The 231,217-nt window shown below is 38.7% G+C and overlaps 2 protein-coding genes across 10 annotated transcripts; both read right to left on the bottom strand.

Annotated features, from left to right (window-relative positions):
• Window positions 1–56,576: 56,576 nt before the first annotated feature.
• Window positions 56,577–188,505, bottom strand: LDB3 (LIM domain binding 3). 9 transcript variants are annotated; one of them, XM_059821501.1, is made up of 18 exons: window positions 188,454–188,505; window positions 181,596–181,721; window positions 148,457–148,608; window positions 130,228–130,303; window positions 122,375–122,781; window positions 107,271–107,440; window positions 106,253–106,289; window positions 91,691–91,726; window positions 89,749–89,955; window positions 85,297–85,476; window positions 83,529–83,636; window positions 77,983–78,030; window positions 75,191–75,318; window positions 68,600–68,900; window positions 67,196–67,376; window positions 64,821–64,941; window positions 63,253–63,368; window positions 56,577–61,268 (listed from the first exon to the last, which is right to left on the bottom strand). In XM_059821501.1, exons 2-18 carry the CDS (start codon window positions 181,686–181,688, stop codon window positions 61,179–61,181), a joined length of 2,451 nt encoding a protein of 816 aa, XP_059677484.1. In that variant the 5' UTR covers window positions 181,689–181,721; window positions 188,454–188,505; the 3' UTR covers window positions 56,577–61,178. The 9 variants fall into 9 exon arrangements, with proteins under 9 accessions (XP_059677484.1, XP_059677486.1, XP_059677488.1 ...); XM_059821503.1 differs by lacking the exons at window positions 122,375–122,781; window positions 188,454–188,505 and adding exons at window positions 113,996–114,199; window positions 117,611–117,633 and having other exon boundaries at window positions 181,596–181,812; XM_059821505.1 differs by lacking the exons at window positions 122,375–122,781; window positions 188,454–188,505 and adding an exon at window positions 117,611–117,633 and having other exon boundaries at window positions 181,596–181,812.
• Window positions 188,506–206,497: 17,992 nt separating this feature from the next.
• Window positions 206,498–230,867, bottom strand: OPN4 (opsin 4). The gene is given in 12 exon segments (XM_009807781.2): window positions 206,498–206,689; window positions 207,552–207,590; window positions 208,045–208,113; window positions 208,650–208,796; window positions 211,920–212,100; window positions 213,254–213,361; window positions 216,501–216,665; window positions 217,552–217,723; window positions 219,597–219,800; window positions 220,948–221,081; window positions 223,022–223,164; window positions 230,841–230,867. Coding segments are annotated over 12 exon segments (1,581 nt in total).
• Window positions 230,868–231,217: the final 350 nt, after the last annotated feature.

The raw sequence follows: 231,217 nt of genomic DNA, 5'->3' as shown, positions 1-231,217 counted from the left end.
GATTTGTGCATTCACAGAGTTGCAGAAGATAGGACATCCATTTCATTACCTTTATGCATGTATTGCAGGTGCTAATAACTACGTTCACGAGAACAGATGGGTAACACTCAGGTTCTAGCAGGTCTCTACTAAGATGCCACGGTCTCTCAGAGCTTTCCAGATACAGGTATGCCATCGTGTTTCTAAATCTTCACAGTAATGTCTACTCCTCTATTTCTTATCTATTATAATGTTTTAATATTTTACAACTAGTTGCCTTACTACTTTAACTAAAGAACTGTCTACTGTGGGAAAACCGAAATGCTTGTTCTGGTGGAGATAGCAGCAAGGCTCCCCTTTTCTCTCCTAAAGCAAATACTTGATCACAGCTCATCCTACCTAAATAGTTGTATTTTCCTTACCCTAAATTCATACGAAATAGCTCAAATAACTTTTTCCTTCATCATCCTTGCTTCATTAGTCATTCTAGAGCTGTATACTTCCTTTATTTTTCCCCAAGCTATATTATCTTATCTTTCTTCCTGTTAGCTTGCTCTTCAGAATATTAGTAAATACAACTAAAGTATTACTGTTTTTTGGCATATAGCCGCCTCACCTGCCTCTTTTTTCTTTTTCAAACCATTCTGTTGTGAAACCAGAATATCATTACTCTGTTTTCTTACTCATTTTCTAAGCAAATTCTGCTTATTTCTAACTATAACTAGAAACATCACTAGCAGCCTAAGACTTTAAATGGTGCATCCACTTTTATGACTGTGTACTTGCACATAGTAGCTGAACCAGTGTTTTACATCTGTTCTTCCCTATACATATAAGGCATACCATCCTAATATTTGGATTACATTATTAGAAATAACTAGTGCCATTATCACAACAAGTTCATGCATATGGAAGAAAAAAATACTTTTTTTTTTTAAATTAACTCGTACCATCAACAGGTTATCTTCCATTCTACAGTACGAACAGATTTCCCTGTTTTCCAAAAAAGGCAAAATATTTAAATTAAGTGTCATATGACTACCCAATTCATTAATATTTACCTCCTAATTATTCAGATTATTTTTTACCCTAGGTATTTTAACAAAGAAAAGTTTCAGAACAGAATATTTAAGTTTTAAAAGATTCAAATTATTACTCAAGTTCCTGAAATTCCTGTACTGTGTTGTAAACTCAAAGCATACATATTTTAAGGACACGATAAAAGTATGCCTTCTTTACCTAGACTTGGCTATGGTATGCATTTAACTTTTTAAAAGGATATTACATATCTGGATTAGAAATAGAAAACTAGCAAGTTTCTATCACATTGTTTTTTATGAAGATTAGGGATCTTATACAAGGACCCTTATCTAAATCAATCTTAGATTTCAGTAAGTTAACAGGCAGCTGTTTATTATTTTAAAATACATTTTAACTGGATGCCTACATTTATTTCCATGCAATTCCATATCAACTACAACACTTCAGAAACCCTTCACCAAACATTTCATGAAACTTATCATAACATCATAAGCTTGGAACCTCTGGAGAAGAACATTCTTGACTTTTAAACCTAGCTCAGGGGAACCTAGTCCCTAATTGACTTTTTAGGACTGCTTCAAAATAGTACCATGAGAAAGAAATGTTTATCTGCTTCGTTTTGCCTCAAGGAAAAAAAAAAAAAGGGGAAGAAAGGGGGAAAAGAAAAGCAATTCTTGAAATGAAAACAAAAACAGTCCCTGTATTAATGTTTAGTAGGTAACCACATCTTACCATTCTTAATCTAAACATTAAGTCAACAAATAAGCAAAAAAGAAAATCTGGTATGTTTCTAATTACATATCCATGTTACAGCAATCTGATTGTAAAACACATTCCTATCAATACAAACATCTTCAGACTGTACTGTGAATGCATTCCCTGTATACTTTTCTCACCATACGTTCTTGAATTAGTTCTCTATCGTACCCCACAGAATTCCCATCCTCAGATACGGAAACAAGATAGAAAATTTAGCCTCCTCTTACTACATAGGAACTTTCCTGGATTTCTTTGAGATATGTTAACCACTACACTTTCAACAGGAGCTTCTGAGCCAGACAGAGCCAACATAAAAACTGTAAAAATGAAGGGATTCTTGGACAGCTTAACTCGACCTTCCTGAACCTGACAGTCTTGGCCTAGCAACAGGGAAGGCTCTTGTTTTACACCATCTGAGATTGAGATGGCCACACTACTGGAACAACCTGGGCTAAGCCAGGACAAATGGAAGTAAGGAAAGCACTGTCAGGAGGATACTGGTCAAAGGACCAGCAAAACGTGTGACAGCACGCCGCAGAACAGAGTAGCTCCAGAGTGGAATCACTGGCACTTCCTGTTTTGATCAACTGATTCAAGAGAAGACACGGTCTTCTGGTTACTCCACTCCTGGAAAATGCTTTGAGCACACTGACCTGCATTTCCCATTTGTGGTTTGAGCCTGAAGTGGCTCAGCCTGTTTGTTATGGAAGTAACTCCTAGCAAATAGTTTGCCGCCAAGGAAATTCAGTGGCAGCTAACCCAGCTTTACAGAGTAATTGCTTCCTAACTGAATGAAGGAGATTTTACGCAGTCTTGATGGATAATAAAGAAAACCATTGCAGGAACACCATCTCATCACTGGCAGATTTTTTTCTGTAACACTTGGCATGTGTTCCTGACTACTGAACGAACAAGCTCCATCACATGAGAAGAGATGGTTCTACCACCGCTGGTTTGGGAGGAGACAGAAAGATGACAACTCTATGGACAGTAGAAGCTGAGAAGTAGGAAGTTAGTCCTGAACTGTCAACTGAAGTTATTGGTTCAGCAGTTGTACATTAGAGGTCTTTTATCTCCTTCTAGTTGATGCCTTGCTGCAGGCAAGTCAAACTAAGGGAGTATTTTACATTTCAATTCGGGGTGGGGGGGTGGAATTAAGTCATCCAAGTCCAGTTTTCAATACCCCAAAGAACACAAAGTAATCATACAACCAAAATTTTTATCTTAAATAAAGAGACAACATGATACAGGAGACCAGTTGCAGAAGGTAATTAAGCATACATAGCCATACTGATTAAGTATAATATACTAAGCTGTATTTCTCCAGTACATCACACCGGAAATGCTGAAGACTTGCACAAATTCACAGTTGCAATTACAAGACAGACGTTTACTCTACTAAGTGAGACCTAAGAAAATTTTATGCTGTCTTAAAAAATAGAGTAAAACTAGCAAAAGTACAGTGAAGGGCCGTATTACAGAGAGATGCCATATTAATGAAAGATTAAAATAAACCTTCTTGAGAGCTGTGAGATATGTATGATACTCTTCATTGAACCTTAACATGGAGGAGGTAACTAGAGAGATTTAATTACAATTTCTCTCTGTACACCACCTAGGAACTAACAAATTATCAGGCAGCAGTTTTAGATGCAAACAAAATGCACCTTTTGTATATAACAAACATTTAAAACTAAAGCACTCACGTTCACAGGGTTTTGTGGGTGTCAAAATCAAAAACGGACTCAAAAAATACACCTGAAAGCAGGTCAGACTGGGAAATACAATACCACCCATTTCTCACTCAGGAAGTACATAAAATGTCTGATCAACACCTGGGACAATGTACTCTGTCAACATCTGGTATTTATAGTTTTTCCCCTCTTTTGACCTTGGTAACCTTACCTTTTGTCTTTGTTACCTTGTACCTTACTTGAATTGAAATTCAAGTATAAAGGTATGAAAACAGGGAGGTAGAACAAACACAGGAACAGAAATGATTAGCAAAAGGACTTGTTTTTATTTGGTTCTGACAAGCTCCCTTCTTCTTGCCATTTGTGTGCTTGTTGACTTACAAGCCCATAATACTTAGTAAAAACAGGACAAGCTGTGTCAAGATAGGGAAATTTTGTGGTGGAGTGGTGTTCCCATTTTATTTTTTGCCAGATCAGCTATTTACATACAGGGAAAGCACAAAACAACCTCCCTCCCTCAATTCTTGCTAATACTATTACTATTTTAAAGGACAGTGGACAAGAGGGGAAAAAAGGTAACTTGTGCAGGTGGTTTGGGTGTATGTGTGTGGTGGGTCTGTTTTGTTTTTCCCTTTTTAAAATAATATTGAATCCAGAGTTTTCAACCCAACTGTATATGCTTATGCTCTGCCACTTGACACCGGAAAGCTTTTGCCCAGCCATATCAGCAAAATAATAAGTGTCAGCAAAAAAAGCCCTTCTCTGTGTAACAGAAGGGCACCCACCCATTTTTCAGCTCATTTCAATTCAAGGTAGCATCTGAAAGACACTTAAGAGGGAAATACAGATGATATCTCGAAGACATACTGATCAGCATTTACTGGTACTCTTTATTCAGAGAGCTGACCTATACATGGAGTCTCCAAGCATTACCTTTCCCTCAAATCTCTTATACGAAAGGAATGAAATTTTTCATTAATAAAGTTTGCAGTATTTAGAGAATTAGTGCTGTATCAGCTCTGAATGCTTTGGGAGTGGGATCATCGAGAACAGAGGGCAGAGTGATGAAGAACTGTTTTATGATGACCCTCTACCATTCTCTAATCCTACAAAACCCTGAGATTTACGCACAGACAATCTTTTCATTTCAGCATATCGATTGCTCTTCTAAATGGCTGATGTGGTTCTAGTGTCCACAGCAGACCCTCTAGGTTAATGAAGCTATTTAACGCTACAAATAGCTCTTAAAGTACACAGTCTTCTATTAGTATGCATATGTTGCCCAAACACTTAATCTCAATTTTGAAATTTGCTTGTAATTACAAGCCCAAGAATAGAAACTGTTCTTTCTGGTAGACAAAAGAGTGATCTTCCAAGACAGTGCCTCATCTGCAGAGTCCTCTACTGATTAACAATTTGAGAACTGTTATTTATTGTTCGACTGTCTCCCTCATTGGAGGAGAAATTATCTGCTCTCCTCCCCAGGGAGAAAAAGGGAGGAAATTAGTTCCTGGTTTTGTGTCAGTGCAAAGTCCATAATTTTCAGCACTGACTCCAGAAGACCATTATTTTTGAGTAGAACGCAAGTATGTTAAATCTATGCTAGTTGTTGCTTTGTTTGCAAGTTGTATAGTACAACTGGCCTTTGAATCATCCAACATATTTTTAGGAATATGTGATTGAATGAGACGAAATAGTACTTGCCTGTCTTCTTGTCTCGTCAGGCATAAAATAACCTGAGTAAAATAGGAAGGTGAAAGAAGCTAACATACATCATCATGACATGCTTTCAGCATACAGACCAGATCACCTCAAGTACTGTAGATTGACTACAAATTTTGCACTTGTCACCACGAATTCCAACTTCATAGCTTTGTGAATTTGCTTATAGTGTGCAGGAGGTTTCAGGTTTTGAGCAGCAAGTCAGCTAAAGATAAAATACGGGTTAGCTGAATTCAATGCTGATCTTTCCCTTGAAGCTGTTTCTCTAAAATTTGACCTCCAAAAGAGGATACATGCTTCTCTCTGTCAGTCAAATGTATGAATGTCAAATGTACGTTAAGATTCTTTGGCTGATCTCCATAAGTGAAAGAGGCAAAATCCTGTTGGAAGTAAAGTTTGTTTTCTTGAAAAGCGGCTCAACATCTGTTTGTAACAGTGGACAAAATCTGCAAGATAACATAATCCGAGATGAAAACTTCCTTTGAGAACAAGCAGATGCCGACTGGTGAAACCTGCTAGTGTAAGCTACTGAAGCTGTCCCACCTGTTACAGAGACCCCATTTCTACCCAAATGGGAAAAAATGAGAAGGACCAACAGCATCACAGCTTAAAAAAACACTCTTATGTGGGCATTGCCTCAGCTCTAGTTACGCAAAACTGGAACAGTGAGAAGCTAGATGTAGGAGGGCCAGTGCTCACTGTCTGTTTTTTAAACAGATTTAATATTGCAGAAGAAAATTCTGAAATACGTCAGAAATCTGACATTTCAGGATTATTCTACTCAGCTTCTTAAGTTACATAAAGGCAAAAAAGCAGTAAGCTATAAACCAAACACCCCCATCACTCATAATCAATCACAGGAATGCCTTCAAGATATTGAGGCAGTGGAATTTAGTACAAAAAACCCCATAATGTTAGTATTACTGCTATTAATAAAAAAACCCCAGCATAATAACATTTTGTACCAATCAAACACTATGCCAGAAGACAAGATGCCCAACAAGCATGTTACTTAATTGTGTTACCAGTCCTTTATTTCAACTAAAGCATTAGTAATAACCATGACCAGACAGATTGTACCAGATAAAATTTGTCTAATATGGTAACTTTTTTTCAATGTATCCTTCTATAACAGATGTCTCTATAGTTCATGCTGTTTTGTCTTTTTTCGTAACTGAAACATGGACAAAGTAGATCAAACAGCTGTTTCAGTATTGTATTAAAGACTGTCACTAGCATAAAAAAAGAAGGCTCAGAAATTTTTATAAGAAAAATATGGTGGCTGCTTATCGTATGCTTTTTACCCCTGAAATACTCGAAATAAAATTCTGTATGCATTAACCTTACCTCAGAATTAGGAAACTGAATTAAACTGTATTGTACTTCAAGCTTCCTCCAGACTGTTTTCATCTGTACTTCCACTTCATTAGTTCAAAGGTGATATTATGGAAATGCATATTTCTATTAATCTGTAAAACAGGGAGAGAATTTGACTTAAGTATCCGAAGGAATTGTATTGACAGTTTATAGTACATTATGTGAACTGCACATTGCAGATACTGGTATCTGGAATTGGGGAAGCCATCTGCTATTGTGAAGTGCTCCTAGCTAGAAAAAACTTCTTAGACTCCTGCATTTCTAATAGTTGTATGGTTGCAGTATAGGTGTAAAATACTAACACTAAAAAGCATTTAAAATTAATTTTATTTATATTATATCATTATTCACTCATGAATGGTGATGTCAGGGAGAAGGGTGTTAAAAATCTCTGTAGATAGTTTTCCTATGAAAATAAGCCTTTCTGATCTCTCCCAATAACTCTTGGATTCACCTGGTCTATACCAGCTGGGTTTGCAAGCCTCCAGATAGCAGGTTTCTCCAATTTTTTTTTTTTTTTTTTTTTTTTTGAACAGGCAGCAGACTAGAGGAAGGACACATTGTTGGACACCAATGGAAAAACCAAAGAAACAATGCACAAGTCAATCTTTACTAAACACCAGAGAATCTGTAAGACTGAAGCTTCACAACAAAAATCCACCGGTGTCACCCTATTCGTTCCAGTATGCAAGGAACTGCAATATACTGAGAAATAATCAATAGGTTTATTGTAGCTTCACAGGCATGATTACTCCTGGGAAGAAAAAGCAAGGCAAGAATTTGGAAAAAAGTACTGGCGTGGGTTTGATTTTTTTATTTGTGTTTTTGAACTGGCGTACATCCAAGCATTAGAGGAAGGCACGGCGCAGGCTCTTAACCTGGTAATCTAACAATTGTGAGCAAGCCTGACTTGTGTCAAGTCCCAAGGTTTTCAAATGCATTGTGGATAGCAGCTTTACTACTTAGAGTCCATCTTGAGCATATGCTACCTATTGCCAACTCTTCCCATTTTATCACAGTGTCACCATATTTTAATGTTTCCATCATCCAGAGCTTTCAAAAAGATCATACAAGAATTTTATCATTTAGAAGTCCCAGTCTCATGACTGCAAACATAACCTTGAAAGTAACACAAAGGCTCAAACACCGGTAATCCAGCATACTGTTAAAAAACATACAATCAGTCTTACAGTGTAGAGATTTAATGACTGATTTTTGAAGGCCAACACCAACAGTACTGGGAATAGGGATGGACAAACCGTGTGCCTGCATAATTTCCAGCAGAGGAGGAGTTTCAGCGTCCACTTTCCTTCTCTTTTCCTTTCTAAGCACCATAAAGACCTTTACCATTAGAAGAAGGCTGGAATACTTCTGTCTCCATGTCAATTTATAAGCAGTGTTCTTCACACACTAAGGTTTAATAGTCTTGGTAATAAATAATAAATTTGTGTAAAATGGTAACCTGAAACCATCCTGAGTATCAGATGGCACCAGTTCTTAAAGACAACTGTCTCCACTGAGCAGACAGGCTGACACTTGACTGCTATTTCTTCCATGGTAAAACTGAAAAAAAACATTCTTGCCATGCAAAAGTGTTTGTGGAGATTGTTTTCGCTTTTTTAAAGCAAGCTTGTAAAGAATCTGCACAATATATCCACCTCTTTCTCTCTATAATCAAGGAACTTGAGTTCATCTTCTGTTGGACTCCAAAAGAAAAAACTATAAATAAAAAACTGAAAGCACACCAACCTTTTTTACACCTCCTCCAATCCTCCTGTATCTAATATCTGATTTATACAAAGGCCACTTTGTATTATTTAAAAAGGTTGCTTTGTAAGAGTAAAGACATTTCTGAACAATGCTGATTTTTTTTTGTTTTTAAAATGATGTTGTCTTGATATTTTTTCCAAACTCCCAAATTGATGAAATTCTTCGTAACTGTTAATTTCTGTAAGCATTCATTGCATTTCCTGACCCCACTCCCAAGTATCACATATCCAAGCTCTCTTACCAAACAAAATTATTTTAGTGAACTTCCTGATCTGCATGACTCTAGGTATGTCTACATTAGCATTTTAATTCAAATTAGGACTGCGCTTTTGAAGTCAATCTCCCAAACAACCCTATTTTCCTTGCTTTGCTTTACATTGCAAAGCAGTCTCCAAGTACATGAACCAGATTTCTTTTGAATAAAACTAGATTCGAGAATGAGATTCAGGTGTGCATTGTACACACTCCAACCACTAACGGGAATTCAGCTGCAGAATCAGACCAGGACCAGCTTGAAATAAAACCCTCACAACCTGTATAGCGTGGATGCCAGGTTTTCAGCACCTAACAGATCTGATTCTATTACACCACATTGCTTGGTAATGTGGACACAGCCTCTTTCATGACTTACTGAATTTTTGTGTCAGTTCCAAATTAATCTCTGCCTTTTTTAAAAGGCAAACTACAAAACCTCTATCAGAGATGTGAGAGAAGTTAATGATAATTATTAATTTATTTGAGTGACCTCACTGTGTTACTATTTCTTCCATTTCTTCATCAGCATGAGATGCTACTCAAGAACATACTTAATTTTATAAAAATCAATTTACTTAAATATTTTATACAGTTATCCAAAATGCTCAATTATTAATGGATTAGTTTTTCAAAATGTTTAGTGTCTTTCTTGATCTTCCAGAGAAATGCTATCAAGAACAAAACTATTGAATATATTATTTGCACAACTCCACCTTCACTTTATTAGAACTTCATCTGCTACAATGACTACAAGAAGCATGAACAAATTCAAAAGTACAGAGCCTCACAGTGCTTGTCACTGGTTACATATTAAATCCAGATTTACCTAGGAATTTTTCTAAGTGCTAAGATTAAATTCAGGAGCTTCATATACTATTAACTCAAGAATATCAGCACCCAGTCTGGGGGGAAAAAAAAAAATCCGAATTACATGAATACACTAATTACCTAGCGAACTCAGAACTGTAAATTTTCTGCCATAGGGAGGTCCCAGGGAACAGTCAGAATATCTAAGCTGAGCTGATTTAAGCCTCATCCTGTGTACGTGGGGTAAAGGGCTACGCTGCTAGTGCGGGGCAGAGGGCAGGAACCAACAGCCACGAGCAGGACAGACAGACAGGAGGGACTTGCATTGGCAAAGTGCAAATCAGACTGACTGACTTCAAGGAGGAAACCATACTCAGGCTGTGGATTCCTTTTTCTTGTCTTCCCACTTATCTCTAGATCCTGATTCCCTTCTCAGTAGGTCCAGTTCCTCCAGCTCCAGGGCCACATCCAACTCATTCCCTCACCTGTCTCCTCTTCTGAAGCAAAAAACTTTCCAAGCACTTGACTCTCCCTGCGCTCTATTCCTCCAGTTCATTCCCCCTTTGCCCCACCTGCCTCCCCAGTTTTCAGCTCAATTACTTTACTTATCTTAAATTATCTCTTCCTCCTGAAAGCACCTTGTTACTTGTTACAGTTGGCGAAATATGCCAAAATTTGAAAATTGCCCTTTATTTTGAGGAGGGAAAAAAAAAAAAGGAACTTTCAGCCCTTCAGTGTGAATTAGAAACTTTACAGCAGAGTAAGAGAACAAAGGCAGACGAATGGCATTCCTGATGTGGCCATAAACATCCCGTACCCTGACAAATCTATAGCTGAATAAGTGCTGCCGCTTTCAGCCCAGAAACAGACAGGAAAGGTTGGCACGTGGGAAATCTCCAAATGCAGGAAGACATGATGCTCAGAAAGTCTTTACCTTTAATGAAAATTGACTTCCTACCGTTTTTAGAAACAGAAGGGTGCAAGTGGAAAATCTTTGTGCTATTAGACATCTCTAACTCAGGCACGCATTTTAAATGCAAAATTATATGTATTTAAGGAACATAAGTTTGTAAAGTAACTTTAATTAAAGTAATGTAACAGTTAAAGTAATTCAATTGCAATTAAGTACATGATCATACAAGGACTCATGGGTTAAATACTTCTCCACTCACTCCAGCTTCCAGTTACTTCTTTCCTGCTCTTTTACTTCCTCCAGCCACTTCTGCAGGGTTAACTGTTCAGCTAATCATACCTTTACACCAGTTTATGAAACAGAACTTGTTTTACAGTTCCTGTAAATTCAGATCATGCCACAGACATGGGCTAGGGTGATAACAGACAAACAGTTAAATCAGGAAAAAAACCCAGGGTCAATAACCTTCAGCATCTGATTTGGGGCAGGAGCAAAGGAGAGAAAGAGAAAAGCAGGTTGTGCTAGCAACATGTCTCTGTGCGCAGTGTCAGAGAGTTCACAGCCAGCTGATGGCTCTGTTAACCATAGATGGGAGAGGTTTCAGAAGCAGAATTATTAATTTTTGGGTAAACTACAGTGCTAAAGAAAAGGCTTTTTGTTAGAAATCTATGCACACAAAAAATACACTGCAGGCCCAGACGGCAGCCTAGAAGATACTTCAGTTAAGTCTCATCACTGCCACTAGAAAATTTAGCCAGAGTTGCTGTAAGCTAGAAAGAATTAGAAAAACAGTGAGTATATTGCTTTTAGAAGTCTACTAGAGCTGTGAAATTTGAGTGGAATTTTAAAGGGAAAGCAGCCATACCAGATTTCCAAATCCTACTTCAAAGTTCACGTTCAAGGATATTAATTTCTTAAGGAAAACCTCTTCAACAAATCTACATGTGAGAAAAAACCCATAGCATGCTGGAAAGTGCAAGCATCGTACCGCCTGTAGCACATTTGGGGCTTGCTGGTTTTGTCTGTGGAACAGTGCAACTTTCTTCGTACTGAGACAGAGTTTTTCCTTATTTCAAGAACATTATTAGTCAGAAGTTACGTCAATGGACTAGGCTTACCACATGGACATAATTTTTTTGCAGAACAGAGACAGCTGCTCATCCAAGTCCTTAAAAAACTTGTCCACTCGGAATGTGTCAGCAGATACTTCGTATGTCACAACATTTGGTCCCTTTAGATAGTAGGGGAGAATCTGTGCCCTAGAACAACCTGAGCTTTTTCTTTTGAGGCCTTACAACCATGCACACTCACACAGGCAGATAATATCTGAAGGATCGACACACTCCTCCACAGCTAGGCACTCTCCCTGCCCTTGTTACACATTTCTGTTTTCATCATCTGAGTTTCCTGCTGAGATGCAAGACAAAGTCTTCTACTCAATCAAGCTCCTGAAAAGTCATTGCCACAGGGCATATCTAGAAGTATTAGAACACAAATAGATTCCTGAGTAAGGCGGGACTGTGCAGTACCAGACAGATAGACAGGATGCATTTTCCAGAATGACACGAATCTGCATAAATCACAATGCACCGTACTCTCCACAGCATCTAGTGACACAATGAATTCATTATTGGGGCCATGAGAATCTAGACATAAACCTCCCTAGATCCATAATTTAAGTCTGCCTCGGCAATAGGGCCAGAAAATTCCACCAGGCTTTTACTTTGTCCTGGCAGATGTAATTTCCTACAGTAGAAAGAGTTTAAGCCTCCTGATTTCTTAGAGGATATCTTGAATATTTTATTTTGGCATACCTAGCTACATCATCTGGAGCCATCTGAAGGACTCCACAGCCTGCTGCGCTGTGAGAGCAGGCTCTGCACTCCTAGTGAAGTCGCAGTATTCCTCTCAGTCGTCTTAAATGACTTTGTCCAATGAGCCAGTAGAAGCTGAAAAATCATCTGACTCTCCATACTTTGAGGCTAAAAGGAATCTGACAAGAGCCCACTGTTAAAACAAAAGCGGTTATATAGTAGGCCACCCTCAAAGGCAACCCCATCAGCCTGCAGCACTGGTGACGCATCAAAGCCAGACAGTTCATTCAGCGCGGAGAGGTCAAGTCAGAATCTGACTTGCCAAGCTTTGTCAAAAAACAACTGGGCTAAAGCCTTTGCTGTGCAACTCCTTCTTTCTTTGTATCCCAAAGCTCTCCAAGTATCCAAACCAGTTCTCTAACAAGTACTTTTGCTTCTCAAGAGAGATCTAAAACTCAACTGTTTTACCTCAACTTTGGAGGTACTCAACCCAAAGCTCCCCCATCCACAGTTTGAACTTCCTCTCAGGATACTGAAGACAGATTGGCCCCACGATTAACAGTCTTCTGCTGCATTTGACATCCCTGAAAACATAAGGCTAGTTGTGATTCCGTGGACTTCACAAGCCTTCCCAAGTTTCAAAAATCTATCAAAAAATACCTAGGCTCCATGCTGTTCAGCGATCAAGCAAATTTCATAGTCAACTTTCCCAGCATGCTTCAGACTCTTGCTGGGCCCTACTTGCCACCTGGCTAATACATTGCCTTGCATGGATAGAAGCAACAATAAAATTTGATCACTTGGCACACAGACCTAGAGGCACGCATTCTTATCATAATACTGATCCTGGGAATGCTGCCCAGACTTTAGTTTCTCTCTGACAAGAGAGCCAATGAAATCTCGCGTCTGCCTGTGCCGCAGGACATATTAGACCACATTTTGATAGGTGATCCTCTTCTCCCTCGCCCTAAGATTCCTGCAAAAGGTCAAGTATTTCTTCAATTTGCCTTTTTAGAGAGTAATTCAAACAATGAGAAACATTTTCAAGAATGCTTTGATTTTAAAAAAAGGAAAAAAAAAGTTCTGCCACAACTTTAAAATCCCATGGTCTTGAGCACTATGAAAATACTATAGAGCAAACAAGATCCCAAAGCTGCACTAATGTTCTATCACACTGACTTATACCTTGCATGTGTAGGATTAATGTTTGGTTTCTTTCATTTTTAAATTGAACCATAGGGTTGACCTTGGCTGGACACCAAGTGCCCACCAAAGCCACTCTATCACTCCCCTTCCTCAGCTGGACAGGGGAGAGAAAATATAATGAAAGGCTCATGGGTCAAGATAAGGACAGGGAGATCACTCACCATTACAATTACGGGCAAAACAGACTCGACTTGGGGAAATTAGTTCAATTTATTACCAATCAAAATCAGAGTAGGATAATGAGAAATACAACCAAATCCTAAAAACACCTTCCCCCCACCCTTCCCTTCTTCCTGGGCTCAACTTCCCTCCCAATTTTCTCTAACTCCTCCCCATGAGTGGCATAGGAGGATGGGGAATGGGGGTTGCAGTCAGTTCATCACACATAGTTTCTGCCACTCCTTCCTCCCTAGGGGGAGGACTCCTCACACTCTTTCCCTGCTCCAGTGTGGGGTCCCTCCCACAGGAGACAGATCTCCACAAACTTCTCCAACATGAGTCCTTCCCACAGGCTGCAGTTCTTCATGAACTGCTCCAGCATGGGTCCCTTCCACGGGGTGCAGTCCTTCAGGAACAGACTGCTCCAGTGTGGGTCCCCTGTGGGGTCACAAGTCCTGCCAGCAAACCTGCTCCAGCGTGGGCTCCTCTCTCCACGGGTCCGCAGGTCCTGCCAGGAGCCTGCTCCAGCACGGGCCTCCCATGGGGTCACAGCCTCCTTCGGGCGCATCCACCTGCTCCAGCGTGGGGTCCTCCACGGGCTGCGGGTGGGTATCTGCTCCACCGTGGACCTCCATGGGCTGCAAGGACACAGCCTGCCTCACCATGGTCTTCACCACGGGCTCAGGGGAATCTCTGCTCTGGCACCTGGAGCACCTCCTCCCCCTCCTTCTTCACGGACCTTGGTGTCTGCAGGGTTGTTTCTCTCACATACTCTCACTCCTCTCTCCGGCTGAAGTTGCTGTTGCACAGCAACTTCTTCCACCTTCTTAAATCTGTTATCCCAGAGGCGCTACCACTGCCGCTGATTGGCTCAGCCTTGGCCAGCGGCGGGTCCGTCTGGGAGCCGGCTGGCATTGGCTCTGTTGGACACAGGAGAAGCTTCTAGTGACTTCTCACAGAAGCCACCCCTGCAGCCCCTCAGCTACCAAAACCTCACCATGCAAACCCAATACACATGGCCACAAAGAACCCCATTAAGCACAGCTTGTGGGGTTGGTAGCTTCTGACAAGGAACACAGGTGACATAGTTGGGAATGAGAACACGTTTCCAAGGAGATCACTGCCTTCAGCAAACCACTTGGAGCTATCATCTCAACAGCTCTGAACATATGGAAGCATGACAGCATCTTTAAGGAAATCAGGAGACACCTCAGACACCTCACCTCCCCAAATGGTTAAAGGCCTTCACCATGAGCAGACTTATCATAAACATTAAGTTTTCCTACAGAAAATGACGTGGACTACACTCTAACGTTCAAGAGAGTAAAATAACACTCCTGGGGGAACCAGTGCAATATATGTTGGAGCGCAAAAAAATCACCTTTTCATTCAGATATGAGAATACAAACATATCTAGACATTTTTGGCAGTTTAAACAGACTTTAAATACTAAGAGTCCTTACAATTAACGTTCTTCTAAAAATCAGAAAAACACTTCTTCATGAGCTCAAAATTGTTCCTCCACAAAAGCAAAATAAACACCTATGTCTCTGTCATAACTTGGTCTTTCACAACAGAGCACTCAAAAGTATGAATGCTTTCCCCTATTGGATCTGACAGATAGAAAACAGTTGAAGGTCAGTCATCATGCATTTTAGTTGCCAACGATGAGAACTATTTAAAAAGAACATGGAAACCTTAAGGTCCACAAGTTAGCAGCTGGCACAGAGACAGAGTTGAAAATTTATTTTTTTTCCCTCTGCAGCTATAAAACTGCACACATTCTATTCAATGGCCTGTACTGAAACAAGAATCCTATTGGCATTAGAGGCACAAAAGCACAGAATTCTTGCCTCGCTCAATAAAATCTGTTTAAGTTCTGCTAAAACATATAAACCTTAAAATTTGCATTTGTTTCCACCATTGTAAAGTAAAATGAAAGAATCAGTCAACTATCATTAAATCTTAAAACTGGCAGTGACTACAAAAGCAACGGAAGTACATTTAGATGAAATTCATGCACTGTGCATCATATCAACAGAGAAGTGTTCATATTTATATACTAAACCCTAAATTTAGGCTCCTATTGATGTAATCCCTAGTGATAAAAAACCCACAATGCATACTTTATTTTCTGTAACTGATTAGTCATACTTTAATCACCACTAGAATTCTATTAAAGGGTATTGCAAAGTGTTTTCCTTCAGACTAGTTATGACTTATCAATACTGCTTTGGGAAAAACTGACTACAAAAGGATGCTCAAAGAGGAAGCAGATGGGGTGGCTTAGAACACTGCAAGAGATCTGTGCCTCCTTTGGAGATCCCAGCTGTTGACAATCATCTATATAAGGATATATAAGTATACATATATAAAGTTTGGTTCCCAGTAGGCCCATTCATATTCCCCAGAATACAGTCTCATTTCTGTGAAATAGTGATAGGATATTTGGAGAATAACCAAACTCCCCAAAAAAGTCTTTAGAGGAGACAACCAAGCACAGGAGCCTTTTGCAGACAACAGCTTTTAGCTAAAGATAAAAGCCATTACATCCAGTCTCCTGCTCTCTTTAAAGTCACTAACTATACAATACTGTGTAACAAAACAAAAAGAAAGGCATATAAAAATACTTCAAATTATTCTAGACAACTTCAGAATTCATTTGGTCCAAGTATAGTTATCTAAAATGTAGGTGTTTCCGTTGTCTATACATGAGATCCTTTTGGATAAAACTTCAGAAAGTCATAATCCGATAGTCTTCTAATGCACAACGTTTCACATAGCTATCTAAAGGGAAGTTCCGGCTTTCCACAATTAACTGATGTTACAGAAACAACTGTAAGTCTTTGGCAGAGAAGATACAGAACTAAAAAAGTTTTACCATTTTTTATAATTCAATGGTATCAAAAACCCCTTCTATATATAAGGAAAAGTGAAAGAGTGCTTTATAATCCAGAAAACCGTATGAAATTACCTTGGTATCTGATCTCTGGTGGACTGAACTTTCCTTCATCTGTTTAAAAAAACAAGGTAGTGCTCTTCCTGATACAGAAAGGCTGATTTGTTATTCAGACAACTACTAGTCCCATCCCCACAAAACACAAGTTGTCTTTTGAAAAAAAAGACGTTACACATTAGGAAAAATATATGTAACAACTCAAAAGAAAGCTGTAATTATGGAATCAGAAGTCTTTTATTAAGAAGTTTGCACTAGGGACTTATTCCTGAATACTTGGTCCCTGAAATTTCTTCAAACATTGTTATTTCAGAAAAAAATTAATTCAGGGAATTAGAATAAAAATCCCAAGTAATAAACCAAACTGGATACTGCTGAAGTACCCTTTTACTCATTAAGATCTTAGAAGATATGCCCATAAAAAGAATTACCATCCTTACCACTTGCACGATGATACAGAACTTTATTTGCAACTCTAAACTCAGGCCACCACGGTCTCAACTTCTGCTCCAGCTGAGGTGAAGAGGTTAAAGTAAGGCAATGCTGCATCATGCAGGAAGTAATACACATGGGTAATTCAGTGTAGAGACTAAGCTGCTCAAAAATCCTCAGCCATTTCAGCTATTAAGTCTAATAATTATACACTCAGAATGCTGGAATGTTATACTGCCTGTAGTTCTTTGGCCACCAAATCATTGACCCTTTCAACCTGACCTAAAATTTCTAATGACAGATTTGTGAAAAAAATACTACATACAGAATAGACCTGAAGGGCACAGATAAACACAAGGCAGGAAAACTCAACACCAAGTTCTTGGACATGCTGTATAGTTATCCAAATATCTAATCTGGCCTTTCGCGCTTCCTACCAATTTATATATTCAGAAGTAACGGTAAAGAATTCCAGTTCATCTCATCTAAAATTCTCTTCTCCAAATGCACAGGACCACTGGTGCCCTCATCAAGGATCTCGAAGAAAACTAAGCTGCTTTTTATTATTATTTTCTTTTAGAAAACCCACAATGAAAAAAATTGTGGTAAATACTGGTGACAGGCCACTTACAGAGAACAATACAGATCTCTTCTGGTTAACTGCCTGGGAACAGGTTCATTTTATATAGCAAAACCACCTTCTATGAACAAATACTGTAAGAGATGGGCTGTATCCTGAAAAAAAGGACTTCATAAAGAATGGCTAAATTAAATCGATAGCTTCTCCAGCCAGGGAGAGGTTTTTGTCAATAAAGCTCTACAGGCACCAGAGGTGTGCTACCACCCGACCTAAAAAGCACCCATCTGCTTAAGCCTGCTGAGAACTCTTACACGCTTGATATTCTGCACATACCTTCAACCGCTCTGACTATGCTGACGCATGGTAGCAAACTTAACTGACAGACACTTTCCTTCAGACACATTTTAATACACTAATAGAGATGTTAAAGCATCATCCTACAAATTGTGGATGAACAGAGTGTTCCAAGATAGACCTGATGAGTACAAGTGATCATTCTCTGCTGTACTTGTTAAAGACATGTCACTTTACAGAGATGAGCATAAAGCGCATGGACGAAGGGGCAAAAAGGAGAAAACAGGCATAAATTATTTTGTAGCCAATTAAGCATACTTGGGGTGGGAGAAGACTCCTGAAATATGACTACATATTTTAATACATGCTTTATAGCAAAATACACTCCAAACGAGAAGTTATTTTATTCTTAGGAGGTAGAAAAAGTAGGTTACACATCACTGTGTTCCAGAGTGGCATAAACATTGTTTATGTTCCACCAACATTGTTCCACCAACATTGTTCCACCAACATTGAGAGAGACCATCAGGGAAGTACGTACATTTGTGATAGTTACATTGTTCAGTAACTTTTTTGAAAATTTCATGTTTATTTTAGTTCTGGAAAGCTTGCCCTGCTGCAAGAAACTTAAGATACTTGATGTTGTTGCTTTAATGTGACTTCTAACAAAAAAAGAAAAAGAAAAAAAAAACCACACGCCAAACCCTCTGACACTAGCAGCTTCTTCTGCTTAATGAGGCACAAGAACCAGCAGCTGACATTTTAATTTTGTCTAAATTCAAGCAGGAAATACAGTTTCAAGAGTTATCAATTATAGACTGATTCACCCATGACTGCAGTGGATTCTCCATTGTGAGAAGGCTGCTAAAGGCATCCTGGATATATTACAGTTAAGTGCATTTATGGCACACTGGGGTAGGCATTTATGTGGGTTTCCTTTTGCCCTGAAGTCCATGAACAGAGAACAATTTCAAGTAAAATTCCTCAAACCTGAAAATAATACACACACCTCTGCTCAGACTAACCAAGCAGAGCTTCCCATGTACAGGACCACTTTGAATTTAGTGGAGAGAAAGTTCCATTGCTTGGAGCACGGACCATCACAGGAAGATCTTTTATCTTTCCAGCACTGTCCCATTTGTTGCTAATTAATAATATTTAAACTTTAAAAAAAAATCTTTGAAAAAAGATGGGAGTAGAACTATTTCAGATGTATACATTATTACACGCTGTAACATATATCTTTTAACAAAAAAGCTAAAATAAATTTTTACAGATACACTTTAAATTATTAGTTACCCTAAGTATTGCTGCTCCATTATTTTCTGCAATATTCAAGACAAAGGAAAACAGAGCATCTTTGCATGTTCCCTTAACTTAGGTATTTCATTTCCTACCCAAATAAGTGAATAAAATTCTTATTTTAACCAAGGAAAAATGCAAAAAGGCGTTCAAATATACAGGTAACCTCTGTCCCTCTCTACACTGAGAATCATCTGGATTCTATTAAACTGTCAAGCAAGTACCAGGGTTAATAGAGAAATAAAAAAAAACCAGCAAAATGTTCTACATTGGTAGCTTCTTTATAGGCTACGCTAAAGCTCTATATGAACCTCAGCTGATTTAACACTTCAGATGCATGACATCTATTTTATAAAATTATACAGGCAAAACTGCAGCTAAAGATTTCTACCTACTGTCCTAGTCTATGGAGCAGTTGCTACCTCCTCCTAAGCAACTTACAGAACTATTTATAAAATAGCAATCAATACTGTGAAATTTAGAGGAAGGCAACAAAGACTTCCATGTAAGGTTGTCAGATTATCTTATCTCATATGTTTCTGTGTTTCATCTTCTATAACTCAGAATACAGACTATACATAGCACTACTCAAAGATTCAAGAAAAGTGCTCAACTGCAGACGAATACCTCTTGGGCTTAAAGAAATTCAGCCTCATCTAGGTGAATGCTCAAGTGACAAAATTGCATATAACTTACAAACCTCACCAACAGGAGCATTCCTTGGAATACTTTCATACTTTAAAATAGACAATAACAATATAACTGAAGCATCAGTTGTCAGGTAGGCCTTTTCAGCATAACATCATTCCCACCGAACCAGAAAGCCATTGAATTTCCTTACTCCTTACGGAAACAAATTTCAGCCCACTAATGACTTACTGGAACTTCAGCATTCCCTGTTTGACAGGAATGCAAGACACTTGGGAGTGCTGATAGATTTCAACACTGGATAGTTTCCAAGAGTATTCATTGAAATAGAAAAGAATCCCAGTTCACGCTAGCAGCTTCTTTATTCAGGTGAAGAAAGGTGAAAGGCTGTCCAAGACCAAATTGAAAGTAAACAACAACAAAAAAATCAGTTTTTCCTGAAGTGTTTTATAAAGGATTGATTGTTTACATTTTGCCTCTGTTTTCTTTTTACAGCAAGGTACCTCAAATAAAACTCCCATATGTATACCATATAATTAAACAAGATTATACAAGGAAGAGAGACATACACACTATCATGACCACTTGTGCTTGTTCAAATCTGAAATGCAATTGTTGGAACAATCAATTGCAGGAAAAATGTACAGGTTATGGATTTAAAATCTGTAAGATTACATGTCTTACAAAGCCAAGAAGGAACAAGTTCGATATTGCAATGTTTTTAAAATGTAAAAGAACACAAAGAAAAGTTATTTATAGATCCCCTTCCTTATAAACCACAGAACGTTAGGAAGGATGAAACAACCTTCCACCTTTTTTTAAGTAGCTTTGAAAATTACTAAAATTGACACAGAATTACATAGCCATGCAGCCGTAGGCTCCATTTATAGGAGTATCTTTCACATTGTCCCATCAAAGTACACAGCTTTCCTAACTATCAGCCCTACCAACTCAACCCATGGTCAAAAACGGGTTACTTTCTTGGGATTGCATTAACAGTGGAAGACTCTGCAAAAGAAAGTATGTACCCCAGATATGTCCCTGCATTTACTTCAAGTGATTTATTGAAGTATACATGACTGCAAGTCAGGAAACAGCTTTCGAGCACACGAGGAAGATTAGAAAGTCTGACTTGGTTCTGCTGGCTCTAGAAGAGTCACAAGATAAAACAGTAAAAGTTACTGAAGTGAGCAGAAATAAATGAGTATGTTTAAACAGACATTCTGCTGAATAGAAGCAATACTCTTGCACATTCCTTCTCATATTAGTATATTCTCAAAACTAAAATAGAACAAATATTTGAGTACGTTTAAACAGAACCACACAACAACTCAGTAACAAGCTTACAGCTCTTTATATTTAAAAAGAAAACAGAACTTGAAAGATCTAAGCAATGCAACTAAATCTTGATCAAAGAAGCACGCAATCATATTCTGGCAGTCACTAGAGCAGATGCCTGCCATTAGTGTAATATAAGCATCTCCATAACCTAACTCATCCTTCTTTAGAAAGAAAAAGAGTATCTAGGGTAAGAACAACAACAACAAAAAAAGTTTGAAGTTACAGGAAACCCAGGAAAGTGTGAGCTCAAGATGCTGTAACATATTTTGCTTGTGCATCTATGTCTGAAAGTCAGGTGAGACCCAGAAATTCTTAAGTTCTTTAAAATACAGGATGCCTGTCTGTAATAAACCAGAATGTTATGTGATAATTCAGTGATTTGATTAAATGAGTTTTAAACCGTCAAATTGCCAAAACCCCATGTAGGTCAGACTACATGGGTCTTGGCCTTTGCTAAAATTGGAGAAGGGAGTGGGGAACATAAGGAGGAAACAATGATGGTATGGGACACAGATACGCATGACCCAGAACAAAAAGTCCTAACAGTGTCCTTGAACAGGACTGCTAACTCTTGCCAAGGCTTGCAAAGGCATAAAATGGCCTCAGGTTATTTTGTGTTTCCTGAGCCAACCTGGGATGGAAAGGAGGCAACCCCCCAATACATATTCTTCAAGATACAGCCCAAAAAGCTTGAAGATTCAAGCATTCAAGAATTCTTCTGATGAATGAAGAGCTTGTGGGCTTTCCTTGTCTACATGCTCACTCAGGGGTAAGGTTTACCGTTTTGTCAACAGAACCTAATGCCTGCAATTTGTACAATGACAGTATCAGTTCTTCTATGCACAGTCCAGCAAAATGGTTTGAGGGAGATGGGGTCTTCTTGGCTGGTTGTGGGGGGTGTGTGTTCTTTTGATAAATAAGCTGAGACCTCCTCATAGTTCCTCCTTGTTAAAAGTAGCAAAAATATTTATAAGTCACCTCAAGAGGAACATTCTTAGATACTGAAAAATAGCAGCAGTTTGGACATGTGATTCTTATCACACTACTTGTAACTTGATCCTAGAATTGACAAACTGAAAAGCAGCTTCAGAACCCTATTACCTGCCTCTGGGGGAAAACAATAATTAAAAAAAAAAGATGACACCTGATCTTTTGAAAACTGCATGATCAAGACGCTCTTAAAGATACAGAATATGTTACACCAAGTACAGGAAAAACACTAGCAGGATGAAGCAATACCCTTCTGTTTGAGTTGACAGATGAGACTTTCAAAGATGATAGGAGGAGGAACAAGATTTCACCTTCCATCAGCTTCAAAGGTCATAACAAAGAGAAGTTTAGCAGTAATGTATATAGGAATGTATCTTAAATAATTGAACAACTGAAAATATTTATACTTTGAATGGGATGAAGAGGAGGGAGACTGTTCAGGATAATGAAAGAGGTAAGGAAAAGACGTCGAGAAAGAACAGCTTTGTTTTAGTTACTGCTTCTCTCCAGACAGAGGTAAAATACTCTAGAATTCAACCTAGCCATACAGCAAGGGAAATACTCGCCCCAAAGCTCCTCAGCCCTGCCATGCTGCTTCAGGTGCACTGACTCTATAAAGCAGCATCCGAAAAAGCAAATTATTTACTGTACATGAAGTAATGACAAACAACTTTTCCATTACTGCACAGTAATAGTACATTATTTTTCTACACGCCTTTCAGCATCTCGATTATTTTAAAAAATATTTTCTACATTTTTTAAAAATAATAATTTTAGACTTTTGAATTCTTATACTCTTTAGTCAACTGCTCTTTCCTTCATGTGGTGGTGAATGTTAGAAGTTTTCACAGCGTAATCTCTAAAGTTGGATGTATTTTGATGAGCTACAAGGGCTGCATTTTGCTTAAAAGCATGACAGGATATGACACTGAATGAACAGAAAAGCCCACTTAATAGTTTAGACTGTTCTGATGCTATGTTTTTAGGACAAATAATTGTGTGAAATACCAATTATACAGCACCTCCAGAATACGCAGCTACCACTGAAAAGCAGATAAAGAGGTTTCCAAGCCACTGTCAGAAACAGTGAAACTAAAATAGTTTACGGAGAATTTAAGAACTACTGAAATCATGATTTCTGCTACTGCAGTACTAAGAAACACGGCACAACAATTATAATGGGAAGTTGCGTATAATCTGGTCTTATCTTTATTACCTTTATCTTACTATCTTTATTTCATCCTCCTTAAAAAGGCTTCCTCTGATGCTGTACAGTTTATGTGCTACTAAAAAATAATCAAAAAAGCCACTTCTTACATGAGAAAGTTTTCAAATACAGCTGTTAGAAAGAATGTATCAAGGGAGGAACAATTTTCACTTGTTTCATCAGCTAATCCTCTGCAAGAGCACCTCTACTTTCTGACAGTAATGGTATTTAAATTGATCATTCAAATTTAAATGATACACACAAAAACGAAGAAAACCAAAAGGCAGGGAAGAAAGCCCAAATTTCCAAGGAATTCCAAGGAAATGGACTGGTTTTTAAAGGCCGGGTTAATGCAAGAGGAAAACACAACAAAACAAAACAAAAAAACTACCTAATAAAAAAGCATAGTTGTATTTGCCTGACATTTTCTTGAGCTCTCTGATAAAGCTACAGCCATATTTGAGAAAGCTTTCCAGTTCACAGATCCATTCTATTTCTTGTTGATGTTGCAATAACTTTTAATTAAAAACAGTAACAAAAAGGAAATCATCAAATGCAGTTTTAAGTAAAAGCGAAGAAAGATGCTAAACGCTTATACTTCCACCTTCTAATGATGTTTGGGGGGAAAAAAAAAACAGGCTATAGAAAAGGAGTAACAGTTGCACAATTGCTATCAGTGCACAATGTAAACAAAGGAACATGGGGAACTTTTTAGTAGGGCCTGTTGTGACAGGACAGGGGGTAATAGTTTTAAACTAAAAGAGGGTAGATTTAGACTAGATATAAGGAAGAAATTTTTTACAGTGAGGGTGGTGAAACACTGGAACAGGCTGCCCAGAGAGGTGGTAGATGTCCCGTCCCTGGAAACATTCCAGGGCAGGTTAGATGGGGCTCTGAGCAACCTGATCTAGTTGAAGATGTCCCTGCTCATTGCAGGGGCGGGGGTTGGACTAGATGACCTTTAAAGGTACCTTCCAACCCAAACTATTCTATGATTCTATGAATAGTCTGTTTTCGGGCTTAACTCATACGTACCATCTTACAAGTAAACATCACTTGCAAGCTAACACTGGTCCTTTGAACTTCTCTTCATACATTTCTATATGTGCAGTATAGAAACTGTCATTTTCAAACAGTCAAAATTGAAAGAAGTAGTAATGAGGGGATAGGCTAAGAGATCTTACTTAATGCCAGTACACAGTTGATTTTTGGAAAATATACAAAGAACAGGTAAAAAAGATTCTTGCCTTTAGTATTTGCGGAATTTTCTCCAGTTTAGAAATCTGCCTTACATTCTGGTCCTCCACCAAGTTCCAACATGGTTTCTTTAACAATTTCATTTAAAAAATTAAAATAAAAAGCATTCTGTGGGGTTGAGTGATAACATTCACATTTGATAACATAGCCAAGAAAAATCCAACTGGAAAAAAATGTAATGATTTACTCGTGTAAGACTTGCAGATAGCCAGAACACCAATTCAAAACCTGTTGGAGTTTATTACATATTATTACAGAAATTATACCATTACCCTTTCTTGAGTTTGAAAACACAACGTGCATAAACTTATGCTGAAAAAAATTTGTTTTTGATTATATCTATACAAAAATAATTGCTTACAGGCCAACAGATCAACCTATAGCCATTTCATATCCCACCCCACAAAAGGAAGGAAGAAAACTATTTTTAGTTCACTTAGAAGTAAACTCCCCCCTTCGAAGTCCTACAATAGGATTTTAACATTTGCAGAAAAATCATGGGACTCAAGAAGTACGTTAAGAGTTACTCCTTTTCTGGCAAATTGTTTCTCGTGTTTGTGAACCACTGCCAAATCTAACACTGACAGAAGAAACACTTCAGAACTTCAACATTTTTTAAAGTCTTTCCATTGTTTCAAATACGCTTTTAGAAACAAACAACATTTAACATCCATCGTATTATGTTATCTTTCCCAGGTCACAAACACCCATAATTTTTAAAAATGTAAGCAGTAACTGCTGTAGCACAAGACTACATACAATTACTTTTGCTAATACAAATGCTAAGATTTAAAATAAAACAGGAGCCCAAATCTATTTGGACAACTAAATGGTCAGACTAAAAAAAAAAAAAAAAAAAAAATCTAGGCATCCACCCAATCCACCCAATAGCTCCCACTGACAAAATATTCAGAAATATTCAGATTGAGATTTTCGGATAGCTTCTAGCACTAAACCATTTGGCAGCTCTCTTGCCTCAGTTCTCTGTATGAAGACAGACTTAAATCAGGGAATAGAAAACTACCACAAATGGGGGATAAACAGCAAGAAATAGTCTACATAGTTCTTCATGCCCCAACCTAGACCTTTAGAAAGCTAGAACTCAGGCCATCTGAAATACGCAAACCTTAGTTATAAGCAACTACTTTTAGAAATGAATAAAAAAAAAAAAATAATTCTGTGAAGTCTCCTTCTAAAGAAAGATCTACTAGAAAAGCCCACCAATCTGACCCTAAAAAGGGCTATCACTCAGTGCCACATCTATTAGCTGAGTTCTTCTCTCAACTGTGAAACAAAAGGAAGATGGTGGTACACTTGCAAACTATACACTGAAGTTCCAGTTTTCTTTTTAACCCCCTGATGCACAATACAAATCAAATTTAACCACTGCAGCCAGATAAACTAACATGGCTGGTGTTGAACAAGGTTAAGCAATTTTTGCTCCTGTCCTCCATTCATTAACTCAGTCGAGTAAAATGATGCCAATTAAAAAGGATCAACCAAGCAATCTATTAGGCTGGGTTAGAAATCAGATGAGAGACAAACTGTCAGAGCTCCAGAGGAAGACAAGGTGACCACTTCACACGAACTGGCAACCCCACACATCCAAGTTGCTGTCAGAACCATCAACTCGCAGAGGTTGGAAGAGACCTCTAGATGTCACTTAGTCCAACGTCCTGCCCAACACAAAGCCAAATTCAAAGTTAGGTTAAGTTGCTCAGGGCTTTGTCCAGTAATATCTTGAACACGTCCAAGAATGGCAGTTCTGCAGCCTCTCTCAGCAACCTGCCCCCGTACCTCACCATTCTAATTTTTTTTTTTTTTTAATCCTGTAAGAAATTACCTTGCTGTAACTTGTAACCACTAATTTATCATCCTTTCAACATGCACTCCTGGAAAGACTCTAGCTCCACCTTCTCTAAAACACCCATCGGGTAGCTGAAGACAACAAACAAATCATTCCTCAGCCTTCTGCAGGCTGAACAAAAACACGCCTGGTGCTCGGCAGCCCCTCTGCTTCAGGCCACACCATTGCATCAGTCTCTCTCTTCTGCCGGGGAACTCAGACCTGGAAGACCGAGCCTGCAGCCTGCTGGCTATATCTGTTCTAATTCAGCAGAACAGTGAGCCAAAACCAAAAGGTTTAGTCTTGATCCCACTATTCTCCCCCTAGTTGCAGACCGGAGCTAGTACCCCATGTAACCAAAGGATGAGGTTCTTCAAATAACTGATGCGACGGCTTTGGTGTTGGGTTTTTTGTTTGTTTTGGTTTTGTTTTTTGATAGGTTGGATTTCTGACAGATCAGGGCAATGAAATGACTTAATCTGGTCACCACAATTGCTACATGGAATATAACAAAAGAAGTGAAAGGCAGAGAACCACCTATTATCTCACGGCCGTATCAGATAGGTGAACAAATAACTGAGAGTTTTACAGTGAAAGCAACACTAGAAACATACAGCATATCCTCCATTTGCAAGGTTGTTAGCATAAATACCATGTTATTTTAGTGCCAAAATAGTTTTGTTGCTTGCCATGGCAGATTAAGGGAAGTGTTTTTATGAAGATCTGTGCAAACATTTTGCAAGGTAGCATGAGTGGACAGAAGCAACATAATTTAGCTATGTTGGTTGCTAACTTACAGGGTGACTGCAGCAGCTACACTTTATTTCAACTAAGGCAGAAGTTGGGTGTTGGTGATACAATTTTACCCAGAGCTCTGCATCTGCTCATTTACCCTGGATCTCAGCACAGGGGCTTCACCGTGACAGTTAAACAGGTACTTGTGCCAGTTCAGAAACTTCAGGCTAAGTAAAATACATTGTATGTGCACTTATAGTCCTTTTCTCACTTCTAGGCATTATACACACTGAGATCTCAATTTGAAAATTATGAAACTATCTGAACTGCACTGAAACGCATTATAGATGTACACACCGGAAGAGAAACAAAAAGGTGGTTTTGGATTGTTTTGTGGTTTTTTTTTAATCAGTTACCTTTATATATTCTCAACAGCAGCTGCATCCACTGCATACTGCTTTTTGGGAATAAACATATTTTTTAACCAACACTACACACATTTTGAAATACAGCATGGGAAACAATAAGTTGAGAAAACACTGAGTAGAATTTGGCTAAAGAGTACATGAGGTGATCAAGTTGTTTATTTTCAGTACATACAGTCTTACTACGAAAATGAGATACAGCGTCCATTTTCATTTTTGCTCTTAACGTCAAATTTTATTGACCTTAGGGTAAACTCAATCTTCCCAAAAATTTTATGTTCAGATTTTAAACTTTTGGCATGGACAGTAACCAGTCGAGACTAGATTTCTCACGTTCAGGCTGAGGAGAAGAAAAATTCTGAACCCATACCAGAGACACTTCTGCTGGGAGAGGTAAAAGACACAAAAGACTCCCTGCAGTGGAACAGAAAGAATCAGTTTGATCCCTTTGGTTTGGGGGAGCTCAGAGATGAAGCAGCAGCAACTCTCAGGAAGAATTTTCATCCGAAAAAGATACTCTCTGCGAGTGCTTCGTTCTAACTAAAACAACTGCAGAATTTTGACATAGGACTCCTCATTTCAGTGGGTGATTGCTTTCATTTGTGGAGGAGGGAGAGGAATAAAAGGAATTCCTTTGACAAGAGAGCTGCATTGCTAACCACAACCAGGATCATTTTACCTCTCTTGCTACAAGGAGGTTACATGCCATGAAGAAAAATCCCATGATCTAACAGCTTCATATTATTTCACAAATAATACAACTCCAACCAGTTGCTGGATAAGATATTTTGCAGTTAATTTGCTTTGTACATTTCACAGCACTTGGCACACAGTATTCACCATTTAGGCTCCCATAAATGTGGTGTATGATGCCCTTGCTGAGCCTTCCCATGAACAAAGCTGTACTTAGCTCTTGAAGGAAATCTAGAGTCATTATTTATCTCATTTTTATGATATCATACAGAAGGTAGAGGGGAAAAATGTCAACAGTTATGGACACCTGATTGGCAGAATGATTTACAACCTGAATTAAAACGGCGAGGGGGAGGGGGGACGCACACCAAAAAACACAACACGGTCAAAGTTTCAAACTAAGATTTCCTCCTTAAGTTTCTTTTACCTGGAAATATTTATGCAGTCTCAGAGAGGTACACAAGACGTGTTAATGACCCTACAGGAAGAGTAGATACAAGCTGACATTGCTGTATCTTTGCACTGCAACAACTACAATAAATATTCCACATAGCATTCTGTTCCAAAGTCAACTTGAAACTTTACATACAAACACAGTCCTATTATAAAAAGCCTTAATGATATTATCCTGCAGGTTTGTTTTTTTTTTTAATGGTGAAAGCTTTAAAAAGCGTGCACTAAGTACATGACCATTGTTCTGCCAAGGAACAACTGAGTACTGCTGCAGTGCAAACATTAAATGGAAATTATATGATCTTTAAAACACATTACTTCAAATTGCTATTTTGTATCCATGGGAAGAGATGGGAAAACAAGCAAAATACACAAACCTACAACTCCATGCAAAAGTAAATATTTACCTAGAATTTACATAATACTGCGAATGTAGTAGCACCGTGAAAAATGAGAAGGCAATAAGTGCATCAGATAATTAACTTTCTAGCTTGCAAAGAAATATTTTAAGCACAATAATGTTTCCAGAAAGTCCTTATAAACACTGTTACACCTAAGCAAAACTGAACAGAGCCACAGGGATTTCTGATATCTAAGAATACTTCAGACCCAAGTTCTTTCCTAGGAAGTTCTTATGCTTCCTCGGAGCCAACCCAACCCCCCGAAATCCTCGGGAAATGAAAGACACCAGGCGAGACGGTGTCTCTCTCACATCTAGAGTTCCTGCAACGGTAAGAACAGCCCCAAACCGGAGCGGCCGCGAAAGGCGCTTGAGGCGGAGAGCCGCGCTCCCTTTCGCAGGCCCCTTTAAAGAGCACCTCCCCGGGTCTCGCCCCGCCGAGCGGGGCAGGGGCAGGGCCAGGGCCAGCGGGGACGGGGACGGGCCCGGCCCCGGCGCGCAGCGGCGGCGCTGGAATGCGGAGCCAGTAACCCGATCTCCGCCCGCCCCTCCTCCCGCACCGCAGCGGTTAGAAAGTCATTTAACCGCTCAAAATGGCATCTCGGCGCTGCCTAGCAGGCAACAGAGCTGCCCGTGCCCTCTCCTGGAACAGGAAAGAAAACTTCACTCTTCGTTGACTGTTTCTCCCCGGAGGTAAGGCGGGGGAGCCGCCCGCCGCGCGCTCGGCGCCGCCAGTGCCGCCCGACCCTTCCCCTTCCCCTTCCCCTTCCCCTTCCCCTTCCCCTTCCCCAGCGGCGTGCTGCCCGCCGCCAGCGGCCCGGCCCCGGGAACGGCCGCCGCTCAGTTCGGCCGCGAAGGTCTCGCTTCCTCGGCTCACCGCTGCCCGGGCTCAGCGTTCACCTGACTTTCACTAACCTTAGAAACGAGCAGATCCTACTCGGAAGCAAGGAATTCGTAAGAATGGGGAATAGCACTTCCTCACCTAAAAAGCCTTGCATCTCAGAACCAACACGTTCACGTACGTCAAATAAGGCAATTTCATTCAGAACGCCACTTCATAAACCCAAATGAAGGGGACAGCTTTGTCAAGAATTCACTTAATTTTTCAAACCATACGCATACAGTTTGTTCAGGACACAAGGACACTACAGCCTCTTAAGTTTTCGGGTCAGCTACACACACGCACAGAAATACCAATAAACACAATGAAGTTACCCCTCAAGAGAACATATGAGCTGATCTTACAGATACACAAACTGCCTCCATCTATTTTCTCTAAAAGGTATTCCTGTAGCATGAAAAAAAGGCTGTTGCAATTCGGAATAAGTATTTTGCTGTAAACAAAATACCCAAGATTTTTACCATTCTGAACATACCGAAATTACTAAGATACCATTATCCTACTAGATAAGAGACAAAAGACTTGAAAAAGTTATCAATCATTCTAGTGATAGCACAGTGTAAGACGAGAGAAAGAATAACTTGAAAAACATTTTTCCAGCAGTAGTGATTTTACTTATTAAACACACTACCAAATGTTACTCTATCAGGAACAGAAAAAAAGCCCTCAAGTTATCTGGGGAGGGTGCAAGTCTTCAGGGCATCAGTGTGGCAATGAGGAGCTCACAGTGACTGCCTCTTGTATGATTTCCACAGCAGGTGGTTTATACTTTTGTTGGCTTAACTAAATACGACACCGCAGAACACTGGTAAGGGTGGCAATTCTTCTGCAACTCTACCAAGAAGAGACCTTTGGCTGGTGTACGCTGTAGCTGTAGAATTACTCTGTGTAAAAAACATCTCACCAGCAACAGAGGCTGCCAGAAACTCTTCACTGTCAAGTTTTGGGCCTGGATTTTTAAATATATTTAAGAAGTCAAAAACAGAAATTCAGAGCTGAGGGTCCTTTAGATATAGGATCCTTCACCCACACAGTTCCTCCTGTATTGGTTCCCGACTACAAAATACGAACAAATTCCAAACGTTAAGAGATGTTGAACTGAAGCAATGTTTTCATGCTAAAACCCCAGAATCTAGTGAGGAAGGTCAAACATGACTATGATGGGGGCTTCCAGAAGACTTTAAATCTGGGAAAAAATCAGAGTAGGCAGGATGATTAAAATAATCATCCTTATGAATATACGAATACATTTACAGAAAAACCCACTATGAGCATTTCTTAACCTTCGTTATTGCAGGTCAAGGATCAGAAGCACTAATAGCTGGCTACTTTACCCTTAGATTCTAGGCAAAGTAAATGGAGGGTTGCCTTTTGTTGTGTATCAGAACAAAAATCCTACTCAAATGCCTTTGTTACTTACAAAATACAAGCACTTTAGATACGTATTTTTATTTACTGCAAATGTTGACTTACATTTGCAAGACCTCTTGTTACTTTACAGAAGGCAAAATACAGTCATTTTGCTTGTATGCATCATATATAGTACGTTTCATCTTTCAGATTATGCAAAACTCTCAATCTTTTAAATCTTTCCCTGAAGGAACCTCTCTTATCTCTTACTCATCTACAGAATTTCTTTCTGGATCATTTATTTCCAATTTAAATTTTGTATCAGATAACCAAAATTCAAAGTAGGATCACAATTTCTAACCGACAGTATTTTCTGTTTTACTCAGTATTTCTATATTAACCTCAAGGTAACAAAAAATGCTCCAAATAGTCTAACAAATCACCAGTTATTTTTCTTTCAAAATATATTTAATAACGCTTACTCAGTTGGAATAAAATTTATTCACATTGTTGGTTAGAAGTGGAAGAGCAAGTCTGTTTACACATTAAAACTGAAGCTCAAAACACCATAACATGATTACCTGACAGCTATTAAATGGCTTGCAAGAAGTTACTAGTGTCGATTCTCTTTCAGAAGTCATATATAACAGTTCTACCGTGAGCATCCTCCCCGTAGTTGCACATTGTTGTTTGGGTTTTTTCTGGTTTTTTTTGTTTTTTTTTTTAAACATAAACTTCCCCCTCACTCCCACAGGTCGTGTTTGGGTCTCAAGACCTATTATTGGAATATTTCACACAAGCTCTGTATATAAAGAAAATTAAGATAGCCCTAAAAATACAAAGTAATCCCAAAGGCTTCAACAGGGGTCAAAACCACTGTGCTAAAAATAAAAGAATGTATACATATTTTACTGAGGATTCTCTGCTAATGCACTGTTGTCCAAAAGAGCAGACAGAAAACACGACTGTGATGTTTTATGAGGACATTCACAAATGCCTTTAGTACTTCAGTTCAGCACAAGTACGATGCCATCAGAGATTACAACCAGTCACTGGAGGGGTGGGGGGGGGGGGGGGGGGGGGGGGGGGGGGGGGGGGCGGGGGGGGGGTGGGGGGAACCAGCAAGAAAAAACCCAAACCAAACCCAACAACCCTAAACTCACATCGTCAATGGAAATTAATTATAACAAATGAAAAGTAGTGTCAGGAAATAGACCTGCTTATAACAATTTTTGTATTTTCACGATCACAACCTTCTCTGAAAGCTACAGACTACGTATCACAGAAGAAAACATACATAGTGAAATAATCATTATCTGCAGAAAAGACACAAACTAGTTTGCATAAAGTACTGTTAAAAAGGAGTATTGAAGGGGAAAACATCCTCTAACTTCTTTTAATTGTACTACTCTTGGGTGCATGAGCAATAGAGAGCCTGACAGGTGTAATCCTAAATGAACCATCCTTCTGAACACACTTCATTTCATACGAGAAATGTGACTCTGAACATTACTAACTGTTGTCACAAGTGCTGCTTTAGACACTGATCTCTAGCATAACTGTGCACAAGCAGCCCCATTGAGCTGTAAGTGAACTCTGTGAGTCTAGCCAAATGAAGTTATGCCTATGTGTTACTGCTTTCAAGAGCAGAGAAACAATCTTCTGACAGACGTATCAAATTTACTGCTTTCAATAAAGTTATTTTTGAAGTATACTTTTAGAAACTTGCATTCTAAATTAAAATTAAAAACTCAACAGTATTGGGAAATTTGTTTGCATGAGGACAAAATATTTCCTAATATACCTTCCAAAAGCACAAGTTCTAGATGATAACGCTTCCTGCTGAAAAGAAAATTCAGTGCAAAAGATTAGCATTAGGCAAATCCAGCATTTTAAAAAACAAGTGAATTTGCAACAAGCAGTTTATACAGAATCTGTTTTCTATTACAGTATAATGGGTTCAGTAGGTGGAGGAGTGTGGACTGCATACATACTAATACATGAACATATGGCTGCATTGGTACTCCTATGACCTTGTCAGACATTTCAACACTATTTTTAGATCATTCTCTCATACCAACTGCACTGTTAAGATGGCATTTAATTCCATTATGTTAATTGCCAAAAAGCTAGTCTTCTGCTTCAACTGCAGCAGTTCTTTGAAAAATACATTTTAAAAAACCTGTATTTAATTCTCAAATATATTTCCCCATTCATAGCTATGAGCCAGCTTTGTGTAATACACAGAAAGGAGCATCCACATTTCACTTGCTAGATGCTATGTCACTTTAAGTTCCTTTTGACCGACTCCTTGGATTTGGGAATAGCATACACGTTGTTATATCTGTCCCTGCTATATAAAGATTTTATTGTGCCTTCTCTCTGTTCTACTGAAACCTAGGTTACATGAGGAAAACAGAAGAAAAAACTTAGCTGAATTGATCCCTTCTGCCCTGGCAGTGATGCCAAACAAACACCTACGGTATTTCTGGTTCTTATACCTCAAGTGATTCTTTCATCTCAAATTTTCCTCTTCATTCAGGAAAAAAAAGTCATCACACATCAAACAAATTGCACTACGAGCAACAGACCTAGGAAGGCCCAGTTTCCTACAGATTTATGTTCTATTTTTGTATGTATCTTTTCCCAACATATTTACCCCAGCTCTCTCCCTGTATCCTGTATGATTTCACTCTCTCTGTCCTTTGCAATACATCCATTTCCCCACTCGCATGCATATTCCTCTAACCACAGTTCTCTCTCCCTTTCCCTCCCACATCCTCTGGTGCAAACAACGTGTCTCACTGGCTGGACAGTATGTGCATATTGACTTTCCCCTTATCAGGCATAACAAGTTTACTGAACACTTCTGATCGTAACATCCTTCACCTCTGGGGATATTAACACAGCTCAAGACCTTTGAAACTGAAAAAGTGCGACATCCACTCCATAATCTTACCAAACACCCGATCTTCAAGACTGCTGATACACGCAGCTTGTCTTTGAAGTTTTAGGTATTAGAAATTTTCCAAAACCCAAAACTTCACATGCTACATGAGACAGAAACACTTAACAAAACTACAAAACAAAGGACACAACTGCAAAAGGAGAAGAGCAAAGAGGAATGAGGGGATGGGAAAGTAAAGATTCTACTCAACCCATTTTTGCTTTGGGGAGGGGGGATATACTCAATACACACTAAGAAGTTACATGGGATCACTATTATTCAAGCTAATGTAAAAAAGTGTTCCAAAATGGGTAACACTCCCAAACAGCAGCCTTACCCACAAACACACCACATTACAACTCAGCTGCATCTGGAAGGGGCACTCTTGTTCTGTATGCCAACACGGGCACTTGGTCTGCCCCCACAACCACAGCTGGACTGGGAAGAAGTGAAGCCTATTAAAAAAAAAAAAAAAGGCAAGAAAGGTAATTGGCTTTCAGCCAGTTTAAATTCCTACAGCATCAGAGGAGTGCCAGCCAGTGCTGCTGTAAAGGAAAAGGCAAGGACGCACAAGGGTGGCGTTAACAGGGAGTAGAACTGGCCCTTCGAGTGTACCCAGCTGCTAGGCTTGCTTATCTGTAGCACAGAACTGCCCTCTTCATCTGCTAGTTAGTTATTCATCTAGCAGATTTTTTCATTCCAGACATTAAATATTATCGGTCTTCCCACACTAAGCAAAATAAAGTACCTGAACAGAAAATGTTCAAGATAAGGTAGACACTAAAAGCATGTTACTTCATGTTTGATGGCAGTATCACTAAACCAAACCCAACGAGTATGTCAATGAAGGCAGCTAGCTGCCAGTGCAATATAAAAAAAAAGCTGTAGGCATTACAGACACTACTGAATGCAACAGCAGAGGAGCTGATGTGCCTGGGTGCAATAAAAGGCATATGAATTAGCCTACTGCACTGTAGCAGATGTCTAGCTGAGCACTCTTTGACAGTGCCTGCTACCAGACCAGTCAGGAAAGAAGGAGGATTAGAGTCCTCCCTTGCTCTATCCAGAAGCCTGTGTAGCTCCTGACCTAAAACTGGATGCAAGCGACTGTGCTATTGCCATCAATGGACACATCCTTCAACAAATCTGTGGGACTGCAAACCTGCACAATACTTTCATCCCCAGCCACATATTCTGGCACAGACTCTTCAACTAAAGCATTTGCTGCGAGGAAGGAAAGAAACACCACATTTTACCATGCTTGTAATCTGCCATCACCTTGTACTGTGGAGAAAAAAAAAATAGTGGTGAAAAATTACTCCCTATCAGTTACTTAATTTCATTTAAGGTTTGATAGATTACCATCACCATTTCCCTCTCCACTCTTTCTCTTTCCCTGACTCAAGAAGCCCAAGTCTATTTAGTACTGCATACCATTTGTACTGCTGGGGAAGAAAAAAAACCAAACAAAAGAAAAAGAAATTACCTTCTAGTTTTAACGGGATTGTTGAAATTGTGTTACCAGAACTACATAACATGCATGTCCATATATAATGAATGTGTACCGCTGCATAATCACATTTTTAAAAAAATTACTCTATAGAACACTGCTTCAAAATTGGCTTAAACATATTTAAGACTGTGCTGATTGTATGAAGGGAAGTGCTGCTCCTCCTCTCCCCTTACTCCTCATATAGTCTCATGGTGAGCTGGAACTACTGAAAATCCAGGTGTTTTGGTTTTGGTTTTTTTTTTTTTTTTTTTTTTTTTTTTTTTTTTTTTTTACAAGCTTAGTTTTCAGCCAGATGAGCAAACAAATCCAACCTTCCCCTTGGCCACAATTACACAAATACAAAAGTGACAGTGGAAACACACAACCAATGGGAAGAAAGAGAGAAAAAAAGAGTTTTAAACACCATAAGCAGATAGGTGCAATCTAAAGTTGGAGCTTCACAGCAAAAAGCTGTTTGGAAAACTATCCAAGATCTCCCCAAGTGTTAGTATCTAATGCAAAGCCTACTACTGTTTTCCCTCTGTCTGAATTAAATTACATTGCACTTACTATACATCATCTGATATTTTATCATCCAGGCATTCAGTACTGCTACAGCCAGTTTACAACCCAAGTATCAGCTACAAGTTCCACCACCTCACCATCCAATCCCCTTTCCACAGAGAACGGGTCCTGTCACTTGCTTCCAGCAAAGCTGTTAGCACCTCTCTGCCACAGGGGTACCTGCTGATTTCTTCCTGGGAGCCCAGAACTGGCCAGGGCCTTCCAGATGTGACTCACCTGTGCCAAGCTGAAGGGCATCATCACCTCCCTCAACCTGCCCGTAACACTCTCCCTACCACAGCCCAGGAGGCTGCTGGCCTTCTTTGCCCCAAGGGTGCGTTTACTGGCTCATGTTCAACTTGTTGTCCAGTATGACCCCCAGATCCTTTTCTGCAAAGCTGCTTTCCAGGCAGTCAGTCCCCAGTCTGTACCAGTACATGGGGTTATTCCTCCCCAGGTGCAGGGCTTTGCATTTCCCTTTGTTGAGCTTCATGAGGCTCCTCTCTGCTCACTTCTCCGGTCCCTCCAGGTCCCTCTGAGCAGCTGCACAACCACCTGGCCCTACCAAACACTCCTCCCAGTTCTGTATCACCTACAAACTTGCTAAAAGCACACTCTGTCCCATCATCTGGGTCATTTATGAAGGTGTCACGCTGTACTGGAACCCGGCATTGACCCCTGGAGCGCACTGCTAGTGACTGGTCTCCAGCTGGACTTCATCACAACTCTGAACCAGGCAGCTCATCCAGTTTTCAATCTACCTCACTGTCCATTTGTCTAGTCTGTACTTCCATCAGTTTGTTGATGAGGATGTTACAAGAGACACTGTCAAAAGCCTTATGGAAATCAAGACAAATGATACCCGCTGCTCTCCACTCATTCATTGAGCTAGTCATTTCATCGCAGAAGGCTATCAGACACCCACCAACATCACCCAGGCTGACCTGCTGCTAATCCTAACCCGTAAGCTCTCAATTGACTCCTCATCCACCCAAAGTGCAGAGCTCCATGAATTCCCACAGCGCTCTCACAAAAAAACCCACAACACCCTGCACCCCTCACCACCCCCAGCCTGTCCTTCCTGGAGAGCCCATCACCAATCCTCACAGCACTCCAGCCACGTCAGCTGTCCCACCACATTTCTGATCTCAACAAGATCGCAGGAATGTGACTGCACGCAGACCTCTGATCTCTGCTGTTTATGCCCAGTCTTTTCCACAACGTACGGCAAACAGAGTCAAATCCAAATAAATAAAGTATTAAACTTAGTCTGTGCCGAGGGAAACTTCGTATTGGCTACACTTTAATAGCCTGAAACCTTATTTCACACTATGACAAAGTCACAGACTCTGGAGGGAAAAATCAAAAGTGACAATGGAACAATAACTACTTGTGGAAAGGAAACGTATGGATAGATATGGAAAGAGGTGCTACGCAGTTATATACAGAGAAAGGAGATACACAGTTCTGTTGCTCCTACCCCCCAGTAAGAAACGCTGCTAGAGGAGGGCTCTGGTGAAGGACAAGTCTCACCTCTGCCCACCTCACCCTCCCTGCTGCACTCCAGGGCTCAAACCCAGCAAGCCTTTCTCATCACACTGCTGCTCCTCTGCCCACACCCCCTGTTACCTGAGCCCACCCACTAGCTTGCCCCAAACCCCATTTCTGCTCTTTCAAATCCCCAGGAGACCCTACCATCTGTATTTGCAGCACACCCACAGCTTCTCTTCTCATTGAAAGTAACCTGAAGGAGAATTATTTTACCTTCAGTTCTTCCAAGTACACACAGTAAAAAATATCTTCCTGTAAACAATGACTTCTTCCAAAACCAGACAGACTTTGAAAATGATATTCAACATTTCTGAAAACTATGACATTTATCTTACAGAACCTCAAACTTCAAAATTTTGGCTAAAATTCTTTGAAGCAAGGGTCACCTTGGTTGTTATCCTTTTACAGAGCAAAAATCATCATTGGCTCTTACACTAGCTAAATCACTGTTTACATCAGCACTCAAACCAACCCCTGCTCAAAGACCTGCTCTAACATATGTAAACGTCAGTACCAACAGGTAACTCTGATGAACACCAACATGGTCAAAACAGCACAAAGAAAAAAAGAACACAAAGGGAAAAGTAAGATTACACATTTTTATAACTTGCTTAATAGCTTATAGAGACCTTTTCCAACTAAAATGGTTTAACATTTTAAGATACTGTAGAAAATCATGCTGTGGCTATATACTTAAACATATTTAATGTGCATTACAGTCTCAACTAGCTCCTGGTTATTGAGATGTAAGAAGAAGCTTCCACAGAGCAGTGTTGCCTACTGCAGACTGTCTTGTGCTTTCCTCTGGAGCAATACCGCTGGCCATTGTTGGGAGCAAGACACTTGAGGCAGGTTTCTTCATTTGTAACATTCTTTTCTCACTAGCGCACCCTAATTTCAAATATTTTTATTTGTTTTTTTTCCTGTAACCAACCTCACCTCTCAAATTAAGTCAGCAGAAATTAAAAGATACTCATAAAGAACTATCAGGAAAGAAAATCACAGAATTTCAGTGCAGCAAACAACCATACATGATACAAATGTTTAAGGACAAAGAAGGAAATTCTTACATCAGCTCACCAGCTCTTCCCTCCACCTCTGTTCTCCCCCCTCCCCGGTTCCTAAGACTATTACTGCAAGTATTACAGAGAGATGTAAATATTATACAACAGCATTTGAAACTTTGAGAAAAAGTTGACTAATGCCATTTCTGCAGCAGAACCTCTGGCTAAGGAATGCACAGCTGCTGAGCAGATGTATAATTTCAGCATTTAGCTTCCATTATTTCAAGGGTGATTTTTTTTTACTAGATGTTTTCAGATTTTCTATTTCCATCTGTTTTTTGACCTCCCTCAGTTTAGTCCCCTCCTTTCTGTTTTAGTTCATTATGCCAAAATAATTTTCTAAATTAGAAACATCTCTACGTTTAAAAACTTGTGAATTTGAAGAGAGATGGGGGAGTGAAGCAGGGCCAGGGGTGGAACAAAAACAGACAGTTCAACAGAGGCTTGGGTTTGAATAAAAACTGTCCTGTCTGCGTCGGGTTTTATTTCACAGTTCCTGGTTTAACCCAAATTGGCGAGTCTCTAACTGCATTCCTTCCATGAAATTTTAAGAGCAGGAAACTGAAGAATATCAGCTATATGGGAATGTTCCTACACTTCACCAGAGGCCTCTGCCCTAACTTCTGAGTAGGTAAACATTCCAGGTTTTGATTCTTTTTTTTTTAGAGTCATATTAAACTATAATTGTAAGCTTAAAAAAAAAAATTAACTCACCACGTACCAAGAGCGCTCTACAAAACTTATAAAGATTAGTGTAAACCAGCATCAGTGGTTGTCAATGTAAATCAATTTAGTAAAGAATAGATTAATGCAAAAGTAAAAAAAAAAAAAAAATTAACGGAGTTAGCATTGTTCAAAAAAAATTTCCGTTCACCTAACCAAAGTAGAAGACTAGGTCATACAATTCTGTCCATCTTAGACTTTGGTCCACAGCATGAGTTTTAAAGAAGAATTATCACTAGTAGTATCACAGGTTCAGCTCAGCAAATGTGACTGCAAGACTGGCTGCAAAACCTATTGAATTATTATTTTAATTTTAAGCTTCCAATAATAATTTGCCTGGGTAAGGAAGGGCACAATCTTCAATCCTAATGAATGGCATACACTTCAGAACACTCCTACAGAAAATTTTCTACAGGATATTTTCACAAAAAAAGATTAAATGGTTGTGAACTAGTAAATATAGAAGATAAAACTAGAAAAATACATCAATACATAAAACTAAAAAAAAGCACTTTTTTGTTCTGTGAGATTTATTGTTTGCTTTGTCTCTGAGAGAGGAGACACTCAAAACAAGTTTTAAAAAATACTTTAAAACAATACAAAGCATCCCTAATAAAACCTCCCGTATCCTCTATCATCAGGGACATTTCTGCTTAACACTCAGTACCACTACTGAATTTTTGATTATCGCTAAAATCCCTTCAATAATCTGAAGAGAAGATAGTCCATCTTTTGGGTGTTGAGTCTAAGAAGAATGGCTGCACCTCAGCGGCCGGCAGTGCCTTCCTGTGCCCCGTCCCAATCCCACCTTGTAATGAACTCTCAGTTGTCCAGACCAGTGTGTGACAACTGCAAGGCTTGTCCCTCAGACAACACAGAGGTACAGGAGGTTTCCGAAACCTTCTCCAAGCCATTCTGTAAAAGATTAATTTCTCTTCAACGAAGAAGGATATGCAGCAAGAAGGAGCTCATTTTATGCAGCTTTCTGGTTTTGTCATTCACATTTCCAGTCACTGAGGTTCACTATGTCTGCCGATAAGCCACTCTTGTTCTCAGACTACTCTCCAAGTTCTTTCATTCCCAAGCACAGAGGACAATGGGATGACACAGTATTTCCTATTTCCAGTATCCATTCTTCCTGCTGAAGAATTCCTCACAACTTACCTGTTCATGCTTCCTTTTCAAACCCTCTATACCCCTGCACAACAACATGGGACAGTGCCTATGCCTCTGCATCACCACCGCACTGTGAATTTCCAACTGATCAAAGAATAGGAAAAAGATTTAATTTAGAAAATTATGTTTGAGCTTATTCCCCACTTCTATATCCCTGAAATTCTGACTTTGAGCATATGATCTACTCATTTGCACAACAAATCTTTCATGAGCGTAATATTAATTCTCTGCAGAAGTGAAATCTCTGATGACTTCAGTCCTCCAGAAGTCATTTGGGCTCTGCCCACTGACTTCTAGTCAAATTTGGGATCAGGCTGTCACAGAGGAAGTGTGAAGGCCTATGAACATTTTTAGGTTTTTTTCAAATCAAGAAAAAGTTGTTAATAATTAACACTATAAAGACAAGAGCAAATTTAGACCATTTCAACAGCTGCAGCAGTGAAAAGGAAATTGCTTCCATGAACCAGGTCTGTATCTTCTGAGACTTTCTTTGATATTTCTCCGACTTATGCCTGCTACATCTGCTTGTATTTTTATCAGCCAAAACATGGCAAGATTGACAGTCTTCTCTTTAAGATGGTGAATTGACGGAATAGAGACACAAAGAATTGCTAGTTGCTTCCATGTTTTATGCTACTAAAGTTGACTGAAGCCATCATGTAAAGCAATTATCTGAGGAGACACTGAGAAAATTTAAGTGATTTCAAATTTTTGTAAAAAGCATTGCTGCTCTTATAACATATGATGCAAATTAAGCTACAGTACCGCAGAGCTGAGTTAGTAATACTGAATTTTTTACCCTTTTAACACACAGCCAACTCGTTGCATATTAAAATTACATTTAAACCTACTATATTTTCCTCTTTCTTTGGGAAATTCTATTTTGGGGAAAAAATGAGCATCAGAGCATGAATTCAGTACAGGTAGCAGACTTGGCTGATGACTCGCAGGAAGAGCCCCATCATGCCCCTCACTTTCACTGTAACAACACATGTCACTGCAGAAGTTCTGAGGTGGTAACACACTGGACCTTAAATAAGGCTTAGCTGTTGCTTCTCCTTTCATCATGTATATACAATATATGAATATTATCACAATCATGAACTAGAGTTTATTTTCCCACTTCAATACTTATTTTGAATTTTATTAACCAGACCATCATAAAACAGTAAACCTAACTGAAATGCACAGAATTTAAATGAAATGGGAAGGCAACTACAAGACACCCATTAGAAAAATGGCAAGAAATAAAACTATCTGGATTATAAATCTGAAACAGAATGACTGTATTTTTTATACCGTTTATGTACAGCTGAAACAACAGGGTCATAACAAGAAGCTCATGTATCTTATCCCTACCACAACATGAATGAAGTTCTCCGTCTTCTCAATATTTCAAATATATGATGACCTAAAATGCTTCAGTGTCATAAACCTACTACAATGAATTTTAAAATATATATTGAAGATATATTGAAGACTAGTAGAATAACTTCTTTGCTTTGCTTTTGGGGGAGAGTGGGCATAAAATATACCCAATAGGCTCTGTGAACGCACCCGGTGAGGTGCTGGGAAGCCAATTCACAACAGAGACCATTCTGGCAAGTTAGCAGCTTGTCCCCTAGTTGATTGCCTGGTCAGCAGTGGGCCAGCTATTTGTTTGAATCAAACTAAACCTCCTGAGGATTACATACCCAGAGTACAAAGTACTGAGCAGATGTTTTTGGACTGAATCCCTCACAAAACCGCTATTCCATATATCTTCTCAATAAGAGCATTCAGAATGCTAAAACGATGTTTTCTGCACAATGAAGACAAATGAGGTGACTATTTCAACTTTTTGTCCAATTTCAAGGATCACCTATTCCAGTCTCCTTGTTATTTTTAAAGGACACAGCATAGCAGGTTAAATTTTATGTTTGTTTTAAACATTTTTCAGAATAAGTAAAACTACATTATGTCAGAGAATATCAAACCCTCAACAGACTTTACAGCAACTTTTAAGGGATGGCAAGAAAACCAGGCAGAAAGAAATTCCTTGCTTTCCCTTTAAAGCACTAACCATCGTGGAAGACACAGAAGACATCATTGCGACTGGGGACCATTAGCACAAGTGTGGTGTGGCGACTGCAGAGGGTTCTGCAGATCTTGTCCAAGAAAGGGAAAAGTGGAACCACTAAATCAGCAACAGTGAAAGGAAAAGTTTGCTGTCGGGCCACCAAGCACATGCACTCTACACCCGCCTCCAAGCCCTGCATTTTGGGATTATTAACAACTGAAACAAGGTTCCAAATACTCCATCTGCACCCACGTATAACAACTCTAACGTGATATATCTTTAAATTACTATGTTGTTTCTGTCATTTATGTACAGATGACTGTACCGCAAGTGAAGAAAATCCCAGGCACTAAGATATGCTCTCTTTTTACTGAGGAACCGAGAAATACGAGACACTTTCCCAGATACCCAGATAGAAAGGGCAGATCTTCAACGGATGCTTGACATAAGCAAGGGAGAAACATACGCATTTGTAACACATTCCCTGCCATACTGTCTGGTGTCTTTCATCCATCTACACTTTTCAGCAATTTACCAGAGTTTTTACTGCAGCTCCATGTGTCAGACCTTTACTTGCTCTCGGAAAGAGATACTGTCCCCATCATAAAAGTTACCAGCCACAATGATGAACACAAAAGGAAAAGGAAGGGTGGGTTTTTTCTTTGGTTTGTTTGCATTTAAGGTCTTTGGAGAAGGTGGGTTTGTTTCTCTTGGAATGCCTGGCTGTACCAAAATTAGTGCAAGCACTAATATCCGTTCTTTGATCCCTTCTGTGAAGGGGATGTACTCAGATCCTCCTATCTACACGTTTGTGCCCCATTATGCCTTGGAAAGCTGTAGAGTTCTTAGTTACACTGACTGACGTACAATTTAAGAGAGATGTCAATTAATTCAGAGTTATTTAATATCACTATTTTCAAAACACTTTTTTCTTTTAAAATATTAATATAGCCTGCACTGATTTCTCATTATAAAAATATAATTTATTGAGTACTTAGCAAGTCCTTTCTTATTTTTTTTTTTTAATATTACATAGCCACAGAATCTGTGTACTGCTTCTTGGAGAACAAATAAAACGTTATCATCATTCCTAATTTTAAAATCAAGAAGAAAATAATAAGAAGATAATAAATAAATTTTTAAAAAATCAATTTATCCATCAATTGCTTGCCTTTCAGGACTCTGAGAAGTAGACAAAGCTATCTATTGCTTCTTCAAAGTCCTCTTCTCTTTGCAATACAATACTCCATGACATTTCATACAACAGTCATGCTCATCTATGGCAAACACATGTCCATTTTGAAAGAAGTTCACAGACATTGTTTACTGTGTATCTGAAGAAGCACCATATTCAGTCCCAAACGTGATCAAAATTTTGTTAGCCCTGACTTGAAGTAGTTCAATAAATATACCAACTACTATAAAAAATAAAGTTAATTACTCTGGTTACATCATTTATACTTTAGATTCTCAATTCCTGAATGTTGGCATCCAGAAAAAGCACATGTATCATTCTCATAACAAAGCAATTCTCACTGCGAGGATCTTGCAGAGCAGTGTCAAAAACATGAGGATCTGGGTCCCATACACTGGCTTTAAGAAACTCTACGCGCTACCTACATACTGTTTCAGTGAACACATATTTGATCAGTGAATTCCAAGTAACATGCTATTTCAGGCTTGCAATTTACCAGCAGCTTTCTTCCCTTAATTTGAACAGGGGCTGGACCAAATAACATCCAGAGGTCCCTTTTAAACCTAAATTACTTCACAGTTAAACAACAAAACAAAACAAAAAAAAAAAAAACAAAGAAAAGATTGAGATCCAGGCACATATATTCGTTGTCCCTGGAACAGAGCAGTCAGTGGGACATAGTGAAGACTGGCAGCTGAATCTTGCAGCTGTGCGAGAAGATCCTCCACAAAATCTCAGACTAGAACTCAAAGCCTACCAGGTTGTATGACTTTATATAAATACATGTAAAATACACACATTCTCACATAACAAATGAAATGTGGTGAATAACCTAAGGAAAATGTTACAAAAGGAACAGAAGTACAAGAACAAAGGACAAATACATTGCCAGCAAGAATTTTATCCAGACTGCTACAAATGCCACAACATGGGGTATTTCTGGCTATGGACTTTAGATAAAGTATCTGAATATAAATTGCTCTCATGTAACTTTTTTATTCCAGGACTAGGTTCTACTACAAATCAGACAACTTTTTCAATCCAACAGAGTCTTCCAAGTCTACAAAAGTAGCTTCTCTATTCCTACAGATAACAGGCCTGAACAATCCCTAGGACACTAACTTGATAAAAGAACTCAAAAATAATTACCTGTCCACAGAGAACAAAAAATAAATTGGAACCGCAATCAGTTTACACAGCGAAGAATCATCATACAACCTTTGACACAAAGTGACAGGTGACTGCTGAATGGAAGTACCACAACCTACCATTCCCTGCCGCTGAACTCACTCCTTCTTTTACAAAAACAAAAATAAAAAATCAGAGGGTGGTTGACTGAAGGGTGGTAAAGAGCCGTTCATGTTTTTAAACCCTCTTCAATAGATTTTGCAATCAGTTACGAAAACACTGTACGTAATCGGTAAGCTCTTTTACTACTAAGGTAGACGCGACGATTTGGGTTTATTGTTTCTTCAGAGTTTTTCTTTCACACACCGCCAAACGGCAGAAGGTTTGCAAAGCCGGCGCGCAGCTTTGTGTAACGCTCGCGCCGAAGAAAGACGAAGCACCTTATCCCTCGCACCCTTCCCACGACAGGCGCTGCCGCTCGCTCCGGCTGGGGCTGCTCGGCACCGAGCCCGGGATTACAACACCGGGGGCGCAGACGCGGGGGGAGGGAGCGCACGGCGAGAGAACGCAACGCGGGCTGCCAGGCGGCCCGGCCCCGCCAGCGCCGTGCCGGCGGCCCCCGTGCCCACGCAGGAAACCGCCGGCCCCGAGGAGCCCCTGCGCCGGCGCGGCGGCCACCCAGCCTCCCGCGGGCCGCGGCCTGACCCCCGCCCGCGGCCCCGGCCCCGGCCCGGCCCGGGGAGCGGCGGGGCAGCGCCCCCAGCGCCGCGGCGGGGCAGGGCGGCGCGGGCAGCCGCGGCGGGCGGGGGGCGCTCCCCGGCCCCCAGAGGAGAAAGGTCGGGGCGGGAGAACGGCTGCCGGACGGGGAAGCCGCAGTGGGCGTCCGCGCTCGACGGCGCTGCCCGGGGCCGGGCCGCGGAGAGCGAGCCCGGGGGCGGGAGGGGGGCGCAGACCCCGCCGGGGGAGGGACGGCCGACAGCGGGGCGAGACAGCGCCGAGGAGCGCCCCGCGCCCCCCGGCCGGGGGAGGAAGGGCTGCGGCGGCGCGGCGCAGCGCGGCGCTGCCCGGGGCGCCCCGACGCTCCTCAGCCGCACGCACGCACGGCCGGGGCCTCCGCGGCGCGGCCCGGCCCGGCCCGGCGCGGCGCGGTCCCGCACTCACCGGCGGTGGGGGCTCCTCATCCTCCGCAGCGGGAGGGAAGGCGAAGGGGGAGGGGGGCCCGCTCCCCGCCGCGCTCCGCAGGCCGTTCCCGGGGCCCCGACGGCTCCGGTGAGACGGGGGCGAAGGCGGGTGCGTGTCGGGCGGGGGAGGGCGAGGGCGGGACGGCGCAGCCCGGGCTCGGCGCAGGCTCCGTCCCGGCAGGCGCTCCCGGCGCGGCGCGGCCCGTCCCTGCGGCGCGCGGGCGGGGGCGGGGGCGGGAGGGAGCCGGATTCCAATCACTGCAGCCGGCGGCTCCGGCTGCGCGCGCGGCGGGGGCTGAGGGGAGGCGGGAGCGCGCGCGCGCGCGCGCGCAGCAGCAGCAACGGCCACCGGCGGGCGTCCTCGCGCGGCCCCCCGCGGCGCGCGGCGGCCCCTCGGGTGCGCCGGGCGCGCTCCCGCCCCCGCCTCCCTGGCGGCGGGGAGCGCGCGCCGGCCGTTGGCGCAGGGGCTACCGTTGGCGCAGGGGCGGCCGCCCCTCGGAACGGCCGGGCGGGGGCCGCGCCGCGGGCCCCCCGGCGGCGCCCGCCTCCTCCGCCCTTCCATCAACACGTGCCGTGGGCGGGAGGGCTGGCGGGGCACCCCGGGAAAAAGTTGGCCGGGAGGAACTAGCCGGGCCTGCTTTTCCTCCCCCGTAGTCCCTCCTCGGGCGGGAGCGCAGGCCGCAGCCAGCCGCCGCCTGAGCGAGCTTGTCGCTGGGCTCCCTGCCCTGCGCGGGCACCCGCCCACGGCCCCCAGCCCCGGGACCGAGGCGTTCCCGTGCCCCGCCGCCGAGGAGGGCTTTCCCAGTGAAGAGGGTGCGGGAGCTCCTCTAGGAAAGGGCGGGAAGGTGTGAGGGCAAAAAGTGGCCGAGTAGGTGTCCCGGAGGCGCGGCTGGCCGAGGAGAGGGATCCAGCGGCAAAGGCTGGATATGGCTGCCAGGCCGGGAAGCTCCATCCAGATGCTGGTGGAGTTGGTGCCCTGGAAAATGGACGTGCTGCCAGGACTGCCGGAGTAGGTGGGGTGGAGGATTACTGTAGCAGCTTTGATGTGAATTAAAGGGGGCCTGTGCGTGAGCTGGGGTGGGCAACGAGCAGGCAATGGTGGCAGCAGCAGCATAGGGAAAAGTGAGGGCCTCAAACGGGCCTTTTAGCTTTGTGGAAAAATAGTTCCGAAAAGGTTGACGTCGCAGTGCCGTATGAGGGTTGGAGTTCCATTGCAAAGGACAGAATTGTTTGTTTGCTCTTTTCCATTTCCTGTATCTCTAAATAAATACATTATAACTTCTGCAACGAGCTGCTTTGCTCACTGATAAGGTTGCTGAAGGCCATGATTTGCGTTGCATTTCCAAGCTCCTCGTCATTAGGACAAATTAGCAAAGTAATACTTTGTCTGTCTGTCTTCAAGTGATGTCTCCCAGCAGCAGAGCAGAAGGAGCTTTGATGACAGTATGTCATATGACAAGGAGACCGCACAGTTCCCACCTGGGCTGCTTTTTTTGATCCTTCACTCAACAAAGTGGCAGCAGTTGTGTTGTTGACGTGCTCTTCCCTTTCACTTGTCCTGTCACTTGGCTATTCTGCATCAAGAACTTTGTACACAAAGCCAGCTATGGGGAGAGACGAAGATCATATGGCTCATATAAACCTACTCAGTTTCCCTTCGCTGCAGACCAAAACACCCTTTAGGCCTTCAGGACACACCAGCAATTGCTAGTGTCAAGATGCCTGCCCGGATAAACTGTTTCTAGAGAGTAACGAGCTGGGAAGCAATCTCACTTATCGGTGCTAAACAGCCACATGTGCATATATTGTGGGAAACGTGGGCTTGCTTATTTTGTTGACCTCTCCACAGTCTAGCTCCATTTTTGCGTGCTGGTATCAGACAGGACTCATAAATGTTGTGTACTCCACTCCAGAGTTGTCACCTCTGAATGTAAGTAGAGAGCACTGGCTCTGCAATATCGTTGACAAGTGTTATACCCACAGATTGTTAGGCGAGTGCTTAGCTTGCATACTATCCTATGCAGCAAAACAAAAGAGGAAGTATAATTTCAAACCTATCAACTTCACAGACTCCTTTAAAATGCAGGCAGTTAAAGGCACACCTACTAAGTGTAGGTGGCCAGATACTACGGTGATAGGCATTTAAAAATACAGTTCTTGTCTTACTAGACTTTTAGAAAATTTTTTCCGATGACCATCATCCAGAAAAATCTGTCAGCGTCCAAAACAAAGACAGCCTGCAAGAAAGACAAAATCACAGCTTTCATGCCAAGCAATACAGAACTTGTATGCTTATGTTTATAATTTCAAAGGAAAATATGAGTCTGCTGTTCTTCCACTCTGTCTACTATCAGATTATAGCAACAGAATAGACACTCAATATGGAAGAAGAATGCAACATGCGCGTGTGTGCTCCCAAGCAGAACCAAAGCTGTTAGAGCTAGCACCTCTTTAAGTAATAATCTGTGTGGTAATACACTCCTGTGGTTTTCAGACGTTGGATATTGATTTATTGCATCCAGTATGCATGAATTTAGCAAAAGCCACCAGCCTTGAAATTTATTTGATCCCTTGTGTGAAATGGATCAAGTATTTTCATCCAATTTCTGATGAGTAAATTTGCACATCGCACAAATTGCCATCTCAGCTAGTGCTTTTCAAAGCACTCAGGCAATGAAGATTTCGCAAGTGATAGTCCCCGACCTGTCAGAAATAGCGTTGCTGAGAATGAAGTTTGCATTGCCGTGGCCAATATGCCTATACTCTACATAAATGAGTAAATACTTGTCTTCATCACAGATTAAAGTCAGTAAAAGTAAACTACATTATAATAATATTAGGGCTGCAGGAGACAGAACTGAATCTTGATCAAAAATGATGAATAATAACAACCTTAAAAAGTATTTGGATTGTGATGGATGTCTGATGAAACGTCACATGGAAAGTACTTGTGTCTTTCAAAACAGTGCAGTACTTACAATGTGTTTCCAATTTCATACAGGTATAAACTGTCATTTTGGAAACATACGGATTTACAACAGAAGTATGAAAACAATCTGAGTACACTAAAATTCCTTATTTATAATCATACGTCAGTCTGTGTGTGAGAAGGGGATTGTGTGAGAAGGGGATTGTTGATCAATCCTGACATGCGAGATGTTCGACCTGATGGTGGAAGAGTTTTCTTTATGCGTCGCCTGAAGAACCCAATTGTATTTCCCCAAAGGAAAGTAACTGTGGAAATCTAAGCTGAGATTTTTGTCAAGTAAACCATGAAGAATCAAACCTGATTTGTTTTGCTTTGTCTACCTTGCAGGATAGGTAGAGATACCTATTTAAACCAGAAGATGAACGCTTTGGGTGGTAGGCAATCAGAAAGACACAGGGTTCCAGTGAGCTAGTTATCAGTACCAGACATCTCACCTGCTGAAGGTTTTAGGAATCTGCAAAAACTTGTACACATCAGGTTTTGGTAACATGAAGTATTTGTTTTGCTAATCGAGCAACACTCAGAGATTCTGTAGTCTGAAAATAAACGTGTTCATTTGGCATTTGACCAGGATGGGATGTGGAAGTCTAACATGAAATACAGAAGAAGCAGTTCAAGATTGACTGTCATGATGAGGAGAGCTGTATTTAAAAAAATTAAATCATAAATGGTCATTTCCTCTCCAGGAATTTCTTATTAGTTCTTGGAATCGCTTGGGAACTGCGAATCTTAAATATCAAAAGATCTTTAAGAACAAAGATGTGTATATATATATAGGGGGAGAAGGTCATCCATATGATAGGACTTCATCTTTGTAGATCCTTCTTCCTTTCAGTCTCTGGAATTCATATGTCTTAAATCTGTGGTCCAAATATATTTTTGAAAACTGTTTGCAATTAGATGAGTACTTCTCTGTTACTGTTACCAAAATAAATATTCTATGTTACATATTAAAAGAATATTACCCTTCTGCCAGGGACACAATTTTTTCACTTAAAATGACAAGAATTTGGCTTTGTCTTTTTTCAGAATTCTTTTACTGGAAAGCACATTCTTTGGATTATAAATTTATTCAGCTGTCTGTTACTTAGAAATGTTATGGATTTTATTAAGTGTTTTAAATGTAAGCATAATTAATTCAATAAGGCAGAATCAAATTTTTGAAGAAAGGTGTTTTTTAAAAATTTCTGCTAGTGAAGCACTGATAGTAAAAAGGCAAAAATATTCAGCAGCACTGCAAGCCCCGGCCAACCTTCAGTCCAACAAGCATGATGTGGAACTGAGCACAGTGCAGCACTGGAGAGCACAGTGGAGGTACTCCAAAGAGTAACAGGTCAATGTGCAGAGCGCTGGCACAAGGAAACAGGAAACTGTTCCCACAGCTTAAGCACTTGGTGTATTTTGGGGTTACTTCTGGGTTTCTGCAGACTGGATTCTTCTTTAGCCTTGTGCAGGTGGACAAGGAGGAAGGAGAACATAAAGGCTAGACCTGTCATGTGCCTTAGGCAGCTGCTGCAGGAGGTGAACTGATTCCTTCCTGAGCTGCGTACTAGGGAGCGCAATTGCATCTTGCAAAGGGCTGTAGTAATGGGAGCACTTTGCCTGATGTTACAAGTGCTATAGGAGACATTTTGCCGGTCAAGAACTAAGCTTTCTGTTGCTTTTTCTGTTCTTCCTATGCGTAGTTGAGCTGTATGTTTCCGTTGTATGAACTCCTAGGTACAAAAAACATATTCCAGTCTTTTCACCAGGCCCTGAGACAGCTCTCCTTATAAATACAAAAAAACCCATTTCAAATTATTTTGTTTTTCTTAAAGCCAATGTTGGGTAGTAAGAACATTAAAAGTCTTACACAGAAAAAGAAAATGTTTGTAGGCTCAGCAGAGGCTTCACCTGGGTGCTTCACTCACATCAGTTTGTTTGGAGAATTAGTAATATGTTTTCCCCTAGATGCATGCAAAAAAACCCCTTAAAGTCTTCATTTGCTCTGAGAAGATTAAGTATGTAGAGTTAGACTCTAGTGCTGATTTTAAAATTTATATTCTGAATTAACTATCAGCCTGCAGTGCCAGATGATCTACCGGGAAGCTTTAATTATTAGCTTCTCTCTGAGAATAACTAAGATATGTTTGTGTTCCTCCACCTCTTACTATAAGAGGTATTTGTTAGTTTCTTTTACAAGTTTGAATAATCCTTAGATCCAAACCCACATTGTATTAACATTTCTCCTACTGATGCTGAGGCTTCATCCCCTCAAGCCTTTATAACAAAAAATTCACATCTTGATAACGATCCTTTTCAGCAACAGAAACTGAACCAATGCTGAAAGATAAAATGTTTTTAAATCTGCTGTTAAACAAGGAGAATTCTTGTCAGTACAAAAAATTTCTGTGTTGGTGTGTATAACAGCTTTGGCCTCAAGAGGCGTGGATTCAAATGGATGTGTTTCTGGCAGCTATAGTGGGTAGTGTAGAGATTTACAAAGGTGGACATTTATGAGACTGAAAATGCTATTTACTTCCAAGCTTGTTAGAATGTAACAGATCTGAATCCTAGTAATTACAACTGAACAAATGAACCAAATAATTTCAATTAATCAAATCTTTGGTTTTTTTCTCAGTCTAAACATATCTTTACCCATGAATGCATTGCTGTTAAATAAGAACAAATGCAGCAAAATACTCTCATTCTCCTCTTTTTTCATATTCTAGCAAAACCAAAATAATATAGGTCTACTAAATTAATAATAAGAAAAGGATATGCTTGTATTTCAGTCCCCGCAGTCAGCTAATATGTCTGAAAATAAGGCTTTTCTCCCTTAGTCTGTAAGATACTTGAATATGTACTGGAACTTGAACAAGTTAAAGAAACACACACAACTAAAAGCAAATCCTGACACATAGTCTATAACTTCCTTTGCATCAAATGAGAAATTGGCCTGTGTCTGCAAAGCTCCAGATTTGGCAGCTATACCTAATTCAGTTTGAACTCCCACTGGCATCAGCAAAAATTACCTGATTAGGGATGCAGGATTGGATCTAAGATAATAGCATATTAAAATTCCACTATAAATTCAAAAGCTACTAATGGAAATTAAATCTCCAAGATATAAAATGTTCAAAGCAGTTGAACAGTTTTCAGTGTACATGCTCAAAATGCTAAACAATAGTAGCTATTGCATGTGCGACCATCAGGAAACACAGCTGTGCTTCTTTGTGTTACAATTAATTACTTCCGTTGTATATAAAATTGAAAGTATTGGTACTCTGGGGCGGAAAAAGGATATCCTGATACACTGCTCCTATTTCCTTACCAAGGCCTATTACTGAATGTTTCACCATTAATTCAGTTACAATGAATTATCCTGCGATGAATAAAGGAAGGGTGGTTAATTGTTATGCTAAAAGCTACTTTTTCTTTGCAGTTTCACTCTCCTACATTTTTATCTCATTTTACTACTTTCACATCTGCCCTCTTTGATAGCAATTGTTCACTTTTAAGTAATTGCACTTAATAATGAAAGTATAACATAAACATTTACTTAACTATCCTTTGATTTAAATATTGTTCTATTAATTTTTTTAATGCTATGAGATCAGAGAAAGCAGAAGACTTTGTCACTGTCCTTTAAAGGAATGAGTAAAATCTCAGCTTAAGTATTTGTGGCCAGGTTTTCTGAACCGATCTAATTTATACCTTTCTGTGCCAGTCAATGTCCCTAAGCTGGAGGGGGATGAGAATTCTCACCCAGAGTTAGGGAGGAGTAGTAACAGCCCAGCATTTCTCTGTTTTGTATTCTTTAATTTTTTTGGTGGGAATTGCATAGGAGCAAAAACTGTTTGAGGTTCTACTAAATAGTGCAAATCTGGACCCTAAAGATACATGCTGCCCCCAGACTTTAATATCTGCTTTTTAATAACACTCACTCTTTGTTTTTAGAGAACTTCTGAACAGAGAGCAGCTTCTGTGACTGCTTAGGAAATCAATGAAGTCTCCACCAGCCACGTAAGTCTTTAAAAGGTGGATAATGTGTTACATATTTGCTACTAAGAATTTAATCTCTCAGGATGCCTCTCCTAACCTGAAAGTCCGTGGTTGTGTGCCTAGGTGTAATTGACACCACCAGACTCTTTCCAATCCATTATAAGATGTGTAACACAAAGCTGAGTAAGTGACATGGAGGAAATGTGGAGTCCTTCAATGTGGACACAAATAAATTCTGCCAAATGAACTAAAATCTTCGCACGTTTGACTTCAGTCTAGTGGGTGTCACAACAAAGTAACAGAAAAATGGCAACTCAGAAAAGCTCCCATTTCAGAAACTGGTTTACATAATACAGATGGCAGAAAATCATCATCCACATAAAATACATCCCTATTTTCCTTTTGCTGCAGCAGCTTGCACTGGGAATACAGTCTCAAAGGATAACTATGCTCTGTCATTATTTCATAACAACACAGTTTAGATTCAGGTATGCTAAATTTGATGCGATAACTAGAACCTAAATCTCCCTGGCTAGCACTCTCACATTTCTTGCAAGGATTTTTTGGCCAGAAGTATGTGCAGTGTGGCATAGGTACTGTGTAGCGTACATGCAGTAAAGCAGAAACTTCCAATTAGTGTTGTATATATTGTGTATCCACAATAAATCCTAGTAAATCTGGTATTTCCAGGATACAGTAGGCTAACTGAATACACTCACACTAGCAACACAGCACATCATTATATTACTCTTTACCCCACATTGTTACACAGTTTACAAGCATGTGTAACAGTAACTCTGGTCAGGCTTCCACAGGTGCAGAAATCATAGGGAAATTTATGATGTCCTCAGAATCAGTACAGGGAAAAATTTCCAGGAAGAAAATGGGTCAGGGAACATGCAGGCCTACCAGTGGCATTGGGTACTGCAGAAGAACATTTGGTTGTGAAAGAGTATATTTGGTCTTTATAAAGCACAAATAAAATTTTTATTCATCAATTCATATTCTTTATATGAAGCCAAATTTTGGAAAGTGTGCCCTTCCTTCCTTCTGCTCCCACATCTCCCATGGTATCAAAAGTCTAGAGATGTTACCTCATAAAGCGCAAATACCTAAGTGACAACAAAAACTAGGTCTCTAGGTGCATTCAGTTTAATGCACTATAATTATGCTATGTATAGTAAATGGACTATATGAGAACAATTTAGGCTCAAATACCACAGGTATGAAACACATCCACTTAAAGGAAATCAGAGCCTCAGTTCTGAGTGTTTTAATCCACATACATGTTCCATCTGTGCATATAGGAATGCTTGCATTCATCAACATTAAGATTTCTTTAAATCAAACTAAACCTTGATCCCAACATTATTTTCCAGTCTACATACGATTAGATCTTAAAATAATTAAAATCCTGTAAATCATTCGTTTGTTCTGAAATTAGATCCTTAATTATGGCTATAGATATTTATTAAGCTTCCTAAAAATGGAAACCATCCTCTTTAATGCACCATAAGAACAAAACATTCTAGAAGAACAGCAAGTTTCCTAGCTTTCTTGTAGCAAGCAGTATCCATTCCACAAGCACTGGAAGGACCATCACCTTTATTCAATTCAAAGTTGTATTTTTATCTATATCTTCTAATTAAAAGAAAAATAAATAATTCATTCAGTTTCAGGAAGGCCTCAACACTTTTTCAGTAACACTACCCATAGTAAAACTAAGCAGAAGCAGAAGAATTTCCATAACATCTTTGTCATTCATGAAAATAATCTGAATTCTAATGTAGTAAGATTAGAAAATACTTTTGTAGTGGAGGCAGATTTATTAATTATACTTCATGCATACTAACTTATTATTCCCTAACAATTAAAATCTGGAGACTTTTAAAGGAAAAAGATGGTTTGTTCAAAAGCTTAGCTTTGTTCAAGAAAAATTAATTCTGCTTGTCTTTATTACATAGAAAAGTCTTGTGACTCAGTCTGACAGTCCTTATTAGTACAACACATTTGTTACTGTTTTCTTTTGATGTAATCTTCCCAAGAGCAGGAGGAACTGTATTTTTAACAGCTATCTAAGGGCATGTTTTATAGGCATACAGCACAGAATTTATGCCTGAATATAATATGAATCTCGTCCATCACTCTCTGATTTGGCTGGAAGAACAAAGCATTTCATTGTGTATTCAATAACGGTTTCAGCAATCTTATTCACACATTCCTTCCTTTCTTAATCAACAGAAACTGGCTGAATTTAAGATTCATGATTGGGGGGGGGAACAATGCCAAAGCCTATAGTTTTGAAATCACCATTTTCTTCTGAGCAAATCGTAATCTCTCTTCTATTAAGAATCTCTTAATGCAACACTTGTCAAGCTATTTTGCACCACGTCCTTTTCTAATGAGCTTTGCTCTATTCACTTTTTGCACCCTATTAGCTGGCACAGTGCTATGCTTACACCTCTATTGCTTCCATTTCCAACAGCTGAACTCTCCAGGGATCACAGTACACAGTTTAGGAACCACTGTCTTGTGCAAAGGTTAAAGGTCAGAACAGACAATCTGAAAAACAGCAATTTTGAACTGACAGAAAATTGTGTTATGTTCTGTTCATTCTTTTAAATAGTGTTTTTCCTTATGCACTTTGTAATCAGAGATTAGGGCTGTAAAATAAAATCAAAGCGCACAAAGTTATAATTCCTGATGCTGTACTTTGTAATGTCATCTAAAAGCAAGTCCATTTAGCATGTAACTTCTTAATTTGGTTTAGTATAATTAGTTGTATCTTTAAAAATCCTGCATTCCTGAGGGGTTTGGATGAGGAATGCACAAAATGGCTGTTTTTATAAGCCACACTGTTATTTGAAGATATCCTTTCATATGGAAGTATTTCTTGGCACTAGAGCTCAACGAGGACGTTTAAAACGTTTTGTGTATTATTTAAAGTCACTTCTGCTAAGAAATGGAAGAATACCCACTTGAACTTATGCAATCAAACTTTGTTCTCAGATGCATTGATGTAACCTAAGACAGAATTTACCCGTTCATTACGAAGTTACTATATACAGTATTTGTTGACACAATAAGGTCTGTGACTATACAAGTCTTGCTAAGTTACAACATGTACTGTTAGCACACAGCATCTTTTAAGCATACTAACATTTGTTTGTTTAAAACAGCGTTATTTGGTTAATAAAACATTAAGACTGATATACAATGAAGTTGAAACCAATGCTTTTAATTTTTATTTTCAGGTTTGAAGTAGGGAGTACAAGCTTGTGTATGCTTTCTTATCAGTATTACATGGCTGAAAGCTGTCAGCTGTTCACGTGCCATATTAATAAATATGCCCAAATCATAAAGCTTTAACTGTGTTTGCACATTCCTTTTATTACTAGACTGTTTCATTCACATTGGCACAGATAATCCATGCAAGGTAGTTACTCACACCTCATAAACCACACTACATTCTGTTTCTGAAGTAACTAGGAGCTTAAGAAAAAATATATATCTAAAAGCAAGGGCACTTGTGGCATCAAGTCAACATGTCAATATATTATAAAACCTAGACTTCTAATATGATCACTGCAGACAAGAAATCACTCAGTTTCAAATTCTGATATTTATAAATACTAAACAAATTAATATCTGCTACCAGGAGACAAGTATTGCAAATAAACATAAGCGTGCCCAGCATTAGACACTAGTGTGTGTGTGTTCAGTGCTGTAGACATTCACATTATTAAACATAAATACAAATAATCTTTAACAAAACATTTCACCCAAAGTACTGACCACTGAAGGACCAAAGTAAAATATTTTTCCTTGTTTTGAATTGATTTTAGAAATGTGCAATATGTAAATCAAATATAGTAAAAATTAACTTCTAAAAAAAGAAGTTATGAGAGTGTATTTTTTCCAGATAAAAAAAGCAGTCGTCTTTGGAAACAGTTTACCCTGTTCTGCAAAAAGAACAGAAGAAGATAAAAAGCATTAAGATAATTTTTGAAACCTTTGACTGAAAAGTTATTGAACACTTTTTAATTAGATAAAAGACTGGTCTTTTTATTTGATCATTCAGAGGTACAGTATCTTTGTTTTATTATGTAAAAACCCATGTTAATTAGAATGAAAAGAAATATTTAGAGGAACTTAGGACTTGTCCCAGGCATCTATTACAAAACATAAAACATAAACATTATTCATCTTGCATATTTTTGTACAGCGTTTATGTTCAGTGATAGTTGAAGGGCCCTATTCTGAATTTTTTATATATATATATATCTCTATGCATCTTTCCCCCTTCCATATCACAAAGGTGACATGTGGCAGAAGAGTATCAGCAGTTATGTGGTTTTCTACCCCTGTGAAAGTTTAAATACTACATTATTATTCACAAATTTCTGGTTCAGATATGTGCAAAAATTGTATCTTAATATAGATATCAAGGGCGGGTAAGTGGATTGCCTATTTTTGGACCACATTATGAAGCAGCACAAGTCAAAACAGGAAATTTATTACATGATAATCCTCAGGGTATCTCTGTTCTTCATTCAGAGATATCACTACCTCATATAGTGATATGTAAACTAGCTTTAATCTCACTTGCTCAGACACCAGCTGGAGTCAGGGCATGTGTTACAATGCAGGTAATCTGTCCAAGGAAATTTTCAGGACTCTCAAGTTAGTATGGCTCCCACTGAAAAGGAAATTTTCAGGACTCTCTCAAGCTAGTACGGCTCCCACTGCAGTCTGTGCTGCTGCATTTTCACTGTTGCCGCTCCGCAAGCTAGCTCAGCTATGCTTACATAAATTGCATTCACCTTTCTGCAGTAATGCCTTCAAATTTACTAGATTGGATCCTGTGTCCCCCTTGCTCACCCCTTTTATACATATTCATACTATCTATCTGGACTATTGTGAGCCCCTTGTACCCTAATTTCTTGCTTCAAGTCCTTTCCCTGACTGTAGTGAGTCATACTGACTATTCGCCCCTCCGCCCCACCTCAGTTATCTAACACGTCAACTTAGTGAAACTGGCCTTACCTAGCTATTCCCCCTCCTCTAACCCCAGCTGCAGTAAGGGCTTCCCATCTCCTCAATGCCTTATCTTTTCACACTCAACTAGAGGCCCCCAGAGCCCCTACATTTTGGCTGCCACAGGTGCTCTCCCTTCTCTGATCCAAACCCCCCTTCCCCTGCCCACACTGGGACCCCTGTCTCCCACACCCCTGTCCACCCCAGCAACTCGAAGGCTCACCTGGGCCACTTCAGCTGGCAATCCGGGCTCCCCTGTGAATGTGAAGAAGAGACAGCCCCAGCTGTGCTGCCTACCACCATCTCTGCACAGACTGTACCCCTCCCTAAGCTGCAGCCTTCCATCTCTGACCATCTTCTAAAATGCTTTATCCTTCACACTGACAGTGAAGAGGGAGCTTTTGGGGACACTGAGGGGGAAGGTGCACACATGCAGGTTAGAGGCGAAAGACCTCATGAAATTCTCCTGAGGCATCACAAGCCCTAGCATTTTGTGTCCTCCCAAGGAGTCTGACTCCCTGTTTCGATGTTGATAGAAAGAGACTAGTTCCAGTCAGTGGGTAACACAGAAATCTGCCTAAAGAATATCTTCAATGCAGTCTTAGTATATAATATACAGATATGAATTCTCTTAAGTAACAGAGAATAATAAACACCATTTTGTTGAATGACATTAAAAAATTAAAAGGAAATCTAGAATTGTCTCACTGTTATGAAAAGGTAGTTAATGAAGTAAAATATGAGTGAAAAAATATTTAACTTCCATGATTACAACTTATTCCTCTAGAGAATATTATGAGCCAGATCTTTGGATTTTGTCATCAATGGAACCATATTCACACCAGCTCAGCACCGACTGAAAACAGAAAATTTGTTTGCTATAGGAAAAAAGGGCTTTGCACATAATGTACTAGTGTTTTAGAATAATTCATGCATACAAAAATCTGATCCTGTAGCACTCAGATCAGATCACTGCTAAGATCAGTGGCAACTAAGATACTTACTGAATAAAAACGAGTCATACATGTCAAAACTGCCACAGGCAGTCCAGGTTGTTATTTTCTGTCCAAGACGTGGACTGCCTGCAGCTAACTTAACTCTCATATTAGAACTCCAAGTTTCTTTTATTCCTCCCCCAAGTTTTGATAGTTTTTCATCCCTGAAAAGACACACCAATTTTCTTAAAATGGGCATTACCCATAGGAGGGAACAGGCAGACAATGCTATGTCATTCCTTGTTACTCAAAACACAAGGTAAAATAGGGTCCAGATAGCACCAGAATGTGGCCCACAGAATGCAACCTCAGCCTCAGAAATACTAATTCAAAACTGTCAGTACTGCAAACTGTCAATACGCACATCATAATTCTCACTTAAACAAATCAATAAAACTTGAATAGTGATCAGACTTTCCATTTTAACTCTATTTTCTATCAGACAGAATTGCTGTCTCCAATACAAAACTCATTGATATTTAAAATTAAAAATTCAAAAGTATTATCAGTACTACAAGTATTGCTCTTTTGCAAAAAAAAAAGTTTTATAAATAACTGTTTACAACTTGAAAGTTATTCTTAAAATATTAGAAAAGGTCACTGTATGGTTATCCTAATTGTTGGAGTCTATCTGCTGTTTTACAATGGCAAATACTACTACAATTCAAGATGTGTTGCGTTTAAACCAACAAAAGTAATAAAGCGTATGTGCCTGTGGTGTTATGTTGCCTTACGGATTTTTAATCAATGTTAGTTTACTAACTAAAAAAAAAAAAGCTCTTTTCCTAAATACGTGGGATAGAGCAGGGAACTCTATCTCCCACTTCCTAGCTCTGCTAGATGGATGTGTGTCTTCTGTGTTCACCAATGTGAAGGTTCAGATGTAGATTCCTACCTCCCACTGATAACCAAAGCAACTTTGAGTATTTTTTTCCCACAAGAGGAAAGGAAAACTGGTTTCGAATTAAAAGCTGGCCTTTCCAGCCGGCTCTATTCCATTAATTGTAAGAGCAATTTGGAGAAAGCCAGTTGTCCTTTTCCATTATGATTTGAAAACGAACTAATCTATTGTGCATGTATAAGCCAAGTGCACTAGCAAGGTTGACCCAACATGCTTTTCTCAATCTTACTAGGTTATGGAAGGAGTTAATTCTGTTTCCACTTTATTTTCAAACTAAGTTACAGATTGCCTCCTAGGCTTCCCAACTACATATGGATTAAAGGCAGACTTCTTATTTGAAAAGAATCTAAAATATTTGATGCTATGAGGTAGCACCACAACATAATGGAATAGCACTCACTTTTGATAGAGGAGACCTGAATCTATTTATTTCCCTTTGAAAGCTATGGCCTTTGGTTCTACATATTTTTGTACGTGGCACTTACTCATTCTTGTTATGAAAGAAAATTACTTATTACAAAAGGACTTTTCCAGTTGTTCTTAAACACTAGTGTGTGGTCTAAGTAGTAAAACTGCTGTGGGTAGTTAATTTGAAACTGTATTTGTGCATTACTTTTTATATAACAGTTTTTAGTTAATTTCAATATTTCCCCCAACTGTTGCTCTAATAATGGACCAGTTCATTTGTTTTTGACTGTTCATTCAGTAGGTTTTTGTATGAACCTTGCAAAAGCATGTTCTGCATTTACGAAAGAGGTTAAACTTCAGAAGTATCAACTTCCTAGCTTTTACCAAAAGAAATGCTAGCTAGCCATGGTTATGAACTTTATAATTGCCCAGTTAGTCATCTGCTTTTCCCCAGCATTACTGACTACCAACTCTTCTTTTAAACATTGATGGCATGGGCATGCTTCTTGCACAGTGGCTTATCCTTCTTGGAGTAGAATGGCTGACCTTCCAAATTCACGTGGCATACCTAGAATTAATAATAAATACAATCAGGAATCATTAAAAAAAAAAGAGAGAGAGAAAGATATGATTATCAATTTCAACTGTATTTCTCTTCTGCCCACACATTTCTTTGGGAGAAAGGCATCTGATTTCCTGGATCAAAGTGCATGCCTTGGTAGTTTTCCTACTCCGTGTTGAGGTTAGGCTCTGGTTTGCGTCAGCTCTCCTTTCTGTACTTTCCTGCCACCACTACCCGCTAAGTTCACTAGTTTCCATTAAAATGAAGTCTAAGTGCACGATTCCCTAGGCAGCTTTGGCATGTCCCAGGAGTGCTTGTGTAGGCCGTCAAAGGACAGTGGCATGCTCGAGCACATGCAGCTAGCTCAGACTTCAAGACCTAGATTCTGATCCTTGTAACTTACGATTTTACAAAAGTTCTGGTTAGGTGCCATGGTACCATTAGATACTCATTCCTATTATTGCTTTGTCTTGGTACGGGGGCTTATGTGATCAAGGAGTGAGTCATTCAGACAGCCGGTATCATTGAAAACTAATTACTTATTCTTACCAGGTTATTCTTCAACCCATAGAGTTCTCTGCCTGCTGCGTAACTGCTGGTGTAACAAAGCATGTGAGAATGCACGGCTGAGGCAGGGCAGCCTAGGTTTAGATCAGCTTAAACTGCCCTGGAATTGTACAGATATCTATGCAGGGTAGTGCAACACCACTTGCAAGGTCAGAGTTGACCAGAACCACTTAAGGAAGTCAACACATCAGAATCTAGGCATAAGAATAAGTGTTGTCCCTAATGCTTATGGCAGGCTGAAGACCAGTGAGTGATAACATCAGTGATGTGCTACTGCAAGTGGAAGGAAAGTCATGTGAAAGGATATGAAGGTAGCATATTAGAAATTAAGAGACGTGTTTATTTTACTTAACTCACTGAAAGAAAGTTAGCTCCTAACAAAAAACGCTCTAAGAACTGCATTAGTAAAACTGTCACCTCCACAGAAAATTGGGTTGCTAATTTACATAAATACATAAGAATGCAGTTAAATGAACAAGTAAAAAAGAACACGAAATATTCAGAGAAAGTGTCTTTTAAAAAAAGTGACTAATAGCTGTTAGTTGGTGAAGGAAACTCGCTGTCTTAGTATTCCTTTATGTTAGAATTTCAAAAAGACTTCAATTTTCACAGGACACTTTGTCACTCACTTCCATGTACTCTTGAAAGACCAGTAGCTAGTTTAGCTATAGATATTTATAAACATGTCTATACTCTCTGCTCTTCAACCTAAATTTTAGAGTTCAACAACCATTAGAAATTGTCACTGTCATTTTTGGTGTGGCCAACATACTATTTTTAGCTAGTTAGAGGTTCTAGGTATTATTACATTAGGAATAATATGTTGTAGAGCAGCACAGTTATATTAGAACCATATGAAAAGTACTGTTTATCATACAGATTTTACTACTTTGTGTACAGAGTGTGGGAATATGGCCACACTATATAGCTGTATGCACACCACAGATTGATGAGTTTGACCAACTTCTATGCTAATTACCATTCATTCTCTCTAAACAGACTCCTTTTTGCAAGTTTCAACAAGTGTTCTGCACGGAAATACGAACTGCACTGCTTTGTAAGTAAGATTATGGCTATACTGTTCAGTATGGTGTTAATTTATTTTAAATCCTGCTTTATCTTTATTTGGTAAACACTGGAAAGAGTACCAGCAATAGTGCTATGTATTACTGTATGTACTCTCTAAAACTGGATGTTTTATTAGAAAGCACTCACTTGCGATGGTCAAATTTAATAATTCTAGTAAAAGTTTATGGAGGAGAAGAGAAATGACTCCCCTCCTTCTCCATCTGCAAGTAAAAGATGGAATTCAGTCTCTCTGCATCCTTAGGCATATGTTCATCATTCCTGCTTTCAGGTCTTCTAATGTTGCTTCTCAATTTATGAGTATAAAAAAATAGATAGTATTTGGTATAGAACCTACAGCACAAATGAAGCAGGTATCATGCCAAGTGTGTCCAAGAGCTTCAATGAATTTATCTCCAGCTTCAACAGGAAAATCACAGCCATGGCACTTGGTGCTGAACAAAGCAATATAATCTAAAATAAAACAAAAAGCAAACTTAGAACAAACTCTTAACATGATCATATTAAATCCAAGAGAAATAGAAAGTTTCCAGAGGATGGATTTTTGGATTGTTTTTGCTCAGTTTCCTACTACATTCACTGAAACACACTGAAATTTGCTTCTTTTCTTTCATTATTTAAATATAAACCAAGTGCAAAACCCCACGTCAGCATGACAGTTGTAATCACAAACATAGAAAACAAACAAAAAATTAATGAACTTTGAAGTTATGTTTCTCACATTAGTTTTAAATTAGCTTTAATGTATGTGGAAGCTATTTATAAAGACAAATACGATCATACAAAACACAATCTAATGGCCAGTGAGTGTTACCTTAAGGGTGACGTAGAAGCATAGTTTACATTTCCATGACTGGATTTATGGTCTCTCTGCATTAGGAGAGAGTATTATGGAAATCCCATACTGGCCAGTTAACATATCTTTACTTTGAATATCAAGTGCAATTTGGAAAGACTTGACATTGAAAAAGTTTAGCAGAAATTCTAAGGGTATATGGAATTTGTGAGAGTCATTAGAGGTTATGGCAAAACCTCCAGTTTTAAAGGGTAGGTGCCAAGTCAGTCATGCTGTATGGTTTTCATTCTTCATTAAGAGTTACTCTGATTTGTAAAATTTGATTTGCGCAACCATAAGGAAGGAATCTCCAGAGATAAGTAGGCCAGAAGCTCATTAAATGGACAAGGCAGGGCTTACAAAGGGAATACCACTTACACCTTAACCTGCTTCCTGATCATGTCAGGCAACTCATTTGCATGGCAAGCACCATTTATTAAACCATATTACCCTTTCCATAGCTTGGGAAAACCTGGCCTTTTTCTTTCTTAGTTGGCAAGAAGCAGTTCATTTGTTGCAGCACTCAGAAAACAAATTCTGCACTACCATGTGTTGCACATCTGAGCAGAGCTATATTTTCATATATGTTGGTTGATCAGTTTTAGGGTGAGGTAGCAGTATCAGAGTTCATAATTCAAGCAACTTAGTAGAGAGAATCTGGGCAGCAACCCACACGTACTGTATAGAAGTGCTACCAAAACCCTAAAAGAAGTATTTTACACCCCATAACATGTAGATTTCCAGTGAGCAGAATCTACCAGGGAAGGGAGGGGGACAGGGAAAAAAGTGTAGGGAGAGAAATGGAAGGTAAGTATCATAATACATAAGGGAGAGAAATGAGGTAAGGCATTCTGGGACATAGAGGCAAAAGACCGGTGCTCTGCCAATCTATCATATAAAGTGGAGAAAAATACAGAGAGGGAAACACTTGTATATGTGAAGAGTGGAAACAAAATCCATGCTGGATGGGTAACTGATTTTATTTTGTTCATCAGCTGCTTTATTCTTATGTTGCTTCCATACAACACGAAGCACATGATTACTTAGCAGAACTGTCCAGTTTGCCATACCTTTCTCACAGTAGGGTTCCCCATCCTCCATGTGAAAGAGGCTATTCCCAAATGGCATCTTACAAGCAGCACAGACAAAGCAACTTGTGTGCCAAGTCTGTCTTAGGGCATGCATCACTTCCTGTAAAACAAACAAACAAAAATCTCCGGCAGAATAGCATGCCCTGCAACTACCTACTAGAGAAAAATACAAGGTAGAGATGCTCTAATTTTTTCCCTTCTGTATCAGCCAATTCCCCCCCTCAAAAGAAAGAGGTGTGACAGAAATTGGGCTCCTTTGGAAAGAAAGAGGAAGTAGGACTCCAAACTTTCTAGAACAATGTATTTGCCAAAATGAAACAACATAATTCAGCCAGCTGTTTGTATCAACATGCCCAGTCGCTGTTGCAGGAAAGATTCTGCACAAAGATTCTGATTATTTTCTCCTCTGTTTTGACACGACTAGTATGAACTCTTCAATGCAATAGTATGATTTGTTAAATAAATTTTAAAGAGTAATTTTCTGTCTAAGACCAAGAAATGCATGCAGGGGATAAGTGATTTAAGTGTGATGTTTCAAAGCAACTTAGATTATGTACTAACTTACTTAAGCTTCTCACAAGAATGCTTCATGAACTAATGTGAAAATCTAAAAAAAAAATTTAAAAAATAGGTTCTTAGATTTTAACTTATGTGATTAGTGAAAATGAATCTGTGTGTCTGTTCCTAGGCCATGTGTTCATCACAAAAAAACCAAATTCTGTGCAGCTGATGTTCTCTTGAACTGAGTATCCAGATTTTATCGGCTTCTTTCTTCTATTCAGTATGGAGCAATCTCTATTGCTGCTTCACTCTTATCTTGTCGTACAGAAGTCCTCCAAGTCCAAAAGCTGCTGTACCGAGCTCTGATGCATGGTTACCTGCTAATTTGTCAATCTTACTTGTGCTCAAGGCAATGTTTGACAGTGTATCTTTGTTAAACAGTCCAGATTTCAAAGGGCCAGCTGTGTAACTGGTGTAAATTACTGGTGTAAACATTGTTAACTTCAGTAAAACAGGAATGATTTATACCAGCTGAGAATCTAGATTCTATTTTATGTTGCTTCCAATTATATACGTAGACTCTGATTCTTTTTTAAAGATTATTTTTAATCTCCATTGACCATGAGAAAAGGTATTGAAGTCCTCTTCCATGCTTTCAATCCCGTGAATAGACAAAATAGTCTAATTTATGTTTGCCATATATCTCATTAGAGAATCACCATTTGAGAGTCATTAACTTCTGTTACTGTTTGCAAAACAAGTATCACTGATAAATAGGTTTAGATCCGTTTATGAACCTCACTGAGCTAAGAAGCAAAAAACAGATTGAGAAATCTTATTAATATAAATAGAGGCAGCTGGCATCTTTGCTATTTTCCTGATGAAAATCCATAATGGGGAACTGATTTGTGCCAGCATTAATTAGGTAACTTAAGTCAGTACTCTGCTGTAAAATTAATCCTACTGCCGCAGTAGCAAACAAGACTTGGTTGGAGCCAGAGCTTCACCATAGATGTCTGATGCTGCCATCCCTAATTGGCAATTGCAGAGAAAAGCACCTAGTCTGTCAACTCCAACATTTAGACAGAAGTCAAAAGGGGACAGCTAAGCAGTGAAAAAACTGTGTGGTACTCCTTGCTTCCTCATTTAAGAGAATCATGTCATATGTTCACTATAACTGCATGCGTAAATACACTGATAAAACTATCTTACAGTATTCCAACCTCATCAGCATCTAAGGTATATGTAAAACAAAATTACTTGTACCTAAGCATGAGTACATTAAGACAAAAGTGGCACCTATTTTTGCCTTTCTGGAATTCAGATCTTTGTATTTACTCTGTATTTTCTTAACTCTAAGAAGTCAGCAGAATTTCTCTTGGCAGCTGTGTTGCTAGCTACCAGTGAGGTGCAGCAAGAGCAATGGGCCGCTTCCCAAGATCACAGACTTCTCCACTGAAATTTAGACTAAGTGCTGTATAAGAAAAGAAAAAACCCAGTTCAAGTCTTTTACTATAAATATAAGGAAAAGATAGATAAAAGTAACATGGAGTGTATTGGATAGCAAAGAACTATCCAGAAAGTGTGACTTACTTTACACTCAGTGAGATGGTAATGAGATTACATATTCTGTCTATGAGTTGAGTAAGGTATAGAAATATCCAAGATTTCAAATAGATAAACATTATTATAAAACAGTATGTTTCTATTCTGAAATAAGCAACAGGCTGGGAAATTATTATTAAAAAGGGGGGGAAACAATTAAACATCTATACTCATTGCTTACAGTCTAAACTATTTCACTATTTCAGTGAAGCACACAGTTGGAGAAAGGGTTAAGCTTGTTCTCTTACCCCCATGATCTTAGCGTGGCATCTGGCACAGATTGGTGCAAAGAACTGTTCATAACAGCGCTCACAGTACACACTATTCTGCTCTTCCACAAAGCATGTATCAGCCAAGGATGTCTTGCAGTAAGCACAATTGAATTCTTCTGGGTGCCAAGAGCGACCCATGGCTACCAGGAAAGGACCCCTGTAAACAATCGTAAATATCTTATTTGTATTGCAAAAAGATTGAATGACCCTGATTACAAACCCACTTTGTTAGGCACCGCATGCATGTATAACAAGCATTCTACTTGAACCATGAAGATGCGTATTAAAATAAGATCTGGAAGCCTGAACAGAAATGGTCTTTTTCAAGATCATTGAACAATAATGAAATATTTTAACCAATTGGCAAAGTGTTTGAGTAGTCATATACATTGGGTTTACAGACAACTGTTGAAAAAAATTGTCAATTGTTATCATATCAGCACAGCTATACGTGGTCTTCATAAACAGCTGCAAAGACAACAGGAAAAGGCCAAGGGTTGTAACATAGAAGACAATGCCACAATTTGAAAGCATGAAAAAGCAGGCAAATACCCAAACCTACACAACCCACACCTCACAATAGCTCCTAAAGTCTCCCGCCTTCTTTTAATCTGAGAGCACACTGCATGTGGCATGTTCTAGAAATGTCAGACTACCAGATGACAGCTTGCTGTCTTATTATATGGAAGACACATTAAATTCATTTTGGTGATTTACTCTTGATTGTAATTAGATATAGTGATTATTACTGGAGTCTTTCCATTTCAGAATATATAAAGGGAAATAATCAGCAGTTCCACATCACTGAACTAGCTCCTTTTAGTGAGGGAGACTGCCATTAAACATGGGTTAAAGTTGGTTAGCTGTCCACAGGGTAACAATGGGCACTGGTCCAGCAGAAGGAATTGGGAGAGGAGAAGGGAGAGGCATGCTATGAATCACTGGTAATAGAGTATAGGCATTATCTTTCTCCAGACACAAAAGCAACAATTACATTTGGCTGCTGTTCCAAAATGATGTATCGTTCCTTTTCTCTCCATAGTCCTCCCCGCCCTCCCCCCAACTCTCCCAATGTAGTTGTACTTACCTCCTTCAAGGGGTACCTTAGGACCAGAAACTTGTTTAAAAAACAAACAGTGATTTGCCACAGCATCCATGAAGCAAACAATTGGCATGTACAACTTTGCAGTGATAAAAAGTGAACCGCACAATAGCAAAATGAGCTCTGGAAATGTTAAATTAATGAAGCAGACAACAGACATCCCTGCTGGGTAATTTAACTGAGTCTTAGGCTCTGGTACTGTATATTAATGTACAATAACCAGTCTCTCTGATATTTCTTTTTCTGCTTCATCCCTCTTCAAAACCTCATGACCTTACCGAATTATGCTGTTACAGTGCCCACAGAGAGGAGTTCGGCTGCTGGCTGGAAAACGCTCAGCCCTCTGAAATGTTCCGCGGGCTATTGCAGGAGCCTGGGAAGAAGTTGACACTGGAGATGGGTAAGCAGAAGTTGAGGCAGGAGATGGTACTGGAGCACCCCTTGGTAGGATGTGCTTTGTGACAGTGGTGGTGGTTTTTCCAGGTGCAAATTTCTGGGAAAAGGAGTCATCTGTTACCCAGGGAGGGCGACTTGCAGGCTCAGCGTTGGCAGGGGTGTAGGAATGAACAGGTGCTGGTGCTGTTTTAAGTATCCCAAAAGAAATCAAGAAGTATTTTAAAGTCTTTTCTTCTGTTGGCAAAACAGCAACACTTAACCAAAAGGTACTCCACGACTCACAAAACATAAAAGTTTTGGATGACACTTAATTATGGTCTGTCCGATTATTGCTTATTAACTCTGGACTGAAGCCAAGGATATCAGCACAATCACTGACTTTTAATCCACATGCATTACAGAAGTCATTGCCTACTGGCTTTTACAGATTTTATGGAGATCATTTCCAAGGACATCTCTTCATTTTCTAGTAGGAATGGATATGACAATTCTGTGATAATTTCAAAGACTGCCATATAAGCTGTTTACGACAGGTTAAAAATAGGAAGGCCAGATCACGTAATAAAGTTTTAGTTGGAATTCCCCATCATTTCAGTAAGAAGTTATGCTTAAATTTTGATCTCATTATATTCATTAAAATGCAGCGTTTTCCATAGATGTCACTGTTATCTATCATTTGTAGGTTTTACTCCTAGGTTTCTGAAGAAAAACAGGCTCACACAGGGAACACAGAGATAGAGAGCACTGGAAGCAATATTGAGGGAGCCAATTCAGCTCACATGACCAGCAAGACAAAGCCAACAGCACTTAGAGGAAGGCCAGACTTGCGGTTATGGCTGATCTCAGTTCAGTTCTTGGCTCTGCCACAGACTTCCTGTGTAACTTCGAGCAAAGCATAGTAACTCTGTGCCTCAGTTTCCATGTATAGAATAGAAATCTTATACTTCCTTTCTTCCACCCTTTGACTATCGCATAAAATCTTCAGTGCAGACTGCCTCTGTGTTTGTATGCACCAGGCTCTAATCTTGGGTGGAGCTTTATCACACAAAAATAAGCAGAAGCTAGAGCCTGCACATACCGACAAGTTTTCCCATTGCCCTGCTCTTTTCAAAACATCAGATCTTGCATTGTGTAGGACTGAAGTCACTGCCTAAGAAACTGCCTCGCGTTGCCAAGTACAGGAGCACTAAAAGCAGTTTTTCCTTTGCAAGGAAAACAAAGAAGTGAATGATCGTTGGTTTGTGTGAGGAGGAACAGAAGCTCCAAGAGTTGAAGTATTTTGCCCAAATGAGAGAGCACGGATTTGGGAACAGAAGTCAGTTCTCCTGCAGTCTAAGCAAACACTCTGGATAGTAGATCCCAGTGCCAGTAAAATGATGACCAAATACAACATTTACAGTTTTAAGGGGCTTGTACATAGAAAAGTTTTTCAACCAAGAAGAGGGTTCCAAATGTAACATAGATCTTTCTGGATAATTAAGTGGTGAGAAGATTATGTTCTACTTAACACTCCTCCCTTAGACCACACCCTGCCACATAGAATAACATACACTGATTATTGGCAATTGCAGGTGCTTAAATTGCGTATATATCAATCCACTGTGATCACCCAGTGATCTCTGATTTTCTTTTTATTGACTTCAGAGCTGAAACCAAGGCATATTCTTGATAAAACTTTTTTATGCTACAGCATCAACAAAGTTTCTGCTTCGTAAAACTGTATCCCACCTTCGCTTGAGGCTTTTTTTTTTTTAACTTGGGAATGGTAAACAATGTTTAAAGATTTCAGAACAGAGAGTTTATATGCAATCTCTTTAAACCCCGGGGCTGTTGCTATTTATGTATTACGGTATTAAGCTAGGCAAAATTAGATGGCAATATTTAATCTCTAATTGGTGAGCTCAATATGCTCCCACCTATGAGGCTCTCTAATTAAATAAGGTGACTTCTAGCTTGCTCAGTTTTGTGAAAGGATTCTCCCTCCCCCAAGAGCCAATAATTTGTTCATGCAAAGCACGGCAGTGTATCCCACAGAGGGCCTAACAAAATGGTCAGATATTCAAACCCAGAGCTCCAGAAGTGAAGAACAAATGCAATCCAGGTACCATTTTTAGGATGCCTTTTTCTATGATTGTCTTTAGAAAATTCAGCTTACAACCTCGTAAATTTTCTTTTTCTTCCTTAATCTGACCATGTCAGTGTTTTATTTTTCCAGTTCGTTTATTGCAACCAATGTAGACAGCATATGATTTATCTGGGTTCAGATTAATCTAGACTCCTTTGAAGGATAAACACTGGGGAAGGGTCTTTGTCTTTCATTCTCTCTACCTTCTATTTCTTTTTGCTCTATCTACCTTTTCTACTTGCCACGGTAAAATAAAGCAGCAAAGTAATTTTTTTTTCCAGTTGCCAAAAGAAGATACCAGGGGAATTATTGCAAAATGACAAATGTTGGGTGTTTGCAACTGCTCCGAGTTCTCTTTTCAGCCATTATAATTTAATTTTAGAGGTTGGATTTATTGCAACATATTTCCCCCCTGTGAACAGGCTGGAATTGCTGTTGATTTAAAATAGTGTCATTGCAATGTATTAGAATGGTTTTACTAACTTTGAGGTTTTAGCTGTTGTTATTAAGAGGGAATTATTATCTTGTTATCTTATAGCTATATCCCTAGGCTTATATGAACAACTCTCTTGTCTTAGTAGCTACTGCCATACAAATTCATCTTGCATCTTTATGTATTTCAAAGTCTTCCAGCATATATGCAGCAGATAAAAGGTGCTGTTTGCTGGTAAATGTACTAAAATTCAGTATATCAGAGAATAGAGTCTCAAAATATTAGTATTGTATGAGCTGACCCTTAACTGTTCAAAAATGAATACTTTAAATAATTCAGTAACCCAGACTCCAACACCTTGTTTCTCTCAGCCCTCAGACTCTCTTATAGTATGAGAGAAAGAATGGGACTACTGTTACCCTGTTGTCTCTCAACAGCCATAGGAACAAGCCAATTCCTTGCTTCTGGGGAATTTGGAATTCTCTCTGTCAGCTCTTCATTTATGGTCAGTGGATATTTTCCCTCCAGAAAAAAAAGGCGTGTTACCAAACATTTGTTTAGTAAAGTGAAGATTCGTATAGTCTCAAATGCTTTAGTTTTTTCATATTAGCTTGCACTGTGAGAACAATTTCCTTTTTTTAATTTTTATTTGTTAGTAGAACACATAATTGTTATTCTTAGTAATAATTTTCCAATAACAAATGTAATTCATAGTTACAACTGATTTGGCTTGTTCTACACTTAGTGGCTGCATCATTGAAGCCCAAAATTTTCCTATATACTGTTCCAGTATATAGTAGATGACAGACAAAGCAGCTAATGCAACAAGTCCTTTGTAAGATGACACCATTCTTATTTACAGGAATTTAAAATGAAAGGTGGTACGTAACCTGCTGGTTTAGTCTTGAAGGTGCTTAGGATTCAGTGAAAAGTTCATTGAGGTCTGTGGGAATCTTTCTACCAATTTCTAAAAGAGCAGATCAGGTCTTTACACTTGAGCGCTTTTACATACATGAGTAGTCCTATTTGGACTTACGGATTTAAAAGGAAAGATCGGTTTTCTTACTTTCAAGTATCATGTTACCTCATAGCATAAAACTGGCATTTGGGTTGCTTGGAATATATGAAAGCACTAGTCTAGTCTGGGAAAACCTATACGAAAGGAATATACAAGTATTTTCTGCCATCTAGTGGACCTTGTTCAGAAAAGAAATCTATGCTCCTTTTAAAAACGGGTTATGAAATTTACAGGACAGAGAAGGGAAAAGATTACGGAGTTCACAGGTTTCCCTATAGGAAGAAAACAAAGCAGCAGAAAATTCCCACAAGAGTTAGGTTAGTCAAAGTAGTACTCTTTCTTTGCTTTAAAGTGTAGACTTACTGATTACTTTTGTCCGAAACAGATACTCAATGATGCAGTTTCATTTTGAGATTGGTTTCAGTTTAACCAAATTTAGTCCCATTATTTTTTTCAGTCTGAGACAGATTAAAATAGTCTTGTAAACCTTCTCAGTGATTGATTCAGGTTTCTGGATATTACATATATGAGGCTGTGGGGTGTTTTAATCTGGAAGTTGCTGGCCCACATTTTTAAGGGAAGCAAGTCACCTCATTCCCATTAACACTGAGGACTAGCATAAAGGCATTCCTCTTCTAAATTCTACATTGCAAATCTTTATAGTAATCTCCACTATTTTGGCCTTTTCACATAGTGGATTTACAAAAATAGAAGTCTCAGAAATTATTTGCTAAAGTGAGAATTATTAGTTATTGCAAAAGCCTGAGGTTGCACTTAGATTGGAAGAAAAAGACGGATTTTGTGGTATCATATATCATCATTTGAGAACAGCTAGTCCTCTCAGATTGAGGCTGCATTTTACATTGCAGGACAGAATTTATATGCATTGTCAAAGTTGGGGGAGGAAGTTTTCTAACTGTCTTGATGATTTGTTTCAAAGTACTATTCATCTTTCCCATCTGTCACAGGTTTCCTCCATTACTTCCCAAGTGACAATTTCCTGTTTGCTCAGGAAATCAACTGCAACCATCTTCAAGGCCGGCTCATGTTCCAAAACCAAAATGAACTGCTACTACATCAAATATATAAAACTTTAAAAAGTTACCAAAACAAAACCCAAACATCTTCAATAAAATATCTTTCTTTAATCTCTTTTGTACCTGAGTCACTTTGGGAGTCAATTACAAAGGTATTTTAGAATCCTTTGTTGTATATCTCAAACTCCTAAACAATACAGGGAGACTTACTGTTTCTTTCTCTGACAAATTTAATGCTATTTGAATTTTGTCTTTGTAATATATCACATAACATATTAGTTTGAATTTTCTCCTGTCCTCTACATTATATCCTTGCAGTGCCTGCAAAATAAGGATTTTCCACACATAGGCAGACAATATATACAAGCCAAAGTAAGTTCGTTGTATACATAGTGACACAGAACATAGTTTCCATACTCTGTATTTTAAGCCTTTATTGGGAGGCAATGGGGCTCAAAACCAGCAATACAGAAGAATTGCAAAGAAGATGCCCATCACAGGAGAAAACAAAAGCAGTGCTTCTCATTCTGAATCTAATTCAACAGCCAGCTTTTTCTTTAACAGATACAGCTACTAATTGGAAATAGCTACTGATTTATTTCTGCGGCAGGTTTGTATATTGAGAACTGGAGTTTATACTTCCCCCAAATGAGCATGGGGCTTAGTATCAATCAGTGTATTTAGGAGATATTTTGACTTGCCACAGTTTGCTCTGTTCTGCATTATGGAAATAAATCCTCTGTCTTCATCTTTCCTTTTTTTTGCAAGACAAAAATAGTAACATTTGCCTTCAGTGAGAACATGGTATATGCTGACACACTTAACCAAAAGCAAATGAGGAGAAGCTGAAACCTGTATTGACTTTGAGACCCTTAAATAGCTCATGATAGTTCTGAACTGGCTTTTTCCACCTTTATATCTGGAATACAAAGATCGATCAACTGATCTGTCTGTCTGCTTTATGTCTACGTTTGAACTGGTTTCACTTCAGTAGATCCAGAGATAGAGCATTACAGGACAGAGTTTAAGATTGTTAGAATTCTTGGCCTTTTCATATTTACTTGACTGTCAAGATATAAATCAACTTTTTAATTCTCTTGCTAAGACCAGAACAAGCTTAATTTGAAACAGAACTGCATTTAGACTTACATTGCTGCCTCATTTAATTTGTTCATTTTGAAGGTTCACATTTTGGTCATCAATGGTTTTAGAAGTTCACTCCATTTGTAACACATTAATACAAAGGGAATTTAAATAACATCAAGGAGCATATTTTCCACATGAATGAATAATCAAATATATTTCTTCAGTAACTGGAGCCGTGGGAAGTGGAAGCATAGCATTACAAAGTACTATAATAGGTCATTCTTTATTTCAAATATAAGCCTGAGTTTGAGAAGTTCAATATAGGGCCTTATCTATTTTGCAAAAATATCCTGCTCTAGCTACCTTCACTTATTTTATCTCCTTCCCGAGCTGTGCATTCTTAAGCTATTTTATCAATGCTGAAGTGTTGTTGGGCTCCTAATTGGGCACGCTGGGCTATTTTCCAAATGTATTTCTTCTGAAAAGTCAGACTACACATTTTTTTTTATTACAGTTTTTTACCTTGCTTTTATTCTTCCTCCTTTTGTTCCACATTTTCACTCTAAAGCAGAATACAAGTAGAACATAATCCTTGATCTTCAGATAATCTGAAGCAAAACTAGCAACTAGCAGCATTTGGTTCCACATACATAAATCTTTCCTGATATGTGTGTGTCCTATTGCAAAATGCACATTCTTTGCATTTTCTTTTTCTAGAAGAAATGCATGTGCATTTCTTTTCTGAATCCTTTCAGTACTTTGAAGTCATCTTACCTGGCTGGTAGACAGAGGGCTTTATGCTGGCAGTAGTAACAACTCTCGGTTTTGAAGTAGCAGAAGCAGCAGGACTTTCACCGTAGCTTCCAGAAACTGGTGTTGGTGTATATGACTGGCTTGTATTTCTAAAACAAAATGAAGGTATGAGCAACTTTATAAATGGCAAAAGTTATTGATTATGAAATAACAGATCTGCCAGCTTCCAAAGCACTCCAAGAGGAACTGTCCTTGAGAGCTACAGAGAGAATACTGTGAGATTCATTAGTCTTTATCATTGCTAAGAAAGGCTTGGACAATTCTTTGGAAAGAAAATCAGCCAAATAAGGATTTTAAATAATGCCAGGTTGCTCTTGTTGTCATAGAAAATAGCTTACTGAACAAATATGACAAATTTATTAAAGGAACTCTCAGTTTAACAAGGGATCAGACTTCAGGAACATACACACAAAGTTTGGGTTTTCTGCCCCTCTACAAACAAACAGGCTGGTTCTTGTCTAAGATGAGATAATGAGGGATATCTCGTTGACTGGCTCAGCACAATTACTGCTATACTACTACTATGACTACAAATACTAACTACTATTTAGACTGAAACCACAATTTACATTAATTTTTCTAATGTTCAGATTCAGCTAACACAAAAGCATGTGGTATGCAATATTATGATGCAATTTCTGCATTCCTAGGTTAAAATCATTTTCTCAAGATTCCAAACATCAATAAGAAATTGCTTTTCTCTATTTTATGGCTTGGATGGTGATTGTCAGTTTGATTATAGTAACGTGTCGAAATATACACTCTGTGCGTATTACTTAGGATGAATCTATTTTTAGTGACTTTGCTTCTTAGACCACTAGAAGAGCTTTACAAACAAAGCAAGCAAGAGAGAATAAAAGAAGTACAAGGAAGGGAAGCAACAGATACCGAAATGCACGCAGTAATAAAAACTATTCACTATTGCACATCATTCTTACTCTGATAACATAGTTTTAGTTTCTTTTTCCCTTCAGTTTCACTATCTGTATGAACCAGATCCCTATCCATTTGTGCTGACAGTTCAGGAGTTATTTCCATAGTGGTTTTGTTTATAGGAAAACATTTGTCAGCATAAGAAAAGAAGCGTCCAGCTGTGCCAGACCATTGGTCCATCTTGACTTGTACTTTCTTTAATAGTGGAAATAGATGCTATTTGGAGAGAACGTGTTATAATTTTTACATATGGCAAACCCAGCAAATTCCTTCCAATACAGGTAAAAAGCATCCTGACGAATTTTGATTTTTAATTTTGAACAAGATAATCCTATCCTCACAACATAGCTTTTTGCTACTCTGACAGTGCTTATACTATAGATCTAGTTTGCGTAGCATTGCTGCCTCAGGCTAATTTATTTTGTCTGTTTAGTTAGACTTAGAAACATAGCTATTGCTACAATGACTATAGCTAATTATTTCTGTACTTAGTCTAGGACTTAGGGCTGGATTTGGGTCCTCTATACCATGAGTGAACAGGACTGTCCGAGATACAGATAAACTATTTTAGTGGGCTTGTATTCACTGTAAATTCTGTTGTGAACTGTGTTGTGATTTTGTAACTACCAAAGCTGTTCTACGCACAGTAAGACTTTTTACTTTCCATTCTTACCATCTATTTCCTGTTGATACCTCATCATCTGTACTGCCTAAGAGTACACTGTACTTGGGGTCACTGCACAGAGGATCATTGCTCTTACCATAGCACAGACAGGAAGATGTACGCTTCAGGTACACTGGCTTCACATACAGCTTTCAAAATGCCTTTAGCTAAATATACACTATCAAAAGACTTTTCCTTGTTTTAAAATCTACTATACAAGGTAAATTAGACAGAAAACCAGTAAAATATACTTACCTTTACAGGATCAGTGATCAATATTTACAATGTGGATTAAAAGATTTTAAATTATGTGTCATACAGCCTTAATCTGAAAATGGCATACACTCAGGAAGTCTACTCCCAGCAATATAAGGAAACTCCCAGATGTGCAGGTCCATTGGTAGAAAGACTCATTTGAAGCTCTCTTAATGCACAAAATATGGAAAGAAGTTCTGAGACAGATTAGTGATACTTAAACTGCCATGAAGACAAATGATTATTCAAAATTCAAGTGTTTCCCAAAGTTAATAGAATGATAAAACCATGCCACTAGATTTCCTTGTATGTTCAGGGAAATTAAGTTGAAAAAACCAAAAACAACAAACATAAAAATATGGTATTCATAGTACCAAAATCATGGCAAAATTGAAAGTAGTCAACTACTCAACTCTTTTACAAGTGTATGATGCATATTAAATACAGTAAGGAAGATAAAAAGGCTTGTCAAAGAGAAATAGTGTTACATTACATCATTAAGGGTTTTAGTGAAGTTAAAAGATTTATCAGAATTTCTGCTGAAGAAAAGGAAATAGTGTGTGATTAAAAGAAAGAAAAAAGAAAAAAAGAAAGAAAGAAAGAGAGAAAGAATAAAAAGATGTCCTAAAGATCAAAGATGCTTTAATGGAACAGGAAGCAATGGCATCTCGAAAAGCAGTGAAAGCACCCTTACTGAATTTATCTGTAGCAGCCAATGGCATGTGACAGGCAGCGAATTAAATACTGGCTCTGAAAACTATTAGTTGTCAGAAAAAGAAAGAGTAAATGTTTCTAAGCAGATCATTTTTATGTTAATACTTCACTAGATGCCTACTAGCAGCAATAAACTGGTTTGTTAAGTGCTTTTAAGGTAGAGTAGCTGCACAAAACATTTTTATACCTCTTCTTTGACTGGTAGCTGATGGAGGTGGAAGAGTGCCGGTTGAAACTAAAATGAGACAAAAGTTGTATTTGAGAAAAAAATACCAAGAAATTTGGGATACACTGAATTTCCTTATGAATAAGAGGTGCTCTTAAGTGCTAAAGTGAACAACATGTACATATTTATAATCATGTAAGATCAGTATTACATTACATTTTGCATATCTTATTTAAGCTAGGAATCATAGTGAAACCTGAATAATGGTAACATAAGTAAATGAGCTGAGTATATTGTTCCATAAGTCACTCTCATCCAGTTGTGCTCGTTCTTTAGTTGTGGAAATCTAATTCAACCACTGGGCTGTTTGCTTTGACGTTCACCATTTATTTGTATTAGCACAGAAAAATAAGTTTGAGTTTCTTTTTGTCAATCTCATAAGCTTAAGTCGCATCAAATCTTAAAAGGAAACCTTGAATGAACCGAAGTCCAAAGATCAGCTAAGTTTCCTAACTTATGAGGCAACTAGGACAACCCCACAGAAAGGACAGGCTGGAAGTAGTTGAAGCAACAACATCAAGCCATCGCGTTCAACTTTTCCCTTGCCAGTACCATTCTACTGTTCATTTCAGAGTCTTAGGTAAACAGGTAGATTTTTTTTTCTTGGGGAAACAGCATCATTTCAGAACATAAATGATTCATTTATGTAAATGCAGAAAGTACTTAAAAGTCTGCACAACGTATGATCTAAGAAACAAGAGAATTCAGAATGAACACAGCTCCTGTCTAAATGCTGAGCAGTGCTGGGCTGCATGGCAACAGTCACACCCCACAGGAGCACAGCCCACATTTGCCAGAAATACCAGAAGCCTATCATATGCCAGTTATTTTCCCAGCTTCTGGAGAAGAGTTTTTCTTCCCTTCACCACAGACACAGTGCTTGGTTTAAAATTGTAGGCTCACAGAAGCTACACCTTCTTTTTAGAACCATAATCGTAACTCTTTCTATTGTTTCTCCCGTTCTTGTATTCCTAGAGTACTGTCTCACTGATTGCTCTGCTTTTACCCTCCAGATGGAATAACCAATTGTCTAAAGAGCTTTGTAGCTTACTTAAAACACTCCTGATATGCTTTCTTCTTTGTAAGTAAGATCGTTAAGTGAAAAAGTAAGATTAATAGTGCAGGTTTAAAAATAAGAGTAACATGATCAATTAAAGATTAATGACTTACTTCAAACATTCCTCTTTAGGAACATTATAAAGATTTTACTCATGTTAGGTGTTATGCATACGGCCTTTGCTCACAAAAGCAAAATCACTATAGAACCGATCTACCAAAGTTTAAAATCAGATTTAAATAGTTAAGGACATTGAGCAAGAAATCCTTCTGTATTTTCTTGGTAGACTTTTTTAAGGTATCTAGAAGGAAAAAAAAAAAAACCCCCAACAAACATTGAAACAATGATGGTAAAATCTCAGCCTTATTCTACCTAAGCATGTTTTACAGGATGGAGATATTTTTTTAACTAAGGTCATCCATATTTTATTTTGGACTAAAATTAGATGAAAAGCTGCAGTGCTCAAATGATATACGTCAAGCTGAAACTGGATTTTTAAGTCCGTATTTTGGCATGTTAATGCATTGCGTGATTTCTAAATGAAAACTATCAGATGCTCAAAAATTTGAATTATAAATGAATTTAGAAGCCAGTTTTAGTCCCTTATGTTTGAATACACTAGCTATAATACATGACAGTTTTTAAAACAAACATGGAGGTAGTGCACAAAGATAAAGAACCTATTTCAGCTGCAACACAACCCTCTAAAAAAACCAAACAAACCAAAAAAAACCCAAAAAAGGCTTCTTGTACCAGGGAACCAATTTTTTACAGGTCCTACAAGTTTCTGCTTTACCTTTATGTCCCAAGGCTCGCTGAATTACGAAACTTCCAAGAGAGGTATTAGCTAAGACAATAACATTTGCCTGCTGATAACAGCTTGAAGTGTATGTCAGCATACCTGTGTTGTCCATTGGCAAGTAAGATTTTAGGGCAGTAGCGTATAAAGCTGATATGCTGTACATCTTGTATCTTTGACTTAAATAATTGTCAGGTATGAGCAACAGTTTTTAGGAGCCCGATTAAAGCATTACTTTCCGAAACGGGCAGTTGTTTTTCATATTTTCACAGAATCTTTCAGGTGGGAAGAAACCTCAGGAGGTCTCTCATCTGACCTCCTCCTCAAAGCAAGACCAGCTCTGAGGTCAGACCAGGTTGCTCAGTGTTTTATCCCATGGTGTCTTGAAAACCTTCAAGAATGGAAACGCATAGCCTCCCCAGGCAACCTGCGTCCTTTCGAAGGGGCAGGAAAGGGCAAAATGGTCCATGCCAGTATAATGCAGGAGATAAAAGACATTTGAATTGGAAGCAAATTGTAATATCTCAAGGTGATCTTTTTTTCCTCGTTACTCATTAAAATTGTGATTCACACTGATTAGTCCATATTGATACATAACTAGAAATGAATTTATAACTTGAAGGCCTCACACTGCTTCCCCTCTCCCCGTGAAATGAATGTGACATTAAAGTGAAATGGATAAAGATTCAATCAAGAAATAGTATTATGTTAGCTCTGAGATAGCCATGTAAGTAGTGTCAGCAAATAATGGCTATCCTTATACTAATGTATTAGCTGTTTATATGCAAATTATACATAATTGTTGCTTAACTGTCATTTCCAAGACAGCAATGAAAACATAGCTCTTTTGTGGAAGAGTAGATTTATCCCAGAAGAATACAAAAGATATCTGCATCTAATTCTTATACCAAAAGCTAGCATGGAAAATGAAAACTATGCCAGCAGTTGTCAATCTGTCCCAAGTAACTGTTACACTCTATTCCTGACCAACATAGCTACCATACTTTAATGTGAAGAGTGCCTGTTCTGGGATTCAGAAGGTCTATCCATAGTTCTGTGATTAATAAAGAAAGGAACTACAGCTTCTTAAATGAATAGCCTTCAGTTAAAAAAAGTATGCATGTATTAACCATTTTGTGAAAACATGCCTTCTGCCTGCTTGGGAGGCCTTATTTTAAGGATTGTCTATGATTATAAACTATCTGTCTCTGAAAGGTTTCTAGAGATCTACGCCTTTTATAACTGATTTAAAAGATCACGATGCTATGATTCACATATTCATAAGGGTTTCTGAAGTTTTTAGATGACTCAGTACAGTCTTACAACTCAATAGTCCAATTTTAGAATGGCCCCCTGACTAGCCGCATTCTCAGTGTTCAAATCTATGTCTGTCTTCACCTAATCAGACAGCTTCACAGAATAATAAAAACAAATTCAAAGGAAATTTTATTTCTGAAATAAAACCTTTTCTTAAAACTGGAAAATTTGTAGTTTTGACATTTTAAAAATGTGGCGTGTTCTTTAGCCCTCCCCTTGTATCCTCCTATTCAAGAGAGGAATTCAGAAATTGTCAATGAGTAGAATTTTTTCACTCAAGTGTAAAAATGCCCTTCTAATCCTGGGTGGGCAATGAAATAAACCTGATTAAGATTTTACTCATGGAGTCCTGAAAGTGATATATGCAACACATCTGTGATTTTATCTTTCTGCATTCCTCCAAAATTGTTCATTAAATGAAAGTCTTTCATTATGTGATTGTTTTTCTTGAAGGGGAAAAACTAGGGCCTTTTGTGACATCAATGCTAATCTCAATGAAATATGCATATATTCAGAAATAAAAGGTATTACATGCAGTACTACTACTACATGCAGGCTTCAGAGACCTATTATTAGCTATTATGTACAATTCTTACTGAAGCTAGTAGAATACCAAGGAAATCTCTTATGCAGGTATATAAAAATATACCTCTCATAGCAAGATTTATATGGGTCCTAAAATATAGACTGATGAAACATGAATAGATGTCCTTTGTCTGGCCAGAGTAGTCACCAAGGCTTCAATTCAATTTCATGTTCTGACTGATGGATACATTTCGGTCCTCAACTGAGAGAAATACTAAAACTGAGCCTTTTCTGTAGCTCAGAAGAAATAAATACCTTTTGCATGCCAGTGTTATAAACAAGCTCAGATATGCACAGTTATTGTTGCTTAGGAAGCAAGGGACTTCCCCTGGTTATGAGAGGCTTTTAACTGTCTGCTACAACAACTATGTAGGACCCTCTTCTCTTAGAGTTATATGATCATTCCAACTGACTAAAAGAGATTTGTTAGTAAAGGAAACAGTGGATGAAATGGTTCTGGTGACATTTAAGAGCCTAATCATACCACAGGATTGAATGAAAAAGCAGTGTAAGAATTACTTCTGAAATGTACTAAGTACTCATAATGTGAAAATTAGGTCCTTTTAAGGTATTTTATGATGGACACCCACAAATAATGAATTCCCTAAATAACTCATCACTTAGGAATTTTGAAAGTTCATCCATAAAACTAGATGTCAATGGCAGTAAACACCTTTGCATCTGTTCTTACCTTCTATTCTTCGTAACATTCTGGTGACATTCACCAACTTCACAGTTTAATTGAAATTAAAGTTATGGTAGTGTACTTCCACTCAAATAAATAGAATTAGACAGCAGTTAATTTTACTTCTAATGTTTTATCAACTCCGTATGGGAATTACATCCCCTATGTAATTCCCATGGCTGTAAACAGCCATGTTTACATCCTAAAACTCAGAACTCTTCTGATCTGTTCTGTAGCTATTTCATTTTTGCATTGGTTTCAGTGATGTGAAGCCAACCAAAATGCTTTCAAGTATGTACCCATGCATAGCACTTAGCTGCTGTTCTCTACGATACTCTTGAGAAAGATAGTTATGATTCTTGATGTGTAGCCTTCAAACTTGAGCGCTTTGTTAATTTCAAACATCACCTTTGCATGATTCCTAACTACCTTTTTATATCAAGATAAGAGAGACATGGATAATTCTAATCTCAAATGTATTGCTGATTTAGTTTTCCATTATTTCTGAAGATGATGTTCAAATAATGAATCTTAAAATCCTCTGCTTTCTCCTCTGTTAGTCTTGACAAAGTGTTAAATCAATGAAAAGGCTCAGCAGTGAGGCAGTAAAGCAGCATTCTCTTTCTAGTGATAGATGCTACTTTTTGCTGTCAGTGGTCTTTCATTAGTCATGATTAAGAGCATAATAAAACAAGGTCTGTGATTCTTGTGATCCTGTGTTTTCATCAGGAAAAAAAAAAATCTTTCATTCTCACCTGGTGTCACTAGACAAATATTTTCATTTTAAGATGGCAAAACCAGGACAAACCAACCAACTGAAATACATTTGTTCCAAAAGGATCTTTTGGTCACATATCCTAAATCTAGAACTTAGGCGTTTCCTAGGTTGATTTTAAAGTGAAACATAAGCAAGAAGGCTATTCCTTTAAACACATCATGCTTTTCAATAGTCTCTGCCAAGCCAATCTCTTAAGAAGCTGAAAACCTTATATCGGAGAGAGTAATATAGAATAAAACCAAATTAAGTTAAAAAAAAAAAAAAGAAGAGAGCTTTACAGATATACCTAGACTGAGATGAGATAGCAGATGAAATAGTGGAAGCTGCTAATGACATGTTCTTGGACCCATGGAAAGGCTTAGGCTGTGAAAGATTGCTGGCGCCTGCAAGCACTCTGCAGAAGACACATGAAAGCATGTACAAAATAATTTAACAGGGGCAAAAATAGTGACATCAGAATCAAGCTTTGTCCGAGTTCCGATACAAGAGTACTGCTGCATAGTCACCAGGAACAGGTTTTCTGTAGCATACATCTGCAGACTTACAGAATAGCACAACCAAGCACATTCCTACAGAACACAAGACAAAATGCACACATTATGTAAAAAATCTTAAAATCCAAGTCTATTGATAACTAAGAAAGACAATATTTCAAGACAGGACTTTTGTCAACAATACATGTTTTTATCTGCAAGATCTGAAGATGTTTGAGTCTGAATTCAAGTGAAACTTTTTAATATGCAAGCAGTACCAGACAAAAGATTCCCCTATTTAAAACACAAGTCATTGGCATGATTAGTTTAGTAGAGGCATTTATTTTTGAAGCATATATTAGATAATCCATTTTCTTCATATCACAGTTTCAACTGAGGGATAAAAATTACTTAAACCATATCATTATTTCATGTGAAAGTGCCTTACAGCACAGTTCTGAATTACAGAATAATACCTTATTCAAACCTCCTTTGCTGGCTGGATGATTGATTTTCTTGCACTGGAATAAAAACACTGAGGTCCAGTAGGTCACGTTTAGGTAAAAACTGACTAAAGTGAGAAACTAGGTAGTTGTTATACATAAATAATTTAAGTCAACTAGCAAAAATTGAACAAGAAATAGAGCCAAGAGAACACTTCCAATTCCATTTGCACACATCCAAGATATGACAGTCTACATCTTAGGTCTCAATTATTTAAAGTAGTTTACATTACTGGAAGTGTGTTTTTCATTAGATTTTTAAAGCATGCTAAAATATACATCTTTTAGGAATATTCATGTAGAAAAAACCTTAGAGAAAAAAATAATATGCACCAAAGGAATTCACTGTTACTACCCCCAAAATTACTATAATGTAAGTGACAGCAGTAGAAATCCCATGTGTTTTTTCACAGACTGTTGGGCAACTTTTAATATACAACTGTGACTCCTACTGAACTACAAGTGTTATGAATGCATACTTCCTTGAAACTCACTTTATGTCTATAGCTAAATCTCATTAGAGACAAGAGAGTAGATAAATCTAACAGAAATTAATTGACTTAATACCTTACAGAGCAAGTCAATCATCAAATGCATGGTTTTATTGACATATTGCTCATTGTCCACCATGTTCTACTGACATCTGCTACAATATGGTAAGCTCAATCACGTGAGTAAATGACATTTTCTAATTTTCCATTTCATGTCATGCTGCAGAAACACTATTAAAAGAACCTTCATTCAACCACTGTAACTATTATGAGGAGTTGTTTTGGTTTTACTACAAGTGGTGAAAAAACTTTTCTAGTTTTAACCCTAGACTTGATTTCTGAAAACGTTAACTGTATTGCAGACTTAAAGCTAATTTTTGTTACTTTTTAGGGCAGTTTTATTTTGCAAATTCTTTGCAAACATGAACAACGTGTTTCAAAATAAGAACACACACCCAAATATTTAAGAGCATATAAAATAGGCTACAGCTTTTACATACTACATTCTTAAGATAAGAATGCGTATGCGGCATTTCCAGAGCCATACAGGGGTGTATCTGCAAAAGGACAAAACAATGAAGCATTACCTTTGGAAGGAGGATGAGAAAGACTCTTGCACTACTGAGGTGGTTGCTGGCGGTGTCATCAGACTGGCTGTATTTTGAGCAGCGGTAGCAGGCTGATGTGCTGAAGCATGTGGTGCAGGAGCAGAGGCAGAACTGGTAGACACCGGAGCATGCTCAACAGGGGTACTAATTAGAGTTAAACTAAATAAAACAAGAAGCATCTTAAGAAGGCGCGTATTTAAATGTAGAGCATAAAACCTACTATGTTTGAACCTGAAGCTGCAAACATAGTAGCAGGCTGCGTTACTGAGGGAAAAGCACAATTATGCAAAGGAAAAAAGACATTTCTTAGGCCTTTTCAGATCTGCAGTTAAGACTGTAATGCAGTTTTGGTCCTGCTTGACTGAAATTTATCTCCGGTGTTATACAGCACTCAAGTCCTGCTCCCACTGAAGCCAGTGGTAGGAAACATGGCATGCAGTACTTAAATGGTTGCAAAGAGCCTGTCACAAACTCTTTGAGCTAGGATAAGTTTCACCCAATATTTACTCCTGGAGCTGAAGTTCATGTTAGGAGCAAACTTTTTAATTAGGTGAAGAAAAGCGATTTAAAGGATATTACCATAGTCTTGTATCGGCAGGTTTCCTGCAAGTTCTCATAGTCTAGAAATTCAGTCAGCACAGTTTTATGTTGGGTTTAATCAGTTTTGTGCAATACAGGTAGTGGAAAGATGTTTAAAAGGAGTCCATTGATAGTCAGTTCATGTCTGACCTAAATTACCTTGCATTATACTGGCCAATCCATCAAACAATAAGATGCCTTTTTACACATAGTAACAGTATGCAAAATACAAGGGGAAGATGTAGCATAAATTTTTACTACACCAGTTTTAAAACCACTTGGGTGATGAGCATGAGTTGTTATCCTTGTGGCCCTCTTGTGCTACTGTGGCACAGATAACATGGAGCAGTGAAATATTAATGTTTAATTTATTTTCTCTTTATTTGATTGCAAAATAGATTAATTGAAATGAATAATAATAAAAATCTAGTCTCGTAGCCTGTGTCCATTTTAGTAACCTACTGAACTACTAGCGTCTTTCATCACCTGCTATCAGAGCACCCAGTGCTCATTAATATATTTTAGCCTTGCAGCCTCACTCAGATTTAGAAAGTATTACTCATCTCTTACAGATAGACAAATGCGGGCAGTTATCTATTAGACAGCTTTGCAAGACAGTGTGGTCAAAGCCATCCATTGCTAAGAAATGAACTAATCTTTTGGAAGGTTCAGTTTATTGTCTTCCACTAGCTCTTGACATCAAATGAAAAAAATAAATATAAATCATGAAGTGGACTTACAAGATTCATATTCTTTGCTGCCTGTTTCAATGAACTTAATATAAAAAAAATGTACATTCATTATTCACTTGTCAATAAATCTAACAAAAATTACTAGGTCATTTAAAATTAAAAGTGGGGGCGGGGGAGGGAAGAGAGAAAAAAAGCTTAGTTTTCTGTTTAGGCAGATTTTACGGTGGGTTTTATTAATTATTATCCACAGAACAAATAAGCCACTGAAAAATAACAATTTTTCAGATTATTATACTATTCTGGGGCACAAACTTCAGTGATAATATAAGCATATGTCCCCCAGGCATAAGGGACATTTTTCTTGATGCCATATTATTGTGCTGTAGATTAATTTTCTTTAGTAGTTATCCTACTACATCTATTTTTTTTTTTTTTTTAAATTGGGGCATTACTGTGCATGACACTGTTGTCTTGTCCACAAACAGTGGTATAAGAACATAATGGATATCTTTTTACTTCTTTTGACCTAACTCATAAGTATATTGCCACATCTCTGGGTTCTTACAAATGACTTCTATCAGGGTGATGTAATTTGGTGATTCTTTTGTGCAATGTACAAAGAATGCCCCAAATATTCTTTCCTGAGCACAGTAACTATCAAATAACAAAAGAAACCTTACAGTTCCACGACTGTTTTTCAGATAAACCTTAGCCCTCAAACGTTCTTTCTCTCAGCTTTTGTTCCTATGTGAATTTACCATTGTGCAAATATTTTCTCTGTCTTCCAGCCAGTGCTTCTCTCAGAAGCACTGGTTCAACAAGTTATACTCCTCAGGATCTAGAATGAGTGCTTGGTACTTCAGAATTCATGATACCACTTGCTCTGCAAGCGACTGTCCTATTTCCCCTGTCCTCCTCCTCTTCTCCACCTTCTTGTATGGTTTAGTAGTCTAAATGATGATGTCTTATTTCAGCTAAATATTTTACTGTTTGATTAGCTGAAACAGAAGTGTGGTTGTTATGCCCACCAATTTCAAAGTTGAATGCAACCCACGACAAAAGCCGAAAATCTGTATTTTCTCCCTTACGAGTTTCATCTGCAATTATACACATAACAAGTGAGCTCCTGAAAATACCTTGTTTGCAATTGTGGTTTTCAAATCATTACACCAAAAGTTTTGCAACAGTTTTGCAAAAGTTTGTTCATCATAATATGCATTTGAAATTCAGATCAGTTCTTCCATCTTGATGCATTTGCATTATGATGTAAATTCTTTGCTTAACTAACACAGTATCAATTACATAGACTATGTAGCAGAGTAGCTGTATATTGTACATCACAGCTACGGATCATGGGCTAGTCTGTTAACCAAGTTTTAATACTCGCAGGATTTTTTCACCCTTTGCAAGAGTGGGTACTAGAATTGTCACATTAAAAGGTGTTGAGTCAAAATTTAGTACTTGCACATCTTTGATTTGGCAAACAGGAGAGGACTGAAACAATACTGCACATAAAAGTGGACCTTAATGCATGTCCTAAAAACAAATACAAACTAGGATTTCACCTATTTTTGTCTTCCTATTTTCACTTAAGTGAATTTGCTATAGATTTCAAAAGAATCAAGACTTTATACCTTGAATAGGAGAAAACAGTGAAGTTACTTAATTGTTGTAATGATCTCCAAAATGTTAACCAAAACACATACTCAGTGATACATACTTAAAAGAAAGAAAAAAAAAAAAGATAAGAATATATGTGGACATGGACCTGTGTGGAGATAGATCTGAACTGGACAAACACATATAAATAAAATAAATGCAAATATACTGGAATACCTTATAAACTTTAAAAGAAAAACAAACAAATTTTATCTTGCCTGCTGTTTGTAATAGCTCTTTTTATGGATTGATCACCTTCCTGCAGGGTAGAATATATTAATTAATAGAACAAGGAATTCGAATAAATATAAATGAAGTAGATCTAAACCTTAAAAATTAGGGTGATCTGTTTACATACAATATATGCAGTTGTTAACTAATTCTCTACTCAGTTTTATAGAAAGAACTTAGACTAACTTGACTGGTTTTAGTTTAACCACTATAAATTTTAAATAATTTTATTTAGATATTCAAATAAAATAACATCACTTTTTTTCCCCCCTCAAGATTGCCTCCTTTCTAGATTTTTCAATCTGAAAGAGTGCAGAAGAATTTTAAGAACTGATAAATGTGAATGCTGCTTTATAAAATAGATCATCTATTATAACAGCTTCATTATTACGTATGTTACAGAGTTTTTTTGTTGGACTTTTTAATACAGTCATTCTGTACACTTTTAATCTTTACAGTATTTTGCATTTTAAAGAAAATCAAAGGAAATGGATGTTCTCAAACATCTCCATATTTGTGGTAACAAATAAACATAAAATGCACAATATGAGTAAGTTACATGGATGAAAACAAACACACTCATATCTTCTCGGCTGATCTTCACGCATGAAAAGGAACACAGATCAGTAGAGGTTAAGGGGATAATAATGGTTAACAACCACAATGAGAAAACACAGCAACAAACTCACTCTAACATTTAAAAAATAAGTGCAGATTACACTTCTTTCTCTCAGTAAAGTCCTAAGTTCTGAGTCTTTCTGTCCAAATAACAATCGAGTGGATTATTAAAGCCAATAGTCTCCTTTATGCAATGCATGAAGTTCTTTTTGTTTCAAATCCTCCAACAGATCTCTTGTAAAGAATTGAAAACACAGGAAACAAAATTGAAAATGAATAGGCAAAAATTATCTCTTATGGTAGCATTTGTAGAAAAAAGTGCTGGAGAAGGTGTTTAGAGAAAGACATAACATGGAAGAGTTTTGCATTTGATTATGGGAATGTTTGTAGAAATATAGTGAATAATATCAGCTGCTGTTTCTCTGCAGAAGGTGCTTAATGACTGTTGTCTTTGTGTTGTAGGTGAGATCCTTAGGAGTGCCACTTAAAACGTAAAATCCATGTGAACTAGAAGTTGCTGGAATTTGTAGAACTTAGACATCTGCCTTTTAGGCAATGGGCATTTCCGTTTGAAGGGGTTAGAGGTTGTTATTACCAAACCATTCCAAAGCTCCAAACCAGGTCAGTTATGCAGTTACACATCACAGTGTACCTTTGATTACTGGATGAAGTAAGAGGGACTTTCTGGCCAGTAGTGATGAAACTGGCCTCCCTCTGACTTGTACCCGCTCCAAGCCTCACAGACCCCTTGGAGGCCACTGGCTTGGCATTGTCAGTGTTGGCATCCATGGTGCATGATTTAGGAGGATGCCAAATACTTGAGGTCACATATTGTGGCGCATGTGTAGTTGCTGTCGGCCTGGGTAACAAAGATTACAAGGGGATTTGTAAATGAGATATTTATTGTCATGTCACCAATTTCCTACATAATAGCAGGTATTTCAGGGAGGGACAGAATTCCAGCCACAGAAGCAGCTGATGGTTTAATAGAAGAAGGTTTGTTCAAGTTTTTAGTTTTCAGAGAGACATGTGCTTACTGTCTGCCATGCCAAGTAAAGCAGCATTTTAGAATGCTAATACCTGGCCCTTTAAGACAGTAGTTATTATTTATATGCAGTAAAGCCTTCAGAAAAAAAAAACAAAACCAAAAAGTTAAGTCTAGGTTTAATAATGAAGGCTTTATTTTTCTCTCTTTTCTTTTTCCTGGAAGAAGATTTATATCTGTAAATATCCAGCCTCCTCTTTTTGTATGCCCAAATTCCTTATACCATAGGAGATCATCATGATATTGCAGATAAAGTCACGACAAATCTTGACAGTTTATTACTGCTTAAGACCAGGAAAGCCTTTTAGAATTGAAACAGGTGCCTTGTGTTAAATCTGGAAACCATATTGCTAGGAATATCAAAATAAGACACATAGCAGAGCTGTGATGATAATGGAGGTGGAGAAAAGCTATGGTATGACAAACCATGCAAGATTAAGGCAATGTCGTATGATACTAACACCAGTCATACATCAGAAATTGTTCCTGGTTAAAAAAAAAAAATTAAAAAAAGATGTTTCAGTGGGGCAGCTGCATAGTCCTGTAGATGATTTACACAAATGAAACTGCTTGTGAAATGCTAACATGTGTTAGTTGTTTTTTTGATTTAATTTATATACAGTTGATATACAGGAATCAAGTTTTTTATTTCATTCTGTTGACATAATTAATTTTAAAATAAAAATCAATTTTCCCTACTGTTCCAAGTGCCAGTTGCCATTGGTTGTGTCACTAGTAATGATAATGCTTGCACTTGGATTTTAACTCCATGCAACCTTTGTTCAAATGTGAGCAGTCTTATAAAACACAAAAATAAAAAGTGTTTGCACATTGTTTAGCCAGGAATCAACAAGACAGAGGAAAGCAGTGAGATAGAATTCTTTTAATGAAAAACTAATAAGGGGCATTTCTTTGCTCCATTAAATAATTGGTCAGATTCACTCAAGAAGTACCTGTGCTTCAGTACTTGTGTGTTTTAGTATATGAACTAATAAAAAACAATACATTTCTATATGCAACTGCAAATTGTGCTGAGATTCTTTGGGAGAAAACAACTTTTGAAATGAAAGAACGAACTTACAGAGAATGAACTTAGAGAGATACTATGTTTTGAACCTCATAACCCATTGAGGATCAATCAAGATACGCAAGAATCTGGTATATAAATGTTATTAAAATACCAAAAAGATAATCTTATTTCGCTTTTAAAAACATCTTGAACAGTCTAGACAAAGTTTAAAATGGAAATTGCTCTTAAAATGCCATCACAAACTGACAAAACTCCATTTCAAGAACATTTGATAAAAGCTGCCTATTTTTCAGGTTTATAAGTTCTGAGAAACATGAGCCCCACCTGCCCCATCTCACAGAGCTTTTTGAAGTCTACATTAGAAAGAAATGCCTAACAAACCCACTTAGTTGAAACCTCTACCTTCATCATCTGCTCAAACAGTGTAAAAATTTCATGGTTTTGAGCTAAGAACAATATGGGGAAAGTGGAGGTAAACTCTGAATATGAGCGAAGCAAAACACACAAAGCAAACATTACCTGTTTTCTGATGCTGCTGCAACATTTTCCTTGTCTCTGTGAAAGGAGGGGATAGAGTATGAATAAAGTAAATGCAATTGCCAGTGGTGGCAAAAAAAAAAAAAAACAAACCACAAACCCAACAGGGAGAACGAAGATGGGTTGAGGAGAAATGTTTGGTTGCAAAAAGCATCCTAGAGTGGTTGCTCATAAATACAGTTGTGAGAAACCTCTTCAGCTCTCCAAGTGAAACCCACCAAATATGCAAGTTTACTGTATGCTGCTTCTCAACTGCAAACAACTTTGTTTCTAATATTAAAGTAAAATGAAGGAAAATTAACAGTTACAAATTAGACATTGTATGTGTGTATCCCCTCTTAAAAGAAAATTTCAATAATATTCCAGTGGAACATATTCTGATGCCAACTCCAAGCGGTTAAAATAATCAGATTTGGGCAGTCCTCAAGGATCCAATATCCTGAAGTGATAAGCAGTTAAATGGTTAACAAAGACTCATACAAGATGGATTATGTATGTCTGGCATCACTTAAAAATTCTCTGTCCTACCCAAGTAAGTGCTAGTTTTCCTAAGTTGGATTAGAAACAAGTGAAATCATTCCTCCACTGAGGTGAGGAGTATGTCAGCCTCAATTTCAGTGATACAGAATTAGGCTGTTATTCTGTAAACACACACACACTTACAAAAATAACAGATCAGTTTAAGTGCAAGCAACTGTATATCTATGTAAGAAGTTAAGACATAGGTATTTTCATAAAGAATAGAATCCTTTAGCCTTAGACTCCTAAGTTTGAAATCCAATTAAGTAATTGAGATAGTTTTCAATTACTTACCCATTTAGTGGCTGGTTGTGTCCTTTCCTATTTAAGGAATCGTGCTGGAATTTCAACACGTTTAAAGTTGAAATATGCCAAATGAGAACATTTTTCATAACTGGGATCTAAAATTACCACAAAGCAAATGTCCTCATTTACCCAGCTGAACCTTCTTTCTGAAAGGTCCTTCAGAAAGAAGGAATACATGTATTTATTTATGTGGATTTGTTGAGCTCCAGTCATTGTCTCACATTATGTTTGGGAGGCTGTTCTTAGTATTTTCCACATTATTAGTAGTATTTCCTATATTTCTCTCTGTGCTTATGTATGTACATGTACGTATATACATACAGTCACATAGTCTTTCCTTAGTTTAGGTCCAATAAAGTTATAAAAACCAGTCCAGTTTACATCAGCAAAGGTTTGGGCATAGGTGTTCTCTACCAATTTTTAAAACATCTAACTAAAATGTAACCCTTAAAATATATGAATTGAAGCCAGATTTTCAAACCCAGAAGGAGATCTGAAAGGACTCTCAGATGTGGCTGTCTGACTATTATGGTCAGAACGGAAGAACCTGTTCTGAAAGTAAATACCCCAATAAGATCAATTGGTTCACCACTCTAAAGCAATGAGAAACCAAACACTATCTTTATGGTAACCAAGCCATGAGTTCACTGGAATGTCAGGTGTAGGAAAGATTAGAAACTGTGCATGTGTTGGGGGAAATGTTAGTATACCAAGAGCCATAATCATGCGAGAACGTTAAAAAACACAGTCACAGCCTGAAAAGAATAAAGCATTGTTTATTTCCAGTGTTACCAAATATTCTGTGAGAAATTATAGTCAACACCAAAAGGCAGGCAGTTAGGGTCAGGCAGAAGCAGCATTAAGCCTCTGTTTGTACTATTAATCTGATCCAAACTTTTCTGCTCCACTAGCTGTGGCTATACTGAAGAATGCAGAAAAACATCACTTGACTTTGAGGTCAGGACTTTTTCATGAAAACTTCTTCCATGAGTATACAAGTATAGGACAATGTTGAGTGACAATGGCAGGGAAGTTGTGAAGGTTAAAAGAGAGAGAGAAGTATTGTAAACATACTTCCACAGAATAAAGCAAAGGAAAAGGCAGAGAGTAAAGGGAAGGATGAGCTGAAAGGCACACAATACTTCCTCACAGTTTTGCTTCCAGGAACTATTTCTCTTCCTAGTCAACAGGACTAATTCCTGTTTGGCTAACAGTGAGAAAGGCTCAAGATCAGACGTGTCTCTTATTGGCAAGGCTTGCATTTTGAAGAACAGACTATTGGATTTCCAGCCTCTACAATCAAACATTTTTTGCTAACTAAATGCAGAATTAATTTAACTTTTGAGTCAACTACATCCCTGGGGCAGGCTCAGGGAAGCTGATACCTTCACAACATGAAAGAATTTGGCTCAGAATATTTTGAGCAGTTTGTATCTCTGTGGCTACTCAGGCTGCTCAAATACCTGACAGTAGAGAATAGTAGTTTTGAGCTCTCTGGGAGAGATTTAATATTAATGTTTTTTTGCCTGCAGCCCTTTTACTCCCCAGCTGAAATGGCTTTTGATAGGAGGGCCTTAGTCAACAACTGTTCTGGGAGAACAACTCCCACAGATTTTATTAAATACTGGACATATATCTCAAACAAGATTTATTTATGCAATATACTGTCTTCCAATTACACAGTATATTATACAATGGAAATTATGAAATGTTTCCTTCTCATAAAAATATGCTACATGATATGGTCATAAAGACAGAGTGAACGAAATGATAGAAATAGGCTTTCCTTCCCACACACTAGCAAGAATTATAATAGTTTGAGTAACAAAATGTAAAATTCATTTGCAAGCCAAGCTTGTGTGTGCTATTGGATCCTAAAAAGAGCCTGAAGAAACTTCAGAGAGTTTCCAGTAAATGAGTCTGTTGAATCCAAACTGTATGTACTGGACATTGGAATACTTCCCCATTCTATTTTATTTTTGGAAACCAAATGTGAAAGATTCCCAAACAAACATGTACATGTAAAAAGCAACCTAAGATGTGGAGCTTGTGCACCTTCCATCTACCTTCTCCTTAGAGAATAACAGATCTAGACTCTCTCTCTTGAATAGCTCCTCTCTGTTCCATTAAAATGGTGTAGACACAGAATCATTTAATTTATAATGAAGATCTGATGACATAAGAAACATCAGGCACCCAGAGACCACATGGTCCTTTAACTCTTCTCTGTCTTTCAGTACTGAAACAATCAGTGAATATTATAATTGATTTTTTCCTCCATATACTCATGGAGCAACACAATATTTTTCTCATTTTACAAACGAGGAACTAAAACTTAATAGAATTGCTCATCGTCAAAAAGAAGGTCCACAGCAGGGCAAAGAGCTGAAATAAGCTCTCCTGAATCCCAACCGAGTGTTTAAAATATCAGCTCACCCTCTTTAATATGAGATTATGGATTTTTAAAATAAATATTACTATGCAGTTTATCAGTATCTTCCTGTATTGATCATCCAATAGTCTTCTATCGAACCTGACAGATATATACGAGCCTTTTTTCAAAGAGGAAATAATTATTAAGACTTACAGCTTATTAGGGTCTATATCTATTGAAATTAAAAATTCTGTTTTTCTAGTAGAGTATTGTGGATTTGCAGGACTTGTCCTTATTAGACTTATAATAGCTTTCATCCTAACATGTACGTATATTTACATAAGCATATTTGCCTACAAATAAAATTCCTTTTAAGAAGTAGAAGTCACAAAATTTAAAAAAAATTCTTACAGTGTGTCTGGTAGTACAGTTGTGTGAAAGCTATTTCATTATTGCCTTCCAAACATTTTGTCTCAAAGGCACGAGATACTGACACTGTTGGAAACTGGACGCTGAGCTAGATTAACTGCTGTTCTGATCCAGTGAGGCTATTTCTACCCTTCTGTGTTTGCAGCTGAGAATTTTTCCATGGTCAGATGAATATGAAACTATTGAGATTGTTTGTCTTTTTTTCCCTAAGCTATATTTTTGTTATCTTAACAAAGACACCATAAGACACAGAAAGAAATCATAGGCAGTTAACTGGAGAGGACAGAAGACAACTATCATGCTGATTTAGTTAAAACTTTAGCTTGGGATCAGAAAAAAAGGGGTAGAAGAAGAGCTAGTCTCTCTTTTTCAGCCACTGTAGTTAAGAATGTGAGCAGCCCACACCAAAACGATTGCAATATATCCTGCTAGTATGTCTGCTTTCCAAAACAGGGAAATACATTTCTTCCGGAAGGTATCCTGGTTTGTGCAGACAGTGCCACAGAATAGGAAAAGCATTATCATGTATTCAGTGGAAGAAAAAACAACCAGCAACTCATTCTCAACAAGTAGTATGGAACTCAATCAAAGCAGCTCACTGAAATCAAAGCAAATACCTCCTGTGGATGCATTGTAGTGGCAGCTACTAGTATGCTGTTATATTTAACAGTCAAATAATAAATGCAGCTGGAACTAAAGCAGCATCAGTGTTGGTGAAAGTTAACTCCTTTCCAAGATTTACATAGTGATATTTGGCATGAAGGTATATGTATTCCAATGCATCTTATTGGTAAACACATCACTTTACAAGAACAAAGACTGCTCCACATACTCAGAATTTTGCAATTTGAACTGGGATATATTTCAGATAATTATCTGAACAGGATCAGGACTTCCAGCTTGTATTTGTGGCCATTATAGACAAAACCAATGCACAAAGTTTAGGTATTGTACACCAGGAAATTGTTCCCTGTTCACTGAACTGTTCTTTCTCATCATGACTTCACTTTTCTCCAGGGAAGCTGAGAGAAGAACAAGAACCCATAGATCTCAATTTCGTCTGGTAGTTTTTTAGAGCTACTTTTTAATTTGTGCACATTGATGGTAAGAAAATTCATACTTTCTCTACATGATATTATCCTAAGTTTGAAGCTGCATCTGAAATATATTAATGTGTCTTTTCTATTCAGTTCCTGAACAAAATCAGTAAGTAGTGTGAATTACAGCAGTTGTCATTCTTTCAGAATGTGGATTACATTTCAGTTCATAAATTCTCTTAAGGATTTTCTTACTTTTCCTCTCTCTCTCATTTGTAATCATATAACGTTCCAGGTCAACTACAACAAATGATTACGTGGAAATGAACTATTAGGAAGTTATTAGTATTTAGCGTAATTTTGCTGACATTAATACAATTTAGAACCAGAATAAAAGGAAGCAGTGCCAGTGCTATGCTATCAGCCAGTTCTCCAGCTCACCCTAAACAAAGGTCTGTGAGCCAGTCTGATGATCCACAGACCACAGCCGAGTACCTCTGGGTTACACGTGCTTGTTGGAAAGCCTGCTACATGCAGGAACTGCTTTTTCCTTGTTGGACTGAAGGCAATGCAAGCGAGCAGTCAGCGAGAAAGGTAGCATTGTGCACTGGTTTCTTGGTTAGCTATCTACATCAGCAGAAGGATGCATATGAGAATCTTAAAGTCTGCACAGTAGGAATGAAAGTGATGTTAATTTCTGCCCATGCAAAAGTTAATTAAGTGCTGGACAGGAACATGCAGAAGACCGAGATGGTAAAGACAAGACGTTAAATATAAGTCAGTACACACACCGCACCGCCCCCCCCGCCCCCAATTGAATCTTGGGCTTTAACAAGCTCTGTTAGTTTATGCATTACTTTCTCTATGAACTACTTTGAGAAAAGCTTCATGGTATTTGCTAATTTCATTTGGAGGCTTCACTCTTTCAATTTTAAGTGAGTATATTCAAGTGGATACACCATACCTTATGGTCACCATCTTTGATCAATTGGTTCTACAGAGAACTGGCTTGAAAACAGTTTTCCCTTTCAGTTTCACTCAGAATTCCATAAAGCCAATTGAGTTAATTCACTATTCCTATGTTTTTGTCACTCTTTAGGTGCTAAAAGTTAAGTAGAGATCAGAAGATATTAAAATGATGTGCTTATTGTTCTTTATTGCAGTTATGTTCCTTAAATGAGAAAGCTACCTATAGAAGTCTTGCTTTATTCCATGGGCTGTTGTGGAAAAATAAGGTATGTCTTTCAAAAGGATTTTGGTAATCCGATTAGCATACAGATAGGAAGTTTTTGGCAATTGGGCAGGTCAGCAATGCTAATCATTGGAAATTCTGGCGAAAGAAGCAAGGGGATCAAGGTGCCTTAGCTTGGCTTGGTGGTGTCAGGTAGCTTTGATAAGCAGCAGTAGAACAAAGAATGTTATTGTGCTTGGGAGCAAATTTTAGTCAATTCATTTTCATGTATATTGCAAAAAGCTGTTGATTAAAGAAAGTCATTATCTGCTACTACCATGTACTATACCAAAATTCTAGCTTTTCAACTTTGCAAACTAGAATTTGTGCAGATATCCATGTATTTTCTGATAAATGTAATGATAGTCCCAGTCACTGAAACTCCTGGTAGACACTGCTAAAGAAGCCACAGCATCAACTTAGTCCCTATGGGAGCCTGAGTGCACAAGTGAAAAATTGGTGTCACCTCTTCTGCCCCTGAAGAAGGCTTCAGACAGCTCAGTGATACACAAGAGTTGGACTTTTCAAAAGTGATAAAGTAGTCCCTAAAATAGTTGTTCTTCGCTACTGAAGATATACTCCACACAGTTGTGCATAATGAGAGAGAAACTGCAATGAAAAGAAAGCGACCTCTATATTTATTACATAGCGAAAACTTACTCTCCTTCCCATGCAGGCAGGCATGAGAAGAGGTAGGCAAGGGAAGGAGCCACAGAACCATTCTCCTTTTGTAATTTCTTCTTGCATGAAAGGAAGAGAGGTCAAGTTCTCATGCCTGCTTTCCTAAAGTCACACTCTAGCCACGTCCCATCAGCACACACTGCATGCAGTCAGTATTCCTGCTGCAAACTAAGCGCCATAGGAAGTGAGGAGGAGACCATTTGAGTAGAAGGCAAGGCAGCAGTATTCAGGAAACGGGTTAGTTTAGATCAAACGGTCTTATACCACAGCAGAAAATGAGCATTTCCCTGTGTCATAACCAGACAAGCAGATTTACCTGGAAGGCCTTTTGGTTTTGATTTCCTACTGGCATCAGCTTTGCTGTATCTTCATTAAATGCTTAAAACACTATGCTTTACTGGCAATACTGGGAAGGGCAGGGGGTTAATATCACTATCCACATACTGTGTTTGACTTTATTTTTGGTACAGTGGCTCTTTAGATGACAGTATTGCCACCAACCATTGTCCTTTGCTCAGCAGAACAGTCATGGTTCAAAATATATTCAGCATGGGACAGATATACCTGCCTATCATCAGTGCTATTTTAAAGACTTAAATGACTCATCGAGTCTTCAATCAGGAACCTATTTTAAGCCTCACTGTCATTAACTGAGACTAATTTTCCTAGGCAAACCAGCAGACTTCTGCAAATGGTCAAGAAACACTGCAAGATGGGATTGGTCAATCAGAAGCAACGTACAGTGAGATAAGCCTGGACATATTAAAAATAGGGCATAACTAAGCCAGACTTGACCGTTTGCTAGAACAAAGCTAGTGGTTTCTTAAAGCTGTTAATGATTCCTTATCAGGCCTAAGTTTTACAGTCCCTAGCAATGAGATGTAGTGGAATGACAAATCCAGCCCAATTTCTGCACCTTACAGAAAAAGTCTGCCTCCTCCTCAGGAGGGAAAACCAAGACCTCTTAATAAAGAAAGATCTGTAACATTCATTTCCTGGGCTTGAAGATCACCATGACGACATAAAGGCAGATTTTTGAGGAGTAAGAGTTAAGGAATGACTGGTCTAAATATAAACAAGAAACTGGATAGAAAAATTTGACTGACATTTTAATTAACAAAGCCCATTGCTTGGGAGATTTTTTGAGAGGGGCTGGACTAAGCAGTAGAAATATGCTGTTGTAAACAGGCTTGCCTTAGGGATTAACGACAGCACCTTCACAAAAGGTCTTTAGCATTGCAAAAGTTCCAAAAGTTACCAACTATTGAAGATATTTTCTATTGCTTTTTTTCTGTAATTACATAAAGAATTGAAATTACACAAGCTTGGAGAGTGTTTAGATTCTATTTTGTATCCTCCAGGAAAAAGGATTACAACTATTTGTCTATCTGATTACATGGTTTATATGCACTGAATTTTTATCTTTAAATCCACTGAAGCAGAGCTAAGGGGAAGGGGTTTCTTAATTACATCTGCATTAATTTCATATCTGATCAAACGATGCTCTTCTAATTACTAAAAAAACCCATTAAAAATAACATTAAGTGTAAACATTGAGATATAATCTAGAAATTTTCTTTTCCATTATAGTACATGCACTAGGACTATTTGAAATAAATAGTATCTGTATTATGTTCATAAAATGTTAATGATACACAACTCCTATTTAAGTGAAAACACTGTAGTATTACTTATTCAGAAAACCATTTAATTTTGTTGAAAATTAGAACTGGAAGATTTTTTACTTAGGTGGATTTGATGTTTATGAAAAAATAGTTAATTGCCTATTGGTATTTTAAATTCTATCAAAATTTCCCATATATAAATAAAATTCACCCACTCTGAACCAAAGTTTGATCTTAGCAACATTCAGGAAAAGTTAAAATGTTGCTCTTATTTCATGCAGTTATGCTGATTTCCACAGGCACTAATAAGATGGTATGGTCAGAATCTGTTTGTGTTCCCATAAGGAAAATACAAGTGAATGTTGTGTATTAAATGGCATGCTTACTGAATTGCTGTGGTACTTATCTAAGAAAAGTGAAGTGCATTTTAAAAGGAACTAGTGCTCATGTACTCTTAAATAATACTGAAAAATTACTAGTTTTTCTTGAAGTGTGATAGCTAGATTTTTTTTTTTTTTCCTTTAAACACTCCAGTATTTGGTTGATTCATGCAAAATTGTCCATGAACAGTAGCTTTTCCTTCTTTCTATAAAACAGAAAAACAATGGGAATTTGAGTGAACTGATATAAATTCCAGATGTTTGGAAGCAGCAAAAAGTGTAAGAGTTTCAATCTAATCTCATGCAGTAATCTCTTTGATCAGAATTACTGTTACCAGATAAAGGTACCTAACTTGCAGTTTATAGAAGTTAATGAAAAAAAAAAAATATTGAGGGCTGCAGGCAGGGCTGCTACAGAGTCAGCCTTCCATTGCAGAGACCAGTGTTTTATCACCAGAAACTTTTTCTTCAACCAGTGCTAAGGACTCCTAATGCAGATTGTTGAGGGCCCACATCAACTGTTTCTATAGAAACCACAAACAGTTTAATTTAGTTGCATTTTTTGTTCCATTTAATGATCAAAGCATAAACTAGAAAGGGAAGTGACATTGCCTTTGGTGTACTTCAAACAGAAAACAGAATTATTTGGAGGCCTTTGGTATAGGTTTGCCATCTCTTGACTGACACAGCTTAAAAGCAAAGCATTGTTGTAATGTTGAAACAAAAAGATCCCATTCTAAGCACCAGCAATGTCTCAAGTGCCTTCACCATGGGCTCAAATTACTACATTATTGCCAGAGAATGCATATTATTCAAATGGAAATGCTAAATTATATTATCAGTAGGTTGTCATCTAACATCTACTAATTATGCTTTGTTTTCGTTCACATCTAATACAATATTTGTTAATTTCTGTTGTTTTTCTTTCTACTGATTTGTCAGATTTATTCTAATTCAGATAACTTAAAGGTCAGTAGAAATTATAGGTAATAGGGGAAAACTTTTTGACCAAATTTTCTATTGTGGAAAGAAAAGTTCTTCTTTCAATAATCAGTTGAAGCAGTTATTGTTTTAAAACAGAATAAAGTACTGTGTAAAACAGGCACATAATTATTTTAGTTTTAAAACCTTTTATTTCAGATAAAGCATGCTGCTATATACAGAAAAAAATGTGGGTCAAAGCAAGAGCAATACAGAATGGGCAACATATTCCTTAAAACTTACATATTCCTTAAAACTTACAAGATGCCTTTAAAAACTTCAGTGCACCAGTAGTACTATATATTCTTCTCACTCCTAAATCACCTCTAGCAAATGTCATTTCCTCACAGATCCTGAGCAACCACAGCTATCTCTAGCTTTCATATAATGACAAATTCAGGTTTCCAGCAGAAAACTTACAGCAAGTGACTTCTACCAGTATAACATATTGAAGAAATACAACTTCACATTGCTAATATCTTATTTCAAACGGCATCATTCAACTATGCAAACTAAGTATGTTGTACATTTAGCAAAGTCTACGCCAGGCTCATTCAGTTTTCCTTTCCATCTTTCTTTCTCCCTCTTAATTATCTTTACAGCGGTAAAACTCAGTAAAAGTCTCATTCCCCTTCCTCCTGAAGAAATACTGTCAATACCTTCTCTCTCATTTTCTTCTAGAATTAAAAAGTCAAGAGAGTACAATAGTGATGTTTTCCTGTATATTGAACTTACATTTGATATAGTAAAGGACAAAAGCTAATCTACTGTGTAATGAAGAACATGAACTGGGTTGTATCATTATTTTTACTTTTGGTGACAGTGAATAGATACCAGGCTAACAACAGAAATCTACCGAAGACAGGCACTCAGAGAAAGGCCCTAGCAGTAAGTCTTTACTGTGTGTGTGACACTCTTAGGCTCTAACTCAGGACAGCAGTTAATTTTTTACTGTAATTCTCTGTCTCATGTATTTGCCTGCTAAATGTGGGCTTTTAACTTTTAACATTAAGGATTTGCGCTGATAGGCCGTGATGCCAGTTGCGCAATTTGGCAAAGCGTGGGCTGTTACGTTCCGTTTCAAACCTTTCCCTGTGGCATGAAGAAAGAGAGAGAGAGAGAGAGAGAGAGAGAGAGAGAGAAAGACAGAGACAGAGACACACACAGAGAAGAAAGAAGGAGGGAGAAAGAAAGGGGTTAGGGACCATGGCCACCACTCCCCTGCCTTATAACTAGGGCAATGGCAATTTATTTGGATTTTTCCCCTCAGCTTTCAAATCAGTGCAAAGAAGGCTGGGTGATCCTTTTTGGACCATGTATGAAAGGTTTTGCAGTTGTTAATTTCTGAGAAGTTACTTGATATAACTTCATATTCTTTGACTTGTTCTTGGTATTACAGGGCTGCTTTTGCTAGAAATGCAGTGTAATCCCACTGTTTTCCTGCCAGCAGATTGTCTTGGCTTTTCCCTCCCTCCCCCGTGCTGAGCAGTCAGTGAATGTTAACTCCATACAAGAGCAAAATTAATGCAAATATTTTCCATTCTGTAATACCTGGGTCAGCCTTCCTGTAAGGACCATCAGCCACAGGTTTCAGCAGTACTTTTCTATAGCTTTTCTCAGCATGAGTATAAGCGTTGACATTTGCATAAATATTTCTCATCATTTGTGTCAAAAAGCAGAATAACATGGGATTTTGAAAGCATAGTCCTGTGAAGTACTGGCCACCTCCTGCGAACACCCCTAGCTGGCTTTGACTGCAGACTGGGGTGCTTGAGCAAGTTGTAAGCAATGTTCAGCACCTCTCAGGATTTAGTCTTTTCTAGATGTTCTACAGTTCGAGTTCAGGTTTTGTAAATAAAAAGGGGAAGGAGGAGGATGTGGGATGAGAGCACAGTCAAGGAGAAGTATATCAAACAGAATGGAAAATAAAATGTTCTTGTTATTTGCTAAACATATTTGATTCATTGAACACAAGGTAACGTTCCCCTCATTATTTACACCCAAAACACAAGACGATTGTGTTAATGCAGAGGAACTTGAGAGCGAAAGCAGCCAAACAGAAGTTAACAGACTGGGCTGGTTTTACCCCTCAGGATGAAGAAAGCACAAAACAATAAACAGAGTAAATGCCAGCAAATTCACTGATATTTCTAAATCTTCTGTTCCTAATAACAGTGTCATACAAGTGACACACCTAAAGGAGTCTTGATGTACGACTTCTCAAACTATCTTTTATGCTTTTAAGTAATTAAAATATGTAAAGTATACCTAGCTGAAACGCTGAAACTTCATGATAGCATTTTTTCAAGTTACATTGGAGCATACTAGCTACAGTGGGTCTTACATGAAATTTAAGAACTTAAGAATTCCCTTACTGCTTTAAAGATATACCCCTCCATTCAAGGAAAAGGTATTCAGCAACATCTGTTTGGCTTGGAATGGATACCATCTTTCTGGAAAATACTCCGTAACAATCATTACAACAGCAATGGAAAGTTTTCATAGCAAGTTATAATCTTATGTGTGCCTTCAAAATAGTGGTGGCATGAGCAAAGGGCAGTTATGCAATACACTCATTAATATTAACTGAAAGGAATATTCTGCCACCTGAAAATTCCCAAGCTTTATGGCTTCTGTTCAGACAATATGTCATAAAGTTAGAAGCAGCAATCTAGAGGTGACTATATTTATGTAAAACAGGTCTGTCAAAAATAAGCTACATTTTTTTTTTTTTTCATTTTTTTTCCCCCCAAGCGTTTGGAAGAAATCACTATTTCACGCAGTTCTTGCTGACTACACAGAAAAGCTGACACAAAGAGACAAGAGAAAGCACCAGAGAGAGATTGCTCACGGCATGGCCCGAGACCAAAATTCCCCACACTGTGAAATCCCTGGCAGGTTAAGTTTTGGAACACGAAGGATTTTTCCAGAATGTCAGCACAGCATGGGATTAATGCAGCACTCAATCTGGCAAGACTCAGGTTCCACAGTTCCATGGAAACCTTTTGCTTTCAGGAGCCCAGGAAACCTTCCAGGTGATCCCAAACTGTGGGCATAGGGAAAGGTGTGGTTGTACAGGCTCTCTGGACTAGATGCTGAAGAGGAGTTTCTACTCCATTATTGTGCTGGAAGAGTGGAGTTAAAGTATGGATTCTGTGCATCTGACATAGGTCCTTCCATCCTTTACAAAATCAACAGTGGCAGAGGCCTTGCCAAAAGATTAAACAGAAGGGGTCCGATAGACCCAAAAGAGTAGTATATGATGGATGCACGCATAACCAGGGCTGTTGCTACCAAATCTGCAGTGGAGTATGTGCAACGTTTGAGGTAGGTGCCAAGCCACCAAGATGGGGCAAGCACTATCAGTTAGGCAGGAAGGAGACCCCATTTAATTCCTTGCGCCAGAGCTCATGCCAATTGCACTGTGCCCATCTAACTACCTAGTATATATTCCCTTCTGCCTCTACTACCAATGAATGCCCTTAAACCTCTTGAGGTAGTACAGCTGTGCCTAAATATACTCATAACCATAACTGTCCTTGTGAAAAAAAGGATAACACAGTGATACCTCAAAACTGCAGAAACTGTGCAAAGCACAGTGGATATAGTCATGTACTTCAAGTTACATTGAATAGAACATGCAATTTACACATGTTGATGTGTTACTAGATAATTATTTTCAACATATCTGATGCCATGTTAAGTTTCCAATACCTTGTATTTTCCAAAGCCACAGACTACAGCTAGGAAGAACATTATTACTCTCAGATGTGTATGGTGGACTTTTAAGTTCAGCACAATGCTTTAAATCCCATCAAAATAAGGAATTGGATGTATGCTATTACATCAAAACAGATAATGCACAATACATTTAATAAGAATTAGGCTTGCACATTTGATGGAAGAAGTAAATCTGTGAGGGATGTAATGTCAAGCCTGATGTTCAGGCACCTAGCTGTGAACTTTGGTGAACTACAATGGAAGGTTCATAGCAAACATAAACTGAAAGTATACTTATTTTATTTTCACAGGGAAGACGAAAGACATCTTTCTCACTGATTCAACATTTGTAACTTGCACTGTGATCAAAAGCTCAAAACCTTTATAGAAGCCACATGGCAGTAAAAAGAAAAAAAATAGAAAAAAGAAAAAGATGACAATGTGGATTGAGTATCAAACACATCACAAACTCAGCCAACGGCTTAGAGTAGCTAACATGATATAGGGGTTTGAAGTATGCAAACAGAAAATCAGGCTCGCATGCAGGATGCTCTGATTCAGCTGCAGTTTTTAAGTTCAACATAAGAATCTCTAATAAATCTATTTCCTGGCTGTGCAGTACAACATAAGATGATGATAAATCTTTAATTCCTTATTATATCTCTGAACATATCCACTTTTTCAGTGTTTTTGGTAGATCATACAAAACAAATACATTCAGCTACTAGCAAAAGCAGTCCTGTGCTTCCATGTTCTACAAATTTGGGTTGTATTTATTCCAAACAAAACATAAGCAAAGGATTATGGATATCGATAGAAACAACTTCTTTACTGTATCATTTCAGGAGAATCAAATGTCAGTCACAGGGTTGTCCAAATAAATTGCTCACAAATTTCAGTGCTATCACAACACTATATATTTTCATCTAGTTACACAATCAAGTAGTTACACAAGGCTTGGTCTTAGGAACTCATTGCATTCACACACCCAGTAAAGTACACAGAAGTTGCATGTGCAGATAGCTTTCAGATTTAAACACACACTTCAGGGATTTTGCACTGTCTTTCCTAAAAACATGCTAATTTGTTATCCTTTTTCATTCAAATGTCTCTCACTGATAGCATTTAATTTTAGTGATTTTTAAGTAAATGTATTAGAAAATTTTAAGACAAAAAGATAATAATGTACATTCATATTAATACTGTTTAAAAACATTATTTGGTTATCAGTAAGCCATATTTTTCACAGGGACTTGCCTACCTTGACCTCCTCAGGGCTTCTTCATCTGGATCTTGCACTGCAGGCAAAAAAATGTTTCCATTAAAAAAGAAAAAAAAGAAAGGAATTGGCTTTATGATGAAAATTACAAGTTCTTCACAAACATATCAAAAGCCTATCTAAAGGTGCATTCATGCTGACTTTGCAGCACTGGATTTTGTCAGAACAGCACGAAGAGGAGCAGTTCCCTAGAGCTAGGAAGAAGGGTGTCAGTAGGAAAGTAGCCATTACAACTACTTTCTCATTCATTTATTAGCAATGTTTCACAGCTGTAGGCAATGATTCTACAGAGAGGGCCTGTGTTTTGTAGGAAAGCATGAGAGGCAGCAGTGGATTCATGTGAGGAGGAAATACTAAATATTTCCCCCTGATGTGGGAAAAGTCCCTGAACTTCCTTCTCTCTAGATCAGAAACAAGATCTGAGTTAGTATTAGGTGGTCAGAAAAACATTTCCATAGGCAACAGGCAACAAAGTTCAAGCTCCCATGATGTTCATAGCAGATCTAGGTTTAGATAACAGGGCTGACAGAGAACCATAGGTTCAATATAAATGGTGATCCGTGATTTTTTTGACCTCCGGAAATCACTTCTATAAAAGACTGTTACAAAAGGCATAAGTTGTTTATCTTTTTTTCTAATGAATGGATGGCTTTGTCTAGGCTGCTAGAAAATGGAAGATTAAACTGCACAGATTTGATTTGTAAGTAAGAAGAACTATGGGGTCACAAATGCTCTTTTACTGTATAGTCTATTATAATTTTATGGTGAGACCCCTGGCAGATCAAAGGATTTTCTTCATAAAGCATAAGGTGAGATTGAACACTTCGATTTCATAGTTCCCTCAAGTTACATCCAGGGTTCTTCGATCTTAGCCCTCACTGACAATGACTACAAGCTGGACGTGAGTCTTCCCTGCGTATCAGTTGCTAATACTGGTGTAAGAAAATAAAGACATGAATCTAACATCAGGATGAGAGGGATGTTTTGTTATTCGACTTACTGTACTCCGTTCCAGTCATCTGGGCAAGGATGCGGAAAGACCTAGACTGCAGATTGGCAGAACGGCGACTCCAGTCTTCGGTTTCATCTTCAGGCTTATTCTGAGTTTTAAGCACAGCCTGGTACACTGGAGAGGCACTGTCTACGTGAGGATCTTTAATAGGAAGGGTACTGCAATTCAGAAAGTGAAACGTTGTGAAACAGCACACGGTAGCTTTCATCCCAACCTCTCTCTCTGGTCTTACTTCTCATCCAGAGTAACAGCAATCCAAAACACGTCTTTGAAAATACAAATTTTTTTTAAAAAAGTATAGATAAATTTTATGCGAATTAAGAATGTTATGGCTCATTCTGTCTTTGAAATGGCCTGTTATCATTCAGATCTGCATATTCAAAAGAGTGTGAAGATGCTTGGAAATGTCTGTTCATGATTCCTCAGCCAATGCAGCCACAAGCTCACTGTGGTTAGAGTAACATGTGGTGATAAAGGAGAGTATGCCAGGGAAAAACATTCATTTCTCCGAGCATTCTTGTCCCATATTATTTCTTATAAAAACGGCTTCATATTGATACTGTTTTATGTTATGTCTTATTACAGTTTTGAGCCAGTGTATTTTAAAGTTGCAATTAGAAATAAAAACCATATTTCATTGTAAAAACAATGTGATAGGCTTTTATAGTCTTTTCTACAGATGAGTATTCTTTGCCAAACTCTGAATTAAACTTCCAGCTGCCATAACTCTGGATTCATTGTCTACTAAACACGTGAAGCATAAGAAGTCTAGACTTGCACTCAAGACTTGCATACATATTTCCACAGCAGAATGTATCTCAGAGTCTTACAACATCTCTAATCACCTTGCAAAGTGATATATCCAGGAAGAAACTTCCAATTTTGCACACCTAAAGTCAAAGCTATGAAGTGCTGTAGCACAAGTGAGGTAACCTCTCTTTGATTTATGATACAAGCTTGAAACAGACTTAGTAACTTAATAGCTTTTTTTTTTCCCCATGCAAAAATAACTTCTGCATAGCATACAGTTAAAATTAAATATTAACAGAGCTGCAGAAATACACACTGAGGGGATGATGTGTGCTTGGAGTAACTTGGCTCCATGACTTCTCTAAATACAAGGTCTATTTTTGAAGCAAGTGATTTATTGTCACAGATTTTACATGCTATTCCACAGAGAGCTTTGCTAGCAGCATGCTCAACTTCATGAAAATTGAGAAATGGCCCTGTTTGTTAAAAGTTAAGGGCCATTTGGTCCAACTAAATCACTGCTATAAAGTTCCAGGAGCAGTCACCTGCTATAGAAGTTGCTTCCTTGGTTCAGGCTCAAAATTAGTGTTCTTTAAGATACCGTTGTGCAGAGAAAATCTACACAGAAGTTGGGTTTGTGATTGGAAAGCCTGAGAGGAATCATGAAATAACCAAGAAGCATGTCTGATATCCTACATATAGCAATAACATACACTGTAATAAAAAATATAACAGGTAATGCCTTAAATATCAGTATCTTCCAGCTGACACACTCGTCTTCTTCAGCACTGCATAATATATGCTGTTTTAATGGATTTGCACCTAACAATAGTATGGGATGTGTTCTTCAAGTAAGATGCGTGCTTATATATGCTACGGACCTGAAAGCACCCCATCTCTTTAGGATTTTTTTTATTAGGGGAGTATTTATATTCCTCATAACCCCCAGTATATGCAACTTCTCTCTTTCTAGAGGACCCAGCAGGGTACAGAACCCAGTTATTTTTCTTTTATATGTTTCAGTACAATCACCTATGTGATGGAGCACAGCTTAGGAAAAAAATGGACTTTTCAGCTTAAGCTCTGCCACAAAACGTTGAAGTCTTTCAGCGTAGAAGATACCCTGTAGGAGGAAGCAGCATTTTCCAGCTCCTTTTTTAGCTCATGTTTCCTAGAGCACTCTCTTTACAATATCTAAACACTAGCAGGAATGGAAGGCATAATGTGGACTTGTTTATTTTGTGAAGGCTGCGCCATCAGCGGCTTCCACTAGTGTTGCTCTTATGTGTACTGATGGACAAATTAGTGCCATAACCTGCTTCAGATGGAAGATGGGAGAGACAGCAGTAGTCTTCCTCTTCTGGCCCTTCATACACAGCAAAAGGGCTTGCTGAGGCAGGGAAGTTAGTGCAGTAGTGAGTTCTGCCTTCTGCTGACTTCATGCAGAAGTAATCTTTCTATGTAACAGAGATACTCTGTAATACCAAAAGGTCAGCCAGCAACCCCCTTGTGACCATTCTGCTACTGCTTCTCACTCTTGGCTATGCTGGAAAGTTCTGTCACTGTAAAGGGTCCAGTTAAAATTCCCCAAGAGGTGACCCAGTTTTTAAGTTCCCCAAGGCACTTCAGGCCTATGTCTTAGTACTGACGAAGCACGCGGTATCTTGCTTTCTATTACTGTCATAGGTGATGGCCTGGATTTGGCCAACAGTTAACTTTATATCCCCAGACTTACTTTTTAATCCTGCTGAAGCTTAAAAAACTGCTGTATGTGATGATAGCAAATTTCACAGCTGCAGACAGTTGTACTGTGACTAATAAACCACTGGATAGATAGCACTGCTGATTTCAACCACGGACTACAGTGGTGTGCAAGTCATGGACAGTTCAAATTCCTTTGTTTAAATCCCCTAGCTGAAATGCTTTGTTCTTATATTGTGACCAATATACAAAAAAACAGTTTAAAACTGTATGTAGAGATACGCCATTTGCTCAAAGGTTGTTAAAAAACGCTAGAGGCTGGACCACAAATTTCACCGTAGCAATGCGTGGCATTAATATGACATATTAATATCCTTATGGTAGATGATTAAGGCAGGAAATGGAGCTTGGTGAATTAACCTTCCCTAGCAGAGTGAAACATGCTCATATAAATTGAAGTAAATTAATGCAAGACATTGGAATATTTCCAACTCTGTCTTTAATGCAACAGGCCTTTTTCTTTTTTTAATTTCGTAATTATATTGTAGATGAGTAACTAGGACATATGAGCCACTCAGCATGGAAGTGTAAAATAGAGCGCATCACTGATTATGAGCATTTCATAAACCTAAATGTGACAGCTGATTCTTACAGCCAGCCTAAAGATGCACATAACCATGTTAATACCTCTATTATACCTCTTCTTAATTTAATTTTTTTCCATCTGGGTGTGTATGTGCAGAAATATCATGCATCTTTAAGCATATTACTTTGAATTGATGTTACTGAAAAAAAATTCTTCCCAAATGGGTTAGAGCATTTGAGGGCTTTGCATATTGCAGCCTAAGGTATTTTAGTAGGATTCAATAAAAAATTGTCCCCCTTTTTCACATCATCATACAAGTCACACATTATTAACATTAAAACAAGCTTTAAAGACAGTCAAATCTCTTTGAATAAGTAGCCATGTGATTTTTTTCCTTGGAGTTCATTATAAACTATGGTTGACCATGTGAATCACTCCCTGGAGTCATTATTTAGATTTAATTTAAGTAGATAATAAGTAAAAACTTAGGAACACTGCGGTGTTCTACCCCTGATGTAGACATACAATGAAATATTGTAACTTCGGATATTAGACTGATTCCAACTATTTAAAAAAAGCTCTAAGAGGTAAAAAACCCCCAACCCAACAAGCAAACAGTTCATGCAGATTGGTAAATTATTCAGCCAAGTTGACTTACTGTAGAGGATACATGAGACTTAGTTTGTACAATCACATTATTGATTCTGCTACTAGAACTGTTAGGTCTTAATCCTGATAACGTTGTTGGATTTACGTCTGCTTACATGACATGTGAATTTGGCTAGAACTGTATAATGGAATTCAGAAGAGGTTTGATAGAAATGTACTTGAAATGTACTGTCCACATGGTTTTACTGCAACCAACTCTTGGTGCTTGGTATAGCAAAATCAATTAAAACAAAGCAACATAGAGTGAGAAAACTTATAAAGTCAGGGCATTCAAATTTTTCTACCTTTAAGTTCCAGCATGAGGTCTGATTAACTGCAGTGTAAATAATTTATATGCTTTCCATTGTGATTTCCATGGTGATCCAGTACATGTGGGTTGCTTTCTAAGTGACATGAGGCTGATTGTGATCTTGCTGACTTAAGTTAAAACATCACTGATTTCAAATGGTCAAACTAGAAAATGAATTCTTATCTTAAGCCTGTCTATTCTTCATCACTGATAAAAGAAGTAAGCAGTGTTTCCAGCTATTGTCTGCTAAAAAGAACAGAAGCACTTTAGAGTATGCTTACCATCTTACATACACCTTGTGGCTTTGGGGCTTATCTCTAATGTAAAATGAAAAGCCCAAAGAAGAGGAATTAAGTGCTGAGACCAAATTATAGGCGGAGAATTGATACAACATGAATCAGTAGACAATTTGGTCTGATTTTATATGAAAAGCTTCTCATACAAATATTTCTGCATTAAGCATAATCTTATCTCAGACTTGATCAACTAAGCAGGCTAGAGAACATCCTCAGTTTCCACTGCAAATCAAGGTTCAGAACACCACAAAGGTCAAAGCAACACCTGAAGGAAATGACTTACAGGTTTTATGGAATGAATATCAGTCAATGGGTAGGCCGTTGTTATATCAGCACAAACCTTGCCTTTATATCTAGATTAAAAGTGCTGCGTTAATCGTAATAAAACAATCTACAAACAAAATTGTTTAGTCGCTAAGTGTTACGAGTTTAAAAAAAAGAAGTGACAAAACAGGCTGTAGCTCATGGCACAGTAGATTTAGAGAGACCCTGCACCTGACCGCACACAGGAATGAAAACATTAGTTTCTTCCGGGGCCAGGTGAATGTCAGACTTAGGTGTCATATTCCAAAATGAAGGAAAAGCTTAAACGGTAGTTTATATAGTGTATCTTGCAGAAAAAAAACCTTTTTTTGCAACATTACAGGGGAGAACATAGTCATGGAGTTGTCTGCAAAGAATAATATTCCACTAGAACTGTCTGATACAAAAGGATTAAAGGAAATAATAATCTCATTTCAAAAACACCTGTGCAATAGGTGGATCCCATGTTCAAAATGAGAAAAAAAGTAAGAACAGAGCTTTTGCTAGTGGCATTTAACACAGCTCTTCCTGCTACTGGTGCAACGACTCAACAGTCCACGAAAATCTATTTTTTATCTATGTAGCCATTCATTTGGCTCTTTTCAAGATATATATATATACTAATATAATTCATTACCACCTTATGGTTTATGATTCAAGCCTCTCTAATTATTCAGGTTCTTTACTTCACAATTCTACAAGTTAAGACAAATCCCTAACCCCCCTGGAAAGTGTGCTGATCTTCCAATTCTAGTTGCACTCTTTGGACTTCTCTCACCCTATCTGGGATTCTTCCAGACAGGGCATTTTCCTCTCACTGCAACACAACACTGTGTTTTGATCTCTTCCACAGGTGGGAAAAGACGATGGTGTTTTCCAGTCCAGCAGAGCTGCTCCTGTGATTGGAACTGCATTTGAGACATTCTTTTAATGTACTGTTTATAAAATGAAAAGGATCCACGTGCTCAGCAGTTCAACTTTATAATCACCTGATCATTTAAATAGGTAAAATTTAAAACATTACTATTTGCATTATATAATGTTACAGCATTTAGTAGAAAATGCCGATTTATCATAAAATGACTCATATAATCCATGCCTATGAAAGAGGTGAACCATTATAAAGAACACAGATAGGATGAACTTCTTTCATTGTACTTTGCTAATTGGAAATATGAGTCTACTTGCACCTGTGGAGATTCACTGAGTCATGGTCAAAACCAACTAAAGGTATTGTTAGGGATTCAACATTAGGGAGAGTTGTGATGAACAACAGAATAATATTGGTGCAAAAAATTAGGGGGAAAAAAAAAAGAATTAAAAAAAGAGAAAAGAAATGGCCAGTAAAAGGGAGCACAAGCAAATACATAAAACACCTACATTTTGAATAAGCTTGCAGCTAACATATGTGAAGTGTGTTGCTATACTTACATTTTGGTGACACATGAAAAGAAGGTAAGTTCTATTTTGGGCAGAAAGATACCCAGTAAGAGAGAAACCTGGCTACATTCATTGCAGATGTAATTTCAGTTAAGTCATAACAATTGTGGATAAGTTTATCAGATAAGATTACCAGAAACATGCATTGGAAAAGCAGAATTATTAAAGATCAATGGATTTTGCCATTGTCCAAAGGATATGCGTAAGACACATGTACAGTATGTAAACTAGGGATAGGGATAATACAGCACAACACTCCATTCTGAAGAATAAAACAGTAGCCAGTACTAAATAAATATTTTGCTTTCTTCACGTATCAAGAAGAATTCCGCCCCCCCTTTCCTGTTCTGAGTTACGCATATAATATAGTGGTTATTACAGAGCATGGTCATCATAAATGAAAAGCTATCCAATGTCATATACAGAGAACTAGGTATATTTTTGTGGGGTTTACCAGTTCTAGGAAGAATACCAAAAAAGAAATGTTACATTTTCTAACTATCTATCCTTTTAACTTCAAAAAGATGAAGTGGTTTCAAACACTAGGATTGATTTGTATTTTTCACGTGTAAGATACTCCAGAAAAAAGAGTCCAGGAAGAGCTGCCGTGTCATGCACGTAGGGACTGTTAGATGTATCATGCAGAGAAAGAGCATTCCACACAAGGAAATAACCTTACCTAGCAAATTCGCCACCCTGGGCTTGTGCCTGGCCAGCAATTGCATCCATGATAGCATCTTGGGAATACATGCTGATTGGGGTGTTATACTGGGCGTGAATTATAGTAGCCTTGCCGCCTAGGCCTTTCACCTCAATGGGCTTGTGTGTAGACAGGGCAGAGTCCTTCAGGACATTGGGGTTGAAACGCTCCGTGAACTCCGTGCTGGGTTATGCAAGAGTGAGGTTCAACAGGGAAGGGAGGGGAAGAAAGGAGAAAGGCGTGACAGTTAAGTGAGAGAAAAAGCACCAACAGAAGAGTGTACATGTCTGTTCATGGCATCTCACCACAAAAGCTTCTGGTCAGAAGATAAGAGACTACATAAGTAACAAGTAACCACTAAAAGCTGGCTGTGCTCACAGACGGCATTTTTGTGTTGGCTCACAGATGTATAAAGAGAAAAAAAGGTGAAACAGTTGTCATTGTATAAAAATCATGACAAACCCCTAAGTATTTATATCATACATACATATATTAAAATTCTGTTCTTACATGCATATATACATATAAATGTATACAACCATATACACACACATATATATGCATGCCCATGGATGTACATACATACTGCAGAGAATTCCCAGTTTACTCATGGCATCCATTCATTCTTTCAGAAGGGTCTTACAAAGTGCTAGAAAGTGCAATGGGGTGAACAGATGTCAGGTCCTCTATTATTTAGAAGGTTCCAGTACTTTCTGTCTGGATTATTAATCATAGTGAAATTTAGTACTTGCACCTTTTAATCTTCCCAAAATCTCTGTAAAGCCAGCCATAAGTGTTGCTATAGCATGATAAATGCTCAGTCTCAGATCAAAATATCCTACATTGCAATCAATGGGACAACTGCAGTTGGAAGAGTAGCTACCATATTTTCCAGTGGCTCCATTTATAAGGAAGGATTTTTATTTGAGAAATTGAGCCGTGAGCAAGTTAACTGAAGCTCCCATTGCAACAGAACAAGTCAGTTTAATGTCAGACTTCAGCTAAAGAGCATCTGGCTTCCTTGTAGTGCCTAGCTGTACATTGTTCTAGTCCTAGAGTTAGGACGGAGTATTGCCTGGAGTTTCAGGCAGCAAGCTAAACCTCAGCTGTCAGTCACTGAAGTAGCTGCTCTTCTCTAACCTACAGGAGATCAGATGAATCTCGAGTCTCCTGTTCCTGTCCTGCCAGCAGCAGGGCGATGCCAGCAGTATAGATTCTGTATGCTCACGAAACTGGGCAAAACTGAGAATTCTGTCCTTTGGGCATTAATGGATATTTCACAAAGGTTTCATTTTGAACTGAGCCCAAAAGCTGGAAATGGGTATATCTGCCCCCAAAAGAAATTCTAAAAAATGTAATCCCGTTTGATTGGAACAATTTTCCTTTTCAGTTTAAAACCATTACACCATAAGTTTATCAGCTACTATTAAGTCTTTTGCTGAATTTGTTCATGTGACTCAACAACAGCTTCTCTGGTTGGCAAGGAAACAACAGTGTGCCTGTCTGCTGCAGGTTAGCCCCACCCAGAGGGTGGGTGTTAAAACCAAACACTTAACCCAGCATGGAGGAAAAAGAAAATCAAGTAAAGCTGGCAGCCATCTGACTTCATCTTCCAGAGATTAGCAAAGGTGATGTGCCACCTCTGAACCCAGCCAGGGAATTCCACTATGTTTTCAGCCTTTTGTTTGGTGGGATGCCCTGACTGAAGATGGACAGTAAGAGAGATACAGCCACACATCATTCAAAGTACTTGACAGAACATTAACAGCCACATGCTCAAGGAACAGAGACATAAATAAGCACATGCTGTATTACAGCCACAGCCTTTAGGTACACACATTTTAAGGGAGGGAACTGGGAAGCTGCATTATGCCTTCAAAAAGTGAAAATCATATTTTTACAAAGACATTTTCACATTTAAAATATCTCTCCATTAACTATTCATCAACTATGACAGTACTATTATTACACTGACATCATCTGTTGAAGGGTGATGTGCAGAGACGTGCAGGTTGTTATACTCTTGACTTTTCAGCATGCACATGCCTTACTTTAACAATGGTATCTCTTTTCTTTGTAATAACCTAAACAATCACACAATAATTAGGAACACACAGGTCCTCGAGATCTTGAGTTTAGTGTTGTCTTTCTCCAGTGCTGTTAGAAGTATTGAAGAGATTCTAAACCCAAGATCTGAGAGATTGTGTGAAGGAAAAGACAGAGGTTAAATTTGCCACTTTTAAAGAATAAAGTTCAAAGCAATTAGTTTCCACAATCGATTACAAAAATAAAAGCAACTAATCTTAGAACAGCCTAAACTTCCCTAACAGTAGCAGCAGTAGTCATTTAGGCTTTCACTTGTGGTATTTAAACAGTTTCAGTGACGTCTTTCAAGAGGTTTTAATCACATTACATATACCAAGGCAAAACTTCCACTGAATTTAACAGGATTCCCATAAAAATAAAAGAGTACAGATTTTCAGCTGCAGAGTTTTCATTATAACTCTGGAGGTAACCAGAAGATATTAGTGCTTGTAAGGGGTGCTGTGCTCTAGGACAAAGTGGCAGGGATAAGCCCCTAGAGACAGCTGGAGCACCTCCCAAAGCAATAAAGATTAAAAACACCCCTGTAATGTGACTTTTGCTTTCTAAGACAATTGTAACGGAAAAATTATCAATGTAAATTGGCTAGAGTTTCATTGCTCCAAAGTAGTTACATCATTTGCATCACATCATACCCACACCTCATTGAAATCAACAGAGAATGCTAGATCAGTGTAAATTATATGCATTAAATATTATTTCAACTTTATGTATTCTACTACTTCTAACCTTCTCTTCTCAGTTTAAATTTGACATTTAACTAATATAGTTATTTATTTTATGCTGAATTTAACCCAGTCTCTCCAGCAATTTCTGGACAACACTCGGTTCAGAGACAGAAAGTAGGAATTTAGAGACAATCCTTTGCCCTTTAGAAAACTAAAGATCAAAAGTGAGGACTCTGTGAACGTCCCTAAATGAAGCAGATCAATGACGTTTTCAAATCAACAGTTGCTGCTTCTTGTTTGGGCAATATGCTTACTAAGGTAAATTACTTTTTAGATCTTTTCCATATCTGTAGCTCATACTAACCTAAATTTGAATTTTAGTGGAGTGGGACTTCGCAAATTAATTTAATGTTGAGGCTAAAAATACATCACTAATAATACACCAAAAAATGCTCAGATAAGGCTCCGCAAATCCTGAAGGCATGAAGACTACTTAAAGAGTTAGGAGGAATTAAACCCCGACTACAGAGAAGAAAACATCTGAACGCATTTACAAGAACTGAGCAAGCTCAGATGCTAACTCCATTTGCAGCATTAGAACATCACCAAGAAATGCCGAACATGTGGCATGCTTAGAACGGAGCACCACTGGACACCAATGGCAGCCTGTGGCGCTTGCCATACCAATAAGGTTTTTTAAAAAAATATTTCCACTTGCAAGCAGACACAGCAGGAGCACAAGGGATCATGCTGCCCCAGAAAACAAATCTTCACACATACAGTGTACCACAAATACTTGGCACTATATAGAAGTGATACTAACTTGGCAGCGGTGTTGGTTATGACCTAAAAGAAGAGAAAGAGAACAAACAACATCAAAACCAACCAAACAGAAAAAGTCAATAGTTTTTAGAGTGCAAAGGGCAAAAGGTATTTACAAAAGCTTACTAAAGCTTTTTTCAGACCGTCTACAAATAAGAACAAAAAGTAAATGTATGCCTGAAAACCCCAACATGATTCAGAAAGGAAAAAACATAGGGATTATAGTTGATCCACTAGGACTTAGTAGGCTACCATGGCATTTTGGCTGACCATTGAACATGATTTTATTGCTGTGCATCCCTAAAAGTACAATTATCAAAGTGTATGGGGGGAGGGAGCGGAGGGAAGAAAGAAGCATCTGCAGAGTATATTCTCATCGGAAAATAGCAAATGAGTAGTGGAGATTATATTCTTCCCTCAGACACTAAGTATTCAGGGATGAAGTCTGTTCTCCTCAGGCCGCCCTCAGAGTTAGTATTGCAAAATTGATTTTTTGGTCTTTTACATGCTGGAGAATATCCAAAGAATATATTGGTAGATGTTTTAAATCTAAAACTAAGGAAAATGCCTTTGTATTTAACAAACTATTGGCCTGAATCTGAGTCCACCTAAATTATGCCAACAGTGGTGTAAGCCAACTAATTTCAGAATAGTCATTCCTAATTTATTCCATGTGAAATAAAGCAACTCCATGCATTATGTGTTTTTTTTGGATATCCGTATCAGGATATTTTATTCCATCTGGTATGTACACAGTATGAAAAAACATATGTTCATGCTACATCCTGCTTCGCTGCCTAAACAAGAAGTGATGGTGGCTTGCACGGTAATTCCAAAGAAACACAATACAAAACTCAACGTAGGCCTTATGGGGGCCAAAGCTGGGAGCGATGAACAGGTAGTGTGCTCAGACTGTAATATTATATTATTTGCTAATAACTCTTTCTGTTAGTTGCACGAATAGCATTAATGGGCTATGACATTTATTTTAACTTAGTTTTTTCAAAGATTAGAATACCCATATTTTGTTCTTATATTCTTGGGTGAAGAGTAATTAATCATGTTTCGCACAAAATAAAGAGGAAGAGAGTCCAGGATCAGTTAATTAACATTTCTTCTCATTTAGCTGCACAGAATGCTGTTGACAGAAGTGGGCACTGAAACTTCCAGCTTGCTGCTGTAACATTTCTGGATCTGGGATTGATACAAAATACTGGACAGCAATGTTACACTGTTAGAGTGACATTCAAAGTGGATTTATCTCTTCTGCTTTTGCCTTGTAGAACCTTTGATGTTACTGCTTCTTTTTACATACAGTCCTTTTGCGTTGGCTCATCCAGCTGCCTTTTTCATGATCAAACACACTCTAATGAGCCAAAGCTGCAGTAAAGGCTTTGCACTTCTGCATTTCCATGGAAAAGCAATCACAGATCACCTTCTGCAGTTACTGTTCTTTAGACTCTCGGATTCGAGAATATTCTTCTAACTTTATAAACCCTACATTAAGCCAAATATATCAGTCTGTTACAGGAACCAGTAGATATATTAGGAACAAGCTGTAGCCTGTAAGCACATCAGTGATCCTATTTCCATTTTAGGTATGTGCAGGACAGCTGGGCACTCATTTACAATGAAACATAGTGTAATAGTATCATTTTCTGAAGTGGACTCTGATGCTTGCTTTAATCTTCTAATCCAGGCCTCTGTCTTACACATAAAATAGTATTTTAAAGGCAGAACTACTGCCCCTAAAATATACCTTAACTAGAGGAACCACTTGTTTGCATATAAAAATATGTTCAAAGATAAAAATCATTACGTGCACGCACTAAGAACAGCTCAACAGCCACATGTCTCAGTAAAGATTTTTTAGATGTGAAGAGGCTACTATAGCTTCCTTCAAAAAGAGTAAAGCTTTACTTCTTACGTTTAGCATGTGATGAGAAAATTCTCTCCAGTTCAGAGCCACACATTATTTTAGCTTGATTCTAAATACGGACATGTATGAAACACCCAACTTGCTGCTCACAGAGGTCACACAGTAAGAAGCTAGTAACCCAAGCCACCTGGCACGTACTTGTGGGACAGGTATTTACTGCCCTTGACCTACAATGTGAAAAATAACTTACATTGGAATGAAAAAGAACCACATGTTACAAGCTATGACTCACTCTTCATATTTATTAATACCCCCCTTTCCAGAGCTTTCAGCACATCGAGTTCCACACTCTTAACAGGCCACCTCTATTTTTCACCCTGGGCCAGGGTGATAAAGCTTTAATGTAAAAGTGTATCAGAGAAACAGATGCTTTGCAATTCTTCGCAGATCAAGGAAATAATCTCAAAATTAATTTTAGCTTTCTGATAGGATTTTCCAAAGGCTTTAGCTAAATCTCTAACAGCAGTTCACACAATTAAGTTTAAATGATTTGGTGAAAAGGACACCAAATTGAAATATGAAATATACCTTAAGATCAACCCCCAAACCTGAATTTTCTTATAGCTTTTACCATACTGCTAAGTGCAGGTTCATGAATGCATAATAAATTCACAGGTTTGGAGCACGATAGTTTCACAATCTTTACACAGCATCTCATGTGATACCATACGACAAGAATGTCCACAAAGCTGATTTTGGAGAACTCACGGTGCTTTCCTTGTGCACTCTTTCACTTATATCCACAATGAGATCGAGGCTATCATGGATGTTACCAAGTCCCAAGGTAATTACGGGTTCCATGTTACTCTCCACCGAGCAGTGGGAAAGATGCCTCTCACTTCGTGGGTAACACTCAAGTGGGAGTGGGAATGACAGGATTATTGAACTCTCAATTTTCTCTGCATGTAAACAGAGATGTAAAATTTGCTAAATCTCAGAGCTATTACCTGAAAAGACACGTGTACTTAGTAGCTCTGGGCTCTTTCACCTTTTCAGATTGTTCCTTGGGCTGCAGGATAAAGGCTGAATTTTTTTAACAGAACATTCAGATGATTTCTCATAAATTTTCTTGTTTGTTCATCAGTGCTGCAGATATTACAGGCAGATAGATAGCAATTCCCTAAAATTTTGTTCAAAAAACCAAACAAACAAAAAAAATCTCAGATGGTTGTTCTAAGGTAGAACCTTCCTTTGTAATTCAGTGTACTGCCACAGGCGTGCACTAACGTGTACATCTGAAGGAGATATAAAGCATGGAAAAGCAGCAGAGTGAAGACAGTGAAGTGTTTTCTGCAGGTACACTTTTTTTGCACCCCAGCAATCACTGTCTTATTATGTAGTCCTATCGCAATGCCCTCTGGAATCAATAGAATGGTTCACATCATTGACTTCAGTGAGTGATGGATGCAGCTGTGTTGCAATTCTGGTAACAAAGAAATAGTCAAAATGCTGAGCCATCCAAAACACAGCCCCTTTACCCTCACCCTCACAGATGTTAAGGAGGGTTGTGAACATAGTGGGAGAAAGATAGTGAGATATACTGCCGGGAAATTGCATATTGAAATAAGATAAAGATTAGTTTTCCTCAAGAAAACTGTAAATTAAGAGAGAAGCATTCTGACATTTATTTTGCTGATCTTGCTTACTAACTGAAATTATTTTCTTTTAAACACTAATTGCCTTTCCTAATTATCCAGTAGGAGAAGGGAGGGTAGGATTTTTTCAGATAAGTTAATAAGGATTGTTAATGCTGAGTGCTCAAGAGTTACAATGAATCATCTAAACTGCTTGAATCATCTAGAACATGTATATATGGCTCTTATATAAGGATAAAATATCCTTACTTGCTACAACTTAAACCCCCTTAGTTTTACTCTTGCAAAGAGCTTCTGCAATGGGGTAAAAAGTACTTGAAAACATGCATTTGCTATCAGACCTCAAGTAGATTGTCTGAATTTTCTGGTTTTCCTTATATAGCCAAGTCCCTAATGTCAAAGGTACACTTTTTCCCATATTCATAATAAGAAATGTATCTTCATTTTAAATAAACACAAATAAACAAATTACAGATTTGTTTGCAAGTTAAAACATGAAAGCAGAAAAATTAGGAAAACCTGTTTCACATTGCTTTTTCTCATGTATTGTAGTCCAAGCTTCTCACTTCACAAACCTAATAAAACAGTTTATCTGCAATACAGTAACACTGAAAACCTTGACAGCATGGGATCAAACTATCTGGGTAGTATCCAGAGATCATTGTTATATACAAGTTAAGAACAAAGCAAACAGCTGTGAGACAGACAATGTTCAAAGCAGAGGATTCAAAATATTGCAATTTTGACTCATTTTGCACAGGAAAGCCAATACATTAAGGCAGGACTTATAGTGGGACACTCCAGTAGACTAGCATGTCAGATTTGCTGGTCAAAGCAATTTCTCTTTAGGAAAGTACCAAAGATCAGGTCTGCTTTATAGCAGCTTCTAGAATGGCTGACAGTGATACTTGGTTCTATGAGAATACATGCACCAGTTTAAATCGCTAAATGCCAGAACCCTAAGATAATCTCAGTTACTTCAGTCATAGTGTTCCTCCTCATGCTCTGGTGACTATTGCCAATCCATATTGCAATTCAGATACCAAAGACCAAGAGTTATTCTGTAATGGTACTGTGTATGTGTTTTGGAGGGTACTGGAAAATTTAATGATTGTTCCAGACCTTAATCATGATTACTAGACAAAAGCACAATAGGGTAGGTACTATTACCTTCATTTTTCAGCAAACTCATTACTTATTGAAATATTAAATATTTTACCATGTTACCTACCCTCTAGGAAGTCCACCTTCCGAAGCCCTTCGGTTGAGACTTAATTTATGCATCTCAGCCATTTCCCTTAGAGTCTCTGCTGAGTAAAGGCCAATAGGGTTGTTATACTGCCTTGCAGGGCTCAGCTGGTGTATAGGACTATTGCCATCAGTCAATACAGGGCTTAGTTTTGAACCTAGATTACTCTTTGCAGGTGAAATATCAGGAGTCACAGACTGAGAGGACATGGAAGATCTAACTGTGGTAGTCTTTAAGTAGGAAGAGCTATTTGAAAAGCTGATCTCTTGCTTGTTGAGGTAGCCTGAAAACGTTCCATTGGTTGCTAAAATACTACCCATAGGCCCAGTCGCCGTGTTAGTTACAGGACTGAAGGTTGTTCTGTTGCCATTGATTTCCCAAGCAGGTTCCTGTAGTAGCAAACATGCAGGCCAAGAAAAGAAAAAAAGAAAAGAGCAATCATAGAACACATGCAAAAATAACATTTCTGCAATTACTGCTTTCTAAACATGTTGGTAAATTTGCAATAAATAGATTGGGGCCAAAGCATCCAAACTTTCAGGGAAGATTTTCAATAAAGATGCATTGTTTCAAAATAAGGGAAGCAAAACATACTCAGGCATTTTTTAACTGGGTTTTAGTTGAAATCAATAAATAAAGCTTAACATTAAAAGAGCATTTGCTACTAGTCAACCTCATAGCAATAATTTTATATAAAGACAACATTGTCCATTAATTTCTAGGACAATTAATCTTTAAAAAAGGCCTTGAGGTCAGAATCATTTGAGATAATATAAAAACATAAAAGTCAATGCCATTATTATAAAATTATAATGATTCTAAACCACACCATTCTATTTTCCATGAGTACACTTCAAGTTATTGAAGCCCAAACATTGCATTGCTTTCATAGGCTCCGGTTCATGCTAATTAGGCCATGCAGCATGGTTAGCAGATAGACCAACAGAACTCGAAAACAGATACTGCTCAACAGATAGGATGCTTCTATTCTGATCATTTCTGCATCATTTCCACTTGAAGGAATGTGTGCATGAGTATGTAGATGATGAGTGTATGATCCTACAGTCATGTCACAGATAATATTCCTAACTAGGACAGCAGGATATATTGTCTTAGTCGAAGTCACAGGAATCTCTCCTATAATAGCTATACAGCTAAAAAGTCTGTGCTGGTGCTCAAAGTAGAAACATTCTACCAAAACTTCATCCTGGAAAAATGCAGTACTATGCTTCAGTTTCATAAATGATTTGCTATTAATGCAGCTTAGTGAAACCAAAATAAAAAGTAATATAAAAAACCCAAAATATTGCTTTTTCAGCAACACAATGCAGGAAATAAGTTGTTCCATGAGTTCAGAGGAATTTTCGTGTAAAAGTGCTGTGCTTATGTTGCTTAAAACACCCTATCACTGCTTCAAGCTCATTCTGGTGCAATACCATCTAAATCCCCAGGACTAGAGGGTACTCTGTGAAGCACAGAGCACCCTTAGGTTCAACCCTTAGGGTTGAAATGCCTCATTTCCTTCCAGCTACTGGCAGCATGTAGTGACCACAGCTCTACACTTTTTGGAAGTCTGCATACCTGCAGCATGGGCAATTTTATCAAAGAGGAATACAAACTTCACTTTCAGGAGGGTATTTTATACCTTTACTCTCAGCTTTCTTATTCTTTAACTTCTAAAGGCTCAGTGACCAGAACATGAACAGCAAGATTCTAATATTGATTATTTGTAACATCTCTTTAACGTTTGCCTTTTGAACCTAGCATCCTGAGTGCTGGAACTCATCAGCATATGTTTTAAAATAACGATCTATATAGTTTCAAAAGTTGTTTTACTCTTCACTTTTGTTTCACTGTAATTATGCGCTTTGGATAAAAAAAATCTATAGCTGAAGTACCCAATAAACTATTTCAATGCTTGGCAATTTACATATTTCTCTAGAGCCATAATATCAATTTGTAGTTTATCTCAGAAGCTCCTGGCTCCAGCCTAACTTGGGCTACATTGCTTTTGCTACAGGAGAAGGATCACTTCAACCTCTCCCTCTGGACCTAGGTGCGCTGCAGCCATAACTGGTACCCAGATGCCGTGATGCTCACAATTTAGAGGCTCACCGGTAATGCTGGCAGCATGCTGCAGTCCAGCTCTGGGGGACAGGGACAGGCAGGGGACATTATCCTGAAGAAGGGATGGAGCCCACAATCTGCCCTCAATGAAAGCCAGTAGAAGAGCAGGTGGTGGGCTGCAGTGATGTTTTGCCTCATTTGGGCTGGCACTGCTTGAATTGCCATCTTTAACATCTTACACGCATCTCCCCCATAGCCTTGCATGAAACATAGGCCTGAGAATAACATGGCCTCTGATTTTCTACTTTTGCTAGTATTGGTTATCATTAATGTAATTTACTGAGTTTGATACTAATGTTCACTAGAAACAAATATTTTATATTCTCCTCTTGGATTTTTCTATATTGCATATTTAAGTTTAGGGAGATTACATTTGAAAAATCAAGATAATATGGCCTGATTAAAATTAATTACAAAAAACCCTCTAAAGGTCTAAGGAAATAATTAATCATAACATTAAATACATTTAAGATGTTTTGAGTCTAAAATGTAAGGCAGATCAAATGAACTGAGAACATTTTTCTTAGTAATAAACAGGAAGAGATTTTAGCTGGCATTAATAGCTGCCTGAGGCTGTAGAAATAGATAATCCTAAAAGCATTTTTCAGACTGTGCCTTTTTAAATAAATACATTTGAATTACATACTTCAGTCATTATACCCTGACACAGAAAACAGCAAACAACCGACCTTTAAGTGGCCTACTGAAAGTTTCCAAGTATCATTAAACAAACCGAAAACAGGGATTCTCTTTAAAAATGTGTTGTAAGAGAGGCACAAACGCACAAGGCCATGTTCATAAATTAAGTCACCACTTGTGCAAATGAGTTTTACGTGCTACCAGAGAGGGACAAAACAATTAAAAAAAAAATACAGAGGCAACAGAAGAAAAAGGATATGCCAGTTATATTTGTTTGTTACCCTGGAAACTGTGGCTTTTATCTAAGTTAACTGTGGGTTTCCTTTCTAAACCCCATAATAAAAGGACATGCAAGGAGATCTGATTATAAAGTACCAGTTTAAACTGCTAATGAAAGAAATGCCAGATATTTCCTTTATCCTAATGCACCTAGTTTTGGTGTTACTGGACACTAAGAGTAGGCAAAGGGAAAATTACAGGACCATCATAAAAAATGGTTGATGATTTTGCTCACCTTTATGACATGAACGGGGTTTTGGTTTCACTCCTCAAACAATTTCTAGCTGGAATAGCAGCATGCTGGTAACCCAACACTAGAATTCCTACAAGCCCAGCAGTGCCAGGTTAGCATTCTCCATTTTGAGTTAATATTCATGGTAGTTTTAAGGCAGTTGTTTTCCCTGTGTTCGGGGGAAAAGGGATGAAACAGGAAGTGTCTAAGAGAGCAGCTGTGTAACTTCTTCTAAAGAATTACCGCCCAATAATCAGCCTATTTAGCTCTTTCCATTTGTGATTGACAAAGAATCTCTCATTCAGTTTATTCCCAGTAGGATATTTTAGAACTTTTTTTTCTCCAGTTCCGTGGCAAAACCAGATCAATGCAGCATTTCTGAAACGATTTCTGAATGTGAAGGTCAAATTTCTAATACTGAGCAGCAGCACGGCTTTTAGCATTACATCACATGAAATGCAGCCAACAGTAACAAACGTTCCCCTGTTTCCCATCTCTCTCATCCCATTCTGTTTCAGTCTCTGTGGCTGGAAAAGCAAGCTAAGAATTCAAACTACGCAAGTCTGATGCTACCCTTCAGTCGACCAGAAGAGGAGGCTCTGACACTGAGCAATGGGCTTCTTCCCTCGAGAAAGGTGCTGTGATCCTGCAGCAATCCCTCACTAGGAGGGGAAAACTCCGTTTTAATTTCCCAATGTAATGTCAGCGAATGAGCTTAAAACTGATAAATGTAGAGGAGTCTCAAACATTTGGGAATAGAAGGAAGCTACGAATCAGCTCAATTTCCATTCTGAAATATTATTATTCTTTTCTTCATAAATATTCAATTTCTATGAAAGGCAAATGCTCCTTCTTATGTATCAGAGAAGTGAGAAACAAATTTATATTGGAAGACACAATACCAGTTTTTCAGGTCCTCTTCCTTTGACAGCCCATGTTCTATTTATCTATTGCCATGACCATACAGTCTTTATTCACCTTTTGCACTTCTGGGAGAACAATTTTAAGGCTATACTAATGAATTTGACCTCCCAACATGCCCAAGAAGCAGTTGTTCCTTTCAACTTTTTATAGAAAGAAGGAAATGGAGGCACCATGGCATTAAATGACTCTGCTCAAAGACAACCAACAAACAGCTTTTGGGTCAGCCAGCTCTTCCATCCTATGCCTTACTTAAGAAGTCAATCATCTCTTCATCTATTTTCTCTTAGCTGTATAGGTTCCCAAATTTGGCAAGAAACAAATCATAAGCATTACGAGATCCTCACTGGGACTCTGAAATAAGTGTGTTCAGTACTGTTTCATAAACAGGAGAACACATAGTCATATTATTAAAATTAAAGCTGTCTTAATACCTTTATGCAAAAGTACAAATGTTAAAGCCATGCTTAGCCTTAAAGCTTCAGCTTCAACATTTCGAACTGCACTGAGCTGAATCTTCACCTGTGTTGTGACCCCCCTGAAAAGCTGCAGGAACTCACTGACTGATGATGGCTTAGTTTCAATCCTTGGATTCGTGCTTACTCTTCTTGTTATTTGAATGCTTTCAGCATTAGTTACGCCCTTTCTTCCAGCTATGCTACACCTGTACAAAAGACTTGGCTGAATCAAAAATATTTGACTAAACTAAATGAAGATTGTTTTAAGTTTGAGATTAGTGTCAGGTAAGGAAATAGTGAAACTGCAAATCAGTCAAACTTTTATTTCCAGTAATAGCCCTACAGCTCAGCTGATGCCATACTTATGGTTGCAGAACCTGTATCATCCATAACACTGATCAGCTCAAGAAAGTAAGGAGAGAATGTATGTTACTTGTGGAATGTAGAAAAATCTCTGTCATGGTGAAGAACTCTGGGGTTTTTATACCTTCCTCACACCTTTGTAAAAGAATGTATGCTTATTTTTGTAAAACACAAAAAACCATGACCAAGGCAGTCAAAGAAATACATGCTTGAAAATTAGTGGAAGCTGCAATCAGATCAGCAATAATGTACAAGAGAATTTATGGTTTAAACTAGACAACTTGCACATGCAGATTTTTTAGGTAACGTTACCATGCCTTAACCTTGACTTGGAAAAAGGTGAGAAGAACTGCTCTCGATGTTTGAGGACAACACTGTCATAACTGTCTTGTAGTTTTTTGCTGTTTTTTGAAATGCAATCAAATTAATTGTATGTGAACCATCAGAGTCTAAACACTGTCAAGCAGTGATGTGGAGGTGACAGCTTCTGCCTATGTGTCACGGCAGTCATACTGTTACTAAAAATAGCAAAGGAACAAGCAAAGAAACCTTGATTTTTAAAGTGTATTTACTGTAACATACCTTATTGCAACATCCCCATACCACTGTTTGTATCATTAAAGACTTTATTCTGGATTTTGAGATCCAGATGGTTCCAATGGTTCAGTGCCTTCATTCCCTTCCAAACCACTCTCAGAGAAGAATTTTTCTTCAGTTCAAAATTAGTGTTGTCTACTAGTGTATACTAGTGACACAAACGTCACACCTCTTGACGTGCAAAAGGCCCTCCACTCCAGCACTCTACTGCTACCTCTTCCCCCTGGGCCAAAGACACTACACCTAAGACAACGTTTCTGAAATCTACTAGGCACCCTGTTTCCCACCATACCTTCTCTTAGATGCCTTTTCCTCCAGAAATGTTCAAGTAAATCTTTTTTGCAGCTGCAAGTGCTGCCTGTAGCCCATTCAGAATAGGCTGCTTCCAACAGCTCCTATAAACCTTGCCTAAGCACTGATGCACAGAATGCTCAAGTGTGAGACAACATGCTTCTGAAAAAGGGTTGAGTCCTTTGATCCTCATCTCTCTCTGAAGGGTTAAAATAGGAAACGTAAAGTGACTTTATAGCTTTCATGCCAAAGGCATCAGGACCTTTAAAAAAACCTACAGTGTGTGGAGTTAACTTTTCTATAGGGTAGATAAGGGAGAAAAATTATTTGTGTGGTAAACAGCTTTGAATACCTATGGCAGTAATTTTAAAATTGACACTTGCCAGGGAAGAAATGCACTGAATACACAGTCATGAAAATCTGATGTATAAAAGCTTTTAAGTGCCTGTGGTGGAAGTAGGCAAATTTGTCACACCTGCACAAGTGCTATTGAGGGTCCCAAAAGATAGTTGTCAGTCTTGTGTTGGTGAATAACTCTGAAGAGACATGTCTACTTGGTGCCTTGAAAACTAATAGCATTCTGTGTAGTCCTTGAGGGAAAATAAGTACTCTCCCCTCCTTCCTGTCCCTATTACTGTGCTGGTGCAGTCGATCAGCAGTCTAACTAAAAGAATGATCCATCATTTTTGTTCTAGGAATTTCACAGTACTCTTTGGTGACTCTTCCAATAACTTTCTCCAGGATAACTTTTATAAAATAATGATGTAAGCAGAAAAAACTCTGAGCAAGATACATTCCTAATTTCATCCTCCCTTGCCAAAAAGTCTACAAGATCCGGAGCAAATTAACATGATTTCTGTCTCAACTAATAAATGGTCAGACAGGTTCCATTCAAATTTCACAAAATAAAATTGAATCAAATAATTCTCCCCAAATGCATTCTCTTCTGTTAATTTGAACATATTTGCAGAGGTTACAGGGATGATTTTATCTCCTGAGCTCTGAATTTGGAAAGCATGGTGTTTATAAAAATTACTTAAAATTGATCTATGGAAGTCAGAACTGCCAAAAACAGTAGAACATCACCTAATTCCCCATGTATTTTTATCCTCAGTGTTTCTTATTTATACTACATGCTAGGGATGAAACTGGCACTCACAGAAGGGGTAAAGTTGCAGTAATGGAGATTTCCCCCCCTCTCCATTTATCTAATCAAATGCGTCAGCAATACAAATGTCCTACCCAGTGCTTGAGCCTAAGGATATATACCATCTTTCAGGTATTCTTGCTCCTCAGTGCCTCCAAAGATACAGATGATGAGTTGCCAGGTACAGTCAATGAATGCTGTTTATTCTAATATGAACATTTATTTTATGGAAGATGACGAGTTTTGACAACAGAAACCAAGCCATCCATTTCCTCTGCCACTTGCTGTTATTCATTAAATTGACTTACCCTCTTTATTTTTTTATTCTCATGTCTTTTGAATAATGTGACAAGAATGTAATATGATGCAATCTTTCAAATGCCCTAATGTCCTTTTTTCAAATCAGTGTCTTTTCAGTTGTAGTCAGGATTTGGATACATTGAGACACAGTCTAATGGTTTTTCCCCGAGGATCTACAAAAGCAGATGTATATTTTGAGAAGCTTTGGTAGCCTCTTGCAGCCTAGATGAAAACAAACTGCTCAGAATGGGTTAGACCAGATCCCATCAGAGGATAGCTGGATGCTTTGGTCCTGCTAATCAGAAATTAGCAAAATACAGATTGCTAATACATTGCATTGTGGCAGTTTTGCTGCCTGGCCATTCATGCAATGTTCACTTATTTGGGGTGGGCAAAAGCTATTTCCTGTAGAAGGTATTTACTTTCACCACCGTAGATAAAAATGGTATTAACTTTGGCTGAGGAGAAATGTGTCACATACCTTCTGGTGGGGAATTACAGCCCTGGGAGAGTCAATTCTGGGTGCTGTGGTTGAAACTGGCACTGGACGTTTAGATCTGGGGACCCAAAAAAAGAAGAAAAGAAGAAAAAAGATTAGCAATCTGGACTCCTATTTTTCAGCTCTAATTTAATACAAAAATGCTGCTTCATCAGGAGTGAAAGTTAAGCATAGCCTAGACTTTTTGTAGCGATCATCATGCTTTTTCTACATCCTCATTTACAAAAGACTTAAATGTGACAAAAAGTTTGATACAGTTTTTCTGAATGATGAAAAGCCACCAGTTATGGAAGCAGCCTCTGACTTGGGAGGATCATCCGTTTTCCAGTACCTTGCGACAAACTGCATTTTCATAGATGACAATCAGCCACAACTAGATAAATTCAGGTTTGGTCAGCACTCTGGAAAAAGGGACTTAGAAGTTTCTTAAAATGCAGAGACTAAACTTCAGTACTGAGGCATCTCAAGATCAACTCCTCAAAAGATTATTATTTAATAGCTTAAACTGTATAACAACTGCCATAATTTAAACCTCTCTGCAGGAAGAAACATGGGCTTCATTTCAGACAATTTAGTTTCAAATGGAGCAGATCACTGCTGAATTAACCACTCCAAATGCCTGCCTTTCACCTGTATTTGACAAATACACATGTTCATTTAAAAAACAAAACTAAACCCCACTAAAATGCTTTCAAAATACACAGTTTGCCCTTTCATTGGAACATAAGAAAGCACAGTGACAAATGCTAACTGAAGCACTCTAGGATGCTCAAGTAAGTGAAGATGTATTTGTGGGATGTGTTGCGAGAACCTGCATAGCACTGAACACCCCCCTGAAATCTTGCCAGTACACATGGGATCACCAGAGAAAATGAAATTAAAAATGTAAAAATAGTCAAAAGAATCAGAATTAGTCAAGTAATATCCTATTGCCAACCTACAGATCAGGATTGTGCCTGGAATTCTCATCTTTAAAAAGTACATTTCAAAATTAGGACAGGTACAAAAATGAAATAAAAATACTTAAAAGCATACAAATGAATAAGAAGTGACTGAGACATTGAGAATTGTTTGCTTTAGACAGGAGATGAATAAAGGAAGACATTACAGAGGCTTAGAAAATAATGAATGGTAGAAAAAGGGAAATAAAGCTATGTTCCTGGACATTAAGTGAAATTGAAAAGACAACACATACAAAATTGATAAAAGCAAACATTTTTTCCTGGAGTACTTGATTAACCTGAAGTGAAACTCATTGTTACAAGACAATGAGAATAGCAGGGTATCAGAAAGGGTTAGATATCTATACTTACAACAAAACCCCCCAACAGCTGCTTATATTGGGTAAAAATAAGTATCCATACAGATTCTCATTTTTCATGGCACCACTTAAAAGACTGATAGTGGAAGACCTGTGTAGGTTCATTATTTCCTTCCTGAAGGCTGTATTGCACTTTCCTCTGAAATACTTATCCGTGGCATCTATCAGAGACAGAAAGCTGAGCTAGACAAAAACTGGGCTCATCCATAAAGGCAGTCCCTGCATTAATACCTAGCCTCCTATTGAGCTGTGTATTTAGCTTTAGCTGCCACACATAAAATATTTCCATAAGCAGGAGTAAACACACACAAAAACCTAGGAAAAAGAAGTAATCCTTACAGGAACTGGAAGATTTCCATATAGAAGATATGGAAATTATGCTACTTCGAGAGCTGAAAACAGACAATGTAATAGATGCCTACCTCACAATGAGATACTATGAAAATGAACACAGTTCGAGGAGACAATGAAAACTGGCATTTTGTTACACAGCAGGTAATTAAAGTGTGAAATTCACTGACAAAGTATTCCTGGAACAAGAGGCTAGAAAATTGTAAAAGGCACTAACATTGATACTCACAGTTGGAATATATCACAGTATACTCCCTAAGACATAATTATCTAAGAAATATATACCTTCAAGTTCTAATAACAGGAGCTAATCACTAACTGCCTCAGATAAGTTACTAACTGATCTTCCCTTCGGAGTGAGTTCCATACCCTTCCTCCCACCATTTTAGTTTAAAAAGAGAAACAATAAAACATATTCATGAGACATGCACATGTATCATGAAAGACAGCAAAAAAGAGGAAAAAACCCCATAAGCTGCAGCCCAGAACACAGTCAGAGTTGCTGAAAATTGACTGTGACAATTTATGAACAGACAAAGATTTAGAGGGAGATTCTGATCCTCCTTACATTGGTGTCATTTCTGGGTACACCCAGTTAATTCTATGAAATTACGTGGGGGGACCTGGGCATATTCAAGACCACAGACACTAACTGTCCCCTCTGCTCTGTTCACTGATCATGAATTTTAGTGCTAAATTTGCTCAGCACTGTAAATGTTGTTTGTCACGTACAGAGGTATAGCAAACAACCACATACTGCATGTTTGATGCATAACTGGAAAATATTTGTATTGCAGCAAAGCAATTTATTTACCAGACTACTCCATCGCTTCTGTTGTTTATTATATGTCTATTTTTCCTCATTACGTGACCACAGAAGATGATGTTAAAAAGCTGTATTTCTTCCACGTTACTGATAAGCTACATCTGTCATTCACAGTGCTATTCAACCAAGATTTTTTTATTCCACACCGACTTTGAGGTTTCAAGATGTTACTTTAAAACAATGAGGTTCCTACATAAGTCTGCCCTGGCTGTTTACAGCTTAGATATTTAAAACCAGAATGATGAGGCTTGCTAGATTTAGCAGAGGCCTGCACCAGAGAAAAGGGCAGAAGAGGTGAAGTCAATTTGAGGAATGAAAGTGGATGCACTTACAGAATAAAGTGATTATTTACACAAGAGTCATTACTCCTCTGGGAAAAACATCTGCAAGTTCAGGACATTTTTTCCTCCCTCTTTGCTAAATGAATCAAATCCTGCAGCAACACAAGTTTATTTTTCAAGTGATGATGGTGCTGTTGTGAATGTGTGTGTCCAGGTTTACATTTTAATCCATCGATTGCAAAATTATTTTATTCCAAACACTCAGGGAGTGTACTTGCTTAGTAGGGCTATGAGGAGGATGAAAGTCCAAATTTAACAAATGACTTGTGATAATTTTAAATTTGATGTTGAAATGTTCCATCAAGAGAGTTTTTCTGAAGCAATTAATTTGATTTCAACTTCTAGACATTTTCTTCTATATTTTCAAAGTTAAAAATGGAAACAAAAACCTCATTTCAAAATGAAAACTCAAAACAGTTTTAATGATGACCAAATACATCATTCTGGTATTTTTTTTAATTGTCCTCCTTTCCACAGATACACCTCCCCTCTCCTTTAATACTGGTTCGCTTTCTTAATGAAGTTCAAAACCAAGATATATGGCTGTCAAAATTTCTACTTGTTCCCACCTACCTAAATGCGTCTTTAATTGAAGAGCACTTGACTTCAATTCTGGTATCTGCACTCACAACAAAGGTTCGTTAGGAGTCAACTGCATTAAGAGGAGCTGCTTGCCTAAGGAAGGGTTGCAAAAGAGTTCTGTAATGTGCTATCAGTTTAACCCCTGTCCTTAGGGGAGCACAATACTGTACTTGCAGAGAGGTGACATGCTCTAAGAGATAATAGCTCTTTTTAATTTTCATGTGGCTTTTTTGTATTTCATATCTTCACTGTCTTATCTTTTCTAATTCTCAGGACAGCTAACATCAACATTTCTTTCTTACAGTAAGCTTTCACTTTCATTTTATTACACTTATTTATACCTTGTTGAGCATCTTAACAATTGTATCTTAAAATTTCAACCACTAGAAAATGAAAAGGGGTCACGTGCATGGAAAGGTAATAAACCAGATTAGACTAGGGTTAGAAATGCTTAGAAAACATTCTACATACTTTACTTATCACCTAACTGAAATGGAGTAATTCTGGAGTGGAACGAGTGAGCACATAGCAGGATGCAAAACAAGAGAGCATGTAGAATTGGGCTTCTGAAATGCAATAATATTCCTGACAATTTGGCGGGTGTGGGGGGAAGAGACATAAAAAGGGACAGACTAAATATTAGTCATGGTTATCAATTTGAGGTGTCCATTTAATAAGTGCTAAGATCAGTAATGTGTCAGTTAAATCTTCAGCTAAACAGTGAATTAAGTAGCCAAACAGAAGCTGCTTCTTGTTTTAAGTCTTGCACAGAAAATCTTGAGTCTCGTGGTACCACAGTTTAGTTCTTTAAGCCCTGCCTGGGACATCAGCAAACAGTCTTAGTGACTCCAATGAGAATCACAAAGACAAAACCTTGAACATTTCACAGTACTTCAAATATAACTGCGATCACTTTGGGGCTAGGATGAGACCTACTTTCCTTCTCTCAGGATATCATTTGTGCTTGCAATAAAATTCAAAACTATTTCCATCAGCAGTTTTGCTCTCTATATATCAATGGCAAATGCAAATATTAGCATTTGGTTGGATGACTGATTTGTTAATTATTTCCCTGCATTGTGCTGCACTCGGATTGCAAGACAGGCAATTATGCTTTCCAGACCTAATATTCATACCCACAGCAACATATAGACAAAAACTTCTTATGCACAAATGACACCAACCTAAAGGGAATCACAGAATCACATAATCACTACAGTTGGAAAAGACCTGTAAGATCATCAAGTCCAACCCAACACCACCATGCCCATTAAACTATGTCCTACAATGCCACGTCCACATGTTCCTTAAACACCTCCAGGGATGGCGACTCCACCACCTCCCTGGGCAGCTTATTCCAGTGCTTCACCACTCTCTCAGTAAAGAAATTTTTCCTAATATCCAGCCTGAACCTCCCCTGGTGCAACTTGAGGCCATTTCCTCTTGTCCTGTCGCGAGTCACTTGGGAGAAGAGACCAACACCCACCTCTCTGCAACCCCCTTTCAGGTAGTTGTAGAGAGCGATAAGGTCTCCCCTCAGCCTCCTCTTCTCCAGACTGAACAACACCAGTTCCCTCAGCCGCTCCTCATCAGACTTGTGCTCCAGACCCCTCACCAGCTTCGTCGCCCTTCTCTGGACACGCTCCAGCACCTCAATGTCCTTCTTGTAGTGAGGGGCCCAAAACTGAACACAGGATTCGAGGTGCGGCCTCACCAGCACCGAGTACAGGGGCACGATCACCTCCCTGCTCCTGCTGGCCACACTGTTTCTGATACAGGCCAGGATGCCGTTGGCCTTCTTGGCCACCTGGGCACACTGCTGGCTCATCTTCAGTCGGCTGTCAACCAGCACCCCCAGGTCCTTTTCTGCGGGGGAGCTTTCCAGCCACTCATCCCCAAGCCTGTAGCATTGCATGGGGTTGCTGTGACCCAAGTGCAGGACCTGGCACTTGGCCTTGTTGAACATCATACAATTGGCCTCGGCCCATCTATCCAGCCTGTCCAGATCCCTCTGCAGAGCCTTCCTACTCTCCAGCAGATCAACACTCCCGCCCAACTTGGTGTCGTCTGCAGACTTGCTGAGGGAGCACTCAATCCCCTCATCCAGATCATCAATAAAGATATTAAACAAGACCAGTCCCAAAACTGAGCCCTGGGGGACTCCCCTTGTGACCAGCCGCCAACTGGATTTGACTCCATTCACTACGACTCTCTGGGCTTGGCCATCCAGCCAGTTTTTTACCCAACAAAAAGTATACCTGCCTAAGCCACGAGCCGCCAGCTTCTCCAGGAGAATACTGTGGGAGACAGTGTCAAAGGCTTTAGGTAGACAACATCCACTAGGCAGGTCACCTGGTCATAGAAAGAGATCAGGTTGGTCAAGCAGGACCTGCCTCTCATGAACGTGTGCTGACTGGGCCTGATCCCTTGGTTGTCCTGCACGTGCCCTGTGAGCACCCTCAGGATGAACCTCTCCATAATCTTCCCTGGCACTGAGATCAGGCTGACAGGCCTGTAGTTCACCGGATCCTCCTTCTGGCCCTTCTTGTAGATGGATGTCACGTTGGCAAGCCTCCAGTCGTCCGGGACCTCCCCTGTTAACCAGGACTGTTGATAGATGATGGAGAGTGGCTTGGCAAGCTCCTCTCAGCTCCCTCAGTACCCTTGGGTGGATGCCATCAGGCCCCACAGACTTGTGAGTGTCCAGGTGGCATAGCAGGTCATTAATTGCTTCCTCCTGGATCATGGGGAGTTTATTTTGCTCTGATACCTGTTCTGGCTATTAAAGACTGAGACAAAGGCGACATTAAGTACCTCAGCCTTTTCCTCATCCTTGGTGACAATGTTCCCTCCCGCATCCAGTAAAGGATGGAGATTCTCCTTGGCTCTCTTTTTGTTGTTAATGTATTTATAGAAACATTTTTTGTTATCCCTTACGACTGTGGCCAGATTGAGCTCTAGCTGGGCTTTTGCCTTTCTATTTCCCTCTCTGCATGACCTAAGAAGATCCTTGTGCTCTTCTTCAGTTGCCTCCCCCTTCTTCCAAAGGTGATAAACTCTCCTTTTTTTCCTGAGTCCCAGCAAAAGCTCCCCGTTCAGCCAGGCCGGTTGTCTTCCCCACCAGCTCTTCTTATGGCACATGGGGACTGCCTGCTCCTGCACCTTTAAGATTTCCTTCTTGAGGAAGGTCCAGCCTTCCTGGACCCCTTTGCCCTTCAGGACCGTCTCCCAAGGGACCCTCTCAATCAGTGTCCTGAACGGGCCGAAGTCTGCCCTCCGGAAGTCCATGGTACTAGATTTGCTGACCCCCCCTCCTTACTTCACCAAGAATTGAGAATTCTATCATTTCATGGTTGCTAAGCCCAAGACGGCCTCCAACCATCACTTCTCCCACCAGACCCTCTCTGTTTGTAAACAGCAGGTCAAGCAGGGCACCTCCCCTGGTAGGCTCGCTTACCAGCTGTGTCAGGAAGTTATCTTCCACACGCTCCAAGAACCTCCAGGACCGTTTCCTCTCAGCTGTGTTATACTTTGAGCAGACATCCGGTAAGTTGAAGTCCCCCACAAGAACAAGGGCTTGCGATTGGCGAGACTTCTGCCAGTCTCTTGTAGAACACTTCGTCCGCCCTTCCTCCAGGTTGGGTGGTCTATAACAGACACCCAGCAGGATATCTGCCTTGTTAGCCTTCCTCCTCATCCTCATCCTTACCCATAAGCACTCAACCTTGTCGTCACAATCATTGAGCTCTATACAATCAAAACACTCCCTAACATACAGAGCCACCCCACCGCCTCTCCTTCCTTGCCTATCCCTTCTGAAGAGCTTATTGCCATCCATCGCAGCACTCTGCTATCAAAAAAAAAAAAAAATCTATGAAAGAGAATTTATTTGGAATTATGTAATACCCATTTTCCCTTAGAAGGGATCTGAGTCAGGGGCAGCTGCAAACATTATGGGATAGAAAGGGAAAGAAAAAGGGAAGAAGCCTTGGGGATTTTTGGGAAAGGAAGGAAAGGAAGGAAACGGGATACAGCAAAGATGAGATTTTTGAAAAGGACTATGTATTAAAAAAAGTTGGAGAACCAAATTCTACTCTCCTGGTCTCTCTTTGACCCTTTCTACTTCTGTGGCATCTGCACAGTGCTTGTCTCATCCCCTCCCTTCTGCTATGCAAAATCCCCGTTTTCTTGAACTGCCCCACATTCTGCCCTCCAGCCTATTCCCTCCTGAATGGAGCAACTGGCTACCAATGCTTGCATCTTCTCTTAGCTGACTCGGTACCAACCCTAAAATTCCTCCATCCCAGCAGCTCCTATGGGCAAATGGAGAGGCTCTGCCAGTATCCCTGCAGCTCTGCTCTGTGTGTGACTAAGTATGGATGTTGAGCACATGCCTGGCACTCACCAAACGCACGTAGCAAGCTCTACACTTCACCTCCACAGAGCATGGACACCTTTTTTTTTCCAGGCAGGTTACTTTTCTTGCTGTCCTCTTCTTCCTGTCTTTGCACTATTTTTAAACCATTTCCAAACCTTTCCCCTCCTTATCACTACCGAAAACTCAGGTAACCCATAAAGAAATGTGGGTTCATCCCCAGGAAGTTTCATCCAGTTACAGAACTTATTTATGCTGTCATGGATTGAATTTATATGTAGAGGTGTATTGCCATCAACACTGTTGAAAAAATACATTAATTTAGAAACACAGTTATGGATTTGATATAAGTAATAATAATTAGATCATAAGAATTTGAAAATGAGCTTGCTTTAATGCTGAATTACCAAATAGATCCCTCAAGTTATACAGTGATCTACTGTAGCTTGCAAAACCTTGTTGACATCACTATATTGTAATTCAGATCTTTTTTAACACAGCTAAGTTGCTTTAAGCTCAAATATGATATTTTACTAGTTTTGCTTGAGACCATTCATCCATAGATTATAATCACAGTGCTACTTACCTGAATTTTTAATGTTAACCCAATCCAAATTCACATTTGGCTTCAGATTTTGTTACAGGAGTTTTGCACAGCTTTTCTAGTTATCTGTACTAACACCATTTGAATAGCATAGGATTCACATGAATTTGGATTGCCTAGCTATAGAGAATGGTGTTACAGAGTTAAAAGCTAGAGGCTGAAATACAATCAAAACTATCAGAGGGGGATCAAAGCTTAATGGCATAGAACCTTCAGATATAGTGTCTCACTTGAAATCTTTAAGTTCAGCATAGTTATTTATTATTAATGATTTCATTATTATATTCATAATTTATAATTTCTGAGAGATGTTAAAAAGAAATCTATTTAAGGTAAACATAGAAATTATAAACTAATTTGTTAGTTTAAGAAAAGAAGAAAAAACCATTTGGTTATGAAAGGGTCAAACAGTGTAGAGCAAAGAATTAGCTATTATTAATAACGAGCAGAAGACGCACTGAATAAAGATTCAGTGCTTATATGTAGCCTACCATACTCTGGTCTTGAGATGTGACTCAGGTCTCCCCAGTAAACATAATAAATAACAATTTTGAAGAATCAAGTATCAAATTTTTATATAATTTCTTCAGCTGAAAAATATTTGAAGTGAGCCATACTGATTTCCCTGTTAAATTTTCACCTGCCCTGCAGATAGTGTACCTAAGACTTAAACTACCCGCATTCAAGCATCATCAGGCTCTGCTGCAGTCCTTCAACCCTTGGCTTCTTAACAGCTTCCTTAAGGGTGAAAGTCATTCAGGTACAGATTTCAGAGCAGCACTGGGGACTGCTGTAGAGCCAGCTCCAGAATCAGGGAATCACAGCCAAACTTCAAAAATATGATGATTCACAAAAGAATAATATAAAGCTTTGTAATTGCCTTCTGTTCATACAGAGGAGTTAAAGTGTTGTCCAAATCCAGATTTCTAATACTATGCAGATGAAGTCTATTTCATCCCTTGCCACTCAACATTTTCTAAAAGCAAAAGTCTAACTCAGGATACTTTGAGCATCCTGACCACAAATTACTTTGTTTAGTTTCCTGAAGCTGTTAATGAAACATATTTACTTAGCTGATTTTCCTGTAATTCCTCTTACTTAGGATGTGGACCTTACAGTGTGCCACATGGCTTTTAGAGCATTTCTAATTGACATATAGGGGAGAGAAAAATTAGTCAACATGGATAATTAGATCTTAACTACAGTCCGCCTGATTTAGGCCTTCACTTTTTCTGTTTCCAATCTAAAACACTTCAATGAGCTTTCCATTAATGCCTGTATCTGAGAGACTTTGACTGGAAACATAACTCTATGTCTTAAGACTGCTAAGTCAAGAAAGTTAGCCAGGACTTGTCAAAAGAATTTGTTTCCTTTTGAGGTACTCAAGTACTGTTTGAAGTTGGCATTACTATAATGCAGAAACACCACAGGGCCAGCCTGTACCCAGTCCTCAGTATTGCCATGCTGCAACAGATGCCAGCCAGGGAGAGCACACACACAAAGAGGTGGCCAGCCCCTGAAGGTAACAGAAAGCCAGGCAAAATAGACCTTGATGTATCTCTGCTCTCGCTTTAAGGAACAATGGGGCCACAAATGATTAAGATTTCATGAAAAAAGAATAAGACCTGACAGCTTTTATAGTGGCTGATGGGCAAGAAACACCCCAGTAAAAAGAATCCAAAGGAAACTATGAACCTCACATGCACAAATAATGCGTTACACGATTGATCTAGTAATGCCTTAGTATTTTACCTGCTTGAACAATTCCTCATTCCACTTCTTAAAAATACTGTATCATCCATTCCAATTAGCTTCAAGTGTGTAATTTACATTTTGACATAACCATGCTTAAGCTAATCAATGTTAATCAGTAAGAAAAGGTCCCAGCCCTAATAGATTGTGACCTTCCTGTCCACCATAACATTTTGGGTAACTTATTGACTTCTTCATTGCAGAATGCAACCAGTAACTATTTGTCAGAAAGATTACAATTGCCATGTGTACTTAGTAAGTTGTGTCAGCCCATTGACTCTGGAGAGATGTGCCCATGATACCCATCTTGACCTTTCCATGGTGAGTGCAATATAATATGATACGAGATTCACATGGAGATTACCTTTAGCTCATCCACAGAATATTTCTCAGCCAAATAAAAGGATGATTTTTAACCTCACCTCTAAGCTGGTATTTGGGGGAAAAAAAAAAAAGAAAAAGTGATGTGCGCTCTGAGAACAGTTCTAATCCCTAAGTAGAATCTTGTTGTAATGAAAACTTCATTGCCCTTTAAAGCCTTGGCATACATCCACAGTCTCCAGCCTCTTTTCTAAAACTAACAAGGACACTTTATGCAGTGAGTCTAAATAGCAGTCCACTCAATTAAACTGCTCATGTAAGAAATATATTTATATTTATTGCAGTGACTGACATTGATATTTTATTTCATTTTCCATGGAAAAAGCTGTTCATTAATTTTAATGGCATTAAATGTTACTACTCAAAGACAGTAACTCACAGCCCTGTCCAAACACTAGCCTGACATCTATTAACACATCCTACTGTCCTCTTATACCTGCATACAGAGACAACTGGGCATGCAATAGGATTCACCTCTATTTCACAAGGAATGAGGGAGGACCACCTCTCTCAGCTCACAGTAATACATGGTAGCTTCCTTAATCCACAAGTAGCATATGTCCTTTTTAATGCTTTGAGCACACTGCATCATCTTAAGTCTGGGGAGGAAACCTTGGCTATTTGAGGCAGATGGCTCTCAAAAGTTCTAGAGTCACATGTCTAAGCAACATAAACTAATTCGTATCACATCACATCCACCATTAGTGTTTCTCTCCTTTTTCTACTAATCTGCTTAAAATTTTGAATTTATACACATTGTGATCGACTAAAGCACATAAACAGCTGTTTGACTACTCTGCTTTTCTTATCTTTCCAAAGGTAGTTTTGTAATACCTCTCCTGAGTACAGGTACATGCAGTTACCTACAGACTAAGGTGCTCACTGCATGAGTTGTGGAGGGCTCCAACACAGACTGTCCACGTGGTCACAGATATCAGTACTTGGTCCAGTCTAGATCATAATTATTCCAGTGAACATCACATGGAATAGCTAACATTGCATCAGCTTTGAATTTATTTCTTTCTGATATTTAGCCAGTATTTTCTTAATTTAACCTTTAAATCATGCTGAGAATCATATTGGAATATTTAAACATAATTTCTGTAGAACTCAAGGGAATGGATTAAAGGACAGAGCTTCACATTTTAAATTTTTTCTTTTTATACTCTTGTTTTATTTAAGTGTCATCTAATTTCCACCTATATTTCCAAGGCAATATGAACATATTTGTACTTGAAAACATGATAAGAGTCCATAATTTCTAGTGAAATGTTATCAAATGCAAGTGGCACATCTTTGTCAACACTTAGTGCTAAGTTGTTAAATACTTTGTTCTGATAGGAGGCAGGCATTCATATCCTTAATCCAGTCTGACGTGGTCACAACCATCTCACTTCTGCATCCAGTAACTCAGAGATACTTATGGAGTCTTCATGTGGTCCTTGGTCCCTAAACTTTTAAGTTCTGCTATGCTAGCTATTGAGTCCCAGGTGGGACTCCTGAGTGTAAAAGTGTTGCTGCAGCCTCATCCAAGGAGCAGTCATTTGGCACTGGGTATTCAGATTCCACAGTTTTTAAGATTGCAGTCAGAAGGTCAGGAACAACCAGGAAAAACTTAGTTACTCCAAGCATGAATTTCAGGAGATATATTCACAATGCTGAACATGAACACTAGCAAATTATCACTAGCATTAGTGTTCCTTTCAAAAAAAAAATTCACATTCATATGGGCTCAGATTTTACCTCTAGTATGTAAGCAGCCCCTGAATGAAAACATCATTAGTCTGATGAATGTAATGGAATCATTCAAAGGGGGGGAAAAAATTCCAAATCCATATTTTCATTTCCTGTTCTTTTTTTTTACTAATCATCTCCTACAAAGTTTTTAGTAAATGTTTCTACAGAATAGTCTGAGTATCACTATTTCAGACTGTGCTTTCATCAATATTGTTTATACAGTTTTAATTTACTCTTAAACTAGGATAGATATCCTTTTCTAATTCTTCTGAGCATAAATGCAGCCTAAATCTGGTTCTGATTTAAAACATGCCCATCAGCAGACCTAAACCATGCTCAGAATTGGTTACTATTCACAGCTTCAGACAAAAGAAAGCAGTTTACAATAACCACTGAATTCCCCTTGCTTGCAGTTTGCCATCACCACATGCTTTATTTATAGTAGGCCTGAAATAAATACTGCAGGATCAGCCATCTTTTGGTGCTGCACAAAAAAGGAAAGCTATTAAATATTTACCATAAGTCTCTCATAGCTCTGCCTCTGACACTTTCCCTTTCTCTAGAGAAAAGGATTATTTAGCTCATGATTTTCCAGCAAAAGACAGTCAATTGTGACTGTCTGGAAGTGAACGGCTGCATCATTGGCATGCCCTGGGAGGGGGGGGTTGTGTCAACACACACCAGGCACAGAAAGTCTGCACCTCCCCTGCTCCTCTCCAGCAGCACAGGGTGATGCCAAGGCAGAAGTCTTAGTGTCACAGGAATGTTTGTGCCAGCAGAATGAAGCGTGCTCATGTTACAGCACTTTCCAAAATGAAGCCAGTACATTTGGTGAATCCTTTCCAAGGAGGCTGATCAGATTCCTTGAGTTAAGATCAAATGAATGTTGTGGATGCTCCAGTGAAACGTGTTGACAAATAATACTGCACTCTCGTGCATTGCATTTACTGTGAATTTAAAAAAGAAGCCCATTTGTATGAAATAAAAATAGATTTTGCATGCATTTTGTTTTTCACCTGTGAACTGAGTACTCTAGGACAGTAAGTTTATGGCCTAGTATCTGTGGGACAGCCAAAGATGAACTTTGGCCCAGAACTAAAATGTCTGGGGGCAGCTGTGTAGCTCAAGTAACTGATTAGAAACTGATACTGAAAAATGACTGAGAACTAAATTCCAGGAGGTCACAAAAAGATTAAAAGCAAAGCAATGCCTTTTTCCACCACAAGCCAGGTCATTAGAGAGTACGATCATAGCCTTCCATAGCACTGTCTAGCAGAACTAGCACCAATCCCCCCTCAGTACATCTAGAGTAACGTAGGTTTCTAAAGAACAAGCTGCATAAGTATCTAATATTTTAGAATATCAGCCTTTTTTTGCCTGAATACTATCATGCCTCATGGAGTTCTACTGGGTTATAGTGTACAGTGCCAAAGAAATTTCTTTCTTTGACCCATCACTGCTGCTCTCTTTTCTTTAGCAAAAGAGGATTCACTTCCTAGATGTATTTTGTCTTCTAAACTGAAAGAAGCAGAGCTGGTCTGGAGGGTCCCATACCTTTCCACACCACTGGATCACAGGTCTCTTTCTCCAGGAATGGTCCAAATACTTCAACTCCCTGCCACTTGCCTGTCTGCATCCTTTAAGTTCCCAAAAGCAGCACAGGGAAGCACCCTGCAGGCTCTGGAGAACTAGACAGCCAGACATTGAAAATGAGCAGTCAGAAAATGCAGCGTTTCACTCAAGCCAGTAACAAGACAAGTTCTGGCTGCCTGATCAAACCTCTGGCATAGCTGGCAAGACCTCCATCCTAATTTTGTGGTTTCATGTGAAAACATAGCATGGGTGAGGTGATAAGAACAAATTTAAGAGGGAGTTTAGAGAAGGAAGCTGTCAGAAAAAAACTTGACATCCACAAATTCCTGAACCCATAATGGGATATCTACATGACAATCATGGAGAATTCCACTCAGGCCAGCACTGCGCACTAAGTGCTCATTGAAGAGCTATGTTAGTGTACTTTGAACCGTGCAGATTGATGGTGCCTGAAAAAAAACTAAGCTTGTATAGCCAGAGATGCAGACTCTCATTGTTTAAGCAGGCAAGTACGAATGGGCATTCTTAACGTTTCCCTTCTGCTACATTTGATGTCTTGCAATTTGACATCCTGCACAAGTGCTGACACCATGTACAGCTTTTCTTGACAGCCAAATAAAAAATAACCAGTTCCCCACCCTGAAAAAGAAACCCTACAGGGCACTTAAGTGTGATAATAAAAGTGAGTAGCAGCGAACACTGTCTGAACTGCCAGGTTATAAACAATGCTCATGAAGCCTTCATGGCCAAGATCAATAAAAGGAAAGTCCATCGCTCTTGAGAGCCAAGAGCCGTTAGAATACAAAAAGCTTTCTGTCTCAGAGCATTTATGTCTAGATTTCATGTTCCACTGCTTCTTCCATGGCCTTATAGACTGAACAAGCAAGTTCAATTCTACTTCCAGTGCTGCAACAGTGAAACCAAGCCACAGATTGCCTGGTAAGGCATTCCATGACCTTGAAACATATTCTGTAGAGCCACATGACTACTTCACATAAATGCCCAAGATCAAAATTTAGGGCTTAAGTTTTCCCATCACAACAGTCAATTTCCTAATGCACATATATGCCTTTTCCATTTGAAAGGATTTCCAATGTTTCCAAAATTTTATGCAAATTAGATAACTGAGTGCACCCATCCCTATAATCTTCATGGAAACTAGCTTTGGATTTCCATAGTAGTAGAACACTCCACTCCAGTTTCATTGCTGCAAGCCATGTCTAAAAAGTAAAAATGATCTCTTAGCACAGACATTTTCCTGGTAACCAAGTCCCAGGAGATTTTGCTTTTCTCCTGTTTTTTTCTTATTTGGTTGAAAATTACTATCACTAGTGACTGCTCCCATATTTTTCACATTGTCTTCTTCTCACCAATACATTCTTTGTAAAATTATTTTTGTTGGGAAAAAAAGTATATTTCATTGTGAATTTTGCGCAGGTGGACTAAACTGTCACAATCTTTTTGTACTTAGGTAAATTAACCCATTTGTGCCTAGGAAAAATTATTTTTCAAGGTGAGATTAATCTAACTTCCTGAATATTGCAGAGATGCTTTTTGTTCAAGACACTGGAATACTGGATCTTTAATAGGGTATGCATACATCAGTTGGCTGAGATCACATGCTGATAGGGTTTAGCTTATATAAATACTGAATTGTGCAAAGTGAAAGCCAGCTTAATGCCTCTGAGCACAACTTTTTGAATAGACCCTAATCATCTAAGAAACAACACTAAAAAAATATACTTTACAGTCTTTGTCATTTGTTTTTCCCCTATAACTCTAGTGAGGCTGAACGGGTCACCAATGTGAACTAATAGCTCACATAAATAAACAGCTGTCATACTTAAGGGGAGATGCTATGAATTGTGTAAATTTAGAGAAAAAGCATCATCTGTGAAAGTTCTCACTTGCTAACAAAGAAGCTGTCTGACCTATTTGTGCTTAATAGTATTTCATATCACTTTACACCATTTTTCTTCTTTTCAGAATGGATCTTAACTCATCTACATCTATTATCTATGTAAGCATAGAACACGGGAACACACAAGTGGAACATTCCACTACTGCTTGCTTTGGCTGTTCATTATCTACATAAGTTGATTATCTGAATCACATACTATTGCTTTGGAACCAAGAGATAAGGCAAGCCTTAAAAAAATAAAAGAAACAATAGATAGAGCACGAAAGCAATGAATAAGGAAACTTCCACTAGAATTATGTAGACAAAGAATAACGTATACCATAATAAAGTTTTAACAGTCTGAAAATATTTTAAGAAAAACTAACAATTGCTTCAATCATTAAACAATAAAGAAGCTGTACTCTTGGATGCTGTAAAACACTTTTTAAAAAATTATATGGCCATTAGAGTTGCTGGTGTTGTAATTTAGAGATCAGCAAGTACAAAAGCACAACAATTAATTACTCACATGAAATATCCCTGCCAACACTTGATCAAAATTAGTGTTTTAAGTGACTTGCATCTGTGACACATATTAGGATAATCTGTTTTTGTTAGTCACAGATTTGGGAACCCCTCCTCTGTGTGGACAGAGAGGTGATGGTTTGTAGTTTTAAATGCCAGGCCATAGAGGCAGCCAATGGACCACTTTTCAGGTCCAATATTCAGGAAAATTAACTCCAAATGTGCAACAAGCCAAAGTACAATAAGAAGAATTTTCTCACAATATAAAAACACAAGTGTCCAATGGAAAAGCAGACAGAAGTTCTCAAATAAATTATCAGAAAGGATTTTCCTTAACTTGCAAATACAAAATAATCCAGAACAATGTAAACCTTTTCAAAAAAGTATCATACATATCTCCATAATACCATTAGCATTCATTAGAATGGAGCAAAAAGAAGCCAGAGTGGGCTACAGGGTGAGAATTCAACTACATCAATCAAGATAGTGCCCCATCTTCCCTCAACAACTTTGGAAGACCATTTTCTTCTAGCTTCTGCTATAAAGCCCATTTCAGTACATTTAGGATCAGGCTCCTGGTCTCTATTTAATTTTGGCTGAAAATCTTGCCTAAACACACTAGAGGCACACGTGCACATCATATGAGGTGGCAGAAATTACTCCATGCATTTCCCTACCTCCCTTGCATTCATTGATCACAGATGTTCTTGGAGAAAATCCGGAACATCTGAAGAGCTTTAATTTAAACTCTTTTCCAGGAAATACGCAAGTTATACATTTCAAGGACATATATAAGTCTATCCAGTGTTCTCACAGAAGCTAACAAATATGTTGCAATTTTATTAGCATTTTTCTACTTTGTATACTTATTTTATACATTATCTGGAGTACTCACTTAAAGACAAATTTGAGATGTACAAAGCCATGTGGGAAATTCAGCCATACATTTTGCTTTAGAGTACCCTGCTCTGTCTTGGAAACTTCAGCTAAAGATCTTTTTCCTTTAGGTGTTAGTTTGTTCCTGATACTGCTTAGCTGTACTGCACATCCATATGAGATTTTCTGGTATATTCTCAGAAATCATACTTCCACATTACAACCTGCTTTCTGTACCAGTCTTTGCATAGCCTATATAAAAATTATCTTCTCCACAAAGCAATAAAAATCACAGTTACATTGCTTTATATAATTATGAAGCTTTAAATATTAATGCAACCATTACAGAAAAATCTCTGTGCAAGGTTATATGACTTGAGAACAAGTTTCCTAAAAAGCAAGCAACATTAATCAGGAAAAGTTAAGAGACCTGTTATGTGAAGATTCTGGTTTCTCAATGGCAAGACAACTTCTATCACATATCTATGAGAAAGTCTGCCCTGTTCATGTTCTACTGACTTCCCTTCCTGCACTCAGGTTACATCTTTCTTATTCTGTCTGATGCAGAGAGGCCACTTTCAAACTCACAGGTGCAAGACTATTAACACAAATTCTCAGCCTGCTGTGATTATTCACCCTATGAATGAGAGGTTCCTCCCATGCACTCATAACACTTGTTACGATGGTCATTTCTAGAATAGTCATTCATAAATTGACCAAACAAAACTGTGTGTGGTCCACAAGGGAATAACCAAAAGAAACATCACTGTTGGATTTATTTTTTAACAGAAGCCTGAATGGATATGGGATTACACCTGTATTCAATCAACAGATACACTCACATAGCACCTCAATCACACTAATTTCTGTAAGAATCCATGCTGATTTCTACAAGAATCAGAGCAGATTTTGGCTTTCCACCTCGTATGTCCATCTTATGAACACTTCAAATGAATCTAACAGGCAAAGATAAAACACTTCTAGCTGTTAGTCAAAGGTTTCATAGGATACCCTTAGGAATACAAAGACTAACTTATATCAACGTACTTCTGAAGAGTGAGGCTCAGGTTGTGGCTGGCTGACTTGATCTTGTTCTGGGCCTCTAAGTGGGTCATGCTGTCAGTGTTGACTCCATCAATGGCTACCACAAGGTCCCCTTGGTTCATCTGTGACTGTGCTGCCTTGCTGCCAGGGGTGATCTGTGGGGAAAGAAAGGAAAAAAAGTCGTATTGAGATAAGTCATTCTGTGCACAAAACACTTACAGAGATTCTGCCCAGAATTATAATGAGGAACAGATACAGCAATAAATACAGCTACTGCTGTATCTATTATTGTATGGGTGGAACAACAAAATTTATGGAAATCAAACAAACTCGGAGTTAACTCACATTCCTGCAAGGGTCCAGGACAATGTCTACTTGTCATTACTTCCATTTTGAGAGGTTAAGCCCAATGTAGTGGTTCCCTTACCACATATTATCTCCTCCTCAGGGGGATAATTATCATTGTTTATATTGGAGTAGTAAATAAAGACATTACTTAGAAGTGGAAAACTAATAAACCACTATCTGCTGCATGACTTTATTATATTTTTCCTCCTAAAAGCCATTTTTCCCAAATTAATTCATTATATTGAGCAGACAGAAAATGAATGAGTGTGAGGGGCCTTGGACATGCTTTGTTTCTTTTATAGCAAGCTTTATAGGAAATCATTGTGCTTAATCTTACCCACATACAACTATAGCTCCATTACCAAGACAGACCACTACATACCTGAGATGACCTCATCAACCTGTTCGACCTAACACTCCAAAGACAGACCAGCACTTTTAGAAATAAGAAGCCACAATGCTTCAACTACTGAGACAACAGTTCAGAAATTCTTATCGTTCGCTATGGCATCACATTTTGTTAGCTCCAGATGCCTTGTGGACTACATCTTCTTCAAATGGACAGTATCCTGACCTCAATTTTACACAGCCCTCTCAGCTTGCATCTGGATGACATTGATACATTACAGCTACTTATGAAACTTGACTCCATTAGGGAACTCCAACTAAAACAGAAGAGCCTTCACATACCATCAGCCAGAAAAAATTTAGTGGGCACATCAGAGTAGTCCTCTGCTTTCAGCACTCAGTACTTAAAGGATACAGACATAAGCTATAGGTCTTTGCTCGTATTTTTAGGTACTCACTTCCTTACATTCCTCACTTCTAAAGAAAATTCCAAGGATGATCTAAAATGCTACAACAAAGGCTGCAGTCAACAACTCTGTTCCTTCAGCACAGTGAAAATAAAAGAAAGATGTGTCCGATTATGAGCCAAAATTCCCTTGTGAACTCAGCCAGGCTGAAACTGTGAAGTTAAATTCCTAGGAAGCCAAAACTCAACACAAATCCAAACACTCTTCCTCATCAAGTGTGAAGTGAAATTCATTAACCTGCCTTCTCTAACATGACCTCAAAACACTTAAAACTACGTACATACTCAAACCAAATAAGTCCTTCTAAAACAATTCCCTAGACTACTTGTTGGTGCTCTTCCACTAGCAAAGACAAAGAAGAAAAAAAAGGGAAACCCCCCCCCCCCCAACTTTCTTAACACCCCATTTAAAGAGGCTCAGTATTGAGGCTGACAGTCTGACAGAGTAATCTGAGAATGGGAGTTGCCAATTTACTAGAACACAAGCTCTAACATCAGGGTGCTAGAGCACAGCACCCTGAATACTTGAAGACTCTACTTAAAAACAGAGAATACTTCGGAATTAGGCACTGTAAATAACATCCCAGATCTGATCTGACTGGAAGAGGCAGCTTTCTATACCTTTTCAATACAGATAAAAGCAATGAGAGTTCTATGTTTTCTGAGCGAAGGACAGCCACAGATATAATGTTCTCATGCGAATTAGAGAGTTGACTGATAATGGCAGTACCATTGCCTGTTGTATTTTTCTGGTGTTAAGGAACTGAGGGGTGAGGGAAATACTTCATGATAGTTTCAATGATGGAGTTGTGTTCTGCAGTCTAATGCACCCTCATAGAAAGAGATTAGTAGAAACAAGAGATTCCTATTACAAGCATAGTTTTCCTAACCTATTATACAAACATTAGCTTCAATGCATTTTACTGACTTGCATTGTACAAAGTACACAGAATCTAGAAGTCTAAAAAGAATATGGATTATTTGTGTACCCACATGTACTTGTATAGTTACTCAAAGACCCTTCCCTGCTCAGTCCCTCAAATATGTCAAGAAACAAAATCTGCAATAAGATAAGAGGTCAGGAAAAAAATGTGAACAAAAGCCAAACTCAGATAAATCAGTCAGTAAGACTTGAATTCATCAAGTAGGACACTTCTCAATTTATCCTTTTTCTCTATTAACATAAACTGTATGCCAGTCAGGTAGACACCAAGGCTTGAGCCTTCTTAATAAAGATTTTTTAATAAATAATCTTCACACATCACTTTAAGACACCACTTTTTACCTCCTCAGGAAACACGCAAGTTCTTGCCACAAAACGTTAACTGTGCAATGCTGATACTTCCAGTCTCCAGACAGCTGGTTCCAAATCCTGGGAACTCCTCCATTTGCTCATCAAGAACAAAGACTAGTTTTTGAACATCAACCCAGTTACTGAAAGTCAAATTTCTGCCCTAATTTGGGAATTCTACCTTAGCACATACATCTCTCCTTCCACTCCCCAGCGATGCTTCAAACAAATAAGCCCAGAGAAGCAGAGCTTCCACAAAAAGGATAAAGAAGTCGAGATCTGGGACTAGTTTAAGACAGCTGTAACATACTGACTTCTCTCTCAGTTTCTCTGATTTCTGCTTTTGCAAGTCCCAAATTTGAATATCTTAAAATAAAGATACAGCAGGTAACTACAACTGTCCTAGAATTAGAGTCACATTTAGAGGGAGGGGATGGTTATACCAGTGACCTGATCTCACCTACTCTAGTGGGATATTTTCTGCATAATACTTCTTGAAAACACTACCTAAACAAAAAATATATTCATCAGAAGGATCTATCAAACAAAAAGTTCTGGGTAACTTGGAATTTATGATTTATATAAATTTCTAACTACGGCCACTGCAACAGCCTTTATGAGGAGAAGAGCTACAGGAGATCCATACTGGGAAAGATAAGGAAACAGTCTCAATCATGGCTTACCAGCCAATGTTCCTTTATTTGAAAAGGAAAGGAAAGGGATTTGTAGTCATCTCTTCAGCCAAGTATAATGGTAACAAATTCTGGGCTGGATTCTGTCATACAGCTCTACCTTTCCAATTTCCATTTCAGTGGCCAGCATTCTATTGATGTCACTTTACCTTTAAAATTCAGCTTATCCTAGCTTCATAGACAGTAAGATTCACAAGTATAAAAGATGGATCTAGTTTATTGTATCTGTAATTCAGAACCATAATAAGTATCAGGAAAGAATTACTTCTTCCCCCAGTCTTCCCACTGGCTAAGAGCATGCTATGTAAATTATTTTATTCTGTAGAGCTTTATATAGAAGGCATTATTAAAATCTGGATGTATAATCTGTATAAATATTAAAATCAAAGTACAAAATTATACCTATTTTAGTTAGAAGCTAATAGGCTTCTCTGTGAGACTTTCAAGTGAACCCACGGTGTGCATTTACAGCAGACATTGAGAACAGTCAGTAGTTGTTGGGACAAAATACCAGTGTACAGATGGAGATACAGGGCAGCCAGATCTGAAGTGTCCAGGCACATTCAAGACTATCTTGTTCCCATTTTTAAAGATCCAGCAGAAAGGAATGGAATGCAAAGTGTTTATCTGTTGGTATTTTCCTTGGAAAATTCATCTCTGATCTACTAAAAACTTATGAAGTATAATCACAACAGAGAAGATCTCACTGTGTCTTTGTGAAATCTTTAGGGATTATTTTCTACTTAAAAAGGTTTTTAATAAATATTTTTTAAATGAAGGGTGAATCTTAATTAACCCTTGGAATTAGACTGCAAATCCAGACCTGTCTACACAGTAAGTTCTAGTTTGCTGTCATCTCAGCTTCTCTTCTATTAACAAAAATAACAAAAATAGAGAAATATAGTACTGTCTAGGCCAAATACGCATTTTTCAATTTGACAACTAATTTCTTTTCCTCAAAACATTTGTGGGCAAGTTCTGGACAGAACTATTTCAGAAAACCTTTGTAACAGTCTGAACTCACTTGCTCTGGATTACAACATAGTTTTCAGATGCTCGGTGTTGCAAATGCCTTTATTTAAGGCTACAGTGAGATGTTCACCAGAGATTAAAGGTATAGCTATTTCTGTCAATTGATCTACAAAATCCAAGCCAGGGTAACACTAATAGATCTGATTTTAATAGTATTTCTTTAGTACCTCAAGCCCAAACAGAGACTTAATCTTGAAAAGCCAAGCATTTTTCACCTCTCTCAGAAAAGCAGAGGAATACTTGCTGCTTCAGAGATGTGAATTTTCAGCCCTCACAAATTTCCTACAAGGCAGACAACTGACTTCCAATACCCCCAGTTTCAAGCAAGTGGGCAGGCTGGAAGTATCACATGTTGCTTTCAATGCACTACAGAGAATTCTTACTACGCTCTGTTGTGAGCATATCTGTATAGCGGGTGAATATATAGTACGACAGTGACAGCTGTGCCCTAAAAAATAAGTCTGCACTGGGTTCAGAGTAAATACTACTTAGCAGGAGCTCTGGGAGGCAGTGTACAAAGTGCAGCTGCTGCACCACCTTGAGAACAGCACATGTTCCCATCCAAGCCCCCTCAGCTCCACTCCAAAGGGGGAGATATAGGGATCAGGCAGCATTTGAGTGGCTGAGTGTTAAAATACTAATGAGAGTGCTTGTATAAACAGATGGATGAACACAGCCTTCCTACCCCAAGGAACTCCTAATTTACAAGGCAGACAAAAATACATATGGAGGCCTACACAACTGAGAAGGCGTTGATATGGTAGCCTGCAGCATTAGCCAGGGCCTCTTCTTTTTCCAGGACTTGAGCTATGCCTGACCCCTCCCTGACCCCAACCCCAAAATCAACAAGTTATATTTTCCTCTTCTCATTTAAGAGCAACGTTTCAGAGAATCAAATATTCACTAGCACTAGAAACAGGCTAAAGCATTGGGAATGAATATCCTCTCCTCTTCAGGATCTCTGGCATAGAAGAAAATAATAAAAGAAACTGTTCCTTTCCTTAGTCGGAAAGGCTAGAAATCAGAGACAGGACATAAGCTATAGAGACTGTTACACGAAGAGGAATAGACAGACACTAAGGATCACTAGGAAATAAAATGTGTTTCCTTTATGGAGAAAACAGCATTTAAATCTCCCTTTGTTGAATTTTTGCAAGTGGGTTTTTGCATAGATGCTTCCAACAAACCTTCATAGGCTTTCTAAGCCCCAAGGCTCACAACACCTGGGAGCGGCAGCAAAACTGCCTCATTTTTCGCATAGGAGCACGACCTACTGAAAGGAGGAGAGGCATGATTTGAAATCCCACTGCGGAACAGCTGCACTGAACTGGTGAATGCCCATATGAATCCATGTAGTTATCTCTGGACTGGAGACATCAGTTTCTTTCCCATTGTGAACAAGTTAATTGAGGAAATTTATATTATTGTTTCCTAAATGAGTCACTTTCCATCACTGTCCCGACAATAAATGTGTCACAGCTCCAAAGGGAAAATCATGGGTTTTCTTAGAAGACAATTCTGGACAAGAAAAAACAGCAAAGAAAAGGAATAAAACCCACTGGTATAAGTAATGAGGCAGAAACTCACCATTTCATTCAACACATTGCCAGAAGGCATAAAACAGGCACAAAAAAAGAAAAAGCCTAGATAACCTACATCATAGAGCAAACATCCCACTATCTTTGATGATGGCTTTTATACCTTTCAGTGTCAGACAGGAGAGCTGAGCAAGACCAATTAAATGTAAAGACAGAGGACTGTAGGAAACTGGAAATGAAAGTCCTTGCACGTGTCACTAACCAAACCTAAAGAAAATTCCCTTTTTGCAGCTATCATTTTCCTGAAGAAAATGTCTCATTGTTTTCAATTTACTGCCAGGCTTTACTTTTTTTTCCTTTCTGTTTTTTGTCTTTAATGAGACGACAAAGTCTGCCTTAAATGAACACTCAGGGCATCTACAAAATGTGCCACTGACACCTTGAAGAGCTTCCATTTATATTAAACAGAGCTGAGCTGGCAAGCTGCAGAGACACTCTGAAGTGGCCTCTCAGGCTATGCTTCATCTATAGTTAGGAAGGGAGATTAAAATACATGTGAGAACACCTAAAATAGCTTTAATCTACCTCTCTTGGGTACTAGGACCCATGATGCCGTAGCAGCACAAAGATTTTGTGGGACAGCCAGTCAAGCACTTACAATTCAGGACACCCTGTACCAAAATCTGTACTGCAAGAGCAGAAGGGCTATTAGCACTTGAGCTATCTAGCTTACCTCAGTTTTGGGTGTGCCAAGCCACACTGGGATGATACCACCTCAAGTAACACCAGAAATTTTCCTTCTGCTTAATGCCTTTATAAGGCTGCTGTTCATGCACAACAGATAGGCTCTTCAAGGAAGACAACAGACAGTGAGCCCTTCTTGCCATGCTAAATAGATCCAGGTGATGAAAATAAGCCAAATGTAAAAGATTTTCAGCTGGGAAATGAAAAGAAGCATATAGGCAATGCTTAGGGGATTGTCCTAGGCAAGGCTTTAGGGGATTTTTTGAGAATGACTGTGAATGCTCCTGTTCCTGGTTGGAAGGAAGATCATTCTGTTCCTTGCCTCAACTCCACATTATCAGATTGAAAAACTGTCAATCCTTTGTTAAAAAAAAAAAAAAAGGAAATATTTTGGAGTTTGCAGCTTAGCCTGTTAAGATACCTGACTAGTCTATGTATACCAACTATACAGATGATAGTAAAAATGTGGATGTGACTTTTTAATAGGATGTGTTAGTATAGCTCAAAGACTATGCAGTTCTCTGAATCTTGTATGGTATGACTAATAGTAATCTCTCTTATCCCAATCTTCATCTAAAAATAGCTGTTAGATCTATTCAGTCTAGTCTCAGTTACCATCACGTACTGTGCCAAGATAGTGTGTGCTATGTATCTTGCAGAAATGAAATGGAAGCAGAGAGGTGAGTCATATAATAATAAATGTTGATTCTTTTGTTATGACAGTTTTTAAGGAACGAGTGAGTAAGTTCTTCTTTGGTATCAAAGAGTTTTAATAACCTTAATGCAAATCAAAACTGAGAATATAACTGAGGTACTGATCCTTAGTATTCTGGCAGCCCTGTGTGTGTGAGCAGTTCTGTCGACTTCCACAGGACAACTGCCTGCAGCAAAGTTACACTCAGCTTTTAAGTGCTTGCAGGATCAGAACTGCCAGGTTTCTTCAAAGATTCACCTTCTTCTTCCCTACTTCTCTTTTTCAAATTTTAATTCATTTTAAGGCTGTTTTATAAGGTGGGATGTTTCTTTGTGTTTCAAGTAGACAGATCTCAGTTATCAAGATGGCCTTTCACATTTTCACAGCTATCGGCTTCTTGAATTCTACATTCTGTGCAGTTTGTTTACCTCCTCACACAAACACAATTTGTCTTATCTCCCGCTACAAGCATTAGCAATAAACTGAGGGGTTTATGTCTTTTGCTATTGGCCACTATGGTAAGATTTTCTTTTTTTCAAGTTCATTCTGCTTAATGCATTTCATTGTATGTAACTAAGACCACAACGCTTCAAAGTTATAAAGTGCTTTTGATCGGTTCAGCAACGATAAGGCCTGACTAAAAGGGCATTTGAGACAATACTGAGAGTTTTAGTTTGGCAGTTAGTGGCCTGCAGCCACTTCTGGTATTAAGCAACTTAAAATAGCTTTGACTTTGAGTAAGTCCTGAGGTTCTAGCACAGATTTGACTGATGTACAAGTGACTCTTCTGTTCCTGTGTGTTTTGTAAATTAAGGTACATATTACATTGACACAGGCTACATTTAACTTTTCTTTAAATGTTCATTTGTTTATTAAGTTCTTTTTGTTTCTGGCTACTAGCATATCAGGGGAGTAATTTTTCCTCTGATCACTAAAACACGAGCTGCCAGTTTGACACAGCAAATAGCAGTCCTGTCTCTAAACCAAAGTATGTGGTGTTCAACTCCATGCTTTGCCTACAGATGCTAGAATAGTATAGTACACACAGAAAGGCATCTGTATGAAAGAAGATGAAATGTCGCACATGTCCACAGTGACAGAGATGTTGAATCAGAACTAAATTTGCAGGAACTACACTCGGTATCATGCCATTCTTTTGCATGTAAGGTTTTAAGAGGCCATATTGCCCAATGTGAATCTGTTTCAATTGGATGGCCCAGCACTAACCATCCACCATATAGCATCAATTACTCATTAAGCACTCTCCTTATCCACAAAAGTATCTGTTTTGTACCTGTAGAATTCATCCATGCTCTGTGAGAGAAAAAACAAAAGCACAGGCTTCAAACTTCGGAGAGTGAAGAATTACTTTCAAGATCCAAGTGAATAAAAAAGAACAGAAGCAAAGTTCCCCTGAGAAAGTGCAATGCAAATTTCTTCTGTAATATGCTGTATCATGTTCACTGCATAACATGACATGCTGCCAGGTATCCCAGCAGGATCCTTGGAAATTTAAAGATGTAGCAGGTAATATACAATTTTGACACATTTAACAGGTATGTAAACTGCTGGATGTTTCTGGAATCAAGGGAAGTTGTAGAGATTGAGGATGTTTCTTTTACCTGTTAAAATGTAATAGCTTAAGCTGTGTTCTCCTAGCTTTTCAATCGAACACAGAGATGCCACTTCCCTTGTGAAGCCACAGGAACCACATTTGTTTAACGGGAAATAATTTGAACATATTGATATAATCTCAAATCTAAAAGGGAAAACTTGTGAACATTGTGAAGACTCACAATAATTAGAAGCAACACAATCTGAATTTTAAAAAAGAAAGCATCTTGTTTTACTGCTTCTTTATCTTGACTGAGAAGGGATGTAGCTATTGCTGAGGACAAGGACTGAACTTTACTTATAGAGTGATGATGCCAATGCTGGGTTTGGGTGTTTTAACCCATTAAAGTGGTGGGTACAGCAATCTTCAAAAATTTCCCACTTAAAGCTTGCAGAGTTCAATAAAAACGCCCAGATTTTATTTGACAAAGTACAAGCCAGTGACATACATGGTTTTCTCAAGGTAAAAGCATCCCTCTAAGTGAATTTTACATCCATCAACTTTATAATCCTCTATTGCATAAATGTAGCTGAGTACCTTCCCCCACATCTCACAGTGGCTTCAGGGTACGTAGCAGTATTAAGCTGAAAAGTTTTCAGAATGTGTTGTTTTTTTTCCATATACTAGATTATTTTCCATATAATCTACAACAACTTTTTATGTGACTTTAGAATGGCTTCCTGTTTACAGATGAAATGAAATAATAGAAATGTACATACTGGTACTCTCTGTAGCTAAAGGCTATACAGACTCAAAAAAAATTAATCAAATGAGTAAGATGGAAAAGGTATAATTTATTGAGAAAGATACAGTGATTTTTGTTCAACTGCTAATGCAACATGGGTAGATTCAGTGACCATAACAGTTTACCAACTTGACTTCTTTCCCCTACAAACCATCAAGCTCATGATGAAACAGGAGGCTAAGTAAATCCTGACAGAGTGGCTCTAGGGCTCACAAGCTTGTTTAATTTATGGTCAGAAAGAAGTCAGATCTGCTGGGCGTGCTATACACAAAGGTAACCTGGACTGATAGTCGTCTTTCCCCACAGAGTACTGCTTCATCAGCTCCCCTTCCCAACCTGCACCATTTCCTAGGGAGAATCTGAAGTAAAAATCTTTTACAAAACATTACACAAAAGACAAAGATATATGTTCTGAAAATTTACAGAAAGTCTTCATTAAACATCATTATTGTTTATGAGCCAAGACATCCTGAAAGGTACAACTGAAAATACTGCTAAGTTAAGAAAATGCAACATCAGGAAGGGTGCACTGAACTAAGATTATAACAAAAATGTCCCATAAATTTGAGAAGCCATAAGCTGATTTCGAAGCAGGTTTTTTAGAAAGAGCTTTAAGAAATTAATAACCTCAGCTAGTTAATATTAATTTGCCTATGGTGAATGGCTCTTCATTTAAACTGACCTGTGACTGAAGATCCAAACAATGCCACTCACCTTCATTACACCATGTCTTCTATTTTTATGCCCAAGTTTTGGGCTGAAACTTGACTCAAAAATTCCAAACCACTATAAGGAAAGCTGTTCTTGGGGAATCTCCATTTCAGATAAAGGAAGGAGTCTGTGATCTCATGATTCCTAATTCAGCAGAGTGCATAGTTCAAGCAGCCTCAATTAGCTTTGGATAAGCTACTGGGTTTTTATTTATTTTTTTTTTTCAGAGGGAAAATTATTTATTTAAACTCCCAGTCCCTCTAGAGTTCTCTAAAATGGTAAAGCATGTTTACTTGACCACTCCACTCACCAGCATATTCCCAATACTCACTGTTAGAAGAAAGAACTACTTCCACAATAGGAAAACCAGAAATTTTTTTACATTCACAGAAGAACTTATTTAGTTATTGTTGTGACAAGATGACATTTGGACCCCTTGCCAGCAGTAATACCAGGTGCATTACCTACTCTGTCAACATTCATCCACCAGTTTTTTAGGTGCCCAGAGAAGCACTCCCTTGTGGACAAGCTGATCTGTTGTCTCTGAAGACAGGTTTTGAATTCCCTGAGGAGTTACCCAGCACATGTGTGTGTGGAGGGGGATTTCAACGTGCAAAGACTATGACCAGTAACTGGCACTTGAAAGAAGGTATTAAGGCAGGAAGAGAAGCCTGATCAGTATTTCCTATCCAGCTGACATGCTATTGTGGACAGCCTTTCACCTGATCTGCTCACCCTGGTGATCAACCCGTGAGGGTTAGAGAGCTTTCAGTTTGCATCGGGAATGCTTAGTAAGATGTATCCCATCTTAATAAAGTCTTCAACTTTATTTTGTACTGCATTCCAGAGGGTCCATTGAAAAACCTAGATTGTTTTAATTACAGATAGCAAAGTGGGCAACCATCAATTGTGAATGAACACTTTCTGTCTAACCAAAAGGCCCCTGCAAAACACAGCCTGCAGATTTGCCTGTGATACTGATACTGCTGGTTAGTGATACTTTTACCTGTTAACCTGGGGAGCAATGTTTCTGCCAATTCCTTTTTAGGTACTCTGCTCTCTCCTGTTTTATCTCATCTAGATTTGGTGTTCACCATTTACTGGTGTAAGCAGCAGCAAGCTAAGGCAGGATTATTCTTTCAGAGCACACAGGTTTTAATAGTGTTTCAGGTAGGGCCTGGAAGCATGCTGTCTACATATACTCCTCCAACTCTCACTCCTCTGTACATTCCTATTTCTTTCAGGTAGTTAATTATACTTGGAAAGAAAGTAACAGTGAATCATAAAGATTTCTAGCAGTTTGGCAGCATGATCAGTGGTTTAGGAGCTTAGGGTAGATTTTAAAAAATGGCTTACACATTCATATCTAATAAACATTCTTAGGTAACAAAGGTTAGGTGCCCAAATTATGTATGAAAATCATCATTAGCCTGCTTGGTATATTCGGCTAGGCTTTATCTAGATGAATGTGGTTCTGATTCTTAGTTTAAGATATTCATTCATTCCTTGAAGCTGTGTAACTTACACATAGCTTGGACATAACAGAATTATTCTGCAGGGTGCTTCACTTCCATTTCAAAGCTGTACTTTTATCTTTCATTCCTTCCTTGATAACTGCAGACATTTTCTCAGAAGCACTGGAAGCACAGGTTGTAATGAGCTACACACCTAGCCACAATGAGTTTCAAAATTCTGCATGTCCAAATTAGGAATTTTCCTCTCCTGGTCCAGGGTAAATACACTAATTATGATAATCTGATTGCATATTTTTTTATGGAAGAAATGTTCACAGGGCATCTATTTAAATCCATGGAAGGAATGCAATCAAGTTCAGAATTTGGCTTAACAGTGTTTTCCTTGGCTGCATTAGACACTGTAACTTCTGCAATGGAGCATGTCAAAATAATTGGTTTGGAAGAGGCAGCAGGAAAGTTGTTGTATGACCAAGAAAGAATTTTAGAAAGTCTAAGGTAGTCTGCCTTTTTGTGCCCAGTTTGTGTTTTCTCCTTCATCTGGCACCAAATGAATTGCTAAACAATGAATTGTGCAGATGACAAAATATGACAGCTACTTTAATAGGGATTCCTGCTGCTAGTAAAACCATTATTTGCCTGATACAAATGAGGAATGAAAGGAACACGCAGGAAAAAGTTAACCCTCCACTTTGATCTCAAATGAGGACTTAACTAAACTGCAGGACAATGAGCTTCATCACTCTATTTTGCCATCAAGCAAGCATCTGAATGGTTAAATTAAAGTGACATTTTGGACTGCACAGAGCAAAAATGTCTTTAAAAAAGATTGATGTATTCCCTAATACCAACATGCAAATCTCAGATCCAGCCAGAATTATGACTGATGGAATTATGAAAGTTCTCTGTTCTAGGCAGAGTTATATTTACAGTAATATTTTTCAGAGCTGTACACCCACGTGCAAACAAAATCTGTAGGTGTTTTGGAGTTTTAATATGTTGCCAGAGTTTGATCTTGCCTAAGTTTCTCTAAAGCCTCTTAAATCAGGAGATTACTTAGTGGGTGACTGGCTCCCAGCCTCTCTAATTTTTATTTTTTTATCAGTTTCCTTTTTTTATATCCTTCCTTCTCTCACAGCATCTTGTTCAATAACATTGCTTAGTCTCATGAATCATGTTTGCAGAGAAAATCTTTAAAAACTGTCAGCGATGGAACTTTGATGTGCTCCACATCAAGACTACGCCAACTGCAATGGCAGCAGAAAACATTTCTCAAAGTGAATACGAACCTATTTAACAAGAGGAGGCTTTTACTTCAGATACCAAGAAGCGGAAATAAATGAAAATTAAGAATGCTTGGATGGTTATTGGGCAGCTGGGGAGATTCCTGGGGCAGACAGAAGTGCCAAATGGAGCTGTATTAGTAATCTCTCTTTATCCTAGGATGGGTCTTCTATTTATAGAATTACACAGCTCTTCAAGAGACTGTAAGATTACATACATATATGATATGGGAGCAACATATGCATTTTACATGTAACTGCCTAATAAAGTTCGAAGATGCTCCCAAACTTTTACTAGACATATTTTAAATAATACCACAGATTATGTCCATCTGATTCTCTCAGCTGGTGACAGGCATTTTCTTCTGAATGGCCTTCCCCTCTGCCTTTTTGTATAATTTCGAGGATTGAAAGAAATTCACCCTTCTGCTTCCATTTCCTGTGTATCATCTCCTACATAAAATCCTTAGAAAAGAGCTCCTTCACAATTCCAGATCATACCAATGAGTCTTCTGGGTCATACCCAGTCCAGCATACATTCAAGTAAAAGTAATTTCTATTCCACACAGTGACATTAACCCCCTAGTCTATATCTAGAAAGCTCTCCAAAGTCAGAACTAGAAAGAGACTCCTATTATTAAGTCTTAACATTGAGTCACTACTGGAAATAACATCTTACTAGCAAAATTTTATTATCAAATTGGAGAGACTTCCGAGGCTGCAGAGGGAAATATTAAGTATAAACAGTAGCTGATATTAAAGCTATATGCATCAACCACACAGAAAGAAAATGTAAATGTAAGCTTAGATTAATCTAGCTATATGTCTTCCCTGATGAAGAGACACACCAGAAATTTGAGGAAATTCTCCGGTTTTAAACAGTGAGGCATTGATGTGTCTCTTCCATGTATGTACAGTGCCTAGCATAACAGGGCCCAGAGTTTCCCTGGCCCTGTACCTCAGGGTAATACAAGTATTGCAAATAAAGAATCAATGTGTTTCACAGAGTGACAAACAAGACATCAAGCAGTATTTTTGGGCAAATAATACAGAAGACTGGTATAAAGAAATCATCCAGGTATTAAAATGAGTTCCTAATAAAAATACAAATAGAAAAAAGGAGAAACTGAGACATAAGAAAAAGAGAAAACTTATTTTGCAAGATTCTGGCTATGTCAGAGAAGAACAAGACACTGTCTTCACTCTCCACTTCAAAACATCTAACATCATCTCTTCTAACTCTGCTGCTCTGTGTGAATACCACAGACCAACAGAACTGACATGGATTTCAAGCTCTATGCTACTCTGCCCTGTAGTTTAGGCAATAATTCCAGCATCTGTTGCAGCCTCTGTGAAGAGATTTGCACTGATAGTGCAGAGGTAAAAGCTCCACAGACAATAAGGTATTGGTCACGTCTCTTTGGAGGCCCCTTATCTTTTTTTATCACGCATGACCCTGTAAGAATGTGCAATGCGATAGTCCAGAGAGAAAAAGCACTAAGGCTGTCAAGCTGAGCTTTTGCTGGCTGCAACTCAGATATGACACAAAGTCATGCCCATCTTATGTAAAGACTGATAAGAAGGCCGTGCGCTGTTTACGCTATATCAGTATGTAATTAGAAAGTCTTCTGCTTGTATTGGTAGGTACACTGATAATCAGCCCTCAGAAAAAAAAACAGAATGGAGAACTGAAATTCTGAGTATCAGAAGTGGTTAAATCCTTCTAAAGAAGGAAGGGCAAAGAACAGAACTGCTCTAAGATTAACAGCTTTTGAAACAGCATTACAAGTACCTTCCCCAAGTAAGGTGTGAATCAAGCTGTTGTGGAAGTTAGTGAGTCAAGGAGTCTCATGCAGGAAATTAATTCCATTGTGTGTATTCCTCCTGTGACCCCAGCCTGTTTTCTTCTAGGACCAGAGAACTTCTGTCTCTTGGGATTTTGTTTTTCTGTCCTGTTTGTCAACACATTAGAAATAAAGTTTTAGCACAGCAAAAATATTATGGTCCCAATTCCCCATTACTTAGGACAAAGTTATTCTCTTCCGTGCAAATGCAAGTATTTCAGTTCCTCTGTTAACTGCTTTGTAGCACTGCAAATGATTACATAGATGCCTGGCAATGGTAAATCCCAGTTTGCATTTTTACCTCAGGCAAAATATCAGTGATTTCTTCTCAAATAACATTTGGAAAGCATACCTTTAATTTACAATAGGGTTCTAAAAGTTCTTCTATTCCCTCTATGGTTTTATGTTAATGTTTGTTGGTTTTACAAGTATGGAAGTAAAACTAAGGATTGCAGGCAGCCTAGTGCTCATGTCCCTGTTTCCTTCTGTCCTGAAGAGCAGCCTCTCTGTTCTTGTTATCAAAAGTAAGAATTTGTAAGTCCATCTCACCTTTACATTTGAGAACCCCTCTCTAATGACTATGGCTAGGGCTACAGCAAACTCACTTCACAAGAGAGAGCTGGCAGGACTCACATATAACTTGCCATCTTGCAAAGTCAATGTGTAGCACACCTTCCTCTTTGTACCAGACAGTCCTCTTCTGCTCCAGTATGTGAACACTCAGAGCACAGAGTCTTTGCAATCTTTATAGTGACATATAAGCCCAAATCACAGAAATTAAAGTTTGAAGATACCTGTGTTGGCAGAATGCAGACAACAAGCCCATGTTAGTCAGGAAATAGCCCAGCAAAGTCAGAGGAATAGTCCACTGGATCAAAAGGATCCATCTACTTTATCTGTAGTTGACTTAAGCACCTCCTTGTCATGATAAAGCATGGAGATCCATTGAAAAAAAAAAAAAGATACATACAGTGGATTTAGGAGAGATTGGATTTCAGGCTTGTACACTTATCTCAGTGGGAAGAAAGGATGACTACAGAAACTTCTGAGGTAAAAATGAGTTAATACTAAGAAAGTAACTTTTTTTTTCCCTTAAAACATCTTTTGTTTCCCTTTCTAGCTTTATGTAATAGACATAACAATCAACTGGGAAACATCAGTGCACACTCTCAAATCCAGTTCTAATATGTAACATGCCAAAGAGGTTGAAGGATCTGTATGCTTTTGCATAAGCTGTAGACAAAGTATTCGTCAGTCCATAGCACAGGTATTTCCACAGTGGGCAGGAATATTATAATACAGCATTTTGTTAACCCATGATTTGAACTATGTTGATATTAGTAAAGGAAAAAAGTTTAATGTTTAATCTATTATTTTTGTTATGAACTTGTAATCTCTGCTATGATAGTATTTTCAGTATTTAGTAATAGAAATTGATGCTTCCAAAGCCCAACTTAAGAGTGTTCAGTGCAACAGCACTTGCTAATATATTGACTGTCTTAGGTATTTTTTTTTAATGGAGTTTATCTGCAACAGAAAATGTTTTGTCTTGTTAAAAATGAAAGTACTCCTATTCTGTCTGAGGCCTGTACTTATATACATGGCCCTGCTTCATGAAGGGCACTAATCCAAATTATTTTAAGTTCTAAATGCCAATTAATTTTCCCTTATGAGTTGTGATAAATGATTGTTTTAGGGTGAAGCTGTACATTTTCCAAAGGGTCTTTATCACAGCTATGTTGACAGGACTTTAAGTATGGTGGTATGCTTAGTACTACCCTAAAGTAGCTGAAGTATGTGCCGCAGCAGGTGCCACAAGTAGAACATAGATTTGCTTTAACATTAGAACACAGGGTATAGAGTGAGTCCAGGATTGTTTGATGGATTTAAAAAGAGCATATGTTGTGAATGGTGTGGAAAAGCAGACCCTTAGTGGTATAGCATTAGAGTAAAAGCTAAATGAATTTGAAGAAATCCTGCCTCGTCATGGCAACAGTTGTTTGTAGTTTATGATCATCAGGGTATCTGTCATTAAAGAAACATTTTGCCACCTCTAAGGGAAAAGCTCACTCAAGTGTAATCTCTTGGTGAAAGTAAGACCAAAGTATTAAAACATGTTGTTTAAGCTTTAAGGGATACGTTTCTGACACAGAACCGTAAAAATTATATTTGCATCTATTTTACAAAATGTGAAACATAGTTTACATTTATTTCACATTCTTGATAATGCCCTCTTTGTAAATACTTAATCTTGAATTTTTGCACCAACTCCCAATGTTACAGGATATTGGTAGTCAATATACTCCTAGTCCTTCAGGCACAAGGTGGCATAGAAGATGTCAGCTTCTACCAACCAAAGGATCTCTCTGCATCTATGACTTTATATGCCCCCAACCTAGACTGACTAATTTACTCTAACAAAGTAGGAGATGAAAAGCCCCTCCTTCTTAGCCATAGCTATACCTCCCTGCTCACACACATACACTTCTTGCATCCATAAGCATGCATATGCTCCTCCACTTTTCACAATGATTTGGAAACAGTCAATGTGGTTGTGATCTGTGCAACACAGTTTCTCCTACAAGAACTTTTTTGCAGCTCCTAGTAGTTTTGGCCTTTGCAATGTCATTCTACAAAGATGTTGATTATTCCTTTCCTAATACCTGAGCAATGGTACAAGAGTATCTAGTTTTCAGTTTCACAAATTACTACTGACTTTTCTTGATCCATTTGCAAAATCAATTTATTGCTTTGTATATGAATTAAGGTCACAGATAACTTGTAAAAATGAAGTGAAATAGCTAACCAGTCCGCTTGATGGTCTGTTTATACACTTGAGGTATGCCAAAACTGTAGGTAAAATTAAAGATCTCCGAAATGGAATCATCCCAAATGCCACTAGGAAAGCAGCCTAAGCAGCATATGTGTTTCCTAGATTAACCCTAAAATACACAGCCAGAAAACCTCAACCTCATCTCTGATTAAAAAACTAGAGCTAGATTCTCAGATATTAAAAGAATACCATATTCTGTGGTGTTCAGTCTCCTTCATGGAGTTATGCTGATTTTTACAAGCTGAAAATATTACTCTTATGAGTGTAGCATTTCTCTTACAGAAGGAATTTTAACTTTATGTTAAATTATATTTTTTTCCAACCTCCTTTTATACACAGGTTGAGAACAGCAGTATTATCCTTCAACTCATAAGGCTCTCTTGACAGATATATTTCCCCTGTAACTTCATAGAACTAGTGGAATTATACCAGGAATAAATCTGTTCCAGTATCTTCAGTTACTCTATTTGGAAACTAGTCATTTGCCTGACCTTCAGTGCAATGCTAAATACAGAGTTTGTCTGTCATCAAGAGCCAGTGAGATTTCAGATAAAACAGAAGTCATGGCTCCTGCAATGAAATTCCAGGAGTGTCCATCAAATGCTGGCCAACAATAGCATCTCACTCAGTCAATACTTTCATACTTTGATAAAACTAAGAAAAAAAGAAAAAGAGGAGATTTGACATTTGGAATGGGGATGTCAAAGGCTTAGTACTCAGTCTGAAGTATGCAAAACCAAAAGAATTCTTTAATTATATTCTGCCTAAACTTTTATGATTTGAATAGCTTTGGTTCTTTAAAGGCCCAATCATTTCTCACACTACCGAGAATGTACTTTTTTTTGTTTTGGTTTGGTTTTTTTTACCCCTACTGTGAAACACTCCTCCTTGCTACCAACAACAGAACATATTTAAAATAACATACAGATCAACACAAGATAAATAATCTTTGTTCTAAACCCCAATGTAAATACTGTGAGCAAGCACTGAAGTGGAAGCAGGACTATTTATTCTTCAAGCTTCCAACTTCCTTGTTTAAATTAAAATAGATCAATCTTGTGTTCATTAGAATAGGAGGATTGTTATAGAAGGATAGCTGCCAGGCAAGACTTCGAACTTCTTCCTTATGGTCCTATGCCAGTACGGAGGCTTACAGTGTTCTCTCTTCTTTGCAACTTCACCTTGGCATTTCTCCTGACATTACTTGATCCAAACTTAAACCTCAATATACTATCCCAGTCCTAGCAGGATATTGCCGAATGCTTTGATAGTGAAGGATGGGGATAGCAAAAATCACCAGTCATCTCCACATGCATCCTAGATATTCATTAGTATATACATAGCTTACTAACAACCTCACTGTCTTGGACTACATGCTTACATTTCCAGTATTTGTGCAGTTTGTCCAGTCTTGTAGTTACTTCTTACTTGGGTTTCTACTTAGAGGACATAAACAGCTGTGTTTATGGTAAGACTAAGGATAAGAGTGAGTTGGAGTGAAGCTAGCAAAAAGGATACCACATCATCTTTAACATGGTTTTCTCATAGCACAAAATGGACGATGCCTATTTTAATCAGAAAATCAAGACCTGTCCTAGTTTCTCTCTCACTAGTCTTTGCAATGAGAATTACCCATGAAAAACAGAAGATGGAGGTGTCAGAGGTAAGAATAGAAAGGAAAAAGACAATAAATCTCAAGACAATGTCAGGCATTACAGGAAGTGAAAGCCATATTTCAAAGCTAAGCAGAGGTTAAAATTCATACTATCAATTTTTAAGTGCAGCTTATAGGCAGCTCTTCTTAAACATGAGGCCGTGACACTCCTATGTTATCTAAATAAATTGAGATTTGTCACAGTGCAACCTATTTGCAATACAAAGTGACACAAATCACCAGAGGAAGAGAGGAAAGTGTCAAGAGGCACACTTAAACCAATGGCTATTTGTCCTTGGTGTCACAGTAGTGAACTGTCACAAGTTCAGTCGGAGCTGCTGAGCCTGTTGGACAAGTTTTGCAAATTCATCCAAGAAAACAGCCATCAAAACTGTTGTCTACCTAGGCAAGGCATGCAAAAAGATTAGCAAAAAGAAATACAGCACTACAGTTGGGAGAAAAATCCAAGTCTCCATGTTCTTGAATACTAAAGGAATGAAACTGGACAAAAAGTAAAAAGATACCATCAAAACAGCCTAGATTTTTACCTTTTCTAGTAGCAAAGCGAGATAAACTGAGCAAAATGTAAGTCACGGTGTGACAAATGACAGAGAAAGGATAGATATATTATTTTATATATATCAAGAGTACCTGTTCATCACAGGCATACAAAAAAAGAGCAGGAGGGATTTTTCTACAGGCCATTTGCATCCAAAGATAAATACACAGGTCACAGGCAGTATACATTCAGGAGGAAAAACTGGGGAGAACACTTCTTGCGTACCAATGAAAAACATAAAACTAGGCTCAACTAAAAATGTACCAAGGACATTGCAAGTCATTGCCTTCTTCATCTATTCTCAGCATTTGATATCCTTCTAAACAAACATGCTTTCACTTGATTTCATATTTCCTTTCTTTCCTTTTTTTTTTTTTAAACAGAAATAAACATAGGGATTTGGAGCTTTTAATATTACGGCTTTACTCAATAAATATATGAAAATATTCAAATAAATATTAAGAAAAATTAGATGTTTCAACTTCACCTCTTCAAGGTGGTCACCATCAGCTCTTGTAGGGCATTAGAATTTAGCCAGAAAAATGCTTTTCTCTTATGACACACCAAGAAAACTGATTTTTACTGAGTATCACATTAATGTAATTGTAGCAATGGTGGGAGGATATGAACAGCTTTAGAAGATGGCGTGCACCCTCTTCTTTTTTCAGAGAGACTTTGGCAATTTGGGCGCTTTTCTTGCTAGTTTCTGATCCATGTTTCATGATCCTCTAAGTTCCTGAGGCTTAACAATCAACTACAGCAAGAGCTCTTCCTTGGCCTCCTAAGCCTGGAGATGCATTTAATATTAGGACCCAATCCAATTTCTGCAAAACCAGTGGAGGAGGATCAAGACTTGATGTAGACAAAAAAGTAATATTGTTTAAGTCCTCTTAGCAATGCTTTCCTCAGATATAACTCATCAAATGTCCAGTTAATAAGGCAAATAATTGTAAGTGTTAAATTATATTAAAACTACTCCTTTTTGCTGTTTCCTGTCCTACAAAGAGTTTTAATAAAACAAAAAAAGTTACAGACCAAATTAAGTAATTGAGCTAAACACTCAGAGTGGCAAGAAAAAGACATCTACCCCTATCATCAAATGGCATGAAACTCAGATCCAGCTTTGAGTTCCTTCCCCATGGGAAGGATCAGCATCTCACACTGTACTTATAAAATATAATACTGTACAACAGAGTGTCCTGCCTCCTTTCCAGGTTGTCTGTTAGGACACGTGAACTTCAGTGAATCGTGGGTGGAATGTATAAAAGATCTTATTGCAGCTGCTCGTACTGCACCTGTTCAAGGGATAAATAAAGCAGCTAAGTTCTAGTTTGGGTTTCATTCGCTGCCAGTCCCTTGATGTGCAAAGAAATGATATACCACCTCCTCATCTTGTCAATCATACTGCAAATATGTCTTCAATATTGTCGAAGTGATGATCACTTTTTTTTTGTTGCCAGGAATGTTCCTACAAGCTGGGATAACCTCTATGAGAAGTCACACACACTGGGAAAACCAATGGCTCTTCACTTCATATTCTTCCAGACAGCAAGCAACCCTGTTCATCTAAATTATCAATCCTTAGACCTCTTCCCATTCTTACTAGGAAAGGAATTAGAATTGGGTCTAGATGAAATTGAATTAATTCACAAATTCTCTAAAGCTTACAGAATGTTTATTTGGCTTTGTTTCCCTCCACTCGCCCCCACCCCCGCCCCTTTATTCATCTTGGACTCCCAAAGCTAGAAATATGTATCATATTGTATAAAAGAAGAAATACTAGATCTGTGTGAGTTGAAGATCCAGATCTTTTTGATGTGAGTCATTGGGGTCTTTCCACTGGCGTTTAGGACACACACACACATCTTCACAGGGCACATTTTCCACAAAAGCTTGTTGTTGCTGTTACTCTGCAGGGCAGATTTTTTTTTTAATTTTTTCTCTCACTTGCCTATTTCTTTAGGTCAACCAAAGAATGTTTTCTAGAAATTCAATAAAGTAAATTATGTTAGCCTCAGAAGATACAAAATGGGCTTAGAAAAGATGCACATATTCCTGTGTTTTGCCATGAAGAACTTATGGAAATGTATACAACAACTATATGCTTATATTCTTTTTTTTAAAAAGAAGATTAATGTGTCCTATCTATGCTCAGCATATTTTCTTCGGAGTAAAAGTTGGATATTACAATCTAAAATTAAGTTTTGCAGGGTGAGGAAGCAAAGCTCTGCAGAAACTTAAGCACAAAAATGTAGGAAAAGGGAATTGTTGATGAGTAGGACAAAACTACCATTTTGTGGGCCATAGGATTCATGGTTGTAAAGGGGGGAAGTCTCTTCCAGGAATTCTCAGTGGAGATATACTCTATTCTCAACACAGAAATTATATTGATATTAGTTGCAGCTTGGGTTCCCCAACACAGGGTAAGGATGACTACTTAATATAGCAACACATGTAATCAGAGAAACAGGAAACCCCACAGCTACACACAGAGCAGCTGTGAACTTCCATAAGGTACCCTGTTTAGCCAGCTCCTTCTTGCACCCTTACATCCTGCATATTCTTTCTCATTGCCTTCACTGTTCTATAAGAAATTGTAACACCTTGAGGAAGGGTCTGTAACTTTCACTTGCCAGATACAGTCTTCATCTCTTTGCTCCTCCACTCACGGTGCACTTAATCTGAACATCATCAAAAGCTAGGAGCAAAGAAAGATTGGCAGACCCTGAGGAGGGACAATGTGCGGGGTAGAGCAAGGAAAGGCTGGCAGGGGAGGAAGCCCATATCAGCATCTCAGGTGTATGGAAGGAGACAGCAGAGTACCATCCCACATGGAGCAAGGATGAATGCCAAGAGCCAATGTTAGGGGTCTCCCACATGACCATAGCAGTATCAATACTTCTTCCTTGCAGCCAGCTGCTACAACTAAGGCATACAGTTCTCAAGTGTGGGATACTTCCTCCCTCAAAAGAGAGGATAGTTTTGCTATGCCTCAGGGATGAAACAGCCAAACAATTCTGGCACCCTAATAATCTGTTCACTCTTTCCATCGGGGACTTACCTCCAACAGCCTGCTACCCTCAATTTCGTGCACTCATCCTGAACTACTGATAACTATATGTCAACACAGCATATATTTTAATTTTAGAAATATTACACTGAGAAGAAGCAGTACCGAGCAGTAGGCAATTAAACTGTTCAAATAGATTGGGTTTGTTGTTGTTCAAACAAGCCGTGACACTTACAGACTTTTGACCACTTCTTGTCATCAAGAAAGCAAAGCAGGCATGTAATATAGAGATCCTCATCCACCCCACCCCATACAGTTGACAAAGGATTTAATCTTGAATAATTTGTTAGATAATTTAAGTAAGCAAGTGAGACAAAAATCTTCTAGACAGGAAAGCGATTTTGACAGCAGGTCAGGAGGGTACATGTATTTTCCAACTCCTGCCAAAAAATTAGCAGATAGAATATCCGTTTATTTCCTACAGTAGCTAATCTTAAAAAACTCTGATGGAAAAGAACATCTTGTTTCGGCTGCCTATGTCTTTTTTAAACACCTGCCATAGTACCAACTGCCCTTGACCATTTTTGAACCAGCTATGACTAGGTAAGGAGAGAATGCTGACATTCTCAAATAGAGCAGGATGGTCCCAGTGACCCCCAGGATCAAGAAAAGGCAGCCCAAATTCACCCTAATACCAGAGCATTCTGATTTGGCACTATGTACCAGAATCTGGGGTTACATGTAGTATTTTTGGAGTTTTGGATACCATGTCCCATTCCAGAAGCTTGAGGTAAATGTAGCATTCATTCCAATTCAAAATAGCTTCCTAAGTTACAGGATCCTTTAAATATAGCATGAGAATCCCACAGAGGCTTCTGAAGAGTGTGCATGACACCCTAACCAGGTATAATAAGGACTACAATGCCTTACAGTTATTTTTCTTCATGCCACAAAGACTAATTGTCACTAATGCTAGCTTTAAACTGAAGAGCCATAAATTGTTTAAAGTAAGCATGTGCCCTTAAGCCTGTTACCTTTAATGAGAATAAGGGTTTATGTGTATTAACAAGTATGGCTAACCAAGTAAGGGAGCCAAAATAGTCCAACAGCTGGAATTTGGACTCCGAGCAACGGAAAAGAGGGGATATGGTGTGAGCATATGAAAGGCTGAGTTCTTCCTAATCCTCAGCTGCCATTGCTACAAATCAAGTGTATTTGGAAGGATTTTGGGGAAAGGTTAAAACCTATTTATGCACAGTATCCAGGCACTGAACACCTGTGGCATAGATGATCACAGCACCAGCTACACATGTGGGAGGTGCAGAAAGTAACTCTACCCTTGCCAGAGGATTTGCACGCCTTTAAGACATTTGACCCATTATGTCTTCCTAAAAGAAGAGCAAGATCTCACTGACTTTCTGGAAAAATGGCTGCTAGCCACTGCTAACAAAAAGAGGAGTCACCTTGTATGAAGCACATTCAAGATGTCACCTGGAGCTATTTGTAAGCTGGAAACTAATTATTTTCAGGGAACCTCATTCCAAAAACACAGAGTGCTTACACTCCAAGTCAGTGGGTGGAAAAAAAAAGTTCTTTCTTCCCCCCAAAAATAAGAGTTGGGTGCTCTTGTTCCTGAAATCTCTCAGAAGAACACAGAAACAGCATCACATTTTTTGGAAAAAAAATATACTCTTCATGGACCTGAAAATGAAAATTTTTAGGACTGTTCCCAAAGGATACCCAACAGTAGGGCTGGACTAAGCTTCAGGGCCAGCTTTAGGCTGATGGCTCATATGATCAAGCTTTTATTTCACTTAGGCCCTTAAGTTATGATAGCAGCTAAGTAAAATACATAATTTTTTTTTCTATGCAGCACATTTTGACAGGTGATACCTGTTTGCTTTTAAATATATATTATTATGTAAATTATGAGTCAACACAATGTGACTGAACAGCATACTTGTTAACATCCTTGTTCTCACTCTGTACTGGCAAGAATTAACTTCTTTATCAAGTGCCATTTATTAAGTATCATAACATACTTTTATCAAATTAGGATTTAAAAATTTAGACAATTGTAACAAAAAGCTTATTGTGATATTTTGCTCTCAAGTAACCTTGTTATTAAAGCTTTAATTACACTAGTACAGAAGAAACAGCCCTTTAACATGCTGTATAAGCCATCCTTTTTCAATCAGCATTATTCATTTCAAAGCATAGCATAGCTGACATTGCCAGACACTGTTTTAAATTAATTTATTTCCTCAAGACCTGCACGTATTGATTTTTACCATGTTCTGCAAAAATTTCCCTCCTTCCTCTCCTCTTCCTTATGATCTTTCAATGGGGATTAATAACTTACCTGCACATTGAGCATCAAGCTCTTCCTGCAACAAAACCCAATGAAAAAAAGAAAAGCAGTATCTTATATTATATTGGACACTATTTAACACTGTATTATGCATTAAAATGGTGGCATCTCAGGTACCTATGTGCAGAAACTTCTAGTTACACACAAAAGAAATCAACTATATCAAATTGTGTTCTCAGCTAGCTCCAGTCCACTATGAATGCTAGATTATAAAGAAGGCCATTGTATTTTGTACACCATTTGGATACTTTGAGAATGCTACTTGAAGGTTTTTTTTTTTTAAATACCCATATTTTATAGAGTTTTAATATAATGTACTCTTTACAGTACTAATTAGACAACAAGAGTGACCAGATGGGAACTGCTGTTGCTAGTATAGAAAGTTAATGTTAACATATTTGCAGAGCTAATTTCCCTCTTTGTGTTCCACTTGCTGGAGAACGTTTTGCAATGACGTATTCAGAATGGAGCTAATGACAAGGTGATCTGCTGTGTTATGAAGACAGCCATTTACTGAGTTCAGACATCAGACACTAATAAAAAGTTCTACCTGAAAAAAGATTATTGTGCGTTTTTTGATTATAAAGCACTAACAGTTCAGCAGCTTTAAATTCATAATTTAATGCTTACCTCCTGCTGTGTTTATTAGTTCTAAAGGATCTGCAAAATTATTAATAATTAAGTAAATCTGAGGACTTCCTGAAATACTACATCAACTATATTCTCAACTAAATAAACTCTAGGTCAAAGGCTGAGCAGTTGGTCAGACCAGAATAGCCAGGGAACATTGTTAAAAGTGAAAACAAGAAAAGAAGTTAAGAAACCTTCTCCTCCTCCTCCATAAAGGCACAATAGCTATGGTTATCCCCACTTGTGAACTTCTCAGTTTCTCACAGTTAACACTATGCATCCTGTTCAAGGGAAGGGTTATATTCCCCTCCCTTTCGCAGGAAAGAAAGCTGCAAAGTCACTATGGAGTGTTTTTTTGGCTTGAGCAGTAAAGCTAGCACCAAGAAATACTGACAGTATTTATAACTGAGTTGGTAATTGCATAGATGCCATTCAGCCCAATTATTTCACACACTGAGCTCTTTTCACAGATCATGTCACATGAGCATTGATGATTCAGATACAATCACACCCCAAAGAGAAAAGCTGCATTTAGCAGGTGAAATAAAGGGCTTCACACCCACTGGTTATGTATTATGTGTCAGAATAGTCAGGGCAGCAGGTTTGATGATGTAACATCATTTAAGCCAGTACCTCAGCTATTACAGTCCATTATTCATATTGATTTGGCCTACGTTCTAACAGGGCTAAATGCTGCTCCTGAAATTCAAAACATGAATAGAATTGAGAAACAGAATCTTAAATAGAGCTATGCATGATTTCTGCACAGATACTGTGCAGAATGCATAATACTCCTTATACACCCCTGGCCTTCAGCAGTGAGCTTAGTATTTAGTGATTATTTTAATCGCACAAACAGATAAGAGGGGCTCCTTTCAGTTCCAAGCACATGCTTGATTTAAAGGAGAAATAATTTGACCAAGAGCTGTAGTTAGCTCCATATCCTTCCCGAAAGTTATTTGGTCAAGTACAGTACATGCATTCAAATCACATTGCATTATGATGCTAAGATTCAAATAAAAATAGTAATAAGAGGACTCTTCCCCCAAACATCCTGAGTTTAAAGATACAACAACAAGCTGCATGGATTTTTCAGAATTTTTTCGAGAAAGAAAGAAAACAAAAGCTTCTTATATCATAATTATTTAACCAGAAAGGAAAAAATAGTACATCTTGTGCTGGAATTGCTTTGTATTATAAAAATCAGGTATTTGTTGAAATCAAACCTTCTCTTAACGGCTTAGGTGCAACATCCATTGGGATTACTCCTCAGACCTGATATGATATTTTTGATCAAGACAAGGAATGTTGCCTACCTGAGAATAACTAATGCCTTACCTCTTAGACCACCTGCACAGCCAAGTTTAAACCTGTTCTGCTTTATTCAGAGCAGAGACTTGAATCGAGTCCCCAGTACCCAGGGATGTTCTGATCCCCAGGCCCAAGAACCCATCTCTTTCTCTGATCCAATAAATATTATTTAAAAAGAATTCAACCAGAAAATTTGCTCCCTCCCTCCTTGTTCAACATACACATGCTACTCGTGTTTGACGAGAGATGCAACCATATCATACAAATGCCCTACATACTGAACAGTCATTTATAGTGTAGATGCTGACTACTGGAACATCTCAAATAAACAATACTAAATCAGGAGATTTAGGAGTTACTTGTGCAGTTCAGGCTCACAGAAATGCAACCATTTCTGATAACTGTGGCTGTAAACATACCAGAATTGGCTTGCAAATCAGTTTGAAAGCAAAGATATCATCTAAAGTAACTAGGATTCTCTCATGATAGTGACACATCCATACATATAACAAATGGCTACACATAGTAAAATTCAGAGTACTATAACTTTGGATGGGGAGACTCTGTTGCTCAAGAAGCGATCTATAAATTAAGCAGATTATCCCAAAGCAATGCTGAAGCCCACAGAACACTTGTTTTATCAACAATATATAGGAAAGTTTTGGAGTGTTCTTAAAAGTTGGCCTGGAAGTATTTCATTTTCCTCTCACAAGGAACTATTTTGAGTTAAATTGTAGAAGACTGGAAGAATGTGAAACCACCCATGCATAAGACATTACTACAGCTTATCTAGACATAAGGCGGTCATTACATTAAATGGCTCACTCCCCCTCTCAGAATTTGACTCAGTGTCATTTGAGTTTTGGGGGAAAAAGGAAACATCTCTACTGAATAGTAGTTAAAAAGGAAGGCTTTTAGAGGACATGAGACTTACCTGTTAGTTTTGTAGAATATCAACTACTATAAATACTAATCTATGGCTTTTAGTATTGTGAAAGACTTCAAATTTGGAGATGAAACAAAATCTCTTGAAGTTGCAGTTGTAGCTGTAGGACAACTACTCAGCAGCTAGATTCACCAGAGATGGATGCTTAGCAGGTGATGTGGAATCAGCATTTCAAGGGAACTTGTTACATTTCTTCAGTTCAGTCAATTTCTTCAGTTCAATCAATACAGATTACACTTCACTCTTCTGATTACAATTTATGTATAGTACCAGATGACCGTCCAAACGACAGTTGCAGAATGCATACTGCCTGACCCAGATAATCTGAGGTTTCCCTACCTTCAGGAATAGAAGGAAAAAAAAGCCAAGAGGGACTCTCTTCATCCATCACTTGCCTGTTGTAAGGCACTGATACCCCATAGGCAATAAGGCCAACAGGAAATTAATACTCTCACATAGCTCCTCTAAAGGAAACACGGTCACAGTGAGAGATTGACATATGTACGCTAGGGAGCAGAGGAAAGACAGGAAGTAATCAGGAAAAGATGTTGGTAAAAGGAAAGAGCCCAACAAATGTGAGAAAAGCCTTCCTGCTCCTTCAGAGACAAGGACTGCAAAATGCTAGAATAGGGGGTTCTTTTCCCCACCAAAGGGCTGTTTCAGGCTGCTTGTATCAGAATAAGTATACAGGTCACCTACTTTCATTTTTTTCCTATTAGCGTTTGCCATTTCTCCTCACTGCGTTTATGTCATCACCAGATTTCAACTTCTTCCTCACTTAATAGAATAAAGTAAAAAATAGTTCTCTAACACTTTCGTTTTGTTTAAACACTGTCTTCTTCAGCTTTGGGATCTGGCTTTTGATTTGGAATCCAGGAAACATTAAAAAAACCTCAATTAGGAAATACCAAACTGTATGAATAATCACAGAGTGAATATACCAGTCATGAGTTACTGCACTGTTCTGGATAATATTTCTGCCATCTCAGATGATGATAATTTTTGCATACCTTTCAGCTCATTGCATCACCTGCAAGCCAGTCTGTCTCACTAGAAAAGCTTGCTGTTTAGCAATAATGATTCACAAATACATCAAGAAGCTTTGCTATTGTGTCCATCCATGTACAATCCTACTATCTTAGGTAACATGGCAACACAGCACTTAGATAATTAACTATGCCTAAAAGCCTTCTTACAGAGGATTAGGTCTATAAAATTAATGAATTCTGCTTGTCTCCAGACAGTTCATGCAAGCAGTAGGAGAAAATAACCTGCTTTGCTGCCCACATCAATTCGGAAAGACCAGATTTATGCATATGATCACGCCACTGGTGACAGCTCTTAGCATTGCCAACAACTTGCAAGTCTCATTCATTTCAGTAGAACTGACAGATGCTCGGCTTTACTGAGAGTCTGTCAATACTGTTTTCCTACCTCTGCTACCTGCCCATGACATCTCATGACAGAATTTGTTCTAGAGAGTAGGATGGTCTGCAGGGTGGGGACTGGAAAAATATTTTTAAAATCTTCCCAGAGTATTTCTAATGCCATTGTTAAAGGAGTGTGAAAGCTGCAGAGTGACCTTAACTCTTCTTTACTTGTTTTTGTCTCCTCTTTTCCTGTCCCCACCCCCATATGTTAGTCAGGCACTTATTTTTAGATAAAGAACAGATAAGCAGAACAATTCATTTCAGGGGAACACATCTTCACCTGTCACCCAGCTGACTGACTGTGACTTCTGTGTCATATGCTGTTGACTATTCAGCAGTGAGCTGATCACCTGGACCTACCTGAAGGGAAGAAAATACAATGTCTCAGACAGCATTTTAAAGAGTCATTTAAAACTGAACTGTTATGCCAAACAGCTCTGAGTCATTCCCTTCCTTGCCCACTGTTTTAAGAGCGTTTTCCTGAACAGAAGCATTAGCAATGCCACAATCTTGTATTGTGCTTTTGTCAGTAGGCTTCAAAGACCTTCAGGTTTTCTCCCCTGTGTCTCAGGTGGAGAAGTGCAAGCTGAGCGGGAATTGTGTGGGGCTGGCTGACAACAGTGCAGGTCAACAGACAGTTAAGCCACAGCTCTAGTTCCTAATTCCAGGCTGCCCACTTTATTTCTAGGTGTGGGCTAGCTTCATATTGACACAATACTTAGGCTTCCCCTTTTAGGAAGGTCCTTGGAAACATACATGCATAAGACTATAGATGGGATGAACAATCCTGGTGTGGTAGACTGTTGCTGTCACCTTTCTCAGGAGCTCAGAGGCAACTCTCTGACAGTATGACTTGCAGCATGATGGAAGAACACAGAGCCTCCTTGAAAAAGGATGAATCTTTTTGTTCTCTGTGGCCCACCCACAGACAATCTTATTGCTTGGGGGCAGTTAGACTATAATGAGCATGTCTGCACGTAAACCCTATCTGCCTACACAGAGGGATACTACACATATGTAGGCAAAAGGGCCACAGCATATCTGGTATTAAAAGCAATTATAAGACCCTTTAAGTTGAAGTGTTTGGGGTTTAGGACTCATCTTGCACATAGAAAATCTAATCCTACCTCAGGGCAGCTGTGGATCAAAACCAGTCCATAGAGAAGTGTACGGCACGCACTGGCAACATTTAGACCTATGTGCCCTTCCCAAGAAGGGGATTTTCCTCACAGTTATCTTCCCTCCCCCACTACCCCCCAAGAAAGTACAGCTTTCCTTTTCTCCTATGGTAAGATTGCAATTATGGCTAAGTTCACAGCTCAACTCACTTATGACTGCAAATTGCTGATTAAGGGGAATATCTGATCTGTTTGGAGATATATTTATGTAAAAGATGCTAAAGAAAAAATAGACTTCAAGAATATTATCATCAAAAGCCAGGTATTACACTGTGTTCCAGTTAAAAAATATCACAACCATCAGGCACTCCTACTCCAGCTGCCCCTGAAAGAGACTATGTTCATTTCTGCATGCCTGCTCTTCCCCTCTAAGGCAAGCTACAAAATCCAATCCCATCCCAAAGCAATGCTCCCAGCTGAAAACTGGGCCTCACTGAGAAAGAGTTCAAAAGATTTTAACAGTGCTTTCTGACACTTCTACTGCTGGAAATGCAGCCAGCTGTGTGAAGAGGTAATTCCTCCACACCTCTGGGAATCCAGCTATTGCAGATTCACTCCTGCTCATCATATGCTCTCAAAAGCCCCATGAGAATCATATAGCCTTTGGGCATATTGAGTATACTTTAAGAGATTATAATCTGAGACAATGGGTTCCTTGGGAAACAACTGGTTTTTCATTTCTGATTCTGTCATATACAGTGCAAGTGCCACAGCCACAGCCCTTGACTGACAGCCTCTAGGTATGACTGAACTGCTTTTAAAAAAAAAAATAAAATCAACACTATACAGTGCAGGCTGCAAAGTGTCATGAAAATGCCTACAGAAATATGTTGGCACCTCTCTGTACTTAACTTGGGTGGGATAAGGAAATAAATACCAAAACTATTTACCATAGTGAAATTAGTATAAGTTTATGAAGTGAATTTATTTTTGTGGGCAGGGGGTTTTTTTTGGTTGTTTTTTGCTCGTTCGTTTTTAATAACACTGACAGAACAGCCTTCTTTGCAATTACTATGCCGCTTCTGCAAAAGGGGTTATGAAAAGTTCCTCTCATCATCATAGGACTTAGCATTAAGGTAAATGCAGCTCTACCTTCTGAGAAAGGAATATTGTGCATAAGAATAAGGGAGATCAAATAATACAGAACTTTACAGTGTGAATATGAAATAACATAGTTAAGATTTCAGAAGCTCAATGATGACTTTGAATCATGATTGTTGCAAGGATGTCAATTTGGTACCCACAACTTCACAGACTGTATTTTTTCATTATTAAAAAAACATTTTTCAAAGTAGTGTGGGTGGCTTTTTTTGCAGTGGAGCAGACCTTTTGTTTGCATTCTATTTGTTTGATTAAATCATTCTAGTATTCCTTTTAAACACTGTTAAGTAAGTAACCTCTCTTGTCATTGCACTGCAAAATAAGCCTTCTGCAGGTGATTGATGGAGGAACGAAGATGTCTCTAATAAGATCCGAACATTCTGGAACAGATTTGAGACTGTCAGAAAGAAAAAAGGAAAAAAAAAGGAGGAGGGAGCTGCAAGAGGTAGTAGAAAGCAGAGTTCCCAAACCAGAAGTTACAGAACAGAAGTTACAGAACAGAACTACCTACTTTGGTAAGAGAAGGGTAGGTAAGGGAAATGCTTACAAATTTCCTGAAAACCATCCAATGTTAAAAACTTTTAAGAAACTGAGCTAATTCAAGCAATAAGAGCACTCCACTGCAACACTTAAAAATATTGCTCTTAGGGAAAAAAACCCAGACAGCTAGGAAATAAATGGTTTAACCTGTAATTGACAGATACACCAGGTAATTAATTATTAAATCACATGCTGTTTGTCAGCTGCAAATGGAAGGCTTCTGCATAATTTAAGACTGTATTTTAAGCACTATTGAGTCTTCTGCTTGACATGGTTAATTTTCATTCAATTATTGTTCCCCCCCAAAAAGAGGGGACATGTATCCCTATCTTTGTCCAGTTTTAACACCTAGACTTCATGAATTTACAATCAGTTACATGTTTATTTTCTAGAAATATAATTGTATATTCCCATTCATAGTTGTTCTACTGCCTTCCCCCCAAATAGACAACACCAGTGAGGCCCCTATCAGCAGAAAAAGGGACATCACTGTATGAAATAGAACTGGAAGCTTGTTTAAAAGAGACAGTATTGTCATTCTTAAAAATATACTAACCAGAACTTTCTTCTTGAGGTATCATCAGTACCAGGTTGTACCTTGAAGTGGTATATTTAAAGTCTACATTATATTCTCTTTATTCAGACCTAGTTGCAAAGATCCTCTATTTTGCTAGGCCAAGTGAGAATGTACATATGGCTAGTTCACTGCTATTTTCCAACCTAAAAAAGATCAATGAAGTTTTTTTGCTCACTTACTCTGGAGATGGTCAAGGGCATGTTGAAGTCCTTGCCCCCTTGCAGTCGGAAACCCCATGGTCCAGGTCCATTCAGAGTCACACTGTAAGCCATTTTGTACCTCTTTCACAAGGCAACAACAAGGCACTGCAGGACAGAAAGATGGGGTAGACAGAGAAAGACCGAAAAAAACAGAATGAGAAAAGGGAAGAGTTTTATACAAACAAAAGCAATTCTCTTTCTGCCTTGCCTGTTCAGTCGTGCTGGGATATCACCTAAGAATAGATGGGAGCTATAATGCAGATGCTGATATCCCAGCTGAGTAGGGCCCATAAAAGGTTTGTAACCAGACACCTACTATGCAAAGACTTCATGACTCAGAGGTCTAATATAGCCCCCAGGGAAGGGGACAGATCTTTCTAGGCTTCTCAAGCCCCCCTTCATGCTCAGTTACTTTATGGGCAAAACACATTCTGTAATAAAACAAGCAAACAAAATCCCATGCTAAAATCCCAAACTCCCAAATCTCTTTACTAACCTGTTAACAACTACATAGCCATTTGTAATTTCTGCTTCGGAACATAAGTTTATTGCACCGTGATATATAATGTACTACTAACAAGTTCTTTTTACATAGATTATTCCATATGTACCAGGAAAGGCACCAAAAAATAAGTGTTTACCTTCTTTTGTATTGGTTTGTTAAACTGAAAAAAGTATATACTACATGCATTTAGCATCACAAAAAAACCCCACAACTTCATGTTTGGCTCTTGGTTCCAGAGCCCTTGCTTTTTCAAGGGAAAATTAAAATGTATTTTCTTTGAATGCAGATAGAGATATTATGGGTTATCTATAATCAGCATTTAATTTCTGTGGCAAAAGCATAGTTTCACTACATACCTGTCTCATTATTTTGACACAAGTCTTCTAAAGGCACGACACTTAAGTGGAAGGCTAAGAATACAAATAGCTAGCTAACTGCTTCCTTAATTAATTCCTTGATTTGTCATAGTTTATATTCCAGTGGTTAGGTGTTCCATAAAACTTTATAACCCTTGTTCAGTAATGCTGGATAGCATTTCTGCCTTAGATTGGGAATAGCTAAAATACAGAGAACAAGAGGGAAGGGGAGAAGCTGTTGGCAGAACTACAGAGAGAAACAAAAAGCTTCTGCTTTCAGGATAAAGCTATAAACGTTAAATAATGCTGACCCCTTTCAAGTTATTAATATGTGCAGGACCTACAGAACCACTCTACTGTATCTCTGCAGCATCCCTGTCTTTACCCTGCAGTTACAAATAAATTCCCATTACATTAAGGTGAAAAAAATAAAAGCATGGGTTCTACTCTGAAAACCAAAAAGACAAACAAAGCCACATAATGCACTGGAGTGCGGTAGCTCAGTTTGAACGCTGATAATAGGTCACTCTGCCCATACCCCTACCGTAAAACGTGATAGAAAAACTGATGGTGAAATGGCAGAAAGCAAACACTACTGGGAGCTCAGTCTTTATCTGAGGAGATAGATAGTCAATAATTTTTCAAAACCATGAGGCAATAGAAGTGTTTCTTCAGTATTCACAGTGGCAAAAAAAGCCATTTGTACACGGGAATAATTATGCTCCACATAGACACTAGACTAAACCACATAACCGTATTTTTTAGTCAAAGGTTCAAATTAAACCACAGCAATTCACATGGATTTGAGTGCAAGTTGCACTCAGACAGTAGAACTAGCCCAAACCAAAATCAACACAGATAGCAACATACAGCTTGAAAAGAAAACTGGTTTCTGATGTCAAACAAATACCTTGAGGGCACATTTACATTAACAGCATTTGGAACCTACCCTATGTGAGGCAACAACCAGTGATGTTTGGATGATTGCTTTGAGGGGAGACAACACTAACTTGTTGCACTTCAAACAGCAGACTTTTCAGGCCTGCCAGTTTATCCAGTAGGTCTCTTTCTAAATTCTGGTACTGGATATTTTTATTTATTTTTAAAAATGCAGGCACAAAAGATGGAGGGTAAATTCCCATTGCACTATTCCTTCCCTTTTCCTAGGAATTCACTGTTGGTTTTTAGTGCCTTTTTTTGGCTCCATTTTAAGGGTTCAGGAGAATGGTATAAAAACAGAAGTAAGAGAAACACAGCAAGTCATTGCTTCACTACTAAAGATAGTATCACTGAAAAAAAGTATTAGAAGAGAGGTTACGTGAATTCTGTGCACGTTACCTTCCTATACTTAAATCTTCAGTCATTTGTAAAAAAAAAAAAAGAGAAAAGAAAAAAGAAAAGAAAAGGAAAAAGGGGGGGGGGGGGGGGGGCAAAACCCAGAACAGAATAAAACTGCACAGACATCAAGCTGAACAGACCTAAGCATTAAGAAACAGGGATGCTGCTTAATCAAACACTATGTGCTTCTATCCCACTTTCACATGTGTAACATGCCATTTGCTTCTCAGTTTAGGACATCTGAAAGGATCTGTGAGATACTTCAGGCGGGGTGATGTGCTAGGAAACTGAAGTGGTAACTTCATTAGGGACACTGTCATTTGAATGAAATGTTAAACTGAGGTCACTTGTTCATACTCCTTTGGTTTCTGTCTGTGTCTGCATGAACGTTCAGCATAGCTTGGCACTTTTAAAAAGAAAGTCTAGAGGATATGCCAGTGTCCTGGCCAACATTCCCCTTCAACACAACAGGACCACAGCTCTTTCATGTGCCTGAACTATCAATACCAGGTGCATTTTAAAGTAAAAATATTCCACAGTTTTCTTTCTCCAGGCCTCTCGAAGTCCTTTCCCTCCTGCGTTTGTTTCCCCTCTGCCTCGAGAGAGCTCTGTGCCTAATAATCAAGTGCAACCAATAAAGAAGCTTATGTTGTAGTCACAGCTTCATTTGCTGGGGACACTCTTAGCACAGGTCTCACTTGTCTTATATAGACTTTTAATACAAGCAGCCTCTAAATAAGAAAGCTGGTGATCCACCCAGATGACTATTTCAACCCTGCCCTGTTTTTAAAGGTGAGAGACATAGGTGTTCTCACAGTGTCAAACAGCCTGAGCAAACCCAGGAACTGGACTGGTGCAGCAGGGACAGTGTCATCACGGCTACCAGGACAAACCACAGCAAAACCTTCTGGGAAACCTGAGGATGAAATAAATTGTGTGTACATAATAGACAATCCCTTTGTTCTGAGAAGCTTGTGATGTTTAGATTGGGTTCTAGTTGCTTTACATAACTGACTGTTAGACGGCTCCAAAAATAATTCTTTGTTTGCTCAAATAACAGTATTTTGTTTCTCTTGGTGTGCCTTCTTCCCTACATTCTCTAGCTATGTCAAAATCTGTGACTTGCTTATAGTCATCTATGATGACTATCATTATATGACATCTATGACTTGCTTATACAGAATCACAGAATCATTAAGGTTGGAAAAGACCTGTAAGATCATCAAGTCCAACCACCAACCCAACACCACCATGCTCACTAAACCATGTCCCGCAGTGCCACGTCTACATTTTTTTTTAACACCTCCAGTGATGGTGACTACAATTCAGACAGAATTCCCCCGCTTCAGACAGAATCTATGCTGAGTCGGATGAGGTCACTGGTGTAAGGAGTGACATTTAAAGAAAAAAACATATTCCAGGAGCAGGGGGACATTTTCTCTACAGCTATCAAAACAGAGATTTGTCCAGAGCTCACCAGGTGCCCCCCAGAGCTGTCCCCAACTGACTGATGGGAACAGTTGCAAGTAAGCTGGATGAGTACCAGGCTCTGCAGGCTCTACAGCAGAGGGGAGTGCTGCCACCTCCAGCAAAAGCCTTAGAGCCTGAGCAGAGCCATCCTCCCACAGCTACGTCAGAGATGTTACACTAGCGGAAACAATTCACGTATGCTAGGAGACCATGTTGTATTACAGTGAACTGACTTTAGGAAAGCTACAACTGCATGCTTGGGAGTGCATAGCCATTAAGTGAATGAAATAAAAACCACTAGTGCCAATGCTAAATTGAGGTGGAAGGAAACAAGTAATGGAAATTCCAATTGTTCAAGTTGCTACTACTTCATTAAGCTGGCCACATTACTCATCGGTTATATTTTAGTTGCAGTGGTAGATGTGCTCACAGAAGAGCCTTGAATTACTGTTACTGCAGCAACAAGGTTGTATCATTAAGCATTTCAGAAGTCAATTGCTTGAGAGTTTGACTTCCGATCTGCAATAGACTATGCATCTTTGGCATATAAAAAGAAGCATGCAAGGTCATGGTTTCAATAACCTTTTATGTTTTTCCTTGGGCAAGTGAAGGACTTGCCCTGCAGAGGCATGAACTATCATTTCTTCTTTGATAAAAAGATCTTCAACAAGCTGGATAGACATTCTTTTAAAAGGCAACCAGACAAAAATATTGGCTGCCTTTGTTTCAGTCTCCCTCACCTGAGTGAGTGGCAGTACAAGAAGGCAGCATTCAGCTTTATGACAAACATGTCCTTTTTGTCCCATGGATTCCTGTGCTGTCCCCTGTAAGATTATCTACACTCTTTCAGAATAGTGTTAAGGTGGGGAGAATGGATCAGGAACACATGAAGAAACTACTCACCTAGACACATGCATAAAGAAAACCCAAGCTTTGAACCAGATGTCTGATATATGCAATCCTAGAATTTTCCAAGATTTTGAATTAACCCAATGTTAATTTTATTACACGTGGAATAATGAGGAAACTACAGCTGTACCTGGGGACTGATCTTCATTGCAATCTACAGGACAAAATAGCATATATTTACTATGTATTGGCTAATCAGTGCTACAGAATTTGAAACTGACACATTAGAGATGTAAAAGGTTTTTAGCTCTGAATTCCTACCTTGCCATTGTCAAACTGAATATAAAAGTAATTACCAAAAGCAAAGATTTTCCCTGCAAGTTCAATATTGCTTCCAAAGCAACTCTTCTACAATGCAAAAGAGCTCATTGCCATCTCCTTTCCTTCACTGCTGAGCTCTGAACTAAGTTGAGCTCATCCTACTTGTACTTCCATGTACAGCTTTGTTTCACCCATTTAATCAAAATCCTTCAGTTGTCACAGAACTTTGTATTTCTGAGTTCCTTCTAGTCCCTTTGTCAAGTTGTCCTAAGTCCTATATTTCGATCTTTCTTAAGAAGCTAAATTTTCTATCACACTTGGCTTCATCAAATTCTGCTTTGTCAACACCTTTCTAGTGATGTGGATTGTGGGTCCCAACAGAATATAGTATTCCTGGGGAGATATGCTAGAGCGATATAATGATGGAGTATGATCTCCCTTCTCTGTAATACAATGCCTTTAGAAATGCAGCTCAAACTGTTTTCTGTTTGGTTCTTTGCTGCTGCCAGTATCACCTTACCGATGAATCAGATTTACTGTTTACCCTCACCTCTAGATCCTTTGCCATGACCCCTTTCACCATTACAGAAAAATGGCATTTCTCTGCCAGGTGGTCTTTTTTCTCCTGCCATGACCTCTTTTCACTACCACAAAAGACTGAGTATATACCATGGTGTAGTCAGACTTGATCTTTAAAAGATTTAAAGATTTTTGGTAACTATGTTAAACTGGAAACCATACCTGTAGAGACGAAGGCTACCGAGGGAAAGGTACCTGTCCAGACTGTTTATAAAGACTTTTTCGCCCCTGTTATTACAAAAAGACTTAAGTGTATGTTACTAAGTTCTCACCTTACCAGCATTTCAGTCATCCTTTTTAAAGGCACCCACTACAGCATGTAATACTTAACACTTCTATGGCACCTACCTTGCCAAGATATCAAATTTCTTTTTTTAAGGTAAAGAACACCTAAACACCTGTTGTTGTTACCATCTCCTTTTTACATATGTAGCCACAGTGCTTAGTTACCAGCTTTAGGTCACAAAATGAGTCAACAGCAGCAACTGGATTAAAATGCAGGACTCTGTTTCTAATACAGGTACTTGAAACAGAAAGAGAAGGCTGCAAAATGCATTGCTGTTCTGTTTTCATTGTTCTTCCCCAACTCTGGGCTGAAACCAGGAAAGTTTATAGCAACTCTGTGACTACTGTAATTTGTGCCTTGCTGCAGGGGATCCTAATTGACTGTTTGGGCTTACAGGAGAAAACAGCAAAAGAAAAAAAAACAAACAAACCCAAACAAACAAACAAAAAAAAAGGCTAAAGAGACTGCGTGCAGATCATTGTCAGCTCCACATAGACCAGGGACTGAGCTGTGACATCGATGTCACAGGACCTCTAGGGCGTTGGCTTGCCTCCAGAGAGCTGGAGGTTTGGCACAGCACAATGAACATACAACAAGGCTTAGATGAGGGATCCTCTCCTGTCAATGTAGTTTCTCCCTTGCACAGACTCCTCAAGGATCACACCACGCTGATGTAGCAGTCTGCCCCTATGCATATGCCCATATGCACAAGGATGCAAGATCTAACCTGAAATTGAACAAGACTCCCAAAAGTTAGATTTCAACCAAATGACTCACCTACTCGTTTCTGCCTTCCCAGTAAAAGCTTTACTGAGCAACATTTTCCACTAGAGAAACCCTTTAAAGCTGCAGGGAGACTTTTAAAGACAGCAAGTGTCTCCCACCCTATAGTCGTCGTTTGCGGGCCGTCTTTGGCCAGCACAGCGCCCGCGTTTTCCTGCCCGTTAGGCTTTCTGCCGGCGTCTTAACCGGAGAGCACTTGCAGCCTGCTCTCTCCACGCAGACGCGGACCGCTGGAGGCTGCGGGACTCGGGCGGCCCCCGCCGCCCCCGGGCCCGCTCTGTGTGACAGAGCTCGTCCCCTCGCTCTGGCGCCGGCGCCGCTCCTTCCCTCAGCGCCGCGGTGCGACCCACCTTGCCCGCTTGCAGTATCTCGAGCAGCGCAACCGGCAACTCTAGGCCGACCGGGACCCCACCGCTACCTCCGGCCACGCACCGCTTTACCGTGTCGCGCCGCAGCCGCGGTGGGTGGGTGGGTGGGTGGGTGGGTGTCGGCAGGCGTGGGAGGGCCGCTCCGCCGCGGCCAAGCCCCCGAGCGGCCCGTCGGGCGGAGGTCCCCGCCCCCGCGGGAGCCGCAGCTGCCCTCAGCGGGCGGCGCTTGCGGTCACACGCACCCACGGACATTGCCGCCCGCCCGCTCCCCCCCCGCCGCGCCGCCACCGCCCCCGCAGCCAGAGGGCGGCCCCGGGGAGGGGGCCGGAGAGGAGCGGGAGAGGCGGCAGGGCCACTGACACCACCCGCTCCCGAGGGGAGCGCCGCTTCTGTCGAGGTGGAGCTTTTAAAGCGCCTGCGGCCCTTCCCGGCGCCTCCGCCGCGCGTGGGTGTGGCGTGCCCGTGGCGCCCGGTGCCCCCCGGGCGCCGCCAGCGCCGCGCTGAGGGGAGGCCGCCCGTCAGCGGGGCGGCGGCTTCCCCGCCGCCGCCGCGAGGGGGCGCTGGGCGGGCGAGGAGGAGCGTGAGGGGGTTTGCCGCCGCGGGCGGTGGCAGAGTGACCGTTAACCGAGAAACCGTTATCTGCGGTGCCCGAACACTTTTTAAAAATCCGTTTTTGAACGGAGATCACCTCTTGGCCTTGGTGGGAGAGCAGGAAGGTGACACAAAGCTGTGGGGAGCAGTTCGGCTGCGCGCCGGGGGAGCAGGTATCCGGGGGGCGCCGGGCGTTACGCGTCTGGGTGCCCTCAGGGCGGCGGCGAGGGAAGAAATGGCGGCGGCGGAGCGGGGTGGGGGGGCCTGCGCCCTTCGGAGGGACCCGGAACGTTCTGGAAGGCGGCGCGGGAGGCGGGTGCTGCCCCGGCTTCCCGGCACTCCCCGCAAGGGGCACTTGGCTCCTCGTCTGCCAACGGTCCGGCGGGGCGGGCGGGAAACCAGAGTCCTGCCCAAGCTCAGCAAAAGCTCTTAAGCATGTGCTTTAATGCTTTGCTAGCTTGGAGCCTGCAGCCTTCACCCCGCCGTTTACTCACCGTCGGAACACGTGTGAAATCGGTGATTTCCCCTTAGGGAACGTGGAAGTGAAGTTTTTTTCCTCTCAGTGGTTCACTGATGTTGATAGGTAATGGTCGTTTTAATTGAGTGGAAGAGTTAAAACCACAGCCCGAGGGGAGAAAAAGGGTTTGGAGGACAATTTTCAAAAAGTACAGAATGAACAACGTAACTGCCCACCTGAATTTAAGGGAGATTTTTTCTCTTTTTGTTTTTTAATACTTAGCCTTGTGGTATCTTCATATGGCTGCTGAGTTTTGTCAAGATCCAAGCTACCCACTACATGCATCCCTCTATTCAGCAGTGCTATGCGAATTTTTTATAATCTGCTCCCAGAAGTATCTTCCAGAAAGGCAGCAGTTTTCTCAGTGTAATGGCTGAGATACTGCTTTATGAGTTTGGTTTTTTTAAAAAAAAAAAAAAAAAAAGCCTGTTCCCAAGCGTTGCAACACTCGAACCCATGCAGTGCCCCACCGGAGTCTCCTGGGATTTTGCACGGGAGCGAAAAAACCCCGGGCTGGGGAAGCTCCCGGCCAAGGCGGGAGCTGCACCGAGCTCGGCTCCTCCAGAAATCACGCCTGCCTTCACAGGGCGCAGGGAGAGGGCCGTGGAGAGTAAGGGCGGTTTGCTGGGACCGTGCTTGCGGGTCCCCGGCGGGCGGTTGCCGGCGGCAGGCGCGGCGGCCCCGTCAGCACCAGGGACAGGCGCCTGGCCCCGCTGCGCGCCTCAGCGGGCGGTGCCCGCGGGAGCGGCAGCCGCCGGCGCTCCGCGGGGCGCGCGCCTGTCAGCGCCCCGGGACCTGTGCGGAGCGCGGAGGCACGACCCCCCCCCCCGCCCCCCGCCGTGCGCGGGGTCTCAAATGGCAGCGGTTAACAAAACCTTTGGAATGAAAGAGTCCGAAAGTGTCTCACAGGTCCTGTGCGGGAATAAATCCAGCAACGGCATCGCTGAAATACAAAATAACCATTTTGGTATGTTCTCAGCGCAGTTCTAGCTTACTTAAAATAAGTGCGGTTGGGGTTTAGTATTTCTCGTCTTATGGAACCGAAAGTCTCTCTATTCCCCATGTGCACCGTGCCTAAGTACTGACTGTGATGCACATGAAGTAGGGTCTTTTGGTCCAATACACAAGATGCACAGACCAGGCCAGGAAATCATGATCTATACTATTTCTGTATTTATATTTGGCCAGAGATCATATTCACATGGATTGTGGCTTAATGGTAGTGGCAAAAATATTCCACTGACAAGTGGGCTTACATCCCCAAAGGAAGTATTTTGCATCTTGTTAAATGCCTGAATACATTGCTTTTCACGGAGCATTAAAGTGATCAAGAATTACTACAAGACAACGCAGTTTATATGAAAGGTTTGACAGATCTAAGGCAACGTGCAAATAGAGCAGATCAGTTTTACCATGGATTATAAAACCAAAATCCTGGCAACTTTTTTTTTCCCCAAAAATATGACAATACAGAAAATAATGGGATGGCTGCTGTGCAAGGAAGAAAAGCATACCATAGCATTGTGCACAGTCAGTTTTAGAAACTTAAGTTTCAACAGTAATAAAAGATATCACTTTTTCCAAAACTCATTCATAGCTAAAATTATACATCTCATTAGCAAAAAAAGTGTTGATTCTGACAGCAGTATATTCAGTTTGCCTTTTAATAAAGAAAGCAATTAGAAAATTTATTTTTAAATGGCTGTTTGTGGCTACTGATGCCTCAAGCCATGGAAATACCAACGTATTTTTTTAGAATTGCTTCTTATTACACAGTTATCAGAACTGTGAACCATTACCTGTTAGAGTACTCTTGAGGCAGCAGTGAATTTGTATGGTAAAATGTAAGAAATTTACTCAAATGAATTTATTTAAACTTTGTGTATTTTTATTTACAAATGCTGATGCTAACCACTTCTGATGATGACAGATGCTACTATATCTACCAATTCATGAAAATAATGGATATTTGCAGAGGGTAACTGTGCAATGAGGTACTTCTCAACTAAGTGATTATTTGATCCTGAAGTTGGTATAACAAAACACCTAAATATATTTTTGTTTTCTGCCAGAAAGCTTCAGAACTTCAAGAGATATTTCATTTTTCAGCTTTGAATAATGCTTTTACCATGCTGTAAACCTCCCTTTTGTACAAGTTCATACCCTGGTTCCATCAAGGCTATTGGATTCTCTTTGGGAAGATTAGGTGGGAATAAATGAGGGCAGAATCTGATTTGACTTTCTGTGGCACGTGGCTAGGCACTTCTGTGTGCTCTGTACTAGTTTAATCATATGGTGTACGCATGTGCATTTAAAACCCTCCTCAGACCATCAGTAGCATGTTTAAGGGGTAGGAATTTTGATTATCAGAGGCTTTTTGCAGTGGGTTCTGTGTTAACTAGTATCAGGATGAAAATACATGTTTTATTATCCTTGAAGTTAGCTGTAGCTCTTTGTCATCCTTTGAGTTCCTCATCGACTCTGCTGTTTCTTAGAAGTCCTCGTTAAATAACAAAAGCTGCAAAATGACCACAAGTAGTTCTCCTGCAGATGAGCAAGCCTTGTTAAGCAGCATATTTGATGACTTAGGCTGGAAAACATGATCCAAATGGAGGGAAATTGCGTTTATTTTATTATGAATACGGTGATGATCTGTTAGATTATTCCATTCTACAGGTGATAGAAAAAATCATCTTTAGATTTAGGGGCTTATACCTGAACCTCTACAAGGCCTTTAGCAACTTGATTTTCTTTTCCCTGGTAAACACACCAGCAAGGATGACTGCAAATTGGCCCATAATCCCGTTCTGATAAGTGGTGGATCAGTTTTCCTTCAGAATTTGTTTTTGTTTGAAACAGGGTGGTATCCTATAGCTTTTGTGTTGCTCATTAAATCACTCAAGGCAAGGGAATTTGAAAGTATGGGAGTTCTACCTGCTCAGCACTCCTTAAAAGATCCTACAAACCTGTTCCCAGAAACTTATGCCTGTCTTTTGGGGGGACAAAATCCTCTGTTCTCTTTTTCTAGCAAGCACTAGTGACACTATTAAATTTGCATTTTAAAGAAAATTTCAAAAATACCTTGCTGACCTACCAATGGCCTTGAAATAGTTCTGTGAAACACCTTCAGGATCACCACTTAGTACAGAAAGATGAAGACTGAGACTACTCTGGCCAGGCCATCCTGTGCAAACAATCCTATTTGCTTTCTGCAAAGTAGCTTACTGGTAGATTTAGCTGTCCATTTTTCTCTGTAACTCACTCAGTGTGATTTGCTTTTGACCGATGGGTTTCATTCCAGCCTGGGCAATTTCCTTTCTTGGGAAATTCGGATGGTTCTGTCAAGGTGTTACCAAAAATCATAGCTAAGAAAACTCTCCAAACCAAATGATGTTCTGTAACAAAGGGCTAATTCTGGGTTTTCCACAAGTCTTTCTCCAAGTCTTTTGTCCTTTCTTCTAATCACAATCTGCTCTCTCCAACTGTTGCATTAGCTGTTCAGCCTCAGATCAGTCACAGAAAGAATGTTTCCTCCTAAAAAAGCCCTTCATTTTTCATAAATTTCTGCAATATGATTTCATTAGGGTTATGAGGCATTTTGGTAAGCTGTCTGCACAGTTTAGTTGCGGTAACTGTAAACTGAAGGTGCAACCATCACAGATGGAAACGTAAAAGAATGATTGCCACCGAAAAAGGCTGGCCTGCTCAGCTACTGAGGGGTTCCTCACCAATGATGCTGTTAGGAAAATTAGCGTGTAAAGTAAATACTCTGCAGCACAAAATACAGACTTGCTTTCTGCCAGGGTAATGCTTTTGACACCTGACCTCATTCCCTGCCCAGCTGAAGGGGTTACAGTTCTGAGTTCGGAAATGAACTAGTAACAAGTGTGGCTTTCTGGGAGCCTCTGTTGATTGCAACCAATAACAAGATACTACCTTTGGTTTTGATGGGCTGTGCAGGTGTTATTTCTCTATGGTAACTTTTATGTGACTGTTCAGACAGAAGTGCTAACTTTTAAAGGAGTGCAGATCTGAGGTGCGTTTGCACTGTCGTTCACCCAAACTGTAACAGCTCCAGTAAATGAGACCTTTCCATTTATGATTGCTTATTGCTTAGCAGTTCTGACTTTCACTGTCCTTTGCATATGCTCTGTAAGGGGCAGGAAACTCCGTGATCGGTTTCTTCTGTCATTAGCGAATGAATAAGCAATTTGCAAAACAACTCACAATTTTCACTTCCATTCTGATAAAAGACTGGGAGGAATTTCTTTATGATTAGGACTACAGATATGTCCAATTAACAGTCTGATTCACATGGGATTGTAGCTTAATTTCTAGCATTGGCAAAAAAAGGTACCAAAGGAATCTAATATTTTGGATCTTCAGAATTATTTTATTTTGCAGAAATTTTGCAGAAAATCTTAGGAAAACATAGCAAGCACAGGTCAGATGAGAATCATATTTTTAGAGTGACTCTACTTTGATAATTTTACCCTTGTAAGACAGAGATTTGTCATTCCCATTTTCAGTCTTATCTTACCAGTTTTGCAAAGTTCCTTATGTTGCCCACATACAAGAGCAAACAAACAAGCAAACAGAACAATCAAAACGTCAAGCTGTTACATAGAGTCCAATAAAACATTGTGAATTGCAACTCTAGAGTTTTGCTCAAACATAAAAAAGAAGGCTGTCCCTATGGTAACCTCCTTGGACTGTCGCTATCATTTCCCTGAGCTACGCTATTAACATAACATTCCTAGTATAGGGTAAAAGCAGAGTTATGGCATTAAGTAATTCAAGATGGACTGTCAGCAGGATGAACCCCAGCAACGCAGCTTGACTCATAACCCAGGCTGCTTTCATACTTGGGGCCAACCCAGCCTCAAAATGACAGTGTTGACTACACAATATCCGCAAATCTTGTGCTCCATTTTTAGACAGAAGAAAAGCTGGAATTCTCTTGAAGTTTAAACTTGATCTATTTTCAGTTAGTTTGTCTAAACAAATGTTGGCCTCTTAATTCTAGCTCACTGTTCAACTGTAAGTATTCAGTTGTAAATGCATGCTATTTGTATGAAGGGAAAGGTATTGTGAATCTCTTCCCACCTGTTTCACTCAATATCTCTCTGCGTCTCTCAGTTGAAGGCTGATTAATCTGTCATTGCACCTTTCTTAAAACAGGCAGTGCTAATCCTCTGTTAGAGTATGGAAAAAAGGTTACATTTTGAAACCTTTATGGAAAACCTTCCTAATTTTGCCTTGCAGCACTCCAAGAATAAACAATATGCCCATTCACAGATAAAATTTGGCACTGCAGTAAATTGAATTGTCAAGGGCACAGAGGGAGTTAATGCCATACTGTGGCTCAGAACTGGTTATCTTTGATACTTACCACAAAATAGTGTCAGATGAGCGTTAGTCTTGTTCAGTTTGATTACTTGGTGCCTTGATCTGATGATTTGTTCGGTTGAGCCTGTTGATTTATTGAACAATTTTAATTGTGACATCTGAAGACTAGGATAAATTTAGCTGAGAAAACTGTGAGCCAGTTGGCTCTTCCAAATAAGGGGCTTAACTCAAGCACCATTTTTCCTTAAGCACTGAAGAATTGTGTGAGCATTAAAATATAAATTTCCAGAGCCTTTTAAAAGAGGTATTTACAAATGGATATATGACATCTAGATTATCCAAATGAAGAAAGACTGCCCAGCTCACCTACTTTCACAAATCAGAACTAACAAATATTTTGCTTTGCTACTGATATATTCACTACATCAAAGCAGTAAAGGAGGAGCAAAATGACCCATACTTTTCTGAGAATTTTTCATTTAACTGTAAACAGAACATGTGAACTGGTTCAGTGGCTTTTCTCACAGTGGCCTACAAGTAATGCTTTGGCCACTTTGTAGTTGCAGGTAAAGATAATGATTTTAAAATAAACTTGGTAGCCACGGGAGAATGACTGCTGGTATATGTTTTTTTTTCAAAGGGTAGCATCTCGGTGCCCCACCTTTCAACATCCCACAGAATTATTCCTGGCCTTTTAAGCATAAAGTAAATTTGCTCAACACCACCACCTCAACAGATAACCTGGAGTAAGCTATTATTGTAGCAGTATGTCTGTTAAAAGGGAAATAGAACAAACTAGACTGAAACCTAAGCACAACAGTTTTCATTTAATACATTTATGCTAGCAGTCTGTCCTGTCAGTTACATCAGTCTGCACAAGAGAATATATGCAAAAGCAAACATTTGCTACTCAACACCAGTTAGGAGAATGTAGCCAAATGCTCCAACAAAATACAGCGACAGAACTGCTTCAGATGAGTACTTGGCTATTTAATAATGATTTAACCAAAGTCGTCTCAGTTTTCATTCACACATTCTTCCATTCCTTTGTTAGTGTTTTCGGTTGTGCTGGGAATAAGGGAGGAACTGAACTCAAAGCAAGAAGGGCAGGGTGAGGGAGTGTGCTAGCTGACTTAGCTTGATTCTCCCAAGTGGTAATTTTTTTCCTATTTGAAAGGTATGTAGGAAGATTGTTTCTCAGTTGAGAGGAAGAAAGATCAGGACTGTCTTGATGGTCAGATGTGAAATGTACAACTCATGTAAGACGGGAACTGACAAATTGGCTATGTAATTTGCACTTGCACAACATTTTCATGCAGTAAGCAGAATGAAGGACTGGTAGAGAGAGGCACACCATGTCAAAAAAATGTTCTTGACTACCTCCGTTCAATCACAATAAGTAAAATAAACAAGTGAATTTAATGTGTAGCTTTATTGGCAATTTCAATAATAAAAAGTTTGTTTAGGGTCAGCCAAGCTCTCCAACTGAGTTTCAGTGGCCTAGGGGAGGACAAGTGGGATACAAATTCAGGATCCTATTATATAAGTAACCTGATTCAATTCCCCCATGCTTAGAGGAATGCACGAGTTAACAAGAACAGAACTCCCAGACAAGTAAACAGGAATGCCTTATTCCTTATTCCATTCATCTTATTTTGTTCCTCAGCCCTTTCCTTTACAAGTTGGGTATGAGTTGTAGAGGGACTGGAATGAAAGTTCCAATTAAATGTGTGCTCTGTGATGAGCGTTTTTCTTTTGATGAGATGTTGCAAATTGTGATCAAGTAAAATAATAACAGTCAAATTATAACTGAAGTCAAATAATTCTGCAGGAACCAATGTTTCTTAAGCAGAACAAAGCCACTGGCTCTTGGAGGGAGGAAGCAGAGAAAAGCAGGTACCTACAAGTTAGTCACATGTTGAAACAGAAACATTATGGTGTCCTCCTGACTTGTCAAATCAACCGATGTTTTGATTGTAATTTGCACTGACTATGTAATAGCTGGGACTGTTGCATTAGTACTTAGGTTGGGACTTCCGAAGAGTTTTAGCTGCTGAAGTACAATTGAATATCCCTTGCACAAGCAGGTTCCTTTTTCAAATCTGTCTCCAGTCCTGAGAGATCCAAAACTGGGGAAGAAATACTAGTGAAAATCTTAAGCAAGTAGGAAACTAATCACTAAGACACAAAGTACTTAGTAGGGGATGTTGCTGTATTGCCATGGGAATATTTGTTTTGGTTTGTTTCAACATTTTTAACTGGCAAATCCAGAGCTGATTAGAGATCCCTGTGAAGTGGTTTAACTGCTATGATTTTCTGTTCAGAGAATCCTCCTTAAAAAGTGGATGAGAAATTACATCTCTCTGAAACTCAGTTTCCATCAGGATCCACCTCATATGGCTGAAACATTATGCTGTAAGTCCTTACTGGTATCATGCTGTTCCTGCCCGTATGGCTGTTCTGGTAAGGCATGCGGCCTTGGCCATCTTTTGGTAAAAGAAATGCCCTGATCTTATCTAAAACCAAAATTCTAGGTTTCCCATAAATGGCTTCCAATGATGTTGGACAGTCAGCTGTGTCATTTTGAAAACTCCTGCAGTGATTTTATTTTTAAAAGCAGGAATTCAGGCAGCTCACAGTATTGCCATGTTCATGGCCTGATCTAACAAGTAATTGCCTTTGTGCTGTGACCCAATAAAAATGGAGCAGGTTCAGCTGTGATGGGGATTCATTCTATTTCAGGAGACAGCACAATGAAGGGAAGCTGCCAGATTCAGCCCTCTAACACATGCTGTGGCCTCCTTAGTCCTGTCTCTGACATCACTATTGTCTGGCTCCGACACATGAGAAAAATCAAGGTGGGTTGAGTCAGTGAAAGAAGCAAAGAGAAATCTGACACAAGATGGTAACTCTAAATTCCTTCACTGATAGTGGCCTACAACAGGAAAGAGAAGAGACAAGGTTCGTATAAAGTTACTGTGTTTTGCAACACTTCAGGATTCCCTAGCTTATTTACAGTCACTTTATTTTGATGCAGTGCTAGTGGGTATCCTGAACTGTGTTTCTTTTCTGCTTCCTTTGCCTTTGGCCATCATCTACATAACAATCTGGGATAAAGCAAGAATTAAAATGGATGTGATTTATTGAAATGGAGGTTCACATGATGTTTCATGGAGTTTTCATGTTTTTAATTCCTTCAGTCAGAATAAATGGTCTCTGCAGTGCCCAAAGAGAACAACCTTTACTCCATGAAACCTATTTCTCATCTGACTGAACATAATGATCCAGGACCTGAGAGATTGGTGTGCTTTTTTCTTTTTCAGAGGAATGATTTTCAGAAGGAATCTATGCAGTGAATATGACCAACCACTGAGCTGCCTGATGCTACTACCTCAACTCTGTCCTTCATCAGATTAAGTTCTCTTCTTACTTCACTGAGCAGCAGCAGAAAGTGAGTTTTAACCAGTGCATCTAGAAAACAGCACTTCAAATAACATGTATCAATACACATTAAGGGTTCTGCCATGTGCTTCTGTTACTCAGATACTTCAGTTGAGGACAGCAGCATCAAAAGGATTCATATTTTTAAATAACAGTTGGAGGATTATTATAAACCAAGATTCCAGCTGTTTACATGCTAAGGTGGGAGCATAATGGTTTCTTTAAAAGCCAGGAGGGGGCTGTGTTTAGTTAATGCTGGCTTTGGCATGTGAGGACTGCTTGGAAAGGGTTACTAGAAGTGTGAACTAGTGAGAACTAGAAGATGGGCACACTGCTGGGAGGCAAGACCGTGGAGGGCTTGAAGGCTGGACTGCTCCAGGACTGTCTCTGGGGTGAGTGACAAGGAATGCTTGACTGCAGGATCTGCCCGGTAGAAGGGAACTGAGACCTGAGTTTATGGGCACTCAAGAGATCAGGGTTACAAAGAGAAGTGAGGTGATAAACGCCTATTTCATGCCAGGTCCTTGGAAAGGGTGAGCGAAGGCCTGCCCTCTGGCCCTGTGGATTAGATAGCGAAGAGTTGACTGGTCACTCTCTGCTGGGACTAGGGAAAATGGGAAGAATCCCTAGGAGATGTGGACTGAGCTGAGCAGGCTCTCTGCAGTCTGCAGAACAGGATGAAGGTGAGCGGTGGCATTGGGAAAGAACTTCTAAATACAGAGCTGAAACTTTTGGTTAAAAAAGAGAAAAACAAATTTTCTTGGTTTGTTTTTAAATCTGTCTTTCTTATTTTCCTCTTTTTTAGGTGAATTTGCATAGCATGCCTAATGTAGACAAAAAAAGGGAGAAGTATGGTTATGTGTTTACAACTATGAGCAGTCTAGTGTATATTAATACTACTCGCAGTCTGATGGAGAACTGATTTCCTTGTAGTCACAGCTCTGCACTGGGCAGTTGCCTTAGAGAATTCAGCACTCTGTGACAACAGCCACATGGTCCAGGCACTAGAAATGCTTCTATAAGTTTTTAAGAATGTAATCTTATTGTTTCCTTCATTCCTTCCTTTTATGGCTGCGCCTCACTGTATTCTTAACACTTGTTGGAGTTCAAACTTTGATGAATTGCCCTACTTTAAATCCTTTGACATTAATGGAGCTCTTTTCTGCATGAAAGTAGAAGTTGGCCTTGAAAAGGGTAGCTTATGTCTGGGCAGGACAGAAACAACTATCTGATGTTCAGAGCAGGGTGCACTATGCAGTTTTCTCTCATTTTTGTCCTAGGCAATATCCAGGGAAGGTTGTGAATATCTTGTTGGTTTGATTTTGTAGTGCTTCATCCTGTTCATGTTGCCCTTGTTTCCTAGATGACACTGCTGGTCAATGACTCCCTTCTTCCATTGACGCTTTTTGCCCCATTCATAGAGCAGAAACCCCTAAGAATGATTCTGCTATCTGTTTGACTTTGCTGACTTCAAGGGACAAACCTTACCTATGAGGCCCCAGCTCTCTTTCAAGGATCCCTCTCTTAAATCATCTCCTGTTAATTAGTTGCTTCTCCCCATAGATCTGTTTTGGCACCTTCTCCACAGATAGTTTTGCTGTTTGCTTATGTACCATAAAGAAAAATTTGATCCAGTGATATTTAATATTTAGCTTCCTCAAGGGAATACATTATTACATATCGGGCTCTTTGATCAAAGAATGTACACAACTGCATGATACATATTTTTGAGTTACATTTTACCATTAAAATGCTTGATTTACTTGACTCATGTTACAAAGTAAAATACACCTGTAAATGATAATTGAAGCAGCTTGGTGAGGGTCTGTAAATTATTTCTGTTGAGAAAATGAATTACTATGCATCCCTTATCCACTTCAGTAACAGTTTCTGACTTTCATATGTAATGGTATAGTTTAGACTTTTTGATAACTGCATGGTAAAGGAAGAAAATGTGAACAGTGCAAAAAAGAAATTGTATTTCCTGTTGTGACTCTTGGAACAAACTGCAAAAGCTAGTTGAGAGTAGCCTCATGATGATGAAGAACATATTATCTCTATCTTACTGGTAGAAATACTGAGATATGAAAAGATTAAGTAATTTTCCCAAGGTCACTCAGAAAACATAGGAAAAAACAAAAATAGAATCTTGAACTTCTGATTCCAACTTTTGTGCATTTTCTCAAGACTGTTCTTCCTCCTCTTTGTAAGGTTTGCTATACCAAAGTACTGCTTTCTACATCAAATCACAGTAGGCCTAATAACAATACAGTTTGCAGCCCAGCTCATCTATCAGTATTAACCTTGGCTTTAAAAAATGTGATACTTAGGAGATTTGTTAAAGTACAGTTCCATGGAGTTAGCAGCAACTACTAGACTGGAAAAATATTTTTAAAATTCAGTAACTTTTAGTACTGGCCTAACATACTCTTAACTCCTTCATTTCAATTGTGTGTCCTGAGGGGTTGTTTAAATGTTTATGCACACGATTAACTTTAGGCATCTGAAAAACTTTACAAAAATTTATTATACCAATCCAAAGGGTGCATCTGGGTGTATGTAACACATTTTTAAAGTACTGGGGCTTTTGAAGGAAGTGCTGTTACATTAGAGGTACAGTCACTTTCTGTGACCCTTCAGGCATGGCACAGTGTGGAAGGGTATGGATTTTCCATTCTATTTTTCCAGTCAATGGAAAACATATAGCGATGGTAAGTATGCCTGTAAGTGTCCCACTGCCTATTCAGGAAATGTCGTTTATGAAACTTTACATGGGAGAGCTTGTGCTATCCAATGACGTAGTCTCAGATTTTTGTGTCTGTTTCTGAGCCATCTTCTGTACACATGTGGAAGTCACAGTGAAGTCTAAATGTTGAGGGAAATGAATAATAGCTTTGTTTTTACACGGTGGGTAAAACATCATTTGCAAAAGTTCCCCGTAGCAACTTTTTAACATATGTGTCATGTTAATTTTTTTAGTGGCTGAGACTAATTATTCATAACAAGGTAGAATGCTGAAGTTGCATGATAATACTGAGAGCAAATTCTTTGTGGGGAGAAAGGAACAGAAATTCATATAATGCAACATATACTGCAACTGCGCTATCACAAAATTTCCCATTACTAATGTAGGAGAGAACTATCTCCAGGATAAACTGTAATATTAGAAAATCGCATATGACTCCATAAATGAAAACACTAAACAATAATGGACTAAGAGGCACATGATGACCTTTACTTTCAGGTAATGTCTGTGTTTGATTGAGTGCTGAGACAGTTTAACCTGAGCTGCAGCTCACTCTGCTCTGCAGCTAGACTCAAGCTTGATAAAGTTAAAAAGGGCGTGTCTACAAATTCTACTTATCTTTTAAGTTACAGTCAGCATCAGAAGATGTACTTAGGCTTTCTTTGCTGTGAATTTCTGTGCTTCTCAGTCATAGATCTGATGGATTATGACTGAGTATGTGTTGTAGTAGCCCCAAAAAAGTGGGTCTTAAAAAGGTTCTCTTGCATAAAGTCTCCTTGGCAAGGGTTGGTTAAAATTTTCCTGAAAGTGATCAAAAAAATCTTTGGTACTAAATCTGCATCAATACTGCTGTTTGTGTAAGTTTAAAAATAAAAAGAAAAAAACCAGAAGGGTGGGGAGGAAAAGTTCACTGTAAAGAGGGATGACTCTCTTTCCATTTTTCCCAGCCAATGGTCCTACTATTTTCTCCCAGTTTCAAGTGAATCTTAATCTTGAGAGGTAATTTCATTGCTCAAAAGTGTTTGTAGGTAATATGCCAACCAACCACCATGAGGCCAGCTTTGTAGTCTAATATCACGAGATCCTGACATCTCTATATACAGTGAGGTGATATCAGTGTTTGGAAAATGTACTAGCATTTTCCTACGCTGACATGACTCTTGCAGCATTTGCTTTGCTCTGCAAGCCAGGTACATAGAATTCCTGTGCTGGGTCTCCAGCAGAAGCCTGCTGCTGCCAGGACTGCTGTAACTAAAAGAAGTATTTTCCTACAAAAAAAAATTTTCTTACAATGTTTGTGCTCTATATTAGACTGTTAAGGCTAGATTTGCCCTAGAGAAACTTTTCTGGCTTTATTAAGCTGACACTGATAACCTACTCAGTTTACTGTCCTTAGAAGGGATGTAAATAGGACAACTGATAAATCTTGACAACTGTGAACTTTGCATGAGTTTGAAAATCAGCATTTATGCTGTAAATTTGATGGGGTAAGGAAGGTATAGTAATCTTTCTGTTCTATATGAAACATTTAGTGTATGGAATTGTGGCCCATGTCTAAGGTTGCTAGGAATGACAGTACTAATAATTTATTTCTTTGTTTTAAGACTGCTTTTATATAAACCTATTTATAACATGGGACTCCTCACATTCCTGTGACATTAACAACTGCAAAGCTACAAGCACAAGTGTTTGAACTGAAATACCTGTTGCTCACCCACTGAAATACCATTGTCCGATTCTAACATTGCTTTGCAGATAAGGGCCCTCTCTCAACAGAGCCCTGTGGAAATAGTGGTTTCAGAAGCAGAGACAGACAGATGCCCTGTCAGAGTTACTGAGATGGTATTAACTTTCACTGAGGGATCAGAGAAAGATGAGGGCCACATTGTAGCACTTCTTGGAATGGCCTAAGTAAAAAATGGCACCCGTCACACTGAGGAAAATGGGAACACATGTGACTTACCCATGTTATGCCCTAAAGAGCTGTACAAACACCCAAAAGGCATTGGAGGTGCCTTTGTTTTTTTCCAAATGTCAAGCTTGCTGTTTTGTATATGACTTCAAGAAAAATACTCTTTGCTACTCTGCCTTACTTGAGAATGTGTGAAAATTTGCTCAATGTCACATGCTATGATGACACTTTTTAGTCCAGTGGTGGATGCAGAACAGTTTCCAAAAGTATGGAAAATGAGGCTGTAACCTGCAAAACACAGGGACTAAGATCCCTGGCAGTATGTGAAAATTGGAAAGATTGGCAACTTGTGACTGCTGCCTTATGCAGTACTTCAATCCTGACTTGAAACAGCCTTTTATTACACTGGTTCTTGGCACCTTCTTTGCAGGACTGCCAATAGTGACCAAGTGCTCAGCAGTTTTGCAGAATTGCTTGGATGATCAGACCAAACATTTTCACTTGTGACCCAAGTCTGAATTTGAGCTCGAGCCCATAGAGGTGAAGAGCTTGGCTGTTAACTCAAACACTGCTTCCTATTGCCTTTGCCAGCAGGCTGCTCTATGAACTGCTGCTGTTGCACAAAAGGCCAAAGCGAAGCACCTCAGTTTTGCCCTAGTCCTTTCACACCTCCAAGTCACTGGAACATGCCCAAGTGCATGGTGAACTACAGGTGGTCTCTCCAGTGCAGAACAGGCTGTACAGTTGACTTTAACTGAAATGTGAATCATCTCAGTCCTAAATTATTTTAATCCAATCAGTCATCTGTGTTAAAGGGCATAAAGAGACAGCAAAGCGGAAAGAATGGCTGCCAAGTAGAGGATACAGGACACAAATAAGGCTGCTAAGATGAGATGAAATATGAACTAATAATGATTTATTCCAGATGCCACTGGGGTTACAGTGTGAATCACTTGGAGAGATATTCAGGTGAAACAAATTTTGTAGGCTTTCCCCGAATGATTTTTATAGTCTCAGTAGAGGTGAAGGGAAAACAAAGCTGTTAGTTACACAGGGAGTACACACAAGAGTTTTGAAGTGCTCCCAAACAAATTCTCCCTAATTAATATATGCTTTTCTAGCCTCTTATAAGTAGACGAGCACAAACAGCTGTAGTTCTTTTTATAGATACAAACTAATCTCTAGTACATATTGGAGTTGAAGGATATACAGAACAACATGCTGTGGATTCATAAGGCTTTTCTAGCCATGGAAGTATGCTTTTTATAGCCTCTAAAAGTGGAAGGGAATACAGAAGAGAGCAGAGTATAGTCTTCAAGAATACTATTTCGGAACAAAATCATGACAGGAGCAAAGGGTCTAGCTCTTAATGACACATGCAATTTTATTATCACATGAAACAGCATGTGTGAGTTTTGACCTATTTTCTTGTCAGGTTCAGCCTTTTGTGACCTGTATGAAATGGGCAGCATTCACTAGCATTTATTTCCAGTTTTCACTAGTGTGAATGGTGTTTATGACAGAGGATGGGAAGAATTACATGCTCCATGTTTTTAAATAATTTTAAAAGCCTAAGCAATAAGTCATAATAAAATTCCTTAGACTTGATGAATATCTTTGAACATACTTCCTGTTTGAAGATGATATGTTTTCTCCCTTCTTTCTGCTTATTGCTAGCTGTATATATTATCAGTTCAATATTGTCCTCTGCCTGGAGACAATATCCGGTTGTGGTACGTGAAGGGAGGAACTGTAATAGCTCCTTTCCATCTCTAATGCTTACGATTTTATTTATGTAAAAACATCCTGGTTTTGAATAGTTTGTTTCTTTTGTCAGTTTATTACCAGCCTGAATGGCCCACTTTTTCATGATCTAACATTTGGCTGCTGCAGAAGTCATTATCACCTCCATTTTTAGTTTTAATAACCTTCCTTTTAATAAACGTCAGTTCAAATTAAGTTTCGAAAAGTTTGCTTCAGAACAATGCCCCAAATCTTCTGGAACCCACTGATTACTTTTTTCCCCCCTTAAAGGAATAAGCTGGTTACGTTTTTATTGATTTTATGGCTTTTTCTGATGTGGCATAAGGAAGAACTGATTTACTTCGGACAAAATGACTTGCTGGGTTCCATCCATTATTGCAACTAAGGGGAGAACTACTGGAGGGCCCACAGGGAAGAACTGTTTCAATAGTTCTTTGTGCCCTGTGCTTTTGGGCTCAGAAGTTATATATCCCCACTGTGGACTGACTTTATCTCTTAATTCTTGTGATGTAGACTGCTAAGGATTACAAATTCATTCGGTCCATTTATTCTCAAGAAGGATCACCAGGGAAAAGCAGAAAATCATTGTTTCGTAGAACTCTTTTCCTTTCCTTTTGAGGGAAATAAGTACAATCTCATGGATTTAGTCACTGTGGAAAAAAACCCTCAGCTATAAGGATGCTGCTGTTTAGAGTAGTGAAAAATTTAAATGCTACAGTGGGGATGGTGTGGATTCCACACAACTCTAGAACAACTATTTTTGGAGAACTAACCCTTCTCTTCCCAAGATTTACTTTAAAAAAGCACATCTAAAGGTAAACCACTTGGAGGTATTAGAAGGCAGATGGATTGACTGACCTATAAGACATTTCAGTACGAACGTTGCTTTGAATTCTGCATTCTTCTCATGAAACCTGCTAAAGGGAAGTTGGAAGGAGTTTCCTAATACTTTCCAATGTCTCTGGGGAGGTTAGCTAAGAGTGGGTTAAACTGGTCTTTTAAGTGACTGTTGGAAAAGAAGGTAAGTATGGAAAGGACCATAGCCTCATCCTCAGTGTGATTCCTTTCTCTTCTCCCAGAAGCTCAGAAATTAAAATAAAGATCTGAGACTTCAAATTACTGCTCAAGTGCATTGCCTTTCAATTGGATTATAGAAGAAAATGAGGGAAGTCATTAATGAGAGAAGGGAGAACTGACTCTGTGATTAAGTTTTCATTTGATTGAGGAAATTCACAATAATGAAGAAACCATCTTCAGGAAGTAATGTACATTTTTCCCCAAATCTCAGCTTTAGCTCAATAATAGCTTTGAAATTAAACTACACTAAGTGAACAAAGGCCAGGTTTGAATCTCATACTTCCCTTTCCTCTCAAGTTAATCCTAGGAGACTTGTAGGTAAGATCCATGCAGTGGTGGAACATACCTGAGCAGATTAAAATCCAAGTGGAAGAAATTGTTTCATGAGCTGCATAAGGAAGAGATAACAAAATTACAATGTGACTCAGATCAAGAAGTGAACCACTGGAGAGAGTTCTGATGCTGAAAAGCTTATTCCCCTTGCTTTTATCCTTGCTTGTCTTGTGCTGTGTCTTCGTAGGAGCATTTCAGAACAATGTAGGAAGGTATTCTGGATTCAGCTGGTCCATAGTTGTTCCAGAGGTATTGGAAGTGTCACATAAGGTGACATTCTAGCTTGCACCACTCACTTAGCTGTTTGACTTCTTGTTCTGCTTGTGGCTATTGATCTTAGGGTACAGGAAACCAGAGTTGTATCTGGAAGGCAGCTCTACTCCTTGGACATTGCTGTACTTTATTGTAATGCTGGGTATCTGGGCTGCAGATGGTCTGTGGTGAGACTCTCCTTTTCTTTGTCCAATACCTTTCAGGCTCTCACCTCTCTAAACGATGCAAGGATTTAAAAGAAATGGAAAACACAAACATCTACAAGGAGGTCAGGTTGCATCATTTATGAAAAAGTGGCATATATTTAGATAAGCCAATCCCTATGACTAACTCAAAATCAAACTCAAAGGATGGAGGAAAAAGTAGATCTGAACATTTTTTGAATGTTTCATGAATAACATATGAGAAAAAAAAAACTGTTAAACAAGTTAATGCACTAAAGCACAGACTTTGCATTTCCTATGCATTTCCTACTTAAGAGCTGGTCTGCTTTGATGGAAGATCAGGCTAACAACAGCAATTTGACTATGAGCAAAAGTGCTGTGAATATGCTCAGACAGTCTATGAAATAAGGAGTCCCTCCATAAAGAGGGACTGTTTGGGTTCATTGGGACAAGAGGTGATGTAAAATGTAGTGATGACAGCATGGATAGTTTGAAGGGGGAAGCAAACTAGAGAATGAAGTGAAAACAGGAATTCAGGGAAAGATTAATTAGCATTTTTTCACAATAGCAGTGTTAGCTGTCACTTGCACAGGACTGAAAAATGAGAGTGTTAGGATGAGGCTAGCAATAACTCATAAGGATCACTGCTAACAATAAAGAGGTATTTTAAGATGTTTATATTACATTGCGGTTAATACTGCAAAGATGAAACTGGCTTCTTTTCACCTGTCACTCTTCTCTTCACTCTTTTCTCTTATTTGCCTGTCTGTCAAGAATTAAGGCAAGTTGACTCACTCATGGCAGATGTCAAAAAATTTCATCAGTATGCTATAGCTTTGTTACATGGAAGAAGAAATAGACGCTAGCACAACATCTTACTGAATAGGTGATATGGCATGTTTCAAAAACTTACCTTGATTTCCTCCAAGTTGCATTTTTTAGATGTTTGGTGCTATCCAAAACAGAGAACATTAAATAGTTAACAATGCCACTTTTTACAGCAGTACTTGCCACAGACTATGGTTGTCTCAGAGGTACAGCCATCGGAATGGCTATCTCAGCTTACTGTGTATATTATTCATATAAAGATGGCACATAATTAATGCTTCCATGCTCCACTAGGGAAATCACAGACGTCAACGGGGGACCTACTGAGTTCAAGAAAATATTCAAGTTCCCTGAAGAAGTTGGACTTAAGGAGAACCCTGTAGTACACGTGTTCTCCTGCTTAGTTTCAGCAATGATCTACCCTTTGTGGTCATATTTTCTATATTCTGCTGGGAGTATCAAGTGATTTTTGCATCTCAAAAAATAACTTAATTTGTGCTCAGAGACTAGGATTGTCATTAGTTTTTGTTCCCTTCATTAGTTAGACCCATGCCAAATATTAAAATGATCATTCTTACAGTAGGTGTAGCGGTGTACTCTGTGACATTCAATTCCACCATGGATATGTCATCAGCATCTACAGCTGTCTGAAAAATGAACACAGATAAGAAAGACATAAATGACATATAGCTATGTCACAATATGTTACATATGTGAAATGCAAAGTATAGGAAAAAGAAAAAAAAAAGGAGACAGCAGAGGACTGACTGAAAAGTACTGATATGCTAAAGATAGCCTTGTTTTTACCTCTCACCATATGTGTTCATTTGATAGCAAATGGCAAGACAACAGAAACATTGACCAAGTAATTTGGACAATGAAATACAAATATTAGTGAATACACACTTAAAACCAAGCACAAGACAACATAACCTTCTGACACTAAGTTCACCAAAACAGCACCATTGCTTGTCAGAAATGCAGCAAAGACAGCTGAATAATGAACCAGGATGGAAATAAAAAGCTGATGACCTTTTACAGCTTCTAAGTCATTACTCATTTTGCTAACTCATAGGTTATCCCCATCTTCTTGGCAGGAACCTTCATGATTAATTATGATAAAATGTGCAGTTTTGTTAACCTACCAATTGTCAGAGAATTTAGATATTACGCAGTCTATTACCTTCTCACAAATCTCAGAATCATGGTGCTTCAGTTTATGTTTGGCTCTCATGTCACTAGTTGTGTCTTTACCTGTTTCATAGGAAATCTGTCTGCTAGCAAGTCTGGAGAACATACTGGGGGTATCAGTTTCTGTGTCAGTACAGCCCTAAAATGAATACAGCAAAAACAATCACACTAGGTTCCTTAGACTTCTGTGTAATTTGCCCTATAAGACTTAGTTTTACCAAGACAGAAATTGTAAAAGAGACAGCCATTGTATAAAAGACATTTCACAAAAGTTATGCCATGTATGACTTCATAAAATCTTTGCTTATAAGAGGTACAAACAAAACTATCAAGTCGGTTGAGTCTAAAATTTGGCTTACTTTTTTTTTTTCCCTCCACAAGATGCACTGCAAAATTTCAAACAAAGTAGTGTTTCATTATAGCCTATTGCTGAAACTTCTCTGATATACCTCATAGCTCTGAGGAGACAGTGTTTCCATAGTAGTACCCAGTTAGGAAGGACAGAGGTTTGGAGGAATTAGGGCCAAAGTGGCTTGGGTGGAAGCAGAAATAAACAGAAGGAAATGTCTGGGGGCTGCAGAATCACTGCTTTAGAAACACTTTGTTCCATGAAGGAGCCCTGATTTTATAAACTTTGTTCCAATTAATGGGAAAAAAAAAAAAAAATACAAAGAAAAAAAAGCTCAACCCACCAGAATTTCCTGGAAGTCAAAAATTCTGTTCTTTTTCCTCACTCTGTCAGCCTTTTCACTACAATGAGGAAGAATCACAGAATTCTATAGATCATAATAGTGATGAATAACCCATCACAAAGGGTTTGTGATGAGCAGCTCATGGCAGACCAGTCTACTTTCTGTTTGACAGTGTACCTTGCCTTAAAATGGGGGAACATAACAGAGTGTTACACTTTCTTAAATTTTTTCATGCAGCAAGGGTTTTTCATAAGCAATCTATGTGCTTTGGATGTAGCTTCCATCAGATAAGAGCATAGAATTGCTTGAAAATACTCAAGGTAATTATTGATACTTTCAATATTTGATACTTTCAGTTATTGATACTTTCATAAACTTTCCCTAGGGAAGAAAACAAAAATAAGAGGTGTAGAAAAACATGAACTTTGATGGAACTGGAGAAATTGGCCTGATGAGTCTGTTACTATTAAGAGAAAATCCCAATTAGTGATGCTATATTAGAATTTTAATACGTAACAGATTGATTGCTCTAAGGAGGATCAGGATCATTTTTTCTGTGTAACTTTGGGGAAGGAACACACGAACACAGAAGAAGGAGAGGAAAAATTAATTTAATTTGGAATAGTGACAGGATTGTAGTTTCAGAAGCACCTTTCTAACTATTGGGGAAGCAATGATGAAGATGAGTCTACAGAGTGAAGTGTCTCCAGACTGAAGTGTCTCCATGGAAGATTTTTTAGAAGAGCATAACAAAATATCCAGGAGGACCATCTAAACATGTTTTCCCTCTGAATCACAAGGGATTGGGGTAGGCTATTTTCTGGATCCCAACATTTTAAAAAATGCATACTGTGCCTCCCATTCCATGCATAGAGTGTATTAGCGCTCACAGTCCCATTTGACTGAATTTTTAAATGGAAGCAACTTTATTTTCTGAGCATCTGTTCCAGAGCTTGGCTCCTTTTCATTGCGAAGAACTGACTGGAAATTGTTTCTTTAGCATTTTCCAAGCTGCAGAATATCTTTGTATCCACAGGATTACAAAAAAATTGCATAAAGATAATTTATCGGCTTACAGTTTGATGACCAGCCTTGACATAAAATACATGGCAGCATATGTACTGCCTTTTTGCATTGTGAGTGTATGTCTAGAAATCTTATAGCGTAGTTGAGCCACACATGGTGCAAAAAAACCCAAAATAAATTATCAACGAGCATCGAAGCAATTTTGTTTGTTTGTTTTAAACTTGAGCCCTTCTTTCTGCTCTGTACTTCAGCTAAACTGATATTACGTACTAATAAATCAGAGTATTCTATGGTCAAGTCAAATAGTTAAAGGAAACATATATTCTTGTCAGAAAATCTTTATCACTGTTCTGAACAAGATCCAGACTTACTCAAGGCTTATAGAAAATTCCAGACTGAAGCATACCAATTGCTTGGAATTTTTTACTTTAGGTCATTTTCATTCTCCATTCCACTGTTTTACCTTGAGTATTAAGAGTTGCTTTCTTAAGCAAAAAGAATTGTTGAATTGTTTGTATGGTTCCCCTTCCCCAGCACTGATAGTAGTACAAGACACAGTGTTACTGAAGGAATCTGTTGGTTTTTTTTAAGAATCAGGATTCAGTGTCTAAGAGATTCAATATAAAAATATTCCTCTTTTATTAGCCAGTTTTAAAACTTTCCACCTGAATGGTGGCTACTAGCCAGAAGAATTTAATTTTAATTGGACTGAGAAGTCTAAAGAATATAGAGTACAAAGAATTTGAAAGGTCACTGTTAAAAACAACTGTCAAAATTCAGCGCTTGGCTGGATTAGATACAATTATTACCTTGACTATGAAAAAGAATCACCACGAAAATTATGTCTTTTCATATATTTGGAAATTTCATTTAAAACAATTGCCATGAACTAACTAATGTGCTTAGTTAGTTAGTTAGTAATGTAACTTTGGGTTGCAAGAGGGAGCCTAAGATGCCAGATATTTGCCCTGTTTCCAGCTGCTGTGCAAAACATTTGGTTTCAGTTAGACTGGCAGAAGCAAGTTGTTGAGGTCTTCTGTGAGAATGATTCTGTAATGTATTTACTGATTTGTCTAAATCTGATGATTAATATGTTTCCAAATACAGCCCACTTCACTTTCAGAAAGCATCATCTGTTTCATTACAACCTTGCTTTCGCTAGAGAATTATTTAGTGACCACCAGTTTCTTTTTTGTGTGTGTCCAGACTCCAAATCTGTGGTCTGACAAGTACATCCTAGAAGTATGATCACACTTTCATGGGTGCTCTGACCCTAAGCTTCCCTTACTTTCTAAAATTCCTGTTGTTCCATCTTTCCACTCTTCCTTCAGTGTCACAAACCATCAAGAATACAAAGATCCACATTCTGCTTTTACACTTCAGCCGTCTGTCTTTTATTTCACTGGGTCCTCAGCTTTCTTTGGAGCTCTTGTAGTGAGCACCATAATGCATTTAATCTAAAGAATCTACCACTTTGAAGGACTCGATATGAAAATGAATTATTTTGCAACTAAAAATGGATGTATGGGAAGTGTCTCCCTTACTGATTCACTGTTAGAGAGAGAAGACAGTCGCCTTTTTCCTTTCTGCAGCCCACTTCGCTCAGAAGACTGGCTGGTTGCGGTTGCTCATTTGCAGGAGGGGTAACTGCTGAAAGATCGTGAGTCTTTAGGCGGAACTCTCAGCAGGGATCCAAGGCAAGGAACATATGTTGCAATGGCTGTTCTAATGGATGAGAGGTAGAACCAGTCAGATTTTTTCTGTTAGCACAAAAATTCAGTCATCATAAACAATGTATTTCTTCAGTGAGATGAACTACTGCTGCATGGACTGGAAAATTACTGGGTACAAAAAGAGTTTTCCAGATATCCAATATCTCGTATACAATCACCCTGCAAGATCACTTATTCACAGTGTTGTGCAGAACTCAAATTTATTGCTTGGCAGGGATAAGGGCATTAAAGTATAACTCTACAAACTGAAGGGAGCTATTAAAATTATGTTTTATCTGCTTGCAGTTTAATCAGGGCAAAAATAAAATTCTGTCCCTTTAAACTGAACCTCGCAGAAGTACCACGTAATGAATTATTTTAATCTTCCCCTAAGCAGCTATTCTAGCTTTCTCTTACAAATCTGTGTGCTGGCTATCTGTAGAGTTGTACAAAATGTGCAGTTATATCACAGTATTTCTTTTCTCATATGCAGTGTAAGGAAACTCTTTTGCCTAGCTTCGCTCTTCCTCCCAGCCTTCCTTACTTAGATACTCATGCCCACCTCTTCTCTATCCAGTTCCCCAGTAGGTCTTTGTAAAGGGTGAAACAACAGCCTATATATGGCTTTACTGCCATCCGTCAGATCTCACAGCCTGCATCTGAACTTGATATGGTAACGCCCCTAGATGTTACAACTCAGAAGAAATATTATCTGAAATATGAAAGCTTTAAGAAAGGTGGGGAGGACACACAAAATAGGGAAGAGGTGGTTTGACTTACTGAATTGCATCTCTCACTGACCTGCTTAATTTAACAAACTGCTATTTGCAAGACTGACAAATGTCTGCATCTCTCATGAAGACAGTTAAAAAATTTATGGTGCTTTCCTTTGAGGTGGGAAGGTCTCTGTCTTTTATCATGTAATCTGTAAGTACAGATCAGTATCCATAAACATCTCTAACTCCCATCTGTATAGTAATTTGTTCCAAGTACAAATTCCACTGACATTTATATGGCATTGAGAAGTTTTCTTGGGGAGGGCGAGGCTGTCTTGCAGAGGTAAAATGAGCAGGTGAAGCAGAGTTCAGGTACTAGTCCTAAAAGTGTAAAAGTTACTGTCTGATTTTCTTTGCTATATTAAATAAAGCTTTTAAGAGTGAACTTACCTGTATTTGGGGTGGCTGATGGCATAAATGATGGGGTTATGGATGACAGAAGCTTTGGCAATCACAGCTGGTACGGAGTTCATGAAGGGTGTTAGGACGTGGGAATACCTAGAGTAATGCAAATGCATTATATATTTAGTATTGAGTTCCGTGTAGTCTATGCAGATATATACTGACAAGACAATGCTTTATTAGTGCTCCAGAGAGAGTAAAAGGGGGGAGTTCTGTACCCAAATTGTAAGAGAACAAATTTTACATCCTTTGCCTGTAAAGATCAACACCAACCTAACTGCATTTCTAAGAAACATGGTTTTCTTGCAGCTTGTCTTGGGGCTCTTCACTACTATGACTCAGGATGGTGGCAATTCCCATGTTGTTTACCCTAGGGACAAAGACAGCCTTCAATAAGTGAATGTGCATTCATCAGTCTGCTCCAAACTCAGCAGATATACTTGCTGAGTAATAAAATAGGTGTGTAGAATAAGGCATTATAGGGAAAGATGACTAATAAATCTATTTTCCTATTCAAACTTTATTTTTTGCCTGACCTGAACTAAAAAGTGAAGGGGAAATGTTTTTCTGATCTAAACAGTGAAGGGAAAGTATTTTCAGGTGTCATATGTTACGCTCATGTGTTACTGTGACCATGCATATGTGCAGGTGACGTGACTCTAAAGGATAAAAGAATTATGATTGATATCTATCGGCCATGCTGCTATCAGCCAGTTAATTTTTGAAGATAGCTTGGAGTAGCCCATAAGGTTTTGGTCAGAATAAAGTCAATAAAACAGCTCAGACCAAAATAACAATAACATTTCATAGGCAGTTTCTACCAGGCAAATTCTCCATAGACCTGCTTAGAGGCTATGAAGACCACTTCCTGCATTGGTAGAAAGAGTTCTAAGTGAAATGGCCCAGTAAGTCAGTCTTTCCTCCCAAGGATAACATCTTTTCTTTATCACTGCTTTTCTTCCTGAGAAGGCAGTCTAAGTTCCATCTTTCAATTAGCCTTGCATTCCTATAATATGATGGGAGAAAACAGGTTTTCCTCTCAATCCTCTCTCAGAAGAAGGTCTCTCTCATGAGTGATGCAAACACACAACAAAAAGGATTGCATAAGTAGGTGGCAGCTCATCTTTCTGGTGAAGAAATTTTTCATCATACTATGGGAATATTTATGCTCTGTGTTGAGGTGGAAATGGTCTGCCAATAGTAATACAGGCAGTTGTCAGCCACCTGAACGTTGAGATGCCATTTCACCTCTAATTTAAGGCTTGTCTCTGATAAGCATGTTCTCCATATACAATTTTTAACATGGTTTCTCCTAATCATACTTTTAAAGCATTGGTTAGAAGTGTAATTCTTCACAGAGTCTGGAGAACACACAACAGTTTGACCTTGCTGAAATGGAGGTTTTGAACCTGAGATGAGAGAGGTAGTGCTTTGGTAAGACTGATGGAGAGTTCAGCTAACAGAAAAAAACAGTGACAAAGGCTTTTGTTTAAGACAACCATTCCCAGACAACAATATTAGTGAGCATGACTGTGTGCTAGCTCAGTATTCCCCATACAAAATATTTTCTAAAGGAATTAAGGTTCTTCCTTCATTTTGTGTATGTTATTGCTCTGTCAGATGAGTTGTCTTTAGTCCAAGGCTATAGCCACAGACTCCATGTCTGCCTCCCATACGTGGCATGCAGTGATTTTGTCTGAGTTTGTTGTAATAAGAGTCCATAGAAGGCCTCCAGGCTTGGTCTATTAATCTCTGAAAAATCCCAGGACTCCCTAAAAGGCATAGTTCAGAAATGGAAAAAAAGCTGAATGAAGCTGTGTTCCTCACCAGATGTCTTCATGAGCAAAATTTGCAAATGCTCATTTGTGACGTGCTGTAGAGTTATAAAATTGTCTATTTGTTCAGATTTTTGTCAGCATGAGACATGGGCTAGAAATCAAGTTCAGCAGGCAGTTGATCATCCTGAAGTAGATGCTGAATAGTATGGGACAGCCTGACAGTTCTACATAGCTAAAATGCTTAGCTTAAAGCATCTACTTTTTTTTTTTTTTTTTTTTTTTTTGAGGTATCTTAGAGCAAGTAGTGCTGCAAGGTAGCTGTGCTGCATTTCTTTGTCTTCTTGCTCTTCCTCTGCTGCTGCTTGGAATTGCCCTTCTGGATACAAAGGGAAAGAATCCTCTCCTCTTCACATTTTTTCTTCTTAAGCGTTAAGATTTTAGAAGTGCTATGTTTAGAAAGCTGCCTTCCTAAGCTATGTTTTAGAAGAGGCCCTGCAGTGGCCTCTTCCTTAGGTGTGCAACAAAAATCACCCCTGCCTCCCAAATTGGTCCATCAAAAGTAAATTTATCCTGTGTGTCAATTTTAGGAAAACCTACCTTTTGTTTCTGACTTGAAAAATACAAATAGAAGGTTTTTTGTACTGTCATAGCAGTCTTCCAGTTGAGGATTTGCAGCTGGTAAGACATTCTAAAGCAGATAGTCACAGCCATTTTACAAAGGAAAATTCACATGTTAACATGGTAGAAACATCCACATAGACACAAGGCATCCTGACTCCCAATCCGTTACTTGTACCTGGATTGTATCAACTATAGTCTGGTGTCAAGCTATGTACAGAAACTCTATTAATAGTATCATGCTTTTGTTGAATTACTGTATAAAATGCTGACAATTAAATAGATGAAGGACATGCTTAGGTGATTCATATTTAAGATCTTTTATATCCAGCATCAAAAAGCTCCCCAATGCAAGTATTACTAATTTTGAACTTGCTTATACATGTAAGGAATTTCAGCAGTTTGATGTAACACAAGAAAATGAATGGACTTTTATAAGTAAAAGAAGTGGAGAAAGAAAAGAGAATCAACTCCATGGTGGATATTTTTGGGCCCCTTATTTAGAATTTTGGTGCTAAATAAAGTTCAGATAGTTCAAATATCCTAGTATAAAGAATCTGCATTCAGAAATCATCAGCACTGCAATGTTATGTTTCCAGTAATAACCTTCCCATTTTCTTTTCATTTTTGCTTTTTGTTTTGCTTATTTTTTAATTCAAACTAAGAAAAAATCACAGTCAGCATGTGCCTCATTTGTTAAATGTCACTCCTAAATATGTGAATGATTTGGATACACTTCAGGCATTAAACTTGACAGGTAGCTTTGACTTTCATCTCTCTTACAATTTCACACCTTTTGCTTTCACTGAATATTCCTTTGCTGATACATTCATAATTACCCAGCAAAAGCTACTAGAGCGACAACAGAGTATGGTGACCAGGAAATGACATAAAGCAAGATGACAATCAGTGCAATTTTGGCCATCTTCCACTCATTTTTCATCCTCTGATACTGTTTCTGGAACTCTTTATTTCCATGTTTGCATCCAAATGTCTGAACAGACCTAGGGGAAATAAGCATACAACAGCAAAAAAAGGAAGTAGGGAATTGAGCAAATAGCTTCATAAAATGGGGCAACAATTACTCTTATGCTAGTTTATTCTAAAAGTCATGCACTTTTGATGTGTTAATGTATGTATGTGACTGGTCCTTCACAATTCAATGCAGTTTTGTTGCGCTAATCAATGGCAAAAATCACATGTGCTTCAGTGGAGAAAATAGTCCAGTACCAAAAGAATTTCCACATAAATCAGGTATTCAAGCCAATTGAACAACGCTATATAAAATATAGTTAGAGAAGTCTTTGCTCACCTAGGTCCGATTTTGGTACCTTACACTTACTCTGTATTTCTGAGCTATGTGACTACCTATGCTGATATCTACACATTACAAATGTAGTGGCAGACATTGGCCTTTATTTTTACAATAATAGTTTTTGTTTCAGAGACCTGTGATTAAAGGTTTTACCTCTTTTTCACTCTTTGTCAAACATGGAATTTGTTGTTTAATTCCATCAATTTTTCTGTTGAACAGTTGTTGATACACTCTTGTTAGGTGTCTCTGATGTCCCTTTAGTATTTCTTTTGCTTGGTTAATCTCTGTAGTCCTTTCTCATCCTTCAGATTTCTCTTGCTGCTACTCATACCTTTTTCTGCATTGTTAGACAATATACTGAACAGCTCTGGCTTAAATTCAGGAATGGCCCTTCTAAGGATTGTACTTCTTACCATGTTGACTACTGACAGAATTCTTGTCTGGTTTCCTGTCTCAGTCATGCATATGAATTATAAGTGAAAAACTTCCCAATTTTCTTCTCTTAGTCTTTGTTTTAAGAAAATAAGCAGTCATGTAAACAGAAGGATAAAAACTTAACACTATTGGCTACTTACTTGTTGGCTTTCTTGATAGCCTCAAATATAAAGACATAGCTGTATATGATAGCAATCAAAGGAATGAAAAAGACGAAGCAAAAAAGCAGCATTGTGTAGGCGCGGACTGATGGTGTGAAAGTCATATAGTCCCATGAACAGGAAGTCAGCAGACCCTCGGGAACATATGCACCTAGAAAGAAGGACAGGAGAAGGCATAAGCCATGAAGTGATTCTTATTCTGAGTGCAGAAGTTAGAGAAAGATACTCAGAATAACATGGAATATAGTCCTATTCTCTTAGAGGGAAAAAGAGGTTAAAAGGATACACGATTCTTCATTTAAAGCACCTCTTTTTATTTTCTTTTACTCTGTTGCCCTATTGTATTTATGTTTAGCAGTCTAAGGCTTCAGATCAGAAAACTGAATAATTTTGTTTCAGTTCTTGAATATTGTTTAAAGCTCAAAGTAGTCAAAGGGCATCTCTCCAAATACTTCAGTGGATCTTGGATCAGACCCTTGTTGTTTTTAAATATCTCCATTTCCTGTCAAATTGCTGTCTTCCCAAGGAGTGAAATGAAACTGATTGCGATAGCTACCACTTTTTTAAGTCTGTGAAGATAAGAGAAATTTACTGTGCAAAGGAGAGAGATTTGTTGTGCAGATCAAATTAATTTTGCCGTGAAGTAAATTTGAGTACAAGTAAAAAAAATCATACATACATAATATTCTGCCTGAAATAAAATATAATCTCCTTAAAGAAACTGTGTCAAACTGTTAAGTAAAGAAATTGTCAATGGCAATGTCTTTTTACCTTTGCTTTTTAATTTTTACTGTTTACAGTGATATTTTCTGTTGAACTCTTAAAAATACTGCACCAGATGTGCTCAGATGCATCTAATTACCATATGAGAGTTAGTACTGTGGGTACTATTAGAATCTAATTACAAGATAACAACACCCTTCAAGCAATTATTCCACCTTCTCCAATTAAGGATCTAGAATCTAAGACTATATTGTCATTTTGTTGTACTAACAGCTCCTCATTCAACTAAAGGCTGCTTCTCCCAGTGCTGCAGTTTGCCTGCTTAAACATGCTTCATGTTTATGGGGGACCAGAATGACAACAACAAGACAATAACAAAAATCTGCTGAAATTCTACTCAGTAACTGAGTTGGTTGCAGCATCCTTTGGGAAAGTCAAACATTGCTATGTTCTCACCTCAGCTGAGCTGACACATTCTCTTCTGGAATTAGGGAGCACAATAGTGGGCTGGGGTTTTGAATGATGAGTTCATTCTAAATTACTGACTGAAACTGGCAACTCGTAGGAAACAAATTCATGGTAGTGAGGTGGATTCAAATGAGGAAGAACAACAGAAACTCTCTTTGTTACACGTTGCAAGGATTGAGATGCTGTATGTGTGTTCCAAATTACAGGCATAAAAATCATATTTACAAAAACAAAGTAGTTAGTTATTACTAAATGTCATCCTTATTGGAAGCCTTAGTGAAGATATACCAAGGGCTGAATGGAGAATGTAACCAACACCTAGTGCAATTTGCCCACCTAGAACACAGTCAAGACTTACTGAAGATGTACTTGCGGAAAATACTCAGACTGTATTCCTCTTTTATGTGAATAAAGAAAGTCAGATTGACACTGCTATCTTACACAGCACCTTTGGGGAGGAAAAAAGCAGAAAAAACACAAATACATTTATTTCACTTTCATATTGTTGAATTTGGTTCAACAGAAGAAGGTATGGGATAATAGGTAGGTGCATCCTTCATAAATTTATTGCCTTGATTTTATCTACTGTTCTTTATTCAGTGAGTAATGACCTTAGGAAAAGTGCCATTGTCATATAATATGCTGTAATACATACTGGATTTTTTTTCTTTTGATTAGAGATCTTCAGTTCCAGTACATATTTTATCAGTTTTCTTGAAACTGATTTATTCAAGCCTAATATGCAAGCCATTAATTCAACCCTCTTCTATACTTGTAACCAGTCTTTAATCCAATGCTGTGAGGGAAAAAAACTTTTATTCCATTTCACTTACTCCATCCAAAGAAGGGTGGGAGGCTCCAAGCCAAAGAGTACAGCCAGACTCCTACCAGGATTATTAGGGCCACCTTCTTAGATGTCACTCCAACTGAAGCCAGAGGTTTTGTGATGACAAAATATCTGTCCAAGGCAATCACCATCAAAGTGATCATAGACGTAATGCCAAAAAGAGCTCCGCAGAAGGCATACAGCTCACAGCCTTTCAATGAAGATAACAGAAGTAGCAGTGAAATTAATCCACCCATGCTAATTAATTTCTGGGAGAGTTCAAGTCTGTGTTTCTTGTGAACTCATGTCTTCTGGAATTTGTAAAGCAATGGAACTTTAGTTTTCCTGCAGTTGTAATGCTATCTGTAAAGCCGCTGTCTGTCTTGTTAATTACATTATCCATGGAGATAAACTTCAAAGATTTTGTTTGCTTGAATTGCTGAAGACAGTGACACTTAACATATTTTCACTCATTGATTTCTGATGTTTCTAGTGGGATCATTTCAGCAGTCCGTTAATCTCTTGTTTAACTCCAGTTTTACTGCAGCTCCCATAGAAACAGCTGCTTTGCTTAACAATGGGTTATAACTACTTTGATATCATGGAACCATTTATCTCTCAAGGTCAGCATAACTGGAGTAAATATGCAGACTATAAATATATTAATGAGTGATTTTAATTATTCAAACAACCTAATGATTAGAAGCAGGGGTTTGGTTTTATATTTTAACATGTATGCAATTGAACACTTCATGGAAATAAAAAAAATGTGCTTTTGGTCATCACAGATCAAAATAGCAACATTACTTCTCTGACCTTCCTCTCGTCAATATCTGTTCAAGAGGCAAAGACTAGTCTTCCTCTTACTACAGTTATAGAGGAAGAATGAAAGCACCTTCATTCCGCATTTTCTTACTGCACAGGAAACGTTCAGTTAATATTTCTGTTGTGAAAACTCATTTTTGCCAGGCTTTCTTGCCTCGCTTTGCCAGGTGCAAGTCCCAGAGCAGGTTATTTAGAAGAGCTATTAATCTGGTGTGTTGGGGGGTGGTGCTTCTTTGTCATAGGACTCTGCCAGTAACTAAGTTATGAGATGACTGGGGAAGAATGCTGGCAAGTAGACTAGTCCTGTGCCTTACGTTGCCAATGTCACCGTTGTATCTCATATAAGCAATTTTTCGTTCCATGGTGGGAATGTATTTATTGCACACAGACATAAATGTTCAAAGAAACATTTGTGTCAACATTGAAACAATGAAGAAATGTTCTCAACATTGCAAGTGTACCTGAGGATAAGGAAACAGTAGATTAACTCCCAATAAGAACATAGTGATTTCTTAGAAAGAATATATACAAACCTTTCTCACCAAAAATCCAGCGTTTGTGGAGGCTGTTGGTGAAAAAAACTGGACACTGTGTAATGGACATCAGGAAGTCACTAATAGCTAGATTGATGATGAATACGTTGGCTGGAGTCTGAAGGCTCCTACTCCTACAAAGATCAGAAGGAATGTTGCTAAACACTGCTGCACTGTTAATTATGTTATTACTCTTTCCTGTGAGCCTTGGCAGCTTCACAAATACCAAGGCACACTACATAGCAAGCTAGGGCAGAGCGCTTCTCATTTCCCTCATAACAGCACATAAGCAAGGCTCAGTTTTACACATTTATACTCCTGGGCACATTAGAGGATTATTTTGATAACCAGCTCAGTGATGGGGATAAATCATATTGTTCTTTAAATATTCTGACCCAGTGCACTGCATGTCCATGATTAACAGGAAATTAAAGTTGATGTACTCTATGGATTTGCTGGATCTGGGTCGTGTTAAGCAGGGGGAGGGGAGTGTATTTTCCACTGCTGATAAGATCAACAGTGACTTCCAAATACAGGGATTAAGCAAGCTCACTATGTACCATATCAAGCATTTTGTTTTACATCAATTCTTCTCTATGACACTCATTTCACTGGCCCAGACACTGACTTTAAAGAGAGCAATAGCCAGCCTTCAGTGTATCCTACCTGCATATGTTATTCATAGTATTATAGTACAGTGTTTTAAAGGGTACACATAGAAGTTCAACTGAGAGTTCCTCAGTTTGGGGCTCAGTGTAACTTTTTAGCTCCTTTCTCAAATTTTCAGTCTTAAACACAATTGAAAAATACCTGAGTATACGATGAGTTCTTTGCACTGATCCAGAATCAACCACTAGGTCTACTGTCCCCTATCTGTCAATTTAGGAGCTAGGAGATATTATTAGTAGATACTTATGGGCCGCTTGTATTTGTTCAGTAGTCTGCAAAGTTACTGAACATATTTCTGTTTCAGGCAGCTGGCTGTCATACAGTTTGCAATTACTTGAGACTGCTTTGTAGGCATCTGATGTGCTCTCCGAACTTCTGATGTACTTGTTACTTTGCTATCAGTATCCCTTTCTGTCTTCATAACATCTTCAAATGAAGACAAGCTGTGTCCTCCAGTGGAACTGCAACGGCCAGGACTGGATTTCCTGTACGGGACCAGCCAAACAGCTAAGCTAGCTCATGTACTTCATCCTCACATATCCGGTCTGCATGCCAACACCTTTTCTGGTCTGAAGCCCGTGTCATTCACACTTAAGTGTTGGTATCTACTCTGAATGCACATACTGAAACCTACCGTTTAATGTACCACATAAATATAGGCTTGAGACCCAAACTGCTTTCGTCCACACTCCAGTGATTTAAGTTAACACAGCCAAATTATCATGTAATTGCTGTTATTTGGTTTATTACAGTAGTGCCTAAAGACCAATCATGAAGTAGAAGCTTACTGGCCTCAACATCATGTCAATGCTCTGCCCCAGTATGACAAAACAGAAACAGGATGAGTGAACAGGAATGGTGAAAATATCACATTGTTGTCAGAGATCCAATTTCCTTCAGATATAAAAGTTGGAATGTGGCTTTAGTTAAAAGCAAATAAGCCAATTGTTAGAAAATGTGAAAACAAGAGACATGGCCAGTAAGGAACAGAGGGGGAAAAGAAACTGAGTAGTAAGCAGCAGGAGGAAGGAAACCTCTAAAATAGAGAGGATATGTCAGAGACACAGGTGCAAAACATCCCATTGGTCCACTGCAGACACAGTTCAGCCAGTAGAAAAAAATTCACTGGAAGGTTTCTGCTTTGGCTGCTTTTCTATTGCTTGGCATATCTGTGTGATTCTTTGCAATTTTGCTAACAATTTTGCTCTGGCTATGGTTAATGGGAAGAAGTCGGAGGGAAATGGCAGGTTGCCACTTTTTTTCCTGCAGCAATGTCTCTTGGTGCATTTTACTATGTCTGCATAGTAGTCTGATAGTATGCCTGTGCTGCATTTGCAGAGCACAGTCAAGGTACTGTTAAAGTTCATAAATTTGAGTATTTAGAAAAAATCCAAAAGAAAGATACCTGCAGAAAGCATAGATGACCAGGAAATTACCCAGCGTTCCTGTGATCCCCACTATAAGAATGACTGCTCCAATTGCATAATGGGCATGGTCTGGGACATCCACTGTAGGAAAGGCACCAGGAATGTCTTGCATTGTCATCTTCTGTGGAGTAAATGAGAGGTCATACGTATATTGTCAGACTTGACTGAATAAGCTGGCATGTGCTTCTTTAGAAGAGGAAATGGTCAAGAATGCAAAAAGACAGCAAGCAAAAAAAGTCAGAATAAGCTAACTGCTTTCAAATTACATTTACTGTTGATCATCTTCAGGGGATTAATATGCCATCAGCAGTGCAAAGGTCAAAGGGCAGTTCATATGTTTATTGTTGATTTACAATATTGGTGAAGAAAAGCAATCTATTCTCTCCCAAAAGGAAGATAAGGGTATAGAAGAGAAAAAGAGAGGCAGGAAGGGACCCTTTTTATTGCATCTGACATCAAGTAATGCAGTACCTAACAACATGTATGTTTTCTGTAGTTTTCATTTCAGGGAAGTTTCTGTACCTATGAAGTATGATTTCTGTTGTCCTCTGACATTGCTGGCTTCTATGGATAAACATGCATTTATTCCTTTAGTAATATGGCTATTTCATTTCTCCCACTGAATAACACTGAATTGCTAGCTGCCCTCAAGACTTAGTTACCAAAAGCCTGGCAGCATTGAACAAGAGTCTTTTGGAAACTAAATTAAGGATCAGAAAAACTAAAACATGAATACTTTATACCTTATGCCTGGTTTCCATACCAGTTCTGTTTTCGCTCTGCACTGAATCATAGAATCATAGAATAGTTTGGGTTGGAAAAGACCTTGAAGATCATCAAGTCCAACCGTTAACCTAACCCTGCCAAGTCCACCACTAAACCATGTCCCTAAGCACCTCATCTATACGTCTTTTAAACCACCCCCCTGGGCAGCCTGTTCCAGTGTCTGACAACCCTTTCAGTCAAGAAATTTTTCCTAATATCCAGTATAAACCTCCCTGGTGCAACTTGAGGCCATTTCCTCTTGTCCTATTGCTTGTCACTTGGGAGAAGAGACCAACACCCACCTCTCCACAACCTCCTTCAGGTAGTTGTAGAGAGCGATAAGGTCTCCCCTCAGCCTCCTCTTCTCCATGCTAAACAACGCCAGTTCTCTCAGCCGCGCCTCACAAGGCTTGTGCTCTAGACCCTTCACCAGCTTTGTTGCCCTTCTCTGGACATGCTCCAGCACCGCAGTGTCTTTCTTGTAGTGAAGGCCCCAAAGGTATTTTGGTTTCTGTGAAGTATGTGATAAAGCACTTGATGAAAGCATTTGTGTCTTAATAACTCATAGCAAAATTCAAGTCTGAAGACCACAGCATTTTAAATAATTTAAAAAAAAATTTAGTTAAGTATCAGGAGCCACAAACACATTTTAGGCCAAGTGACCCCAGATGAGTAATGAAGCAAACAATAAGGCTGCACCCAGGAAGCAGGATGACTTGACAGAAATTGAAGAGGAGGGAAGAACAGCTGTCTAAACCATCACTGTTCTGCTGCCTTTTGATATAAGGTCAGGCAAGGAGACTTAAACACTCACCTCTGTGCAACTGCTACTGTTCTAAACGTGCCTTGGCATCAGCTCCAGCCAGCTAATGTAGTCACAAAAAATACCAAGCCCCATCTTCATTCATCTGCATGGACAGATCCTGTCTTCATAGCCAGGCTTTTCTCATCACTCACTCTGGAATGGCGTGCCATGACCAGTGCTTATAGCTCAAGCCTGCAAGCTGCAGCCATGGAATTCCTCAGCTACTGAGCTATGAGAATCACACCAGGGTTGATAAAAGATCAGGAAATATTTTGAATTCTTTGTAGCCTGCCTACTGTGAATACTGTCAACCTGGCTGTGGCCTAGGATCCAGGACAAGGGAATTGCCTGTACCAAGGTCTATGCCTGTGCCAAGCTTAAATAATGCTATGGGGCTGGATATGTTCTTTCCAATCACAAGTACTGGGAGGTGGTGGTACAGCTGCCATATGCAGTCATTCCTTCCCAGGAAAAGGAAGGTTTCTGGTAGGAAAGGAGTAAAGTGCACAGAGGTAGATATGAAGTTCTCCCTTTTGTGCTACAGCTGTGCTAGTAATTGGCATTCGCTGTTAGAGTGCAACTCAGAAATGCCTTTGGCAACACCCCAGTTATCAAAGGAAATGGGCGTTTTCAGACAATAAAGGCAGACATTACTTCTGAATACATCTGTGAGATCGGGCTGAAGTTGTTAGAGACAGTGTGTATTTAAAACCAATGTGCCAGTAGCCAGAGGTGAACCCCAGGAGTGTCTGGAATTCTGGAAGAGATTGTCTTTACTTGTGTGCTGAAGATCTGTCCCTCAACAAGTAGAGCGCGCTCCCTGGGTTTCTACATTAGCAGCAATGAAGTACTGGACAAATACTCTGATCTTAGAGAGAAAAAATGTAGCTCTGGCTGTTATTATAATTGGAGCAAAATGTTAAGGTTGATACACTAACTGAATGACAGTATCATGACATTTATTGTTCGGGTTCCTGCAGCAAAGTGTAAGTTGGCATCACATCATCAACATCAATGGGCATCTTGCCTAGGCAGAAATTGCTGTGCTTAACACACTGCCAGTAAAATAACAAAAAAATCCCATGCTAATAGCAAGTGGGGAGGGAGAGTCTGAGATAAAACTGTTTTAAATAAATGAGATCAGGTGTTCTTTGGTTTGTTTTTCTTTTTCTTTCTCCTTAGCCTTATGGCTAGAACATTTTTTAACTGCTGTCCTACAGAGAGTTAATGATGATTATTAATGGAATGGAGATTTCTGATGTTTTTCCCTGTAGCTATCCATTTAATCAGAACTGGATCAAGGTAACAGAAATAAAGCAGCTAAAGGAGCTTGTTTTGGCTACAAAGAACAGATTAAAATGGTTTTAATTTGAATTAAATCTGTGGAGGACTAAGGACAAGGAAAAATGTAAAAGATAAATATAAACACACAGAGAAATCACAAGAGAAGAAAGGTTATTTAAGGGACAGTAGAAGACTTTAAAATTACTTATTCAGGAATGAAACAAGTTCAGAGTCAATAAAAATGTCAAGTGTGAAAAAAATAAAGGAATAATATTTATAGTGGAGCAGTGATAGGACATAAATAACACTAAATACATGGGCAAAGAAAAGGTCTGTGGCAAAGAGGAATAAATTCACATTTTAGTGTGGACTTCCTGTAGGCCTTCAATTTTTACCACAGGGTACAACTCTGGCTGTTCTCTAAGAGGAAAAAGACAATTATTAAAGAAAGTAATTTCCTCTGGTTTTATTGGAAATACAGATCTGATTCAAAGCTTCTTTAAGTTGAAGAAAGGCAGTAGTTGACTGACAAGGCATTAGATCAGGCCTAAGCACTTCAAATTTGTCACTAAGTTGCATACATACAGCTTCCTTACTAGAAGATGAAAACATGTGCCTGTATCAAGTTCAGCTCTAGATGTTCTAAGGGAATTATATGTCAAAAGAAAGGACAGGGAGAAAAAGATAGTGCTTGAGGAAATCAGGTCAGCAGGATAATCAAGAAACCAGACAATTCCCAAAGCTTTTCTCTATTCAGTTTCTCCAGCAGATTAGCCTTGTGTAGTCTCTGTCTTCTGTTGTCACCCCACGGTATGAGTACTTGGTTGTCAGGGGAGAATAAAATTCCCACTGTTGCCATCCCCACTGTAGCAATTGTCCTTTGAGAATACTCTGAACAACTACTGTAATTGCATTGATAATACATAGCATTGTTGCCTTGCATGTTTTTCTGTTCAGCCTTCTTTCTATAAACACCTCGTAATGAAGATAAGAAAAATGAACAGGCAAAACCAGCACTTTGTTATTTCTCTTCCAAGTGACATGACAACAGTTTATTTAATGTAACATGGTTCAAAACCTTACCAAATGCCAAAGAAACTGAACTGGAAGCTAAGAGGTTGGACATTTTCCAGTGGATGGACAATGGACTACAGCTTTCCTGAGTCAACAAATAAAAGATGCTTGTACCTGAGGCTCTGGACCACTGGGTGCCAGTATACCCACAGGGCTACTGTGCTGTGTGTGGCTTAGATCCGTCTTAATTCTGTAGGAAACAATTCACTGGGAAGCACCCACTTCCTGACAGTCAGTCAATATATATATTGCACATTTCTCAAGCAAGCATTGCTTGAGAAAGCAATGGAAGCTGTGGAGGACGTCAAGGTAGTAACTGTAATGTAACAAAATTTCTTCACAGTAAGTACCGCAGGTCAGTTGGAGAACCTATCTTCTAGCCAAGGATGGCACTTTAGTCAACATTAAAAGCAGGTTTTATAATATTGTTTGGGTGTATATGAAAACTGACCTTTTGCTAGAACTGTAAAAGAATTTGTGTTTTTAATCTCTGATAGGCATGTTGTTTATTATTTACTTACACTATTGTTTTGCAGAATCAGATGGCTAACTTTGGTGTGGCGAGGAATGTGGGAAGTGCCGCACTAATTCAGACCAGCATTCTTGGCAAAACACTAGCCTGCCTTCAGCCTTGACTGGGTGTTTCACAGAGCTGTGAAACATGCATAATGAACAGTGATGTGGGAATTTCATTTTCAGTATAGACACTTAGCAGTTGGTTTGTACCCTAAAAACAGGGTTATTATCCCTTTGAAAGGATAATCTTAGTGGAGGATATTTTTATGCTCCATATATATGTATAACCCTTTTCTAAATCCTACTCTATCGTTTGCCTCAGTAGAGTCAGTGACAAGGTTTAAGTGTGTCCTTGTGGAAACACTAGAATAGAGGGAAACAGTTAGGTTTAATAGTCTGCCTTCTTAAAATACTCATTGTTCTCCCTAAAGGAATGCTTGTCTACTGCCTCCAACAAAAAAGCTAAAACAGAACTGACTGTGTTTTCAGTAATCATTCAGTAAACTTGACTGAGACTTGGAAACTTGAGATGCTTTTTGGGAATTTGGAGAAAAGGAGATGTTTGATAGATAAATATGCCTAAATTCTTTCTGTTCTGGCCTTGTCCGTGGAGGCTGCAGCACAATATGGAGCCTTGTTATTCTTTATGGCCTCCTGCCACAGCTGGTTACAAAGGAGGCAGAATCCTTCCTGGAGGGCCAATCTGAGGAGCCAGCCCGCTTCTTCGGGAGGAGAGCAGCGCACAGTCCCTTCTGCTAAGGCTTGGTGCAAGCAAAGAAGGGGTAAAAATTAATCAGTCACAGAGAACATCAGTGTAGGGCAGAACTTGTATTTCACCATTAACTTTGTCAAGACCCTACAAGACACTGGTCTTAAGAGAGTTAAAAGGATAAAGGAATTCCTTTGCAGTCCAAGACAAAACCACGATTCCAAAGTGATTTGCTCAGGTTAGAAGGAAGTCCAGATCTGATATAAAACCCAGGAATATTTGATGCCTGCATCTATTCTGTCTTGGCAATTTGTTTATTATACACATTTTCCTAAAGAGAAGGTTTTCTAAACAGTTATTTCATAATTGATTAAAAAAACAACAAACCAGCTCACCTCTGAATAAATTCTAGTAGAAGACACACCATTTTTGAAAGTCCAACCCTCCACCCCCATAGCATGAGAAAAATATTTGTGTGTAAGTGAAGAAAGGACAACATGCAAAGAATGCAGTTCAACTATTGTTGGGGGAAAAAAAATCTGTTCTTTTTCAGAGTAAGAAAAAAATCATGCCACCTAACTACAGTTCACTTGCAGGTGTTGATTACTGAAGTCCTACTAAAGTTAACAGTGATGATGGTAGGAGCAAGGCCATGCATGTAAATACTTGTACTGAATATGAATCAAACTTGATATAGCCCACTCCTCATATTCTCCCAATGGCCAGAGTATAAAGCAAGGTTTAGTTTATACTTATAGGGAAAGAAGAAATCCTCATAAGGCCATCTGGGGATTTGAACAGTCCCACATTGACTTTAGCAATGAGTTAGGTTTCTTTGTTCTTAATTTTCCTACAAACACAGGTAATGAAGCCACTTATTTACACAGTATAACTTACACAACCAATGGTAGGGTTAGGCCTTTTACATTATAAAAAAATCTTATAGTTTAGAAAAATCATCAGAAGAGAAACACTAATTTCCTAGGGTTTCTAGGTGCAGTGTTTGTACTGCCTACCTACAAGAGGCCTCCAACAACTGATAGCACTTATTTTTCTTCACAGTTCCTTGCTCTGATTTCTAAGCTTGCCTCTGTAGGCACTTGCTCTGTGATGATAGGCAGCACAAAGAGGAGTGTAATCCCACCTCAATTATGGTTTCAGCAGGGTGACACCAACTGCTAAGCCCTCTTTCCAGTAGGCAGCAGGGCTTTCCTTAGATGATGTTTGTCCTGTTGAGCAATTTGGATAGCAGATTTTGTATCCTGTCTTCCGGATTTAATCTCAACCACAAGCAACACATATTACTTTCAATCCTGAAAGTCTCTTAAACCAATCTTTGTGCCAAATTAAAATGCAAAAGTTTGAAAATACAGTCACTTAACCTAGGGAGAGGAAATGGACAGCTAGTTACCTCTTTCAGCAGAATAAGGAAAAAATCCATTTTTAATTTTCCAATGTAAATCACTCTGTTCCCAGCATCCTTTTCCATTTTGCCATGCGCTTTCCAGTTCTTCTTCTCCCTCCCTGCTATGTTCTGCTATCCTCTTTCATATGTTATCCATCTAATTTAGTTTGTAAACACCTTGGCTCAGGACACTTCTCTGTTTATTTTCCTGTAATACACTGCATACATCCAGGTTTTATTAAAAAAATAAATAAACAGACTGCATTTTCACTACGCAAATAATGAAATATTTACTGATCCTTCATTATAAGGTAAGATCAAACTGAAACACCCAATCCAACATCTTATACGCATAAGAACTTTTGGAGTGTTTGAAACTTGCACACAATTTTTAAGTGTCCGTTGTGTTCTGTGGGCCATGCCAAAATACCTGGTGTGACCCCATGAAGATTTTAAGCTGAATTTCAGATTTTAAAAACTTTAAAAATTAGCTTGGGTAATTTTTTTATTCTTTACTTTTAAACAGACTTTCATATAAACAGCAGGTGAACAAAACTTTGTAGTCCTAATAGTATACTGAGATACACAACCAGGAAGAATACTTCTGAACTCCTTTGGGCTTATGGGGTGAGATGGAGAATATTTTTAGAATGCCCAAATAAATTCCATCCTGAAGTGTCATCACAACAGATTCTCACCTTCACACTTCTAAGGAAATTTTCTTTCTTTTAACATTTCACAACTGAGAAAGAGCTTTTGATAGAACTTACCTGGGAAAACCTTCTGAACAGCTCTCTTGGGTAACTGCAAATAACAACTCTTTAACATTTACATAAGCATTCCACTGCACTTACAGACTATTACAGAAATGACGGGGATTTCCATATTGAATAATAACACAAGAGAGCATTGTGTCTGAACTGCTAAACAGCTGTTTAATGCACAAGAACATGTTGTTTTGACAGTTTGCAACATATTTGGTGTACTTTGCCATTAGACATTCCTCCCTGTCTTCTGCCCATGTAACTTCTGAAAAACACTGCTTCTACAGTCCTTTCTGCAGTAAATAAATAGTTAAAGGAATAAAAAGAAGATTTTTAAGTTTTCATTATGTTGTTCATTATTGCATTACAGAATTAAACGTGTACATGCACCTTAAATGGCCATTTATAGTTCTATAAATGCCAGCTTTGCCAGCAGAACTACTTGCTACAGCTTCTAGTGACAGAAAACACTTACTGTTGGGGCTCTAAGAGGCAGGTCCATCAGTGTGTAGGCATTGGCTTCCCAGTCATTCCATGCATTGAAGGACTCCACAATTTTGGTGCCGTTGGGGTCCTCAGAGGGACAAGAGATCCCCGTTTGAATGGGCTGATTATTCAGGTGAACAAAATCTAAGCAAAAACAAAGAAAGAAAAGCTCTCCTCTGAATTTAAGTCAGCCAATTTACCTTTTTGTGTGTGTAAAGCAGATTGCCAGATTCTCTGGAATAATGTGAGATCCAGAGCAGAGTTTTTCCCTAGAGCTATAGATTGCTTCACTCCATCTTCAGCTTTGCAAAGGGCAGTAGCAGTCGCTTCCATTTAAATATAGCAGACGGCAGGGTCCGCACATGC

Source organism: Gavia stellata, chromosome 9 (assembly GCF_030936135.1).
Source record: "Gavia stellata isolate bGavSte3 chromosome 9, bGavSte3.hap2, whole genome shotgun sequence".
In the NCBI taxonomy this organism is placed as follows: domain Eukaryota; kingdom Metazoa; phylum Chordata; class Aves; order Gaviiformes; family Gaviidae; genus Gavia; species Gavia stellata.
Note: the sequence above shows the minus strand (reverse complement) of the source record. Positions and strands in the feature narration are given on the sequence as shown.

Coding starts and splice junctions, on each gene's coding strand:
- LDB3 (XM_059821501.1), bottom strand. CDS start 181,688: ATGGCTTACAGTGTGACTCTGAATGGACCTGGACCATGGGGTTTCCGA. Junction 91,727..106,252: donor GAAGCCCTGAGGAGGTCAAG/GTAGGCAAGTCC, acceptor CTCCTTTCACAG/AGACAAGGAAAATGTTGCAG. Junction 85,477..89,748: donor ACTTCATCCAGTAATCAAAG/GTACACTGTGAT, acceptor TGTTTTATTTAG/TTTAACTCTAATTAGTACCC.